Source organism: Bubalus kerabau, chromosome 3 (assembly GCF_029407905.1).
Source record: "Bubalus kerabau isolate K-KA32 ecotype Philippines breed swamp buffalo chromosome 3, PCC_UOA_SB_1v2, whole genome shotgun sequence".
Classification (NCBI taxonomy): domain Eukaryota; kingdom Metazoa; phylum Chordata; class Mammalia; order Artiodactyla; family Bovidae; genus Bubalus; species Bubalus kerabau.
The window spans coordinates 24,943,057-25,206,528 of record NC_073626.1 but is presented as its reverse complement, the minus strand read 5'-3'; the positions used below and the strand labels follow the sequence as shown (position 1 = coordinate 25,206,528).

The 263,472-nt window shown below is 51.5% G+C and overlaps 27 protein-coding genes, 2 long non-coding RNA genes, 3 other non-coding genes and 1 pseudogene across 70 annotated transcripts; 15 read left to right on the top strand and 18 right to left on the bottom strand.

The window, feature by feature from the left end:
- Positions 1-538: 538 nt before the first annotated feature.
- LOC129645765 (complement C4) lies at positions 539-15,892 on the bottom strand. Its single transcript, XM_055571156.1, has 41 exons — positions 15,335-15,892; positions 15,010-15,208; positions 14,618-14,819; positions 14,195-14,265; positions 14,023-14,111; positions 13,736-13,818; positions 13,459-13,555; positions 13,214-13,319; positions 12,972-13,104; positions 12,174-12,289; positions 11,887-12,063; positions 11,578-11,760; positions 11,270-11,455; positions 10,946-11,104; positions 10,559-10,685; positions 10,311-10,385; positions 9,637-9,834; positions 9,434-9,545; positions 9,272-9,342; positions 8,863-9,002; positions 8,542-8,751; positions 8,251-8,302; positions 8,062-8,151; positions 7,706-7,915; positions 7,453-7,528; positions 7,136-7,292; positions 6,922-7,035; positions 6,666-6,837; positions 6,220-6,452; positions 5,978-6,145; positions 5,552-5,611; positions 4,328-4,421; positions 4,064-4,250; positions 3,838-3,928; positions 3,622-3,696; positions 2,159-2,261; positions 1,934-2,023; positions 1,753-1,851; positions 1,476-1,559; positions 1,059-1,191; positions 539-918 (listed from the first exon to the last, which is right to left on the bottom strand). The coding sequence occupies exons 1-41, from the start codon at positions 15,397-15,399 to the stop codon at positions 777-779; spliced, it is 5,229 nt and encodes a 1,742-aa protein (XP_055427131.1). The 5' UTR covers positions 15,400-15,892; the 3' UTR covers positions 539-776.
- Positions 15,893-16,240: 348 nt separating this feature from the next.
- Positions 16,241-25,790, bottom strand: STK19 (serine/threonine kinase 19). Of its 8 annotated transcripts, none has more exons than XM_055571150.1 (7): positions 25,559-25,790; positions 25,208-25,437; positions 18,869-18,964; positions 18,424-18,563; positions 17,136-17,233; positions 16,828-17,024; positions 16,241-16,681 (listed from the first exon to the last, which is right to left on the bottom strand). In XM_055571150.1, the coding sequence occupies exons 1-6, from the start codon at positions 25,656-25,658 to the stop codon at positions 16,873-16,875; spliced, it is 816 nt and encodes a 271-aa protein (XP_055427125.1). In that variant the 5' UTR covers positions 25,659-25,790; the 3' UTR covers positions 16,241-16,681; positions 16,828-16,872. The 8 variants fall into 8 exon arrangements, 7 of the variants coding, with proteins under 7 accessions (XP_055427125.1, XP_055427123.1, XP_055427126.1 ...); XM_055571148.1 differs by having other exon boundaries at positions 16,877-17,024; XM_055571151.1 differs by having other exon boundaries at positions 16,877-17,024; positions 25,268-25,437; positions 25,559-25,781.
- A 180-nt stretch (positions 25,791-25,970) lies between these two features.
- DXO (decapping exoribonuclease) lies at positions 25,971-28,265 on the top strand. 2 transcript variants are annotated; one of them, XM_055571144.1, is made up of 7 exons: positions 25,971-26,175; positions 26,406-26,767; positions 26,926-27,161; positions 27,248-27,467; positions 27,589-27,724; positions 27,857-27,951; positions 28,037-28,265. In XM_055571144.1, the coding sequence occupies exons 2-7, from the start codon at positions 26,412-26,414 to the stop codon at positions 28,185-28,187; spliced, it is 1,194 nt and encodes a 397-aa protein (XP_055427119.1). In that variant the 5' UTR covers positions 25,971-26,175; positions 26,406-26,411; the 3' UTR covers positions 28,188-28,265. The 2 variants fall into 2 exon arrangements, with proteins under 2 accessions (XP_055427119.1, XP_055427118.1); XM_055571143.1 differs by having other exon boundaries at positions 26,366-26,767.
- Positions 27,960-38,371, bottom strand: SKIC2 (SKI2 subunit of superkiller complex). 2 transcript variants are annotated; one of them, XM_055571138.1, is made up of 28 exons: positions 38,287-38,371; positions 38,106-38,209; positions 37,262-37,371; positions 37,045-37,162; positions 36,838-36,952; positions 36,660-36,734; positions 36,318-36,371; positions 36,026-36,216; positions 35,731-35,883; positions 35,392-35,537; positions 34,864-35,010; positions 34,647-34,731; positions 34,348-34,454; positions 33,865-34,011; positions 33,693-33,789; positions 33,295-33,507; positions 33,106-33,216; positions 31,574-31,804; positions 31,073-31,210; positions 30,780-30,917; positions 30,540-30,644; positions 30,070-30,217; positions 29,862-29,988; positions 29,521-29,731; positions 29,258-29,368; positions 28,964-29,182; positions 28,644-28,784; positions 27,960-28,548 (listed from the first exon to the last, which is right to left on the bottom strand). In XM_055571138.1, the coding sequence occupies exons 1-28, from the start codon at positions 38,306-38,308 to the stop codon at positions 28,348-28,350; spliced, it is 3,765 nt and encodes a 1,254-aa protein (XP_055427113.1). In that variant the 5' UTR covers positions 38,309-38,371; the 3' UTR covers positions 27,960-28,347. The 2 variants fall into 2 exon arrangements, with proteins under 2 accessions (XP_055427113.1, XP_055427114.1); XM_055571139.1 differs by having other exon boundaries at positions 35,731-35,859.
- A 61-nt stretch (positions 38,372-38,432) lies between these two features.
- Positions 38,433-44,392, top strand: NELFE (negative elongation factor complex member E). 5 transcript variants are annotated; one of them, XR_008711484.1, is made up of 12 exons: positions 38,435-38,589; positions 39,027-39,109; positions 40,429-40,498; positions 40,591-40,736; positions 41,213-41,287; positions 41,409-41,446; positions 41,632-41,951; positions 42,076-42,220; positions 42,371-42,425; positions 42,674-42,776; positions 43,646-43,739; positions 44,080-44,263. XR_008711484.1 is itself a non-coding variant. In XM_055571146.1 (11 exons), exons 2-11 carry the CDS (start codon positions 39,035-39,037, stop codon positions 44,175-44,177), a joined length of 1,125 nt encoding a protein of 374 aa, XP_055427121.1. In that variant the 5' UTR covers positions 38,436-38,589; positions 39,027-39,034; the 3' UTR covers positions 44,178-44,392. The 5 variants fall into 5 exon arrangements, 3 of the variants coding, with proteins under 3 accessions (XP_055427122.1, XP_055427120.1, XP_055427121.1); XR_008711485.1 differs by lacking the exon at positions 42,371-42,425 and having other exon boundaries at positions 38,433-38,589; XM_055571146.1 differs by lacking the exon at positions 43,646-43,739 and having other exon boundaries at positions 38,436-38,589; positions 44,080-44,392.
- Positions 44,393-44,404: 12 nt separating this feature from the next.
- Positions 44,405-50,413, bottom strand: CFB (complement factor B). Of its 2 annotated transcripts, XM_055571142.1 has the most exons (18): positions 50,244-50,413; positions 49,914-50,147; positions 49,298-49,483; positions 48,980-49,153; positions 48,659-48,760; positions 48,417-48,553; positions 47,979-48,117; positions 47,524-47,655; positions 47,149-47,250; positions 46,919-47,056; positions 46,359-46,456; positions 46,103-46,220; positions 45,737-45,890; positions 45,559-45,635; positions 45,263-45,363; positions 45,031-45,163; positions 44,906-44,955; positions 44,405-44,595 (listed from the first exon to the last, which is right to left on the bottom strand). In XM_055571142.1, exons 1-18 carry the CDS (start codon positions 50,305-50,307, stop codon positions 44,449-44,451), a joined length of 2,286 nt encoding a protein of 761 aa, XP_055427117.1. In that variant the 5' UTR covers positions 50,308-50,413; the 3' UTR covers positions 44,405-44,448. The 2 variants fall into 2 exon arrangements, with proteins under 2 accessions (XP_055427117.1, XP_055427116.1); XM_055571141.1 differs by having other exon boundaries at positions 46,359-47,056.
- Positions 50,414-50,835: 422 nt separating this feature from the next.
- Positions 50,836-62,598, bottom strand: C2 (complement C2). 3 transcript variants are annotated; one of them, XM_055571135.1, is made up of 18 exons: positions 62,461-62,598; positions 62,091-62,300; positions 61,327-61,512; positions 59,411-59,584; positions 59,229-59,330; positions 58,900-59,033; positions 57,685-57,823; positions 56,940-57,080; positions 56,060-56,149; positions 53,066-53,206; positions 52,847-52,941; positions 52,644-52,755; positions 52,361-52,526; positions 52,173-52,249; positions 51,949-52,040; positions 51,647-51,773; positions 51,440-51,489; positions 50,836-51,302 (listed from the first exon to the last, which is right to left on the bottom strand). In XM_055571135.1, exons 1-18 carry the CDS (start codon positions 62,504-62,506, stop codon positions 51,132-51,134), a joined length of 2,253 nt encoding a protein of 750 aa, XP_055427110.1. In that variant the 5' UTR covers positions 62,507-62,598; the 3' UTR covers positions 50,836-51,131. The 3 variants fall into 3 exon arrangements, with proteins under 3 accessions (XP_055427110.1, XP_055427111.1, XP_055427109.1); XM_055571136.1 differs by having other exon boundaries at positions 62,154-62,300; XM_055571134.1 differs by having other exon boundaries at positions 52,173-52,526.
- Positions 62,599-92,247: 29,649 nt separating this feature from the next.
- Positions 92,248-95,576, top strand: ZBTB12 (zinc finger and BTB domain containing 12). The gene is made up of 2 exons (XM_055571137.1): positions 92,248-93,239; positions 93,745-95,576. Exon 2 carries the CDS (start codon positions 93,766-93,768, stop codon positions 95,143-95,145), a length of 1,380 nt encoding a protein of 459 aa, XP_055427112.1. The 5' UTR covers positions 92,248-93,239; positions 93,745-93,765; the 3' UTR covers positions 95,146-95,576.
- Positions 95,577-97,288: 1,712 nt separating this feature from the next.
- EHMT2 (euchromatic histone lysine methyltransferase 2) lies at positions 97,289-110,516 on the top strand. 4 transcript variants are annotated; one of them, XM_055571132.1, is made up of 28 exons: positions 97,289-97,365; positions 98,012-98,078; positions 98,177-98,395; positions 98,496-98,749; positions 99,517-99,601; positions 99,700-99,740; positions 99,888-100,043; positions 101,622-101,759; positions 101,887-102,001; positions 102,148-102,249; positions 102,476-102,624; positions 102,714-102,857; positions 102,944-103,179; positions 103,257-103,439; positions 103,549-103,631; positions 104,142-104,248; positions 104,333-104,455; positions 104,540-104,641; positions 105,346-105,450; positions 105,557-105,711; positions 105,802-105,969; positions 106,599-106,743; positions 107,112-107,189; positions 107,516-107,631; positions 107,736-107,822; positions 109,274-109,352; positions 109,495-109,670; positions 109,996-110,516. In XM_055571132.1, exons 1-28 carry the CDS (start codon positions 97,324-97,326, stop codon positions 110,174-110,176), a joined length of 3,636 nt encoding a protein of 1,211 aa, XP_055427107.1. In that variant the 5' UTR covers positions 97,289-97,323; the 3' UTR covers positions 110,177-110,516. The 4 variants fall into 4 exon arrangements, with proteins under 4 accessions (XP_055427107.1, XP_055427108.1, XP_055427105.1 ...); XM_055571133.1 differs by lacking the exon at positions 102,148-102,249; XM_055571130.1 differs by lacking the exon at positions 97,289-97,365 and having other exon boundaries at positions 97,799-98,078.
- A 263-nt stretch (positions 110,517-110,779) lies between these two features.
- Positions 110,780-124,069, top strand: SLC44A4 (solute carrier family 44 member 4). The gene is made up of 21 exons (XM_055574629.1): positions 110,780-111,022; positions 112,899-112,947; positions 113,418-113,491; positions 113,629-113,707; positions 114,928-115,027; positions 115,111-115,236; positions 115,388-115,448; positions 116,850-116,934; positions 117,018-117,101; positions 117,386-117,621; positions 117,710-117,809; positions 118,267-118,359; positions 118,614-118,716; positions 121,715-121,965; positions 122,051-122,145; positions 122,257-122,360; positions 122,472-122,545; positions 122,767-122,837; positions 122,942-123,036; positions 123,162-123,246; positions 123,832-124,069. Exons 1-21 carry the CDS (start codon positions 110,986-110,988, stop codon positions 123,951-123,953), a joined length of 2,124 nt encoding a protein of 707 aa, XP_055430604.1. The 5' UTR covers positions 110,780-110,985; the 3' UTR covers positions 123,954-124,069.
- Positions 124,070-124,228: 159 nt separating this feature from the next.
- On the top strand, positions 124,229-128,334 carry NEU1 (neuraminidase 1). Its single transcript, XM_055574628.1, has 6 exons — positions 124,229-124,634; positions 125,057-125,249; positions 125,951-126,213; positions 126,903-127,085; positions 127,265-127,487; positions 127,601-128,334. The coding sequence occupies exons 1-6, from the start codon at positions 124,476-124,478 to the stop codon at positions 127,825-127,827; spliced, it is 1,248 nt and encodes a 415-aa protein (XP_055430603.1). The 5' UTR covers positions 124,229-124,475; the 3' UTR covers positions 127,828-128,334.
- A 14,960-nt stretch (positions 128,335-143,294) lies between these two features.
- LOC129645754 (uncharacterized) lies at positions 143,295-146,205 on the bottom strand. Its single transcript, XR_008711483.1, has 6 exons — positions 146,068-146,205; positions 145,000-145,257; positions 144,779-144,817; positions 144,519-144,558; positions 143,855-144,057; positions 143,295-143,499 (listed from the first exon to the last, which is right to left on the bottom strand). It is a non-coding gene; the product is annotated as an uncharacterized LOC129645754 (long non-coding RNA).
- Positions 143,743-143,824, bottom strand: LOC129648143 (small nucleolar RNA ZL8). The gene has a single exon (XR_008712726.1). It is a non-coding gene; the product is annotated as a small nucleolar RNA ZL8 (small nucleolar RNA).
- On the bottom strand, positions 144,160-144,226 carry LOC129648099 (small nucleolar RNA SNORD52). Its single transcript, XR_008712684.1, has one exon. It is a non-coding gene; the product is annotated as a small nucleolar RNA SNORD52 (small nucleolar RNA).
- On the bottom strand, positions 144,663-144,725 carry LOC129648101 (small nucleolar RNA SNORD48). The gene has a single exon (XR_008712686.1). It is a non-coding gene; the product is annotated as a small nucleolar RNA SNORD48 (small nucleolar RNA).
- A 416-nt stretch (positions 146,206-146,621) lies between the features above and the next one.
- Positions 146,622-147,745, bottom strand: LOC129647201 (mitochondrial import inner membrane translocase subunit Tim17-B-like; annotated as a pseudogene).
- Positions 147,746-150,489: 2,744 nt separating this feature from the next.
- On the bottom strand, positions 150,490-152,959 carry HSPA1B (heat shock protein family A (Hsp70) member 1B). The gene has a single exon (XM_055571129.1). It carries the CDS (start codon positions 152,745-152,747, stop codon positions 150,822-150,824), a length of 1,926 nt encoding a protein of 641 aa, XP_055427104.1. The 5' UTR covers positions 152,748-152,959; the 3' UTR covers positions 150,490-150,821.
- A 4,864-nt stretch (positions 152,960-157,823) lies between these two features.
- LOC129645752 (uncharacterized) lies at positions 157,824-158,535 on the bottom strand. The gene is made up of 2 exons (XR_008711482.1): positions 158,109-158,535; positions 157,824-158,011 (listed from the first exon to the last, which is right to left on the bottom strand). It is a non-coding gene; the product is annotated as an uncharacterized LOC129645752 (long non-coding RNA).
- A 3,082-nt stretch (positions 158,536-161,617) lies between these two features.
- LOC129645751 (heat shock 70 kDa protein 1A) lies at positions 161,618-164,049 on the bottom strand. The gene has a single exon (XM_055571127.1). It carries the CDS (start codon positions 163,835-163,837, stop codon positions 161,912-161,914), a length of 1,926 nt encoding a protein of 641 aa, XP_055427102.1. The 5' UTR covers positions 163,838-164,049; the 3' UTR covers positions 161,618-161,911.
- A 124-nt stretch (positions 164,050-164,173) lies between these two features.
- Positions 164,174-174,271, top strand: HSPA1L (heat shock protein family A (Hsp70) member 1 like). Of its 4 annotated transcripts, none has more exons than XM_055571121.1 (5): positions 164,174-164,288; positions 166,236-168,274; positions 173,911-173,941; positions 174,054-174,113; positions 174,223-174,271. In XM_055571121.1, exon 2 carries the CDS (start codon positions 166,249-166,251, stop codon positions 168,172-168,174), a length of 1,926 nt encoding a protein of 641 aa, XP_055427096.1. In that variant the 5' UTR covers positions 164,174-164,288; positions 166,236-166,248; the 3' UTR covers positions 168,175-168,274; positions 173,911-173,941; positions 174,054-174,113; positions 174,223-174,271. The 4 variants fall into 4 exon arrangements, with proteins under 4 accessions (XP_055427096.1, XP_055427099.1, XP_055427098.1 ...); XM_055571123.1 differs by having other exon boundaries at positions 164,180-164,270; XM_055571122.1 differs by lacking the exon at positions 164,174-164,288 and adding an exon at positions 164,368-164,555.
- On the top strand, positions 169,497-174,693 carry LSM2 (LSM2 homolog, U6 small nuclear RNA and mRNA degradation associated). Its single transcript, XM_055571125.1, has 5 exons — positions 169,497-169,946; positions 170,545-170,612; positions 173,911-173,941; positions 174,054-174,113; positions 174,223-174,693. The coding sequence occupies exons 1-5, from the start codon at positions 169,497-169,499 to the stop codon at positions 174,346-174,348; spliced, it is 735 nt and encodes a 244-aa protein (XP_055427100.1). The 3' UTR covers positions 174,349-174,693.
- Positions 174,694-175,404: 711 nt separating this feature from the next.
- On the top strand, positions 175,405-187,228 carry VARS1 (valyl-tRNA synthetase 1). 2 transcript variants are annotated; one of them, XM_055571109.1, is made up of 30 exons: positions 175,405-175,731; positions 175,934-176,355; positions 177,576-177,710; positions 177,806-177,944; positions 178,180-178,304; positions 178,390-178,477; positions 178,669-178,769; positions 178,911-179,038; positions 180,479-180,643; positions 180,852-180,933; positions 181,408-181,527; positions 181,621-181,729; positions 181,822-181,916; positions 182,146-182,236; positions 182,434-182,558; positions 182,642-182,745; positions 182,825-182,983; positions 183,097-183,187; positions 183,315-183,420; positions 183,506-183,576; positions 183,666-183,791; positions 184,081-184,185; positions 184,268-184,336; positions 184,474-184,552; positions 184,677-184,804; positions 185,133-185,288; positions 185,366-185,572; positions 185,656-185,767; positions 185,874-186,199; positions 187,084-187,228. In XM_055571109.1, exons 2-30 carry the CDS (start codon positions 175,969-175,971, stop codon positions 187,150-187,152), a joined length of 3,798 nt encoding a protein of 1,265 aa, XP_055427084.1. In that variant the 5' UTR covers positions 175,405-175,731; positions 175,934-175,968; the 3' UTR covers positions 187,153-187,228. The 2 variants fall into 2 exon arrangements, with proteins under 2 accessions (XP_055427084.1, XP_055427085.1); XM_055571110.1 differs by having other exon boundaries at positions 175,409-175,731; positions 178,393-178,477.
- A 209-nt stretch (positions 187,229-187,437) lies between these two features.
- On the top strand, positions 187,438-196,862 carry VWA7 (von Willebrand factor A domain containing 7). 4 transcript variants are annotated; one of them, XM_055571112.1, is made up of 17 exons: positions 187,438-187,669; positions 187,961-188,209; positions 188,532-188,813; positions 189,292-189,388; positions 189,997-190,107; positions 190,570-190,765; positions 190,880-191,049; positions 192,799-192,911; positions 193,186-193,302; positions 193,634-193,819; positions 194,288-194,420; positions 194,539-194,691; positions 194,794-194,886; positions 195,207-195,508; positions 195,585-195,724; positions 195,913-196,087; positions 196,190-196,862. In XM_055571112.1, the coding sequence occupies exons 2-17, from the start codon at positions 187,976-187,978 to the stop codon at positions 196,361-196,363; spliced, it is 2,676 nt and encodes an 891-aa protein (XP_055427087.1). In that variant the 5' UTR covers positions 187,438-187,669; positions 187,961-187,975; the 3' UTR covers positions 196,364-196,862. The 4 variants fall into 4 exon arrangements, 3 of the variants coding, with proteins under 3 accessions (XP_055427087.1, XP_055427088.1, XP_055427086.1); XM_055571113.1 differs by having other exon boundaries at positions 187,944-188,209; XM_055571111.1 differs by lacking the exon at positions 187,438-187,669 and having other exon boundaries at positions 187,756-188,209.
- A 145-nt stretch (positions 196,863-197,007) lies between these two features.
- Positions 197,008-199,088, bottom strand: SAPCD1 (suppressor APC domain containing 1). The gene is made up of 5 exons (XM_055571126.1): positions 198,649-199,088; positions 198,281-198,421; positions 197,692-197,787; positions 197,504-197,593; positions 197,008-197,403 (listed from the first exon to the last, which is right to left on the bottom strand). Exons 1-5 carry the CDS (start codon positions 198,760-198,762, stop codon positions 197,308-197,310), a joined length of 537 nt encoding a protein of 178 aa, XP_055427101.1. The 5' UTR covers positions 198,763-199,088; the 3' UTR covers positions 197,008-197,307.
- Positions 199,089-199,139: 51 nt separating this feature from the next.
- Positions 199,140-214,463, bottom strand: MSH5 (mutS homolog 5). Of its 6 annotated transcripts, none has more exons than XM_055571115.1 (25): positions 212,648-214,463; positions 212,270-212,420; positions 211,876-211,999; positions 211,342-211,422; positions 211,095-211,157; positions 210,295-210,416; positions 210,003-210,112; positions 209,712-209,747; positions 209,304-209,386; positions 208,499-208,544; positions 205,440-205,578; positions 205,261-205,323; positions 203,385-203,513; positions 203,013-203,085; positions 202,743-202,852; positions 202,430-202,510; positions 202,118-202,205; positions 201,713-201,902; positions 201,485-201,611; positions 200,928-201,077; positions 200,502-200,576; positions 200,164-200,307; positions 199,844-199,981; positions 199,617-199,690; positions 199,140-199,394 (listed from the first exon to the last, which is right to left on the bottom strand). In XM_055571115.1, exons 2-25 carry the CDS (start codon positions 212,405-212,407, stop codon positions 199,283-199,285), a joined length of 2,496 nt encoding a protein of 831 aa, XP_055427090.1. In that variant the 5' UTR covers positions 212,408-212,420; positions 212,648-214,463; the 3' UTR covers positions 199,140-199,282. The 6 variants fall into 6 exon arrangements, with proteins under 6 accessions (XP_055427090.1, XP_055427089.1, XP_055427093.1 ...); XM_055571114.1 differs by having other exon boundaries at positions 212,788-214,463; XM_055571118.1 differs by lacking the exon at positions 200,928-201,077 and having other exon boundaries at positions 200,502-200,579; positions 212,270-214,463.
- A 2,034-nt stretch (positions 214,464-216,497) lies between these two features.
- CLIC1 (chloride intracellular channel 1) lies at positions 216,498-222,134 on the top strand. Its single transcript, XM_055571089.1, has 6 exons — positions 216,498-216,763; positions 219,181-219,290; positions 219,479-219,604; positions 219,758-219,864; positions 220,300-220,481; positions 221,743-222,134. Exons 1-6 carry the CDS (start codon positions 216,725-216,727, stop codon positions 221,902-221,904), a joined length of 726 nt encoding a protein of 241 aa, XP_055427064.1. The 5' UTR covers positions 216,498-216,724; the 3' UTR covers positions 221,905-222,134.
- Positions 222,135-222,289: 155 nt separating this feature from the next.
- Positions 222,290-226,165, top strand: DDAH2 (DDAH family member 2, ADMA-independent). Its single transcript, XM_055571086.1, has 7 exons — positions 222,290-222,670; positions 223,511-223,873; positions 223,985-224,084; positions 224,210-224,283; positions 224,448-224,567; positions 225,358-225,507; positions 225,699-226,165. The coding sequence occupies exons 2-7, from the start codon at positions 223,577-223,579 to the stop codon at positions 225,813-225,815; spliced, it is 858 nt and encodes a 285-aa protein (XP_055427061.1). The 5' UTR covers positions 222,290-222,670; positions 223,511-223,576; the 3' UTR covers positions 225,816-226,165.
- Positions 226,166-226,803: 638 nt separating this feature from the next.
- MPIG6B (megakaryocyte and platelet inhibitory receptor G6b) lies at positions 226,804-229,537 on the bottom strand. The gene is made up of 6 exons (XM_055574394.1): positions 229,493-229,537; positions 228,950-229,319; positions 228,680-228,770; positions 228,272-228,312; positions 228,062-228,141; positions 226,804-227,936 (listed from the first exon to the last, which is right to left on the bottom strand). The coding sequence occupies exons 1-6, from the start codon at positions 229,535-229,537 to the stop codon at positions 227,832-227,834; spliced, it is 732 nt and encodes a 243-aa protein (XP_055430369.1). The 3' UTR covers positions 226,804-227,831.
- A 1,102-nt stretch (positions 229,538-230,639) lies between these two features.
- Positions 230,640-233,452, top strand: LY6G6C (lymphocyte antigen 6 family member G6C). Its single transcript, XM_055571108.1, has 3 exons — positions 230,640-230,910; positions 232,224-232,334; positions 232,788-233,452. Exons 1-3 carry the CDS (start codon positions 230,847-230,849, stop codon positions 233,000-233,002), a joined length of 390 nt encoding a protein of 129 aa, XP_055427083.1. The 5' UTR covers positions 230,640-230,846; the 3' UTR covers positions 233,003-233,452.
- A 5-nt stretch (positions 233,453-233,457) lies between these two features.
- Positions 233,458-237,050, bottom strand: LY6G6D (lymphocyte antigen 6 family member G6D). 3 transcript variants are annotated; one of them, XM_055571105.1, is made up of 3 exons: positions 236,997-237,050; positions 235,761-235,907; positions 233,458-234,494 (listed from the first exon to the last, which is right to left on the bottom strand). In XM_055571105.1, the coding sequence occupies exons 2-3, from the start codon at positions 235,897-235,899 to the stop codon at positions 234,271-234,273; spliced, it is 363 nt and encodes a 120-aa protein (XP_055427080.1). In that variant the 5' UTR covers positions 235,900-235,907; positions 236,997-237,050; the 3' UTR covers positions 233,458-234,270. The 3 variants fall into 3 exon arrangements, with proteins under 3 accessions (XP_055427080.1, XP_055427081.1, XP_055427079.1); XM_055571106.1 differs by having other exon boundaries at positions 236,903-237,030; XM_055571104.1 differs by lacking the exon at positions 236,997-237,050 and adding an exon at positions 236,002-236,069.
- On the top strand, positions 236,802-239,532 carry LOC129645738 (lymphocyte antigen 6G6e-like). 6 transcript variants are annotated; one of them, XM_055571100.1, is made up of 4 exons: positions 236,802-236,820; positions 237,769-237,891; positions 238,594-238,719; positions 238,857-239,532. In XM_055571100.1, the coding sequence occupies exons 2-4, from the start codon at positions 237,840-237,842 to the stop codon at positions 239,153-239,155; spliced, it is 477 nt and encodes a 158-aa protein (XP_055427075.1). In that variant the 5' UTR covers positions 236,802-236,820; positions 237,769-237,839; the 3' UTR covers positions 239,156-239,532. The 6 variants fall into 6 exon arrangements, with proteins under 6 accessions (XP_055427075.1, XP_055427071.1, XP_055427070.1 ...); XM_055571096.1 differs by having other exon boundaries at positions 236,806-236,820; positions 237,769-237,897; XM_055571095.1 differs by lacking the exon at positions 236,802-236,820 and adding an exon at positions 237,539-237,627 and having other exon boundaries at positions 237,769-237,897.
- Positions 239,533-240,960: 1,428 nt separating this feature from the next.
- Positions 240,961-244,404, bottom strand: LY6G6F (lymphocyte antigen 6 family member G6F). Its single transcript, XM_055571087.1, has 6 exons — positions 243,704-244,404; positions 242,879-243,208; positions 242,531-242,794; positions 241,464-241,619; positions 241,254-241,320; positions 240,961-241,118 (listed from the first exon to the last, which is right to left on the bottom strand). The coding sequence occupies exons 1-6, from the start codon at positions 243,759-243,761 to the stop codon at positions 241,094-241,096; spliced, it is 900 nt and encodes a 299-aa protein (XP_055427062.1). The 5' UTR covers positions 243,762-244,404; the 3' UTR covers positions 240,961-241,093.
- A 2,166-nt stretch (positions 244,405-246,570) lies between these two features.
- Positions 246,571-258,855, top strand: ABHD16A (abhydrolase domain containing 16A, phospholipase). Its single transcript, XM_055571081.1, has 20 exons — positions 246,571-246,779; positions 247,751-247,807; positions 248,522-248,588; positions 248,836-248,922; positions 251,291-251,376; positions 252,984-253,057; positions 253,243-253,365; positions 254,684-254,798; positions 254,907-255,008; positions 255,316-255,379; positions 255,805-255,854; positions 256,292-256,415; positions 256,823-256,927; positions 257,162-257,225; positions 257,563-257,619; positions 257,769-257,831; positions 257,958-258,034; positions 258,119-258,217; positions 258,307-258,353; positions 258,528-258,855. Exons 1-20 carry the CDS (start codon positions 246,648-246,650, stop codon positions 258,609-258,611), a joined length of 1,677 nt encoding a protein of 558 aa, XP_055427056.1. The 5' UTR covers positions 246,571-246,647; the 3' UTR covers positions 258,612-258,855.
- Positions 258,856-263,472: the final 4,617 nt, after the last annotated feature.

Genomic DNA, 263,472 nt, shown 5'->3' with positions numbered 1-263,472 from the left:
AGAGGTGCTGCCATAATGGGGGAGAGCTAGGCAGGCAGGTGGGGAGGGTTGACCCCGGGGAACAGTGGTTCCCTCAGAGTATTAAGAAACACCAAAGTCGGCCTTTTGGTCTGTTTGAAATCAGTATCTGGATGAAGGTATCATGAGACCTGGGGATTGCACATTTCTGGGAAAGTTACGTAATACTGATAAAGGGATCCAGTGTCAAACGGGCTTTCTACAGAGCAGGTCTCGGTTAGAAGCAAGACCCTAGAAGTGCCGCGTGCATGACCACAGTGGGGGACACGCGGCTGGGGAGCTGCTCACGAAGCAGAAGGCTGAGGTGCCTGGTGTACAGCCCCCAGCCTGAGGCCCCGGTGACAGGCTGCCAGGCACAAGGAGTTCCCTGCGGGCAGAGTAAAAGGGAGGTTTTAGTGCGGACACGGGATCCTCAGAGTGCAGGGTCAGCTGCCCACCATGGTCACTATGTGGCACCAAGCTCCCAAGGGGTTGCCTGGGGGAGGAGGGGATTCAGGCAGAGCTGGACACTGCAAGGGTCACCCAGGCTCTGAGAGCCTTAGATGATGCCAACCCTGGCCTGGGCCCCCGAGAACCTGGAGCAGGTGGTGGGGACGTTGGTCTCAGTCCTGGAGATACACACAGACACTTTGCTGCCAAAGGCTTTTATTGAGTCCCTGGTTTTGCCTAGGGCTCTGGTCAGGGTACCGGGCATGGCAGGAGTCCAGGCACCATCTTTTGCAGCTCCAGCTTCTCCTGCGGAAGGTGGGAGAGCTCCCTCACACCTGGCAGCCCTGTGTGCCATACTCCTGGAGGAAACTGTTGAGCTGGGCACAGGGTGTCCGATGGCGGGTGCTCTGGCACATGCGCTCAGAGGGCATCTCCTCGATCCAGCTGTTCGAGTCCAGCAAATACTGGGGGCTGTGGGTGAAGGGGCAGTCAGAAGGGTCACCAGAGGCTCAGGGGAAGACCCTGAGGCACCTGGCTTCTGAGGGCACAGGGGACCATTTCCCTCGAGTGGCGTGGGCAGAGCAGAAGACTGAGGGGTCCCAAGAACTCACTCTCCCTTGAGGTCGTAAGTGGCCCCGTCCAGACCCATGATCAGATATTCTTTCCCAGGTTCCAACTGAAGGCGGCAAGAGGCTCGGACCAGGAAGTTTCTGGTCTGATCAGTGGTGGCCCTGGCATCCTTGGCTGAGGGGTGAAGGTCCACAGAGTCATCAGAGGGGAAGAGGAGGGGCAGGACAGAAGGGGGCCGGGGGGCTTTGCGCCAAGCCTCCATTTGACCCTCACCACTTCCAGCGGGCAGGTGGGACTGCCTTCCTCTCTGTGGACAAGCCCAGGGCTTCTAAGAGGCTGAGGGGCTTTGAGCTCAGAGTGGCTACAGTTTCACTCTTCCAGGCACCAAGGCCCCAAAGCCAGACCTCAGCTCCCCAGTATGCCCCCCAGCCCTGCCCACTTATTGTCCCCCCTCTTACTGAAATGCAGGACTTGGGAGATACGGGTCTCAAAGAGGCGGAAAGCGGCCCTGCTGTCTTCTCGGAGAACCTTAACCTGGAAGCCTGTGGGGAGTTTAGGCGAAGGGAGGGAAGGTTAGTTATCCCGAGGCTAAGAGGACAGGAGGTCAGTGCAGAGTGACAAGGCTGCCCATGGGCCTGAGAGGAGCAGGCCAAATCTAAGAGACCTTGGGGGGGGGGTGGTCAGAGTCAGGGTCAGGGTCAGGGTCAGGGCCAGGGCCAGGGCGGGAAGACTGACCGTAGTCCACTCGGGGAGAGTAGCAGGCGAATTTCATCCGGTAACCCTCCACGTCCTGCTGCCCACGCTCCAGGGCCCGGCGCTGTCGAGGGCACTTCCCTGAAGTCAGGGGCCCAGGTGAGATTGTGTAGGCCCCAGCCACGCCGCCTTCCCACCCCTGATCCCCGGCCCAGTGTCTCACCCTCAGCACACTGGCAGACATCCGCAGAGCACAACGTGGACAAGAATTTGCTCTTACGTGGTGCCCCATAAAACACAGAACACTTGTGCTCTGGAGAAAAGCAGAGAGAGGTGTTCGTTAGGGCACTCGCCTCTCCCTGCCTCCCCAGTCCCATGGACCCACAGGACTCCCTTGCCACCCTCACTGCCCCTAACCCCCACCTCCCGAGAGTCCCCGACGTCTCACCAGGGTTGTAGTAGTCATACAGGACAGCACTGGCTGGCTGTACCAGCCCCACGGGCACCTCCTGCACAGCTCCAAAGCCCACACACTCCCGGGAGGTGGGGACCTGCCATGGGGGCCGATGGGTGGAGGGACGTCAGGAACCCACCTCTGGGCCCTGCAGACCGCTATGATGGATTTGCTTGCCTGTTTGGTTCCGGTCGATCTTATCTTCAGTGTCCTTCACCATTTGTTACCTTCCAGCCTCGAGATTTCTAAAAACTGCTCCCCAAGGTCTCTGCTGACTTCACTGCCCACATGGTGACCTCACTCATCTCCAGGCCCTGAGCGGCTTCACAGAGGCTCACTTCATGGACACATCTTCACAAACCTCTCCCTACCCTCAGGGCTAGCTTCCAGACCACCCCTAATTCTGACCTGGTCATTTCTGACCTTCCTGCTTGTCCCTCACAGAGGCACAGGCCCCAGCGCAGGCCCTTCCCCTTCTCTGTGCTCTCTTGGGGCAGTCTCACCGCTCCCCAAACTCTGCAGGCGCGTGGCTCCTGAACCAAATGTTCAGCCTGATTCTTGTATTGGGATTTTTACGGGATGTATTAAACTCTCCCAATTCCCACTGCCTGCCCTCCAAACCCACTCACCCTCTCCATAGCCTCACTGATACAACTAAGGCCTCACTTGTCTCCTAGGTACCACCAAGTGCTAGCCCTCTGCCGCCCTCTCTGACCCGCCACTCATGTAGGCCCTGATCCCTCTCCTCATGGCCACACTGCTCCAGTCCAGCCTGGTATCGCACACAAGTTTCCTTCCTAAGCTGCACGGTGAGCTCCCTGACTTGACATCTTCCTCATTGTCTTCAACCAGACTCCTCTGCCTGGCTTCTCTAGCCAACAGGGTCTGTCCCCTCTGCACACAGGGCAGGGAGGGCCTCCCCGACCCACAGATACATGGCGAATGGATCACAGTATTAACACGCCTTTTTCACATTTCTCTCCAAAGGTTACAATAAATATTCAAAAAAATTTTGGAGGGCCATCAGAGAGTTGATAACTGTGTGTTAGTCAAATTCGGCCATGAGAAAGAAAAACAACAACTCTTCTGGGTCCACCATCATTATAAAAACAAAAACAAAACACACTTGAATATCAAAACGGGAAGTTCAACAACAAAAAAGCCGTCCCTCACGATGAATAAATTCAAATTTAAGAAAGGCGCTCTCTCAAGCCCTCCCCGGCTGACTGGCACTGGACCCAAAGCCACCGAAGGGGCTCAGCCCCGCCTCCCTGCAGGCAGCGGGGAACCTCCCTGGCCAAGGCTCTGACAATCTCCTGTCCTGTCTCCCTGCTCACTCCACAAGTTCTCTCCCAGAGCAGTAGCTGCTGATACACCTGCCTCCTGGGAATCCTCCTAACACCAGCTCAGGAAACCCAGTGCCAGCTGTGCGCCCCTCTGTCACCCTCCTTGCTCACCGAGTCGAAGTACAGCAGGACGTGGGGACCCTCGGTCTCAAAGTGGCTCACGTAACGGTCGGAGAGGGAGGTCAGCTGTGGGGAACGGGAGCCGGGAGTCACAAGGAGAAAGCCCCTGGCCGCTGGCATGTGACAGGGCTCAGCAGCTGGGGCTGCTGCAGGGATGGGGCAGGGCTCCTGGGGGCACAGGCGGCCCCTCTGGGTGGCTGGTCACACCTTCTCCAGGTCAGCCCGCAGAGCATGGAATCCACTCAGGAGGGTGATGTCCGCAATGGCCATGCCTGACAGCCCCACCTTGCCAGCCCGCCTGTGGAGACATGTGCCTGTTGTCTGGGTCACCCCCCGCCTGGTTCCAGGCTGCAGACACCCAGCCCCGACCTTGGCCCCGCCTCCCTCTCCAGCCTGGCAGCACCCAGACGCCCAGGGCCACCCCAGGGCTCACCAGATGCACACAGTGTACTGCACCCTGGATTCCCGTTCCTCAGCTGCCTTGGGGGCCTCCCTCCTCCGGCGGTTCCTCCGACCGTCAAATAGCTGCAGGGGTGTCACGGGCCGGGAGTGGGCCTCGGGGTCATCCCCGGCTGGAGAGTCCTCATACTCGTAGTCCTCGTAGTCCTCCTCCGCCTCCACTGCGAGGGGACAGCACTGTGGCTCAGCCCTGGCACCACCCCCTCAGAGACCCACAGCCTGTGACCCCAACACTCACTCGTGTACTCGACGTGGCCCATGACCGTCACTTCAATCTGAAGATCCTGGCAGGTCGTGTTCGTCATGTCCATGACGTTGTAGCTGCGAAGGACCTGGTTCATCAGGGGGTGGGAAGGGGACATGAGGACACTTAGGGCCACAGGCCTCTCTGCAGAGCCACATGGAAGGGCCCTGGATCCCTTAGCTCCTGGGCTAAGAGCTTTGAGGCCTTCTGCCCTTTCCCATCCTGCCCCTGGACCTGTCAGAAAAACAAATGGACTCAGGTGTTGGGTGACTGGGGGGTGCAGGGTCCTGGCATAGGGGCAAGCATTGTACAGAAGCACCGGAGAGGCTTTAATGGAAAGTTCAGGAAAGGCTCCTGGCCTAGGCTTGAAAGAGGAAAATGAGTTTGTCATGTGGGACAAGAAGATCCTGAAGGTCATTCAAAGCTAGATGTGTGTACATGGGAGGATCTTTCCAACTGGGGAGGTGGGCGGGGCTCAGGCGAAAACAGAGGCGGGGTTACTGGGGAGGTGGGCGGGGCTGGGGAGTAAGCAGAAGAGGAGTTACTGGGGAGGCGGGTGCGACTGGAGAGAAAGCAGAGGAGGAGTTATACTGGATTTGGGCGCGGCTGGAGAGAAAGCAGAGAAGGAGTTACTGGGGAGGTCGGTGGGAGTCGGGGTGGGGGGTGGTGGGAAGCACATGAGGAGTTACTTGGGAGGTGGGCTGGGCTGGAGTGAAAGCAGAGGCGGAGTGACTGGGGACGTGGGCGGGGCTGGGGAGAAAGCAGAGGAGGAGTTACTGGGGACGTGGGCGGGGCTGGGATGAGACAGAGAAGTCTCCCGGGTCACAAGGCAAGGCTTAGCATGGTGGGGGCCGCTAAGATGGCCCCCGGAGTGGCAGCTGTGCTCCTGCAGGGATGGACTCTGTCAGCCAGACAAGAGACACAGAGGAAGAGAAGGTTTGGGGCTCAACTACGTCAGAGATGCTCAGAGCTCAGGGGAGACGCTTGGCTTGAGGGGCCAAGTGTTTGAGCATCAGCACTGAGGGCTGAAGGGGACCACAGGTGCCCAGAAAGAGTGGAGAGCAGAGTGAGGGGCACCTGCCCAGGACAGAGCACAGGCAACCGCAACCCAGGGGCCTCTTCCTCCTTCCCAGACCATGAGCTCTGCCCGCAGGTCTCCCACTCAACACCCCAGCTTCACCCTGATGGGCCTGCCTGCCCAGTGCCACCAGCTCTCACCTTCAAGGTTCCTTTGCTGTTTCCTCTCACCTCCACGTTAATCTTGCTTCCCAGGGAAAACTTTCACAAGCACAAAAGGGAAAGAGATGTCAGAAGGGCACACTGTTGCTTCAACTTATCTCCTCCACCAAAATAACTCCACCTCCTCTCCCCACCTCTCTTTTCAACACTTTCTACCTTCACCCACATTCTCTCTCCACCATCTCCTAAACCCACTGTAGATTCTGCATGGATCATTTTCAGATCAGATAAATGAAGCTCAGAGGTTGGGTGACTTGCTACAGCTCACAGAGCCAGTAAGTCTTCCCACAGTTATCAGAAAGAGGGGCTGTGGGGATTCAGCAGGGGTGGGGAAGAGGGGATGGCTTCTGGCCTGGCCGAGGGAGGCCCAGGTGTCCCGGTCACCCAGGTGAGGGCACGGTTCACCTGCAGCTCCTCCTCCAGCCTGTGGACTTGGTGGTTGGTCAGCTGCAACACATGGGACTTGAGCCCACTGCGGCCCAAGGAGCTCAGGGTCACGTTGAGCCCCTTCTCCTCGGCGGTGTGGGACGCAATCCAGTATGCAGACAGGGCGTCCAGAGCCATAACAGTGTCCTGGGGCAAATGGGCCAGGACTCAGGTACTCGGTCTCAGGACCAGCCACCCTAGAACCCCAGGACAGCCCCTACCTGGGTGCTGCGGAATCCCCCTTGGAAGCTGCCCTGGCGGGTCAGCCAGGATGCAGCCTGGTCGGCCAACTCAGCCTTGCCCTCCCATAGCAGCAGGTGTAGCAGGCCGTAGGCTGTGGTTTCAATCGACATGGCCGGGGCCTGGGGAATGGGGTCTGCTGGGCTGTGTGGAGCCGGAGTGGGTGACAGGACGTTGCTTGGAGAAGTGGTGACTGAGCCCCAGTACAGCTTATCTGGAGTGAAAGGAGACCCACAGGTGAACAGGGGAGGATCTTAGTCGTCTGACCCTTTGACGCTCCCCCTTTAGTCTCTCCTCATTTCCCAGTCACCCCTACTTATGCTCTGATTCCCTCCGAGGGCCTCCATTCATTCCGTATCTCCCTTTGGACATGCTCAGGGGTCTCAAGCTCTCCCAAGCCTCAGGACCACTGCCAGGACCCACTCACCACCGATGTCGTTGGCCATGGCCATCAGGTTGTTGTGGGCAACTCTCCGCAGGTCCTCGGAGGCCTCGGTCAGTGACAGGGCGTAGGCCGTGATGGCAGAGGCATGGGAACCCAGGAGACCAGAGGTTGCTTTCGCACCCAAGAAGGTGTTTGCTCTTGAGATGGAATTTTCCTGGAAGAAATTGGAGGGAAGGTCTGTGCACTGGGCTCCTGAGGGAAAGCAGATTAGCAAAGAGCAGACACATAGCTGCCTTACCACTCTCCTCAAGTGCTCAGAATGCTTGTCTGGGAGGACCGCCAGCCCGTGGTGAAGAGCGATGACCACGAAGGCCGTGAGCGCCACAGTCTCATCACTTCCCACTAAGCCTCCCTGGTTGAAGTGGGCAGAAAAGGAGGCACCAACCATGAGTGAGGAGAGGTAGGGCTACTCTTCCTTCCTATGCCCTTGGCCCAGCGTCCCAGCCCCATACCTGCATTTCCCTGTGGATAACAGGACAGGGCTCGTGGAATGAGCCATCATCCCGTTGCTGCGACAGCAGCCACGTGGCCGTCTCCTGCAGCTTTTCAGCAGAGCCGCCCACCTGATCCTGGGCCAAACTCAGTATCTTCAGCACAAAGGCCGTGAGCCTAGAGGAGATGAAGGCATTGCTGGGGATAGCCACTGGTCCCGATAAGGGGGAGGCCCCACTCCTGGTGGCTCCTGGCTATTTACCCTCCCATAGTAGCTGGCTCTGCCCCCACCAGCCCTGGCCCCTTCCATACACCCAGGACACTCCCCCAAACTCACCAGGTGCTACTGTCCCGATGTAACCAAGCCCCGTAGGAACCATCTCTTTTTCGAAACTCCTGGATCCGTGTGTAGCCTTGGAGAGGAAAGGTGGCTGAGGTCACACCCACTCCCCTACTGCTGTGGCCAGGCCATGCTCCCCATTTCCACGGGGGACCGCATCTCTCTTCCCTGCTCTGACCACCAGGGCTGCCCAGCTTCCATTAATTGCCCTCCCCTGGCCCCGACTCCTGCTTGCCGCTGCACTCAGAACCTTTCTGGATGAGATCCACAGCGCGATCCTTGGTCTCAGGGGGCAGCATGCTCCACTGCTCAGTCTTATCCAGGTAGCGGGAAGCAGCCAGTGTTGGAGCCAACAGGGTCATGGTTTGCTCCGCGCAGCCTTGGGGAAGCCTCAGGAGGGAGGCCAGGCCTCCTGGTGACAAGGCCCCCTCAGAGCCCAATGCTTCCAGTGGATCTGAGGCTATGGGGAGGGACAGGATGAAGGGTCAGAGAGCAGGTCAGGGGGCCAGGGTCGGAGGGTCATGGAGTCTTGGGATCAATAGAAATGCCCAGGTTTCCCATGAATCCAAGAGAGACCCCCGGGAAGGGACTGGAGGACACACCCACCTGTGACTCTGACGAAACTCTTGAAATCTCCTTCAGGGATAATATTGGGATCAGAGTTGCCAGGAATTTCCAAGGTCCGGCCTCGGGGGTCTGGGAAGATGAGGGGAGTCAGCGGTCTGTCCTGCTGCCCACGCCCTCTGCCCCCTCCCATCTCCAGGACACTGCTGTCTGTGAGTGGAGGTCACTCACCCAGGGGGTTGAGTTCATAGACCATCTCCTCCCTGTGAAGGGCCCCTTCTCTCTGTGGAGGGGAAACGGAGCTGTGAGAGATCACACAGGCTACAGCCTGTCCCTCCCAGTGCACACTCCTCAGGACTTGCAGTTGGAACTTCAGGGACACAGTGGGGCCAGGATTGTGGAAAGTGCAATGGACCAAAGCATTGGGTTTTGGGGGTGGCCTCAGCCCAATTGCAGGGAGAGGGCCAGAGCAGGGGATGAATCTGGGAGCTAGGGACCTAGATTCAAGGGTGTTCCATTCACCTCGACTTGTAGAATCTTAGATATTGCATCCCCCACAGGGAAATCTAAGGATCCTCGAGCCACCACCTTCAGGGACACGGCAGCAGCTGCGATGGGCACCACAGAGAAGCCAACAGGCCGGGCAGAGCCCGCGGGCACCTGCACCTGCTGGGCGAGCCCTCCACCCCCGGCCAGGCACAGCCCCTCCACTGGGGACACGTGGACGCTCACCTGAGGGCAGGAAGACGGGGAGGGCCAGAGTCCCAACCCAGTTAGGCTCCCCACCCTCTCCTGCCCCAGTCCCCCAACACCACCGTGCGCTCAGCCCCCAAGGGGCCTCACGGTCAGATCGCTATCCAGGTAGTTGTAGAGGACAGGCCGCAGCTCGAGCTGCTCAAAGCGGCGGACAGAGACCGGCAGGCGCAGATGCATGTGGAATTCACGGAACACTCGGAGGCGGGCCGGGGTGGCCACACACAAGCCTGATGGATCAAGGGCACATACGAGAGGCCTGGGGGCATCACACCCAGGGGAGCCCAGCAGTGAGGGGCAGGACCCGCCCCTGGTCCCCCCACTTCCCACCCATCCCCTGCCTGCCGCTGCTCTCTGGCTTCAGGCCCCATGTTCGGCATGCAGACATCTCCAGGTCTCTGCCCCTCCTTCCTGTACCAAGAGCTAAGGACCAAGCAGGGAGCCTCAGACCAGGGAGCATGGAAAAGGGAGGCCAGGGGCCCAGGCAGGGTGACCGCACCTGTGCTTTTGGACAGGCTCACGCCATGGATCTCCCACGTGGTCAGAGAGTCCGGGAGCAGCAGTCGCAATCTGCAGTGGGAAAGGTGAGAAACTGGGTCACACGCTGGGCAGGCCCCAGACTCAGCCCAGAGACAAGGCCAGGCCCCGCACGCGCCCTCACTGGGAGAAGCGGTCCACTTCTTCCACTTTCCAAAGCCAGTTCTCGGGGAAGAAGCTGCGCACGGGGATGTCATCCTCTTCGATCAGGTCCTCCTCCTGCAGGAGCTCCATGGCTGTGGGGGCACACCGTGGAGGGTGGTGAGGAGGGGGCCGTCCTGACCCTCCAGGGGCCCCGGCCAGTGCCCCGGACACCCAGCCCCTCACCTCGGGCCAGGCCCACCTGGCCCCTGGTCCGGGCCTTCTTACGCAGGCTCTCAGCAAACTGGCAGCAGGACAGGAAGGGCTCGCGGCAGGCCGGCTGCTGCACCCGGGCTGCCCGCTTCTCACAGGTGCGCTGCATGGGCAGCCGCGTCAGCCCGTCCTGGCAGCAGCGCTTAGCGACGGGGGAAGTGTACTGGCCCACTGCAGGACCAGGTGAGGGTGAGCGTGAGGCACGCCTCATCCTCGGCCCGACCTCTAGATGTACCAGGACTCACCCCGAGAGACCAGGAACTTGAGGGTGGTCCAAGCAGAGCACCTCCCCCCACTCACTTTCACCCCAGAACTGTGGTGTCTGGATTACTAGCCCGGACACCATGCACGGACTCAATCGAGAGCAGAGGAGCCAACGGGCAGACCTGCATCCCGAGCCTTGGGCCCTGCATATGCCTTAGTCACTCAGGTGTGTCCAACTCTGAGACCCATAGACTGTAGCCCACCAGGCTCCTCAGCCCATGGAATTCTCCAGGCAAGAATACTGGAGCCGGTAGCCATTCCCTTCTTCAGGGGATCTTTCCAACCCGGGGATCAAACCTGGGTCTCGTGCATTGCAGGCAGATTCTTTACCATCTGAGCCACCAGGGAAGCCCTAGAGAATTACATGGGCACCCTCAACTCACACTTCTCATGAATCGCCTTTTGGAAGTTCACATTTCTCTTTTTCCTAGACTTTGACTCCTTGGGACAGCTCAGACCTGGTAGAGAGCAGGACTGCAGTCAGCAGGAGGGTGCAGGGCCTCCCCCTCCCCTCTGAGTCTCCCCTCCCAGCCCAGCCCTTCTCACCCCTCCTCTTCCTGTCTTTCCACTTCAGGCCCCTCCTTCCTACTTACCCTCCCACGACCCACTCCCCTTCCTCCTCTGTCCTCACTCTTTCTGATTTCAGTCCGATGGTCTCCATCAGAAAAGGCCAGACCAGCTGCCTTGAACACTTGAGGAACAGTGTCTCCACCGCCGGGACCACAGCCAAGGTCATAGCTGTTCATAGCTTCAAAGACCTTGCGAGAAAAGGCACAGATGCTGCCGAGACGAGAGTGGCTGTGGCCACAATCACATACTCAGCTGTTGGGTGAGAGGGCAGGGTCCAGACAAGTACGAGAGAGACACAGAGAGCGGAAACAGAGGCCACCGGGGCCAAGGCTCGAGGGAGGAGTGGCAGCAGTCCAGCTGAGTGAGTTCTAGTGGCTGGCCTGGGGTTTGGGCAGCAGGAGGATGAGCCTCAGAGGGAAGGGAGGATCAGAGAGAGGACCTGACCAACCTTGACCATGTCGAGGGGTTTGTGGGACTTGCCACCCACAGCATACAGGGCCGTGTCCACAGCTCCCAGGGCCACCAGGGCTCGAGACTCTGTTTTCAGGTTGAGTTTCACAGTGTCCCCAGGACGATACGCCTTGGAACTGTCCACGTTCAGCTCCAGCTGGCAGAGGTGGCAGGTGGGGGGCAGTCGGGGTGGGGAGAACTCGCTCAGTCTTGTGCATCCTCAGTGCACCCTGAACTAAATCACCCCGTTTGCAGTCATGCAGTCTTCTCTCTTAATCCTCCCAGCACACGCACACACCCCATCTCTTCCGATGCCAGTTACCTTCCCCTCACAGCCTCCAGCCTGGACATCCACTCGCAGGGAGTTGGCCACCGGGACGCCCCCGTGATAGTAGAAGGCCACGAGGTGGAAGGAGGGCACCAGGTGATGGTCCACAAACACGGAGATGGAGGTCAGGTGGCTCCTGGGCTCTCGATGTACAGACACGATCTGGCCCCGGGACACGATCTGGAGGACAGCAGGCTGCTCCTCACTGCCCATCCCATGCCCTGAGGCCGCCACCCACCCTGAGGGCTCCTTCCTCTTGAGACCCTCCCACCCCATCTCCCGCTGTGGCCCCTCATGCGCACCATGTAGTAGAAGTAGGAGAAGCTCCCACTGTTGCCCACGGCTTGCAGGTTTAGGTTAAGGGTCTCTCCGACTTTAAGAGGTCGAGGATTCTGCCACTCAATGGACAGAAACCCAGAGCTTCTGGACAGGGGCGCTTTCACAGTGAGACTGCCTACCGCAGGGTGGGGTGAGCCTGCAGACACCTGGAGAGAGGGCAGGGGTCACAGGGTCAATGGAAAGGGCACAGGCACCCAGCTTCCCCCCCTCTACCCACCAGCCTGGGAACCTTCTCTCCTAGCCCACCCTCTCCCATGAGGGTGGGGTCCTACCGAGAGCTGCACTTCTGAGATGGTCCGAGGAACACCAATGGAGACAATGACTTGGCCACTCCCATCTGTGTTCCGTTCAAAGTTCTGGTTTTTAGAAGTCGATCCAGAAAACAACTTGGCAGACACTTTGACGGGAATGCCAGAGGCTGGGGAGCCTGACATGTCACGGACCAGGGCCTAGGTAGATGAGGGAGGGGCAGAGGGAAGGGTGCAGTCAGTGAGACGCGGCCCCCTCCTGCCCACCACCCCCAGTGCCCACTGCTCATCCTCCCCCTTCCAGAAGAAACCTGCAGCAGGAAGGGGACCCCAGGTATAAGCTGCTGCTTGGTTTTGCTTAGATCCAGGGAGAAGGGAGATGACACGAAACGCCAGGACGTGAGCTCTGCCTCCTCCATCTCTCCTCCTGCAAGATACAGGGTGGAGAGAGGTGGACACAGAGACCAGGGAAGAGAGAAAAAGGAGGGCTGGGAGCAGGGAAGGGGTGCTCTAGTGTTTCCCTCCAACAAGGCTGAACTCTTCAGGACACAAACTGCCTTCTGTTCATCTCTATTTTTCCTGAGGCCACCACAGGACATAGCACACAGATGGTGTATAACACAGCTCTGCTGATAGATGTATGGATGATGGATAGATGGATGGATGGGTGGATGGATTGATTGATGGATGGAAGCAGGAGATGGGTGGCTGGAAGGCTGGATGGATGGATGCATGGATGCATGGAGGGATGGAGGGATGTGTGATGGATGGAGGGAGAGATGGATGGATGGGTGGATGGATAGGTGGATGGGTGATTAGATGGATGGTTGGGTGGATGGATGCAGTGATGGGTGGATTGATTGAGGGATGCATGGATGGATGGAGGGATGTCTGGGTGGACGGGTAAAAAATAATACACTGAGATGGTGGAAGGACCCCTTCCCCAGAAGAAGCCCAGAAATGGAGCTGTAGAGATACAGCTTCTGGGTCTTTCCTGGCTTTTTGTCCCAGCTGAGATGAAGCAAGGTGGTGTTGGTGCTAGAGAACAGAGGGTCAGCTCAGAGGTCAGCGGTGAGGGTCCAGGGTTATAATCAGGGGAAGCCACTCACCTGGAGACTCAATAACGGCTGCTGCAACATACAGGCGCAGCCCTGGGAGGTCATCGATGCTAATATTAAGCTTCTCCACCACGCCCTGAAACTCAGCCTTTTGCAGGGAAATTTGGCACTGGCCATCCACCAGCTGGGGCAAAGAAGATAGGACAGAGAATGAGACTCGAGTCTCCCTCCTCATCTCCTCACGCCGCCTCACTCTCCTCACCCACCTCACGCACCTCAACCCTCCTTCCTACCTTGGTCTGACTCTCCAGGCCCCGCAGGAAAGTCTTTTCACCGTCCTCACCCAGGAGCCCAAAGCGCACATATGCCACCCCCTGCACCGGCTTTCCATAGATGTACCTGCCACCGAAGAGAGATTTGGATGAGAGGCTGAGGGCTGGGGCGAGGGAGGGAAGTGGGGTTCCACAGCACATTCACGCTGCATGGGGCATCCTGGGATCAGGCCCAGTGTGAGGGACCATGTGTGAGGGGGAGTTACCTGGCCTGGATGATCATTTGGATGTCACTAAGAAAGCCAGGCGTTGTCAGGATGTAGGGGTTTTCAGGAATGATCTTCACCTCAAAGTTGGGAAGAACTGACCCAAGGCAAAGGGAGGGCAGATCAGACTCTCGTGAAAGGACCCTTAAAATATTATCCTCCCCTTGGGGTTGTGGCAGCCGCATCTCCCTTCCCTGGCCCTGCACCCCCCACCTCTGCTCCACCCCTTCCTCCTTGCAGAAAAGGGGCACTTGTCCTTGCCATCTCCAGCTCTCACCGTATTTCTTCACCTCAAACTGGGTGCTGCTATTGGAATCCAGGCTGTCTGAGAATCGGGCTGAGATTTTCCATGTTCCTGGCCTGAGGACGGACAAGGGAGAGACTCAGCCCACTCGTGCAAAAGGCCCACTGACAGCCAGTGACCCAGCTCCCTAGGAAGAGACTATGGGGTGATCCAGGGGCTGAGGGAGCTCAGGACTGGACCATGTGCTGTAGTTGGCCAGCTGGGGGAAGTGGGAGTTAGAGAAGTGTCGGTGGGAACAGTCCCTGGGAGGAAATGCTCACTCTGAGATGTCTGGAATCAAAAAGCTGTCCTGGAAGATGGAGGAGGGAGCAACCACTTCCCTTTTCTGCACGCGGAAGCCTTGAGAGTTCTGCAATGGGAGTGAAGCGGTCACAGCCACAGGCCAGTTCAGCAGCCCTGGCCCCTTAGGAAGGTCAGAGGTCGGGGGCTCACCTCCACCATGACCGTGAGGATGTCAGTGGCCGGGCGCATCTTCTGATCCAGAGCAAAGACTCGGTAGCGAACTGGAAATGGAGTAAGGAGGTGGAGATTGTGTTTGAGTTTAATGGTTTAGGGGATTGGGTAATTTACGACACGGGAGATTCTGGGTTTTTTAGTGAGGAGGCCATGGGGATTGCAGCTTTATATAGCTATGGGACTTGGTTGGTTATTGTGACTGAGTGGTCTTTATTAATTGGTGTTGTGGAGGTGAGCAGGAGCCATGGGAGCGTAGGCCCTGGACCCCGGACCCCCTCCCAGAAAGCGAAGGGAAGGAGAACAAATGTCTGTAAAGCAGCCTTCCTGTGAGGTGCTTCAGGTTATCTCACTCAAGTGGCTGGGAAGGCATGAAAGGTGGAGGCCCTGGCGCCAACTCACCCCGCTGGCCAGGGTTATAAACAGGCTGGTCCGTCTGCAGAAAGAGGTGCCCCCGGCGAGAGGAGAACAACAGGTTGACACCCTGCATGTCTGTCTGTTTGGACAGAGAGTCCCTTAGCCATGAGGACTGCACCATCAGCTGCACCTCGGGGGCTCTGCGGAGGAGATGGAGGAAACAGACCCTGGCCTGTTCCTGGGGGATCTGGAAGAGAGGGAGAGGGAGTGGGTGAGAGACAGAGCAGAAGGGGAAAGACAGACTGAAACACAGAGGAACACAGGGCTGGGAGGGGAGGAAGGGAGCAGGGCGATGAGAAGACAAAGATGTTTCCAAGAAGACAGAGGAGAACAGAAGGAGGGGCGCTGGGCGGCACCGGGAGGGAGTAGGCCTTTACCGGGATGTTGAGGAGTATGAAGTCTCGGTCTGAGCTGAGGCTGAAATCCACCTTCGGGGAGCAGAGCTCATTAACATGGGATGGGTTCCTCAGGAACACGGATCCTCTCACCACCTGTCCTGAAGGAGCATCCTGGAGTTTCACGGCCACAGACAGGGGGACCCCTATGCGAACCACAGAAGGAGAAAACAGGAGCAACCTGGGAAGAACAGGTGCGAGTCAACAGCCAGCCTCCAGCCCTCCCCCCGAATCAGGACCCTCTGAGCCCACTCTCCCCTCGCCAGCCCTGGCCCTGTTCAAGCTCTCCTCATCCTGCCTCCAGGACCTGGGCTTCTGCAGAGACAAGGCGAAGAAGCAAGATGCCCAGATCAACCCCCAGAGGAGCCTCATGGCTGGAGGACCCGAGGGGTTCAGACCCGCCTGCTCCTTTCTGGTTAACCCAGGGCTTGGAGCAGAGTTTTGACTCAGAGCCTTGCTCCTCCCCTGGTCCAGATAAGCCGGGAAACCACGTGACAAGCAAGAACTGCAACTGGCCCCAGGCCCAGAACTGGGAGGGGGCACCCCGGACACCTGGGTCTCTTGAGGGAATCATGGACTCAACTGAGTCCTTCCCTGTTAACCCTCTCATCCCAATGCCCCGGGCCCCAGCACTACTGCCTGGGTCTGGGTGCCTGTGCATATAGTGTGCACACACATACATGTGCCCAGCAGGGCCCCACGTGGCTCAGCAAATGGTTCAGACACATGGCTCCTTTCTTGGTCCCACAAAACAAGATACTAAGAAACTTGTTTCTTACTATGTGTTCATGCATGCTTGGTTGCTTCAGTTGTGTCCAACTCTTTCATGCCAGGGACTATAGCCCACCAGGCTCCTCTGTCCATGGGATTTCCCCAGCAAGAGTACTGGAGTGGGTTGCCATTTCCTCCTGCAGGGGATCTTCCTGACCCAGTCTCCGGAACCAGCAGGCGGATTCTTTACCACTAAGCCACCTGGGAAACCTCTTATACTAACTCCCACAAAAACTGAACTACACTAGCTTTTTGCAGGCTCTAGCAAAAATTCTGTCATTTAGGAAATCAGACACATTCTCACCATCCCACAGGGGAAACTGACCTCAGTGTCTCTTGTTCCTCTCTGATCAACAAGGTAAAGCCCTGGCCCCACTTTGGCTTTACCTCTTCCCCTAAACGAGATGCCCGAACTCACATGTCTCATGAAACAAAAGACATCCACAAAACATCAGAAGTACTTTATTTGGCAGTTTCAGCCCAACATACAGGAAGAAAAACTGTCCAACTTTGACAGCTTACCCAGTGACCCCTCCTTCCTACCCCAGACAGAATAGTGGCAGCACCTTGCTGCATGAAAAACAGCAGCCATGGCCTTGGCAAGGTTTCTGGCTCCACTTTCGTGAAAGGGCAGAGAAGCACAGCCCAAACCCCTCCACTGGGACGCAGCCCAGGTCAACAGCGGCAGTCACATCTGACCCTCGGCACAGCAGCAAGCCCAGCACTCATCCTGGCTCCCGAGCCTTCCCAAGGTGACCCTGCCTCAGCCAGGGCAGGCAGCCCTCCGGGGCCCCTCAATCCCCACCCTGGGAAGGTGTGCAATGATGAACAGAGTCCTCAGGTCTCTGGCAGGCGGAGGAGGGTTCCAGAAGTGGTGGAGACACTGTGCAAGAGAAAAACAAGGCTGGAGCTGGGTTCCTGAGTTCCAGAGAACTCAGCACTTGGCTGGATATGTTCCTGGGTTCCAGAAGACAGGAGAGGGGCTGCTCTTTGCTAATGAGGGAAGCACAAGGAGGGAGGAAATCCAACCTGAGGTCATTGCTCTGTCATCTTCCAGAGGCTGGAGCGCAAGACTCACCAGTCCACCAGCTGGGCCCCAATGAGGTCATGTACGTGGTAGGCGAGGCCGAGTCGCACCGAGGCAGGTGCCCGCCGGCCCAGGAGCTCTGAAAGGAGTAGCTCCCGGTACTTGGCCTTCCGGACCATGCTAAGGACAGCCTGGCGTCCTGGGGGAGAGGTGGCATGGGAGAGGGGAAAGGTGAATAAGGCCTAGAGGCCTGAGGAGGCACCAAAGAGTGTTCTTGAGGGGCTGCGGGCCTGAGCTGCAGAGCGTGTACCTTTAACAAAATATTTGATGAACCTCCCAGCTCCAGGCACTGCGAGCCACCAACTTCCAGCATCTCGAACAGTGAGCACCCCGGCTTTGACCAGCTGCCTAAGAGAGTGGAGATGAAGTGTTGACTCAGAGCTCTCTCTCCTCCCCGCCCACTAACATTGGATACTAAGTCTCCAGAGGCCTGGGCACCTAGGCCAAGGGACTGGATGACAGGAGTCCAGCCTGGGGCAGGTCTCTGCTCAGACCGTGCTGCTCAGTGCCCCATGACCTTGCTTGCCATTCTCCCACCTGACCGCCCTCCGTCCACTCTCTCTTTTCCTGTTACCTGGTGGCTCAGACGGTAAAGAATCTACCTGCAATGCAGAAGACTCAGGTTCAGTCCTTGGGTCGGGAAGATCCCCTGGAGAAGGGAATGGCTTATTCTTGCCTGGAAAATTCCATGGATAGAGGAGCCTGGCAAGCTACAGTCCACAGGGTCGCAAAGAGCCAGAAATGACTGTTATTATTGCATGTTCACTAAAACTGCTCCTCCTCTCTGAAGCCCCCTTGACCACTCTCAGTCCCACCACCAGGGGAGGCACAGAGGCCTTTCTCCGGAGCTCCTGCCGTTACCTACACATACCTCACCACTGTTTGTTGTTTAGTTGCTAGGCTATGTCCAACTCCATGGCGACCTCACAGACTGCAGCTGGCCAGGCTCCTCTGTCCATGGGATTCTCCAGGCAACAATACTAGAGTGGGTTGCCATTTCCTTCTCCAGCGGATCTTCCCAACCCAGGGACTGAACCTGCATCTCCTGCATTTGCAGGCAATTCTTTACCACTGAGCCACCAGGGAAGCCCCATACCTCACCATAGCTCTTCCCAAATCTTACTGAAGTTTATCTAATGCGTTCAGGTATATCATGGGTTACAAAGTAGGGATCCTGGGTTAGACCCACCCTCCTGAAACGATACTTTGCTTTAGCCTTTGCCTAGCTGTTGTTCTTTTGAATGTGAATGCTGATTCCCACCGGGCATTTATGGCTCCTGCCAGGCCTCTACATTTGATTAGCCACCCATATCTCCTGAATTTTAGTCCAGGGCTGTTTCCAAGGCCTCAGATAAGACAGGCCTCTCCTCCTGGGGAAGAAGCACAAACTTAGGTCATTTTATTTAAAAAAAAAAAAAAAAAAAAAGAGTCTGCCTTTTTAACAGATTCCCCAAAAGAAAGAGAACAAGGCCGGATGGGACTGGAGGGAGGAGGGGAGGGGACGGATGCCTGATTCTGTTGGTTCCCCCAGGTCTCACGTGATCTCTGGGTCCCTGAAGCCAAAAGTCTGTGTCATTTGGTCTTGCTGGAAGCTAAGATCACCACAGGCTGGAAGCACGGAAGCCAGAAACTTCTGTACTGCGGCAGCATATGGGCGGCCATCACAAGCCTTGAGAACCTGGAACCAGAGATGAGAGACGTGGTCTGGCCCACCTAACCCTCCACCGACCTCTGTCTCCAGGATCACATTTCTCTTCCTATGTTTTGCCCGCTGCTCAGGGCCTTCTACCTCTCATACTGCTCCTCCTCTTCTTCCTCTCCCTCATAGTAATATTTTTTCAGAGCCCTGTGCCCTGTCTGTGAGATGTGAGGTGGCGGGGGAGGGGTGGGGGTGGGGGTTGTCTCTTTTCTTTTTATTCCCACTCCCTAGTCTTCCTGCACCCCCTGCCCTGGCCCCCATGACCCACACACAGTCACACTCACTCTGGTCCTGTAGTCCTCGGTGAACATGATTCCTTGGGCGTCCAAGTCGAAGCCTAGCTGGACGATCCTGATCTCCCCCTGCTCTTGCAGTGCCTTCTGCCTCCATAGACATGAGAGTGAAAAGGATATCAGGGGAAGATGCTCTGCTATACCCTGGACACACTGAGCAGGGACATTCTGTGTCCAAGTATTGGGGAGTTCTTCTTTAAGTAAAGGAAAAACTATGGGGAGAGAATTAGGTGGATCGCCAGTCTTTTTCAATTAGTCTTTCACCCAGCCACCTCAGGAGTTATCTGTTAAACAGTCAACACAGGGGCTTCCCTAGTGGTCCAGTGGCTAAGAGTCCATGCTCCCAGTGCAAGGGACCCATCCCTGATTGGGGACCTAGATCCCACATGCCACAACTAAGAGTTTGCATACAGCAAGTTAAGGACCCCGCATGCTGCAACTAAGACTCAACATAGCCAAATAAATGCTAAATATTTTTAAATGTCTGCTGAAAAAAAAAAAATTAAAAAAATCATGACATATTTTCTAAGACCAATCATAGGCAGACACTTAGATAAAGCAGTGATTAATGGGCTCTCCCCTCAAGGAATTAACAGTTGAGATTTTGGATGGGGAAGGTGGAGAGGAATATGGGATAAAATGTTTCAAACAAATAAAAATAAACCAGAACTTCTGTTTCCAGGAATACAGCAAGACCAACTAACTCACTGAAAATTAGGTAAAATGCTGCATAAAATGTTATTTTAAAAGCTGTTTAAGCATTAAAGCGCTCATAAGATAATAAGGAATTACCAGACTAATATAGGAAAACAAAATTCAAAAGAAACAGACAATAGAAACAAACCTAAAAATATATGTTACAGCAAACTTATCAAAAATAGACTATTTTTTTAAGTATGCTTGTAATGCTGAAATAAATAAAAGCTAGAATGGAAAATTTCGGCAGGAAATTATAAAAACTGACATAATGGATTTGAAAGACATTCATGTACTAATAGAAATTCCAGAACTCAAAAATAAAGCAGGTTCAGTTAAGAAATCAACACAATGGAGTATTACTCAGCCATTAAAAAGAATACATTTGAATCAGTTCTAATGAGGTGGATGAAACTGGAGCCTATTATACAGAGTGAAGTAAGCCAGAAAGAAAAACACTAATACAGTATACTAACGCATATATATGGAATTTAGAAAGATGGTAACAATAACCCTGTGTACGAGACAGCAAAAGAGACACTGATGTATAGAACAGTCTTATGGACTCTGTGAGAGAGGGAGAGGGTGGGAAGATTTGGGAGAATGGCATTGAAACATGTAAAATATCATGTATGAAACGAGTTGCCTGTCCAGGTTCGATGCACGATACTGGATGCTTGGGGCTGGTGCACTGGGACGACCCAGAGGGATGGAATGGGGAGGGAGGAGGGAGGAGGGTTCAGGATGGGGAACACATGTATACCTGTGGCGGATTCATTTTGATATTTGGCAAAACTAATACAATTATGTAAAGTTTAAAAATAAAATAAAATTAAAAAAAAAAAAAAAAGAAATCAACGGATGGATTCAGTCGATTCAGTTCAGTTCAGTTGCTCAGTCGTGTCCAACTCTTTGAGACCCCACTGACTGCAGCATGCCAGGCCTCCATGTCCATCACCAATGAAGCACAAGCTGGAATCAAGATTGCTGGGAGAAATATCAATAACCTCAGATATGCAGATGATACCACCCTTATGGCAGAAAGTGAAGATTGCTAGGAGAAATATCAATAACCTCAGATATGCAGATGATTCTGCCCTTATGGCAGAAAGTGAAGAACTCTTGAAGAAAGTGAAAGAGGAGAGTGAAAAAGTTGGCTTAAAGCTCAACATTCAGAAAACGAAGATCATGGCATCTGGTCCCATCACTTCATGGCAAATAGATGGGGAAACAGTGGCAGACTTTATTTTGGGGGACTCCAAAATCACTGCAGATGGTGACTGCAGCCATGAAATTGAAAGACGCTTACTCCTTGGAAGGAAAGTTATGACCAACCTAGACAGCATATTAAAAAGCAGAGACATTACTTTGCCAACAAAGGTCCATCTAGTCAAAGCTAAGGTTTTTCCAGTAGTCATATATGGATGTGAGTTGGACTATAAAGAAAGCTGAGTGCCAATGAATTGATACTTTTGAACTGTGGTGTTGGAGAAGATTCTTGAGAGTCCCTTAGACTGCAAGGAGATCCAACCAATAAATCCTAAAGGAAATCAGTCCTGGGTGTTCATTGGAAGGATTGATGTTGAAGCTGAAACTCCAATACTTTGGCCACCTGATGCAAAGAGCTGACTCATTTGAAAAGACCCTGATGCTGGGAAAGACTGAGGGCAGGAGGAGAAGGGGATGACAGGGGATGAGATGGTTGGATGGCATCATCGACTCAATGGACATGAGTTTGAGTAAACTCTGGGAGTCAGTAGATTATGGCACAGCTAAATAAAAAGCTGCTGCTGCTGCTAAGTCACTTCAGTCATGTCCGACTCTGTGCAACCCCATAGATGGCAGCCCACCAGGCTCCCCCATCCCTGGGATTCTCCAGGCAAGAATACTGGAGTGGGTTGCCATTTCCTTCTCCAAAATAAAAATCTACTAATCTACAAGACAGATTTAAAAAATAATAATAATAACAACAACGTAATAAAGACAATCAAAAAGATTAAAAATGAGGACAAGAGACTAAGAGACAAAGGATTCAAACAGAAGGCCCAATATGTGTTTAATTGGAGTCCCAGAAGAAAAGAAAAGAGATAATAAGGTGTGGGAAGTATCTGAAGAGTCAATAACAGCCACAATCACAAAAGTACATTAATCCAACTCACATAAACTCATAGAACAGACAAAATAGCAATCAGTGAGGAAATAAAAGATTTCAATAATAACTTTAGTTACTAAGAAATTAGTAACTGAATAATACATATTTTTTTCAAATATACATACATAGAATATTTCATAAAACTGACTATATAGCACAAAGCATGTCTCAATAAGCTTCCAAATGACTGAAATCATATTGTGTATGATCTCTGGCCATAATAATATCATTTATGCCAGAAATCATTATCAAGGTAACTAGAAAATGTTTAGGAAGTAGACATACATTTCTAATCAACCCAGTAAGTCAAAGAAAAAAAATCACAAAGGAAATTAGAAGATATTTTGAAATAAACGATAATGGAAATATATACCCAAACTTGACAGATGATTGACCAAGGGCTTCCCTGGTGGCTCAGATGGTAAAGCGTCTGCCTGCAGTGCAGGAGACCCGGGTTCGATCCCTGGGTTAGGAAGATCCCCTGGAGAAGGCAATGGTACCCCACTCCAATACACTTGCCTGGGAAATCCCATGGACGGAGGAGCCTGGTGGGCTGCAGTCCATGGGGTCACTAAGAGTCGGACACGACTGAGCAACTTCAGTTTCACTTTGACAGATGATATATATAGGGGGAGACTACAGCCTGACATTCATCTATTAGAAAAGAATAGAGGATGAAAATCAATGAAGGAAAAAAAGTAAAATAAGCATAGCAGTAGAGAGGAAACATGAATGAAATGGAAAACATGCATGCAAGAAAGAGCAACAAAGCTAAAAGTTAATTCTTTGAAAGACTACTAAAATTGATAAACCTTAGTGAGACTGACCACGACAGAAAGGCGGAAACAGGAACCTAGAAAAAGCACAGATAACCAATATAAAGAACAACAACAAAAAAAGGATCATCACTATAGATTCTACAGAAAATAAAGTGAGATTACAAACTTTGTCAATAAATGTGAAATTTTAGATGAAATTGACAAATTGTAAAAACAATACAATTTCTTCCACTAGAATGGACAAAGTGGGATATATTCACAAAATAGAAATCTATGAAAATGAATTTTAAAACACGTGTGTGCCTATGTGTGTGCACACACACACGCGCGCATTCTGTCAGTCATGTCCAACTCTTTGGAACCCTGTGGACTGTAGCCCACCAGGCTCCAATGTCCATGGAATTTTCCAGGCAAGAATACTGGAGTAGGTTGCCATTTCCTACTCCAGGAGATCTTCCCAATCCAGGGATCCAACCTGCGTCTCTTGGGTCTCCTGCATTGGCAGGAGATTCCTTACCACTGGGCCACCTGGGAAGCCCCCATGAATCTCAAAAATAATCATCTAATGAAACAAGATGTAAGTAAATACATATGGTATGATTTTATTTACATCAAGTTGAAAAGTAGGTAACTAAGCTATGTTGTTTACGATAAACACACAGATGGTATAAAGAAAACTAAGGGAACAATTATCAAACCAGTCAGGTATGTTGCTTCCCAGGGACATAAGGCATTTTGGCTGTATGTGGGCTGTTGGCTATGTTCTGCAGTCTGACTTGGGTGATGGTTAAGTGGGTATTTGCTTTATAAACATTCTTTAAATTATATGTGTTTATATTTTCTTTGTGGCTTCCCTGGTGGCTCAGAGGATAAAGCGTCTGCCTGCAATGCAGGAGACCTGGGTTTGATCCCTCGGTTGGGAAGATCCCCTGGAGAAGGAAATGGCAACCCACTCCAGTATTCTTGCCCGGAGAATCCCATGGACAGAGGAGCCTGGTGGGCTACAGTCCACGGGGTCACAAAGAGTCAGACACGACTGAGTTAAATTCATATTTTCTTTTGTGCAATTTTTAAAGTTTTTCTAAAATTTAGGCTAACACCAGGAGGTTAAAAACAACAAATACTTTATAAGGAGTGGTTCTGACTTGCTTCCTTAAGAGACTGGAGCTAGTCTCCATCTTCCTTTTCTTCCCTTTTTTCTTCCTAACAGGTTGCCAATTGCAAAATCCAATTGGCTATTATTTTACTTGACCACATCACAGACCACTGTCTTGAATCATAGGTTTTAACACTGCCAACTACTCCACCCTCTTGAAAATTGCTACTTTCTCAATATACCTCTTCCTGGGTTCCTCTCAACTCTGTCAATTCTTCTAACAGGTTTTTCACAGACGCCTCCTTCTCCTCCCCCACCCCCATCATATCAATGGATCTCAATTTTTTATTTTGGCCATACCTCGAGTTATGCAGGATCTTAGTTGCCCGACCAGGGATTTAACCTGTGCTCCCCACCACAGCAGTGGAAATATCTTAACCACTGGACTCCCAGTAAGTTCTTGAACTTCAAATTTTAGCACACATTACAAATCACTTGAGGAAGTAGCTTTAAAATATAGATTTCCAGTTCCTACTCAAGAAAGCTTAATTCATCCTCACTGAAAGATTCCCAGAACCTGTAGTTTTGAATAAGCAGTCCAGGTAATCTAGTGGAACTCAGGACATACTTTGAGAAACACAGCCTTAAATGTTGGTATCTCCTAGCACTGGGGATGTGGCTCTATTATCTGTCACTGCAAACCTGGGGTCCTTAATCTTTGGCCTCAGAGAATCTGTGAAACAACCCCCTTCCTCCTCAAATTGTACATACACTATATATGCATATATACACATATAGTGGCATATATGCATTTTTTTCTGGAGAGCCATGGCTTTCATTATCTTCTAAAGTTTATAAAAAGGTTAAAACCCACTCCTCTCCTCCCTCTTACTACCAATTTCACCCACATCCACAGACTGAACCACTACTCACATCTCGATGGCTTCCAGTGCTGTATCAGTGGCCCAGAATTTTCTCCAAACCCTCATCCAACTGTCTGCTGCACATTTGCCTCTGGAGGCTCCACAAACACCTCCAACTCAACTTGTACAAAATAAACACATCATCTGCCCCCAACTATTCAATGTTCTCCTACTCTATTCACTCCACCAACCACTCAGTCATCCAGAAAATCCGAGAGCTATCCTGAAGTCCTTCCTCTTTCTCGCTTCACATCCCTCATCCATCCTCTCCCTCCTTATTATACTGCCCTAATTTAGGCCTTCACCAGTTCTCAGCTGCAGTATCTTCCTAATTGATCTCCCCACCTCATGACACTGCCTCCAATCCGTGCAACACACCACTCCCTCTCTTGTTTTAACATTCTCTACCAGCTCATTGCCTTCTTTGTAAAATGAAAACGACGCTGGTGTACAAGGCCTGCCCTAATCTGACGTCTGCCTACATTCCCATCACGAACCACGCCCGGTGACTCAGTTTCCCCAAAAGCTTCGCTCTTCCACCTTCATCATTTGGCATGCAATTCCCTGAGGGTCTGTAGCATTCTCCTCGGCACCGCAGTGCCTGGCACAATGCCCGGCCCAGAAAGACCCAGCGCTTGCTGAATGGCTGAACAGCTGGTGGACTGAGTGAGTTATGGGGAGAACCTCGGAAGTGCCCGCGAGGCACGAAAGCGCCTTCCCGTTGGTCGCTCTGACGCTCCTCACCAGCTGCCGGTCAGCCACGGTTCGGTCCGCTACGAGGCTGTACACCTGGCTCCTCAGCGCGATGGGGGGTAGCGCATCCTCAAACAGGACTCGCGGGAACAGCCGCACCATCTCTGCGACTGCCTCTCGCGCAGATCCTGGGCGGAGAGACCGAGTCACTGCGACGTGAACTGAGGCGGGGGAAGCGGGGGTACCACACTGGGGCGCTGTTGTCTCAACATACAGGGTTACCAGAGGCGAGGCTGCTGCCAGCTGGGGTCTTTAGCCTCGCCCCGGGGTTGCCATGGTTACCTGACTCGCCGCGCAAAGGATCTGCCTCTACATCCCCTAGTTCCCGCCGCCTCTTCAACCCAAAGGTCTCCGGGACCAGGCGATGCCTCTTCCGGCTCATATCCCGGGATCTTTCCGCGGCGGGGAAGAAGTAGAAAGCTGTTGAGGGAAGATACCACGAAAATAGTCTTCCGGCACAGGGCAGTGACGTACGGGCTCCCTGGGCGTCCCTCCTCGGAAACCAATCAGCCCGATCTTCGTAGGCTGAAGTGCTGACGACAGAAGAGCCGACTAGTCATCCCTCCGCCCCTTGCTGGGAGGGGCGGTGCCAATGCCAACACCAGCGCCATCCTCATTGGCCGAGGCCCCACGTCCGCTGCTGATTGGCTTCCTCTGAGCGCGTTCACGTCCGGGGACGCTTGGGCGCTGCGGAGGGGCGCGGGTGGCCACGCTGGGATCTCCCTCGGTGTAAAGCGCACAGCCCCCTCCCGCCACCTAGGGGTTAGGCCGCCTCTGTCGCTGAATGATTGCGTCATCGAGAGCGGGGAAAACTGCCCTCGCATCCCTTTGACATGTGATGTACCTGCCATGACGTCATAGCCCTGAGAAGGTGGAAGTCGAGGTTGGCAGGATTTGAGGTAACCAGATCCTTGACCTGAGCCCAAGCATCCTTCCTAACCACTCTGGGTTTGGAGCTACTGGGGTAGGGGGTATATAGGTCAAGGGGAAAGGTAGCATGCGCACCTGGTACGGTTGTTTGAGGACATGGGGCTTGCATGTTTCAAGGCCAGACTCGCTTAGTCCTGACTCGAAGTCCCTCTTCTCCAGCCCTTCTTTTTAAAAGGGGAACTTCCTTGTCCCCTCTCAGGACCTCATGGAGTCCAGAGGGACCAAGAGAGAAGCTGGAAAGATAGAGGTCGCTGAGCCTCGGAACAAGCTCCCCCACCCAGCACCCTCCCTGCCCACAGACCCTGCCCTCTACTCTGGGCCCTTTCCTTTCTACCGGCGCCCTTCCGAATTGGGCTGCTTCTCCCTGGATGCACAGCGCCAGTACCATGGAGATGCTCGCGCTTTGCGGTACTACAGCCCACCTCCCACCAATGGCCAAAGCCCCAGCTTTGACCTCAGAGACGGATACCCTGATCGATACCAGCCCCGGGACGAAGAGGTCCAAGAGAGGTTGGACCACCTGCTACGCTGGCTCCTGGAGCACCGAGGCCAGCTAGAGGGGTGAGCAAAGCATACCACACAGTAGCCCTAGAGACCTGCACTCACTCTCTAAAACTGGAGAGCCAAAGCTGGAGTGAGTCCTTACCTTACCCTATTCTTTGGAGAAGCCATCTGCGCTAATGGTGTCAGACCTTCAGCCCCTAACTCCTCCTCCTCAGGGGTCCAGGCTGGCTGGCAGGGGCCATAGTGACGTGGCGGGGGCACCTGACAAAACTGCTGACGACACCATATGAGCGGCAGGAAGGCTGGCAGCTGGCAGCCTCCCGGTTCCAGGGGACGCTCTACTTGAGTGAGGTAGAGACGCCAGCTGCTCGGGTTCAGAGGCTTACCCGGCCACCGCTTCTCCGGGAGCTTATGTACATGGGGTACAAATTTGAGCAATACATGTGTGCAGGTGAGAGCTGCCCTGATTCTGCCCCCTCCCCTATCCCCAGAGATCGAGAGCCCCCAGCCCTTGCTGCTGTTTCTCTCCTTGTGCAGACAAACCCGGAGTCTCCCCAGATCCCTCTGGGGAAGTTAACACCAACGTGGCCTTCTGCTCTGTGCTACGCAGCCGCCTGGGAAACCACCCTCTTCTTTTTTCCGGGGAGGTGGACTGCACAGACCCCCAGGCCCCATCCACACAGCCCCCCACCTGCTATGTGGAGCTCAAGACCTCCAAGGAGATGCACAGCCCTGGCCAATGGAAGAGCTTCTACAGGTTCAGGATGGGGGTGGACAGGATGAGAACCTTGGATGAAAAGCTTGGAAAGAGACTTGGGGAAAGAGGAGGCTGGAGGGTGGAGGAGGGGTCCCACTGACCCCCTTGCCTTTCCTGACAGACACAAGCTCCTGAAATGGTGGGCCCAGTCGTTCCTGCCAGGCGTCCCAAATGTTGTTGCTGGCTTCCGTAACCCGGAGGGTTTTGTCTGTTCCCTGAAGACCTTTCCTACCATGGAGATGTTTGAATACGTCAGGGTAAGGCAATGAGTTCCCACCTGCATCCCCCTGCGCCAACACCACAGGCCCATTGTCCAGGGACCTGCAGCCCACCTTCCCCTTCTTCCACCCTCACCACCGGCCTTCCGCCTCCTCCTGGGCTCTCTGCAGAACGATCGTGATGGCTGGAACCCATCCGTGTGCATGAACTTCTGCGCTGCCTTCCTTAGCTTCGCCCAGAACACAGTAGTTCAGGATGACCCCAGGTGAGGCATTCAGCTCTGCCCCTCCCCTCTGGGGCCCAGAAACTCAGCCTCCAGCCCTCAATTCAGGACTCTATCTGCCCCCCAGGCTTGTCTACCTCTTCTCCTGGGAGCCCGGTGGCCCTGTCACAGTGTCTGAACACCGAGATGCACCCCACGCCTTCCTGCCTCCATGGTACGTGGAAGCTGTGACCCAGGACCTCCCATCACCGCCCAAGACACCCTCCCCCAAGGACTGATGCTTCACAGGGGCTGGTCCTATTTCTGTGTGCACAGATAAAGGCGTATTTCCAGGTGGCTCTCCCTGCTGTGTCTTTTGAGCTGAGTCAACCCTGCCCAACACCTCAGGTTCACACAGGGGGTTTGCAGTTTTATTGTTACATTGTAGCCAGGGGCCAGTCACTGGGTGTAGAGGCTGGCAGCAAAGACGATGTCCCTCCGTAACAGGGTGGCTGCCGTCTCCATCTTGGCACCTAGCACAGGTTCGCCCACCAGGCGGGCTGCCCCCCGAAGTGAGCGACACATCTCGGCCAGGCGTTGGATGCAGCGGACCACCAGGCCCTCAGGGGTCCCTGAGAGCCCTGCCAACTCAGAGAAGGGCTATGGGGGAAGTGGGGTGGGGAATGAATACGATGGGCCCCGACAGCCTCTCCCTAGCTGGCTGTCCACAAAGGCCCCAAACCCCAGCTACTCACCATGCCCCGGGCCCACTCGTACACAACCTCAACCAGCCCGAAATTCAGCTCCCCGACAAATTCCTCCACGGTCTGGTTCAAACCACAGGCCACCTGGACCTCACCAATCCGCTTGGCCACAGTCCGGACCCGTTCTACCCCCTGCAGACAGACAGCAAAGACTCTAAGCCCTGCCTTCCTGCTCCAGCAAGGAGGCCGGGATGAAAGGAGAAACCATTCCAGCTCTTAGGGACACTCAGAGGGCACCTGGGGAACATGTGGGCACGGACTGGGAATGCCATGGCCGAGGAAGGGAGGGGTCCTGGCCGTCATCCCCATACCTGTTTGAGGGTGCTGGGGAGCTGATCGCCAGGGTCCCCGGGGCTCTGGCAGACCAGGCCGGAGAGCAGGGCAGCAATCTCCTCAGGCCGCAGGGTGCTCAGTGCATTGTCGAACATGAGCTCAGTGAGGAGCAGCTCGTGGCTGCTCATGGCACAAGCTACCCGCCCGGCCAGCTTCACTGTGCCTGCCTCGTCCACATACCCCAGGGTTCGGAGCACCTGCAAGGATGGTGGGTGTTGGGAGCCAGCAGACAGCTTCCCTGCCAGCCCCCCAGCCCAGCCCCACCCCCCCACCTCTACTCGCTGGTGGTACTCCGGGAGCAGCAGCAGCGACTGGTCCGACAGCAGGAAGCGCAGCCGCTCCATCTCCTTCTGGATCTGCATCCGCTCCCGCAGCTTCAGGTACTGCGAGGAGCCAAGGGCAAGGGCTCATGAGGCTCCTCCCTGACCTCAGCAGGGGAGCTGAGGACCAGGGCTGGGACAGGGGCGGCCAGTCTGCAGGGGATGAGAGGGAAAGCCATCCCTTCCAGCTGGGAAGCTCACATCCAGGGACCAACCTGGGCAGGGAAGCGGGGACTGTGCACACACTGAGCCCCCCGGATCAGCTCCTCCAGCTTCCGGGCCCGGAGCCCCCCCTCAACCACAGACACATCCTTGAGTTGCAGGTCATTGACAGGGTCGAGGGTGGGGGGTCCTGTGGGGTGTGCCTGAGCCAGTCGTAGCAGTTCCTGGACAGCAGTGGTCACGGCCGCAGAGGGCGGATCCTTCCTGAGAATGGAGCTGGTCTTAGACCTGAGGCAGAGGCTTCTCTTCCTGTGGAACCCCCCTAGGACTGGGGGAGCCTCCCTGACCACACCCCCCCGCCACCCCAACATGGTCCCTCCCCAGCATCTCTGACTTGAATTTTGGTTGCTGCCGCTTGCTGAAGTCCTCCAAGATCTTGTCCCCATTCAGCCGGAGCACCTTGGTGGTGATGGCGGCCATGTCTCCTGGCTGGAGCTTGGCCACAGTGTGGTCACAGGGCCCTGAGAAGAGTGGAGAGCGGGGTCAGACCAGGCACCTCAGCCATGCTGTTGGCAAGAGCCTGGGCATCCGTCCACTCTCACCCTCAGGCAGGAACAGCTTGAATCCCACGAGGTCGTCTGGGTAGGGCACGTCTGGGGAGGCTGGCCCCCTCTCCCGCGGGTCCTCAGACACGGGCTTGTCACACAAGACCAGGGCTGTGAATACTCTGCTGGTGGAGTTCGAAGAGACCTAGAGGATGTGGGGAGGCCAGGACAGGGCAGTGTGAGGAGTGGACACCCAACAAGAGACAGATCCGCCAGTTCAGGCAGGGAGCATGGGGCAGCCATATAGACTGGTAACCAAGTCAAGCAATCGGAGCAGACTTCAGGGGCAGGGCTTGGGGAGAGGACAAGGAGACGAGCCTGAGGTGGTAGGGATGGGAAGGAAAAGAGGGCTAGAGGGAAAAATGAGAGCACTGCTGAGTACAAATGGCTCCTCGCCAAGTGGGGAAGATGGAGATGGGGCTGGCTGCTCCCTCCGGCCTTGGAGTCCAGATTCCCACCACCCTCACCTGAAGGATCACACCCAGTGCGTTGTGATGCTCCTGATTCTTCACAACTACCACCCTTCCTGCTGAGAGAGATTTCAGCCCATTCACAGACTCTATGATGCGGTGCTAAAGAGCAGGGACGAGAAGAAAGAGGATAAGAAATGTCACAGAGATGCTGGGACGAGGTTCAGGTGTACCCAGAGCGTCCCAGTCTCTTCCTCCCCATCCATCACCCCGCCCCCAACACTCACAGGCGCTCACCTGGATCTGGCTCCGGGTCTCAGTCAGTTCCTCCCCCCAGCTGTAATACTCAGGCAGGTCGACGAGCTGGCCAGTCACCTCAGGCTCTTCCAAAGCTCCCAACTTCTTGGTCAGTTCAGCCAGAGTCTGTTCATGGGCCTGGGAGAAGCCAGGGTGGGTATGAAGCCAGAGTCTCCGGGCCAGCTCTCTCCACTTTCACCCATTGGCTTCCAGAGGCCCACCTTGTCCTAGCCTGGCTTCCCTTGTCCCATATCCTATCCTGCACGGCAACCTGGGCACACCCACCTCCTCACCTTGCTGTCCTTGCGAGATGGAAACTCTGAGAAGCTCCTCTTCATCATGTCCTCCACCCTGAGAGCATCCACCCGCAGCAGGTTGAGGATCATGGTGTACGTCAGGCGGAACTGGGACTGCAGCTGGGATGGCTTCCCCTGGGCCAGGCCAGAGACGCCAGTGAGGCTCAGGGTTTGCGGGGAGACCTGCTGCTCGGCTGCTCTACTCTAAGCAGCTGTAGTCCCAGTCCCGCAACCTCGGGGCCCTAGACAAACTGCCTGCTCACCTCTGCACAACAAGGGAGCAAGACTAAATAAACAGACTCTCCAAGGTCCCACCTAGCTCCATATTCACAGTGAAAAGACTAGAGAAGACAAGATCCAGCCTCATCCTCAGATTGGCTCGCTCCTCCCCTGGCTTCTCCCAGACCAAAGGAAAGGAAAGAGAGAGGAGAGAGGAGGAGGGTGGGCACAGAGGATGCAGCAGGTGCCCAGAGCTGGCCTCGAGGTGCCCCGGCTCACCATCATCATGCGGTGCAGGTCCGCCATCTCGGGCACGCGGCCCTTGCAGAGCAGGATGACCGTGCCCGTGGGGTCCAGGCCCCTCCGGCCCGCCCGGCCAGCCATCTGCACATACTCCCCAGGGAGTAGGTCCCGGAAGGTGGAGCCATCGTGCTTGCGCATGGAGTCAAATACCACCGTCCGGGCCGGCATATTTACACCCATGGCGAAGGTCTCCGTGGCAAACAAGACCTGGGATGGGGAGGGGAAGAGAGGATCAGCTAAGGGGCTAAACACAGCTGTGGCCCAGCCCTGGCCGAGCCCACCTCACTTTGTAGCCAAGGCTAAGACCACTACACATAGTCCCAGACGGTTAACTCATGAGACCTCACCTGACTCTCAAGATAAATCTACAGAGTAGGTACTATTGTTTTATTTATTTAGCTACCTATTTCTTTCCTTTCACCCCCACAGCCTACTCCCGTCTCCCCTCTGTCCATCTTTAATCTGTACCTTTTCATGTGAATGTGTTTTATAAAATGTGTTTTTTGAGTGTGTAATACAGTTTGAAGGAAAGGCGACACGTATCTCCTTCTGTTTCCTTCTCTTCCATGTAGTATTTTCAATATCCATCCGTGTTCCTGTGATTATATCTAATCCGTTGCTTCCAACCTGCCACAGAACACCTTGTGGGGTGTGTGGCATATAGCTGCCTACCTGCTCTCCCAGGGAAAGGGCCCCTGGTGCCACCAACACCCTGCCACCAGACAGCAGCCCACAGAGGAAGAGCAGACGTGTTTCCTCACCGACCAGGGTGAGAACTTCACTGCGATTTGCACTCAGGAGCGGAATTTAGGGACAAAGAGTAGGCACAGACTTGTCTTTGCCTCAAGAGCACCAGGTACACTTCAGACTGGCCACACCTGTACAAGGGTTCCTGTAATCCTGTCATCTCCTACGTCTTGGGCAACACTTGGCATTGCCTACTTTCCTAAATTTTACCAGTTTTAATTACTGTAAAGTCCTATCTTGTATTTCAGTTTGCATTTTTCTGATGACTAATGACCTCCATAAGTTTGCTGGCTTTTTAGTTTTCTCTTTTGAATACTGCCTGTTCACACCTTGTGTGCGTGTGTGCTAAGTCACTTCAGTCATGTCCGACTATAGCCCGCCAGGCTCCTCAGTCCATGGGATTCTCCGGGTAAGAATACTGGAGTGGGTTGCCATGCCCTCCTCCAAGGTATCTTCCCAACCCAGGGATCAAACCTGTGTCTCTTGTGGCGCCTGCACTGCACACAGATTCTTTATGGCTGAGCCACTGGAAAGCCCCTATTCATACTTTATGTACCCCCATTTCAATATGTGAAACTTACAGTTCAGGGAGGTTAAGTAATTTGCCCAGGGTCACACAGCAAGTTAACAGTGGACCTGGATTTCCACCCAGGCAGCCTGGATCCAGAGCCCAAGTTCTCAGCCGCTGCACTGTGCTGCCCACTCCCCTCCAAGCAGGTGATAAATGCTTTGGGGAGTCCCTCTCCCACCAGCACGAGCACCTTGACCAGGCCGCGGCTGAAGAGCATCTCCACAATCTCCTTGAGGATGGGCAGGATGCCACTGTGGTGCACACCCAGGCCGCGGTGCAGGAGCTCCGACATGTGCAGAACCTGTGGGGGCCGAGGCCCAGGGTCAGGGATGGGGTGGTGAACACCCGATCCCCACCATCTCCAAGTCCCCCGCCCCACCTGGGGCAGCTGGCGGTCAGAGCCGCGGAGACGGGCAAGGCAGCGCTGCAGGAAGAGGTGAATCTCACTCTTCTCTGAACTCGTAGTCAGGTCGAGGGAGGTGAGGCCTGAGGCTTGCTCGTCACAGCGGCCCCGGGAGAAGGTGAACACCACCACGGGCAGCTGTGCACGGGTGCGGAGGGAGGCCAGGAGGGACAGGTACACACCGCGGTCCTGAGGAGGCGGGGAGAAGGGAGTGGAGATGGAGTCCTTGAACCAATGGGGGCCAAAGTGGGGGGATGTGAAGCAGAGTCAAATCGGGCAGTGCTCAAAGCTCCACTCCAAACCCTGGGAGGACGAGGGAAGAAAGGACTCAGGAGAAAGAAGGGGTGACAGGTACAAAGCCGGCCAGTTCTCACCTGGGCAGGCCCCCCCTGATGCGTGGGCTGCTTGGCCCCAAAGGTCTGGGCATGCTTGCTCATCCGCTCCTTCTTGGCCTCCACAGCCGCATAGTACCTGGGGCAGGGCAGGGCGGCAGTCAGTCACCCCCCGTTGGGCCCAGCCCTGACTCTCCCCATATCCCAGGTTTACCCCTTTGTGTGGAAGGCGCCACGGGAGTCCAGCAACAGGAAGAGCTCCCCCTGGGTCTTGGGGCTGTTCCCCGTGAAGAGATAGTGCTCCAGGGGCACTGGGCGAGCGACGGTGCTGATCACATAGATCTGGCGACGCTTCAGCCGCCTGAGCAGGGGGTGGGAGGGATGACAGAATATCAGGGCTGGGAGCTGGGGAAGGAACCCACGTGCCCGCCATCTTCCCCGCCCTGGCCTCGCCCTGGTTTTCTGGGAGCCAGACTGGAAGGCTGTCCCTGTCACCCCGTCTCTCAACATGCAAAGTGATCTCAGCCCAGGTGGGATCCCACAACCTCCCAGGCTGGACGTGTTCCCCAGCCGCACCCCTTTCTCCTCCCCACCCTCAAGGCCTGACCACTCCCTCACTGGGACAGTCTACACCCCCACCCCAACTGAGGAATGCTACGGCCCCCTTCACTCAAGCACCCCTGGACACGTGTCTTACCCGATCCAGTCAGCAAACTCAAGGGCGTTGGGGACAGTAGCACTCAGAAGGATGATGGACACGTGGTCAGGCAGCATGATGAGTACCTCCTCCCACACGACCCCGCGCTGCACACAGGAAGGGAGGACAAGTCACCAGCAGCTTGGAAGGGGCTGCCCTTCTGCCCAGGGAAGTGGCACGAGGTTCCATGAGAAGGGACAAAGAAGGCAGTGAAGTTCCCGGATCATATGGAACAGCGAAGCTGCTCAACCTTCCCCACAGGAGAGGACTGCCAGGACCTGGGGACCCTGTCCCCTTACCTCAGCATCATTGATATAGTGAACCTCATCAAAGATGACCCACTCCAGGTCCCGGATGACGTCCGAGCCACTGTACAGCATGGAGCTGGAGGAGAAAGGCCCCAGGCTGACTCCCCAGCAGCTCCTATCTCCACCCTCACCTCAGCCAGAGTGCTCTCCAAAGCAGCCTCACCTTCCTGACCAAAAACCCGCCCCATGCTGAATGCTCGCCTCTCACCGAAGGATCTCCGTTGTCATAATGAGGCACGAGGCTTCTGGGTGCAGCTGCACGTCCCCAGTGAGCAGCCCCACGTCCCCAAACGTGTTTCGGAAGTCCCGGAACTTCTGGTTGCTCAGAGCCTTGATGGGCGAAGTATAGATGGTGCTAGGAGGAGGGCACGAAGTCAGCCAGGCCCTCCAAACAGGCTCCTTGTCAGCACCTCCACTCCCACCCTGACCCTTGCCAGCAGCACGCCACAGAGCTCAGGCACCTCCCCCCTCCATCCCCGCTTCTTCACCCAAACTCCCCTCACGTTCCCCTTCATGGAATTACTCTGGAAAAATCTCGTCCTCCAATCCCTTCCCCAACAAATGCCGCTTATTTTTCTCTCCCCACATCTTCTTGTTTCCCTCTGAAACCCTGCCTCAGTTTTTCCCCGAACCTCTCATCTAAAGGATGAGGCAGGGAGGTGGAGAAGAGAAGAGACACAGAAATGACACAGGAGAGAATAGGGCTGGTGAGGGGAGGCTGGGGAGGGGCCTGTACCGCGTCATGTGTTTCTGGGCAAGCGCGATGGCATATTCAGCCACAACCGTCTTCCCGGCGGATGTGTGAGCTGCGACAAAGACTGAGTTGTGCCGCTCCAAGTGCAGGATGGCCTGTTTCTGGAACACATCTGGCTCAAACGCCCACTGTGGGAGAGAGAAACAGATGGAGGCGCAGAAGGGACAGGGGTCTTCCTGCCTCCACCTCATGGGGCCTCCAGGGCAGGGGAAGAAGGGCAAGACCTCCGTCCACTGAAGGCACCTGGCCTCCAGTGGGGAGAGGAGACAAGGGAGTGGGCTGGAGGAGGTGGGGGAGCACCTGAGGCCTGGGCCACGCTACCTGGAAGGCTGGCTGGGGAATGAGGCGGTAGAAATCACCAACAGGGGAGGTGACATCCACAGGAATGGCCCACTGCTCCTGAGGTGGGGGCTTGGGAGGTTCTGGGGGGGCTACAGTTGTGGCCGCTTCCTGGAGAAGGAGAGGGGTGTAGGCCTGATAAACATACAGCCAGAAAGCTCTCTGTTACCACCCCTCCAGAAGATGCTCCAGTCTTCCCCGGGGAACCAACCAGGCCAGCCCACCCTGTCTGGGACAAGGCCTTTCTTTCCTGCCTCAACCACCCAGAACTACCAACCTTCAACACTAGGTCCTCCAAGCTGCTTGCTCGGGCCAGAGGAACACTGCCAGGAGAGGCTGAAACAGTGTCCTGTCTGGGACCGCCAGGCTGTCCCACTGCCTCACTCTCATCCTCATCGCCCCCACCCAAATCCAAGGGCTCCAGCAGACGGCTGAGGCTGAGCAACCCGGCAGCTGGAGCTGAGTGATCTAGGAGCAAGGCAAAAATGGAGACCTGGTTGTATCCACCTCCGTTCTGAAGAAGAAGGGCACTGTTTCCCCTACAGCCCCATCTCAAAACTAAAACTCACCCTTTGGTGCGAAGTCCACGCCTTTCTTGAAGCCAGGTGGAAGAGTAAGGAGGTCTGGAGGACGGAGACAGAGAGAATCAGGACTCTTGCACACTTCTGTACAAGTCATACATTACATTAACCTGCAGGATGTTGTTCACAGCATACACGCTGTAGTTGCAGTTTTTTGTGACAATCCTCCAACAGATGACAGTAAAAGTTGTTATGAAAGAGATACCTTTTCCTAATTTGCTCAAGGGAATGGAAGAGGTAGCAAGGACCCAGTGACAGGACTTGGCCCCTCTTTCTCAGGCCCCAGGCACAGAGCCCTACCTCCCACGGTCCCTCCTGGCACCACCTCACCTTTCTCAAAGTCTATCTCCTCCTCAGCCTCCTCACGAGTGCTCAGATCTGTTATAGTGGGCTCATCCATTCCACCTGGGGAGAGGTTGGATAAACAGGATTCATGGGGTGGGAGTGACATGAGAGGGGTGGAGACTAAGGGCTCCCTCCCCTCCCATCCCATTTCCACAAGCATCACCTGGCCAGAAAGGGTACTGTGTTGGATTCCCCCACAGGGACTGGGAGATGGGCGCTGGTGGCCGGCGAAGAGACAAGGAGGTTGTGGACGACAGGTTTGTATTCTCTAGCAGGACCTGAGGCAAGAGAACAGAGCGCCAGTGAGGCTGAGCTTGCCTCTGACCCCACCTTCTCCTAATTCTGCTTCTGGTGGCCCACAACCACTTACCTCCTTGTAGCCTAGTATCTGGCCTGTGGTTGGGTGTCTTTGGGCCTGTAGGTCGGAGGGGACTGGGGCCCCCAGTGTGGCCAGGAGAGACCAAGGATCCATCTTCCTCTGCCATTTCCTGGACAGAAGCAAAGCAATATTCAGGTCTTCTTTCTCCTCTGTCCCAGCTTCCTTCAGGGACCCACCTGCCAAGCCCAGGCCCTTCTAGACCCCTCACCGGGTTGAGTGCTCCACACCATGCAGAGGCAGCCAGGTTGGAGATGACAGAAACAACCGCTCTGCTTCCTGCTGCAGATCTGGGGCACAGGGAGGAAGGCCGTGGGGAAGCTGGAACAAAGGCACGAGGTAAGGTAAGAGAGTAAGACACAAAAGAGAAGGTGACACGACTTGTATTTAGATCAGATATGACAGACATCCCAGACTAGGACAATCAGGCTGAAGCACTATTTTCCAAAGGCTGTTCTGTTTTACAGAACAAATGGTCTGCAACTGAATTACCTAGGGTTCTGATTAGTAATACAGATTTTGGATTTCTGAATCTATGGACCTAAGAACTAGTATTTTTCAAAAGCTCCCCCACCAATTGTGTGTGTGTGTGTGTGCACACTCAGTTGTGTTCGAACCCATGGATTGTGGCCCGCCAGGCTCCTCTCTGTCCATGGGACTTTCCACTAATCATGAGGCACACTGATATTTGAGAATCTCTAGTTTTAGGAAAAGGGGGTCCCAGGCCTAAGGATGAAGAGCCAGGTGTTCAAAGGGTAGCATCTCAGTCACCAAGAGCCCTGGTGCTTGGAGACAGAACAGGACTCCAGGGAGAAAACAGCCGTTTGAAAGAGCAGTTCTCAGAACTAAGGTTTCCCCGGGGCTCCCTGCTCTGTCTTCTTATGGGCTCTGACCCACTGCAGGTCCATTGGGTTGGAGTCTGTCCAGCACCAGTCTAGGCTCGGATGACAAGTATCCAGAGACAGGACAGCCGAGTCAGCTTAGATCCTACTGGGAGGAGGGTGAAGGAGGTTTTAAGCTCAACAGAGTCAAGGTTAGGGTGAAACGGCACTCACGGTGCTCTCTGGAGCCCCAGGCACATTCAGCAACTCCCAGCGCCCAGTGCATCCCAGCTCTACGGCCCGAAGGGGCAGGTCCAGGGGATCTGGGGGAGGTAGCACTACGGAGGAAAGGTCACAGGTCAGGGGTTAAGGGTCATTCGCTGTCTCCTCCGTCTTTCCACCCCCTCCCCCTCACCGAGTCGCTCCGTCTCCATCATCCTGGAGCCACAGCAGCTGCCAGGCAGCTGGGAAACGTAGGGAGGAGCCGGAACCGGCGGAAGTAGAAGCGACTTCCGGCACAATAGGGCCTGGGGGCGGGGACAAGAGCTACTTAGGGGCTGACCCAAACTGGTGGGAGGCCGGGCGGAAGTGTGTGCGGCGCGGGCCGCCTTGGTTACCGCGTTCTCCGCCCCTCGCTACGTCATCGCTCTGAGCCCGGGATCCGCTGCCCGCGCGGGCGCCGCCCGAGACCGTGGGGCCCCGGTTGCCGCCCCCTCAGGTAAGGCCTTCTCCTCAGCCTTCGCCCCCCCTTTTTCCGAGCTCCTTCTGTCTTCTTGCCCCTTTCGTTGCTCTGAGAGCGCTGCGCGCGTTCCACTGCTTCCTCTGCTTTTCGGACCCCGCAATTCCATACTAACTCCAGCGAGATAGGGGGGTCTGGTGCCATCGTCTTGGCGACGGAGCGGGTATTTATCCCTTCCTGGGCCACATGGTGCCCCAAGGCGCTGGTATCCGTGATTCCTGAAGACAGAAGGGAATGCTGGTTGATCCCGACGACCTGGGGTTTGGACGGCAGCCTGGTTTAAGCAAGGGGTAGGGAGAGGCAAAAGATAGGAGTAGGCAGGCCTGAAGGGGTGGGATCGGGATCAGTGTGGACGGCGTGTGAACTGTGGGCGGTGACAGTGGAGAAAGATGTCTTGGGCCCTGCCCCCGAACCAGGAGCCACCATGTTGGTGATACCCCCCGGACTGAGCGAGGAGGAGGAGGCTCTGCAGAAGAAATTCAACAAACTCAAGAAAAAGGTGAGGGAGTGTGTGTGGGCATGGCCCAAACTTTCAAAGACTCTACATTGAGAACACCTGGGGTGAGTGTGAGGGGATGGGGGGTGGGGATTCCTCTAGCTAATACCTGGAGGCCTATCATCTCTCAGTGTCACTTCAGAGATGGACTCCCCCAAGTGTGTACTTGCTTTTCTCTCTTTCCTGTGTGGTCTGCCATGGAGTTGTCTTCCTTTCCCATGGCTTTTAGTACCATCTAAGAACTGGTGATCCCAAGCTTGGTTTTTCCAATGTCGTCTAGTGTCTTACTGACAACAACTGAAGCTGTCGTCTGTACTAAACTTGGTCTTCCAAATAGGACTGTCTGCATTCACTTCTTCAATTTGTTTGAGATGAATATCTCATCTCTGTCTCCTGCACCATTTGTGTAGCCAAACGTTTGCCAAGTCTTCATTTTTCTTTTAAAGTAATTTTTGTTTTCTTTTTCCTATGTATTCCCTAGATCAGGTCTTCGCTGATGCTCACTTTGACTGTTATAATGGACTCTCAACAAGTTTCTTTTCTTGGACAGACTTTTTCACTCCTGTTAAAACGGTGCATTGAAAACACTAAACACTGCCCTTCTTTTTTCAAAACACAGTGGTTTCACATTGCCTATAAAAAGCTTTAATCGGACCTTTCTTTCTATAGAACTATTCCTTGGTCCCAAAGCATGCATTCTCAAAACCTTCTTATCTCTGCATCTCTGCCACCCGGTTTTCTTTGTCTAAAATGCCTTTTCCTCTCAGCCTGCGTTATGTAGATCCTACTCAGGGCCTGGTTTATAACCATCTGCATCAGAAAAATCTTACTTGCTTTCAGCTCCAGTCTGCACAGTCTTGACAGTTCAGTCTGGTCATCTTCTTTCTCAGCCTGTGAGCTCAAGAGGAGGATCTGTGTCTCTTTCTTTTGCAAATCTCTGTTTCAAAGCATTGGTGTGTTCTTATTAAACATGTAGGGGTGGATGGATGAAGCTCCTAAGAAGGCATGGAGGCTTATACTAAACTGCAGTGTATATCCGGGGACCATGGTCTGTGGTTGAGTTCCTTGTTTTCAACTTGAAAAATATGAGACTCTGCAAAGCCTCTGGATACTATGGTTTAGAGAGAGTAGGTATGGCTGGTGTATGTGATCTGAGGGACTATATGTGAGAAGCAAGACAGCTGCAGTGTACCACCCCAGGGGCACCATTTGCATTATTTTCTCTCAGAAAGGTATCCCCGGAGTGATGCGCCCAAGGGCCTTGGGAGACCTGGCCGGGGATTGGCCCTCATCAATCCCTCTCTTCTCACTCTTGTTCCCAGAAAAAGGCATTGCTGGCTCTGAAGAAGCAAAGTAGCAGCAGCACAGCCAGCCAAGGCGGTGTCAAACGCTGTGAGTGACGGGGGAGGCAGGGATAGGCTGGAAGTAAGCACACCGGCTGACCTCTGGCCAACATAATACACCTCTTCCCCTTGCCACTTCAGCGCTGTCAGAGCAGCCTGTGGTGGACACAGCCACAGCCACAGAGCAGGCCAAGCAGCTGGTGAAGTCAGGAGCCATCAGTGCCATCAAGGCCGAGACCAAGAACTCAGGCTTCAAGCGTTCTCGGACCCTAGAGGGGAAGTTAAAGGTGAGCACAGGCAGAAAGATTGTTCACGGGATCCTTCACGTCAGAGGGCATCCTTCCAAGTTGGAATGAAGGTAGGTGTAGGGGGAAAGTAATGCCAGTTCAGTCATGGACGAGTTGCTGTGCCATTCTGAGCTTCAGGCTTCTTATCTATAAAATGAAGAAACTAGATGCCTCCCAGATCCTCCTCCGTTTTATGTATTCTGTGACTCTCATCCGTCAAGTAATGGATCTGTTGGATTGTGTTCTCGAAGGAGTTGAAAAGGCTGAGAAGGTCATCAGGTTTAGGATGTTTTTAGTAAACTAAATGCTTCAAGTGTGTATTAAGTCTTTTATGTAAAATAACACGTAGTCAAGTGAGAAACAAAAAAAAAAGATAGGCCGGGGAGCCAAGAGGAGGGCGAGTGAAGAGAAGCCCCCCGCCCCTGATAGGCGGCCTCCTGCTCCCCCACTGAGGTAGGTCTCTCCCACCTTCCCAGGACCCTGAGAAGGGGCCGGTCCCCACTTTCCAACCGTTCCAGAGGAGCGTATCTGCTGACGACGACCTACAGGAGGTAATGGTTTCCAGTTTTCTGTCTCTGAGGAGCAGGCAATTGAGAAAAATGAGAAACCCACATATTGGAGGCCATATGCCAGCCACTCAGACTCGTCTTAACTGTTCTTGGTCTCTTTCAGTCGTCCAGACGTCCACAGAGGAAATCTTTGTATGAGAGGTTAGAGAAAGGTCGGGGTCCCAGTTGGTGGGGTTTGGGGGGCACAAGAGGCTTGCCCGGGTCCTTAGGAGGTTTGGAACTGAAGTGGGAAGAGCTGGGGCTGCAGAGGGGGTGTTGAGTCTGCGAGGGATCCAGGAAGACGAGGTAAAAGCCCCCTTTGATCCTCATTGTCTGCTGCTCGCCAGCTTTGTATCTTCCAGTGATCGGCTTCGGGAACTGGGGCCAGATGGGGAAGAGGCAGAGGGCCCAGGAGCTGGCGATGGTCCCCCTCGAAGCTTCGACTGGGGCTACGAAGAACGTGGTGGTGCCCGTTCCTCAGCCTCCCCTCCCCGAAGCCGCAGCCGGGACCGCAGTCGTGAGCGGAACCGAGACAGAGACCGAGATCGGGATCGAGAGCGAGACCGGGAGCGGGACCGAGACCGTGATCGAGACCGGGACAGGGACCGAGATAGGGACCGAGATCGAGACCGGGACAGGGAGCGCGACCGAGAGGGCCCTTTCCGCAGTGAGTGATCTTGGCTAGTGGGAAGTGACTTCAGATACTGTGTGGGTGCGTCCTACTAAAGGGTACTCTAAAGTGGAGGATGAGCTAGGCCTATGTCTCATGACTGGATTCCTGTGTTCCATAGGGTCAGACTCGTTCCCTGAACGCCGGGCCCCTCGGAAGGGAAACACTCTGTATGTGTATGGTGAAGACATGACGCCCACCCTCCTCCGTGGGGCCTTCTCTCCCTTTGGAAACATCATTGACCTCTCCATGGACCCACCCAGAAAGTAAGGACCACGGTGGGTTGTCCTAGGAGGACCTGGGGTGTGAGACCTGAGGGAGGAAGCTAGCCTGTCTCCACAGCCTGTAACACTGGGTTTGCCTGGGTCCTGAGGAGCCCGTAGGCCCTCTACTGACCCTGTGTTTTCTCATCCCAGCTGTGCCTTCGTCACCTATGAAAAGATGGAGTCAGCAGATCAGGCCGTTGCTGAGGTTGGGACTTCCCAGATCTGTTCTTCCCATCCCTCCTGACATCCTCATATTTTCTCTGTAAAATACTGGGAGCCAGGAGGAAATCATTTCCTCTTGACAAAGAAAGTATTTCCCTATTCATGCAGGAAACCTTATGTTCTCAAGTCCCTACTTAGTCTATTCTTAGGATGACAGCTCCTAGAAACCCTCCTTTGGTTTGTCTATAATGTTTGCCCCCATCCTCTGCCCGCTCCCCTCTTCTGCCCCAGCTCAACGGGACCCAAGTGGAGTCTGTACAGCTCAAAGTCAGCATTGCCCGAAAACAGCCCATGCTGGATGCCGCCACGGGCAAGTCTGTCTGGGGCTCCCTGGGTAAGAAGGGGATTCTTCCTTTCTCATGTCTGTTGCCCACAGCTCACCCTGTTTTGTTCTCCTGCCTGTCCCTGGGTCCCCAGAGGGGCTAGAGACCTGGTTTTGTGTGGCAACTATAGGGATTAGAAGGAGAATCCTCAGGCCTTCTATCAGTTAGAAGCAGGAGGAGAGAAAAGTATTGGAAACCATTTCCAAGGCGTTGATTGGAACAAGGAAGAAAGTGGCAGTGAGTCAGGTTGGCGAAGAAGGTGAGCACCTCATGTGGCCTTATTCATTTTGAGATGGAATATAGTTGGTTTTATAAAATAGACCTTTGAAGTTAGGAATCAGGAACCAGGCGTTCAGTAACAACTGAAAATGTAGACTGGAGTCACCTGTATCATAGGGCTGCTGCAAAACGACACAATCGTGTTGCAGGGGAGACTGAATGCAGAGGAGAAATGAGCCAGTACTGGACTTAAGGAATAAATAGTCAGGAACCATGGGAGGAAGCTGGGCTGTGTTCCTTATGCCCGATACGGCCCCAGCCCTCCTGACATGTTAGGCTGAAGTTGAGTGTGCAACATAGACAAAGGAGGGGTCAGAGAGCTGGGAGCAGGACCTGAGGGGCCTGGATCGTTGCAGCTGAAGGATAGAGGCTTTGAGAAGGCGGAAGTGATCCACGGCATCGAGATGAAAGCTCCAAGACAGTGGGGGCTTGCATGGGGGTTCCCTCTAGCCCCAGAGTGGCAGGAATGGAATCGTTGGGAATGGGGCGTAGGGAGGAAAGAGGAAGGGGAAGGGACAGCTCCAGGGAGAATGGTTAGGGCCAGAGTTACACTGGAATGAATTCTCCTGATGGAATGAATAACCCGTTTCACCCGAAGTAGGTTTTCATGTAAAGGAGTAGGCACAGGGAGTTCGGAGCCAGAGTAACCCGTTATACTGAAGAAGGAACCAGGAAGGACCAGCATGTTAGCAAAGGTCTATAGAGATTTTCTAATTTTTGGTGTACTGACTGGAAGTAGGCGGTTAACATTATTCACATGTGTCAAGAATAACATTTGGGTTATTTCTGAGGACAAAACACTCATTACAGTGTTTGCGTGTGCCATGATAACTGCCCACTCTTTACTGGGGCCATGGATTGGTGGCCACAGGCCTAAGGGGGCTCAAGGTAGAGAAGCTATCCTGGCCACCAGAGGGCAGCATGGAAACTGGGCATCCAAAGGCCGGAGGCTAGAGTTGAGGTGGCCAAACTCTGGGCCTCAGGTCTGGTGGTGCTCTCCCTCAGACTTTAATGGAACTTCTCCTCCCTCCGCAGCTGTCCAGAATAGCCCTAAGGGCTGCCACCGGGACAAGAGGACTCAGATTGTCTACAGCGACGATGTCTACAAGGAAAACCTTGTGGACGGCTTCTAGGGAATGGAGCTGGATTCCGTGTGCCTCATCTGCCCCAGCGCTGGTCTCAGTAAAACACTGAGGTGGAAGCTCACCCATCTCCCTCAGCCTCTGGTTTTTCAGCACTTGGGATTGGGGTTGAGCCTTTAAAAACGGCTGTTAGATGTGATCTCAGTTGTAACCACATGGCTAGTGCACGCTCCCCACTCCTTTACCCCAAAAGGATCTTGAACACAGGTGTTGTCGCAGCTGTTTTAATTTGGTCTCATGCCCCTTTCCAGCAGGAAACCCCTTATAGAAAACCCAGATCCTCATTTTGGAGTTTTTCCTTGAGCCAGGGCAGCACCTGGTAGAGGTTGATGTGAAAGTCTCGAGCATAACCAGGTACTTGCTGTGGCCGCTTGCAAACGTCCACGACGCCCCAGCTGATCACGCCAACCTGGAGAGAGCGAGGGGTTGCCAGGAATCATTTGGTAGAACTCCTTAATCCCAGGAAGCACAACTACTGCCAGTTCCCTCTGAAGTGACCTGACCTGGGAGGACTAGACTAGGGACCCAGTTCAGTTCTGTCCCCTGGCACACAGACCAGACACATGGCCCTGAATTGGCCAGTTCAAGGAAGAGTGTGAAGGTGAGGCAGGCTCTGCCCCACCCCCCACCTCTTTCAGCCACATGCAGTGAGCTTTCCTGTTTTGGGGCCCACGCTGACCACTCAGCATCTCTCCAGAGAAAGGAAAGAGAAGACTCACTTGAATGAAGCGACTCCTCTTGTGAATAATCAGGGGGCCACCAGAATCACCTGCAGGGGAGGAGATGCTGTAGGGAAAGACTTAGGCCTCAGAACTCACATCACAACCAAAGAGCCTTCTCTCACCTTTGCAAGTGTTGGGGTCAGCATAGGGATCCACACCTCCAGTGCAGAGGAACCTGGGGGTGACTACCTCAGAGACGTCCTTGACTTTTTCATAACCTGGGGCGCGTAGAGCATCTCTCTCACAGCTGGCTTTCTGTAGGTGAGATGGGGAAGTGTGGAGAGAGGCGTGAGGAACAAAGCTTGCTTAGGAAGGACTGGGGCCTAAAGGAACTCAGGATCCCACATTCCTCACCTTGTCCCCATTCTTGATGTAGACTGCCTTCCGAGTCAGGGTCTTCTTAGACTCAGACACAAACAGAGCTTCGATGTCCTTTGCAGGGAGTAGCTCTTGCACTTTACAGATGGATAGACTGGGTCATTGCAGCACTCTCCCTCCCCTCCCCGCCTCGTGCTTGTCATCGAGTGGCCCTCCACTCCTTCCTGTGAGCCGGAGGCTGGGCTGGGCATCACCTGCTCTCCCTCCCCCTCATCCCTTCCTTGTCTCAGAACTTCACCCTTAACAAGCTGCTCTCCCTGAACGTCTCTTACTCTGTTGCTGGCATGTGGTTGACCTTGGAAGCCTCAAGGCTTGAATCGATCCCTCAGTGCAGGGGAGACAAATGGGCCTGTTGAGAGATGGGGAAATTCAAGGATCGTGAACCCTGGGCCTGCTCCCGTCTCAGTTCTGCCTCTCCCAGCCTTTTCTCTCAGAATCCAGATGGCTCACCTGATGGTGGTCTCATACTTGAGCTTCTCCTTGAGCCTGATGAGGGCCACGTCATAGTCATAAAACTCAGGAATGCCTTTTGCTTTTTTTGCATTGAGGTCGTACTTCGGATGAAATAGGATTTCTTTTACCTCCCACTCCTTCTTCTTTTCTCCTGAAGTACAAGAAGGGGTCCCTCTAGACCACTGAAATCTGTGTAGGCAGCCTCCTGCCTGCATGTCATCCCTAACCCAAATCTTCCCCATCCCTAACTGGTCCAGCATGCAAGGGAAGGGTTGCGATGAGGACAGGTGGAAAGTGGGCCCTGGAGGCAGTGTGGCCCAGAGGGCACCGCAGAAGCTCAGAAGTGATGGGTTGCATCCTTACCCAGGCTGACCTTGATTGAGTGTTTCTCATCATCCACAGTGAAACAGTGTGCAGCCGTCAGCACAAAGTACTCAGACACAATAGCACCCATACAGCTCTCATGCCCCTTCAAAGGGCGCTGGGGACAGCAGCAGAGGGAAAGCTCAGCTTTCACAAATCTCACAGTCTGATCAAGAGTGCCTTGCCCTTCCTCCAACCTTCATTTCCCCCTGACCTCCCCTCCCCTAAGTTCCCACCAGCAGGACACTGCACTTACAGTCACTGAGATCTTGGCCTGCCACGGTTGCTTGTGGTAGGCATTACCATCCCTGTGCTCCCAAACCATGCCACAGAGACCCAGTGTCCGGCTTTCATCTGACAAGAAAGGAGATTGTGCTAAAAGCTGGGACAGTTCATTTCCAAATGGCAGCTGTCTTGCGGAGGGAGGCCAGTGTGTCTGTGGGGAACAGATGCCCAAAAGAGGGAAGGGAAGGCAAGGAACCACTGGAATCATGGGACTAAGCTCAGAGACCTGGGCATTTTCAGGCCCAACTCCTGCTAACTTGCCATTTCTTGACCTCTGTTGGCCCCAGCTTCCATATCTGTAAAAGGAGGGACTTGAGAAAGGTCTCAGCATCATTTCAGAACTCGTGATTCTGAGATCAGGGAGTGAAAAGTACCAGGAAGCAAGAATAGTGACCTGGAGGTAGAGGAGGAGAGAACGGGCTTCCAGACTTTCCAGGGCTTTAGGAGGAGTGGAAGAATGAGTGACCTTGAGGGGTCTGGGGAGAGCTGAGTTTCCTGACCATGTCCTTATAGCCTTCCATAGCTTCCTACCAAGCATTTGGACGAAAACATCCTCCAGGTTTTCCATGCCTTGGAGTTTGAACACGTGTTTCTCTTTATCCTTCTTGGAAGCCAAAGCATTGATATTCTCTTGGTTCACTAGAGGTCCAACCCCGAACACATAGATGTCTGAGAGAGAAAAAACAGAGTGAGAGTCTTGGCCCTGGTGCAGGCAAGAAGCTAGTAAAGTGGGGTGCTGGGTCCTAGGCAGTAAAACTCACCCAGATAATCCTCCCTGGGGTTTTTGCGATTTCTACCAATGTCTAGCAAGTACCGAATATCGTGAATGACAGTGACTGGATCCCCACCCATGTTGTGCAAACCTGCAGGAGAAACAGACCATGAGGGTGGGGAGACATGAAGGAAGAGGGTCCAGGAAGACAAAGAGGCTGGAAGGAATGACATACAGGGCTGAGTGAGCAGGTTGGAGAGGAGATCATGAGTGAGAGATCACGGAGTGGAGGGTCCCTCCTTGTAAAGGCACAAGGAAGAGCAGCACGCCATCCCCCACCACAAGTCCGTTGTTACACGTGGACTCAGGGCCACGGGCTGGCTTGAGAGGGTGGGGAGTCAGGCAGGGGAAAAGCCCGTCTTACCGTCAGTCATGATGATGATGACGTGGCGCGTGCGGTTCCAGGTGTCTTTGAATTGGTTTACTTCCCTGCTCATCATGTTGTACACTTCCAGGAGAGCCCTCTTGGTGTTGGTCCCTGCCTTCAACTTGTGATCTGTAAACAGTGAAGGTGTCATCACCTCGCCTGGTCTCCCAACCCGTCCTTGACCCCAGAGGTCCAGCGGCAACTGGGCTCCCATATCTGTCAACTTGAGTTGTCACCCCACTGTCCTTTCTTTGACAACAAAGTGCCCCTCTCAGTTCCAAAGGGTTCCCACCAAACCCCGTTTTCCAATGACCCTGCTGTCCAACCGTGGATTAAAAAGTAGTCCTCCCTGCCCCACCAAATGGTCTCACTACACCCTCCCCACAACACTCCTGAAACTTCAGACCTCTCTGACCCCAAAGTGAACCTCCCACCCTTCCCTGACTTCTGACCTGCGTAGTTGATTTGGTTGAGCTGGTCTGTGACCCAGTCTGCTTCGCTGCTCTTTGGGTCGGACACTCTGATCAAAACTTTGGGTTCTGTGGCATATGTCACTAGACCATATTTTGGCTTCACCCCATAGCTTGCCACCTGTGGGCGAGGGGAACAATAGGTCACAGCATCAAAAGTAGAATATACGGTTGGGAGAATTCAGCAGCTGGGCTGAGACAGATAGGAAAGTCCTTAGTAAGAGACTCAAGGACTGACTCATCACCCTGGGGTCATGGAGGAGTCCAGGTTAAAGGTCAAGTAAAAGGAAAGGACACAATAGGACCTGGAGATTTTCTGGGACCCTGTGGCTCCGAGGGGCTGGGAGTATCTGGGAACTAGTCCTGGCAGGGCAGTGAGGTCCTTTCAGGGTTCCCACCTTCAAGGGGAGGGGGCCCCACCTTCTCGATGAAATCTCTGAGACAATTCTTGGCCCCTGTGAAGTTGTGGGCCCCCACGCTGTCTGATCCATCCAATACCAGGTAGATGTTCATGGAGCCTGAGGGGTCCAGGACAATCTTTCTCTTCTGTTGTTCCCCTGGATGCCACCAGAGAGGCTCAGGCTCCAGAACAAAGAGGTCTCCTGCCCCTTCTCCACCCCATGCCCAACTCCCCGCCCCGCCTCCCCTCTCTGCCTTCAAACCTGGGCTATGTCCATCCTCGGCATCAACTCCTTCTATGGTCTCTGTCAGGGAAGACAGGAAAGCTTCGGCCACCTCTGCAGGAGTGTCGTACATAAAGGAGTCTGGGAGAGGTCAGAGAACAGGTCAAATGTCTGGGAGGGTCAGGGACACTGACAGGAGATGGTGGGCTTCCGGGGCGGGAAGGGCTCAGAAGTTCTTCAGGGAGATTTAGAGAAGGGAGGAAGGAGCTGGATGGTGGCAGCAAGAGAAGGCAGTGCGCTCCTGAGGGGATGTGCGGATGGGAGAGCAGGGTCTGACTTGAGGGTACAGATAAGGGTCACCTTGGCAGGAAGGCTCCGTTCCACTCCAAGAGCCACCTTCCAGGCATGTTCGCTGCTCGGAACCACGTAGAGTGAGCCCCCGGTTGCAGTAGTAGGTGACACGGTCTTCAAGGCGGTACTGGCTGCCCACCTTCCTCGTGCCAAGGGGGATGCCTGGGTTGGGGCAGTATGCCGCTGCAGAAGTGTAAGACACACTGGTGAGGGCCAAAGCCTGGGGCCCAAAGGGCAAGGCAGAGCACCGAGAGCTGTGGCACTGGTTCCTCAGGCTGCGGATGGTCAGGGAGAAGGAGCTGTTGTGGACAGGGGGGCGATTCTCACCTCCATCATCACAGATGGCCGTTTCCCCATCCCACCGACCATTCCCCTGGCAGGTGCGATTGGCAGAGCCCCGAAGACTGTAGCCATCATAGCAGCGGAAAGAGATCTCATCGCTCAAATTGTAGTAGGCAGCCCGGGGCCAGTACTCCCCATTCTCAAAATCCTGTGGTCTGGGACAGCGAATTGCTTTGGGGGCAAAGGGGTGGAGACCAAGTAGAAGTTACTGGAAAGGAAGGGCTGCCCGTTAGGATAACCCTCTGGTCTCAGGGACCCTGTCACTGAGAAATATCACTTCTGGGCCTCACAGGATAGCTACTACCTTCAACCCCTGGAGGAACCTCCACCCATAAGGAGTACTGCTGCTTCCCCCTCCCCATTTCTAAGTGTTCTTTGAACTGCTGGGACTGCCTGACACAGGGTAAATGCTTAGTAAAGTCTAGCTCCCCTTCCTTCTCTCTCCATCCCACCTCCAACCCTCGCTCAGCTCTGACCAGCTCAGCCCAACTTGTCAGCCTGCCTGGTCTCCACTCAAGCCTAGACTTATCCAAGTCTGGACCTTGGCTGCCACCTGCTCTGTCCCACAGCCAGCCCATGCCCATCCTCACTGCCCTCAAACCTTTGCATTCAGCCCTCTTGACAATCTTTCTGTCTTGAGTCTGCAGGGTGCTCCAGGACCCTGTGGATCTGCAGGTGCGAATCTGCGTGGGGTATGGGTAGAAGCCAGAAGGACATAAGTACTCCAGCACCTGGCCCGCCTTGAGAAGCCGGAAGGAGCCACCTTTGATCTCTACTCCCTCCAGAGAGCAGGGGCTTTGGGGCCCGGCCTCAGGCAGTGGCGTCATGCCCACACCTAAAGAGAAAAGTTGGTGAGGCCCAGCCTCACAAGGCTGAGGACGGATCGTGGGGGAAGCAGGAGTGGAGGGAGGGGGGCTGTGATCTCACTTACCTCCACACAAGAGGCCCAGGATCAAGGGTACCAGGCAGAGTCGGGGGTTGTGACCAATCCCCATGGTGACCTGGGGCTGGGGGCAGGAGGGCCTCTCCTGGCTTCTGCTGCAAGTCTGCTTGGCTTGATGGCCAAGCTGAAACTTTAGACCTGAGCCTAGTCACACTCCCTTCCCCTGCCCCCCACAACCTCCAGCCTTTTATGCAATCCTGTTCTGGCACCTGCTGTTCACCCCACCCTCCCTACCCACATCACTTTCCGGAATGTCCAAGCGGGGAGGGCCCCACTGAGCTGCCAGTCAAGGAAACAGAAACTGCAAAAACTCCACCTTTGGCTCCCCAAGGTCCAGGACTCAGCCAGTCAACACCTCCTCTCCGCCCCTGGTCCTGTCCAACAAGCCCAGACCTCCCCTTGGGGACTAGATATAAGGTCCACACTGCGCGCCGCACCCCCCTCCCTTCGCCCCACGCTGCTGACTCTGTTACGGAGCAGAGTTCAGCCACTGTTTGTCCAGCAAGGTCTCTGACCTGTCTTCTTGGCGGTTCCTGGAATCATTCTGGCCTTTCTCTCCCCTCCCAGGCCAGCCCCTAGGCAGAGGCACAGACAGATGTGGGGATCACTGGCTTTTTATTAATTTCATAACTGGGTAATTTCCTATGTAAGGAGAAGGAGAGTGAGCCAAGTACAGCAGAGGGTGGGGTCAGCACTGGCAGGAGCACTGGGGATTCCCTAGTGTGAATGTGCCTCTGCCCCGGGATCCTGGAGGCGGGGATGTGTTCAGAGCAAGGAGTGCGGATGGGTCCTGGAGGCTGAGGGTGGGCATTCAGAGGTAGGAGACTGGAGAGACAGCAGGTCCTGGCAGGTCAGCAGAGGGCTCGGTGGCCAAGATTAGAGGGGCACAAAGTTCAGGATGCCCTCCAGATGCTGCCTGAGCCAGGGCTGCAGGCGGAAGAGGTTGATGTGGAAATCTCGCGGGACCTTGCCATGGGGCGCAGGTTTGCGGGAGTTCTTACTGGAGCTGCCACAGGGGTTGTAGAGACCCCAGCTCACCAGGCCCACCTAGAAGAGGGAAAGGTTGGAGTGGGGGGCTTCCCCTGTCCCAGCCCCAACCTCCTTAAGTCCTTCAAAGGTCTGCCTCATCCCCCAACAAGGCCAAGATCCCGTGACTCCAGTCCTGCAAACTTCTCCCTTCTCACCTGAAAAAACCTGAGTCTCCGCTCAAGGAAAACTGCTCCTCCAGATTCTCCTACCAGAAAGGAGGGACAGAGACTGTCATCCTGCCAACCATCACCGCTGCATCATGGCATGCATGCTGGCCACAAGGCACATCGGTGGCCTTCCCCGGGGAATCTGGACTCCAGGGTGGGGGTTGGGGATGGAAAGTGGGCGGAGGAGGGGCTCACCCTTGCAGGGACTGTCATCCCCCTGGGTCCCACTGCATAGGAACTGGTCTGTCACCACCTCTCTGACATCTGTCAGGTTGGGGAACGTGGTTTTGTCTTCGAGGACGACCTTGACACAGTTTGTCCACTGCAGGAGGGGCAGAAGAGGACACAAGGATGGAGTGAGCAAGCCCAGGGCAGGGCTTGCTAGGCCCAGGAGGAGGGATGACTTGGGGTCAGAGGTAGAAAGCAGCCAGAGCTAGGGGTTACAGAAAGAAATCCCATCCCCACCCTCAACAGCATCCAGAACCTGAGACCCTCACCTCTGACCCTGTCTTGAGATTAATATTCAGCTTATCCCCGTTCAAAGCCACAAAATGAGCGGGAATGCTCACTTGGTTCAGAAGCTCCTTCTCTGCAGTCAAGGACAAGGATGTCAGTGCTGGTCCCTTTACCCAGCATCCTGACCTGGGGACTGCAGCACAGCCCATGATATCACCCCCCAAGCCTTGGTGCCAGTCCCTCCAGCACCGAGTCCAGCGCTCACCATGATCTCGGCAGGTACTGCCTGGGAGTTTCCGCAGAGCCAGGTTGGCCCCCACCGTGCAGGGGAGGCAGATGGGCCTGAGGAGAAGGGCCAGGGTCACAGAGGCCCATCCTTGGTGTCCCCTCCTCCAGGGCTCCCCAGGACACCCTCCCCTATAGAGGGTGCCCTCCCATCCCAGACCCCTGCACCTAGCATGGGTGGACATCTTCACTTTCTGGGTCAGCTTTAGCAAAGCAATGTCATCGCCATAGAACTCTGGGATTCCCTGACTCTTCTTGGAAAAGACATTGAAGCCTGGGGAGATCACTGCCTCCTCAATTTGGAATTCTTTGCTCCCCTGAAAGTTGGGATCCCCTGGAAACAAAGTAGCAGATTAGGCTGGACCAGGGCTCCTGAAGGGGCCAGAGGCTGGGAACAAGGGGTGGGAGCTCTGCCCAGGGGATCGGGAATCTGGTGGGGGCCCTTCCTTACCCACACTGACCCTCAACAGCGTGTGGTCCTCGGCATTGCGGAAGCAGTGAGCAGCTGTCAGGACCCACTGGTCGGAGATGAGGGCCCCCCGGCAGGTCTCCTGGCTCTTGGGCTGCAGGGGGACAGGTAATCTCAGGGACTGCTATGTCTCTGGCTCACGGCCGCACCTCTGGGATCCAAGCCCCATCCCTCTTTCTGGGTACCTTAATAGTGACGTGCCAGGGTGTCCTCTCCTGGGCAGAGGCATTGGCAGACATGTTCCCTACCCCACAGATGGGGTCTGTGAGCTGGGAGACATCTGTGGGTGTGAGGAGCAGATGGTGAAGGAGGCCGGTGAGGGGCAATGTGAGCAGGTGCCATCCCGGGAACCTCAGCCGGCTCCACACTGGCCACCCCCTCCAGAGAGGGGGAAGTGCACTCACCCAGCATGTGCTCGAAGACCTGGCTCAGTGCCTGTACATCCTTCAGAATGAAGGCGTGCCTCTCGCCGTCCTTCTTGGACCCCAGGTTATTCAGTTCTTTCCAGTCCACCTGAAGGCTGCCCACACCGATGGCATAGATGTCTGAGGGGGAGGGAATTAGCAGAATCTCACAGTGAGTGGCTATCCCGCAGCACAGGAAGCTGTAGTTGGGAACTCGCTGTGTCCCACGAAGCCCTACGTGAGCGGGATGCCCTCCCCTCCCCTCCACTACCTATCTGACCTCATTTCCTACCACTCCTCCCCTTCAGTCTCTTCCAGTCACACAACCTCTTGAAGTTCCTGAAATACACTCCCACCTCAGGGCCTTTGCACGAGCTTTGTCCCTGCCTGGTTCACTCCTACCCCAGGCTTCCCACATGCCTCACTCTCTTACATTTCTAAGCTTTGATTCAAATGTCACCATCGCAGGAGGCGTGCTGTGGCCTCCTTGTGTAAAACTGCAATGACCCAGACATCTCGATTTCTTTTCTGCTTAACTTTATACCTCTGTGCATGTCACCCTCTACTGTGCCATATAGCTTCCTTATTTATTTTCTGTAATGCCTGAAGTGGGTAGAATTATGTCTTCTCGAAAGGTATGTTCAGGTCCTAACCCCCAGGACCTGTGAATATGCTCATATATATTTGGAAATAGTGTCCTTGCGGATACAATCAGTTAAAGTGAAGTCTCGCTGGATGGGGAAAGGGAGGGAAAGATGAATCTGACACCTTTATAAGAATGTGGAAACCCAAACGCCAACACGGAGAACCATGTGACGTCACAGAGATACCTTCAGGGAAGACAGTGATGTGAAGAGAGGCAGAGATTGGGTAATCCTGTCTTCCCTGGTGGCTTAGAGGTTAAAGCATCTGCCTGCAATGCGGGAGACCTGGGTTCGATCCCTGGGTCGGGAAAATCCCCTGGAGAAGGAAATGGCAACCCACTCCAGTATTCTTGCCTGGAGAATCCCATGGACAGAGGAGTCTGATGGGCTACAGTCCACAGGGTTGCAAAGAGTCAGACACAACTGAGTGAGTGACTTAACCCCAAGCTAAGGACTGCCTGGGGCCACCTGAAGTTGGACAAGGTAAGGAAGGATTCTCGGAGGTTCTGGCTGGAGCATGGCCCTGCTGATGCCTTGATTTTGGACTTCCTACTTCCTGAGCATGAGAGAATACGTCTCTGTTGTTTCAAGCCACCCAAATTTGTACCCTTTGTTGCCACAGCCCTAAGAAACTAATATATCGCCCCCTTCCAGAATGACAGCCCCACGAAACAGGCATTTTCCTCTGTTTGTTTACAGCTGTATTCTTAGAGTGGTGCTTGGCCCAAAACAGGCTCTCGGTGAGGACTTTTAAATGAATAAATGAATGAAAAAGAACTCATGATGCAGCATGGAGGCCCAGCTTCAGATCTGGTCATCCTCTACAAAATGCTGGCTCTGGGAGAAGGGCTTGAAGCCACCTCTTCCCATTGGAGGACCTGGATCCACACGACCATCCACACCAACCTCTGAGCCAGTGTGGGTGCCAGTCAGAACTGCCCCAGAGTGGCCACCAAGTCTAGCCTTCTCCCACCCTTTATACCCCTCATAGTCCTTTTATGCAGTTACAGTGGGAGCTGGACGATTATCACATCCCATGTGTTTTCGCTGAAGAATTGATGCTTTTGAACTGTGGTGTTGGAGAAGACTCTTGAGAGTCCCTTGGACTGCAAGGAGATCCAACCAGTCAATCCTAAAGGAAATCAGTCCTAAATATTCATTGGAAGGACTGAACCTGAAGCTCCAATACTTTGGCAGCTTGATTCAAAGAGCTGACTCTTTGGTAAAGACCCCGATGCTGGGAAAGATTGAGGGTTAGGAGGAGAAGGGGACAACAGAGGATGAAATAGTTGGATAGCATCACCAACTCAATGGACATGAGTTTGAGCAAACTCCAGGAGGTGGTGAAGGACAGAGAAGCCTGGCATGCTGCAGTCCACAGTGTCACAAAGAGTCGGACAGAACTGAGTGACTGAACAATAGCAATGTGTTTTCTCTATTTCCCCAAGGTTCCTGCCTCTTTTTAAGGTGTTTTCAAGCATTTAACTCTGGCCCAGTGATGCTAAGGAGTTAGGGAGTAAAGTTTGGATTTTGCCTTCCTTAGGCAAGGGTTTTCCCAAAGAAATCTGCTTACCCTCAAGGGGCAGGTGGAATGGGTGGCATGAGCAGAAAAGAGAGAACCCAAGGGGGAAGTAAAACTTGGGACCTCAAAACAAGCTGCTACCCCTTATCTGAAGCATTTCTCTTTGAAGTTCTTTTCTGGTCAAAGGTGAGAGCAATTTTTGTTTATCTGAATTAGAGGAACTGTTGTTTTAGAGACTGCAACTGCCAAAGCCTTAGTTAACTGCACTCATGGAGAAAAGGCCAGAGACAGTCCCCACAAGGATTCCAGACCTTTTCTTCCTGGAGAGGTTTGTGGAACAAAAGCTGGTGAATGAAAACAACATTGACGTGAGTTTCTCTGTACCAGATAATGTTTGAGCATTTGCCCTTACTGGCCTGAGGTAGGTCCTTGTCCTGTATCCTCCTTACAAGTAAAGAAATGACCCACAGCCAGTCAAAGATGAACCCAAGGTTGAAACCACAAACTCAAGGTTTGTAGTTTGACTACAAACTCTTCAGTGTGATCCTTGGCTGACTGCATACAGAACAACACAGCCTGGGGTCTCGATAGAAATACAGCCGAGGACTTCCCTGGCGGTCAAATGGTTAAGACTCTGCGCTTCTACTGCAGGGGGTGTGGGTTTGATCCCTGGTCAAGATACTAAGATCCCTCATGCTGTGTACAGTGCAACCCCAAAAAAAAAATGAAATGCAGAGAAATATAGCCAAGATGCTGAAACTCCTGGCTATGGGCCTTGGGTCCTCTGCAGAGAGCACAGATTGTGGCAGGGCGGGGGCAAAGGCTCACCCAGATAGTCTTTCCTCTTCTGGTTGATGTTCAAGACTTCTTTGATATTGTCAACAGCCACCTTGGGAGAGCCGCCCATGTTGGACTTTCCTGGATGAAGGAGGGAAAAGAATTGTTCATTAAGATGGAAGCAGCACGATCCCCTCAGCCCTGGAGAAGTAGGGAGGCATTCACCCTGGGAGCCTCAACACTTACACTCCCTGCTGGAGTTTCGAGATACATTCTTCACAGAAATTCTTTAGCACTGGGTCAGGGGCATCTTAATACTTTATCTCATTTGATTCTCGTGCAGCCCCTGTAAGTGTGGGTCTCCTCATGTTATAGATACAAAATTTGATTTCTAGAGGAGCTGTGTGATTTGGGCAAAATTAAAATAAATGGCAGAGCCCTGATCCACTACCCAATCTGCCTTTCATCCATGGACCTCAACATCACTGCTGCACACCTCCCACCCAACTCCCTCTAGGTGACCTCCCAGGTGGCAACAACAAACACATGATCATAAAGCACTTTTACACAAAGTACTTATTGCTCTTCGTAAAAATTGTGTAAGGGGACTTCCCTGGAGGACCAACGGTTAAGACTCTGCACTTCCACTGCCAGGGGTTCAGGTTTGATCCCTGGTCGGAGAACTAAGATCCACATGCCATGCGATGCAGCCAAAAAATAAACAAATAAACTATATACAGAAAAGAGGGCAGCTTCCATTATCAATAATTGTCGTGGTGTCATTACCGTCATCATCAACGTTGTTTCTACTTTAGAAATAAGAAACCAAGGCCTGACATGGCAGAGGGAGAACCAGAAGGCAGGTCTTCTGATCCCACATTGCTGCTCCTTCCACGGTGCCAGGCTCACTCACAGAGACAACAATACCTACCATCTGTCAGAAGGATGATGGCATGTCGGATTTCCTGCCAGGCCCCTGGGTTCATATGGGGCCGATTCATTTGGTTATTCATCATTATATAGACAGCATGGAGGGCCTCGTAGATGTTGGTCCCAGTTCCATTTTCATGGTCTGGAATATGTGAAGATGAAAAGCTCTCTTAGAAACTTTCCACTTACCACTTGGGAGAAGGGAATCACTTTATTTTCCCCAAACACTGGAAATGCAATTATCAATTGATTTGATAAAGACAGACCTTTGATATTCAGTTAGAGATTTGGCATCATTGCCCGTTCAAATATTTCAAACCTTTCCCTTTAGAATGCTCATTGCATAACAGCACTAAAGGTCATTCTAAAAGCCCAGGATTTGAAGATGGGGTTTCCAAAGAAAGTGGATTGTTTCAACCAGCTGCTACCTACCACCCAGGTAGTTTCATAATGACATGAGGAAACTATGAAAACCAGACCATGTGGTTCAGGGAGGAGCTGAAGACCTGCACGATGCTTTTAGACACATAGCATGTGTGAACAAGCCAGGTGTTGGTAGGAGCTGCAACTCCCCAACCATGAGCCTGACTTGGAAGCCACCCCAATCTAAGGAACCTTAGGCCCAGAACCCTGGGACCTGAATGCCACCAAGAGGCCTCTCTCTGGAACTTATCCAGAATCTCTGAAGGCACAAAGAGCCCATCCTCTACTGCCACTCCCATGACCTTCATTTGATGGCATCATACCTTTATAGTTGATATTTCTCAGACTGTTCTCCACTTCAGTCACATCCCGGGATCTGTCTTCCAAGACAGACATGATGATTTTGGGCTTTGATGCAAAAGTGATGATGGCGACACTAACCTTGATCTCAAAGCTGAAGATCTGTGAAGGGCAAGTGAGAGGGTGAAGGGCCCCCAGACCGAAAAAAAGATGATAAGAGAGCCAGCAATGGACCCTGGAGGAGACAGAGAGCCTAGACAGAGATCGACAGAGTCAAGGCCCATGGAGAATCCCTTCCTGGGAGGTGGCTGCTTAAGGAAGCCAGGAAACTGACAGTTGTTGGTCCTCTCCTCTGTTTGACAGGTTCACTCTGCATTTAATCCTCATATCAATGATGTGAGGGGTCGTGATGGTCCCTATTATATAGACGAGGATGCTGAGACTTGTTACCTTGCCCCCGATCACACCACTGGTGAAAGATGGAGGAGGAATTCAAACCTATCGGCACTTGCCTGTAGCATTTTATAGCCTCATGGCTTAGTGGCTTACTTAACTTTACATCTGAAGAGAGAAACTAAGGAGCACAAAAGCTGCCTTCTTTCCAATGGAGCAGGGAGGGAAAACACATAACTACAAAAACTATTGTGAAAAGCATAATTCCCAAGCAAAGTCCTGGCAAGAAATGTAAACCAGGGATTTCCAAACTCTTCTGTTTATGCATTCTGTCAGCAGAAACATTCTGAGCACATACCTCAATATAGGTATATGTATTTATAAAGTATACTCATAAAATGTATCATTGTTCAGATATATTGTACACATTTTAAAATGTATGGAAAAGAGTAAAATTTTAAAAGGAAACTATTAAGTTCTTCATTTCAGTTAAATTACAGTTATTCCACATGATTACTAGTATTTTTCTGCCACACACACCCCCACAGACTGTTTTGGGTACCCCTTCGTGAAGACCACTGTTCTAGAATTCCCGAAAAGTGGGATCTCAGCCTCGTTCAGCTTTGTGGTCTCCCAGGAGCCAGAATAGTGGTTGACATATAGTAGGTACCCCAACAGTGTTTGTGGAATGAAAAATAGTATCCTCTAAATTCATGATCCATGGCATGTGTATAATCTGGGAAGACTTCTTGGAGGAAGTGGGTTGCAAATGGGATTCTGAGAAGGGAAGGAGACAGAGACAGTGCAGGAAGGCAGCCGATATCCGCAGGCTCCTATTTCCTGACCCTGTCCACCATGCGAGAGGCGCTGTCCTTGAAGATTTCAAAGTCATCTTTGGACACACTCTGAGAGGCGTCCAGGAGCAGGTAGAGGTTCAGGTGACCGGAACGCTGGATTTGTATTTTGCGGCCCAAGTTTTCTGGGAGAAATGCGAAAGGGGGGAGATTCAGACCTCCACCGCTCACCTGCTCTCTAGCCAAGGCGATCAAACCCCTCTGCCTCGCCTCTAGTCAGCTCAGCCCCAGTGAGCCCACAGGAGGCTCCTGCTCCGCCCCCAAGCTTGCCCCGCCCCTGCTCCCGCCCCGCCCCTGCCACGCCCACCTCAAGCACTCACCTTTCTTCTTCTGCTGGATGGGATTGGTGGTTGCAAGTAAGTGGGAGAAGGAGGTGCCCAGGGCGGGGGCCACATCCTCAGGAAAGTCGTAGGAGTAGGGCTCTGTGGGGAGAGCCGATGGGGTCAGCTGGGCCCGGGGGTCGGGGCCCAGCAGTGTCCGCAGGGTCAGAGCTGCTACTCACGGCGGCAGATGGCCTCCGTCCCACTCCAGACCCCGTTGTCCTGGCACTCGCGCTCCGCAGACCCTGTCAGCACCAGATTTGAGGAGCAGCGGTATCTGACCTTGTCCCCAAGGCCGAAGCGAGACCCGGTCCGCACTGCACCCACGGAAATGCCCGGGTTGGGGCAGTGACTGGCTGCGAAGAACAAAGGAAGATGGAGGTGAACAGGGACTCGCTTCCTCAGCCTCCGGACTCCGGACCTGGCTGGCCCACCCTCTCCTAGGCTCTTCTTCCTCTGGAAACCCTCAGGGCCTCTGCGGGTCCCTTGGCCTCTCCCTTGGGAGACATCATACCTGTGCTTCCCCGGGGTGCAGATGGAAAAACCTGAAGTAGGGGAAAGGTTTAGAACTCTGTGGCCTCAATGGCCACCTAAAACATCCCAATCCCAACCCAGGGTCTCTGCTAGTACCATACCAGAACCTCAGGGAAGATGGCAGCTGAAGAGCCTACCCCTCCACAGAGAACATTTGCAAACAATGAGACATCACTACACACCCACCAGAACTGTTAAAACTAAAAAGATGGGCAATTCCAGGTGTCAGAGGACAACCAGAGCTGCTGGTCTATTGAGAAACTGTTTGCAGCCTCTACTAAAAGAAAACAGATGCCAACCTGTAACCCAGTAACTCCACTCCCAGATAATATACTCAAGAGAGATAAGTGTCTAGTGCACCAAAAGTCACATATAAGCGTGTTCATAGAGCTTTACTCACAATAATCAAAAACTAGAAATAGCCAAATGCTCGCCAACAAGAGACTGCATAGATAAACTGTAGTATGTAATAGAACTACACAGCATAAAAAAATAACAAACTGCTGATACACAGGGAAACATCGATAAATCTCCCAGGCAGAATGTCGAATAAAGGAAACCAGATGCGAAAGAGCACAGTCTGTCTGATTCCACTTGTATGAGGTGTAAGAATAAGCTAAACGAATCTATGGAGATACAAGTCAGGAGAGGGTTACCTTGTGGAAGGGGACAGGAGGGAGCCTCCTGAGATGATGGATACTTGGTTTTGGTGAATACTTAAAATCTACACTTTAGATAGATTCAACCTCAATTTTCAAGTGAATTATATTTATGTTTGAATAAATGGCTGTTGTCAAAGAATCAAGGCTGTGACTGGAAAGCCAGCAGCTGGGCTCCAGGTGAGGATACAGTCCTACCGCCTCGTGACCTCTGAGTCCTCTGTATTATGTATTTAGAACTGTGATCTAGGAAGCTCCTAAAACCTACAGGCAAACGTAGCTCCAGGGAATCCCAGGAACCCCACTTCTGTCAAGCAGCGCCCCCCCGCCCTAAATCTTTCACAAGGGCAGTAATGACCATGACAAAAGGATATGTGGTGTCAGCAGATTCCAGGAGCTGTTCCACAGGCAACTCATTTGATCCACACGGCAACCCCTTGCAGTCAGTACTCTCACCGTCTCCATTTTACAGGTGTGAAAACTGAGGCACAGAGAGGTTAAATAACCTCCCCAAAGGCTGTCAAAATCAAAGCTGGGCTTGGAACTCAGACTGGCTCCAGAGGCAAGGCAGCTGAGCACAGCACTTGATTGCCTTCATCACATCCTCCCTGCAACAGCCCAGGGGGAGCAGGTACCAGCCTGGCTTGGAGGCATTGGGAAAAGGTGGACAGAGCATTTGCAGCCTTGATGCTGGACCCAAACCTTAGCACCGACTTCCTTGAGCCAGGAGCCTAACAGGCTGGAGGTGTGCGACTATAGACCTCAATTGACCAAAATCTAGGATTATGATTTTGGTACCAGAAACACCTGGTCCCTGACCCCACACATGCTCCCTGGGCACATAGCTGGCTCCAGGGCTCCTGGGAGACCCCTGCCCCCATGCAGCCACGGGTCAGGACACTCACCACCATTGTCACACACGGCTGTCTCGCCATCCCACATGCCGTTGGGCCGACACTGCCGAACAGCTGAGCCCCGCAGGGTGAAGCCATCCTCACACTCAAAGCTCAGGTTGCCGCCCACCGGGTGGGACCCCAGCCGTGGGATGTACACACCGTTCTCAAAGGAAACAGGGGCTGGACAGCGAACAGCTGGAGGGAGAGAAGGGGATGATAATACAGGGATGGAGGGATGACACCTGGACTGGACACCAAAGGGGGTGATATTCAGCTTGGAGGCATGGCAAGAGCCAGCTGCTTGTCAAAATATTAGGTGGATACCTGTGAAATTGCTACTTTTGACAATTGGTTGAATATTAGCAATTTCACATAGTTCAATCTAATAGATTTAAAAACAGTTACTTCTCTCAGCCCCGTGAGGACTATGACCACCCCAGTCCCTCCCTTGGTGTTCTCCAATGTCCCAGGAGTGGGTAATAGAGGAGTGACACGCAGCAAAACAGAGGACGCCAGGACCATTCAGCATCCATTCTGAACAGTCAGTACCGTGTGGCAAATTGTCAAACCTCTAAACATCATCCTTGGCTTTAGTACCCCACAATCCCCATCATAGCCTGCCTCCAACGCCTTGCTGTGGGCAGTAGACATTTCCTTGCTATTTTGAAAAGCCCTGTGGAAAAGGAGCTTTGCCACCCTTAGAGTCACATTAAGCCCCATGCTGAGTAAACTAAATAGGAGTCCCCAGGGTGGCCGCTGGCAGGGAGCCTCACGTTTGCAGATTGCCTTTGTCGACCGAGTGGATCTCGGGATTTGCCACTGTCCATTGCTCTTACACAGCCTTGTCGCCACCGGGTATGGGTAATGGCCCAGGGGGCAGGAGTAGGTGAGGATACTCCCAGGGTTCCAGCCGTTGCTGAGGGTGAAACTGCCACCAGAGATATTCACGTTCTTGGGGCAGGAAAGCGCGGCTGTAGCCAAACCTGCAGGCATGGGAACACGACTCAGAAATGCAGCAGAGAAGGAAGGCACGGATTAGAAAAGGAAAGCAGAAGGGGCTGTCCGTTTCACACGTGAAAACTCGGTCTGGTGGCACCAGCCCGGCCCCACAGGACCCCAGCATCCCCTCTCCTCTGCTCCTACCTGGGTACAGGGGCAGCAGGCAAAGGACGGCCATCAGTGGGTCCATGGTGTCTACCTCAGGGGCAGGGACAGGCAGAGAACCAGGAGAGGGAAAAGGTCATCTGACTTCCCGAAAACCAGAGCTGGCTCAGCAGCTGCTTCATCTGCTGCCAGAGAAAGAAAACTAGGGAGTGGCAAGGGGGAATGTTCCCTTGTTGTGGGTGGGGAGTGGGGGGAACATAATCAGGGATTGGGGGCTGAGCTGAGGGGGTGAAAGTTGGCCCTGTCTCCCTAGTCTCCACACATCCCTAGAGTCAGTCGATCTGCACCACAGGCTATGCCCACTGCTCCCCCACCGCCGCTGCCTTTCAGACACACGTGCCCACACACTCTTACATGAATAGTCTAAAGCACACAAACCAACTGAGATTGCATTAAGTAAAGTTTCGGTTTTCTTTTGGGTTTTCCCAAGTGGATATTACGAATACTTCCTCAGAGCCTAGGTTAGTATTGTCTTCTTCAACATAAGTCCCCAAGGGATTAAACTAATTGTCTTAAAAATTCTTGATGCCTAGGAGGATTCACCATCTTTTTCTTCCCTTAGGGATAAAAATGAAATCAACACTTAGAGACAAGAAAAAGGTTGAGAACATTTTTAAGGAAAGTCCAGTAGATAAAAATTCCCTAACTTATAAAAAATAAATCTGGGTTGATTATTCAAAGAAGTGAAAATATTTTTAGATTTGGAATGTGCCTTTAAATTGCAATGTGCAAGGGACTTCCCTGGTAGTCCAGTGGTTGAGAATCTGCCTTCCAGTGCAGGGGACTTGGGTTCGATCCCTTGTGGAGGAACTAAGATCACACATGCCACAGGGCAACTAAGCTTGCCATCACAACTACTGAGCCCACATGCCTCAGTGGAGACTTAACACAGCCAAATTAAAAGCAAAAGAAAAAGATATTAAATTACCAGCCATTAATAAAAATAAAACTTTTAATTACAATGTGCATTTTGTATGACATGCAGGAAGCAAAGAAACTCTGAGCTACTGCGTTAGCCTCCCCATCCCACAGAAGTCTTTAATATTCATCAAACAATGGGTACATGCTAAGTAGCTTCAGTCCTGTGCAACTCTTTGGAACCCCAGGGATCAAACTTGCATCTCTTAAGTCTCCTGCATTGGCAGGCAGGTTCTTTACCACTGGCACCACCTGTTTAATGACATAATGAATGTCTTCAGAACTGAGAACACTACATTCAATATCACTTGGCTTACAAGGAGTAATTCCCTTATAAACAAGAGGTGTGTATCATTGCAAATTTCAAGTCACTGATATGCCTCCTTTCCTCTGAAACATCTTCAAACTCATCCCACTTTTTGAGCTCCTTTAAGTAGAGGAGCACAACAGCATTGGAACTGGTGGAGCTGACGGAGAAACAAGAGTTGAATGAACTGGAAGAATGTGGGGTGTAAGTATAATAATAATATTAGTCAAAGATGAAGATGAAACATCTCTGAAGTGATCATTTAAGTTTATAAAAACTCTTTTGATTTACAAATAACTTCTCAGAAATGCACGTACACAAGTGAACGTTGTGAATACACAAAATCAGTTCCTTGGACAAAATTGACTGAATGCAGGAACACCCCTGGTGTTGCAGTCCCAAAACTGCTGCTGTGACTGAGCTGCAGGTGCTCCCTCTGTACCCAGTACCTGCTCTCCCTCCTCCTACAGTAAGAGATGTTTAGCAGGACACACAGTCACCCAGCTAAAGACTACATTTTCCAACTTCCCTTGCAGCTAGTGTCCAGGTGACAAGATTCTGGCAATAGTATGTGAGTACAACTGATGTGTGTAACTTCCAAGTAAAAGGCGAGAATTCTCCCCCTGCCGACTCCCATTCCCATGGGTGGGAATATGAACCTGATGGTGATTCAAGAGCAATATCCTGGGGATAATAGAGTCAACAGATAGAGGAACCTGGGTCTCTGACACTGTGTTGATGTTATACCAGTTCTGCTGACCTGCTCAGATTTTTACAAGAGAGAAAAAAATTACTTTCAGAGTCATAAGTATTAGAGATGTTCTGGCTTTGTCTCCTTTCTATCAGGTAGTAGGTTTGAACTTCCCCATCCACTTGCTTTGACCAGTGAAACATGACTATAAATGACATATACCACTTCTAGATTCCCTGGTGGCCCAGACGGTAAAGAATCTCCCTGAAATGCAGGAAACCTAGGTTCGATCCCTGGGTCAGGAAGATCCCCTGGAGAAGGGAATGGCTACCCACTCCACTATTCTTGCCTGGAGAATTCCATGGACAGAGGAGCCTGGCGGGCTACAGTCCACAGGGTTGCAAAGAGTCAGACATGACTGAGCAACTAACACTTCACTTCTAGATGGAAGCTTTGTAAGCCTGTGCAGTCTTCCTCGTGCTCTTTCCCTCTTCGTGGCAGTGTTTGAGAAGATTGCTCTATCAGCCTAGACCCCTGGGTAACACCCAGAGCAGAACCCATGCTGACCCTTGGCAGATAGGCAATGTGAGCAAAAAAATAAACCCTTGTTGTGTTAACCCACTGCATTACCACTGCAGTAGGGAAAAAGATGCCCCCCCTAATTTAGGGGCTTAAAGAAATGATTTCTTGTTTCTCGTGATTTTGCGCATTGGCCACATGGTTCTGGCCTGGGCTCACCCTCACAACTGCAGTCAGCTGAGGGCTGAGTTTAGTGGGTAACAGCAGGACCCGTGGTCTATCATCCATAGCCCCTCATAGCATGGCAGTCTCAGAACAGCATTACAAGAGATCCAGAGCACACATTGCGAGGTCTCTTGAGACCTATCCTCAGAAGTCACGCGACATCACTTCCACCACATCCCATTGGTCACAGCAGATCACGAGGTTATCCCAGGTTTACAAGTGGGGGAAACTTCACCTCTTGATGTGAGGAGTGGCAAAATCATCTTGCAAAGAAGCATGCACACTGGAATAAGAGAGATTTGGGGCCATATTTTGCAAACCACTGTGGCAATGAAGATTAGGGGGTTGTTTATTATCAGGACATCATGAATCCTCACTCTGAATACTTAAACCACTGAGTTATGGGTGCCTCTTAAAGCTGCTGCTATGGACTGAATTAGAGCCCCTCCCCCCAAAATGTGTATGTTTAACACCTTACCCCCAATGTAACTATATTTGGAGATGACATGGCCTGTAAAGAGGTCATGTGTGTTAAATGAGGTCATAAGGATGAGACCCTGATCCAATAGGCTTAAGTCCTTAAAGAGACACCAGAGAATTTTTCTCCCTCCCTCCTTCTGCTCTCCCTTCCTCCTTTTCTTCTCTCTCTCTCTCCACACACGTATATCCCTCCTGCCCTCGTGAAAAGGACTGCCTGCAAACCAGGAAGAGAGCTATTACCAGAAACTGACCATCGTGGCACCTTGATCTCCGGAACTATGAGAAGATAAATTTTTGTTTAAGCCACCCAGTCTGTGGGGTTTTTTTTTATTTGTTTATTTTATGGCAGCCCAAGCAGAAAAATATTGATACATCCGCCTAGCTTTTATGTAATAGCTGTCTTGAAAAGAAAGGCCCTTTCTTTCATGAGTTTCTCTCAGTATTTGTTGAGTTAAATAAACTCTGCAGAGTGTATCAGAATCCACTCTCCCTTCTTTCTTAAGTCATAAAGCTCACAAGTTTTTCACTGGACCCACAGAGTATGCTTTTGAGAAAGGAGTGTGCTCCTCAATTTTTATCTTCCACTTCCCACCCACTAGAATACAGGCAGGCTAGAGGAAATCTGAACAACCACCCTAGACCACAAGGTGGAAGTCATGTTGATAATGAGGGAGGAACAAAGCTCCAGAAATCTTGCTCCCCGGTCCTCTAGGGCTCTCATAACTGCCCCAGAACTCATGCTCAGACCATTTAAGCCAGTGTTATTCTAGCTTTTGTTTCTGCAACAAAACCTTTACCTAACCAATATTCTTAGCCAGAAATCAGGATGGGAGCCAAAGGCAACACCCAGGGACATGTGTTTATCAGGGCATAATATAAACTGTTGTAATAAAGACAATCCAAAATATAGTGACTTAAATAAGATAGAAGTTTACTTCTCTCTCAAATAAGAACCTCAGTGTAAGCAGACAAGGTGATATGGAAAGGGTGGCCCTGGCTGGCAGGACAGGATTGCTCATCAGGATCATTCAGGACCCCATGCTCCTTCCATCTCATGGCTCCGCCATAACCACTGATAACTGTTCTTGTCTGTGTGCTTGAAACAGATTTCCATCAAGTCTGCATTCCAGCTCTAAAGAAGTGCATGAAAGAAGTAGGGGGCAAGCAACAACATGGAAATTCACCCAGCTCTTCCACTCATAGTCCATTGGCCAAAACTCGGTTAAATGGGAGGCTGGGAAATGTGGCCTCTGGTTTGTCTATCATGAGCTCAGCTAGAACTCTGATACTATATAAGCTGAGAATGGATTTGGGAAGACAACAAGCAATATGCAAGAGGAGGTCAACTTTGATGGGAAACTGCGGGAGCATCACACTGCATGGTGACAAATAAAGTGAACAAAGAGTGGGCCACCAGAGTTGATTTGTTAGTCCAGTTCTCTTTGGGCCCAAGCCCAGTGTGGAAGGGCCATGATCTGAGATTCTCCGGGGCTGAAGACACCAGATCTTTATTCCCCTCTCTAGGCTTCTAAGTAGCCTTTCAGTAGACCCTCTTAGATGAAAGTGGCTTATCTATTAATTGCACCATTAAAAACCTGGCAAGAAACTTCTGTGGAAGTCCAGTGGTTAAGACTCCACTCTTCCACTGCAGGGAGCATGGGTTTGATCTCTGGTTTGGGGAACAAAGATCCCATATGCTGCACACTATGGTCAAAAGATAATAAAAATTATTTTTTAAAAAATGTACCAGCAGATCTTGTGTCTGGTGAAGTGCTTTAAAAAAAAAATTTTTTTTTTTTAAAATGCTTTGCCAATGCAACTTGTGTGTTCACTCCAGATGATAGAAAAGAGGTGCATGCGTGCTAAGTTGCTTCAGTCATGTCTGACTCTGTACGACCCTAAGGACCACAGCCTGCCAGGCTCCTCTGTCCATGGGATTCTCCAGGAAAGAATATTGGAGTGGGTTGTCATGTCCTTCTCCAGGGGATCTTCCCATCTCTTATATCTCCTACATTTGCAGGTGAGTCCTTTACCACTAGCACCTGGGAAGCCCAGAAAAGAGGTAAATAATGCCTAAAATGACAGACCTTCCATTCCTGTCAGCTTCTTCTGTCTTGTCCACATTTCTTCTCATCAGTCCAAGGCTTCTAATATCTATTTCCAGGAGACCAGGTCCAAAGACAAGAAAGCAAGGTCCATATTCTGCAACTCATTTGCAATTCACAGGTTAGAAAAAGGAAATGATGGCCTCTTGGGATGCCTTACTAGTCCCATGGGGAGCTCAGAACCTCACAACTGAAACTTTCCTAGAAAAAGTGGCTGGTTGTTAAGACAGACAGAGCTACTGTAATATCCTCTCCGCCTGGCCACCGTCTACTCCTCGTCCAGTCCTGACACTTAGACATGGACTTGATATTCCAGGATCTGCCACCCTCAGACTTCCATGACAACAGCAGAGCTGAGTCCCACTTCCAGATCAACCCCTTGTTTAGGAAAAGAGTCTGACCTATCCTGGTTTGAAGCCTGCTGTGTGATTTCAGCTGAGGATTCAGTATTACTCAACTTCCCTGGTGGTCTTGTAATTAAGACTCCTTACTTCCACTGCAGAGGGCATGTGTTTCAGTCCTTGATCAGGGAACTAAGATCCCACATGCTGATCCCACGTGCTTTGGGGAGCAGACAAAACAAAACAAGCAAACCCATGAGTCACTTTGTGTTTGTAACAGCTCCATCATTGCCCCTCTCACATCCCTTGGGTCACACTAGTAGGTCATGCCAATGACAGCAAGATCTCTCTCTCTTTGTCTGAGGGTTTCTTGGGTGTCCTGTCCCATCTGTGCACAGAAAACTGGAATTGCCAAAGAATTAAGGCCCCCTGAAAGCAGCCCCCAGGCTGTGACTGCATGAGATGCGGATGTACATATCCCAGTCTGCTCATGCCCCCCATGGGATAACTGATATTCAGCAACTCCAGGGTTCCTAACCACTACTTGCCAACAATTTGAAATCACTAGATAGATAACACATTCTGCCTTGGCTTCTTTCCTTCCCTTTCCTGCCTCCCTACTCCCCAACCCATGTCTCCTGGAACCATCTCCCTAATGTACTCTCTACACTTGAATCCTTGTCTGGGGGTGCTTCTAAGAGAAGAAGATAAATTAACAGGAAACTGCTATGTGCCACATACTGTTCTAAATCCTTTGTAAGTAGGACCTCACTTAATCTTCACAATAAGCCTAAGTCACAGGTTTTACCATTATCCTCTTTGCTGCTACTGCTAACTCACTTCAGTTGTGTCCGACTCTGTGCGACCCCATAGGTGGCAGCCCACCAGGCTCCCCCGTTCCTGGGATTCTCCAGGCAAGAACACTGGAGTGGGTTGCCATTTCCTTCTCCAATGCATGAAAGTGAAAAGTGAAAGTGACATCGCTCAGTCGCGACCCCATGGACTGCAGCCCACCAGGCTCCTCCATCCATGGGATTTTCCAACCAAGAGTACTGGAGTGGGGTGCCATTGCCTTCTTTACCACTTTACAAAGGAGACTGAGGCACACAAATGTTAAATGAGGGACTTCCCTCTCAGTCTAGTTGTTAAGACACCAAGTTTCCACTTCAGGGAGCACAGGTTCAATCCCTGGTCGGGGAACTAAGATCCCACATGCCACGGGGTGCAGCCAAAAAAATAGGGAAAAAAAAAAGGTTAAGTGATCTGCCCCAGATTTGCTGGGGTACTAAGTGGTAGCTTCCCTGGTGGCTCAGACAGTAAAGAATCTGCCTGCAATGTGGGAGACCCAGGTTCGATCCCTGGTTTGGGAAGATCCCCTGGAGAAGGGAATGGCTAACTACTCCAGCATTCTTGCCTGGAGAATCCCATGGATAGAGGAGTCTGGCGGGCTACAGTCCATGGGGTCGCAAGAGTCAGATACAACTGAGCAACTAACACTTTCACTAAGTGGTAGAGCTGGATTCAAAACAAGACGGTACCCTGAGTCTACTCTCATAGACCCTGTGCTTTAGTGCTTCTTCCTAACATCTTCTGAGCTGCCCAAACCTCCCTCAAGTCCCAGTTCCATCCCCACCCCGTTGCCCTATATCTTCCCCAGCCCTCTCTCCCCTAAGCGCTTGCCTCTTGCTACCCTCTCTCTTGAAACGCCTCTATCCTTCTCAAACCCCATATCTTCCAGGGAGCTCTCTCAGTCTTCCAAAGTCCTAAGAGACCCGTCCACAGGCTATACGGCTTTCTAGTTATGTGCATGATTGTCTCATGCTTCCCAGGGGAAGGGTCCTAGGAGCTGTTGAAACAATGAGCACCACAAGTGAGGTCAAGACTGACGGTTACACCCCAGACTCCAGATTACACCCAGCAGAACCTTCTCCCTAGCCATAGCCTCACTTCAAATTTTTTTTTAAATATTTATTTATTTGGCCACAACAGGTTGGCTCTCAGGATAAGGGAGCCAGTTCCCTGACCAGGGATTGAACCCAGGTCCCCTGCATTGGGAACATGAGTCTTAGCCACTGGACCACCAAGGAAGTCCCTCCAGGTTCCTTTAGATCGGCAACAAAATTGTTTTGGGTTTCTACTCCTTCCATTTCTTTGTTTTCATATATACATTTATTTATTATTTTTCTGCAGTGGATCTTAATTTCTGCCTTCTTTCTCTAGTTGCAACGAGTGGGGCTATTCTTTGTTGGGCTCCCAGGCTCAGTAGTTCTGGTGCACGGGCTTAGTTACCCCAGGGCATGTGCAATCTTCCCGGACCAGGGATCAAACCCGTGTTCCCTGCATTGGCCAACAGATTCTCAATTACTGAACCACCAGGAAAGTCCTTTTCCATTTCTTGTTTAATAAAAATATTTACTTTGGGTCAGACCCCACCCCCTTCCTCTAGCACACACTAGTGTTAGAGCACTAGATACACAACCACCCCTGACCTAGCGTGCCACCAACCTACTTACTTTGAACCAATTGCCCAACTGTGACCTTGAGAACCCTTTTACATAAATTATCCTTAGAGCCTCAGAGAAGGGTAATGCCTGGTCCTTGACCCCTCCCCCATCCCCAGGATCCTCCAGACTCCTGCACCCAGAGGCTACCCTACCAGTTCAGACTCTAGGTCAGGACACTGAACCTCCTCTCCTCTCCCATCCATTGCGCAAGCAATTCCTGAGAATTAAGCAAGGGTGGAACACAGACCTCCCAAGAAACAAACAGCCTGTCCGTGAGCTCTCTAAGGGGCCACATCAGCCTCTGGGAACGGCCTGGCCTGGGCTCTGCCAGTGTGCCTGTCTCCCACATTACAGCCCCTACCTCACCCCTGTCCTCCCACCCCTCTAGGGCCTCCCAGTCTTGGGCAGGGGTAGGGGGGGAGAGTGCGGTGTACATGTCACTCTCCCTGCTTTTACTTCTTGCCACCTTTGGGGAGGCTGCCCTGCATAGCCAAGGTGAGAAGGTGATGATCAAGGCCCGTGTACTCAGGGATCATCTAGAAAAATGCAAGGCAGGAGTGGGATGGCCTCTGGCTGCAATCTCCCTGGCTCCTCTCTCATCGCCTCCACCCTGGTCCCCTGTCTGCACTGAGCTTTGGTGGGAGGCGAGAACTAACTGTAGTTCCTAGTGTGACTCTTTGCGACCCCATGAGCTGTAGCCTGCCAGACTTTTCTGTCCGTGGGATCTCCAGGCCAAAGTACTGGAGTGGATAACCATTCCCTCCACCAGAGGATCTTCCCAACCCAGGGATCAAACTCGGGTCTTTCTGCATTGTAGGTAGATTCTTTACCATCTGAGCCATCGGGGAAGCCCAGTTCCTCTGCCCTTTCCTTCAAAATGCCTCTCTAATGTTTTCCTCTATTTCCCAGGGGTGCAGGGAGGGTGATCCATCTATGCCCTGGATACCAGGTCCCTCCCACAAAAAGGGCAGCCTGGGGGTTCAAAAATGGTCAGCCTCCTGCCCCCACCCCCTAGTGCTGCCAAGGGACAGGGAGAGAACTTTCCAGTGTAAAAGGACAGGCATTCATGCCTTGCTTTCCTGCCAGACACAGATGAAAGGTCATACTCCAGCAGAGCTCCTCATACTCCCACCGTTGGCCCCTGTCCCAGGATGGGGGAAGGAAGTCAGTCTTTGCCTGAAGACAGCCTGGAATCTCAGGTTCAGCTTGAAAAAATTATTAGCTGTTTCATAACCTTATTTCACCATATTTTATCACCTATCGCACCCTGCTCCTAAGGATACCTCTGAAAATTAAATTAGGACTGACAAAATGAGAGGATCCTTTCCTCTACAGGTGTGGAAGGGTAAGGTACAAAGACATCCACTGCAGCATTCACTGTGACCAAGAGGAAAAGTTTGAGATCGACCCATGTCCCTAGACTGACACGCAGTATGCAGTGGTTTGGAAAATGGAAACTCTGCTGCCTCTGAAAGCTTGGGGTCTGTCTGTACCTGCAAAGTAGAATGTCTCAAGATATTATATGTAATATAACGCATACGTTTTAACTCAGTAGACATTCAAAACTGTGTGTCTGGGATGCCACTACTTATGCAAAAAGGAGGAAAAAGAGAATGCAACCGTATTTGCATTTTATGTGTGTGAAATTTCTCTGGAAAGGTTGACAGGAAAGTGGATAGGAAAGCTGCCTCTGGGGAGAACTGGTGGGGGCTGGAAAATGGGGTGTGGGGAAAGGAAAGAGTTTTTTTTTTTTCTTTTTGCCGCACCTGGCAGCTGGTAGGACCTTAGTTTCCCAACCAGGAATTGAACCCCAGGCCCCAGCAGTGAAAGTGCCAAGTCCTAACCACTGGACCGTCAGGGAATTTCCAGAGATTTACTCTTCATTAAATCCCCTTTATTATTCTCTGAGCTTTTTATTGACTATGAATGGTTCCTATTCAAATTGATGGAGGGAAACACAAAAAGCCCAGGAGAAAGCTCAGGAACTAGGCAGGAGGTCTCTGAGGGAGTTGGCACCTTCTTTGTGTCTCCAATCTGTCTCCAGCAGAAGCCCTACAAAAGCTTTTTACAGGAAAAAGCAACTTGAATGTCTGCCTACATGGAACCGTGCAGCAAAAGAAGCACCTGCTGGGCTACTAACAGGTGATCCGGATGCAATCTCTTTCTTTAGACATTCCAAGCTTTATTTTGTAAAAGTTCAAACATATGCAAAAGTGGAGAAAATAGTAAAATGAACCTCCGTGTGCCTATCACCCAGCTTCAACAATCATCAATCATAAAAGAATCCTGGTTCATCTCTGTATACCCTCCCACTCCTTCCAGGATTTTTAAAATATAATTTATTTAGTTATTTATTTTTTGGCTGCACCGGGGTCTTCATTGCTTTGCATGGGCTTTCTCTAGTTGTGGCGAGCAGGAACTACTCTTCGTTGCAGTGTGTTGTCTTCTCACTGTGCTGGCCTCTCTTGTTGCAGAGCACGTGCTCCGTGCACCTGGGCTTCTGTGCACCTGGGCTTCAGTAGTTGTGGTGCACAGGCGTAGTTGCTCTGCAGCATGCGGAATCTTCCCAGACCAGAGATCGAACCCAGGTCCCCTGCATTGGCAGGCAGATTTTTATCCACTGAGCCACCAGGGAAGTCCCGGGATTATTTTTAAACAAATCCAAGCCATCATATTACAGTAGATACAGGCCAACTGTATGCATCAGTATGTACCTACATAAGATAAGGACTCTTTTTATTGTAACACAATTATGTATTGTATCATAATTGAATCATAATATAATTATATTATGTATATTACATAATACAATTATATACATATTGTATTAGATATAATACATAATACAATACTCTTTGAATCATAATACAATTCTCACATTTTTAATATCAGCAATATCAAATCTATTTTTTAACTTTTTATTATGGTAAAATACACATAACATAAAATTTACCATCTTAACTAATTTTAAGTGTACAGCTCAGTTGTATTAAATATATTCATAAAGTTGTGGCATACACAATCAAAAGAAGTGGGGGCAGAGTTGGAAAGGAGTGGAGGTTTTTACATATTATTGAAGGTAAGCTGGTATAAATTCAAATTAGTGTATTATAACTTTAGGATATTAAAAGTAACCCCCATGGTAACCACAAAGAAAATAAGGTATATCAATAGAATATATACAAAAGGAAATGAGAATTTAAACATGTCACTGTGAAAAATCAACTAAATGAAAGGAAGATAGTAATGCAGGAAATAAGGGACACAAAGTCAGAAGGCCTATTGAAAAGAAATTTTAAAATGGGGACTTCCCTGGCGGTCCAGGGGCTATGACTCTCTATTCCCCATGCAAGGGGCCAGGTTCAATCCCTGGCTTGGAAACTAGATCCCAGGTGCAGCATCTAAAAAAAGAGCCTGCATGTCGCAACTAAAATCTGATGTAGCCTAAATAAACAAATATTTTTTAAATGGCCTTTACAAAGAAAACAAAAAAGCAGAAATAAATGTTAAAAAAAAAAAGAGCAAAATGGTAGGAGTACCCCTCACGACATGCAATACTATGTTAGCTTCAGGTGTACCACATACAAATAATGATTAAAATTTGCATACATTATGAAATGATCACCACAATAAGTCTAGTAACCATCTGTCCCCAGGCAAAGTTATTAAATGCTATTAACCATATTCCTTATGCTGTATATTATATCCGTATGGTGATATTGTTTTAAAATCCTTTTAATGTTATGTGTGCAAACAGCAGTATTTACAGATGAATTGATATGATACCTGGCATTTGCTTTAAAAATTGCTAGGGGGACAGGGAAGCCAGATAAAGCAAGGCTGGCAAGCTGTTGCAAACTGTTGAAGCCAAATGATCTGTACATGGGAGTTCTATATATTATTCTCCTGACTTTAGGTATGTTTGAAAATTTCCATAACAAAAAGTTAAAAATAAACTATTTTTAAACCCCCTTTGACTGATAAGTGACTATAATTAAACTAAGAAATTAGAAGACCAGACAAGACACCAAGACCCTGGCACTGAATAGGCATTGCCAAAAATATTTACTGAAAGGCTGATAAACATAACTCAGGGAACATACACACTGAATCATCTTGTGAATTACATCTACCACTGAAACTAATAAATGAGCCATGCACACTTAGTTTTTGGTGAGTTCTACTAGCATGAGTCAGTTCCCTGGGGAGCATTCTGTAGGCATTTTAAAATCTCGTTTCTGAGTTCATAACGCCCTTTAGCAAATGACCATAGAAAAGTAAAACCAAAAAAAAAAAAGTAAACCCACCCTGTCAGAGCCGCCTCTTGTCCTTCCCCAGATGACATGCTCCTGTCTTTCTAAAAATTACCACAAACCCTACCTCATAAGGCTGCTGTACTACACAAAGGTAAAACGTGTTAAATTAGGGCCTAGCACAGCAACTGGCAGGAAGCACTCATTCAAGCAACATCAGGCTGCTGTAACAGCCACTTCCGGAGCCTAGCCTCTGCTCACCCACCTGTTGTCCGCAGTGGCTGAGGTGTGCAGTTCTTTGCAGCTCAGTTTCATCTTGTGCCCAGTCATCCCAACCTGGGCCTTCTCTGTAGCATCGATGGCCAAAGGACAGTCACAAGTAGGAAAGGCAGGGAAGCTAAGCCCCAGAGTCAACCTGCAATCAGTTGAAGAATGGAAATTGGAGGACGGAAGTTCCAGCCTCCATGTCCTTCAGGTGGACAATTTCTGGAGACATTCTCTTTCTCTCCTCAGAATGTTCCAGTGGAATCGAATCCTGTCACTCTCCTAAGTTGATTTTTCCTCCTTCACAATCTCCCCCTCCCTCACATCTACTTTTTGGAATCACCTAAATGACTGCCTCTACCTCTGTCTCAGGCTCTGAATTCAGGAAACTCAAACCAGGACAGTCCCTTTCCCATCCTCCTCTCCTACTTCCCTCTGTTCTTCCTTCATAGGCTCCCCACCAACACCCCTGTCACCCCTGGACTGTAACATTAGCGCAAAGAATCCATCGATTTACTGGTCTCTCCGCATTGCGGCAGCACAAACTGCTCAAGGGCAGGGGACCCTGGGACACGCTCGGGATCCCTCTGTGTCCCTGGGGAGAGAGACATGTGCGCCAGTCAGCACTGCGCTCAGCCATGGTAGTCACTGAGGCTGTGCACCAATCTTGCCATTTTCTGCCTTCCAGGCACACAGGATGAAGCTCTCAGTGCTCTTGAAATTAGGCATAACCACGGAGCTTGCTTTCAACAGCGAGGTGTGAACACAAGCTCAGCGTGTTGTTCCCTCATGGCAGAAGCGATCATTGCCAATTCAACCTGACACCCTGCAGCGCCCTCTTCTGACAGAGCTCTTTTAATCTGGACGCGGAGCAGCTATGACCATCAGAGCCACCCACTACTCCACTGATTCAATTAGGTAGCGTTAGTGAGAAATTCTTGCCTGGAGAATTCCAGGGACGGGAGAGCCTGGTGGGCTGCCGTCTATGGGGTCGCACATTGTCGGACACGACTGAAAAGACTTAGCGGCAGCAGTAGCAGTGAGAAATACAACTATGTTAAGCTACTAGGATTGCCAGATGGTTTGTTTCTCCGGTGTTACTTGGCCATTCTGACTGACACAAACTGAGTCAGGAATGCATATAAAGTTCACAGAGACACTGAGGAAGGTATCAGATGTCTCCAGAGGTTCAGAAAAGCTTCCTAGGGGAACTGGAGATAGGCCTCAAAACCAAGGTGCTCTGACTCTGTATCATTTCAATGCCTTTAGACCATGACATTTTTGCAACTTGTTTTATGTCCCTGGACATGTTCCAGTGTCTCTTAGTTTATAGTCTATGAGAACTTGAATAGAATTTGTATCCTACTGTTGTATGAAAATTGGATAAATCTTATGTTCAATTGGTTCATGGTGCTTTTCAGGTCTACTGTATCTTCTACTTTTCTGTATATTCATTCTATTAATTTTTGAGTGTTTAATGTTGAAACTGAAACTAAAAGTCTTAATTTATCTACTTAAAAATAATTGTAACATATATTGGTACTATTTCGGAAAGATTCTCTGGAAAAACGTTATGGCTACCCACTCCAGTATTCTTGCCTGGAGAACCCATGAACAGAGGAGCCCAGGGGGCTACAGTCCATGGGGTCACAGACAGTTGGATACTACTGAGTGGCTAACACTAACTAACCTATGTGTAACTGTTCTGTATTTTCCAAGTCTCCTGTAAATGTGTTATTATACTTTGATAATTTAAAACATAAAAAAGAAAGAGGGAAAAAAAAAAAAGATGAGTGTTCTTAAAAGAGAGAGACCACTCCAGGCAAAGCAATCCATGGAAGCAGATGCTTGGATTCTGGAGACCTAGAGTCCATGAAGGGAACTACATTACCCACAATTCCAAAAGTTTTAGGGTGGGAGGGGGAAGGGGAGGCCACAGTAGGAAGAGATCAGGGAGGAGGGTACATCCTACTGGGGAGCCAGGGTTGGGAGCTTGCACAGCAATTAGGCATTTTAGATAAGGAAGTGATAGAATTTCATTTGTGCTTCAAAAATATTATTGTGGAATCAGTGTGGAAAGAGAATTGAGAGAAATGGAAGATTGGTTAGGAGACATTTATAGTTCCGGCAAGAGACCAGGGGCCGAGACCAAATAGAGAAGTGGGGAAGGGGAGGCAGGAGGAGTGTTGAGGAGTGAATCCAAGGCCCCTCTGATGACTCCCTGGGCTCTCCAAACACCCCGGTTGCTTCGATCTCAACACTTATCTCAGTGTGTTGTGATTTCCTGTTTTTTTGTCTACAGTTTTCTTGAGGGTAGGAAATGGTCTTTTTTTTTTTTTTTTTTTTAATAACATTTTATTATTTGATTTAAGGGCTTCCCAGGTGGTGGCTCAGACAGTAAAGAATCTGTCTGCAAAGCAGGAGACCCAAGTTTGATCCCTGGGTCAGGAAGATCCCCTGGAGAAGGGAATGGCAACCCACTCCAGTATTCCTGCCTGGAGTATTCCATGGACAAAGGAGCCTGGTGGGCTACAGTCCATGGGGTTGCAAAGAGTCACTGAGTACTTTATTTTACTTCTTCCCTGGTGGCTCAGACAACAAAGAATTTGCCTGCAATGTGGGAGACCTGGGTTTGATCCCTAGGTTGGGAAGATCCCCTGGAAGAGGGCATGGCAACCCACTCCAGTATTCTTCCCTGGAGAATCCCATGGACAGAGGAGCATGGTGGGCTACAATCCATAGGGTCACAAAGAGTCGGACACGACTGAGTGACTAAGCATAGAACTTTACTTTACTTTTACTTTACTTTACTTACTTTACTTTTTACTTTACCTTCAGTTCAGTTCAGTTCAGTCGCTCAGTTGTGTCTGACTCTTTGTGACCCCATGAATCGCAGCACGCCAGACCTCCCTGTCCATCACCAACTCCCGGAGTTCACTCAGACTCACGTCCATCGAGTCAGTGATGCCATCCAGCCATCTCATCCTCTCTCGTCCCCTTCTCCTCCTGCCCCCAATCCCTCCCAGCATCAGAGTCTTTTCCAATGAGTCAACTCTTCGCATGAGGTGGCCAAAGTACTGGAGTTTCAGCTTTAGCATCATTCCTTCCAAAGAAATCCCAGGGCTGATCTTCAGAATGGACTGATTGGATCTCCTTGCAGTCCAAGGGACTCTCAAGAGTCTTCTCCAACACCACAGTTCAAAAGCATCAATTCTTCGGCGCTCAGTCTTCTTCACAGTCCAACTCTCACATCCATACATGACCACAAGAAAAACCATAGCCTTGACTAGACGGGCCTTTGTTGGCAAAGTAATGTCGCTGCTTTTTAATATGCTATCTAGGTTAGACATAACTTTCCTTCCAAGGAGTAAGCGTCTTTTAATTTCATGGCTGCAGTCACCATCTGAAGTGATTTTGGAGCCCCCAAAAATAAAGTCTGACACTGTTTCCACTGTTTCCTCATCTATTTCCCATGAAGTGATGGGACTGGATGCCATGATCTTCGTTTTCTGAATGTTGAGCTTTAAGCCAACTTTTTCACTCTCCACTTTCACTTTCATCAAGAGGCTTTTTAGTTCCTCTTCACTTTCTGCCATAAGGGTGGTGTCATCTGCATATCTGAGGTTATTGATATTTCTCCCGGCAATCTTGATTCCTTACTTTACCTTACCTTAATTTATTTTACTTTACTTTATAGGTGGTGCTAGTGGTAAAGAATCCACCTGCACGTGCAGGAGACACAAGAGATGAAGGTTCAATCCCTGGATCAGGAAGATCCCCTGGAGTAGGAAATGCAACCCACTCCAGTATTCCTGCCTGGGAAATCTCATGGACAGAGGAGTCTGGTGGGCTACAGTCCATGAGATCACAAAAAGTTAGATACGACTGAGCACACACACACACAAACACACATTTGATTCATAAGGCAGTGAAATATGAGAGAGGTTTTAGCTATCTGGGAAACAAGCATGAAAAAGAGAAGCAAAATATGCCCAACAAATAGATAGGTTTTTTGACTTCTAAAGAGACAGATTTCTTTGTCAAGAATTGTATTTGACAGGACAGGTTTTTTTGTATTAAAATGATGGCTCACTATTAAATGAATTTATTTCTCATTTTTTTTAAAGAATGTTTTATTGTGGTAAAATACTTGTAACATTAAACTTACCGTATCAATCATTGTAAGTGTACAGCTCAGAGGCATTACATGCCTTCATAATATCATGCAACCATCCCCACCAACCATCTATAAGTCTTTTCATGTTGTAAGACTGAAACTCTTCACCCATTAAGCAATAACTCCTCTCTCCCTCCTTCCTCCAGCCCTGGAAACCACCATTCTATTTTCTGTCTCTATGATTTTGACTACTCTAAGTATCTCATGTAAATAGAATCATACAGCATTTGTCTTTTCTGTATGGTTTATTTCCCATAGGTGGTGTCCTCAAGGTCCATCCATACTGAAGCATATGTCAGAATTTCCTTTTGAAGGCTGAATGATATCCTACTGTATGGTGTATCTACCTTTTGCTTCTCCATTTACCTGTTGATGGACACATTTGAGCTAAAGTGAATAATGCTCCTATAAACATAGGTGTACAAATATCTCTTTGAGGCCCTATTCTCAATTCTTTTGGATATATACCCCAAAGTGGCGATTCTGGGTCAGCTGATAATTTCTTTTTTTTTTATTGAGGAACCCCCGAACTGTTTTCCATAACAGCTGTGGAATACTAGTTTGTATTCTCACCACCAAAACAACAATGCACAAAGGTTTCAGTATCTCCATACCCTCAGGAAATGTGTCTTACTCTCTTCTTTATGCCCAGCACTAGCCTGGTTTTGGCACATTGGAATAATTCACATATTTATTTAATATTTATTTGGCTGCCCTGGGTGTTAGTTGTAGCTCATAGGATCATCGATCCTCGTTGCAGCATGCAGGATCTCTAGTTGTGGCGTGTGAATTCTAAGTTGCAGCATGTAGGATCTAGTTCCCTGATCAAGGATGGAGCCCCAGTCCCCCACATTGGTAGTGCAGAGTCTTAGCCACTGAACCACCAGGGAAGTCCCAAATTCATATATTTATTAAGTGGATGGATAAAAGACCTGGTGGCTCAGCATATATGAGGGGTAAAAGGGAAAACAGAAGTCCATACTGAATTCCAAGTTTTCAGCTTGGGTTGGGGATGGCTGGTGGCAGCACAGTCTATGCAGGAGGAGAAACAGGTTTAAGGAGAAAGAGAACAGATTCTGTCCAGGACATATTATGTCTTAAGCACCTTTAGAACACTCAGGAGGAGGTGGATATTCTAGATTGGAAATAGGAGAAAGGTCTAGTGAGAAAAAGAAAGATGGGTGTCTGTATCAGCCAGAGTTCTCCAGAGAAGCAAAACCAAAAGGATATATACAAAGAGACTTATTTTAAGGAACTGGCTCACGCAATTGTGAGGACTGCTGCTGCTGCTAAGTCGCTTCAGTCGTGTCCGACTCTGTGCGACCCCATAGATGGCGGCTCACCAGGCTCCGTCCCTGGGAGTCTCCAGGCAAGAACACTGGAGTGGGTTGCCATTTCCTTCTCCAATGCATGAAAGTGAAAAGTGAAAGTGAAGTCGCTCAGTCGTGTCCAACTCTTAGCAACCCCATGGACTGCAGCCTACCAGGCTCCTCAGTCCATGGGATTTTCCAGGCAAAAGTACTGGAGTGGGGTGCCATTGCCTTCTCCGAATTGTGGGGACTAGTGATTCCAAAACATGCATAGCAAAGGCCAGTAGGTTGGAAACTCAGGTAGGAGTTGATGATGTAGCCTTGAGTTTGAATTTGTAGAGCAGCCTAACAGGCTGGAAATGGAGGCGGGATTTCTGTTTGAGTCTTGAGGCAAAATTCATTCTATGGAAACCTTAGGTTTTGCTCTTAGGGCATTCAATTGATTAACGGTCATCCACCCACATTATCTAGGGCAGTCTCTTTTAATTAAAGTCAACTGAGTACAGATATTAGTCACATCTACAAAATACCTTCACAGAAACATCCAGACTAGTGTTTGACTAAAGAATTGGTCACCATAGCCCATCCAAGTTGACACATAAAATTAACCATCACAGAGTCATCAAGGTGGTAACCCACCTCTTAAGAGCACACCAGGGAGAACAAGATAAAGGCTAAGAAGGTATATAACCCAGATAACCATGATGGTGTGATCACTCACCTAGAGCCAGAAATCCTGGAATGCAAAGTCAAGTGGGCCTTAGGAAGCATCACTATGAACAAAGCTAGTGGAGGTGACGGAATTCCAGTTGAGCTATTTCAAATCCTAAAAGATGATGCTGTGAAAGTGCTGCACTCAACATGCCAGCAAATTTGGAGAACTCAGCAGTGGCCACAGGACTGGAAAAGGTCAGTTTTCATTCCAATCCCAAAGAAAGGTAATGCCAAAGAATGTTCAAACTACCACACAATTGCACTCATCTCACATGCTAGCAAAGTAACGCTCTAAATTCTCCAAGCCAGGCTTCAACAGTACTTGAACTGTGAACTTTCAGATGTTCAAGCTGGATTTAGAAAAGGCAGAGGAACCAGATATCAAATTGCCCACATCCGTTGGATCATCAAAAAAGCAAGAGAATTCCAGAAAAATATTTATTTCTGCTTTATTGACTACACCGAAGCCTTTGACTGTGTGGATCACAATAAATTGTGGAAAATTCTTAAAGAAATGGGATTACCAGACCACCTGACCTGCCTCCTGAGAAATCTGTATGCAGGTAAAGAAGCAACAGTTAGAACCGGACATGAAACAACAGACTGGTTCCAAATAGGGAAAGGAGTACATCAAGACTGTATATGGTCACCCTGCTTATTTAACTTATATGCAGAGTACATCATGAGAAATGCTGGGCTGGATGAAGCACAAGGTGGAATCAAGATTCCCAGGAAAAATATCAATAACCTCAGATACACATATTATACCACCTTTATGGCAGAAAGTGAAGAAGAACAAAAGAGCCTCTTGAAGAAAGTGAAAGAGGAGAGTGAAAAAGTTGGCTTAAAACTCAACATTCAGAAAACTAAGATCATGGCATCCAGTTCCATCACTTCATGGCAAATAGATGGGAAAACAATGGAAACAGTGAGAGACTTTATTTTTGGGTGCTCCAAAATCACTGCAGATAGTGACTGCAGCCACAAAATTAAAAGACACTTACTCCTTGGAAGAAAAGTTATGACCAACCTAGACAGCATATTAAAAAGCAGGGACATTACTTTGCCAACAAAGGTCCACCTAGTCAAAACTAAGTTTTTTCTGATAGTCATATATGGATGTGAGTTGGACTATAAAGAAAGCTGAGTGCCAAAGAATTGATACTTTTGAACTGTGGTGTTGGAGAAGACTCTTGAGAGTCCCTTGGTCTGCAAGGAGATCCAACTAATACATCCTAAAGGAAATCAGTCCTGAATATTCATTGGAAGGACTGATGTTGAAGCTCAAACTCCAATACTTTGGCCACCTGATTGGAAGAACTGACTCATTTGAAAAGACCCTGATGCTGGGAAAGACTGAAGGCAGGAGGAGAAGGGGACAACAGAGGATGAGATGGTTGGATGGCATCACCAACTCAATGGACCTGAGTTTGAGTAAGCTCCAGGAGTTGGTAATGGACAGGGAAGCCTGGTGTACTTCAGTCCATGGGATTGCAAATAGTCAGACACGACTGAGTGACTGAACTGAACTGAACTGAAAGAAGGTATATGGTCAGGCCACTCAAGATGACTGTTCTCAGACTTTCCCTGGTGGTACAGTGGATAGGAATCCGCCTGCTAATGCAGGGGACACAGGTTTGATCACTGATGGGGGAAGAGTCCACATGCCATTGAGTAAATAAAGTCCATACACCCCAACTACTGAAGACTCTGCACATAAAGCTCATGCTCCACAACAAGAGAAGCCACTGCTATGAGAAGCCTGTGCACTGCTGTGAAGAGTAGCCCCCACCCACTGCAACTAGAGAAAGCCCACATGCAGCAATAAAGACCCAGTACAACCATAAACAAATAAATAATTGGTGGGGCGGAAATGGCTGTTCTGTTGCTCTGTGTACATCCCCTGCCTGACCAGTGCCTGCTTCGCTTATACCCTATGCACATGATAGATCTTCCTACATACTTGCCTTGGCCCTAGCTAGTGGTCTTACCTTGGTCTTAAAGAGCGGCGGCCCCTCTGCTAGTTTCTCTGGTAACTAATAAGCCAAACTGCTGTCACTTCCTCCTATAACAGGTACTCTCCTTCCCCCTCCACCCCCAGGAGCAAAGCCTGCCACCAAGTCCTGCCAGCCCACCAGCTGTACACGGTGGGGTGTCACTCCAGGATCTTGCTTGAGACACACAAGCTCCTCCATTCCATTGATGTGTCTATTGCTGACACTGGGCTCTTTCTTCAGTCTTAAAGCTAGGCAAGTACAGGCCTGATAGACCTGGGGGTTCAGCCCAACAGAAGGTCAAGTACAACCAATAGTTAAATGATGGACCTGGAAGAGAGTGAAGGGTCACGGAAGAGACTGTGGTTGTAGAACGAAGGAAACCCAAAGAAAATGGTGTCACAGAAACCAGGGGGAAGCAGTGTATCAAACAAGCATGACCAAATGTGTCACAGAAAGTGTAAGTGAGATGAGGACTGAAAATCAGGACGCCTTTAGTGAACTTTTTTCAAGAAACAGCAGCATTCCCACGGCTAGTTCGAGTGTAGATTTGCAACGTTTGGTGTCGTTTCAGAAGCTCCAAAGAGCTCTGGTACCATGATCCTTTATGCCTCAGCACAAAAAAGAATTCAGGGAGAGACAAGGTGATAGATAAGAAGTAGTTTATTAGAATAGGGCGTCTGTGAGGCTTACAAGCGGTGGGCGAGATGTGCTGTGACTTCCTGGGCTACAATTTTATAATCAAAGGAAAAATGGGCAGGTGGAAAGATCTTCTTTGTCTTTCTTGAGTAGATATCATATTTTCATCATTAGTTCCTCCTCCAGGCAGAGCGGGGGAGTTTTCTTGTTGCTGTGTGGTCAATCTAGGTCTACAAATTAGTGTTTTTCATGTGTGCAGAGAGCACGTCCTAGCGATCATCAACTTAGTAAGCTCACTGGGCAGGATGTGGGTTTTATGCCACCATTGCTTCGTTTGGGGGCATGTCTTATGCTACTGTTGCATGGTTTTGTTACTAAGCAAGCCTGCTTGGTTTTGTGGTTAAGCAAACCTGCTTTATTCAGTAATCATAAACTTACAGGGGTCTCCCATATTTTTTTCTACTTATAATCCCTCAGTGGGATTAACTATTTAATCACCCACTGTGTCCCTTTACGCTATTGCTATTAGATTTATACAAATATTTCAGAAAATACTTTAACATCAGTTGGGAGTTGAGCATGTGCCATACCCATCACCCAGCAATTCCACTCTTGGGAATACACTGAGGCTTGCTCCTCAAAGTGTGGTCCACAGACCAGCAGCATTGGCATCACCAGAAGCTTGTAGAAATGTAAAATTCCAGGCCATCCAGAACTACGGACTCAGAATCTACATATGAAATGATTCATATGCATAATGAAGTTTGAGAAACACTCAAAACTTTGGCTCATGTTAAAAAGTTTTGCGAGTGTGTACCTCTTGTACATTTTCCTGCTGTTATCTAAAATTTTCCTCAAGTTTTTAAATAGTTGTGAAAGAGTGAAATTTCCAGCATGTTGTAAACACTGACCTTTAAAAAAAAAAAGTGTTCTTTCACTTTTGATGATACTATGATTCATTTAAAAGTACATGAACACACCCTTCTTTAACAATCAGAAATTTCACATCTGAGACTTCCCTGGAATTCCAGAGGTTAGGACTCTGAGCTTTCACTGCTGAGGGCCCAAGTTCAATGCCTGGTTGGGAACTAAGATCCTGCAAGCCTCATGGCCAAAAAAAAAATTTCATATCATTCCATTTCTTCTGAATTCATATTTCTGTTTCCACCTCCCCAAATAAGATCCTAATATGTTTTATGCTCGAAAATCTTCTATTATCTGCAATAAAAATAAGCATATAACTTAAAACTGAATTAAAAAAAAATTAAGGCTCTGAGTGTTAAACTTTCTTCTGGATTAAATACTTATGATCATCATTAACAATCAATTTGTCAAAAGAATATGAATATATTATAAATTTCAGTACATAATGATGAAGCATAAAAACACTATTGGAAGCCCAATTCTAAATAAGACAATCGGGCCACTTCTCAATCAGTTCATGTACTTATGTATAAATATTATTTATTGCTAGAATTAGCAATAAAAATTCTTTAAAAATTAGGCTGTGTGAATTTCACCTCAATAGCATAAAGGATAGGAAAAAAATAAGCAATCAGCTGGCACTTGATAAATCTTCCTTCAATTTTGTTGAAAGCAAAGAAAAAGTACCTCACTTCCAAAATGATGTCACTAGGTCACTCACCTCAGTGAGATTTTGAAACTGTCGCTTTGGTGCCTGGAGGTTTTTACCCTTCTGGATTCCCTCTTGGGCCTTCTTTCTGTGGTAAGGAAGAGCTGGGCAAGGGGTGGGGAAAGGGGCCCTCACAGACCCACCAGTGTCCCAACTCATATGGGAGTGTCGGATCTGAGGACAGTCCCTGTACATCTCTCCAGGTCCACCTAAGCCCTGGATAGTCCTTTCACATCACAGAGCTACCTAGGCCCTCTTTTGAAGACTGTAGCCCTGGAGAAACTTACCAGAGAAGAGTAGGAGAACTCACAGCAGCGTTGTGGTGATAAGCACCAGTTTAAACAGAGCAAATGTCCACTGACAGGACAAGGGATTTATAAACAGTGGTGTTATCATGCAACAGAAAGTAAGCTAATGAATGACAGCTACACGGTCAATGAAATCATAATGCTCAGTAAAAAGCCAGCCTCATAAAAACAGAATATGATTCCTATGAGTCTATCCCTTTGGAGATCAAACAGGCAAAACCACAGAGTATGCATGTGTAGGAATGCCTACAAAATGCATAGAGAGTGGAACTATGATGATAAACAAAGAAAGTGAACCTAAAGAATTCAGGGTGAGGTCCATTCTCTCAAGAGGGAGAGGGATGCAGTCATTGTGAAGCATGTGGACATCTGAAATCCCAGGAATTTATTTCTTGTGTGTGTGTGTTAGGATTTTTTTTTAAATTTTGCATTGTAGTATAGTTAATTTACAGGCTTTCCTGGTGGGTCAGATGGTAAAGAATCTGCCTGGAATGCAAGAAACCTAGGTTCCTTCCCTAGGTCAGGAAGATCCGCTGAAGAAGGAAATGGCTACCTACTCCAGTATCCTTGCCTGGGAAATCCCATGAACAGAGGAGACTGGCAGGCTATATAGCCCATGGAGTCGAAAAGAGTCAGACACGACTGAACAACTGACACACACACACACATAGTTGATTTACAATGTGTTAGTTTCAGATGTACAGTACTGTGATTCAGTTCTATAGGAATTCATTTCTTAACCTTTGATCATGTACCCAGGGGTTCTGTTGCATTCATCTTTAACTATACATATCCAACATATACATACTATCACTGAGTTGGTTGGTAGGGAATTCCAGAAGTTTGCTAGTCCCTTTGTGTGTGTATGTGTGCACACTCAGTTGTGTCTCAGTCCTTGCAACCCCATGGACTGCAGCCTATCAGGCTCCTCTGTCCACAGGATTTCCCAGGCAAGAAGACTGGAGTGGATTGCCATTTCCTTCCCCACGGGATCTTCCCGACCCAGAGATGGAACTCCAGTCTCTTGTGTCTCCTGCACGGGCAGGCAGATTTTTTTTAACCAGCGGAGCCATGAGGGGAGGCCCATACATACTTCTATGTGTATAATATATTCACGATAAATATTTTTAGGAGAGAGGATGAATGTGAAGAGAGAGTGAAGAGGCTGAGTGAGGAACTCAGAATGCTGGCTATGCTGGAAAGAGGAGAAGCTGGAGAGGGTCCAGGTTGAAGAATCTCAGTTAAGAGACAGGGCCGCTTGCTGAGAAGGGGATCTGGAGTTAGGGTGGGGGACTCAGGAGAGTGGACAGGATTGGAAAGGAGCTGGGGGCTGGGGAGAGGTGGAAGAGGCTCTTCCAGTACCTAAAGTGGCACCCAGTGCCCAGCTAAAGGGAGCCTGCAGAGAAGAGCTGAGGGATGGACTGTGAGTGCTACTTTGGCTGGACAGGGAAGAAAGGGAGGGAGAAGGGCCTGACAGAAAAGGAAAGACCAGGTGGCTGGAGGTCCCCTTAGGGAAGCAGGGCAGGTATACTTGCTGCCCTCCAGAAGGGAGCAATCTGAGGGCTACTCAGAGAATGGTATGCTGGCATTTTAAATTGCAGAGAGGATGTAGCTCCAAGTGCTGATAATCACCAGAGAATGATTCTTGGGAAGAACATGGATGAGATAAGAGTCAAGATAAAAGTTGTTGGAAGGAGGTCAAGAAGCTTTAAAAAACTTGTAATATAGGCTGTGGAAGGGAAGGGGTCAGGGTGGAGGTGGAAGGGAGAACTTTGACAATGTACCCTGTCACACTTTTTTGAATTTTGAGCCCTACAAAGAACTCTATGAAAACATAAACCAAAATAAATTTTAATTGGAGTGTGAATTGGGTCATTTGCATGAACACTGGCAGGCCTGGAAGTCAGTTTCTCATGGCAACAAGCAGCACTCTTGAGGCTGGGAGGAAAGGGTGTTTGGCATGAAGTGGACCAGTTCTGCTCCTGGGGTTGACAAGGAGCTAGGAGAATCCACAACCATCTCCCCAGACCTCGTGCTGAGCAAGGCAGGGGAGGTGACTTGGAGGAGGGGAAAGGTCCTGGGCTGCAGGAAGGACTAAATTCCCTGTAAAGCAGGAAGGGGAGGGAAGAGTTTATCAGGAGGTTGTTATGAGAGGGTTCCAAAGAGCTGGAAGGAACAGTTATTGGAGAAGAGGACAGCAAAAGTCGAGGACAGGAGTACATTTTAGGAGATGGATGGGAGTTAGGAAAGGTGGCTTTACAAATAGAGGGGACTGGTGTGAGCCTTTTGTTTTTATAGAGTTTCTTTTCTCAAGCTGTGAGCCCCTGTTATCATCGCCTGAACAGGCTGCCCTTTTCACCAGGATTCCTACAGTGAGGGCAGCGCTGAGTGTGGGGCAAAGGAGAGAGGGGGGAGAAGCTGGAGAGTTTGTTATAAGACAGGAAAGTCTTATCAGCTGATGGATTAAAAACTCAGGCGGACTTCTTTCCTCCTTTCTCTTGGTTGCTCAAGAAATCATTATTTCCATCTGCGCGAAGCACAATTGCAAAAGTAAACCCACTGCCAAAAATACTTTGAATGCCACAGGGAAATGTCTCAGCTTTCCTACTGCTTACACATTTCCTACCAGGCCCATGCTCATATCTATCAGTAACCAAAAGTGCTGCCCTAAGCCCTGAGCTCGCTAGTCCTTGACCACTTCTCCCAATGAAGAAGGAATTCATAGGGCCTGGACTCCATCTTAGGCCTGTTCATGCTGATCATGCTTGGCCACCTTTCCAATGGACTCTGAACTCTGTGTTTAGTGCCTACGAAAACAACAACAGAAGGATACAACAACAAGGTTCCTCCAGACAGGGGAACCTTGAAGATCGTATCTAGGTTACTCATTGCCTAAGAGAAAACATACACTAATCACCCCTTCCTCCAGACAGGCCATAAATTTTTCTGTATCTATCAGAGTGTAACCTCAGGTTTATTGATTATTGGCTAATTGTTTGACTGTTTGAGCACATGAGCACAGCACGTGAATGATGGGGTTATCGGGATTGTATTTTCCTTGGTTTATGTAGGTCTCAGGCAGAGCTTCCCTGGTGGCTCAGAGGAGCCATCTCCCTGCAAAGTGGGAGATCTGGGTTCGATCCCTGGGTCGGGAAGATCCCCTGGAGAAGGAAATGGCAACCCACTCCAGTATTCTTGCCTGGAGAATCCCATGGACAGAGGAGCCTGGTAGGCTACAGTCCATGGGGTCACAAAGAGTTGGGCATGACTGAGTGACTTCACTTCACTTCACTATGTAAGTCTCAAGGAATTTGGAGTGGTGGGTTCAGACACATACACATGGGGTATAAAAGATTTTCACAAATGCTGGTTGGGGTCCTTGGCTAAGAGGAGACTCTGCCTTGGGCCCGCAGTAATAAATTGCACTCCACTATCTGCATTGTCCTTCTTCGTGAGTTTGTTTCCCGGAACGCCTGGTTACAACACCAAACATACACACAAACACACATACACACGAAGACACATACTCCTTTTCAGACTGAACTTTTGGGGACTGATGGGGCTGGAAGTGACCTCCGAAGACAATCTCTCCATTTCACTGAAGAGAATACTAAAACTTCTGGAGCCTTGAAGACTTCAAAACTGGACCAGAACCTAGACTTTCTGTCTCCCAGTTTTTTTCTGAATCCTTATTCAGATTTTACTTCTCAGTGCCAATAAAAATCCTCATTTTGGGGCTTCCCTGATGGTTCAGGGGTAGAGAATCTGCCTGCCAACGCAGGAGTCACAGGTTGGATCCCTAGTCGAGGAAGATACCACATGCCACAGAGCAACTAAGCCCTTGAGTCACAACTATCGAGCTTGTGCTCTAGAGCCCGGGAGCCGCAACTACTGAAGCCAAGCATCCTAGAACTCATGCTCACAACAAGGGAAGCCACTGCAACGAGAAGCCCTCATACCGCAACTAGAGAGTAGTCCCTGCTCATCGCAACTAGAGAAAAACCCAGGCAGAAAGAAGATCCAGCACAGCCAAAAATAAGTAGATATTTTTTAATTAAGAAAGAAAAAGAATCCTGAATTTATGTGTTTGTGTTCTTGACACTATGCCAAGGTGGTACTGCCACCCAAGGACAGGAGGGTCTCTTATTTTACAGTGGCAGAAGTTGGGGGCCAAGACATCCTTACATGGGGGTATGTGACAAAAACAGCCCTACAGCATCTCCCCACCAGAAAGTACAGGAGAAGACAAGCTTGTGCACTGCTTGTTTCCATATAAAACTATAACTGGGTGGGCTGGGTACTTAAGGATTCCCCAGCTCTTAACTCTACCTGCTACCTAGGACTATCTGTATTAAACTCCAAACTGAGATTAGGCCCTCTGTCCCATTCAGACTCCCAGGAAGGAGAAGTAGCAAGAAGGGGACAAGGTACAAAATTTTACAAACTTAAATTCTCACCTTGACAACTTTTTAAATTTCTGCTCTCACTGGAGTGTAAACAACTTATATTTATTTATTTATTTATTTTTAAATTTTTGACTCTGCTGTGTCTTTGTTGCTGCGTGGTCTTTCCTCTAGTTGCAGGGAGCAGGGGGCTACTCTCTAGTCGTGATGAGCAGGCTTCTCACTGTGGTGGTTTCTCTTGTTGCGGAGCACGGGTTCTAGGGCACTCGGGGTTCAATAGTTGTGGCCCCCCAGCTCCAGAGCACAGGCTCAATAGTTGTGGCACACAGGCTTAGTTGCTCCATGGCACGTGTCATCTTCCCAGACCAGGGAACAAACCCCTGTCGCCTGCATTGGCAGGCAAATTCTTTACCACTGAGCCACCAGAAGCCTGTAAACAACTCTTGAGAAATTTGGTAATGAGGAAAAGAAGAGATAAGATAGGGAAACAATTTTTAAAGTCCTTTCGAAAATTTCAGTCTGTCCTCCAATTAGGCAAAGGAGAAGGGAGGTCTCATTGATTCAGCATGTACTGTGTCAGGCTCACTTGAACTTCCCATCAGCCCTGTGAGGAATCAGGGCCTCCAATTTAAAGATAAAAATACTGTGATTCAGAGAAGGAACTTGCCTAAAGGCCCTCTTTTCATAAGTAGTGGGATATGGCTTTGAGCCTAGGTGTGTCTGAAAATCTGACACAAATGCCAACAGAATCCATGTGGCCTAGCAACACATATTTCTACAAAAAGGGCATTTTAGAATAGAGAGAACTGGCTGAAGGCGGCTCAGGGGTAAAGACTCTGCCTGAAATGCAGGAGACCTGGGTTCCATCCCTGGGTGGGGAAGATCCCCTGGAGGAGAATATGGCAACCCACTCCAGTATTTTTGCCTAGGTAATCCCATGGACAGAGAAGACTGGCAGGCAGAAGTCCATAGGGTCGCACAGAGTCAGACATGACTGAAGCAACTAAGCATCAGCAGGGTGAAGGCAAAAAAGTCAGAGAATTTAAAAGAGAAAGGCAAAGAGTAGAGGCACCATCTGAACACTTCCCAACCAAAAGGGCATCCCTTAAGTTCAGGATCCAGTTTAAGTCAGGAACAAACTTTTTATGGGTGGATGCCGGCTGAACTGAAGAGGAATGACTTCAACAGTCAGTCATTTATTGCATGACTTTTATTTGCAAAACATAACCCAGGACATGATTCATGCAATCAAGAAGTTGGCAATCTAATGGGGAAACCATTAGACTGAACACAGATATTGAACATTCCACCAAAACTGATGAGTAAGGATAATGCTCTAGTCTCCTGGAGGATGTAATAAATCCAGGCGGCAAGCAACAGAGGCTTCTTCACCTGGACTTGGTTGGGTGGAGAAATGAGTACAGGTATATGAGAGGTGCCGGAGAAGGCCATGGCACCCCACTCCAGTACTCTTGCTTGGAAAATCCCATGGACGGAGGAGCCTGGTAGGCTGCAGTCCATGGGGTCGCTAAGAGTCGGACACGACTGAGCGACTTCACTCTCACTTTTCACTTTCATGCACTGGAGAAGGAAATGGCAACTCACTCCAGTGTTCATGCCTAGAGAATCCCAGGGACGGGGAAGCCTGGTGGGCTGCCGTCCATGGGGTCGCACAGAGTCGGACACGACTGAAGTGACTTAGCATAGCATAGCATATGAGAGGTGCAAGGAAGAAGGCGGGAAGGCAGCCAGCCTTCAAGGCGCTCATAAACGCAGGTGTTGAAGCGCAGAGACGGCAGTTTAGGAGGAACAGAGAAAGAGAAGGCAAAGGGGCAGAATTAAGGGAGGACTTTGTTTAGGGTGAAGGAGTTCTGACCTTGTCAGTCTGGTGGAGCAGCAGGGGTAGGATGGGCACTTGTTCTACTAAACTACATCTTCACATAATTAGAAGAATTAGTACTAGGTCTACTATATTGTAGGGGGTGAAATGGGTAAGGTCGTCGACCTTACGAGGGCGTTTGCCTTGGCAAGAAGTTAGGATCGATTCTGAGACTGGAGGGAAGGGAAGGATGGTTGTGATTTCATAAGATTTTGAGACAGAGGAGAGGAAGTGGAGGATTGTCTGGTCTTGTATAAAGTTAAAAATATCTTTTAGGCCAGGAGTGCTGAGGTGTTTACCAGCTTCAGAAGAGTTGCAAAAATCTGAAAGCGTGGCTAGAGGAAGTATGAACAGAATCAACAGGGGATGCAGGCGTAGGCAACCAACAACCACCAACATCTCGGTAGCCACGGGGCGGTCTGGGACCCCAGGAGGGGCCGTGGCTGCAACTCTGGCTCCGCTTCACGCAGCTGGGTCAGAGAAGAAACGCCCGCGTGAGCAGGTGGCAGCGCCCCCGCGGGGAGCCAGGCAGGCGGGGAGAGCAGAGGGCGGGGAGTGCACGTTGCGGGGCGAGAAGCAAGCTGCGCGGCCGGCTGCTGGGAGTGGGGAGGGCGGGCCCCAGCGAGCGGGCCTCCGCGCGGCATTTGGCACGCACGCGCAGACGGGCCACGGGGCCCGGAGGCACAGAGGAGGGGGAGCCAGAAAGAGGGGGGTGCGGAACGTATTTCCGCTCTGGCGGACAAATAATACCGGCCAAAGGAGAGGCCAGGCTGTCCGGCCCTTTAACCGTGTGGGGGGAGCTGGTGAAGAAAGGGGGGTCGGGAAAGGGGGAATCCTGCTCCTTTAATTCCCTCCCCTCTTCCTCCTCCCCGAGTTCTCGACGACGCCGCCGCGCGCGGGGCCTGGAACACACTGCACGAGCCGCCCCCACCCCTCCCCCCTTACGCCCACGCGGAGCCGGCCCCGCGCGCGCGCCCCGTGCACCCCCGCGCCTGCGCGCTGCCCAGGCCCTGCCCGTGTGTGGGGGCGCAGTCGGCCCCGGGGGGGGTGGGGGAAATAGGGGGGGAAAAAAACAGCGCGCGGAACCCAGCCAGGTGAGCGGCGCGTGCACTCAGGGTCGTGGGGCGGGGGGGGGGGGGGGGCGTGCCACGGAGTTCTCAACGTGGGGGGGGCGTGCACGGTGCGTGCAGGCAGGGTGGGAGGACGTGAAAAGCGCGTGCAAACGTGCAAGGGGGCGGTGAAGGAATGGGGCAGCGGGTAAAAGGGGCGGGGTGAGAAGAGGCTGCAACCCGGGCCACCCAGAACCCCAGGCCTCTGCTCCCGCTTCTGCCGACCTTCCCCTGCGGGCGCGGGCTCGCCCCATCACCGCGGGCGGTAGGGCTGGGGGGTGTGGACGCCGCTGCCCCGCCCCCGGGAACCACGCCTCCCTTCTCCCGAAGGGACAGCGCCTCCCCGGGGGCTGGGGAAACTGAGGAAGAGGCTTGAAGACTGGGTGATCTGATGCTGGGGGGCCCTGCCAAGAATGGAAGTGCAAGGCCTGGAGCCTTGGCTTAGCAAAGCCAGAGACCTTTGTCTCTGACCGGTTTCCTTCCCAACCAGGGTTGCCCACCCCCAGCCACAATGGCCTCAGGGGTGGAAGTCCTGCGCTTCCAGCTGCCTGGCCACGAGGCCGCTACGCTGCGGAACATGAACCAGCTCCGCGCAGAGGAGCGGTTCTGCGACGTGACCATTGTGGCTGACAGCCTCAAGTTCCGTGGCCACAAGGTCATCTTGGCCGCCTGCTCGCCGTTCCTGCGGGACCAGTTCCTGCTGAATCCCAGCTCTGAGCTGCAGGTCTCACTGATGCACAGTGCACGCATAGTGGCTGACCTGCTCCTTTCTTGCTATACGGGCGCCCTGGAATTCGCCGTCAGGGATATCGTTAACTACCTGACGGCCGCGTCCTACCTGCAGATGGAGCACGTGGTGGAGAAATGCCGGAACGCCCTCAGCCAATTTATCGAGCCCAAAATAGGCCTCAAAGAGGATGGGGTCAGCGATGCCAGCCTTGTGAGCAGTGTCAGTGCCACCAAATCCCTGCTCCCTCCTGCCAGGACCCCAAAACCAGCCCCCAAACCCCCACCCCCGCCCCCTCTCCCCCCTCCACTCCTGCGGCCTGTGAAGCTGGAGTTCCCTCTGGATGAGGACCTGGAGCTGAAGGCTGAGGAAGAGGATGAGGACGAGGACGAGGATGTGTCTGACATCTGCATCGTCAAGGTGGAATCAGCCCTGGAGGTGGCACACCGGCTCAAACCTCCCGGGGGCCTGGGAGGAGGTCTGGGCATTGGAGGCTCTGTGGGCAGCCACCTTGGGGAGCTGGCCCAGAGCAGCGTGCCTCCCAGCACTGTGGCCCCACCGCAGGGCGTGGTGAAAGCCTGCTACAGTCTGTCTGAGGACGCGGAAGGGGAGGGTCTGCTCTTGATCCCTGGAGGCCGGGCCAGTGTGGGGGCCACCTCAGGCCTCGTGGAGGCAGCAGCGGTGGCCATGGCTGCCCGGGGGGCGGGGGGCAGCCTGGGGGCAGGGGGCGGCCGGGGACCCCTGCCCGGAGGCTTTTCCAGCGGAAATCCCCTAAAGAACATCAAGTGCACCAAGTGCCCGGAAGTGTTCCAGGGTGTGGAGAAGCTGGTCTTCCACATGCGGGCGCAGCACTTCATCTTCATGTGCCCACGCTGCGGCAAGCAGTTCAACCACAGCAGCAACCTCAACCGCCACATGAACGTGCACCGCGGCGTCAAGTCGCACTCGTGTGGCATCTGCGGCAAGTGCTTCACGCAGAAGTCCACGCTGCACGATCACCTCAACCTCCACTCGGGAGCGAGGCCCTATCGCTGCTCCTACTGCGACGTGCGCTTCGCTCACAAGCCGGCCATTAGGCGGCACCTCAAGGAGCAGCACGGCAAGACCACAGCCGAGAACGTGCTGGAGGCTAGTGTGGCTGAGATCAATGTCCTCATCCGCTAGCGAGGCGGGCGCCGGGGCCCTGGGCGAAGTGGGGAGGGTCTCCCTGGTCCAGGAGAATAGGGGGGTGGGGGGGTCGGGGGCAGGCAGGTACAGTGGGAGCCTGAGCAGACACACAGCAAGGGGCCGAAGATTCCTTGGAGAGAAGACCCTGCCTCTTCAGAAGGAAAGGATGGAGAGAGGGAGAGTTCTTTGAGAAGGCCAAGGGAATAGGGGGTCCCAGAGAAAGTTTCTTCTCTTAGAGGTGCATGGATATGTGGAGGGAGGGAAAAGGGCTTATGGAATGAGGTGGGGGAAAAAGATTGCAAAATGTTTTATTCCTAGCTAAGGCTGCCCAAGAAGAGGTTCTGACATTTCTTGATGGGGGAGGGGGGGTGGGAAGTGGGAGGGAATCTGGCAGGAGGCAGCTTACCTGCTCCTGCTTGGAATAGATCCTTGGGAGAGGGAGTGGTAGGGGGAAAGGATGACTGAATTCTGGAGAAGGGAAGGGGAGACAGTTCTTGCATGCTGGGGAAATGGGATGGGTACAAGGCTCACCAAAATTCTAGGGAGAACAAAATAAGATGGCAGGTAAGAGAATATGGGGGTGAGCAGCCTGGGTAGATACTGGGAAGTGGGGTACAACAGCAAGAACTACAAATGGTGGGGGTGGGGGGGTAGGGCACTTAGATGAGAGTACACAAGACGGGCTTGGGGGGAGGGAGAGTAGTAGAGACTTATACAGTATTTTTTAAGAAAACAAAACGTATTTTTTAGGATTTTTTCTGGAGTTTGGGGTTTTAGTTTTTCGGCTTTTGTTTTCCACAAAATAAAAAAAAAAACAAACTTTTTTTTCTTTATACTCTGTCTGGCAACTGTGTCTAAATGACTATCCGACCTTAGACCATCTCACCCTCTGATGTCATTTGCTAAGTACTCAGAGGTCACAACTCATGCAGGTCTCATGCCTAAAGGAGCCTTGACAGGGGAAGGGAAATGGGACAGGTGGGCTCCTCTAGCCAGAGACCCTCCCAGTTCTGCATCCTCAACATCTATCAGCTCACAGCACAAGTGTTCAGTGATTTTTTTGGCAGAGGTATTAACAGATAACCTGCTCCAGTTGAGGAGTTGGGTATGACTGCTAGGGATGAGCTATAGTTGTGATCATTGTGCCCATAAATTGTAAGCAGAAGCCTGTGTTTGGGCGTTTGGTCTGGGGAAAGGGCTTATGTCCTGGAGAAAGCTAAAAACCACTCTTTGGATTCTGGTATGGAGAAGACTACAATTCCCAGAAAGCTCTGAAACGGTTCTTCACCAAAAAGAACTACAGTTCCCAGAAGGCCTTGAATTGGCCTCAGGTGCCCTATATCCTAACCATTTGCCTGTATCGAATATTGCAAGTACAGATATTTTCCAAACTTTGACCAGATGTAATACCTAAAGAGATGGTACCCTAAATACTTCTATCAAAGTTCTGTGCCTCGAAGTAATACCATTCGTACTTCCACTACTGGCTGGGCTATGACCCACGTAGTGCCTGGTATGCTTGTGAAGTGTTTGGCAAAAAAATGTTACTTTAGTGTCTGCAGATAGTAAAGACTCGGGCCTCTGGGGGCTTACCTGGATCCCTAGTGCACGTGGTGGCTTAACATGTCTGGCTTAAACGGGAGAGACATTCAGCCCCAGGTTTTCAAAAGGGGTCGCTGCTCCAGGGTACACTGAAGCCGCATGCTAGGACCAGCTAAGGCTAAAGGTGTCCTCCGCGCGTCCCCATCGCCCCCTTCCTGCTCGTTAGAGAAGCGAGGCTAAGAGGCCCAGGCTTCAGTCCAATGACCCAGAAAACTAGAAAGCAACCAGAAGCGGGAGAAGCACACGCGGGTAGGATTGAATATACAGACTGCCGACAGCCGGAAGGCTCAGACGCCCCGCTAATTACCTAAAGCCAGGTGGGAGATGGAGAAGCCACACCTGGACCCAGGCGTGCCTCGCCTTCGGTTCCCAGCTGAGTGAGGCCAGGAAGGGCAGCAATTCTCCCCTGCCGCTTCCAGTTTAGGACAGGAACTGCCATCTCCGAGGCCGCTCTCGGGGGAAAAATGGCCAGAAAGCGCGTAGTGGCTCCTTTAAGGCTCCTCTCAGCCCGCCCTCCCAACCCACGTGACCCGGGGCGGCCGCGCGCCGGCTCGGCCCCCCGCGCAAGCGGCGATGGCGGCGGCGGCGGGAGCTGCAGCGGCGGCGGCCGCCGAGGTGCGGAAGGGGAGGGGGAGAGGCGGGTGCATGCCCGCGCGCGCGCCCGGGGGAAGCGCGCGCCCGTGCAATGCTCCGGGGGTGCAACGGGGCCGGGGGGCCCGAGCGAGACTTGCAGCAATCCGGAGGGCCAGCACCGGGGGCGGATGAGGGGACCAGGGGGTGGGAGGTGGGGGGAGTGGGCACGGAGGCGCGCGTGCAGCCGCCGGCTGCCCCCGAGTGGGCGGCGGGCGCCGGGGCCCCAGGAGCACGCGCGAGGGGCACGAGGGGCCGTCCACCGGGCTGGGGGGCAGCGGGCGCTGGAGGGGTTGGTGCCCGGGGTCCCCGCGGCCTGGGGGACAAAGGGGGAGCGGCGCGTGCAGCCGGGAGGAGGGGGCGGGGCCGGGGCGCAGAGGCCCCGCCCCCTCCCCCTCCTCTCTTCTCGGTCCCTGAGATGCGGGGTCTGCCGAGAGGGAGGGGGCTGATGCGGGCCCGGGGGAGGGGTCGTGCGGCCCCTCCGGGCAGCCGAGGCCGCGGAAGGGGGGGAGCCCATAGAGGAAGAGGTAGGCCCCGGAGCCTGCTCTCTCTACCCAGGGCCCAGGCGTCCTGGGCCCCCCAACTTCCTACTGGACTGACCAGCCCTCCTATCCCTTGTGTCCCCTCCCAGGGGGAGGCCCCCGCTGAGATGGGGGCGCTGGTGCTGGAGAAGGAGCCCAGAGGAGCCACCGAGAGAGGTGAGTGGAGCAGAAACGGGCCCTGTTGGACCTTCACCTCCCCCACAACACATGATCTCGTGAGCCCTTAGCCCTGGACTTTTTCTCTTCCGTTACAGTTCATGGCTCTTTGGGGGACACCCCTCGTAGTGAGGAGACCCTGCCCAAGACCAACCCCGATTCCCTGGAGACTGCTGGCCCCTCATCCCCAGCCTCTGTCACGGTCACTGTCGGCGATGAGGGGGCTGACACCCCTGTAGGGGCCACACCACTCATTGGGGATGAACCCGAAAATCTCGAGGGAGATGGGGACCTCCATGGGGGTCGCATCCTGCTGGGTGAGAGGCCGGGGGAGTCTGGGGAGGGGTGAGGTGGGGTAACTTCTGACTCTGCCTTCTCTCTTATCTTGTCTCTTGCCTGCCTGCCTGTGTTTTCCAGGCCATGCCACAAAGTCGTTCCCGTCTTCCCCCAGCAAGGGGGGTGCCTGTCCCAGCCGAGCCAAGATGTCAATGACAGGGGCCGGAAAATCACCCCCATCAGTTCAGAGTTTGGCTATGAGGCTGCTGAGTATGCCGGGCGCCCAGGGGGCGCCAGCAGCAGGGCCTGAACCCCCTCCGGCCACAGCCAGCCCAGAGGGGCAGCCCAAGGTTCATCGAGCCAGGAAAACCATGTCCAAACCAGGAAATGGACAGGTGAGGCTTAGGGGGATGGCTGTGGGAGTGGGAGAAACAGGATAATTAACCATAAACCCCCGTGGGCTGCTGTTTTACAGTTTAGCTTCAGGCCTTTTCTTATCCAGTATGTGACTGCTTCACATATTTACCAAGGGGCTACTGTATGTCACATTCTTTACTGGGGCTTAATCTATGAGCATACCAGATACCTGTCTTCCTGGGGATTGTGCTCTTAGAGAGAGGAAAGTAGAAGATACAAATGTTGAAAAGTTAGTTATGTCGTCAATGTCTTAATTACTCTTGTGACAACTACTATGGAGACTTCAAACCGCCTTTCCTGTTCTACATGGAAGCAAGCCCCAAGGGAACGTCTCCCTACCTTCTTTGAAACTGTCCCTGCTGTTTTAAAGGTTTTACTGTGAATCTCTACTGAGAAGGAGACAAGGGAAGTGACAAGAGCCCCAGAATCTCAGAAGCTTTATGACAGTGTTTTTAGGGATCTGGATATCATGTTGTTCCGGGTTTGCTTTGCGTAGCCTTGATCAAGGCCTGAATTTGTGTTTTTCCAAGTGGAAAGGAGGGGGCAAGGGGCCTGCTTCTGTGTGTATGAAGGGTTGAGTGTTAGAAGGGGAATATGGCCTGACGTGGTTCTTATTGCCAGAGAACTTTGGATGGCGTTTCTGAGGGTGTGGCTCACCACCCCACCCCAACCTGGGGCTCTCAGCTCATCCAGACAGAACCTTAGATGCTCCCTGACCCTAAGTGTGCTCCCTCTCGGCCCCCAGCCCCCAGTCCCTGAGAAGCGGCCCCCTGAAGTGCAGCATTTCCGCATGAGTGATGACGTGCACTCGCTGGGGAAGGTGACCTCAGGTCAGTCCCATCCCCCACCTACCTGTGGCTTGCTATGGCCTGTGCTAAGGGCTTAGAGTGCCGGTCTCACTCGTTTCTCTCTCTGTCTCTTCTTCCAGATGTGGCCAAAAGGAGGAAGCTGAACTCAGGAGGTGGCTTGGTGAGCCAGGAGGGGCTGGGAACAGGGCCTCTCCCCCTGAGGGCTGCTCTGAGGCAGCCCCAGAGCTGGGGTTCCATCTTACCCTCACGGGAAGTGGGTTGGTGAGTGAGTGCCAGCAGCGTCAATGTTTCTTCAATCTTTTTCTAGTCAGAAGAGTTGGCTTCTACGCGGAGTTCGGGAGAAGTGACCCTGGAGAAGGGGGACCCCGGGTCCCTGGAGGAGTGGGAAACGGTGGTAGGGGATGACTTCAGCCTCTACTATGATTCCTACTCTGTGGATGAGCGGGTGGACTCTGACAGCAAGGTGAGAGGGAGCCGGCCACCCTCCCAGCCACGCTCCCCCCGCATCCAGGGCTCATTCTCCAGTCTTTCCTGCCCCACTTTTTCCTCTCTTGCCTTCTCTGAACACCCACTAGTTCACTGCCCCGTACTATCTATAACTTATTTCCGTTGTGTGCTCTACCCCATACCATCCCCTTGTCCCTCTCCAGTGATAATCACCACCCTGGACTTGGGGTGTAACATCCCATTTTATGGTTTATTTGTTGTTTATTCCTTTGTTTCTTGTTTGGTTTGTTTCACATGTGTGTTTGCCCATGCAACATAATGCTTAGTCTTGCCCCTTTTACTTTTTGTTTGTTTTCTCATGGAATCTTTCAGATACACACAAAAAATAGAATAGTGAGCCCCCAGGTGGCCATCACCCAGCTCGAAGGATTAGCAATACACAGTGGATCTTGCTTGACTCATCTCTTCCTCCCCTAATACCCATACCTACTGGATTGGTTCAAAGCAAATAGCCAGGCACCATTTCATCTAAAAACATTTCCATAAGTCTCTCTAAACATTAGACCTCTTTCTGTTTTCAAAAGATTTACAGATGTTTTTGGGTTTTTTTGGCAGAATCATGTGGCTTACAGGGATCTTAGTTCCCCAGCCAGAGATAGAACCCATGCTTCCTGCAGGGGAAGCATGGAGAGCTAACCACTGGACCTCCAGGGAAGTCCCAAAAAATGATTATTTAATCCCATCGCCTTGCTACCAATTAGCCTTCGCATTTTCTAAGTTGTTTCATGAATGGGTTTTTGTTTGTCAAGTTTCAAATGAGTTCCACACATTGATCTGATTATTTGTCTTAGGTCTCTCTTGGTATATAGGTTCCCTGCCTTCTAAAAAAATAACTTTTTTTTTTTTTTTTTGCCATTCATTTGTTAAAGGAACCAAGTCGGTTGTCCTGCAGAATTCTTCACACTTAGGAGTCGGCTGATCGGGTGGGGACATGTAATTCTCTGTCCATTGTTTCTTCTTGTAAACTCATAGATCCAGAAGTGTGCTCAGCCTCAGAGGCCTGTTATTTTTCTTTTTAGTTTGGTAAGACTTGATAGCAGGTGCGTCCTGTTGTATCATCAGGTGTTGGACATTTGGTCTTTTATTAGTGAAGTTAAAATCAGTGGATTCAGACGATATCACTGATTTCATTATAGCATTTCTGATTAGCTTTTCATGTAGTGTTTTCAGTCTCGCCTGTTTATGAACTTCATAGAGTATCATACTATACATTTGTTACCTGGAACTGCTTTTTTTTTTTTCCCCTCCTTACTGTTATGTTGCCAAGATCATCACAGTTTTGCATGTCACCATAGCACTGTATTTTTCATTGCTGTATAACACGCCATACCCCCTCTTTGTACCCAGCCTTTCCTTCCTCTCCTGTCCACAGTCATCTTCACCAGGGAACCATCCTTGGGGATTTATGGTTTTCTTGATCACACCTCCTTCTCTGAGTCCCAGGGGTTGTATGTGTCCTACCCTGCCTCTCTCCCAAGTTCTCCCCAAGAGCGAGCTGTGGCCTGGGGAGGGCACAGCTTTACCTCTCTTCCAGTCTGAGGTTGAAGCTCTGGCTGAACAACTGAGTGAGGAAGAGGAAGAAGAGGAGGAGGAAGAGGAGGAAGAAGAAGAGGAGGAGGAGGAGGAGGAAGAAGAAGAGGAAGATGAAGAGTCTGGCAATCAGTCTGACAGGGTAGGGTTGGAAGCCAGCAGCCCCGGAGTAGTGGAGACTGCAGGACCAGAAGTCTGAGTCCTCCAAGGAGGGGGGTTACGGGCTGGGGGCCACCTGCCACCCTAATGCTCCTCCTCCTCCTCCCCAGAGTGGTTCCAGCGGCCGCCGCAAAGCCAAGAAGAAATGGCGGAAGGACAGCCCGTGGGTGAAGCCATCACGGAAACGGCGGAAACGAGAGCCTCCGAGGGCCAAGGAGCCACGAGGTGAGAAGGCTCCTCTGCTTTGGGGTCCCCTCCTTCAGCCCCCTCCCGGCCCCCAGAGAGCGTGCATGCACACCCATGCTCCGCATGCACCCCCGCGTCCAGGCACCTGTGAGCTCGCACTCTCACTCTCTCTGTCTCTGTGTCAGGAGTGAATGGTGTGGGCTCCTCAGGCCCCAGTGAGTACATGGAGGTCCCTCTGGGGTCTCTGGAGCTGCCCAGCGAGGGGACCCTCTCTCCCAACCACGCTGGTAATTGCCAATTGCCGATTGCCGGGATAGGGAGCCACTAGGGGTGCCCTCAGGGCCAGTGGGAATGGGGAGGAGGGGGACCCCACTGGAGCTGGGGTGTCCATGACCAGACTTTGGGGGTTCGGGAGCATGGAGGAAAAGTCAGGGTGGGGGTGAGAGGCCCCATGAGGGGTCCTGGTGGGTGAGGGGCTGGGCCTCCCTCAGCTCCCTGCTCCCTCTATCCAAGGGGTGTCCAATGACACATCTTCGCTGGAGACAGAGCGCGGGTTTGAGGAGCTGCCCCTCTGCAGCTGCCGCATGGAGGCCCCCAAGATAGACCGCATCAGCGAGAGAGCAGGGCACAAGTGCATGGCCACAGAGAGCGTGGACGGAGAGGTGGGCCCGGGGACTGGCCGGCGAGATGCCAGGGCAGCTGGCCCCGGAGCCCAGCCTCACCTCTTGTCACCCGGCCTCACCGCCCACAGCTGTCCGGCTGCAATGCTGCCATCCTCAAGCGGGAGACCATGAGACCGTCCAGCCGTGTGGCCCTGATGGTGCTCTGTGAGACCCACCGTGCGCGCATGGTCAAACATCACTGCTGCCCCGGCTGTGGCTACTTCTGTACGGCGGTGAGTGACCAGCAGGGCAGCCAGGCGGCGTGCCCCACAGGGGCAGGGGCTCCCGGAGCCTGACCGTGTTATTTCCCTGCCCTTAGGGCACCTTCCTGGAGTGTCACCCCGACTTCCGTGTGGCCCACCGCTTCCACAAGGCCTGTGTGTCCCAGCTGAACGGGATGGTCTTCTGTCCCCACTGTGGGGAGGACGCATCTGAGGCCCAGGAGGTGACCATCCCCCGGGGGGATGGGGTGACCCCACCGGCTGGCACTGCAGCACCCGCTCCCCCACCCCTGGCCCAGGATGCCCCCGGGAGAGCGGACACTTCCCAGCCCAGGTACTGGCTTCGCCCTTGCCTTCTGTCTTCCCTGCGCAGTCCCCATCTGCCCTAGACATTCACACCTTCTCCCACAGTGCCCGGATGCGGGGGCAGGGGGAGCCTCGGCGTCCACCCTGCGACCCTCTGGCCGACACCATCGACAGCTCAGGGCCCTCCCTAACCCTGCCCAATGGGGGCTGCCTCTCAGCTGTAGGGCTGCCACCAGGGCCAGGCCGGGAGGCCCTGGAGAAGGCCCTGGTCATCCAGGAGTCAGAGAGGTAAGTAGGGGTTGCACGCGCGGGCGCAGCCGCTAGGACTGGGGCTGGGAGTGTGGATCTGTGGTTCTTGGGGCTGTTACTTGAATCTGAGGGGCCCTAACCCCGGCAGGCGGAAAAAGCTCCGGTTCCACCCCCGGCAGTTGTACCTGTCCGTAAAGCAAGGGGAGCTGCAGAAGGTGATCCTGATGCTGTGTGAGTGTCCCCCTTGTTCATTCAGCAGACCCTACCTGAGCTCTGCTTATGTGCCCATCCCTGGGCTCGGAGCCAGGAGGGCAGCCATGAGGGTCACGGTCTTTGCCCTGAAGGACTTAGGCTGGTAGGGGATGCAGACACACAGGTCACCCGTGATAATGGGGACTGTGGTGGCAATAAGTGCAGAGGCCCTGGGCCCTGTTCTGAGAGCTTACACACTTTCACTCACTTGTATCTTCCCAGTGGAGACTCAGAGCGGTGAACTGGCTTGCCCAGTGCACAGGGTACTAAGGGGCTGGGGCCGTTTGAACTTGAGCGGAGCTGGTGCTCTTTAACATCTTAACTCTCATGAGACTGTGCCACGGTGGATGTGAGCACAGGGGAGGCCCAGGAGGCGCCCCTGACCCGGCTTGGGGTCCTGAGAAGCCTTCCTGGAGGAGATGCCACCCACCCCCTCGCTTGCTCACTGCGTGTCCCTCCCTCTCCCGGTGTGGTGGGCTCTCCCCACAGTGGACAACCTGGACCCCAACTTCCAGAGTGACCAGCAGAGCAAGCGCACACCCCTGCATGCGGCTGCCCAGAAGGGCTCTGTGGAGATCTGCCATGTGCTGCTGCAGGTCAGCATGGGCCCCGCCTGGGACCACAGCGCCCACCCCACCCCGACCCAGCCCCTCCCTGGTGCCAACAGCCCCTCTGTGCAGGCTGGAGCCAACATCAATGCCGTGGACAAGCAGCAGCGGACGCCGCTGATGGAGGCCGTGGTGAACAACCATCTGGAGGTGGCTCGCTACATGGTGCAGCGTGGGGGCTGTGTCTACAGCAAGGTGCGTGGCCGGACGGGCCCGGGCCGGGCTCAGGGGCCGGGCCTGAGGTGAGCCTGAGGGCTCATCTGCCCGCGTCACCCCCAGGAGGAAGACGGCTCCACCTGCCTCCACCACGCCGCCAAAATTGGGAACCTGGAGATGGTTAGCCTGCTGCTGAGCACGGGACAGGTGGACGTCAATGCCCAGGTCAGCAGCCTGGTCCCCTTTCTCCCTCGTCTGACCTCTGACCCTTTCCCTGCATGTCACACTGTTCCAGCCTGTTCCTATCTCTATTCCCTGCTTCACTTGTATTTCTCTTAACTCTTTTCTGTTTCTTTCTGTTTTTCTTTACCAGTTTTCAAAATGAGTTGTTGCCTTAATCTCTGTAACTGGCCAGTATTAACTCAGTTTTTTACCTGTTGGAGGTGTTTTAGTCTGTGTTCCCCTTGATCTTTGAGCCATTCCATCCTTTGTCCAGAAGAAGCCCCTTGCCACAGACTTCTGTGGCTTTGAACTGATCCAGTAGCCTTTGAGAGCATCCTTGTCAGCAGCTGTCCTGCGCCAGACTCAGACTTTACCACTTTCTAAGAAACTCTGGTCCGTTTAAGTGGGAAATATTTTTTTTGGAGACTACAACAATTTGTGTACCTGGAGGTAGTTATTGCTATTGGGGTCCCTGCTTCTCTTGTAAGTGGGTAGATCTAGGAAATATTTTTTAGAAAGAGAAAAATTACTTTGCAGTCATGAGCAGTAGACACTATTAGTCCCAGTTTATAAATGAAGAAACTGAGACCCAGAGACCTTAAATTATCTGCCCCGGGGCCCCACTGCCTGTGAACGGTGGAGCCGCGACTCGGTGTGAGCAGGCCGGAGCTGTGTCTCCACCCTCCCCCTTCCCTCCCCGCCCCCAGGACAGCGGCGGGTGGACCCCCATCATCTGGGCTGCAGAGCACAAGCATATAGAAGTGATCCGCATGCTTCTGACACGGGGCGCGGATGTCACTCTCACCGACAACGTGAGTGCGGGGTTGGTGGGGATGCCGGAGGTGGGCTCAGTCCTGCCCTGCGCCTGAGCTAGGTGCACCGGCTGGGTTCAAGCCTCACCCCCTTCCACCTCCACAGGAGGAGAACATCTGCCTGCACTGGGCCTCCTTCACCGGCAGCGCTGCCATCGCCGAGGTCCTCCTGAACGCCCGCTGCGACCTCCACGCTGTCAATTACCACGGGGACACGCCCCTGCACATCGCGGCCCGGGAGAGCTACCACGACTGCGTGCTGTGAGCCCCCACCCCCGCACACAGCCCCACATGCACCCCTCTGCCACCTCTCACGGCCAGGTGTCCCACGGTCTCCCTGTCCCCTCCCAGGTTGTTCCTGTCACGCGGGGCGAACCCTGAGCTGCGGAACAAGGAGGGGGACACGGCGTGGGACCTGACCCCCGAGCGCTCCGATGTGTGGTTTGCCCTTCAGCTCAACCGCAAGCTCCGGCTCGGGGTGGGGAATCGGGCCATCCGCACGGAGAAGATCATCTGCCGGTGAGCTTGGGCTCTCTCCGCATCCAGAGCCCCTTCCCCAGGCCCCTTGGAGCCTCGGAGTCCCCAGAACCACCTCCGTTCCCCCTGCAACACATACAGATAGAGTTGGCAGATACAGCAAATAAAAATAGACATCTGGCTAAATTAGAATTTCAAGTGAACAATGCATACTTTTTTAATGTTTAAGAGTGTTCTGAGAGTATATTTGGGACATGAAAGTGAAAGTATTAATCACTCAGTCTTGTCCGACTCTGTGACCTCATGGACTGTAGCCTGCCAGGCTCCTCTGTCCATGGGATTCTCCAGGCAAGAATACTGGACTGGGTTGCCATGCCCTCCTCCAGGGGATCTTGCTAATCCAGGGTTCGAACCCAGGTCTCCCACATTGTAGGTGAATTCTTTACTGTCTGAGTCACCAGGGAAGCCCTGTACTAAAAAAATTATTTCCTGATTATCTGATCTGAAATTCAGATTTTTAACTAAGTGTCCTGCCTTTGATCTGCGAACCTTACTCCCCACCCCTGATGAACCCCCAGAACACCCTCTCCCCTCCCCCAGCCCTCTCCTTGCTTCTGGGGAAGCCCTCACCCCATACTCTAGCCACCCAGCTCCATCTCCCCTCCTGCCAGGGACGTGGCTCGGGGCTATGAGAACGTCCCCATCCCCTGTGTCAATGGTGTGGACGGGGAACCCTGCCCCGAGGATTACAAGTACATCTCAGAGAACTGTGAGACGTCCACCATGAACATTGACCGCAACATCACCCACCTGCAGGTTAGTGTGGGGCCCTGGGACCTCCTCCCAAAGGGGCACCCAGAGCCACCAAGTGGAGCTGGGCACGTTGTGCCAACAAGGACGTCTGGCCAAGGTGGTGGGGCTGAAAGGGACCTCTGGTGTGGGCTTGCATCCACCTGGGGAGGGGGACCTTTTCCTAGGACACATGAAGGTATCACATAGGCTCATGGTGGCCCTAGAGATACCCGCATCAGCAGCATCTTGATTCCCCTCATCCTGGGACCATCACCACCACTACCGTACAGTGTGGACCCTAGAGAAAGGACAGCAGTTGGGGGGCTTGTGGGGGGAAGCTGAGGGGCCTGGGCCGATTCTGAGGGGTGAGCTGACTCTGCCTCCCGCCCCAGCACTGCACGTGTGTGGATGACTGCTCGAGCTCCAACTGCCTGTGTGGCCAGCTCAGCATCCGCTGTTGGTATGACAAGGTGCGTGCCCTGGCCACCTGCCCATCCACTCCTCCGGAGCTGGCCTCTGACACCAACCCTCTGGGGCCTTGTCCCTTGCCTTCTGTCCTGTGGCGGAAGTAGCGGAGAGGGCAGGGCGAGACCCGAGACTCCTAGGACGTTGCCAAGACAGAGCCTTGGTGTATGCAAATCAAGGGCGATGATTGTGGGTTTCCTGTAGAGTATACGTGGCCTCCCTGAGCCTGTGGTAGGGTCAGTGATGGATTTTTCAGTGAAATCTTGGGAGTCCTGGGCAGCTGAGGGGAGCACCAAACAAAAACCACTGTCTTCCCCTCCCTCAACCCCAGGATGGGCGGCTGCTCCAGGAATTTAACAAGATCGAGCCCCCGCTGATTTTTGAGTGTAACCAGGCATGTTCCTGCTGGAGAAACTGCAAGAACAGAGTAGTGCAGAGCGGCATCAAGTGAGTCCCTGCCCCTCGGCCCTCCTCACCCCCCTTTCTCCCTTCTCTCCTTTGGGAAGCTTCCATGTCACCCCCCTCAATACCGTCCTCTCTCCCACCTGCAGGGTGCGACTGCAGCTCTACCGAACAGCCAAGATGGGCTGGGGGGTCCGTGCCCTGCAGACCATTCCCCAGGGAACCTTCATTTGCGAGTGAGTGGTTGAGGGGGAGGGGTACTCTGGCTCTTCGGGGCAAAAGGCTGGGTGCAGGGCCACGGCTGACTCCCAGGCATCCCTCTCTGCCCTCCTCCCTAATGGGTCCATCTGGCCAGCCTCCTCTGACCACCATCCCCGAGCCTCCACTCTGCCCAGGCCACAGGGCCTGTGTCTTTCCCTCCCCATTGGTGTCTTCCTGAGCCTCACACTCCCTCTCCCCTGCCCTTCTCAACTGGGGAAAGGCCCAGTTTTAACAGACCAGAGTTTGAGCCCCATTCTGCCACTGGGTGTCCTCGGCCAAGTTCACAACCACTTTGAGCCTCCTCCTCTTGTCTGCAAAATGGAGGCGATAACAGCTACCCTTCCATCCACCTCCTCAGGGGCCTCAGGCCTGCCCATCAGTTCTTTCTCTTCCCAGCATCTATAACTTCTTCGTGTCTCCTAGCTTTTACCCCACGGTCTTCAAACTTAATCCTCTTTGGCTTCCAAAAAAAAAGTCATTCAGTCCTATTTGGCTATTTAAGAAACCATTCATTTTTCCTCCATCATGTCATCTCTCAGTTTGACTCAGACAAGCGGCGTCTTCCTTCTGGGTCTCAGTTTCCCCCCATCCACTCCCTACTCATCCCTGCCCAGATCTGCCTTTACCCTCTCCCTCTGCTTCCTCTCGTCGATCCCCACACCCCGACCCCTGTGTCTCAGTCTGCATTCTCCTGGCATCCGCCACGCCCTTAGCTCTGGCTCCCATGACACCATCCTTAGCCGCAACTCATCCTTTCTTCCTCTGCACCAGCTGCTCTCCCTCTGCTTTCCAAACGTGGGTGCTTCCTCCCCAGTTCTTCACAGCTCCTGGGGCTCCATCCCTTCCTGCAGTTCTCACCTCTCTCCTGTCCTCAGCCTGACCTTGCCCCACCTGCTGGGTGATTCCTCATCCTCCCCACGTCTACACCTGAACAGATTCCCCACCCAGGCCCGCTGCCAAGATACTCATCCCTTCACCCCAGAGGCTTGGCACTTCCGTGCTCACCCGATTCATCCTCTGGTGCAGCTTGCACCTTCCCTTGAGCTTCCCCACCGCTGCTACTCCAGTGGCCCCACACTTCTCACCCCTGCCCCACACTGTCGGGTCCTGCCTGTTGATCTCGCTGTCCCGGGGGGACCCCAACTGGCCAGTGTGTCCTGTGTACTCTCACATGCCTGTGTCCCCAGGCTCCTCTTCCTGATCTCCCTTCTGGATGGGGACCTCTCACCCGCTCCCTCCCAGATCATGTCTGCTATCCTTGGGTCACCCACCCCAGCCATGTGGATCTGTGAGATTCACAGAGAGTGACTGGGGCAGCTGACAAATGGTGGAAGAGGAATCCCAGGCTGTGGGGAGAGACAGGCCCTGGAGCCTACTTGCAGTAACTCCCTGCTCACCTCCAGAACTACCACTTCCTGCCCAACAGGTATGTTGGAGAACTGATCTCTGATGCCGAGGCTGATGTGAGAGAGGACGATTCTTATCTCTTCGACTTGGACAACAAGGTGGGCAGGAGACCCCCTTGTCCTCCTCCTCTCAAGCAGCAGATGGAAACCTGGGGAGGAGGGACCAGGTGATCAGTGGGGCAAGGAGGTTGGCCAGCCGGCAGGGTGGTGGTAGATGTGATGAGTGATGCTCCCCCCTCAGGATGGAGAGGTGTACTGCATCGATGCCCGTTACTATGGCAACATCAGCCGCTTCATCAACCACTTGTGTGACCCCAACATCATCCCCGTCCGAGTCTTCATGCTGCACCAAGACCTGAGATTTCCACGCATCGCCTTCTTCAGTTCCCGAGACATCCGGGCCGGGGAGGAGCTAGGGTGAGGCCTCCTGAGGCTCAGCTGGGGTGTGGGAGATGTAGCAAGCCCCAGACCAAAAGCAAAAGGCTGGCAAGTGCCTGGTTTCCAGGCATAGATTAGAGCAGAGCTTCTCTGAAGTCACTGTAGCCAGAGTCCTGAACCTCATGAATTTTGAGTTAGTAGGTTTGGGGTGGGTCGTGAGAGCCTTCACTTCTAACAAGCTCCTGGGCAATGCTGGTGCTGCCAGGGCATTTGAACCTAGGAGGGCTTAGAGCCCCTCTGAAGATGGGAGTGGGTGCTCTGGAGTGGGTGTGGGCTCCACAGATCTCTTGTGCTGCTCTGACAGGTTTGACTATGGTGACCGCTTCTGGGACATCAAAAGCAAGTACTTCACCTGCCAGTGTGGCTCTGAGAAGTGCAAGCACTCGGCTGAGGCCATTGCCCTGGAGCAGAGCCGCCTGGCCCGCCTGGACCCACACCCTGAGCTGCTGCCTGAGCTCAGCTCCCTGCCCCCCGTCAACCCCTGAGATGGGACCACAGCCACTGTCCCACCCCTGGACAGCCACCAGCTCAGCAGCCACTTCTGCCGCTTGCCCACAGCCCATGCCTGGGGGCTTTTACCGTTTCCTCTCTCCCTTACCCCTTCACACATTCCTCAGCCAGCTCCCAGCCAGGCCCTGGAGGTCTGACAGCCCCTGTCTCCCAGAGCTGGTTCTTTCCTGGGAGGGTGACTTCAGGGCTGGCCACCCCTCCCCCCACGAACCTCCTCACACCCGTGTTCCCCACCCTCAACTGATGTTTGATGAAATTGAGTCTCTGTGCTAATTGGTTTCCTTTGTTCTCAATAAATGTTGGGTTTATAATAAACTGGGTGATTGTTGGCGGAAAAGCACACACAGCCCGAGGGAATGTGGGTCCAAGGGGCAGAAAGGGGATGGAAAGGGGGCTGGGCAGGTGTGGCCGGTGTGGATAGCCCTCCAGGGGAAGGTTGTGGGGATTACTGTGGGGCAGAGTCTAGGGTAGGTCTCATCTCCACATTTCCGGTAGGAGGGTGCGGGTGTGGCTATATTACAGTTGGAAGTAGTTTACAGAATTCTAAAGGATTTTCTTAAGAGTGTGTGAGTTCCTCAGGCCATGGTCCATGAGCCCTGACCTGACCCACATCCCAGGCTTTCCTTCCTGCACTCCAGCTTCAGCGCTCAGCTGAGTCCAGGAGGAACTGGAGTGTGTCGGGGACCACAGGCAGGGGAGGGGCTGTGACGTGTGCAGAGGGCGGGGCTGGTGGCAGGTGAGCCGCCAGGTCTCCCGGGCTCCAATCACTCCGGGAGACTGAGCCATGGGGGGAAAACAGGACCAGGACAAGGAGGCCTACGGTGAGGCGGAGGGCTGGGGGCGGTGAGGCTGGGGTAGGGGCCCGGAGCCGGTCAGGGAGGGGAGGCCTGCTCTGGAAATGGTGGCTGGGTTGACCCCAAGGAGAGGAGCTGAGGGCAGTCGTGGTCCCCAAGGGGAGGACCCAGGAAACAGATGATGGAAGAAAGAAGATAGCGTCAGGGTTCTTGGAGGAGTATGGGGTTCAGGGACTGGACCATTGCTGGGAGCCTTTGAGGAGTGAAGCTGTGATCTCCATGAGGAGGGAGGCTGGAGTCCCTGGGAGCAGAGGGTAATGTCACGCCTGGATTCCGGGGCCTCCTCGGAGTAGGGCCCTCGGAAATGAAGCCTGAAGGAGTCAGGGTCAGGGTCCTGAGCAGGGGAAGGAGCTCAGGGGCTGGAGGAGTGAGCCAGGCTCTGTGCTGCTGTGGGGAGGAACAGCTGGGGTCCCCGAGAAGAGGGGATGTTTCAGCCGGGACTCTTGAGTCTCCGAGAGGGGAAAGGTGTTGGGGTCTGCCTGCCAGGGTCTGTGAGGAATGGCAGGGGGAGTGGGTTCTGCTGAGGGCCCCTGTAAGGAGTTGGAGCTGCAGATGTTGGTGGAGAGGGGGCTGGGGGCCTGCCTCCAGGATCCCTGTTAGGAGGGAGCCCAGAGGAAAGAGGCAGCGGCCTGCTGGGGTTCCTGTGAAGGGTAAGGCCTGGGGAGGAAGGAGGCCGCTTGTCTCCAGAGTGTCTGTGAGGAACAAAGGCTGGGAGCCTGCCCCAGGGGTCCCAGGGATTAGTGTGGGGGCAGGGTGGGGGAATCTGCAGGGAGAGGAAACGGGGACCAGCTTCTGGGATCCCTGTGTGCAGTGAGGGCTGAGGGCCTGCCTGCAGAGAGTCCTTGGGGTTCAGGGGCCTGCCCTGGTCCGGCAAGGAGGGAACCCCAAGGGAGGGACCTCCCCGAGGCAAGGCTTGGTCAGAAGGGAGGTAGGGGAGGGAGCAGTGGGGACGCCCCATAGACTTCCTGGAGAGGTTTTGGGTCAATCATTGACATCATGTCCCAGAACCACGGAGGGACAGAGTCCAGGTCACCTGGGAGAAGGAGCCACACCCCTTCCCAGATTCTTACCCACCCCTGTGTCCCACATGGGACCCTGGCAGCCTGGCCCCACCTCCTCCCCGTGTGTACTCAGGGAGGACCAGGAACAGGACTTGTGGCCACAGCAATCTCAACTGCCGGCTCAGGTGTCAGCCTGACCGCTCCCCCGGAGAGGAGACTGGCGGCAGCTGGGGACTAAGGTCCCTTCAGGGCAGGAGGTCTACAGCGCTGGGGGTGGGTCTCCTCCCTCTCCAGGTCCTACAGGAATTGATGCCTTTGGCTCCAGCTTCTTTCCCCACAGCCTGGGGCCAGAGAGTGGAAGGAAGGGCTGGGGCAGACATGGAAGGGACTGTGCCCACCCTGAGTGGGGGTACAGAGAGGGGAAGGGACAAGGACTGGGATGTGAGAGCGACTGAGATGATTGAACACAGAATCCCACGTCCCAGCCAGAGAAGAGACTCGGGAGAAAGGAACCAGGGTGGAGGAAGGAGGTGAAGAGCCTTGAGGTGTGAGCATAAATGACCCATAAAAGGCCGCCCTTCCCCCCTACCTCCAAGGCCTCCTGGTTGGAGTTCACCGGGAGCAGCAAAGTTGCTGAGCAAGCCTGGATCCCACCCTCCCTGTTCTCTGCTCTCCCCTCCTGCCAGCCCTGCCCTTCTCTTTCTCCCTCCAAATTCCTGAGTGCCCTAGGACAGGGCTTAGGGTAGATCCTGCTGTGGGGAGGGGTTTGGAGAGACTAGAAATTGGGGGAAAGAGATGCCTCTCAATGTCTTACTCCCCACACTCCTCCCCCTGCCCTTCAGGGAAACCAGCCAAATATGACCCCTCCTTTCGAGGCCCCATCAGGAACAGGTAAGTTCTGGGCACTGTGCTGGTGGGGACAGGGGGGTGGACAGGGTCTTGGTTTTGCTTTCTATATACTGGAATATTGTTAAGAATCTTGTGGGAGGAAAAACTCCTGCCCCAGGAGAGTGGTGGCCCTGGGGAAACTGTCATGGGTGGAGGGGCCCAAGGGGCCTTCTGGGCTGCTGGTGATATTCTGTGTCTTCAGCTGGGAGCTAGCTACACGGGCAAGTGTCCTTTGGGAAGATTCACCCAGCTGAGCACTTCTGAATTGTGCCCTTTCCTGTGTTAAAACTCAGAAGAAAGTTTACCCATCCAGGAAAAGATTTTTCTTAAAAAAAAAAAAAAAGTTGTAAAATGAAACCTACCCATGCCTACTTTCTAGCATCCCCCCAACTCTCCAAAGCATGACTCCTCCAGACCATGCTCCCCCTACCCCAGCACCCCCTCTCCAGGTGTCTCCCTCATTTCTCCCCCAGGAGCTGCACAGATATCATCTGCTGTGTGCTCTTCTTCCTTTTCATTCTGGGTTACATCGCCGTGGGGATCTTGGGTGAGTTTCTGGCTGGGCAGAGCTGGGGCAGTGGCTGGGGGACATTACTGTCCCAGGGAGGGACCGTTCCATGGCTGTTCCCTCTTAAGTCCGTGTGCCCCGCTGCTGGTGATTTATCTGCATGTCTCTATCTGCAGCCTGGGTGTACGGAGACCCCAAACAAGTCCTCTACCCCAGGAACTCCACGGGGGCCTATTGCGGGATCGGGGAAAACAAGTGAGTATGAAGACAGGAGGGAGGTGCAACAGGAGATGGACAGAGGACCACTCCACCTCAGCTTCCCTGAATCTCACCATGTAGAACAGCCCCCACTGCTGGCCAGTGGCTTCCCAGACACCCAGAATTGGGAGGCAGCAGAGTCATGGTTTGGAGAAGGCAATGGCACCCCACTCCAGTACTCATGCCTGGAAAATCCCATGGACGGAGGAGCCTGGTAGGCTGCAGTCCATGGGATTGCGAAGAGTTGGACACGACTGAGCGACTTCACTTTGACTTTTCACTTTCATGCATTGGAGAAGGAAATGGCGACCCACTCCCGTGTTCTTGCCTGGAGAATCCCAGGGGCGGGGGAGCCTGGTGGGCTGCCGTCTATGGGGTCGCACAGAGTCGGACACGACTGAAGTGACTTAGCAGCAGCAGTAGCAGAGTCATGGTTGAGTGCGTGGGTTTTAGAGTTCAGAGACGGGCATTTTCATCTCCATCTGCACTAAGTTCTGGTCTGTGATCTCTGGCAAGAGACTCAACCTCTCTGAACTTGGAGTTCCTCTTCTGAAACACAAGGATGATTCCAGAAGCAACACTATCAGTCCCAGCATACAGTAGACGCTTGATACATAGTGAAGCTGCTGGGACTTCCTTGGTGATCCAGTGGCTAAGACTCCATGCTCTCAATGCAGGGGGCCGAGTTTTGATCCCTGGTCAGGAAACCAGATCCCACATGCCATAGCTAAGAATTCACATGCCACAATCACAGATCCTGTATAACTGCAATGAAGATCCAGCACAGCCAAATAAATAAATATATAAATATTAAAAAAAAAAAAAAACAAACACTAACATTCATATGGCATTGACTATGTTCCAGGCAGGCAGTGTACTTTACACACACAAACTCATTTCAACCTTGTGAGGCAGGTACTATCATTTCACATCTGATGGAAATGAGGTGGTGAGTGGTTAGGGTCATAAAGTTGGGTGATGATCTGGCTCCAGAGTTCAAGCTCTTAACCATCTGTTAGCAGTGGCAATGCTGAGTTCCTTTGGGAAACTCTCAGGTGTCTCCCACACCTCCCCAGCTGGGCTGAGCTTCCTGGGGTCAGGAGCTGGGTGGTGCGTGTCTGGGTCACACTGGCCACATCTGGAGGTACAGCCCTGGCAGTCCTTCTCTCTCCCTGAGCTTGACCAAGCGCTGATGCATGTTTCCTTCTCTCCTACAGAGAGAAACCATATCTCCTATACTTCAACATCTTCAGCTGCGTCCTAAACGCTAACATCATCGCGATCGCCCAGAATGGCCTGAAGTGCCCCACGCCCCAGGTCAGAGTCTGGGGCCTGCATCTGTCCCCCGACCTCCCCCCAGGGTCTGGGTACCAGCCCCTCAGCATGCTTTCTGCCCCCAGGTGTGTGTATCCTCCTGCCCAGAGGCCTCATGGACCGTGGAACCGGGACAGTTCTCACAGACGGTCGAACAGGTCTTCTATGCAGCAAATAGGAATTTCTGTCTGCCAGGGGTGCCTGGGAACATGGTGAGGGCTGCCCCCAACATCACCAGGGAGCGTCCATAATAAGGGAAGATGGGAGGGGGAGGGGGAGATGATCATGGTGGGAGAAAGGAGATGACTCCTTCCTTCATCCTGCTCTGTGTCTGTGTGTCTGTCTGTCTTCCCCTGCCTCCAGCAAGTACTCCAAAGCCTGCAACAGGAGCTCTGCCCCAGTTTCCTCCTGCCTTCCACTCCAGGTGAGAAGCCACATTCCTCTCTCAGACAACATCCAGTCCTAGGTTTTTGAGGAAACCAGGCTCAGAGTCAAGTCACACAGCTGCTCTGTAACAAAATAGGAACAGGCATCAGGTCTTTGTTTTTTTTCCTCTGCTGATCATCCTGGAGTCAGATCACCAGTGCTTATTATGCACCTGCTGCATGCCAGTCTCCAGGGACAGATGAAGTGAAGATGAAAACTGCTTCCTAGGTGCTGAGATCAGAGGTGTTCACAAAGCAATTGCATGAGATTCCCATGAGAACATACATGGGTGAATGTACACATGTGCATTTACGTGCAGGCACAGGAAATGACTGGAAGGACGTTCACCCAAATGTTAAAGGGACTGTGTCTGGTGATGGGATCATGGTTGATTTTTTTTCCCCCCCCAATAGTGAATGTTATTTTTAACAGGAAAAAAAAAAAAGAAAGAAAATTGAGGGGAATTCCCTGGTGGCCCAATGGTTAGGGCTCTGTGTTTCCACTGGAGGGGCCACGGGTTGGATCCCAGGCCAGGGAGCTAAGATCCTGCAAACCTCATGGAAAGTATAGGAAAAAAAATTTTTTTTAACTATAGCATGAGAAAAGATATCCAACTCTCAGTGTGTGCAATAGGAAGTATCTCCAAATGAGTGCTCCAGAATCAGATAGATCTGGGTTTGATTTCTAGCACTTTCCAGGTGTGTGGTCTTAGGTAAATGACTCAGCCTCTCTGAGCCTTGTTTTCTTATCTTTAGAATGTAAATGCCAAAGAAAGCATGACAAAGCTGTTGTGAGGGTGGTGATAAATGGCTTTGTAGGCACGTAATAGGTGCCAGAGGAAAGGGGTGGGCGCGGGGTGAGAAGGCTTCCTGGAGGAGGGGAGATGAAGATGGAGCTGAAGGTGGCATAATGGATGGAATTTCTAGAGGAGGGAGAGCGAAGGAACAGAGGGGAGAGGAAAGGGGCTGGGCTTAGACGATGGGGACTCACAGCCTGAACGTCAAAAGTGGACACTCTCCAGGGTAGGGCGTCTAGCAGAGTGAGAGCCTGGAATGCCAGGTCCCGGCTGTGCCGTGTCTCTCAGGCACTCTAGCAGAGGTTTAATTGAAGGATGGCAGGGGTGGGAGTGGAGGTGCTGCAAGAGGCAGGAGGGTCTAACCCAGGCAGTGGCAGGGAATGGGGGAAGGGGCATGAAGAGACAGTGAAGGCAGCCGGACTGGGCTCCTTGGGGCAGGAGCTCCCTTTCTGCTGTGGAGTCAAGAACTGCCCTCTGCAGGGTGCAGAGCCCTTCTCTACCCTGTCCTAGCAGCAGTTTGGGGGTGGAGGGCTGGGGGGGGCCAGAGACTTTGAAGTCAGCTCTGTGGGACCCCCCTCCCCGACCCCGGTTCTCTCCCTCCAGCTCTGGGGCGCTGTTTCCCATGGACCAATAGTACGGTGCCTGAGCTCCCAGGGATCTCCAACACATCCATCTCCCAGAGCATCAGGTGGGCAATCCCTTGCCCTTCCATCTCTGTCCCACCCCGCCTTTCCACTCACAGCCCCATCTGACTCTGTCTCTCTCCAATAGTGGTCTTCTCGACAGCCTCAATGCCCGTGACATCAGTGTCAAGATCTTTGAAGACTTTGCCCAGTCCTGGTATTGGATTCTTATGTGAGTCACCAGGTTCCTCTGCCCTCTTGTCCTTCTTTTCTCCCCACTGTGCCTCTCTGTCCCCTAGACCACTATCTGAAACAGGATCTTTGGGCAGGGGAGGAGGAGCCAGGGGTCCAAATGGATCCCAAGTCCAATAGGATTTATAAGAAAAAGGGGGTGGAGGGTAAAGTGCTTCTGATTTGGAGACATTAGGGGTTTGAGGAAAGACATCTGTGGGCCTTTACACAGGGAAAGATACGAGCAATGTGGGGTGACCCTCACTTATGTTTCCCTCCCCACAGTGCGCTAGGCGTGGCTTTGGTTCTAAGCCTGCTGTTTATCCTGCTTCTACGGCTGGTGGCCGGGCCCCTGGTGTTTGTGCTGATCATAGGGGTGCTGGGCGTGCTGGCGTATGGCATCTACCACTGCTGGGAAGAATACCGCGTGCTGCGGGACAAGGGCGCCTCCATCTCCCAGCTGGGCTTCACCACCGACCTCAGTGCCTACAGAAACGTTCAGGAGACCTGGCTAGCCGCCTGTGAGTGCCCCACCTACCGTGAACCACTGGCTGCCCAAAAGTTGCCCTGGCCCTGACCCAGGCCCCTCTGCCCCCTGTCTGCCCTCAGTGATCATACTGGCTGTGCTCGAAGGCGTCCTGCTGCTGATGCTCATCTTCCTGCGGCAGCGGATTTGCATCGCCATCGCCCTCCTGAAGGAGGCCAGCAGGTCAGGCCTGCCTGGGAAGGAGAAAGGGCAGAGGGCAAAGGGGCGGACCCGAAAAAGGAGCGCTGGAAAGGTGGCAGGGCAGTGGAGGAAAGGGGGTAGCATAGCATGGTAGTTAACAAGTGAAAAGTGAAAGTGAAGTCGCTCAGTCATGTCTGACTTAGAGACCCCATGGACTGCAGCCCACCAGGCTCCTCCGTCCGTGGGGTTTTCCAGGCAAGAGTACTGGAGTGAGGTACCATTGCCTTCTCCATCTGTGACTCTAGTTTCCTCTAAAGTTCTCTTGAGCCTGATTTATTCAATTCAGTCCTTCCAGTGAACACCTACCATGTGCCCAGTCTTAGGGGTATGGGGCAGGCTCCGGAGAGGGCAGAGGTGTGGCCTGTGCCGGGGTCAACCCCAAGAGAGGATGGGGTGGATAGGGGGGTAGACTGATGGACTGCTCTCATCTCCCTTGCAGGGCTGTAGGATACATAATGTCCACCATGTTCTACCCACTGGTCACCTTCGCCCTCCTACTTGTCTGCATTGCCTACTGGGCTATAATCGCTCTGTATCCTTTGCCCACATGGCTCACCCCTCCTGAAGCCCTTGGGGGTTGGGGGCAGGGCAATACTAGTGCCATCGGAAGAAGGCACCCCTTCTGCCCAGCAGAAACAGCCCTGCTGTGAAAGAGCAAGCACAGGCTGAATTTCAGCCCCTCTGTGCAGTGAGCAAGCTGCTCAAGCGCCTGGGAAGGGGTGGCTGAGGAGGGGAGGGGATCTGTGGAGGCCCCCCGTCACCGTGCTTTCTTTGACTCCCCTCTGGATTCCTGGCCACATCGGGGCAACCCCAGTACATGTTCTGGGCGCCCAACAGCAGTTTGCCCGGCTGTGAGAAAGTGCCCATGAATACATCATGCGACCCCATGGTGAGGATCTGGGGGGGTCGTGGAGGGCGTCAAGAGGGCTGAGGGGACCTTAGAGGTCAAGTGGTCCAAACCCCTCATTGTACAGAGGAGACAGGACCAGAGAGGGCAAGGGGCTCACCCAGGGTCACACAGCAGGCCCCTAGCAGACTCCAGATCTCCCACGGAGCACCTCCCCCCGTCCCTTGTGCTGGAAGAGGAGGCGTGCTGTGCCGCCAGGCCCTGGGGCAGGCAGATCCCAGAGCACCGCCCTCCCTCCTCAGGATGCTTCTCTGCCCAGAGGAACATTAACCATTTCATCCTTTCTGTCTCACTTCACTTACCTGTAAAATGGAGATAATCTTAATATCTGTGCTTCAGGGTAGCCGAGAAAGGACACTGGGTACATGAAAGTGCCTAGCATAATGGCTGGCACCTGGTAAGAGCTGGTATCTGTAGGTGGGTTTTGTTTAGGTTATTTTAGTCTTCCTCAGAACACACTGTTCTAGGCAACAGGCAGGTGGGTTCCCTGGGTGCCCGGGAGAGAAACTGCTTCCCCAAACTCTCCTCTGTGAGCTTCCCAGGGAGCTGGGGCTGGACTGCTGGGCATTTACTGTCAAAGCTTTCATGTGGCCACTGCATCAGAACTGGGACCATGGGCTGTGCCCACAGGCATTGTTTAGTTGCTCAGTTGTGTCCCACTCTTTTCGACCCCATGGACTGTAGCCCACCAGGCTGTTCTATCCATGGAATTTCCCAGGTAAGAATACTGGAGTGGGTTGCCATTTCCTTCTCCAGGGGATCTTCCCGACCCAGGGATGGAACTTGTGTCTACTGCATTGGCAAGCAGATTCTTTACCCCTGAGCCACCAGGGAAGCCCGCCCACAATTTGCCGCACTCTGAAAAAGGAGAGGGAGATCACTTAGGAGAATCCAGGCACTGCTTATACAAAGCCCCAGATGAAGCAGTTGTTGCTTTCAACCTGCTTAGGACCTAGCGGGGGCAACGGACACAAACCCACAATTACATAAAAACTGGAAAGTAGTTTCCCTCTTGTTATAACATTTCAAACATACAATCAGCTTCAACAGTTATCAAGATTTTTGTCACATTTTATGGAAAAACATTTGGGTTTGTTTTTTGTTTTTTTTTTTTTGCTGCATCACGTGGCATGTGGGATCTTAGTTCCCTGACAAGGGATAGAACTCAAGCCCCGTGCAGTGAAAGGATGGAGCCTTAACCACTGGACTGCCAGGGAAGTCCCGTGGAAAGAGAAGTTTGTTTGTTTGATTTTTTTAAGTATCATTGATGTACAATATTATATAAGTTACAAGTGTATAGCATAGTGACTCACAGTTTTTAAAAGGCACACCCATTTTACAGTTATTATGAAACACTGGCTATATTCCCCATGCTGTAAATATATCCTTGCAGCTTATTTTATACCAAGTAGTTATATTGCCCCATCCAGCTCCCCTCTCCCCACTGGTAACCACTAGTTTGTCCTCTATGAGTCTGCATCTTTTTGTTATATTCACTAGTTGGTTGTATTTTTTAGATTCCACATGTAAGTGATATCATACAGTATTTGTCCTTCTCTGTCTGACTTATTTCACTTAGCATAACATCCTCCAAGTCCATCCATGTTGCTGCAAATGTTCCTGTTTATGGCAGAGTAGTAGTTCATTGTATATATTGATATACACCATATCTTTGTCCATTCATCTGTTGATGGACATTTAGGTTGCTTCCACACCTTGGCAAATGAAAATAATGCTGTTATGAACATTGGGAGAGCATGGATCTTTTCCAATTAGTGGGTTGTTTTCTTTTTTTTTTTTTTTGAGAGGTAGTATATATCCAGAAGCGAAATTCCTGGGTCATAATGGTAGTTCTATTTTTAGCTTTTTGAGAAACTTCCCACACTGTTTTCCACAGTGACTGAACCAATTTACATTCCCATCAACAGTGTACAAGGGTTTCCTTTTCTCCATATCCTTGCCAACATCTCTTGTATTCTTTTTGATGACAGCCATTGCGACAGGTATGACGTGATATCTCATTGTGGTTTTGATTTGTAGTGCCCTGATGATTAGCAATTTTCTCCCATTCAGTAGGTTGTTTTTTTCATTTTTCAACAGTTTCCTTTAATGTGCAGTTTAGTAGGTCCCACTTTAGGACCTTTGCTTTAGGAGACAAGTCTGTGTTTTTTACTTTTTATTAGAGACATTTGCAGACACACAAACATGGAGAATCCCCATACTCAGATTCCATAACCTTCAGCTTTCTGTTCTTTTTCTGTCTCCCCACCCATTCCCCAACCCCCTGCAATTTTTTTTTTTTTCCTGGAGCTTTAAGAGGCAAATTCTGAACACTGTGCCATTTCATCAATAAATATATCAGGATGGATCTCAACAGATAAGGACTTTTAAAAAGCATAACCATTACACCATTATCACACCAAGCAAAATGAACAATTCCTTAGTATCATCTGGTACCCAGTCTGTTCAACTTTGCTAGACAGTGTTTTGGTTGAAGTTGCAGAGGCTGCTTTGGAAGAGGACAGCTGATGGAGTCCAAGGGAGAGCTAGGCACTGGTCACACTGCTTCCATACCATTAAGGCTTGGTTACAACAACAGGGCTTCTCAGGTGGCGCAGTGGTAAAGAAGCTGCCTGCCAACACACAAGATACAAGGGACAAGCATTCAATCTCTGTGTCAGGAAGATTCCCAGGAGTAGGAAAAGGCAATCCACTCCAGTATTTGTGCCTGGGAAATCCCAGGGACAGAGGAGCCTGGTGGGCTACAGTCCACGAGGTCACAGAGCCAGACACAACTGAGCCGCAACAGCAGCACAGCCTGGGAGCTCTTGTGCTATTGCAGAGACTGGAGACTGAAGGAAGCAAATTATGCTCATACAATAGGCAAGCTGAACCCTCTCTGAACCCAGAGATAAATCTGGAAGGAACGGGCTTCCCCAGCTCTGGGACGGCTGTTTCCATCCTCTGCCCTCCTCCACAGGAGCAAGTGAACTCCTCTTGTCCCGGGCTGATGTGCGTCTTCCAGGGCTACCAGTCCACAGGCCTGGCACAGCGTTCTCTCTTCAACTTGCAAATCTATGCAGTTCTGGGGCTATTCTGGACCATCAACTGGGTACTGGCCCTGGGCCAGTGTGTCCTGGCTGGGGCCTTTGCTTCCTTTTACTGGGCCTTCCACAAGCCCCGGGACATCCCTACCTTTCCCCTGGGCTCTGCTTTCCTGCGCACGCTCCGGTAAGTGCAGGGCAGAGGAATGGGAATTGTGAACCTAGGAGGCCCAGGGGTCCTGGGGCTGCCTCTGACCACCAATTCCCTGCAGTTACCACACGGGATCACTAGCCTTTGGAGCCCTCATCCTGACCCTGGTGCAGATAGCCCGGGTCATCCTGGAATACATTGACCACAAATTGAGAGGTGAGCAGAGGCTGGGGGCTGGCCGAGGCTGGGCTAATCAGCTGTATCCCTGATGGGGCAGGAGCGCCTATCAGGGGCCAGTGACCAAACATGAGCCTTTCTTACCCCCAGGAGCCCAGAACCCATTGACTCGCTGTATCCTGTGCTGCTTCAAGTGCTGCCTCTGGTGTTTGGAAAAGTTCATCAAGTTCCTGAACCGCAATGCATACATCATGGTGAGTGTACTACATGAGCAACCCCTTGCTCTGGGCACTCCTGACCCTGACCTCCCGCCCTGGCCCAGGTGAGCTCACCACAGCTAACTCTGAAATTGCCACCTCACCCAGATTGCCATCTACGGGAAGAATTTCTGTGTCTCAGCCAAAAACGCCTTCATGCTGCTCATGCGGAACATTGTCAGGTCAGGCTGACACCACCCCACCCCCCACCCCACCCCTGTCATCTCCCATCCACAAGTGTGCTGTGCTCAGAAGGGCCTTGAGCTTGGTTTAATCTCTGCTACCTCCATTTTGAAATGTGAACAGCTTTCATTTTGCATCTATCACAGCAAATTATGCAGCCAGTTCTATTCTCAGCCCAGGCAGGCCTCTTATCCCCAACCTATTCCAACACCTTATACAGGGTGGTCGTCCTGGACAAAGTCACAGACCTGCTACTGTTCTTTGGGAAGCTGCTGGTGGTTGGAGGTGTAGGTAAGGACCAGGGAAGGGAGTTACAGGGACAGAGGACAGGGGTGCTGGACAGTTTAAGAGGTGACCTCAGAGGAGTGATAGTGACGTCCAGATTTCTCCCATAGGGGTCCTGTCCTTCTTTTTCTTCACGGGTCGCATCCCTAGTCTGGGTAAAAACTTTGAGAATCCTCAACTCAACTATTACTGGCTGCCCATCATGGTGAGTGACACGTTCCCACCCCCACCCCCACTCCATACCTTCTCATCCTCTCACCCCTCCACCCCGCCCCCACCTCATTCTCCAACTCTCCAAAGGAACACTATCAGGAGCCTTGTGTCTTCCAGGTCTCCATCCTAGGGGCCTACCTCATCGCCAGCGGCTTCTTCAGTGTTTTTGGAATGTGTGTGGACACTCTCTTCCTCTGTTTCTGTGAGTGACAAGACAGCCCCCCCACCTCCTCTCCTCAGCTTAAAAGATCGTTCAGGCTCTTTAGGAGATGTGGTGCTTCTAGAAACAGTGACTTTGTGAGTTATAGGAGCCAGAGCCTCTTCTAACATCCGCGGGGCAGGTGTTTGGGAAGAACGGAGGGAATTCGCTCCCAGGTTCCTGGGCTCTCCCGAGAAGGGGCATTCTAGGGCAGAGGCCTCTGGTATCTTCCCGAGAAAAACTAGAGAAGAAATTAGCCCCAGGAGACTTCCCAGCAGGTGGCTGTAGTGAGTGGGGAGTTCCTTACCATACTGTGGGCCTTTATTCAGAGTTTCCTGTGTACCAGGCTCTCTGTCAAGCAACTGACATGTATTTTTTCCGTTAACCCTTATCACGCTATGAAATATAGTATCGTTCACCCTACTTTACAGATGAGGACACGATTACATAGGTTACAAAAACTGCGCCCCAAACCAGCCGGTGGTGGTGCAGTCTGGAAACCAGGCAGCTGTCTCTTAGTCCCTCATTTTCCCGGGTAGTGGGGTTGGTTCCCAAAGGTTCGCTCTTACGGTCTCTGTCGCGCCTTAGTGGAAGACTTGGAGCGGAATGATGGCTCAGCAGACCGGCCCTACTACATGTCCAAGAGCCTTCTGAAGATTCTGGGCAAGAAGAACAAGGGGACCCCGGGAGACAAGAAGAGGAAGAAGTGAGAGATGCAGCCCTGATCCTGGACTGTCTCCCGCCTGTACAGCCTTCCCGCCTTCCAGATCACGCTTTTGTAGTAAAAAGATTTTATTAAAAAATTGCTATTTTGTTTTCTCAAAAATTCTCGGACTTTATTTCATCCATGATTACATGCAGCCTTTTTAACCTCGCCGGCTCTTTAAAGTAGGTCCCGCCCCCATGACGTAACCCAGATCCCTTGACCAATCAAAAGGCTTCTGCTGAGTAATGCCAGCCCCCTTCTTCACCCCATCCAATACGGTTTCCGCCCGGGTCACGCGCCCCAGGGCTTCAAAGATGGCCAATTGGAAGAAGTGGCTCTGAAGCGCTGAAGGTCACGTGCAGAGTCCTGTGAGGACCAGTTAGAGTCGCGGAAGCGCGGCTAGGCGGCTGGGTGTGGGCCGGGTTTGGGGTAGACATCTGAGCGTTTAAAGGGCCGGGGTTAGTCGATCGATTCCAACCCGCGTCCAAGTCCTGGGGGCCAGGGTTGTGACCGCCGCGAGGGAGAGATGACTGAAGAGGGACCCAGTATAGTGTCCTTGGGCAAACTCAGGAGACCGCGAATGCTGCGATTATGGGGAATCTGTAGGGTTCAGATATTTTCCGCGATCTTCATGCTGATGTCTCCTGCCGGAGTCGGGGCCGGAGCAAAGGATGACTTCAGTCTGGTGGGTCCCCATTCGCATAGCTCCGTCCCCGACCCACGCGGGCTATCTGTGCCCGGTTGTCCCCGCCGGGACAGGGGCTACTGATCGCTTTCTCCTCCAAGGAACCCTCCGACCCCGTTTCCTCCTTTCCTAGTACCTTTCCCTCTCGGGGTCCTTGTCCTCTTTCCCTCTGAGTCTCCTCTTTCAGGCTTCTTCCCCATTTGAGGTCTCCCTGTCCCTGAGGGCTCATTCTGCCGTCGTAGCCCCTTCCTCGCTCTGAGCCACCAGTTTCACTCTAACTCTCCTCGGGTTCCCCTTAGTTCTGGGACCCCAGCTCGCACACCGGATCCCCATCACTCAGCCTCTCCCAGAGAAATCTGACTCCAAGCCTCTCTTCATTCACCCAAAGTCACCTTTGTTCTGTTGACCCTTCCTCTTCCTAGGTTCATCCACTTGTGACCATGGAGCAACTTCTGTGGGTGAGTGGGAAGCAAATCGGCTCCGTGGACACTTTCCGAATCCCGCTCATCACCACCACTCCTCAGGGCACTCTCCTTGCCTTTGCTGAGGCCAGAAAAATGTCGACATCGGATAAAGGAGCTAAATTCATAGCTCTTCGGAGATCTATGGACCAGGGTATAAAGATGACTGGGTCACAAGAGGTTGGATGGGTGGGGAGCTTGACCTGCCTTTAGGGGCCTAGGGCTGCTCGATCCCTGAGAAGTAGAGAGAACCTAAAGGAGGGAAGGTGTCAGGACAGTGATCTGGAAACTAATATCACCAAGGACTTGAGCATACATTCAAACATTTATTGAACACTTACTATATACTTGGCATTGTTCTAGGTTCTGTGAATACAGTTATGAACAAAACAGAGCAAAAATCATTGCCTTCATGGGATAGGGAATGGGGAGACAGACAATATATATAATAAATAACTAAACGTATTTTTTGTGTTGAGAAGTAATAAATACAGTGGAAAAAATACAAAATAGGGCAAGAGATAAGGAGAGGGCTAGAGTCTGACTGCAATGTTAAGTACATGATCTTTTATCAGACTCAGAGGAGGTGAGTGAGCCTTGAGAAAGAGCATGCTAAGCAGTGTAACAGCTTAGATGCCCCAAGGAGGGAGGGAAATATTCAATGAATGAGGAGTTTGTGTGGCTGGATGGAGTGAACAAAGGTAGAAGGTCAGAGAGGTAAGGAAGGGCAGGTCTTGTAGGCCTCAGGGCCATCATAAAGCCTTGGGTCCCTAGCCAGGAGGTGAAAATGGCAGGGAGTGGTGGAAAGAGCACCTTCAAAGTGCTTACCCTGGGTCTCTTCCTTTTTTTCTTTAGGCAGCACATGGTCTCCGACAGCTTTCATTGTGGATGATGGGGAGACCCCAGATGGGCTGAACTTGGGGGCAGTGGTGAGCGACACGACGACAGGCGTGGTCTTCCTTTTCTACTCCCTCTGTGCTCATAAGGCTGGCTGCCAGGTGGCCTCTACCATGCTGGTGTGGAGTAAGGATGATGGTGTTTCCTGGAGCTCACCGCGGAACCTCTCCCTGGATATAGGCACCGAGATGTTTGCCCCAGGACCGGGCTCTGGCATTCAGGTCTCTGTCCTGAGATGGGTGGAAGGAGCTGCTTTGTAGAGAGTCTGCCCCATAACGGACCCCCTCGCAAAGACAAGATCCTGTGAAGTCAGATTTTTCTGTCTTAGATGGGATTCCGTGGAAGAAAGGGACGTCCTGGGAAGAACGTTCTACCCAAGGAAGGTGGAATTTTGCCAGTGGCATTCCATCTGGGGGTTGTCCACAGGGCTGCCCCAAACCATGTAACAATCCATGAACCCTGGCATGCTGCAGTCCACGGACTCACAGAGAGTCGGACACGACTAAACAACTGAACTGAATCCATGTACAGATTAGAAAAAAATTAGAAAATCCCATGCAGATTAGGGAAAAAAACTCCTTCATTTGGGCAGACACAAGCCTGTGCCATGGGCCACAGCTTGGTCCATGAACACAGGTTGGGTTTAAGCTCCCATCTGATGCCTGTGGCTGGGCCTCCTTGTCCTTTGCACAGCCTGTCCAGAGTATACCCTGTATGCCCCCAAGGAGTTTATTCTGCCAAAAGCTAAATTCAGTCAGTGGGTGTTTGCAAGGCTTGCGGGACCCACAGCTAGGACAGAACAGAAGGGTACTGGGTGTATCCTCAAACTTAGGAGGTGAGGGGTCCCCCGTCCCTGCCTCTGAGCCTCCTCAGTGTCTCTGTCTGCAGCATCCCGATCCTCTCCCCACAGAAACAGCGGGAGCCTCGGAAGGGCCGACTTATCGTGTGTGGCCACGGAACGCTGGAGCGGGACGGGGTTTTCTGCCTGCTCAGCGATGATCACGGTGTCTCCTGGCGCTACGGAGGTGGGGTCAGTGGCATCCCCTACGGCCAGCCCAAGCGGGAAAACGACTTCAACCCTGATGAGTGCCAGGTGAGGATTTCACCTGTTCCCCACCTGCCCGACCTGCTCTGCCCTCCAGAAGCCCATTTTACTCAGACCCCGGGTCTGGCTGCCCAGCTCTGTGCCAGCCAGCCTTGCTCCCTCAGGGATGGGGCCCTGGGCCCTGCCCCTGCCCTGGGTCTTCCTGAATCCCTCTTCTCTCCACTCAGCCCTACGAGCTCCCCGACGGCTCAGTCGTCATCAACGCGCGGAACCAAAACAACTACCACTGCCATTGCCGCATCATCCTCCGCAGCTACGACGCCTGTGACACCCTGAGGCCTCGGGATGTGACCTTTGACACGGAGCTCGTGGACCCTGTGGTAGCTGCAGGGGCTGTAGCCACCAGCTCCGGCATTGTCTTCTTCTCCAACCCAGCCCATCCAGAGTTCCGTGAGTATATGCCAGGTGGGGTGGGGTGGGCAGGGGAGCCCCTGTGACCGAAAGAAGGCCGCCTTGTCCAGGAGGGAAGCCCTTCGTCTCCCTGACTCTGCTGCTGTTCCCAGGAGTGAACCTGACCCTGCGCTGGAGCTTCAGCAATGGTACCTCCTGGAGGAAGGAAACGGTCCAGCTGTGGCCGGGGCCCAGTGGCTACTCATCGCTGACCACCCTGGAGGGCAACGTGGGTGGGAAGGACGAGGCCCCACAGCTCTACGTCCTGTATGAGAAAGGCCGGAACCAGTACATGGAGAGCATCTCTCTGGTCAAAGTCAGCGTCTACGGAACACTGTGAACTGTGCACCTGCCATGGGGGCAGAGGGCCCTGAACTGAGACTCAGGACCGTAGGTCTGTAGAGGGTCTGCTGGAAGAGCCTAGAGGACAGTTCTACCTTCCTTTCAACTCTAGCCTTTTGCAAAATCAACTTATCTTTGACAGGGAGATCATTCCTTTAAGACTGAAAACCTGGCTTCTCCCACCCAGGAGGAGCTGCCCACACCTGGGAGCGCTTCCCTTCCACATTGTGCACCCCCCTGCCCTTTCTGCCCTCCTGGGACAATGACTGGTCCTTTTCTTGGGCAGGGCTAGGTGGGCCTGTAGCATTAAATAAATGTGAACTCAGGGAACTGGGGAAGACTTACCTCTTTGGGGTAAAATACTGGTTTTGGAGAGGGTTGATAAAAGTGCTAGGAGGGCAGGACATTTGGCTTCAAGAAAGGATGAGGGGCACCATGCACTTTGACTATTTATGAATCAAAATGTTTGTAACTTAACATTTTTAATGAAGGAGAATGAATATTTGCAGTGTCTCTCTGTTTCTGTCATTGCGCGTCTTCGTGTCTGTTTTCCCCGTGCACACGTGTGGGATGGGGAGTGAACTTGGGGAAGGAAGCTAGTGTGCTTATTGACTGTGAAAATCTGTGACTCTGGCAAGTCAAATCCTCCTTTTTGACTTCACACTCTTTCCTATCACAGAAGAAGTTCGCTCTTCACAGGTGTAATGAGGAGTAGGAGGAGGAACCTCGTAAGAGAATTAAAAACCAGCTGCATTGTAATTCTAAGGTGGGATGAGAAGCTATCCTCCATGAAGCAGGGAGAAGGTGTGTAAAATGCAGGTGAGAAGCTTCTCCCAGGCCAGCCTGGCAGAGAAATAAGCACTGTGGCAATTACATGTGAAAATAGCATTTCGTCCTAGAGGAGATGCTGTGAAAAGAGCCTGTAGCTGAGTGGGACAGCCACAGCTTTCCTCTGTATGGAAAGAAAATGCAATGCCTGGATAAGATGGTAGAAATGTTCAGGACTTTTTTTTTTTTTTGGCTGTGCTGGGTCGTCGTGGCTGTGTGGGCTTTTCTTTAGTTGCGGTGAGTGGAACTTACTCTTCCTAGTGGTGCTCAGGCTTCTCGTTGTAGTGGCTTCTCTTGTGGAGGACAGGCTCTAGGCACTCGGGCTTCAGTAGTTGCGGCTCTCTGGCTCTAGAGTTCAGTCTCCGTAGTTATGACGCACCGCTTGGTTGCTCCTCAGCATGTGGAATCTTCCTGGACCAGGAATCAGACCAGTGTACCCTGCATTGGCAGGTGGGATCTTATCCACTGCACCATCAGGAAAGTCCTCAAGACATTCTTTATGTCTTTATCATAAAGAGACGAGGGCCGCATTCATTTGCAGTTAGAGATATCTTTTACTTTCAACTGCATTTATAAGAAAATGTTAGAATAATTTATTCTATCTGATGGAAGAAGTAGAATATATCCTACTGGGTGTAAAGACAAGGTGTAATTTTGTTATGTTCTATCCAGAGTTTGTGGTCAACAATGTAATACTGGATTTTTCATTTTATAGACATTTTCAAAAATACAAAATTAGAGAAAATAGCTTAGTGAACCTCAAGTACCACAACATCCAGTTTCAGCAGTTAATCAAGATGTTACCACGTTGCATCGTCTGAACCTTTTGTCTATTTCCTTTGTTGAAGTATTTTAAAACAAATCCCAGACCTCATGACATTTCACCCCTACATTCTTAAGTATGCATCTCATTCTTTTTTTTATTACATTTTATTACATAACCATAATGCTATTGCAGTGGCCACAGGATTGGAAAAGGTCAGTTTTCATTCCAATCCCAAAGAAAGGCAATGCCAAAGAATGTTCAAACTACCACACAATTGCACTCATTTCACACGCTAGCAAAGTAATGCTCAAAATTCTCCAAGCCAGTCTTCAACAGTACGTGAACTGTGAACTTCCAGATGTTCAAGCTGAATTTAGAAAAGGCAGAGAGGAACCAGAGATCAAATTGCCAACACCCGTTAGATCATCGAAAGAGCAAGAGAGTTCCAGAAAAATATCTGCTTCATTGACTAAACCAAAGCCTTTGACTATGTGGATCACAACAAACTGTGGAAAATTCTTAAAGAGATGGGAATACCAGACCACCTGACCTGCCTCCTGAGAAATCTGTATGCAGGTCAAGAAGCAACAGTTAGAACTGGACATGGAACAACAGACTGGTTCCAAATAGGGAAAGGAGTACGTCAAGGTTGTATATTGCCACCCTGCTTATTTAACTTATATGCAGAGTACATCATTCGAAATGCCAGGCTGGATGAAGCACAAGGTGGAATCAAGATTGCCGGGAGAAATATCAATAACCTCAGATACAAAAATGACCCCACCCTTATGGCAGAAAGCGAAGAAGAACTAAAGAGTTTCTTGATGAAAGTGAAAGAGGAGAGTGAAAAAGTTGGCTTAAAACTCAACATTCAGAAAACTAACACCATGGCATCCGGTCCCATCACTTCATGGCAAATAGATGGGGAAACAATGCAAACAGTGGCTGACTTTATTTTTCTGGGCTCCAAAATCACTGCAGATGGTGACTGCAGTCATGAAATTAAAAGTCGCTTGCTCCTTGGAAGAAAAGCTATAACCAACCTAGATAGCATATTAAAAAGCAGAGACATTGCTTTGCCAACAAAGGTCCATCTAGTCAAAGCTAGGGTTTTTCCAGTAGTCATGTATGGATGTGAGAGTTGGATTATAAAGAAAGCTGAGTACTGAAGAGTTGATGCTTTTGAACTGTGGTGTTGGAGAAGACTCTTGAGAGTCTCTTGGACTGCAAGGAGATCAAGCCAGTCGATCCTAAAAGAAATCTGTCCTGAATATTCATTGGAAGGACTGATGCTGAAGCTGAAACTCCAATACTTTGGCCACCTGATGTGAAGAACTGACTCATTGGAAAAGACCCTGATGCTGGAAAAGACTGAAGGCAGGGGGACAACAGAGCATGAGATGGTTGGACGGCATCACCGACTCGATGGACATGAGTTTGAGCAAGCTGCGGAGTTGGTGATGGACAGGGAAGCCTGGTGTGCTGCAGTCCATGGGGTCGCAAGGGGTCGGACATGACTGAGTGACTGAACTGAATGCTTTTGCACACCCAAAACATTCACAATAACTGTGATATACTCTAAAACCCAAGTTGGTTATTCAAATTTCCTCAGATGTCTTACTTTAGTTGATTTGTTCAAACCAGGATCTCAAAAAAAAAAAAAAACAACAAACCAGGATCTCAAGAAAATCTACTCATTGCATTTGGTATTTCTTAAATCTCTTTAATCTACAGTAGTTCACCTCTCCTCTCTTTTCTCTCTCTCTCTTTTATTTTATTTTTTTGGATACCATCTACACAGAAGTAGGTTCATTTTGTCCTGTAGAATGTCCTGTAGAATGGAGTGTCATTTAACTTTTTCCTCCATCCCCTGTGTTTCCACTTACCAAACCTGAAGGTTTAATTAGATTTGGATTCCTCCGGGTGAGGAGGAGCGTAGGACAAGATTCCTTCTCAGGTGCTGTGTGTTTCCTGTTGTGCTCCCTCAGGAAGCAAGTCCTGCTTGCTTGTCCCTCTCTTGAGTAAAGCTGAGGGTAAGTGGTGTGTTCAGATGGCCATTAACTCTGCTGTGTAAGGTTTCCCCATCAACCTTCCAACTGACAGTTACATACACAGATGAGTTTTGCCTGAATCAGTTATTTCATGAGGGGTTATGAAATACTGGCTTTTGAATTATATTATTTTCTCTTCACTTATTAACTGGAATGCTTTAATGAAAAAGAAGTGTCCCTCATCAAGGTTGTTGGGTTACCCTGAAGCATGGTTCATATGGGAAAGGCAGGATAAATGCCTCCTTTCTCCCCTTTCGTTGCCAGTTCTCAAAGTAAACTGATGTGTTCATAGTACTTTACCTTGGCCGGTAAACCACGTTGTTACCACACAGGACATACATACAGAGGCGGAGTCTGCCGGCCTACAGGGAGGACATGGGGATGTCTGAGAGAAGAAATATGAAGAGGGAAACACAGGCGGCCTGACTGGGGGCAGGGGATCCGCCCTGCTTTTCTGACACAGATGGAGAAATAGATACTTATCAGAAATAACTGGACTTCCCTGATGGTCCAGTGGCTAAGACTCCACTCTCCCAAAGCAGGAGGGCCGGGTTCAATCCCGGGTCAGAGAACTAGATCCCACATGACACCGAGTTCACATGCAGCAACTAAAGATCTCAAATGCTTCACCCAAGTAAATAAATATTTTTAAACTAAATGGTGGCGTAAGAACCCCTCTCTAAGTGCAGGAGACAAGACACATGGGTTTCATCCCTAGGTTGGGAAGATTCCCTGGAGGAGGGCGTGGCAACCCACTCCAGAATTTCTGCCTGGAGAATCCCCATGGACAGAGGAGCCTGACAGACTGTAGTCCACCAGGTCACAAAGAGTCAGACACAACTGAAGCAACTTAGCACGCACACAAAAACTACATAGAAGGAAATGAAAAAATAAATAAATAGAAGGAAAAAGATAAATAAATGACCTCTGGGTAATTCGGTAAAAATACAACCACAAAGGTTGGGTGAATGACCCAACCCAATGTGTATTGAGAGAGGGGAGGTTGGAGGGAAGAGTGAAGATGTGCAATCACCTTTGTGCTTCAGTATCTTAAGCCCAGCTAACTTGGTGATGTTCCTATCAACCAATTTAAGGAATGTTGTTCAAACTTCACCAAGCTTGCTTTTGTTATTTTGGAATTCCTCAAGCCATTCAAGTGCCCTCGCCGTTGGAGGTAGAAGCCTGGTAGACAATAACTAACACGGGTTCACTGAGAATGTCGTGCCAACCCCAGTGGCAGGTCCTTGCTCATTGCTCTAAAAGGAGAGATCAAGGGGAGGCCAGTGTCTCAGGATGTCTGAGTCTCAATGAGGCATTTGATACGGTCATAAGGAACCAAAGGAAAATTTCTTGGACCCATGTATACAAAAAAGAGGGGAAATTCATTTACCACCACTGGAGGACCCTTTTACACTTTAATACCAACCTCTTACATGATACTATAAATAGAGGAAAAGAATGAATCATTTCCCTTACCTTTGCAGGAACAAGTAATTCAGGTTAAAGTACCAGTTGATGAGAGATTACTTATTTTATAGGAGAATATAAAAATAAGTATAGAAAAAGTAACCAAATTGGAAAATCATCATTTTGCAAACATGAGTGGCAGTTCCCGTTTGAAAGGCGCCCTCCCTGAACCTAGACAGCATATTAAAAAGCAGAGACATTACTTGGCCAACAAAGGTCCGTCTAGTCAAAGCTAGGGTTTTTCCAGTAGTCACGTGTGGATGTGAGAGTTGGGCTATAAAGAAAGCTGAGTGCCAAAGAATTGATGCTTTTGAACTGTGGTGTTGGAGAAGACTCCTGAGAGTCCCTTGGACTGCAAGGAGATCAAACCAGTCAATCCTAAAGGAAATCAGTCCTGAATATTCATTGGAAGGATTGATACTGAAGCTAAAGCTCCAATACTTTGGCCACATGATGCAAAGAACTGACTCATTGGAAAAGACCCTGATGCTGGGAAAGATTGAAGGCAGGAAGAGAAGGGGATGATAGAGGATGAGATGGTTGAATGGCATCACCAACCCAATGCACATGAGTTTGAGCAAGCTGCGGGAGTTGGTGATGGACAAGGAAGCCTGGCAAGCTGCAGTCCATGGGGTCACAGAGTCAGACACAACTGAGTGACTGAACTGAACTGAACTCCCTGAACCAGGAGAACAAAAAGCTGAGACCAAGAGAATTCTGTAGAAACAAAACTTGTTGGGAATTTCCGAGAGGCCCAGTGGTGAAGACTCAGTGCTTTCACTGCCATGACCTGGGTTAAGTTCCCGGTTAGGGAAGGAAGATCCTGCAACAAAAACAGAACTTGTTAAAATAATCCTTATCTTCCTTTAGCCTCCTCACGTAGTTTAGACACTTTCCCACAATTGCCTCTTTCATTCAACCTAACATATAAGCAAGTATGTTTTGCCATGTCTTTGGGCTTTCATTTTTTTTATGAAGGCTTGTGTTATGTAAAACTTAAATATGTATACTTTTCTCCTGTTAATCTGTCTTTGTCAGGTTGATTTTTCAGAATGAGCCCGGGACCCTAAGAAGGTCAAGGAAAACTTTCCCCTCCCCTACACAGGCAAAGATCATCAGTGGATGCCAAAATCATTAGGTTAATTGTGATGGAGGTTGGATATTCATTCACATGGTGCTGAAACCAAGGGTAGTCAGCAGTTAGCTATTAATAAGTAATAATAGTAACCTGCCTTCACTGATCAAGCTCACTTTGTTTTTACAGAAACTTGCCTGTCCTCCAAACACCACATAGCCCAATGTTTGCCCAAGTTGTTTTTTGAGACTTGGAGCTGGCTGTGTCTGGTTTGAGCTAGAGCCAGTTAAGACGCTCCATCTGGACACGCACGAGTGTCTGCTGGATGACACTTTGACATCAGAGGGACAAAAGCTTCATTCTCAGAGCTTGCAGTCATTTTCTAACACAGGTCCCAATAAGAGGCCTGTAGCTTAGTTGTTCCCGTGCAGAATGTTGATCACAGTACCTCTTATCTCCAATTACCTTTCACCACACCTCAGCTTTATCCCATGAATATCCCAAGCCCCTTGTCTTTTGGGAATTAAATTTGAGGCTTGTCCTCTCATCCCTTGGTTGGCTGCTTTATGAATAAGCCCTCTGCTGCAAACCTAGCATTTGGCTTGCTGTGCATCAGGCAGACAAACATGGTTTGGTAACACTGCCAAAGAAATAACCTATCTTGCCACTCAAAAGGGCAAAAAGTACTTCTACAAGGAAGAGATCCTGGGGGTTGCTACTTTAACCGGGTGATCAAACTAAGGTCAAGAATAATGGAACAAGTAGACATTATGATCCCCCTGACACAAAGCCCTGTGAAGTACATAGCATTTGGTAGACTGAAAAAAATGATCGCCTAAAAGATATCCCTGAAGGACAGGGAAGCCTGGCGTGCTGCAGCCCATGGGGTCGCAAAGAGTCTGACATGACTGAATTGACTGAACAACAACAAAAGATATTCATGCCTTAATCCCTGGAACGTGTGAAGGTTATCTTACATTGGGATAAAGAGGGTCTTTGCAGATGTGATTAAATCAAGGGTCTTGCAATGGGGAGATCCTCCTGGGTTGTCTGGGAGACCTCTAAATGCAATCACACTTATCACTCTAAGAGGGAGGCCGAAGAAGACTCAATACACACAAGTATAGAGGAGGAAGCAGTGTGACACAGAGGCAGAGACTGGAGTGATGTGGCTGTCACAGCAGTCCAAGTGCGGGTTGGAAAAGAATTTCCAGACACAGAGCATTTCAGAAGGGAGTGGGTTTATTAAGAACAAAGAGCAGAGATAATGAGAGTGCTGAGAGCACAGCAGGCCGATCTCCTAACAGACCAGGCAGAGTCAATGGGATGCTGTTAGAACAGTGGGCCAGCTCAAGGGAGAGCTGACCCATTTCATGAGTTAGTAGCCAATTTTTATAGTCTCCAGACAAAATTCCTGCTGGAAGAGTGGCATTAGGTAATGGGTTAGGGCACTGTAGAGTGACTACCAGGGTGGGCATTTTTGTTTACCTGGGGTCAGGAAGCTTGATGATGATGATCAGCAAGCTTTTGACAACAGTTACAAAGGGGCTCAGTCAGTTTCAGAAGTGACCTTGGTTCTGGGCTCTACTTCCATGGCCTTGGTGCAAGATCTCACACTTGTGACCTTGGGATGAGACTCCACAGTGGCCACAAGTCAAGTTATGCCAGCAGCCACCGGAAGCTGGAGGAACAGATTTTTCCCTCATGTCTCTGGAGTGGGCCAGGCCTTGTGGACACCTTGAGTTTTTTGTTTTGAACTTCTGGCTCCCAGAATTGTGAAGGACGACATATCTTTTTTTTTAAAACCATCAAGTTTGTAGTAATTTGTTATAGCACCCATAGGAAACTAATACCTGGTGTCATTCATGAAGTATTCTTGCCCAAACCATGTAATCAGAATCTAATTAGGCCTTTAAGGGAATTCCCTGGTGGTCCAGTGGTTCAATCCCTGGTTGGGGTACTATTAATAAGATCCCACAAACCGCTCAATGCAGCCAAAAAAAAAAAAAAAAGGAATCTAATTAGGCCTTTAAGAGTAATTGCTAGGTTAAAGAAAAAGCAGAACCTTGAGGAACAAGTTAAAAACACCATGAGAGTACAGTTTGATGAAACCAATATGTGGAATATCCTACAAAACAACTGCCCAAGTCTCTTCAAAGGATCATTGTCACAGAAAGAAGGGGACTGTTCTAGAATAAAGAGACTAACAAGATCTAACAGTAAAATAAAGTGCTTGATCCTTGATTCAAGAATACTGGCCCTTGAAAGAACAATTACCATAAAAGATATTTGGGGAACAGTTGAAAAAATTTGAATATTGATTAAGTATTAAGTAATATTGTTGTTGTTGTTTAGTTGCTAAGTCATGTCTGACCCTTTTGAGACCCCATGTACTGTAGCCCGACAGGCTTCTCTGTCCATAAGATTTCCCAGGCAAGGATACTAGAGTGGGTTGCCATTTCCTTCTCCAGAGGATCTTCCCAACCCAGGGATCAAACCTGGGTCTCATGCATTGACAGGTGGATTCTTTACCACTGAGCCATCTAAGAAGCCCATTAAGTAATATTAGGAATTATTAATTTTCTCAGACATAATCATATTGCAGGCAAATGTCCTTAGATTTTGGGTATGCATGCTGAAATATTTAAGCATAAAATGCCTTGATCTCTATAATTCACATTGAGATGCACCTGCTAAATATATATATTTTATGTGTGTGTATATGTATACACACATATATAATTTAATATATATATATATTTTTTTCCATTTGCCATATTTTCAAATGTGGGAAAATGTTGCAGTACTGGATTAGGTGGTGGGTATACGGGTATTTCTATTCTTCCTACTGTTTTAAAAGTTCCCTAATAAAAGAAATGTAAGAAGAAATCAGACTCTTTTAAAAGGAGATTGTAACAGTTGCTCAGCTTCCTTTAGAAGAAATCAAGACTTCCCTGGTGGTCCAGTAGTTAAGAGTCCGCCTTGCAGTGCAGAGGTTGTAGGTTTGATCCCTGGTCTGGTCAGGGAACTAAGATCTCACATGCTACAGGGCACCTAAGCCCGAGTGCCACAGTGAAGATCCCACATGTCTCAACTAAGACATGATGCAGCCAAACATTAAAAAAAAAGAAAAAGCAACTATAGAAGCAATCAACCCAGTGTGGAGCTCAGCCTCTCCCTGCGTGCTGCTGGGAAATGGGAGGCTCCAGGTCCCGGGTGGTACCCGACATTGTTGCATGGCCTTGTAAAGACAGCTCCCTCTGTGGTTATTTATCAGCACATAACTGTTTGATAACTGGCTGACATCTCTATCGTCACTATATTTAGAAGTTAATGGTTTAATGACAGGCAATAAACAGCCTTGAAATGTGACCTATTCTCACCTGAGAGTCATCTGACAGGGGCCAATAAAATTTAACACTTTTAAGAGTCAGCAGGTACTTTAACCCTTAGGATAATCTCTTTGTCCCTATTCTTCGGGAAATAACACAATCAGAAGACTATTTTGGGAAACTATGACGTTAATGGTCAAAGTACAATAAACAAAGTAACAGGGACTTCCCTGGTGATCTAGTGGCTAAGACTAGTTCCCTAGTCAGGGAACTAGATCCCACATGCCATGACTAAGACCCGGTGCAGCCAAATAAATTAACTAAATAAATTAAAAAAGAAAGAAAGAAACAGATGGCCCTGAGCTGCTGAAAGCTACATGCCCACAGATGCCACTGGACAGAACTAGCCACTGTGTCTGCAATTGTTCTCACTGGAGCATTAAAACAAACCAGCAAGATGAGAGCAGCTCTAAGCAAGCAATGCCAAATGCTGGAGTGGCTCATTTCATCTTTCCTATCAATTCCTTTTCATGTTACTCATTTCTGTTTTCTCTACTCCACATTATGGATGATTCTTCCAGTTTACTAATTCTCTACCAGTGGATTGAATTAGCCTCTTTATCTCTTTGAACAACTTTAGTCTCAGATTCCAGAAGATCTCCAGTTAAGGTAAGAGGTCCTCGCTCCTATGCCTGGAGGGACCTTTACAATCTCTCGTTTCTTGTTTTCTCGAACCTCCCTCGAACAGGCGGGTGGCAGTGGGCACAACTGAGGGACACTGGAGAGACTACTCCTCAGCATGCCCCAAAGGCGCTATCTGCTGAGCCCCAGTAGCTGTTACACAAGCCGGTGGGGGTTCTTCTGTCCTTTCTCTTCTCTGTGCCAAGGATCAGACCAATGAAACTGTGAGCACCGGTCAGATATTTAGCAAATTTTCCGGCGGGCTATGAAGGGGATTCCTTGGCACATTTTCCCCACTGCTTTTTCCTCCTGTCCTTCGGCTCTCTCCTGCGACTCAAGCCCGGCCAAAACTAATGAAACTCAGGCTCTGATGTCTCATTGCAAAAATTCATTGAGAGACAAAGCGATAAGAGGTGGATTTGTTAGGATCCAGAGAGAAGCCACGCTTCAGGGTGTGAACCATTGCCGAGGGCAAGGGCTGGGGCCATGGAATTAGGCCTGGCTAGGTTTTGGAGAAGGCAATGGCACCCCACTCCAGTACTCTTGCCTGGAAAATCCCATCGGCGGAGGAGCCTAGTAGGCTGCAGTCCATGGGGTCGTAAAGAGTAGGACAGGAGTGAGTGACTTCACTTTCACTTTCATGCATTGGAGAAGGAAATGGCAACCCACTCCAGAGTTCTTGCCTGGAGAATCCCAGGGACGGAGCCTGGTGGGCCGCCATCTATGGGGTCACACAGAGTCAGACACAACTGAAGCGACTTAGCAGCAGCAGCAGTCTCCAAGCATGCTCCCCATCTGAGTTTCTTGGTTGTAAAGTCACCTACTGATTTGTTCTCCTGAGGATGTTTTTTATTTTGGCTCATCTTGCTAACAGTTGTCTTCCAAGGGAGCTCCCTGTCTGGAGGCATCCCTGGGGCTGACTTAAGCTTTTGCCTGTGTTCAGCCCTCTGAGATTCACAGGTTCCAAACCACATTTAAGTTATTAAGTAGTTCTGACATACAAAAATATGAATTGCACAACGAGCTCCCATAGACCCTCTGTATACTTCCTTGAATACATCTCTCCATACCCACCCCACCTTGAATTTAGCATTTAACAATCCTATGCATTTTTTTACTGTGATGCCATGCTATGCTATGCTAAGCCACTTCAGTCGTTTCCGACTCTGTGCGACCCCATAGACGGCAGCCCACCAGGCTCCCCCGTCCCAGGGATTCTCCAGGCAAGAACACTGGACTGGGTTGCCATTTCCTTCTCCAGTGCATGAAAGTGAAAAGTGAAAGGAAAGTCGTTCAGTCGTGTCCAACTCCTAGTGACCCCATGGACTGCAGCCTACCAGGCTCCTCCGTCCATGGGATTTTCCAGGCAAGAGTACTGGAGTGGGGTGCCATTGCCTTCTCCGTTTTACTGTGATACTTAACTCCGAACAATGCATATATTTTAAATTTATTTACAATGTTAATTTCTGCTATACAGTGAAATAATTCAGTTATACATACATATGTAGTGTGTATATATATATATACACACACACACACACACATTCCTTTTCATATTCTTTCTCATTAGACTTATCACAGAATATTGAATATAGTTCCTGTGGTACACAGTAGGACCTTTAGACAATGTGTTATTTAGTGATGTTTTCACACTACATACTATTTTTCTGTGATTTACTTTTTTCCTTCATATTGTGAGATTAATCCACACTGGTATGTTAGGCATATTACCTCTGCATGTAACACATGGTATATTGTAAATATACCATTTTCCTACTGGAGAACACTTGAGCCTCTTTTTTCTCCCCCATTACAATCAGTAACATCAAGGATTCATGTACATTAATCTGTGTGACTGTGTTTAGGGTGTGTTACCAGAAGTGGAAACACTGGGTTGAAAAGAACACACCTCATTTTTAGTAGGTACACAGCACACGTGAGAGAGCACACAGAGAAAAACAGTTTATTTAAGATTGAAGTGAGGCAGAAAGCAGGGTTTCCCTGGAGACTCAGACTGGAAAGAATTTGCCCATAATGGGAGAGATTCAATCCCTGGGTTGGGAAGATCCCCTGGAGAAGGGAATGGTTACTCACTCCAGTATTCTTACCTAGAGAATTCGAGGGAGAGAGGAACCTGGCGGGCTAGTCTATGGAGTTGAAAAGTCAGACACAACTCAGGAACATTTTCACTTTCAAGGCAGAAAGACAGATGGGTATCCTGTCTGAGGAGTGCAGTAAAAATTAAATACACATATAGGACAGATCTGGGTCTTTGTTTACACTTGTCCAATTATCTTTTTTCACACCTGACCAGTCCCTAAGACCCTCCCCAAGATGTGTGCAACTTTTTGCCAAGGTGGAGTCCACCGCAGACGCCTGTGGAGGGATATCTGAGCTTATCATGGGGCAGCATCCCCTCCTTTTTTGACCCCCAAGGAAACTTCCTGCGAACGTGCAGACAGGAAAGTTTTCCTTGACCTTAGGAGTGGTCATCTTAAGTCTTTATTTTAGCAGAACTCAGCTCAGCTTCTGCCACTAGCTTTGTCCTCAGAGTGTCTGGGTGAGAACAAAGATTCAATTTTACTCCACTTGACAAACACCAGCTGTCCAGCCCAGGTGCCCATCTATCTCCTACCACAATACCTGTCTGTGACCTTAAGCAAATAGACCACCTGACCTGCCTTTTGAGAAACCTGTATGCAGGTCAGGAAGCAACAGTGAGAACTGAACATGGAACAACAGACTGGTTCCAAATAGGAAAAGGAATACATCAAGGCTGTATATTGTCACCCTGCTTATTTAACTTATATGCAGAGTACATCATGAGAAACGCTGGGCTGGAGGAAGCACAAGCTGGAATCAAGATTGCCAGGAGAAATATCAATAACCTCAGATATGCCGATGACACCACCCTTATGGCAGAAAGTGAAGAGGAACTAAAAAGCCTCTTGATAAAAGTGAAAGAGGAGAGTGAAAAAGTTGGCTTAAAACTCAACATTCAGAAAACTAAGATCATGGCATCGGGTCACATCACTTCATGGCAAATAGATGGGGAAACAGTGGCTGACTTCATGAAATTGAAAGACACTTACTCCTTGGAAGGAAAGTTATGACCAACCTAGACAGCATATTAAAAAGCAGAGACATTATTTTGCCAACAAAGGTCCGTCTAGTCAAGGCTATGGTTTTTTCCAGTAGTCATGTATGGATGTGAGAGTTGGACTATAAAGCTGAGTGCCGAAGAGTTTATGCTTTTGAATTGTGGTGTTGGAGAAGACTCTTGAGAGTCCCTTGGACTGCAAGGAGATCCAACCAGTCCATCCTAAAGATCAGTCCTGGGTGTTCATTGGATGGACTGATGTTGAAGCTGAAACTCCAACACTTTGGTCACCTGATGGGAAGAACTGACTCATTTGAAAAGACCCTGATGCTGGGAAAGGTTGAGGGCAGAAGGGGATGACAGAGGATGAGATAGTTGGATGGCATCACCAACTCAATGGACATGGGCTTGGGTAGACTGGACTGAAGATTAAAGAAACCAAGGTCAGAGAATAACAATGGGAGCAGGTGACCTTGCCCTGTAGGAGTACCTAACAAGGCAATTTCAAGGAGGAAAAAAAAAACTGGCAAAATTGACTTAAATAGAAGTTGGAAAAAAATCTTTGCTGAGTGGTGACCAAGCTGTAAATGTTACACAGAAAAATAAATGCAAAAGATGTGCAATTTTTAAAACATGACTTATTAGATACAGAAATTGATACACTCCAGCTAGAACAGTGATGGTAGATATAGACAAACAGGCAGTCTGAAGGAGACTGTCATTTGGAGTATAAACTGGGACAAGGCTCCCCTAGTGGTCCAGTGGCTGAGACTCCACACTCTTAATGCTGGGGACACAGGTTCAATCCCTGTGGTCAGGGAACTAGATCCCACATGCCACAATTAAAGACCCTAGATGCTTCAACTAAGACCTGGCACAGCCAACTAAGTAAACTAACATTAAAAAATAAAGTGGGACAACTTCACGGAACATACACTATTACTTTTAAAAGCCCAGATCCTTTAACTCTGAAATTCTACTTTTGGAGAAGTATTTTGGAACACAACTTCAAATGGGTACAGGGAATCAGACTGGTTTATAGCTTGAAAGTGAAAGAAAGTGAAGTTGCTCAGTCGTGTCTGACTCTTTGCGACCCCATGGACGGTAGCCTACCAGGCTCCGCGATCCATGGGATTTTCCAGGCAAGAATACTGGAGTGGGCTGCCATTTCCTTCTCCAGGAGATCTTCCCAACCCAGGGATCGAACCCGGGTCTCCTGCATTGCCGACAGATGCTTTACCATCTGATCCACCAGTGAAGCCCAAGGTTTATAGCTTGTAAGAAACTCAAATGCCCCCTACCAAACAAATGTACAATACAGCTTTAGCACAGCATACTCTATACATGCTAGTGGGGAATCACCTTTATGACAGTGACAGAAAGGAGCAAAGGGTACTTTTTCTCCAATTTTTTAAACTGTGGTGAAATACACATAAAATTAGCATTATAATTAATAAATCATTAATAAAACACACATAAAATGTTTACCATTAAAAAAATTTTATTGGGGTATAGTTGACTTACAATGTGTTAGTTTCAAGTATACAGTAAACTGAATCAGTTATACATACACTTTGGGATCCTCTTCTCTTATAGACTACTACAGAGCACTGAATTTCCTGTGCTATACTGGTCTTTATTAGTTATCTATTTTATACTTAGTGGTGTGTATGTATCAATTCCGATCTTCCAATTTATCCCTCCCCAAATCTTTCCCACTTCTAGGCATACAGTTCAGTGGTAATAACTATGTTCATAACATTGACCAATTATCACCACCATCCATCCCCATCAACTCTTTCACCTTGTAAAAGTGAAACAATACCCATTAAATACTTCTTCACTTCCTCATTCCCAGCTCCTGACAATCAGCAGGATTATTCTTCTTCTAAGAATATATCCAGACAACCTATGTTTTCACCAATTCATCAAAAAGAAAACTGGATGATTGTGTTAATAGTATAATTAAAACCTCAAATATTAAAAATATTATGGTACTCCATCTAGAAATCCTCAACACTGGTGTCAATATATGACAAACCTAATTTTAGTTTTTTGTAATGTAGCTGGAAAGAGGTACATACAGCTAGATGTCAACTGATGCTCATTCACTTTCACATCCCTAAACCTTTCTGTACCCTCTTGTTTTTACTCAGACCCACCTATTTTTATTTGCTTTAAAACATTTTATTGCAATCTTTCTAATAAAGATCACCTAATTGATTTTGGTCCCCAAACTTCTAATCAGCCCATCCCCTCTGCACTGGAGTTTGACAGCTGCTCACACAGGTTCATGCAGGAAACATGTGAAGTTCCAAGGATCTGACCAACACCAGGTAGGACATCCTCTGCATCAGCAAAATCCTAAAACTTCATAAAAGAAATACATATTAAAAACATGCAAGTAGCTGGCCTTAGAGCATCAATCTGTTATAGATACAGGGACAGACTGGTAACTAACAGAGAACGGTGATTAGCCAAAAAGGACTTGCGGCAGTAATCGCTTTCTAGTATATACAGATATCCAATTATTACAGCGTGTATCTGAAACTAATGTAACTATATACCAACTTTACTTTTTAAAGACAATTGCCACACAAGAAGGAAAGAAGCACGAGTGGATCAGGTGGTTTCAAAGATCCTCAGAGAAGCGCTCAGAGACCCTAGTCCAACCAGTTCATCACCACCACTCTGGAGCTGGGAGAAAAACAAGGAAGGGACTTACCACAGTACCAGGCAGAAGGCATGCTGCTCTCCACTTCTTGTCACAGCCTGTTGCTGAAGTGGCAGGAACCACCACCTGGACATCCCAGCCACCCCTAAAGTGCTTCTCCAGGAGAATTCTAAACCTTAGGCCTTCAGTCACCAGGTTAGCCTGGAATCTCTGTGAAGGGGTACTGCCCTGGCTGGGCTTCCAAAGCTCTCAGGCTAGAAAAAAGATGAAAGGAGGACAACCAATGAGAAAAACAAGCAGACTTACAGCCTTCCCACCAGCCCTTCTCAAATATCCAAGTATCCAGTTCCCTAAATGAGTCAGAAATCAATTTTGACATCAAGACCAGTATCAGAGACTCTAGTCTGAGAAATCATCATTCCCAATTTAGGGAGATCTGGATCAAGAAAAGCATTAGCATCTAGAACATTCAGAGATGATAGCCCCAACATAAGGATTTATCAAATTATGAGTTTAGCGATGAGTTTAGTTCAGGAGAGAAAAGGAGAAAACAAATTTAGAACTGCAGAAAATACCTCCATCAAGAAAGCACCGTATGTAGGGTAACATACTAGGAAAAGGGGTGGAGAAAGCAGGTTTAGTAAGGCTGAGAAAAAAAGTTCGAAGAGTTAAAAAAGATAACCTGTGAAGAGACAGCAGCATAGCTAACACTTACCCTTCTTTTAAAAATAACACACCGGTGGACGTTTTAACTCCTAATGGAGAAATGAGACACACAAATACGAGATCAACAACAGTTCTTGAACTTCTCCCCGCGCCGAAATACCAAAGATCCCAGCCCGGGTCGGGGGGTGGAGGTGGTCAGCGCGCTGCGGTGATGGCGTCAGCGAGACACTCAGAATCACCTGGAGTCATCATCACCCCCATCCTCCCGCAGTGAAACCGCCACCCACTCCAGCTGCACAATCCACTCACCCTCGTGGTGCCTCGGACCCTCCTTCGAGAATCAGGAGCCTGGAAAGAAAGCAATTACTCAGCAGAGACCTGGGCGACTCCAGACGAGTTCCCCGTGCCCTGGGCTGGGTCAGTTCCAAGCAGTGGCGTCACAGAGACTTCAGAAACTCTAGTCTGTATTAATAATTCATCCCGCTCAGCCCGAGACTGCGGCTCCCCCACTCAACGGGTTCCCCAGGTACCTGCACGCGGTAGCTGTGCAAAGACGGCGCAGGCGGCAGCCTCCCCCTGGTTTGGCGAAGGTTCCGCAGCAGACTACTGGGGAACCGCCGGAGAACCATTTCTACTCTCCGCGTGTTTGCCGAACAAAGAGAACCGCAGGGGCGGGGCCAGGGCTATTTATTTACGGCGGCGCGGCTTCGGGGCCTGATGGGCATGGCTGTCTTCTGAGATGCCTGTCTCGACCCGCAGAATGTCCCTCAACACTCGTCCACACAAGACTAAAGCAATGTGAAAGAGAGGCACGAGAGAATGTTTCACATTCTTCTGGGCAAATATTCGGAAACGTTTTGTGAATTTTTAAATACAAAGAACAGGTGACCTGACTGGCCAGGCCGGAGAAAGTCCCAAGCGCTGCCCGGTGGGCGCACACTTCCTGGATGGCCTCCCAGGAGGACTAGTCCCAGCTTGTGTAACCCGAAGTCTTGTCTTTAGTTCTCACGTGTCCCACCAAGGCATTGGGGTCATTCCAAGGGACTGTCATCCCGCTGTGTCTAGCCAGCGAAATCTGAATTCGCAACCCACCCCCCACTCCAGCCCACAGACCTGTCACGCACATTATTTCTTGTCCTTTTTTTCTTCTTTTTTTTTTTTAATATTTATTTATTTCTTCATTTGACTGCACCAGGTCTTAGTTGCAGCATGTGGGATCTAGTTCCCTGACCAGGGATTGAACTTGGGGCCCCTGAATTGGGAGCCTGGAGTCTTAGCCACTGGACCACCAGGGAAGTCCCTCTTGTCCTTTTTTAATAAACAGTTTTATTAAGGTATAATTTTGTCTACTGCGGGGGGGGGGGGTGCTGGGTGGGTGGGGCAGCACAACCTGAAAGTTCAGAATTCTGTTTTATTCTTCAGGCAAAACTGAGGACCTTGAAATACGTATGCTGTCCTGTGTGAAATAGACAGCTAGTGGGAAGTTGCCCTGTAACTCAGGGAGCTCAACCTGGTGCTCCTTGAGGACCTGGAGGGGTGGGATGAGAGTATGGGGGTGGGAGAGAGGTTCAAGAAGAGGGGAATATATGTATACTTACGGCTCACGTTGTACAGCAGAAACCAATACAACATTGTAAAACAATTATCTTCCAATTAAATGTCAAACACACACACAAAACTGAAGACTTGAGCCCAGGTTGCAGTCTCTCAGCTCCGAAGAGGAAATGGAGAAGCCAGGCTATATAGGGTTTTTGCAACAAAGACCGTGTAGTCAGCTTTAAAAAATTAACTGTTAATTAAAGAAAATCAGACATCTCAAGTCAATGAATTTACTCTTTTTCTGTGTATGGGAAGATGCAAAAGTCTGGGCTTGTAAAAGTAATTCCTCAGCTATCTGGGGCTGGTATCCTGTGTTTCCCCAACCTTATTCTACATGGGGTGCACCGTTGTAGGGTAGGGGGTGGCTGCGTCCACAATTTTTCCCTCTTGCACAACTGAAACTCTGTACTTGTGAACAGTTACTCCCCATTTCCCTCTTCTTCATGTCTTTTTTTTTTTTTTTCATCCCACAAACCATTATTAGAGACCTCTCTGTGCGACTCCAAATCCTTCAGCTCATATGTCCCCGGAGAGGGCTCTGCCCCTTGTCCTAGGAAGTGGCTCCACCTATGGGTGGCTCAAGGAGTACACACACAGGCATTTCAAAACGGGCTTCAAATACTCATCAGAGCGCCTTGCAAAGGGACTGGGTGAGACTGTGTTCCATACGAGCTAGGGCTAGGGTGCCCTGAGAGAGAAGGGACCAATCCATCAGGGCAGCTGGGGTCCCCCACCCCCAACCTGGGATAAGGGAACCAGTTAAGAGCCCTCTCTGGCGGGTCCCATGGGCCAACTGGGAGCCAGCTCTTGCTTCCAGGTAGATCATTCCAGAGGGAACAGAGGAGGACTGCCCACGGAGGCACTTCCTTAGTGATATTGCTGATAGTTGGGGTAGCCTCGGGCCTTGGTACCCTCCTTTGGGGGCAGCTGGTTGGGGTTCTCCAATAAGGGGAGTGCACTGAGGAACTGCTGGATAGTGTAGTGAGTGTGGAGGATGCCAACACGCTGGATGAGGGCCAACAGAATCCCCCCCACCTCAATCATTGCTGAGCCCACCATCACCAATGAGCCACTGAGGGCAGCTAGCACAGACCTGTCAGTGCTTCACGGGTAACAGAGTTCCAGAAATCTTCCTTGCCCCGCAGCTACACCAGACCCGTGGATGGTGGAAAACAACCGCCCCACTCCCACCCACACACCGCGAAGCTACCTCCAGTCTGAGGGGCTTTGCTCTTTAACAGCATTGACACTGCCTCTCAATCGGTGCGGAATTCCTACGGGGTCATTGCGGAAACACTTCATGGCCTGGAAGACTTTATCGCAGGTAACACCCATAATGAAGGTTCCACCGCAATCATCCACAGTTCTCCATGGGCAAGGCTCCTGAGCAAGCGAACTCCTCCATGGCTCATGTCTTTTTTTTCTAAGTTCTGTGTTAATTACTTTGGCTAAGCCTCACGGCTTGTGGGATTTTACTTCCACCAGGGATCGAACCCAGGCCCTGGCAATGAAAGCACTGAGTCCTAACCGCTGGAGGGCCAGGAAATGATGCCCTGATGTTGCTTTCTAATGAGCCATTTCCCTAGTGAGGACTCATGAAATTAATTGACCCAGCTTCAGGAATTCTCTTTTTTGGCCTATTAAGCCGTTGGTGGCAATTTCCCTAAAGTTTAGCATTACTACTGCTGCCAGTGAATCAACACTTTAAGGCCTTTCCAGCTTTGATTCACAGCAGAAAATCCCTTGCCACCAGCTGCTGCTCCTGGAAGCACTAACACCTTCCTCTCCTCCGTCTCTCTTGTCCCCATACCTCTAAAAAATAATCAGGACTAGCCTCTGGTACAGTGGTTTTTCTCAACTTTGGCTGAAACATCGTGGTGGCTTTAATTCTACAATGCCTTGGCCTACTTCCCAAGACTCTGACTCTTGTGGGGACAGCCGGGGCAGGGGGAGGGGGCGGCACGGTGTGAGTATTTCTTTAGCCTCCCAAATAGTCTCAATACATCACTACATTTGTTGCTTGTTGTTGCTAAGTCACTTCAGTCGTGTCCAACTCTGTGTAACCACATAGACCGCAGCCCACCAGGCTCCCCCGTCCCTGGGATTCTCCAGGCAAGAACACTGGAGTGGGTTGCCATTTCCTTCTCCAATTCATGAAAGTGAAAAGTGAAAGGGAAGTTGCTCAGTCACTCTGACTCTTCGCAACCCCATGGACTGCAGCCCACCAGGCTCCTCCGTCCCTGGGATTTTCCAGGCAAGAGTACTGGAGTGGGGTGCCATGGAACATAACAGCTATGGAAAGTCACTAATTAAAAACTAGGTAAAGAGCTGCAGCACTACATTGGCAAACCCTAACTCCAATGATTTGAAGTTAAAAGATTTGAGGGACTATCCTGGCAGTTCAGTGGTTAAGACTCCCATGCTTCCACTGCATGGGGTGAGGGTTTAATCCCTGGTCAGGGAACTAAGATCCTGCATGCCCCTCTGAGCAGCCAAAAATAAGATGGTTTACTTTTAAAGATTTATTCTATTATCTGACAGGTTCAGTTTTTAAAAACTTAAGCAAGCCCCCAATTTCTGCTGCTGCAGCAGTTAAACTGCACATATTATGAAGTTATGGTCAGAACATACAGCATCATATTATAGTTCATATATCTTGTTAGTAAGACCAGCCTTTGAGAATTGGCCCAGGAACCAGGACTATACTTTTTTTTTTTTTACCTTTACAAACTTTTCCTTAACAAGGCTTCCCATACTTTGTCATTCCTAAAATGTTTTGGTTTCCCAGAGGGGAATGATTTATTGGAAAAATACACAACATGAAACTTTAAGTTGTGTGATTCTGGAGTTGGTATTCGCAGGCTCAGTTTTTGGAAGGAAAGAGGCTGAGATTCTAATCAGGCTAAAGAAAGTGTTGCTTCGCAGATGGCTCAGTGGTAAAGAACCTACCCACCAATGCAGGAGATGCAGGTTGGATCTCCGGATTGGAAAAGATCCCCTGGAGAAGGAAATGGCAACCCACTCCAGTATTCTTGCCTGGAAAATCCAATGGACAGAGAAGCCTGTTGAGCTACAGTCAGGGCTGCAAGAGAGTCTGGATATGATTAATGCAACAAAGTGTTAAGGACTTTTAAACTGCTCCAGTGAGAAGAAGCCCCTAGGGAAGGGCTTGTGTGGGAGGAACACCCATTTCCCAAGCTCTACCCTGCACAGCTTTTATTCCCTTTTTTTCATAATTAAATGTGCCATTCAGTTTCTATCGTTTACAGATTGTCCGTGAAAAGCACAAAAAGGCTACTGTCAGTGAAAAAGTGTTAGTCACTCAGTCCTGTCTGACTCTTTGTGACTCCATGGACTGTAGCTCGCCAGGCTTCTCATTCCAGTGATTTCTCCTGGCAAGAATACTAAAGTGGGTTGTCATTCCCTTCTCCAGGGGGTCTTCCAAACCCAGGGATCGAACCCAGGTCTCCTGCATTGAAGGCAGACTCTTTTACCTAAAACTGGAGTAAAATCACCACTTGAAGCCAGACAGGAACCGTACAACACCAACCCCAGTGTTCAGGCAGAGTGGAAAAACACCCTGGCCCCGAAATCACTTGTTTCTCCCTAGTTTTGCCCTAGATAGCTTAAGTGACCACCTCCACATGCTAACCTCTGAAAAAAGCTTCAGAATACCTAGGGTAGAGAATGGTGTGATGAGAATTATTGAGGCTACTGGGTGACTCAAAGATCCAGGTACAGTGCCTGGTATCCCTCTTTATTGCCTTGCCCCCAAACTCAGTTTCTCACTTCCCTACAACCCTCACTTGGAAAACTCCAGCTTCAAAGACCACAGCTGAAGCCAATGCTTGCCTACAACACATTTCTGCTCCTGATGATCTAGAACTTTGGAAGTGAGGCAATTCAGACAAATGCTTTATTTTAAAAGGAGACAACCAAAACTAAGAGGCTAAGTAATTTACACTAGATCACCCAGGTGGGATTTATAAAAGGGAGTTTTAAACTGCACCTCATTTTTACTCTTTTGTCCACCCCTAAATTTACTTATACTTAAATAAGACTGGAAGACTCACAGGTTAAATATGAACAGCTCTGCAGAGAATGAGTACAAGAGAAGAAGGAACCATAAACCTCTCAACACTGCCTTTAAACCCACACTAATTTCTCCTCCCCAAAACCCTTTGCAAATCCCATCCCTACCTTTCCTTAAAACAAACCCCACCAAAATCAAAAGGGGCACCTGGCATTTGTTTTCTGTTATGGACATAATTTACCACCTACAATAAAGTCACAACCAAGTATAGCTATAGCCATGGCTCCTAACATATATGACTCCACAAGTACTGCCCTTCCATGGTCTGTAGAATTCAGACACTCGAAGAAGCCATTATCCCTCCCCAAATAAAAATAAACAATCCGCATTTATCATTTTCTTTTTATTCCTTAAGTATACAAATTTTTAATTCTATGACTTTTGGTGTGTTTACAAAGCAAAACACAGGACACAGGGTGGCAGTGTTGACTCACTTGAAACAAACAAAAACAAAAACCACGGAAAGCCATCCTTATTACCAACTTGCATGAAATGCAAACATTCTGGTGAACACACTCATTATAACATATAGAAATAACAAAAACAAGCTAGTTAAAGGTTACAACCTTATCATAGAACAAACTGACATATCACAGGAGTAAAATATAGGGCAAGACCCAAGTCCATAGGTCTACTACAAACAGACAAAAAGTAAGGCCCCTAATCCACCTCCTCAATGGTGGGGCCAGACCCAGAGCCCCCTTTAGGGGCCTGAGCCCCGAAGCCGCCAGCCCCGGGGCCGCCCGCCCCCTGGTACAGTCTGCTGATGATGGGGTTACACACCTGCTCCAGCTCCTTCCTCTTGTGCTCAAACTCGTCCTTCTCCGCCAAGGTGTTGGCATCCAGCCAGGAAATCACCTCCTGGCACTTGTCCAGCACCTTCTTCTTGTCCGCTTCGCTGATCTTGCCCTTCAGCCCCTCATCCTCCACGGCGCTCTTCATGTTGAAGGCGTAAGACTCCAGCGCGTTCTTGGCAGACACCCTCTCGCGCTGGACCTCGTCCTCTGCCTTGTACTTTTCCGCCTCCTGCACCATGCGCTCGATCTCCTCCTTGCTCAGCCGGCCCTTGTCGTTGGTGATGGTGATCTTGTTGGCCTTGCCCGTGCTCTTGTCCGTGGCCGTGACGTTCAGGATGCCATTGGCGTCGATGTCGAAGGTCACCTCGATCTGGGGCACCCCCCGCGGGGCCGGCGGGATGCCGCTCAGCTCGAAGCGCCCCAGCAGGTTGTTGTCCCGCGTCATGGCCCTCTCGCCCTCGTACACCTGGATCAGCACGCCCGGCTGGTTGTCCGAGTAGGTGGTGAAGATCTGCGTCTGCTTCGTGGGGATGGTGGAGTTGCGCTTGATCAGGGCGGTCATCACGCCTCCGGCCGTCTCCAGTCCCAGCGACAGGGGAGCCACGTCCAGCAGCAGCAGGTCCTGCACGTTCTCCGACTTGTCCCCCATCAGGATGGCCGCCTGCACCGCCGCCCCGTACGCCACCGCCTCGTCGGGGTTGATGCTCTTGTTGAGGTCGCGCCCGTTGAAGAAGTCCTGCAGCAGCTTCTGCACCTTGGGGATGCGGGTGGAGCCCCCCACCAGGACCAGGTCGTGGATCTGCGCCTTGTCCAGCTTGGCGTCGCGTAGAGCCTTCTCCACGGGCTCCAGGGTGCTCCGGAACAGGTCGGAGCACAGCTCCTCGAACCGCGCCCTGGTGATGGACGTGTAGAAGTCGATGCCCTCGAACAGGGAGTCGATCTCCAGGCTGGCCTGGGTGCTGGACGACAAGGTCCTCTTGGCCCGCTCGCACGCAGTGCGCAGCCGCCTCACGGCCCGCTTGTTCTGGCTGATGTCCTTCTTGTGCTTCCTCTTGAACTCCTCCACGAAGTGGTTCACCAGCCTGTTGTCGAAGTCCTCCCCGCCCAGGTGCGTGTCCCCGGCCGTGGCCTTCACCTCGAAGATGCCGTCGTCGATCGTCAGGATGGACACGTCGAACGTGCCCCCGCCCAGATCAAAGATGAGCACGTTGCGCTCCCCCTTGCCCGTCCTGTCCAGGCCGTAGGCGATGGCGGCGGCCGTGGGCTCGTTGATGATCCTCAGCACGTTCAGCCCCGCGATCACCCCCGCGTCCTTGGTGGCCTGCCGCTGCGAGTCGTTGAAGTAGGCCGGCACGGTGATCACCGCGTTGGTCACCGGGTGGCCCAGGTACGCCTCCGCGATCTCCTTCATCTTGGTCAGCACCATCGACGAGATCTCCTCCGGGTAGAACGCCTTGGTCTCCCCCTTGTAGCTCACCTGCACCTTAGGCTTGTCTCCGTCGTTGATCACGCGGAAAGGCCAGTGCTTCATGTCCGACTGCACCACCGGGTCGCCGAACTTGCGGCCGATCAGCCGCTTCGCGTCGAACACCGTGTTCTGCGGGTTCAGCGCCACCTGGTTCTTGGCCGCATCGCCGATGAGCCGCTCGGTATCGGTGAAGGCCACGTAGCTGGGGGTGGTGCGGTTGCCCTGGTCGTTGGCGATGATCTCCACCTTGCCGTGCTGGAACACCCCTACGCAGGAGTAGGTGGTGCCCAGGTCGATGCCGATAGCCGTGTTTTTCGCCATGCCGGTGCCCTGCCTTATTCGGCTCCGAGATGAGCTTCAAACCTGAAATCGGTCGAGAGGATCCGCGACGAGAAGCTCGGGCTTTTCGGAACCCGAAAACTGAACGCGCTGGTGCCGCTCGGGGTGGTCCTTGGAGATAGCGGGTCTGCGGAAGCTGTTCTCACGGCCTAAACGGCAAGTTTTATCAGCTCTCTCCAGGCTGCTGTTTCTCCTCAGGCGGCTCTGTGTTTATAATTCTTCATCAAGCCCCGCCTTTTCCCTCGTCAGCCAATGACCGATCTCAGTGGGGCTGCCAGGTCGGGAATATTCCAGGGGTTTCGCCTCAAGTCCTGCCCCCTGGCTTTCTGGAACCAATCGGCGCCCTGGATGCCTCTCCTCCCAGAACTCTCCAGACTCTTCTAGGATTCGCTGGAGGAAACAGGAGTCCTAAGGAGAGGGGGAGAGGGGCTGGGAAGGTCCACCCACTCAGTCTCTGGTTTCCTGGCGACCAGCCAGCCAAGTAGTTTGGAGTCGACTGGAAGGATCAGCCCTGGGCTTATAATTAATTGTAGGGCGGTGAAAGGCTCTCGGGGCTCAAATTAGTTTGGTGGTTTAAAGTAGAATTAAGGGCTACACGACTGCCGGGACAGCCAAAATACAGAAAGTTCCCGAGCTTCTCGAAGAGGGTTGGCTATCTGTGGACCAAGGAGAGTGATCGGAGGCTAACGCTGATGGAAGCAGCCACGTTTGGGCTGGCTCGCCGAGCGGCCGGGCTGTCCGAGAAATGCCTTGGTCATCCGCGGCGCTTTTCCCATCTTATTTTTAAAATGGGAAGGAAAAGGAGAGAGTTGAAGCTGTTTAAGTTTTGGCTCCTCTTTAGCCGTATTCAGATGGGCGGGGAAATTTTAATTTTCAGAAGAAAATCAATTAGGTATATGGTTTTTAGATTGTAGAAGGTTCCCAACGCCTTAGAAGGGACCTGCTCGGTCGGGGGAGCGTGGGAAGGGCAGGGCGGGAGCCACAGCGCCCCTGTCCCCGCCCAGAGCCGCTCCCTTTCGCCTCGGGCTGGACTGGGCTTGAGAAAGAAAATATTTTCCATAGATATTTAGCTGTCTTTTGGGCTTCTCCGGATTCCTTATCTTTCCCAGCCCCAGGTGCGGACGCCCCCCTCCCCTCCTCTGTGCCTTTTAAATTCCTGGTTCAGCCTCGGATGATCAGTGGTGCCTGGATTAACCTGAGTCCCGAATTCGGTCTTCTGCCTTGTCATTTGCGGCTCCTAGGCTGTCCACTACTTTTAAGTAAATGTGGTGTGGTGGTGAGCCTGCGAGGGTGGGGGTGGGGGAGCGTTCAGTCGTGTTTGAAGAGCATGCTATATAGTTGGTTGGCGGGTGGCCCATTGTAAACAGTCTGGAATGATGCTGGAAGGTGAGAAAGGTTGGCAGGACCTAGGTTCTATTTCCTCTAATAAAAGTTCAGGTTGTTTGCTGTGTACTTAATTCGTCCATTTAACTTTTTATCCTAGATTTCAGCTTTCTGTTGTTAGCCTCCTTCCTGTTTTAAATACAGTCACATTTGGTAATTTATTTTGGTTTTTGTTTTTTCTTCCTTTATGGGCAATGCAAGATCCCTTATTAGGCACCTAAAGTGAAAATGTGAGGGACATTAAAGCCGTAGTAGAGGGGATTCACAACCTATGAAATAGACTCATTACTGTATCCACATGTCTTGAGCATAGAAAACATAACAGCACAAGTGGGAGGAGGCAGTTGTGGGGTTTTGTTGTTGTTTTAAAATTAATAGCTAAGCCTTAGTTGCAGCATGGTCAATCTTAGTTGTAGCATGTGGGATCTATTTTCTTGACCAGAGATCGAACCCAGGCCGCCTGCATTCTCCTCCACAGAGTCTTAGCCCTTCTGGACCACCAGAGAAGTACCTGAGGAGGCAATTTCTGATAAAGGGAGGAAATCTCGCTTTGAACACTTTTGCTTAACTGACGTTTACACACATACACACACATACACACGCGTGCGCGCACAGCCATTCATCAAACACCTCTTCCTGAAATCTGAGGGTATTCAGTTTATTTTATAATTTGTTCAGCTTAATCAGATATACAGATTTCTTAAAGCAATATTTTTATCTTTCACTGTGCAGGTAGGTGATAACTTTTTTTACATTCAGGTGTGGCTCTCCAATGAATCACCTCCTTAATCTAGTCAAACTGGTTAAACTTCAGGAATTTTCCATCTCCTTATGCAGTATCTGAAAGGGGATTCCCCAAACTTCCATCTTAGCCACCCAGTTTGTGAACACTTCCAGAGAAGTGTTCACCTCCAGAGAAGTCCTTAACCTCATCCCCCCTCCCCTCTCTTCCTCACCATTAGCTGCTGCTGCTACTGCTAAGTAGCTTCAGTCGTGTCCGACTGTGCGACCCCAGAGACAGCAGCCTATCAGGCTCCCCCGTCCCTGGGATTCTCCAGGCAAGAACACTGGAGTGGGTTGCCATTGCCTTCTTCCCCATCAGCTGCTACCAACAGGAATTCTGGATTCGCTCTCCTCTCCAAAATTTGCAGTTCTCTTCCTCTATTGGCTTGAAGCAAAGGGCATCATTGTCTCCACTGCTGGACAGGGAGACAGGTGATAGGGCCTCAAATCTTGCTGTTGCTGGGGTGGAGGAGTGGGGGAGCCACTTGAAAATGCTGTTTTTCATGAATCAAGCAGTCAGCTACACACTGTATTAACCTACGCTTTGCGTTGTCTCTCTCTGTGGATGACCCGGAAACCTAAATATCCGTATTTCTTTTCCATTTCCTATGAGGAGAGTCTCTTGAATTTTGTTTTCCTTTCACACTGGACACTTCCCAAGGCAGGAACTCAGGTACAGGTTTAATTGGTGCCTAAGGAGATTTGGTGTATGAGCATTTAGCAGCGAGTGTGTGTGTGTGTGTGTGTGTGTGTGTGTGTGCGCGCGCGCGCGCGCACGCATGCCTTCAATGGGGTTGGAGGATGTAATTGACCATATCTAAGCCTTGACAACTTTCATAAGCTTTAAATGATAATAATCGGGCTATTAGCCTATTGAATTCTGAGATCTCTATGATGAGAAAGGCAGTGCTACACAACTGCAAAGACCCTTGACACAGCATCTCAGGGAGATATCTGTGCTATAATTCAAACTGAATGCTGTATTTTTGTACCTGATAAATCCTTTAATGTAACACATTTGAACCACATGAAAAATCAGATTTCTGCTCTAAGTGACTCATTCCCTAGTCTTGACAATCTTTAAAAGAAAACTGGTGTGGGAGGCTCATGGCTAAAATATTTACTTTTAATTCCACTAATGTTATTAACTATACCATCTGTATTTTGCTTATTTCACAAGATTATTATTTCTTGCATTACCAAGTATATGAGCCTTCAACAGAAATGATGACTAGACTGGAAGCAGTTGATCAAATGTATGGTTCGATATATGATCAATGAGTGTAATAGTGTAACTCTAGAAGGCAATGGCAACCCACTCCAGTGTTCTTGCCTGGAAAATCCCATGGACGGAGGAGCCTGGTAGGCTGCAATTCCATGGGGTCGCTAAGAGTCAGACTCGACTGAGCGTCTTTCACTTTCACTTTTCACTTTCATGCATTGGAGAAGGAAATGGCAACCCACTCCAGTGTTCTTGCCTGGAGACTCCCAGGGATCGGGTAGCCTCATGGGCTTCGGTCTATGGGGTTGCACAGAATTGGACACGACTGAAGCGACTTAGCAGCAGCAGCAAGGAGATTTTAAGAATCCCATGAGATTTTTCACAACTTTATTTGATGCATTTTGGAATTAGTTTTTTTAACCGGGTTTAGTGTTTGGAAGAATCAAGATTAAGGTTGCCCAAGCCTGACGGGGTGACAGGGTAAAATTTAAGGGTTGGGGATGGGAGAGAGATTGCCAAGAATGCTAAGTGCCAAGGGCAGGAAGTGGGTGGGGCGGGGGGAGCCGTCCTCACCCTGAAGTTGCAGGATCTTTTTTTGTTCTCGCTCCTTTTTCCTACAGTTTTTCATCCAGTATGGTTTTTCTCAAGTCTATTTGTTTTTAAAAGACAGTATAATTCTAGGTTTTTCAGACAAGCAAAAGAGAACAATGTGACACCTAGAGCCAGGCATTTTTTTCATTTTATTTTTGGCTGTGCTAGATCTCTGCTGCTACAGAGGATTTTCTCTAGTTGTGGTGAGCAGAGGCTACTCTCTAGTTGAGTTGGGGGTGAACAGGCTTCTCATTGTGGTGGCTTCTCGTTTCAGAGAATGGGCTGTACGTGCTCAATAGTTGTGGCACACAGGCTTAGCTGCTCCTTGGCACGAGGACATGTGGGAATCTTCCTGGATCAGGAATAGAACCTGTGTCTCCTGCATTGGCAGGCGGATTCTTTACCGATGAGCCACCAGGCGAGCCCTGAGCCAGGCATTTGTAACCTTCAAAGGGCAAAGGCCTGACAGTGTTAGTCACCCAGTCATGTCCGACTCCTTTGTGACCCCGTGGACTGTAGACGGCCAGGCTCCTCTGCCCATGGGATTTTCCACACAAGAACACTGGAGTGGGTCGCCATTCCCTTCTCCAGGGGATCTTCTCTACTCAGGGATAGAACCCAGGTCTCTTGCACTGTGGGCAGATTCTTCACCGTCTGATCCACCAAGGAAGTCTGGCAAAGGCCTGGGAACTCTGCTAATTTCCAGCAGCATGGTGGAAAAAACTGGGAAAGGGAAGACCTGGGTTTGTATCTGGACTCTATCTCCTTGTTGAAGCTGTTTTTCTTTCTTAACAATGAAGTACTTGTAAATGAACTAAATTACACAAATTGTATAAATTAGAATATTTATTTCATAGTATGATACCATCAAGGATTACAAAGACAATATTTAAAAGACTAGTTCAGTGCCTGTGACAGAGTAGTACTCAAAAGTTTGTGCCCTTCATTCTTTTATTGGAGTAACACTCTCTCGAGTCTCATCTCTTAATCATTTCTTACTGAGGTGCTTACAAGGTTGGGGATTACTACCAGGACTATGATAGTAATACTTTCGGTTTACCATAAAAACTATCTTAAGATTTTTAGGCAGAGTCCTTCAGCCAAACCTTTCTGTTTTCAAAGATGAGCACAAAGGTTCAGAGGTTTCGTGGCTTGGCCAGATCACCCAGACAGGTAATTACGGAACCGGCGATGAACTAACATGTCGGCATACTTTCTACTTTGGACTCCTCTCAATGCTGGCACATAAACCCTATCGTTCCACGCTCTATAAAAGAAGAATAGAAATAACCATGGACGACAGCAAAGAGTGAATGCCAGGGCTCTACGTGCACCATGGGGGTGTGTGACCTGCGGAGACTCACCTCCAGGCTGTTGCTTCTGACTCACGCCTATCTATGCACCCCAGCTCCGCCGCTTCCCCCCGCAACACCCACACTTCCACCTTTCCAGCCCTTCCAGCTTCTCCCAGGACCGTCTCCCCTTCCCGTTATCACAGACTGGTCGGTTGTTAACAGAGGAAGGGAGGGGGAGCCCCGTTACTAGGGCTAGGCTGGCAAGAATCTTCTGGAAGCTAAATGTAGAGCCGTGACTAAGCTTGAAGTCCTAGGGTGGCGGCGGGGCAGGGGGCGACGGGCGGGGAAGGGAGACTTGGGTGGGGCAGTTTGTTTGTTGAAGAGTGTTCCTACGAGCCAGGCCCCGCCTCTGAGCCCAGAGAGCTCCAGAAAGTTCCTGACACAGCCCGAAACGGGGGCAAGAAGCCAGAGCGAGTAAGACCCCGATAGAGCGGGGCGGGGCCTGACGGCGGGGCTGGCCGCGGAGTTGCCTGGCCGGTGCCGGCGTTCCTCGGTTGTCTTTTTCAAAATGGGATTAAAGGAGTCGGTAAAGGAGAGACCTTTAGAGTTTCCCTCAAACTCGCTAATATGTTGGGTGAAAACACTGGACAGGTTTGTAACTGACACAAGTAAATCGGATGGATTGGGGTTGCCAGAAGCGAGAAGGTCCCCACCGCCCGAGGCGGGTGCGCCGCAGCCCTGGGCAGGGATTGGCTACAGCTGGGAGCTTGCTGTCTTCTCTCTGTCGCCGCCCCATCTCCCGAATCTAGTCCTTGGTTCTCCTGGGGAAGTCTGTACGGGTAAAAAGGTGGAAGATCCTCTGGGGTGATTTTGATCTTCCGGACTCCCCCGCCCCCTTACCCTGTATTTCCTGTGTGCCCTCCCTCCTTCCCCGCCGTGCCCTTTCCTCCGATTTCCTGCTGGGCGGTACTGGCGCCCGTGGGGTGGGGCAGGTTGGCTCGGCATCCCAAATTCGCTGCGATACCTGACCCCTTAACGTCTCTACGTGAGCTGGAGTTAGGAGAGGACTGATAGGGTTGCTATATCCTACTGAACTGCACTGGATACTTTGCGGGTGACCCTCGGGGATGGATTTAAGGTGATCAGTTGGAATAAAGAAGGATGACAGTGCCCTTTCTTATTCCTACTTTGAGGCTCACCCCCTCAGAAATCGCCAGTGTTGCCTTTTCACCTGAAAACCATTTATTTTAACTGAAAGCCCATGCTTCTGTGCACTTCTCTCACAATTATGTTATTGCTTTGGTATCCTTTTCATTTTTAATGACAGAATCCAGTTAAACACAAGGAGTAACTATGTGTTAATAACGTAATATCTTGGATTTAAAATCAGTCACATTACCATAACCATCTAATTTTTGAGGAGTGGCATAGGGAAGTAGGTGAGATTGGAATTAGGGAAGGTGTTAGATTTTTAAAATGCTTTTTGATCGACCATTATTTTTCCTTGATGCACCCCCCCCCCCCCCCCGCCCCAGAGTTCCTGTTGCTACCGCAATCACTTTCTCCAGGAATGACTTTGCATTCTCTTTGTCCCTCAGCTTCATGTTGAAGGTGATTATTTTCAAAGTAGTCTGTGCAAGGGACTGTGCAGTAACATCATATATTGACTTCCTAATAAAACACCCTGATAATCTTAACTGGTTTAGCCATAGGAACTCATTTTCTCCAAATTAATTTCTGGAGATTTCCCTAATCTCTCTTATCAAAGGTGTTTGTTAGGTCTTTCCCAATCTCCACCCACCCTCCCCATCCCTTGCCACCTCCCCCTAAAGTAGTGTGGCTGCTTGAAGAGTTATTGTATTATCTGCAGATGACAGTCACAGATGGTACTGCAGTTCTGTGGGGGTAGAGGTCTTGTTCCAACCGCATATCCCCATGAAGGGTGACTCACACTGTGGCTCCAGTCCACCGTGCTACAGTTCACCTACCCTGAGGATTAAAGCTGTGTTTGTATGCTGGCCTGCAAGTCTAAGCATCTCTTAGATTTCCATTTCCAAACTTACAGGGACAGGTCTACCTCTACATGTTATTACCATTAATATTAGAGTTTCTTCTAATGCAAGTATTTAGTGAAAGATTTGGTGGGCCTTGAGATACACACACTCACAAAGTGTTTTTCCAGAATGGTGACACAATTTTTAAAAAACTACTTTTGGTGAATTCACATAAACCATTTTAAAGTGTACAATTTAGTGGTACCTAGCCCAGTTTGTGCAATCACCACTTCCACCTGGTTCCAAAATCTCTGTAATCCCCAGATACAATTGACTTTTAAAGGGGCTCACTCCCCAAGTCGTGAGGCTTGTGCCAGGCCTTTTCCCACAAACAGGCTGTGGAGGGGACTCTTCCCAGAATGCTAGCAACAGTTAGAACAAGAAGTATCTCCAGGGGAAGGAAGCCTGTGGTTAAGGCTTCCTGGTACAGTGCTGCAGGTTTTTTCAATCACTCTTCTAAATTAACCAGTATTAAACCTCTAGCATTAACCGTATTATCTGACATAGTTGTTTAGGATTATACAGAGTCAAAGCAGAAATATTACTGATTGTGAAACCTAGGGTAGACCCATAACCCAGAACCAGACATGCACAAAGCCCTGTGGGCAGCAGAGCAAAAAATAAAACCTCAGTTGGAATCCAGGTTCAACATCTTCCCTGAACCCGTTTTTTTAACCTTGAAATAAATTTAAGCCAGTGACTTTTAAGTCTCCACATACGTCCACCTGTGGAAGCCAAACACTGCCTATACTCAGTATGGTGGAATGGGAATTAATAAACATTTAAAAGGCCCCTGGTACAGTACCTGGTAGGTAAGCGCACTGAAATACTCGGGGTCCGTCCTCCTGCTGAGGCATGAAACAGTGACACCTCTCTAAGGTACTCACTGGGATACTTAAAATGTAGGTAACCAGTACTGGAAACGCAGCATTTTTAGCTCAGCATTCTTTTAAGAAATTAAACTTTAGCATCAGGCCAAACCCTTCCATTTTAAACTGTGAGACTTGAGGATCACAGTGGCTAACGCAATCATGCATAATTAGGCAAGCCAGTACTAGAATTCACATTTCCTCAGTGCCAATTTAGGACTCACCTTCTCTTTCATGCTGAATCCAGATTAAGTAACAAGGCTCTAAGGTATCACCTGTACTTACAAGCAGCAGCACCCATGACTTTCCAATCTAACTGCCTCTTATTTGCCTGCTTCTCCAGGAATACTCGCACTCACAGGCTCCTTTTGAGTTCACTCGTAAAGTATGGACCTCTGGCCCAACCTTGAGGCTACCATGCCAGTAGCCCTTAACATTTTCTGGATTCACAAACACAACCATTCAAATGAGCAGCTTTATGTTTCCCAAGGATACTATTTGCCTAAAAAAAATGTGTCATAATGCTATATTCTTCTTTTCTTGATCCCTGACCTTATCTAAGAGGCCAATTGCAGTTCATTTTTGTACACTGTAAAACAGACAACCTCTACAGATCCTTCTAACTTCAAAATAAAAACACAGAACCAAACATCACTCGAATTATTTGAGTTTATTTACTTGGAAGTAAACAGTGAGAAACGGGTGGAAAAAAATAGCTTGAGTTTGGCATGAATACTACAAAAAGAAATTGACAAAAGATGGCACTATACATTCAGCTCTATACTTAAGACTCTGGAAAAAAGAGTTCCTAATTTCACAAAAGGGACAGTTCAACATCTCTAACAGCTTGCATAGCTGATGGCTGATGAAAGGCAGATATATAAGGCAATGCAAAGCCTTGGATCCCAACAGTCTCCATAACAAACATGAGCAATCCAGGGAAGGATTCCTAATCCACCTCCTCAATGGTGGGGCCAGACCCAGAGCCCCCTTTAGGGGCCTGAGCCCCGAAGCCGCCAGCCCCGGGGCCGCCCGCCCCCTGGTACAGTCTGCTGATGATGGGGTTACACACCTGCTCCAGCTCCTTCCTCTTGTGCTCAAACTCGTCCTTCTCCGCCAAGGTGTTGGCATCCAGCCAGGAAATCACCTCCTGGCACTTGTCCAGCACCTTCTTCTTGTCCGCCTCGCTGATCTTGCCCTTCAGCCCCTCATCTTCCACTGCGCTCTTCATGTTGAAGGCGTAAGACTCCAGCGCGTTCTTGGCAGACACCCTCTCGCGCTGGACCTCGTCCTCTGCCTTGTACTTTTCCGCCTCCTGCACCATGCGCTCGATCTCCTCCTTGCTCAGCCGGCCCTTGTCGTTGGTGATGGTGATCTTGTTGGCCTTGCCCGTGCTCTTGTCCGTGGCCGTGACGTTCAGGATGCCATTGGCGTCGATGTCGAAGGTCACCTCGATCTGGGGCACCCCCCGCGGGGCCGGCGGGATGCCGCTCAGCTCGAAGCGCCCCAGCAGGTTGTTGTCCCGCGTCATGGCCCTCTCGCCCTCGTACACCTGGATCAGCACGCCCGGCTGGTTGTCCGAGTAGGTGGTGAAGATCTGCGTCTGCTTCGTGGGGATGGTGGAGTTGCGCTTGATCAGGGCGGTCATCACGCCTCCGGCCGTCTCCAGTCCCAGCGACAGGGGAGCCACGTCCAGCAGCAGCAGGTCCTGCACGTTCTCCGACTTGTCCCCCATCAGGATGGCCGCCTGCACCGCCGCCCCGTACGCCACCGCCTCGTCGGGGTTGATGCTCTTGTTGAGGTCGCGCCCGTTGAAGAAGTCCTGCAGCAGCTTCTGCACCTTGGGGATGCGGGTGGAGCCCCCCACCAGGACCAGGTCGTGGATCTGCGCCTTGTCCAGCTTGGCGTCGCGTAGAGCCTTCTCCACGGGCTCCAGGGTGCTCCGGAACAGGTCGGAGCACAGCTCCTCGAACCGCGCCCTGGTGATGGACGTGTAGAAGTCGATGCCCTCGAACAGGGAGTCGATCTCCAGGCTGGCCTGGGTGCTGGACGACAAGGTCCTCTTGGCCCGCTCGCACGCAGTGCGCAGCCGCCTCACGGCCCGCTTGTTCTGGCTGATGTCCTTCTTGTGCTTCCTCTTGAACTCCTCCACGAAGTGGTTCACCAGCCTGTTGTCGAAGTCCTCCCCGCCCAGGTGCGTGTCCCCGGCCGTGGCCTTCACCTCGAAGATGCCGTCGTCGATCGTCAGGATGGACACGTCGAACGTGCCCCCGCCCAGATCAAAGATGAGCACGTTGCGCTCCCCCTTGCCCGTCCTGTCCAGGCCGTAGGCGATGGCGGCGGCCGTGGGCTCGTTGATGATCCTCAGCACGTTCAGCCCCGCGATCACCCCCGCGTCCTTGGTGGCCTGCCGCTGCGAGTCGTTGAAGTAGGCCGGCACGGTGATCACCGCGTTGGTCACCGGGTGGCCCAGGTACGCCTCCGCGATCTCCTTCATCTTGGTCAGCACCATCGACGAGATCTCCTCCGGGTAGAACGCCTTGGTCTCCCCCTTGTAGCTCACCTGCACCTTAGGCTTGTCTCCGTCGTTGATCACGCGGAAAGGCCAGTGCTTCATGTCCGACTGCACCACCGGGTCGCCGAACTTGCGGCCGATCAGCCGCTTCGCGTCGAACACCGTGTTCTGCGGGTTCAGCGCCACCTGGTTCTTGGCCGCATCGCCGATGAGCCGCTCGGTATCGGTGAAGGCCACGTAGCTGGGGGTGGTGCGGTTGCCCTGGTCGTTGGCGATGATCTCCACCTTGCCGTGCTGGAACACCCCTACGCAGGAGTAGGTGGTGCCCAGGTCGATGCCGATAGCCATGTTTTTCGCCATGCCGGTGCCCTGCCTTATTCGGCTCCGAGATGAGCTTCAAACCTGAAAACGGCCGAGAGGATCAACGACGTGAAGCTCGGGCTTTTCGGAACCCGAAAACTGAACGCTCTGGTGCCGCTCGGGGTGGTCCTTGGAGATAGCGGGTCTGCGGAAGCTGTTCTCACGGACTAAGCCGCAAGTTTTATCAGCTCTCTCCAGGCTGCTGTTTCTCCTCAGGCGGCTCTGTGTTTATAATTCTTCATCAAGCCCCGCCTTTTCCCTCGTCAGCCAATGACCGAGCTCCGTGGGGCTGCCAGGTCGGGAATATTCCAGGGGTTTCGCCTCAAGTCCTGCCCCCTGGCTTTCTGGGACCAATCGGCGCCCTGGATGCCACTCCTCCCAGAACTCTCCAGACTCTTCTGGGACTTGCTGGCTGGCACTGTCTCTGAAAGGGGTAATGGGAGGGGAAGAGGTAGGAGGGGCTGGTGGGTCGGGACTTGGGGCGGTGGTGTTGACGCCGCCCTGCTCTAGTCGCGTTACAATGGAGGTGCTGACTCTGACCTCACGGGCTAGTAGAGAATTAGGATGCTAGGTCTGGACCCAGCTCAGAGTCGTAGGGCGGGGCGGGTGGGGGGTGGGGGGACACCGCCTGCGCAGTTTGGCCATTGAAGGAGCCCCAAGTTATAGGGGCTCCCCATCCGAACCGTATCAAACTGGATCGAAGGCGGCGGGACACTAGGTGAGTCACAAGTGCTGTGACTGGAATGGGCTGGGAATAGGCAAGACTAGTAGATCCTGGTTTGAGGAGGTATTGGAAACTTCTCTAGTTTGTTTAAATATAGGTATGGGTGCATCGGCTAGTCAGGGAAGGGGCATCCTTTAAGGGCCGCAAACGTGGCTGGAATTGCTTAGAGCTACCAAAAAAAGTGAAGGAGCTGGTAGGTTATTGTCTCCAGATAACAGGAGTTCTGTTTTTGAGAAGATTGGAGAAAGTCTTAGAGAGCACCACCTTACCTGAGAAAACTCATGAGGGCTTGATTGGGTTCTTAGCGGCATTCTTCAGACTGGCCGAAATCTCAACAATCTCTAATAGAGGGTAAAAGACGACCGACAGGGTTGCTAAACACACCTGTGGAGAGTGATGTCTCTTGAGGAGACTAGAACTTAAAATAATTAGTTCAGCAGATTTGTACCATATTCAGTTCAGTTCAGTCACTCAGTCGTGTCCTACTCTTAGCGACCCCATGAATGGCAGCATGCCAGGCCTCCCTCCCTGTCCATCACTAACTCCCAGAGTTCACTCAGACCCATGTCCATCGAGTCAGTGATGCCATCCAGCCATCTCATCCTCTCTCGTCCCCTTCTCCTCCTGCCCCCAATTCCCTCCCAGCATCAGAGTCTTTTCCAGTGAGTCAACTCTTTGCATGAGGTGGCCAAAGTACTGGAGTTTCAGCTTTAGCATCATTCCTTCCAAAGAAATCCCAGGGCTGATCTCCTTCAGAATGGACTGGTTGGATCTCCTTGCAGTCCAAGGGACTCTCAAGAGTCTTCTCCAACACCACAGTTCAAAAGCATCAATTCTTCTGCGCTCAGCTGCCTTCACAGTCCAACTCTCAAATCCATACATGACCACAGGAAAAACCATGGCCTTGACTAGACGGACCTTTGTTGGCAAAGTAATGTCTCTGCTTTTGAATATGCTATCTAGGTTGGTCATAACTTTCCTTCAAGGAGTAAGCTATCACAGACACAGGACAGTGGAGTCAGGCCCTGTGAGGAATTGAAATCAATATGCCACTGCCCTCCCTCTTCATTCCTGTTAGCTAGGAGTTTTTCTATCTTGTCCAAAAAACTTGTTTGGAAGAGATATTTGTACAGGGATTATATGGCAGGATTATTCATAATAGCCATAAAATGGAAACCACTTAAGTGCCACAGAAAGAATGAATAAACAAATGTGGTATATACATACAGAAAAAGTTATTCAGGCATAAAGATGCAAGAAATTATGACATATGCTGTAAAGTAGATGAATTTTTAAGATATTATGGTAGGTAAGCCAGTCACAAAAAGAAAAATAGTGTATAATTTCACTCATGTGACGTACTTAGAAGAGTCAAATTCTGAGAGACAAAAAGTAGGCCAAAAAAAAAAAAAAAGTAGACTAGTGGTGGTCCAAGGGTTGGGAGAAGAGGGGAAATGAGTTGTTTAATGGGTATAAAATTTGTTTTGCAAGATAAAAATTCTGGACATTCGTTGACCAACAATGTGAGTGGACTTACTTCTGAATTGTATGCCAAAAATTGGTTAAAAGGGTAAATTTTATGTTGTGTGTGTTTTACCACAGTTAAAAATAAAAATTTAAAGAAAATAAAAAAATTTTCTCACTAAAAACTTTTATCTCATTGTTTTCCCACAGGCCTAGGAAAACCATGGCTGCGGCTAAGGGAACAGCCATCGGCATCGACCTGGGCACCACCTACTCCTGCGTAGGGGTGTTCCAGCACGGTAAGGTGGAGATCATCGCCAACGACCAGGGCAACCGCACCACCCCCAGCTATGTGGCCTTCACCGATACTGAGCGGCTCATCGGCGATGCAGCCAAGAACCAGGTAGCCATGAATCCCCAGAACACTGTCTTTGATGCCAAACGTCTGATAGGCAGAAAATTTAATGATCCTGTCGTGCAATCAGATATGAAACTTTGGCCTTTCCAAGTGATCAATGAAGGAGGCAAGCCCAAGGTAATGGTGTCCTACAAAGGGGAAAAGAAAGCTTTTTATCCTGAGGAAATCTCTTCTATGGTACTAACTAAGATGAAGGAGACTGCTGAGGCTTTTTTGGGCTACACTGTCACCAATGCTGTGATCACTGTGCCAGCCTACTTCAATGACTCTCAACGCCAGGCCACCAAGGATGCAGGTGTTATCGCAGGTCTCAATGTGCTAAGAATTATCAATGAACCCACTGCTGCTGCCATTGCCTATGGCTTAGATAAAGCAGGTCAGGGAGAGCGACATGTCTTGATCTTTGATCTGGGTGGAGGCACATTTGATGTGTCTGTCCTGACCATAGATGATGGGATTTTTGAGGTTAAGGCCACAGCTGGGGACACCCACTTGGGTGGAGAGGATTTTGACAACAGGCTTGTGAGCCACTTTGTGGAAGAGTTCAAGAGGAAACATAAGAAGGACATCAGCCAGAACAAGCGGGCTGTGAGGCGGTTGCGCACTGCCTGCGAAAGGGCCAAGAGGACCCTGTCATCTAGCACCCAGGCCAACTTGGAAATTGACTCACTTTATGAAGGCATTGACTTCTACACATCCATCACCAGAGCCCGGTTTGAAGAGTTGTGTGCAGACCTGTTTAGGGGCACCCTGGAGCCTGTGGAGAAGGCTCTTCGGGATGCCAAGATGGATAAAGCTAAAATCCATGACATTGTCTTAGTAGGGGGCTCTACTCGAATCCCTAAGGTTCAGAGGCTGTTGCAGGACTACTTTAATGGTCGTGATCTCAACAAGAGCATCAACCCCGATGAGGCAGTTGCCTATGGGGCTGCAGTTCAGGCAGCCATTTTGATAGGGGATAAGTCTGAAAAGGTACAGGACCTGCTTTTGTTGGACGTGTCTCCCCTGTCTTTAGGGTTGGAGACTGCAGGGGGAGTCATGACTGTACTAATCAAGCGCAACTCCACCATCCCCACGAAGCAGACACAGATTTTCACCACCTACTCAGACAATCAGCCGGGCGTGCTGATCCAGGTGTATGAGGGCGAGAGGGCCATGACTCGGGACAACAACCTGCTGGGGCGCTTTGATCTGACTGGAATCCCTCCTGCACCCAGGGGAGTGCCCCAGATTGAGGTGACCTTTGACATCGATGCCAATGGTATTCTCAATGTAACAGCTATGGACAAGAGCACGGGCAAGGCCAACAAGATCACCATTACCAATGACAAGGGCCGGCTGAGCAAGGAAGAGATCGAGCGCATGGTTCTGGATGCTGAAAAATACAAAGCTGAGGATGAGGTCCAGAGAGAGAAAATTGCTGCAAAAAATGCCTTAGAATCCTATGCTTTTAATATGAAGAGTGCTGTGAGTGATGAAGGCCTACAGGGCAAGATTAGTGAGTCTGATAAAAAGAAAATACTGAGTAAATGCAATGAGGTCCTTTCGTGGCTGGAGGCCAATCAACTGGCTGAGAAAGATGAGTTTGATCATAAGAGAAAGGAATTGGAGCAAGTGTGTAACCCAATCATCACAAAACTCTATCAGGGAGGATGCACTGGGCCTTCCTGTGGAACAGGGTATACACCTGGAAGGGCTGCAACAGGCCCCACAATTGAAGAAGTAGATTAATCTTACGTGGAGCTGGACGGTTCTAGGGTGCCTCTAAGATGAATTTTGTTGCCCTCATCTTCAAACATGGTTATGATTCCTGAATTGACTGGACCTGAATGTAAGTGATCATCCCTTTTGGATTTTGATGGAGGAGTCTCATATATCATCTTTTCACACTCCAGTAATTTTCTGACACATTCCAACAAATTTCTGACTCTGGAATGAGACTCTTAGGAAAACTAGGCACCTCTCAGAACCATTTGAAGAATTTGAATGTCTGTTATTTATTTCCAGCCTTCCCAACTTCCTTTTTCCTGTGTGGATGGTTATTTGTCCCTCAGTAAATTTGTTCCTAAAGCAAATTACTTGTGGTATTTTTAGACTATGAGTGTATCTTGTAAAGTAGGGAAAGGGAGAGTGTGTGGAGTGACCACGTGTGGTCTGTTTGTGAGCTAATTGTGAATGATTAAGCTGGTAAGGGCGAAGTATTTGAATTTTCATGAGCTGATTGAAGAAGGAAAAAAATTTTTGATTATCAGGCACCTTTAACCTTTAGCCCCAGTTAGAGTGCTGCTGCTGCTGCTACTGCTAAGTCGCTTCAGTCGGGCCGGACTCTGTGCGACCCCATGGACGGCAGCCTACCAGGCTCCTCCATCCATGGGATTTTCCAGGCAAGAGTATTGGAGTGGGTTGTCATTGTCTTCTCCCCAGTTAGAGTAGCTGCTAATTTAGAGACCGCTTTTAAATGATTGACTGATTTAGGTGTTTAAGGTTAAGCTGGGGAGTTGGGGCAAGGACCGGAACTTCTGCTTCATGTCCTGATGTCACTCATAGGTGGGGCCTAGGAGATCCAGCCCCAGCCCCTGGGCACTCAATATTACAGTCCTTTACTTGCTGAATATATTTCTTAAAAAACTTCCTAACAAATGTGTACTTTTATGCAAGAAGAGAAATGAAGAACCTATGATGAGCTTATTCCTTAAAAAATACCTTCCCCTATTGTGTCATAATTTCGCATACTTATCAAGCCTGGGGGAACATGATATAAGTATGTGTAACTGCATTTACTGCATTTGTGTCCCTTTGTGTTTGAGAGGGAAATATTTGGAAGTGAAATATTAGAATGGGTATTTTTATCCCCGATCCAGTGTGTTCTGTTTTACTCAGTGCTTTACAGGACAGCCGTAGGCAAAGTATAAAAGACATGTGGACTGAGAGTAATGTGTTTATTGGGAACCTTTGATAAAATCAAGATTTGCTGGCGTACAGGCTCTTGATCTTTTTTTGTTGTTGCTGTTGTTACCCAAGGGTAGCTTGCAGAGAAAAGTGTACAAATCATCATGGATTTTCACAAGCTCCCCGGCAGTCAGTCTGCAATAGGAAGTGTCTTTAGGGTAAGAGCAAATCGGGCTGGAAGTGAATTTATTGTCATAGAAAGGAATAAAAACCTAAGAGGCGGTGAGCCAAGCCTTTTCGACCCTCTGGGCGCAGTTGGGGCCTGCGCCTGCGCGGTGGGCGCTCGCCACTCCGGGAGGAAGTCGGAAGGCGGGAAGCCCCGCCCCTCTCCCGGCTTTGGCTTTTTCGTCAGTTGTACCCGGCCGGCTCCCCCTGAGCCGCAGGCCAGCCGTTCGCTCTCCTCCATCACTCGGAGCTCTCCGCTGTGCCACCCCGCTGCGCCTGCGCGACCCCACCCCGCCCCACGCGCGGGCTCGCGATCCAATTCCCGCCAGGCCTCCGGCCCACGGCACCCGGCCCGCGCCTTCCCGGTCCGGCGGAGAGCAAGCACCATGGTAGGTACCGTGACGTCACAAGGGGGCTGCCCTTGGGGAGCGCGGGCGGTTGGGACGGTTGGGGGCGGGGTGGGCGTCCCTTTGTAGGCTTTGTTCCTCTGGGCTGGCGTTGGGCCCTAGATTTTTCCCTCCATTATTGGTTTCTGCACCTCAACTTCTTTGAGAAGAGACTTGGAAGCAAATGGAATTTTTTTACCCCCTATGAGAGAGTCAGCAGGGACTGTAGACCTCAAGGAGCATTTCCCTGACGGAAACCAGGCTGCGAGAAGGAGCGGGTGGAATACTTTCTACAGTTCTCTAGGAGGAGTGGGCAGGACCCCAGGAGAGAGAGTCCATTGAGACAGACCAGACGTGTGCAGGGCAGATGACTCGGGCTTTATGTCAGGGGCTCGTAGTGTGCATCATCGTCAGGGCTGCAGCTGTTCATTCGAGTATTCCTTCCTGTGTATTACTGTGAAGTATTCCTTCTTGTGAAGTTTAGAGAACTGCCAGAGATGTGGCGGGATCCCAATACCAGTGTTTGGTAATACTGGCAGGGATTCACACCTCTTTACTATGTCCCTTCCCATATGATGGTTTTCCCCCTCTCGCCCAATAGCTCTTCTATTCCTTTTTCAAGTCCCTTGTCGGCAAGGATGTGGTCGTGGAACTCAAGAATGACCTGAGGTAGGTACTTGTTCCCACAAGTTTGTAGGGGGTGGATGTGCCAAGCTCCCTGGAACCTGTTTAACTTGAGTATTTGAGCACTAGGCAAGGTGGGAGAGATACAAAAGGAAGAAATGACTTGTGCCTTAAATTTACAGATTAGCTGGGGAGTTGTATCATGTATTGGAAAACAATATAAAGAAATATATAAGTAGTAAGTACCAGAGAGAAGACAGGGCAGACCCAACTTCTAGAAATCGAAGTATCAGTTCCACAAGTAACGATGTATGTAGAAAGATGTTGGTAGATTTGTGTGTGTGTGTGTAATAGTCACAAGTTGGGGGGAAATAGCCATAAATAGGGAATGAGTTCGATTGTGGTATTTCCATATAATATAGCTGTTACATAGAAATGAGATACCAATAGGAAAAGCGATTGCAGTACTGTATATGTGGCATAATCTCGCTTTTGTTGAAAATATAAAAGATACACAGGAGACCAGTGCAGCTCCTTCTGTCTGTACTGTTTTACATCCTCTGTCCCCTTGTATCATTAGCTTCTAATCATCTCTCAGGACTTGGATTAAACGCTATATCCCTGGACTTTCCTGGTTCTAGCCAAGTACACCCTTCTGTTACAAAGTCTTTTTCCTTGCTGGTGGGTGCTTCTCAAATTGTGATTTCATAGAAATGTATTAACTGTTTAGGAACCGTCTTTCCTACAGGGCCAAGACCATGTTTAAGCTTACCACTGTGTACCTAATGTCTAACACAGGCCTGAATAAATTGTTTAACTCATTTTATTTTCAGAACATCTCTACATGGCATACACTATTGTTGCTCTTTTACACATGAGGAAACTGAAGGTTGGATAGGTTAAGAAACTTGGTTAATTAATTGTTAGGTCTACACAACTAGTAAAAGACAAAACCAGAACTTACTTAAATTCCATTATCTGCCCCCCCCCCCACCTCCCCCCTCATATGTTTTTAATGGGCTTCCCTGATAGCTCAGTTGGTAAAGAATCCACCTGGAATGCAGGAGACCCTGGTTCAATTCCTGGGTCAGGAAGATCCACTGGAGCAGGGATAGGCTACCCACTCTAGTATTCTTGGGCTTCCCTTGTGGCTCAGCTGGTAAAGAATCCGCCTGCAATGCAGGAAACCCGGGTTTGATCCCTGGGTTGGGAAGATCCCCTGGAGAAGGGAAAGGCTACCCACTCCGGTATTCTGGCCTGGAGAATTCCACAGACCTTATAGTCCATGGGGTCGCAAAGAGTCAGACATAACTGAGAAACTTTCACTTCACCCCTTTGTAAATTAAAAACAGGGTCGTAGTCTCTATGCAGTTGTGAAACTTGCTTTTCACTTAACAGTATGTTGTGGGTATTTTCCATGTCAATAAAGTTGATGTTTAACGTTGTTAATGTCTGAATGGCATTTTTCTAAGCTGGCTAGAACTGATTTAAACAAAACCTTGCTGCTGGACACTTAGGCTGTTCCCAGTTCTTCGTTTTTACAAGTGATTTTGCCCTGAACATCCTCAAGCATAAATCTTTGTATACATCTCATTTCATTCGAAGAAAAAAAGAATCCTTTGAATGAAATGTACATTTTAAATATCAAAACATACTACCTGACTGTCCTTTAGAAAGTTTGAGTCAATGTATTCTCTCCCCAGCAGTTTCTTCTACATTTCTATGTGAGGTAACTTCTTAGTGGGGGAAACATTGACATGGTGGAATGGTGAAGCAAGGGATTTATTTGCCTTTTAGGTCAGAGATTTCTGATCTATGGTACCCGCAATGCATATGATATTGATGGCATATAAATTGGGTCCATGTAGAGAGACAAGTGTGGAAACCACAACTACTTTCATCACTTCTGTAAGATGACTTTTTATTTTCCTCTTTTTTTCTTCCTGGGTTTTGCAAATGGCAAGAATAACTGTTGTTATAGCCTTAGACCCTAAAGCAAGAACTTAAAAGATTCGAAGGTAATCCATTGGGTTGGGAGAAGTGCTCTTTCTCTCATGCTGGGTGTCAGACCACTTTTCTGCCAAGTATCTCATTCTAAAGGGACTGAAGAAAAGTTACCACTTTATGCCATTCCTGAAAGTTATTCCACAGCTGCAGTAGGTGATAGGGCACCATCAAAGGGTTGGTTTTTTTTTTTAGCATCCAAGAATATGGTGAAATCACCACTGAGGCAGTTGGTCTGACACTGGATTTCAAATACTTAGAATTTTACAAAAACTAGGGTCCAACAGAGAACCGACAACTTGAATTTTGGCAAGATAAGGATGTTTTAAAAACTATTTATTAACAATTTTTAAATGCAAAAGCAATTAAAGAGCAGTTATTCTTACAGAAAAAACTATTGACAACCTTTACCACACTATACACATACTACACTAGCTTATGTTTCCCCTTTTGTCATAGATTCTTGGAATCTTTGTGCGCACATTAGTGTTTGAGAAACAGGTTCTAAGGAACTTAGAATCTGGCAGTGACATGCAGGATGGTTAGGATGAAGGCAGCCAGGCTGGAGGCTAGCGTGGATTGAACTGTGAAGTCATTAGACCTTGGTTTGTCAAAGAGAATTATAGAAATTGCAGAAATGTTAGACATCAGCAAACAATGGGGATTTGTAGGACATGAAGGGTCCTCGATTTACAGGGTTTGAGGTTGTGAGAGTGTTGAAACCATTGGCAGAAATTAAAGGATTGGGAGAGAGTCTGGCTTGAAGCACTGGTATTTAGATAGCATTCCTCTTTAACATTGCAGGGGGCTCATGGATTGAGGGAGAGGACATCCCTTGTGCCTACATCATCAAGAACACTGCTAGTTTGTTAATTTATATACATTACATATGGGGCTCTGGTTCCAAAGCAGTAGTATTTGAAAAGAACTGATGATTTGGGGGGTCAGACAGGCCTGGATCAAAGTCCTTGTTCTAAACTTGGCCAAGTTACAAAATGTTTCTGGGCCCCTGGATGTTTCATAATAGCTACCTAATGAAATGGCTGTAAAGATTACAAATACTATGGAGAATACAGGTCTGGCACATAACAGTTGTTTGATGGCAGCTACAAGAGTGAGTTGGTTTAGGGAGAAGAGATGTGAGGTCTAAAATAACACACTGCTCTGAAAGCACTTTCTTTCCTACTCCAGAGCTTAGTCATGCCCCTTTCTGGTTGTACCTTTTCTGGTTTCTTCAAGTCCTTTACTTCCCCCAACCATGTTCTTATCCCCTGAAGTCACCTCTGTGTTGACTTTGGTATAAATTAATTTGATTTTACCCTCTCTCTGCCCATAACAGCATCTGTGGAACCCTCCATTCTGTGGATCAGGTGAGATTATAAGGGCCCTGAATGGGGTCTTGGGGAAGGATACGGGAGAGCTTGAGAGCTGGGTACTTTCATCTTGTCTCTAGTTTTAATGATGGTGTTTATCTTTTCTTAGTATCTCAACATCAAACTAACTGACATCAGTGTCACAGACCCTGAGAAATACCCTCACATGGTGAGTTGTGGATAGAGAAGAGGAACGCCTCTCAAAGAAAGCACGGGGTCCCTGGCTGGATAGAGGGCATTTTTTAAGGATGTTTTCACATTTGCCTATCTTTGTCTAGTTATCAGTGAAGAACTGCTTCATCCGTGGCTCAGTGGTTCGCTATGTGCAGTTGCCAGCAGATGAAGTCGACACACAGTTGCTACAAGATGCAGCAAGGAAGGAGGCCTTGCAGCAGAAGCAATGATAGTTCCTCCTCCCTTCCCCTCCTTCCATTGGTGACCCTCAACATCATTTCCCAGCCCCGGAGGCTTCCCTCCCATACTTCTTGAGGTGTTGTTTGTTTTTTTGATAGCAAAAGCTTTTTTTTTTTTTTTAAAGAATGTGGATGAGGGCTAATAATGGAGAACGGCTGTCCTCTGTTGAGTAGGCTGAGGAACTGAGAAGCCTTCCCTGTCTCCAGCACCTGCCTTTCTCACTTCTTCCCTGGAGGTGGTGGGAGAATCTGTCAAATCTCTCCAGGGTGGCACGTGATTTATTGTGGGGAGGGAAGGAATCTATCCCGCATCGGGAATAAAATTTATGAAGCAAATTCGAGTTATGGTTCTGTGTGCACTTTGGGAAGGGGGCTGGAGAGTGGGCGGGAAAGGCGCGTTTAATTCGTCCAAGCCCTGTTACTCTCAATTACCCCAGCATTATCCGCTACTACTCTCCTGGTATAAACCATAGCATTACCCCAACTGGACTATGCCGTGTTTTCTGAACATTCGCCTACCCAACATAGTCTTATAGTGTATCTACAGTGCTTGCTGTCCTTCCATTAATATGAAAGTTAATGAGACAGCAAAAGTGCGTTTGATTTTTTCCTCAAGCCCCCCAAATCAGTACACATTCCCCCGATATCTATTGTAGATAAATATAAACAAATGACAATTTTTGCTGTGGAGAGTTGCTGGCATTGAACACAACGCAGTTAGCAAATAAGAGTTCCCGCTACAGATAAGAGTTCTCAGCATGAGGGGACCTTAGAGGCTTTCCAGCGTGACTCCCTCTTCCCACAGCGGAGGAAGTGAGGCACGGGAGGTTAGGAGGCGGGGAACCTGCACGCCGGGGCCTTAGGTCGAATGGACCCCGGTCCCGGGCGCCGTCTGCATCGGGTAGGGCTCTCCCAGCCGCTTCCCCGGCTGTCCGCTCGGCGCCGCCCTCCCTCCCGGCCGAGGACCCGCGCGGGGTGTCCGCGGCGGCGCCTGACGGGGTCGCGGTTCCCGGGGGCGGCGTCCTCCCGCCACCCCCGTGTCCGCGCCCCGCGCCATTCCTCAGGAGCGCGATCTGCAGCGGGCGGCGTGACCACCCCCAGGCCAGGGGGCAGCAGGACCGCGCCCGCACACGCAGGCGGGGCACGGTCGCCCGCGCCAGGACCCGCGGGCCCGGAAACGCTCGCAGTCACAAAGGGGGGGACACGTGGGCGCCGACGGCCCGGGCGGCTGTCGCAGAGAGCTAGGGTCGCCCAGAGAGCCGCCCGCCGTCCCTGCTCGCCGGATTCCTCGGCCGCAGCCGCCAGGCCAGTCCAGCTTCGGCCGGCGCCCGGCTATGAGGTGGATGCCCGGCTCAGTGTGACCACCTCCCTCCAGTACGTACATGCATCCCGAACCCCTGTCCCACGGCAGCCAAGGGGCTCCTCCGAGCTTCCCACACTCCCCGAGGGCCCGCGGTCACGGGAATTTAGTTCCCCACTGTCACTGCCACTCCGAGAGCTGGGTCCTCGGCTCTTGAGGCCCAGTCATACTTAGTCCTAGATGCCTCGGTCTTACCCTGTCTCTGTTTCTCCTTAGGGTTTTTCCACCGCGTTCGGACATCCCGCGTAACTATGTCCATTCTGTACGTCTCTCCTCACCCCGATGCCTTCCCCAGCCTCCGAGCCCTCATAGCTGCTCGCTACGGGGAAGCTGGGGAGGGTCCTGGATGGGGAGGAGCCCACCCCCGCGTCTGTCTCCAGCCGCCCCCCGCCAGCAGGACTCCTTTTCCTCCACCCCGTCTGCCAGCCCTGGAACAGGGTCCCGGTGGGCTCTGGGTGTGGGGGGCCACGGCTGTGTCCCAGCTGCTGTGGCCAGCAGGCCTGGGGGGTCCCGGGGGTAGTCGGCCAGCCGTCCTGGTCCAACAGTGGGTCAGTTACGCTGACACCGAGCTAATACCAGCTGCCTGTGGGGCTACGCTGCCGGCCTTGGGACTCCGAAGCTCGGCCCAAGACCCTCAGGTGAGAAGCAGCGCAAAGTGGGAAGGGGAAATTTAGAAGAAAGCAAAACTCGGAATGGATGGTGAGCCAGAAAGATAGCGTATCAGACGTTGAAAAAGACTGATCATATCCCGGGTTGCCACCTGGTATGGTAACTTTGGGCAGGTTAAACTCTCAGAGCCTTGGTCTTTTGTCTATGAAAATGAAAGTTGAGAACATGTTGAGAAGGTTAAAAGATGTGTGCAGAGCACATAATCTAGTGCCAGGTGCTTTAAAAGTCTCTGAGTTTGGTGAATCTGAAACTGAGGAGGTTAGTTAGAGGTTACTATGCGTTGTAGGAAAAGACTGGGTGAAGAAGAGGTGAGGAGAGGCAGTCAGAGAAGACAGTTGCTGGAAGAAGACAAAGGAGAAAAGAAATGAAGAAGGAAAGCAGGGGAAAGGAGAGATAATCACACCAGATTATCAATGTAAATTCTTCCTGAATGGAGCTGTGCCTTACAGGCCTAATAACACCACCTCCTTGCAGAGTATTGAGCATATGTTGGATACTTAATAGTTTTTGAACAAATGAATGAATGAAATGAATATATGACTTAGATCCTGACTTACCCTCTCATATCCTGTCTACTATCGAAATAGAGGGCTCCCCCTCTGGGATTCTCTCTCCTCTTCAGCCTCATTTATTTTTTTTTTCCAGGGCTTTTAAGGAGAACAATAGGGTAATGCATTATATATTTGCACATTTATTGTCAGCCCCTCCCCCCTCAACTAGACTGTAAGCTCCAACAGGTCATGGACTCCATCTGTTCAAACCGCCTCCCTGTTCATAAGATAAGTGCCTGGCATGCAGGAGGTACTTAATACATATTTGCTGAAGTAATTACCATGTTGCCTCATGTAATCTTTAGCCTCTTGTGCTTAGTATATTGCAGCTGACATATAATAAGTGTTCAGTAGGGGGACTTCCCTGGCAGTCCAGTGATTAACATACTCTGTGCTTCCCCTGCAGGGGGCATGGTTGGATCCCTGGTCAAGGAATCCCACATGCCCTGTGACCCAGCCCCCCAAAAAAGTTTTCAGTAGGCATTTATTGAATGAGTGGGAAGAATTTTTATTATGATCTTTTCAGTGAAGAAGAAACTGGTGATCTGTGGGAATGGAAGGAGGCCCAAATGGATTACATGGGGGTGGGGACTGAGATGGGCCAAGCGTTATCTCATACCTCTTCGCCTTCCCACTAGGCTGCACTGGCGGCCCTGGGCAGAGCCCTGAGCCCCTTGGAAGAATGGCTTCGACTGCACACCTACCTGGCCGGGGAGGCCCCGACTCTGGCTGACCTGGCAGCTGTCACAGCTTTGCTGCTGCCTTTCCGTTATGTGAGTCACTGGGACCTGGGAAAGAATGAGGACAGGTTCCCTCAGACCTCACTACAGGGTGACTAAGGATAATTCATTTCTTTCCCCCACCCCAGGTCCTGGACCCCTCTGCCCGCCGGATCTGGGGTAATGTGACTCGCTGGTTTATCACATGTGTTCAGCAGCCAGAATTCCGGGCCGTACTGGGAGAGGTGGTTCTGTGTTCAGGGGCCAGGTCTCTCTCCCAACAGCCAGGTGAGGAAGGATGGAGAGTAGGTGGGGAGGGGGTTCCTCTGGGCCCTTACTCATTTTCTTTTCTCTCTTAGAAATAGCAGAATCAATGGGACAGGAGCTGGGGGATGCTAGGTGGGGGGTCAACATGGGGGAGTCTTTGGAGAGTTAAATAGGCCATCTGAGACATGGTAGCCCTGTGAACAGCGCTGTTCACAGACCTGCAGGGACAGGTTTACATTTTTGTGCCTCTTTCCAGGCTCTGAGGTCCCTGCACCCCCAAAAACGGCTGCTCAACTCAAGAAAGAGGCAAAGAAAAGGGAGAAACTAGAGAAATTCCAGCAGAAGCAGAAGGTCCAACAGCAGCAGCCACCCCCTGGGGAGGTGAGAGGCTGAGGGTGGAGCAGGGTGGAGGGTTGGTGCCATGGTGAGTGGCTGGTATCTAGGCCTGTATCCTTTCCCTCCCAAGCAGAAGAAACCAAAACCAGAGAAGAGGGAGAAACGGGATCCTGGGGTCATTACCTACGATCTCCCGACCCCACCTGGGGAAAAGAAAGGTACTAAAAGAAAGGAGGGGGAAGAGAGACCCCCCCCCACTCTTCACCCCACCCTCCTTTTTTCTTTGTATCCTATTTCCTCTGTCCTTGCTCCCACTACTTTGCTTAGGGAGGCCCATGTCCTCTGCCGGCCCCTCGTCCCTTTCCCGGCTGCTCCCAGCCTCGGCTCTGACCCTGCCCTTCTCCCTCAGATGTCAGTGGTACCATGCCTGACTCCTACAGCCCTCAGTACGTGGAGGCTGCCTGGTACCCTTGGTGGGAGCAGCAGGGCTTCTTCAGGCCTGAGTATGGGGTGAGTGGACACTGCCGCCCAGGCCTGGAGGGGATGGGGGCAGGGAGGGACAGGGCTGAAGGATCCATGGCCCAGGAAGGGGCCAGGCCGTGGAAGAGGTGACATGAGGCCTTAGCAAGCACCCATCTTCCTCCCTGTCAGCGTTCCAGCGTGTCAGCACCAAACCCCCGGGGCATCTTCATGATGTGCATCCCACCCCCCAACGTGACAGGCTCCCTGCACCTGGGCCATGCGCTCACCAACGCCATCCAGGACTCGCTGACCCGCTGGTGAGCTGTCCTCTCCTCCAGGCTTCCCTCTGCCTTCTGGCTCCTGCTCCTTGGCTCCCTTCTCTTTGCTGACTGGGGCTCTCACCTCTGCCCCCTGGTGGTGCTACATTTGCTTCTAGGTCGTTCCCATCTGATGACTTAGCATCCTCTTCTGGCCAAGTAACTAGCACTTCCACTTGCAAACTCTCTTCTCATGCCACTAAAAATAACATTTTGAATTTAGAAAAAAATAATGTGAATATTTTCTTGTAAGAAATTTAAAGCTGCAAGTTTCCTTGACCACCTTCCTCCAGATTCACTCCCTCCTAAGAATTAGCCGCTATTATCATTGTGATGTGTGTCTTTCAAGACCTTTCCTATTTACTTACATATTCATGTACCCAGGGGATTCCCAGGTGGCTCAGTGATAACGAATCCACCTGGCAATGCAAGAGACACAGGTTCGATCCCTGGGTCAGGAAGATCCCCAGAGAAGGAAATGGCAAACCACTCCAATATTTTTGCCTGGGAAATCCCCATGGCCACCTGGTGGGCTTTAGTCCATGGGGTCACAAAGGATTAGACATGACTTAGCGACTAAACAACAATATATTGAAAATGTCAGAAAGTGTCCATATTCATTACAGCATATAAGAAATAATCTATGGTCTGTATAAGGAAGGAGTTGCTGCAGTCCTGTCCCCAAGGAACTCTAAACCTAGTGGGGGTAAACAGATCAATACAGAAATGAATATAATGTAGTTAGGTGTGTCATTGAAAATCATGTACAAATACAGTGAACCTAGTTAAGTTTACCAATATTCTTTGATTTACTCTTTACTATCTTGTTAAAGAAAGCCTCCGCTGCCTCAAAGTTATAAACATGATCACCTGTTATTTTCTTCTTTTTTTATTTTTGGAAATACCGTTTTCTAATGCTCTTTCTCATAGTTTTGTTTTCTTAAGTTGAAGGGTTTTTTTAAAATAACAATTAAATTTAGACTTTAAAATAAAATAATTTTTGTGACTATGGGGAAGTAGGGCAATTTTCCAATCAAATTAGCTACAGTCTCCAACAAATTTATTGAACAGTTTGTTCTTTCTCCACTGACATGAAATGCCACCCTTAACAAATACTAAATATGCTTAGATCTGTTTCCAGTCACTGTTTTGTTTCCTTAATCGGTAACTTTGTTCCTGGTTCCTGTGGAAACTTGTTTTAATGATCATAGCTCTCTGATATGTTTTGCTATCTAGTTGTGCAGGAGCCTCCTCTTAGTTGTTTTTGCCAAATTGCCTGGGCTGTCCTCACGCATCTCTCCCTGACGATTTTAGCAAGGGGAGAGTTCTGATCCACCACCCCTTCCTTTCCTGAGTCCATCGACCTCCTGTCTGGAGTCCCTGCTTCCCTCGGGGCAGCTATACCACTCGCTCACCTCTGCTTCTCTATGCTCCCTGCAGGCACCGCATGCGCGGAGAGACCACCCTGTGGAATCCTGGCTGTGACCACGCGGGCATTGCCACCCAGGTGGTGGTGGAGAAGAAACTCTGGCGCGAGCAGGGGCTGAGTCGGCACCAGCTGGGGCGAGAGGCTTTCCTGCAGGAGGTCTGGAAGTGGAAGGAGGAGTGAGTGCCAAGTCCCTGCTGGCATCGCAGCCCCACGACCCTGGCTGCAGGGTCAGACCCGCTCACAGAGGCTGAGGGTCATGGGGGCCCAGGGCCCAGGTCCATCTCAGGGCAATGAGTGACCCCCACCTTCTGCCCCCTTAGCTACCTGATGTCACCCGCCAGCCCAGACCCCATTGCTGATCCCGGTCTGTCTGTCCACTCCTAGGAAAGGTGACCGGATTTACCACCAGCTGAAGAAGCTTGGCAGCTCCTTGGACTGGAATCGAGCCTGTTTCACCATGGATCCTGTGAGTAGGAGTAGGAGGGGTCTCGGGGCTGGGGTGGGAGGGGGAAGCTCCCCACAGAAGAGAGCACATGCGGGGGGCCCTCCCCCAGGAGGTGGTCCACTCGTAGGAAACCTCTAGGGCTCAGCTGCAAATGCCACTTTTTGCCCCATGTCACAGCCCTTTGTGTTCCCTATCGCTCCCTATAGGAGCTCAAACTCCTTCAAGTGGCACCTGAGGGGCCTCCCCCTCCCCCGAGCTTGCACCCCTAGGACTCTGCACTAACCCCTGTTCCTAACTGAGTGACTTCTCTGCCATATCAACAGTTTTCTATCTATGTGTTCCCATAGTCCCCTCTCCCTGCTCAAGAAAAGCACTTCTCCCTTCCAGCCCTTAAAGGGGCCTGTGTGCTGGCAGGGGGCTCTGTGCTGCCGGGTCCCACTGGCCTCTGCTGCCTCAGCACTCAGGCCCATCTCTGGCTTCCCCTGTTCCCACTAGAAACTGTCAGCAGCCGTGACAGAGGCCTTTGTACGGCTCCACGAGGAGGGAATCATTTACCGCAGCACCCGCCTTGTCAACTGGTCCTGCACCCTCAACTCTGCCATCTCCGACATCGAGGTGTGCCCCTTCCCTCCCCCCAGCTCTCCGCATCTCCACCACACACCCCCAGCCCCAGCCCTTGGGCCTCTTTTCTTACACTCTGTCTCATAGGTGGATAAGAAGGAGCTGACAGGTCGTACACTGCTCTCCGTGCCTGGCTACAAAGAGAAGGTGGAGTTTGGGGTCCTTGTCTCCTTTGCTTACAAGGTCCAAGGCTCAGGTAGGAGCCAGGGGCGCCAGGATCCTGGGCGGGGTTGGGCAAGGGGCGGGAAGGGCTCACTGCTGAGACCACAAGGCCTCCTGTCACCCCAGACAGCAACGACGAGGTGGTAGTGGCAACCACTCGGATCGAGACGATGCTGGGAGATGTGGCCGTAGCTGTGCACCCCAAAGACCCCAGATACCAGGTGTGGTGGGGGTGCTGCCTGCAGCTGGGGGAAGAATGCTGGGCGAAGAGGGCTTTCACACTATGTGTAGGGATGGGATGGGCACTGAGAAAATTGGATTCAAAACACATGGCTCTGGCTACTTTCTGGCCCTGTGGATGGAGTTTGGGTGTCAAGAAATCAGGACCCTGCGTAGGAGGGAGTCGGGCCCAGCCCATTGTGCATTTCTGGAATCTCCTTCTGTCCCCAGCACCTGAAGGGCAAGAGCGTGATCCACCCATTTGTGTCTCGGAGCCTCCCCATCGTCTTTGATGACTTTGTGGACATGGAGTTCGGCACAGGTAAGCGCCAGGCTGTCCTGTGGGGATAGGAAGGAGCTGTGAGGTGCACCTGAACTTGCAGGACTTGGGCCGGTTCTCAGGGGACTGTGTTGGGGATGGGGTGGTCTGAGAGCACATCCATTGGCAAAAGGCGGGGTGCACGTGAGCAGAGACTGCACTGAGTCCTGCGTGACCCCGCACTCCCACGTACACCCCAGGTGCGGTGAAGATCACCCCCGCCCACGACCAGAATGACTATGAGGTTGGGCAGCGGCACGGGCTGGAGGCCGTCAGCATTATGGACGCCCGCGGGGCCCTCGTCAACGTGCCCCCACCTTTCCTGGTGAGACGGCCTGGGCGAGGTGGCCATGTCAGGAGACAGCGGGGCTCCTGGCACAGCCATGACAGAGCCTGTCTCCTCTCCAGGGCCTGCCCAGGTTTGAGGCCAGAAAGGCGGTGCTGGCAGCGCTCAAGGAGCAGGGGCTGTTCCGTGGCATTGAGGACAACCCCATGGTGGTGCCACTTTGCAAGTGAGGGCGGAGGCCAGGGCAGGGGGTGGGCACCTCGGGGTGCTCCCCACTCAGCCTCCTCACCCACGTGTACCTGCAGCCGCTCCAAGGACGTGGTGGAGCCTCTGCTGCGGCCGCAGTGGTACGTGCGCTGTGGGGAGATGGCTCAGGCCGCCAGCGCTGCTGTGACACGGGGTGACCTCCGCATCCTTCCGGAGGCCCATCAGCGGACGTGGCATACCTGGATGGACAACATCCGGTGCGTCGGGCCCCTCGATGTGGGGAGGGCGACCGGGTGAGGGGCCGAGCCGGGCACAGCCTGGCGCCCCGCCCGCCCCTCCTTGATGCCCTCTCCTCCCCTGCCACTTTCAGGGACTGGTGTATCTCCCGGCAGCTGTGGTGGGGCCATCGCATCCCAGCCTACTTCATCACTGTCAATGACCCCGCCGTGCCCCCAGGGGAGGTGAGAACCAGGCCAGGGCTGGAGACTGGCACATCTGGGGTGGGGGAGGGCTTTCAGTGCATGGGGTCTTGGTGGGCGGACAGGCAGAGGCGCCCTCTTGGGTACTCACTCCACCTGGGCATGGCAGGACCCTGACGGGCGGTACTGGGTGAGCGGGCGCACTGAGGCCGAGGCCCGCGAGAAGGCAGCCAAGGAGTTCGGCGTGTCTCCTGACAAGATCAGTCTCCAGCAAGGCAAGGCGGGGCCTTGCGGTGGGGGGCAGTGGGGGGCCGATCCTCACCTCCACCCCTCTGACCTCTGACCTCTGGCCCCCCTCAGATGAAGATGTACTGGACACCTGGTTCTCCTCTGGCCTCTTCCCCTTCTCCATCCTAGGCTGGCCCAACCAGGTACATTCCTGGGGCCAGCCCAGGGCTGGGTGGGAATCTTGGGTGTGGGTGCGTGGCTCCCCATCACTCACGCCCTGCTCTGACCCCAGTCAGAAGATCTGAGTGTGTTCTACCCGGGGACGCTGCTGGAGACAGGCCATGACATCCTCTTCTTCTGGGTGGCCAGGATGGTCATGCTCGGCCTCAAGCTCACTGGCAAGCTGCCCTTCAAAGAGGTGTGGAGACTGCCGCGACCCCCACAGTCCCCTCCCTCACCTGGACAGCTGTGGGTGGGCCCGGCCAAGGGGGCTGGTGGGGCTGCAAACCAGCCTGCGCTCTGCTAAGCAATCCTGTACCTCGCTTCCTAGAAGAGGGAGCACTTCTGATTCACGAGAAGGGGCTGGCGGGGCCGCTGAGGGGCCCGAGGTTCAGACAGGAACAGACCAGATGGAGGGGTGAGGGGAGAGGCACTGGGGTCTAGGTGGGGAGACGTCCTCACGGGCCTTGCCTGCCCTGGCCTCGCAGGTCTACCTCCATGCCATCGTGCGGGATGCCCACGGCCGGAAGATGAGCAAGTCTCTAGGCAACGTCATTGACCCCCTGGACGTTATCCAGGGGGTCACCCTGCAGGTGGGGCTGGGTGCTGGGTCAGGCCGGGAAGGGCTGTGGGGCGGTGGTCACGGGCCCCTGACTGCTCCCACCTCACCTTCAGGGTCTCCACGACCAGTTACTGAACAGCAACCTGGATCCCAGCGAGGTGGAGAAGGCAAAAGAGGGGCAGGTACGGGGGCAGATAGAGGGGTGGGCTGGTGGCTGGCATGTGGGCAGAAGGCGGGTGAGCCTGGCTTAGGACACTCCCCTCCCTGACTCCTCCTCTGTTGATTCCTCCCGCTCCGTTGACTCTTCCTTCCCCCACAGAAGGCAGATTTCCCGACAGGGATCCCCGAGTGTGGCACCGATGCACTCCGGTTTGGACTATGCGCCTACACGTCCCAGGGTATGGCTCCCATGGCAGTCTCAGCTGCATCCTTCTTCCTCCCCGGAGGCACCCCGCTTTCCGCTGCCCAGGGCCTAGGGCCGGGAGGGAGAGCAGTGTGGACTCACGCTTCACCTCCACCTAGGCCGTGACATCAACCTGGATGTGAACCGGATATTGGGGTACCGCCATTTCTGCAACAAGCTCTGGAACGCCACCAAGTTTGCCCTCCGTGGCCTTGGGAAGGGTTTCGTGCCCTCACCCACGTCTGAGGTGAGAGCCTTGTGGGCGGTGAGGTGGGCAGCACCCACGCAGGTCACACCCTTGCCATCCCAAACTCAAGCCCGGCCCCTGCCCCTAAGGAGCCTGCGTGTAGCTGGGGGGACAGGACACGGGGAGCCTCAGGCACTGCAGTCCTCCCGCACGGTGGCGGGGCGGGCCCTTTCTGGCCTTGGCCACTACCCTGGGCACATGGTGGTTGCTTTGGACCCATCTCCTCCTGGAATGCAGATTCCCTGTGGTTCCCGTTCCCATGGGGTTGTGGCCCCTCCTCCTGGGCACATGGTGCCCCCTGGCTGACAGGCTCCTTCCCCCCGGTAAGCCTGGAGGCCGCGAGAGCCTGGTGGACCGCTGGATCCGCAGCCGGGTGACCGAAGCTGTGAGGCTCAGCAACCAAGGTTTCCAGGCCTACGACTTCCCGGCTGTCACCACCGCCCAGTACAGCTTCTGGCTCTATGAGCTCTGCGATGTCTACCTGGTAAGGAGGAGCTGCCTGCCCCACTTCCCGGTCCTTGGCCTTCTCCAGCTCTGAACCCTGTGCCCTTCTGCCCCCAGGAGTGCCTTAAGCCTGTGCTGAATGGGGTGGACCAGGTGGCAGCCGAGTGCGCCCGCCAGACCCTCTACACCTGCCTGGACGTGGGCCTGCGACTACTCTCACCCTTCATGCCCTTCGTGACCGAGGAGCTGTTCCAGCGGCTGCCCCGGCGGACACCACAAGCTCCCCCTAGCCTCTGCGTCACTGCCTACCCAGAGCCCTCGGAGGTATGGGGTACGGCCTGGATAGGGGGCTCCGGGGAGCTCCTCAGAGCTGCCCCAGCTTCCTCACCCCCTTCTCCTCCCCTTAGTGCTCCTGGAAGGACCCTGAGGCAGAAGCTGCCTTTGAGCTGGCCCTGAGCATCACTCGAGCTGTGCGCTCCCTGCGTGCCGACTACAACCTTACCCGCATCCGGCCCGACTGTGAGCCTTGGGCCCGCACGTTCCGCTGTCCCCTCCCACCCCGGGACCAGTGTCTAGCATGGCTGCCTCGTCTCTGTCTCCTCACCTGTCTCCCTTCCCCCGGCAGGTTTCCTGGAAGTGGCTGACGAGGCCACAGGTGCCCTGGCATCAGCGGTGTCAGGCTACGTGCAGACACTGGCCAGCGCGGGGATTGTGGCCGTCCTGGCGCTGGGGGCTTCTGCACCCCAGGGCTGCGCTGTGGCCCTGGCCTCTGACCGCTGCTCCGTCCACCTGCAGCTGCAGGGGCTAGTAGACCCAGCCCGGGAGCTGGGCAAACTGCAGGCCAAGCGTGATGAGGCGCAGCGGCAGGCCCAGCGTCTGCAGGAGCGCCGTGCCACCTCAGGCTACAATGTCAAGGTGCCCCTCAAAGTCCAGGAGGCAGATGAAGCCAAGGTGTGTGGCATGTGGGGCAGTTCCTTCCCCATTTCCCACCTCTTGCTCCCTCCACCATCAAACCCCCTCCTGCAGCTGCTCTGCCTGGCCCAGCAGGAGAGCAGGTGGGACCATGGAATCCCTCCTTTTACACATGAAGGACAGCCAGGGCAGGGGCACAGCCCTGGGTCACACAGCAATTTGAAGATGGAGGCAGACCATCCAGCCAGCCAGACCCCTCAGGCACCACCCACTGCCCAGAATGTGGCGTCCACACGCTGGTACCTGGGCTCAGGACGGAGCCAGTGTAGTCAGGGAGCTCAGCAGATCACCTGGGGCCCCTCCAGGGAGGAACCATGGGGTAAACCAGGGGCACAAAGGAACAAGAATGGAAGCTAAGAACCCGGATGGCTGAGCAGGGTTCTCTCACTCCTGTCTACCCGGAAGCCCTCTCACAGCAGGGCAGTATTACCATCACCATTTTCCAAGCGAAGGCTAAGGGCCTGCCTCGGAGCCTGCGTTCCTAACCACTGTGCTCTACCTCCGGGGTCAGGGCCTGGGGCTGGGCCACTGGGTGGCGCATATGAGCGCTGAGGCCCCTTTGTCCTTGGGAACTGAACACTCTAGGAAAAGGCAGGACCCAGGAGACCAGAGATGGTGCAAGAGAACAGGGTGCTGATAGAAGTGAATGAGGATTCTAGTCTGGGCGGAGGAGGCTGCTGGTGGGAGGCTGGTGAGAATTAGGGGGAAGACAGGCCAGCCAAACACACAGGGCCCCCAGCTACTCCCTGCCCATGGTCCTCACCCATCTTTGCAACTCTAATCCGTCTGCTCTTGTGGGTGTTTGGGGTTCTCCTCTCCTGGGCCTGGGCCTCTTCACCCACCACCCCGTCTTCTGTCCTCAGCTCCAGCAGACAGAAGCAGAGCTCAGGAAGGTTGATGAGGCCATTGCCCTATTTCAGAAGATGCTGTGAAACACCCAATTCCAACCCTCATAACCCCCAGTGGTCCACCATGGGGATGGCAGCAATAAAATATTTTGCCACAAAACCTCGACTGTGTGTGTGGTGGGGCTGGGGAGGGAGGTGCTGAGGGTCTGGGTTCCTGGATCCTCAGGGGTGCCCGTGTGAACAACAGGAGGGCAGCAGGCTGGGCATGAGGCACTGGGTCCTGGCGGGTAGAGGTGCGTCTGTCTGGGCCTGGGCCTGGCCCTGAGCCAGGCCTGAGTCACGGTGCTCACTCGCTCCCTCCTCCTCCCGCCTCTTCATTCACCTCCGCAGTGCGGCCAAGGGAGGCCCGCCCTGGTGCTGGCTGCTGCTTGTGGCCCTGGGCAGGCATGAGAAGAGGGGCTAGGGGTTGCCTGTCCTGCCCCCAACCCTGCCGGGGCCTCCCTCCCACTCCATTGAGTCAGGCCTTAGGTTAATTATAACTCTGACCTAAGTGCCCTGTGACGCCCGGCCCCGCGGTCCTGCCCGGAGACCCAGCAACCAGGTAGGGAAGAGGCCTAGAGAGGGGACTTCCAATGCCTCGGGTGGGGGGGCGTCCGCTTCGGGGAGGGGAGGGGCGTCCTGGGGGAGGAGCCTCAGACCCCGCCCCAGCAGGTGTAAGTTTCTATTGGTCTGATAGGCCCTCAGGTTTGCTGAATGATTGAAGGGGGAGGGCGGGGAAGCCAGTCCGAGGAGATAAAGGGCCAAAGCAGGTGCCCATGGAGACAGACAAAGCCAGTCCTGACCCAAGTTTCTGCTGCTTCCTTTCCTCTCTCGAGTGCCTTCTGTCCCCCAGGTCCATGTCTTAGCTATGCTCCCCGCGGACGTGCCTCTATGCCACCTGGGCCCCTCAGTGCTGCTGCTGCTGCAGCTGCTGCTGCCTTCTGCATCTGCCTTCTTCCCCAACATCTGGAGCCTCCTGGCTGCCCCCGGCTCCATCACCCACCAGGACCTGACAGAGGAGGCGGCGCTCAACGTCACCCTGCACCTCTTCCTAGAGCAGCCGCCCCCAGGCCGGCCCCCACTTCGCCTTGAGGACTTCCTGGTGAGCGTCCCTGGGTCCGGTCACATCCTGGCCAGATTCCCCCATTCCGAGGACCTCTGCTACTTGAGGGTCCTGCTTGCCAAGAGAAGGGACCCCCACACACATTCCCTCCTGTCCTCCAGGCAGCAACAGTGCCCAGGAGCCCTAGTCTTACAATCAGGAGTCCCCCTCCATACAGACGTCCGGGACTGCCCTTCCCTGGTAGGGCCCAGCACCCTCAGCTCCTTTCACATCCAGCCTTGAGCGCTAGAGCCGAGCCAGCGTGGGCAATGGTCCCAACCTAGGGGCTTTCCTGGAACCCCTGCCCCTCCCACTTTCCCAGGGCCGCACCCTCCTTGCCGACGACCTCTTTGCCGCCTACTTTGGACCTGGGTCTCCTTCCCGACGGTTCCGAGCAGCCTTAGGAGAGGTGTCTCGTGCCAATGCCGCCCAAGACTTCCTGCCAACTTCCAAGAATGACCCTGACCTGCACTTTGATGCCGAGCGGCTGGGCCAGGGCCGCATACGCCTGGTGGAGGCTCTACGGGAGACTGTGGCGGCGGCCAAAGCCCTTGACTATACCCTGGCTCGCCAGCGCCTGGGGGCTGCGCTTCACGCCCTGCAGGTGAGAACAGAGTTGGGGATCGTCATCAGAGGGTTCTTTGCTTCCAGTCTTCTGGACTCCCGGATGGCTTTCTTAGTCGTGCCTCCCCCCAACTCTAGAAAGGGCTGGGGCCCAGCTTGCCAAGGCCCTGAGGCTATTCCCTAGTCCCCACCAGTCCAAATTGGCAGCTTCCTGTGGGAACAGCCAGGGCACCTTTGTGGCTGGAGTGAAGCACGAGAGGAGGGTGCTGAGGTCCAGAGGTGGGCTGTGCAGGCCACTGAAGGGCCTTAGGTAGGGAAGAAACAGTGGGGGGCTCCCACTTCACCAGAGCTCTATTCCGGGCAAGGGAGAGAGCACTGGAGGGCACGTGGGGTGCCTGGAGGAGCAGCCAGGCGGGAGGAGGTGTTCAGGCTGGGGAACTGGAAGGAGGGGCAGTTAGGGCTGGAGACCGCGAGAGCAGTCAGCTAGTGCTTCTTTCCCGTCTTTCTCCTGGGACCAGGATTTCTACAGTCACAGCAACTGGGTGGAACTGGGGAGGCAGCAGCCACACCCTCACCTCCTCTGGCCGAGGCAGGAGCTCCGGAGCCTGGCACAAGGTACAGCCGTGCCTCTGCTGGTAAGGGGGAAGCCCACAGAGCCACCTCCTCTCAGCCCATCCAGCCACTGGGTCACATCCTGAGGTCAACTAGGAGGAGACATGGCTTCAAATCTGAGACAACCTGTGAGGTCCCTCAGTTCAACCAAAGGCCAGTCAATTAGCTGGCTTCCCCAAGATCACGCAGGGGAGGACAGAGCCAGGACCACTCTGCAGACTGCAGGGAGTTCTCGTTCATGAGGTTTCCTCCCTGCACTGGATCGCAGGGGACTCTCTCTCTCAGTCCCCCCTTCCAACTGAACTGTGACCCAGAAGCTGCCTTCTGTTTATTACAAGTACACGTCCTGTCCACAGCTCATGGAGGGTACACTCCCTGTAGGATTTGTCCCCATGATTTTCTAGATATTCTCAGTCTCAAATATCAAGTCTCATTGCCAGCCATGAACTCCAGGGTTTAGTTCAGAAAGCCTTGAAAGGTACCCATAAAGGGTAACTGTGGGCTTTCACCTTGTTATATGTGGGAGGAAAAGCTGAAGAAGTTTGGGTGGACTGGGATAAACATCAGGGGCAGCAGAATCATGGGTGCTGGACCCCGTGCTCTCTTCCCAGCGGGCGATCCTACCTGCTCTGACTGTGAGGAGTTGAGCTGCCCTGGGAACTTGCTGGGCTTCACACTCCTCACCTCTGGCTACTTTGGAACTCATCCCTCCAAACCTCCAGGTACCAGATGGGAAGACCCAAAGAGTAAGGGGAGAAGTCCCTTCCTCTCCCCTGACCCTCTCCCTAAGGACCTCAGTCCTGTAGGCCCTTGTCCTAAAATCCTGTGGTATCATTTCTTGGAAGGAAAGGATGCTGGGAAGGGGGTGGGTGGCTGGCTGAAGGCCCACTGAGGCGGCCATGATTGTTGGAGTGCAGGGGGGACAGCTTCTTACAGAGATGATAAGACATCAATGCCCGAAGGAGCTTCTGGGGACCGACTTGAGGGATCAGGGGATCTACTATGTGCTGTGGTGACCAACCATTCCAGATTTACTCCAGATTTGCCCTCTGCAAAATGTCCTAATTTTCGGCTGATCCTTTCCTGAAGAGTGAGAGGGTTAGGCCAAGTCAGAAAGGGCTTCATTTTATTAGAAGGCAGTGGGTTTTTTACCTTCACCCTACAGATCTGTTTCCCCAACCCAGGGAAATGTAGCCACGGGGGCCACTTTGACCAGAGCAGCTCCCAGCCGCCACGGGGAGGCATCAACAAGGATAGCACGTCCCCAGGCTTCTCCCCCCACCACATGCTGCACCTCCAGGCTGCAAAACTGGCCCTACTGGCCTCCATCCAGGCCTTCAACCTCTTACGAAGCCGCCTGGGAGACAGGGGTTTCTCCAGGTGAGTGGCCTCCTGCAGCTGGGCTCCTTAATAGGTAGGTGCTCTGGAACTGAGAAACCAGGGGCTGGGGACGAGTGTGCAGACCATGCACTGTATCTCTGGCCTGCTTCTCAGGCTGCTGGACATCACCCCAGCCTCCAGCCTGAGCTTCGTCCTGGATACCACAGGCAGTATGGGCGAGGAGATCAATGCTGCCAAGATCCAGGCCCGTCACATTGTGGAGCAGCGACGGGGCACCCCCATGGAGCCCACTCAGTATGTCCTGGTGCCGTTCCATGATCCAGGTAACTATGGTCTGGCCAGGAGAGTGGAGGCAAGTCCAGGGCAAGAGGTAATGTCACTGGTAGGGAAGTGGGCCTCATGGCTTCACTTCCATAATAGAATGGAGGCACTTCCTAGGATCCTTGTCCTTTATTGGCACCTCTATGCATATAGCGGAGAAGGCAATGGCACCCCACTCCAGTACTGTTGCCTGGAAAATCCCATGGATGGAGGAGCCAGTAGGCCGCAGTCCATGGGGTCGTGAAGAGTTGGACACGAAGAGCGACTTCACTTTCACTTTTTACTTTTATGCATTGGAGAAGGAAATGGCAACCCACTCCAGTGTTCTTGCCTGGAGAATGCCAGGGACGGGGAAGCCTGGTGGGCTGCCATCTATGGGGTCGCACAGAGTCGGACACGACTGAAGCAGCTTAGCAGAAGCAGCAGCTGTGCATATAGGGAACTGTCAGCCACTTCTTCCACTGTTTCCAATATGACAGCACTTGCCATAGGAGTTTAATCATGACAGGTGCTTAGGCAGGCAGCCTCTGAGTTGTTAGGCGTCCATCGTAATAAGTCATTTTCAATTCTCTCCATTTCCTGTGACAGAGATTGGGATGAAGATGGGGAATTGGTGTGTCCAGGCCTCTGTGAAATATCTGAGACAGCTACTTAAATCATATTCCTTCCTCCACTGACTTAGAAGTCAGATTATCTGACCTGGGTTGACCAATCTTGTGTGTCCTTAGCCTGTTTGTTCAACCTCTCCTTCCTCAACTTCATCATCCATAAAATGGGTCAGTACTTATCCCGACTATCTCCCAAGGTTGAAATGATCATCAAATAAAATTTGGATTGAAACTTCCCTAAGGAGCGGGTTTGAGTCTGATCCATCTATATAAATCTCATGGTGACTGACATTCAACAGGAGCTTATCACATATTTGATAAGGGTATGAGTAAATGAATAATTAAGAATTTAGCACTTATTATGTGTCAAAACACTGTTCTGAAATTTACAAAATCAACTCAGTCATCTCAATAGGCTTCTCTGAGGTAAGCACTATTATTTCTCTGGCTTTTCTGTGAGGAATCGGAGGACCCAGGTTTTTTGTGTTTTTTGTAATTGATAAGTATAGTTGATTTACAGTGTTTCAGATATACAGCAAAGTGATTCAGTTATATATGTCATTTTTAGGTTCCTTCCCATTATAAGTTATTACAAGATATTGAATCTAATTCCCTGTACTATACAGTAGGTCCTTGTTGGGTATCTATTTTATATATAGTTGTGTGTATCTGTTAATCCCAAACTCCTAATTTATCCCTCCCTTTCCCTTTGGTAATCATAAATATGTTTTTTATGTCCTTGAATCTATTTCTGTTTTGTAAATAAGTTCATTTGTATCATTTTTTTAGGTTCCACGTACAAGTGGAATATCATAATGATATTTGACTTACTTCACTTAGTATGATAATCTCTAGTTCCATCCGTGTTGCTTCACCAGTTGTTTTTATATTTAAACATATACCCCAAAAGGGCCCACTCAAGACCACAGGAAGTACCACCATTTTGTGAGGAAATGAGGTCCACTTTCCCACCAGAGGAACCTACGCCCTGCCTTGTCCTATCCTGTCAGTATAAATATAAAGAATATTGTTATCTCAATATGAGTTCACCCGAGGAACACTGCAGGGCCTCTTGACTGGGGAGATGGCCCTGGGCAGGCAAGAGAGGAGCCTTCTCCTCAGTCTCTCAATCTCATTCCCCAGGGTTTGGCCCTGTCTTTACAACAAGTGACCCTGACAGCTTCTGGCAACAGCTCAATGAGATGCATGCCTTGGGAGGTGGTGATGAGCCAGAGATGTGCCTGTCAGCCCTGGAGGTCTGCTCTCCCCCACTCCCCTGCCCTTTCCCTCCTCCTCCCCGCTCTCCAGGCCTTACCATCAAGGGAGCTAGAGCTTCCCTGGGACCCACCCTCCATCCCATCTTCAGAAGCTGGTGTCACTCGTTTCATTCCAGATTTCAGGGCCATACTGCCTTCTACTCTGCCTTCCCTTGCTCTGCCCATTCCCCTACTGCCACCATTTTAAAAACATTTATTTATTTTTCATTGAAGGCTGCCAGTTTTTACCACCAGTTTTTTCTCTCCCTGCCAGCTGGCTCTGCTGCACACACCTCCACTCTCAGACATTTTTGTCTTCACTGATGCCTCCCCTAAGGACGCCTTTCTCACCAACCGGGTGGAATCTCTGACGCAGGAACGGCGTTGCAGAGTGAGCATAACTGGTGGGAGACTCATCCCTAGGTACCCAGGGATGTGGAAACCCCAGGACAACTCTCATTACAAGGGTGACACTCACACCAGGGTGGTTAAACCAGCCTTGGCTTGGAGGGGAGAGAAGTGCCTCATGAGTGTAACATCTCCAAACTCCTTTAACAATACTAGAATGGGAGGCCCTACCCTTAATGCTGTAGCAGCCAGAGAGTAGACAGAATTTATCACCAATGGTCAGCTCTGTAGAGAGCCTGAGCACAGGAGATCCTGGGTTACAATGGTACATAGCAAGTAGAAACCTCAAGTACTGGCCTCTCTTCCGGACACAGGTTACGTTCCTGGTAACTGAGGACCCATCTAGGGCTCAGGGCCGGGCCCGGCGTGAGGTCTTGTCCCCTCTGCGTTTTGAGCCATATGAGGCGGTGGCCCTGGCCTCAGGAGGAGAAGTGATTTTCACCCAAGACCAGTACATTAGGGATGTGGCGGCCATTGTTGGGGACAGTATAGCTGACCTGGTGAGTACATGTGGAGGCTCAGCTGAGAACTGAGGGGACGGGCGACACTGCATTTCTCTTTCTCGTAAAGAATGGTTCTCTTTGCTGAGTTGCCAATCCAGGCAGAAGGGTGGGAAGGAAGTTTCTCTCCCTCTGAGATCCACGGCTACCCCCTTCTAATCCTGCTCCTTCCATATTAGTACTACCTCCCCACCCAGTCTTGACCTCCAGTATTCTGTCCTCACGGCTCCTCTAGGAAGTCCTGCCATCTATTATGGGGGGGCAGAAGGTGGTTGCCTCATCCTTAATCCCTTGCCTCCAACTTTGTCATTGACCATAGCTCCACCCCTGCTCCTCCTCTCTCACTGGGATCCCTTCTCCACGTGTTCCTCCGTTTCTTTCTGTCTCTACCTTTCTCTCTCCTGCCTTTGTTCCCACCTCATCCCATGTCTTATCTTCTCCCCCATTTTTCTGTCCTGCCCCCTCAAGGTGACCCTTCCCCTGGAGCCCCGGGTTGTGGTGGCTGAGAGGCCACTTGTGTTCAGAGTGGATGGACTGCTCCAGAAGGTCACAGTCCGGATTCACGGGGAGGTCAGCAGTTTCTGGATCAGAAACCCTGCAGGTACTTCCCTGTGTGTGTCTCAAGGCAGTGGGAAGAATAGAGGCTGAAGAAGGAGGGGTAATGTATGAAGCGAAAGGAATTCTCCTGTGCCAATCTCTCATCACCCACACCCACCTAGGGGTCTCCCAGGGCCAGGAGGAAGGTGAGGGGCCTCTAGGTCACACTCGCCGCTTTGGACAGTTCTGGATGGTGAGAGTGAATGACCCTCCACAGTCAGGAACCTGGGAGATCCAAGTCACAGCCAAGGGTACCCCCCGGGTGAGAGTGCAAGGTAAGAAGGATGATATTCCTAGGAAAGGGATGGGGAGACCAGAGAGCAATATCAGTCACATTCATCGTGGGAGGGTCTCTGACTGCCTTCAACCTCCTTCAGCCCAGACCTCCCTGGACTTCCTCTTCCACTTTGGGATCCCCATGGAGGATGGACCCCACCCTGGCCTCTACCCCCTGACTCAACCAGTTGCAGGTACATCTAGCCCCACCCCTAACTTGTGTGTATATATATAATTTTTTATTGAGTTACAACATTTAACAAGGTGCACTAAACTTAAGTGTACAGGCTGGGTGGATTTTATATATTAATAACCATCACTCAGTTCAAGCTATGGAACATTTCCAGCATCCCAGAACTTGCTGCTGGCCCTGCCCATCAGTACCCACTAGAGGTAACCCCATTGCCCCATCCACAAGGCCCAGAGCTAACCACTATTCAAAGCCATTCATGTTTTTCTCCCTGTCTCCAAGTCTCACGCCCATCTCTGTTCTCCCCTCCTCTCCCCTGTCCAGGTCTCCAGACCCAGCTGCTGGTAGAAGTGACAGGGCTGGGCTCCAGAGGAGGCCCTGGAGGCCCTCTGCCGCACTTCTCCCACGTGGTCCTCCGAGGGGTCCCGCAGGGTGCTGAACTGGGCCAGGTGCCTCTGGAGCCCAGGGGACCCCCAGAGCGAGGTCTCCTCGCTGCCTCGCTGCCGCCCACCCTTCTGTCCACCTTGGGACCCTTCTCCCTGGAGCTGGTTGGCCAGGATGGAGTGGGACAGGGCCTGCACCGGGTGGCCCCCCAGCCCTGTGCTGTAGCTCCAGTCCTGCTGGAGGTGAGAGGCCGCGGAAGGTGCGGCTGGGGCTGGAGGAACGCGGCCTGCTCCTCCCCTGACCAGCCCTCTTCCGCAGCTCAGCGGTCCCCCGGGTTTCCTGGCACCAGGCACCACGGCCCCGCTTAGCCTCCGCATTGCCAGCTTTTCAGGCCCTCAGGATCTCCATCTTAGAACGTCTGCCAAACCCAGTTTCGCCCTCACCTCCAACCTCTCCAGGTGAAGTCCCTGAAACCTCCTGCTCCCTTCTGGTCCCATCTTTCTGTGCTCGGGCATGGGATCTGGTAGGTGCTCCTCTGGCCCTTTGGGATGGGAGCTCAGATTCCTCGCTCCCCTCTCCACCTCCCCTTGGCTCCTGGCTATTCAGAGCCTGTGGCTGAAGCCAGATGGTGGCATCCACTCCCCAGGGTTCACCTGGAACAGAACGAGTCCACCTGGGGGCGCCTGTGGCTGGAGGTACCAGACACAGCCGCCTCCGACTCCGTGGTGATGGTGACGGTGACTGCAAAGAATGGAGAAGCCAGCATGATGCCCCCGACCCATGCCTTCCTCCGGCTCCTGGTGCAGGCTCCCGCCCCGCAGGTGAGTGCCCCCACTTTCCATTGCAGGATAGGCAGGGTAAGGGGAGAGTGGTGCGGGATTAATCTGGGGGCAACCACCCTGACAGTCTCTAATTTTCCCCAGGACCAGCTCCCTGCTCCCGCCTACTCGACTGACCCGGTCCTCAACACCTCACGCCCTGCCTTTCATTTTTTCACCTCGGTCACTCAGGGAGGGGCTGGGGGCGGGCTGGTGGGCAACCCCTGGTGGACCACATTTGGGGTGATGCTGCTTCTGCTCAGCCTGGGCCCCTGGTGATGCAGCAGCCCCTGGAGGGAAGGGCCTCCAGCGCTGTGCGCCATCTTGCCCACTGATGAGAAGATAGGAGGGGCCTCTACCTCTCCAGGTGGGACAGAAGTTTTCCTTCTCATCCACTTGCCTTTTTTTCCAAGACTGGGATAGAGGGCAATGAATTTCCCACAATGCACTTACCCTAACCCTTGTGGGGGTAGGGGAGAAAAAAACAGATTCATTTTTGGAGAAAGTTGCTTTCTCTTTCTCTGCAGCATCTTTACTCCACTACTTATTCATGCTCTCTCCCAAGCTCAGATGGAAGGGAAGATATCTGGGGCAGTGACTAAGACTGGAAGTGGGGAGGTGGGTTCCCCACCTCCTACCCAAAGTGTTATTTATAGAATTGCCTTTATTGACATTCTGGAGATGCTCCTATTTTATTTTTGAAATTCTGGAGAGGCTTCTATTTTATTTTTGTATTTAAAATTGAAGGACAATGCCAATAAACATGTCTTCTCCCCAGAGAGATTTCAGAGAAAGATCACTTATGTACATTGTATCAGAAAGAGCAGGGGGGTTCCCAGGTGGGTGCTAGTGGTAAAGAACCAATGAAGGAGACGTAAGAAGCGTGGGTTCTATCCTAGGTCAGGAAGATTCCCTGGAAAAGGGCATGGCAACCCACGCAGGTATTCTTGCCTGGAGAATCCTATTAACAGAGGAGCCTGGTGGGCTTGCAAAAGGTCAGACATGACTGAAGCAACTGAGCATGCATGCATAGGGAAGAGTGAGAGCATGAAATAGCAAAAAAGATAAAATGGAAGTTTTCAGGAGCAGAGAAGAGACTTTACACCAGTATATTTGGATTTCAGTTGACCTGCCACCCAGAGCCATTTAGTTGTTGAGTCAGAATAAGGCGGCTAGGGGTTCTCTCAGTCTTGTCAGCATGACTGAGGGGACCACAGGGGCCTTTAGACACGGGTAGGGCCCCTCCGTCCATGGGGGCAGCCTGGCTGAGCCGTCTCCCCTGTTGGCTGAATGCCTCCTTTCTGCTGCCTTGACATCTCCTGGAGAAGAGGAGAGAGACAGTCTGGACATCTGTGTTCCTCACCCCCACAGCCGGCTGGCCAGGGCTCCTGCCCCACCCCCACCCCCACCCCCACCCACCTGTTGCCGCCACATGTCCTGTTTCCTTGGCCTTCCCTTCCAGTCCTGGGTGGTGCAGGAACTAGCTTTGTTTGGGGAATGTGGGAAGAACTGGGGGGAAATGCGATGTTTTGTTAGACCAGTGCTGACCCCAAGTCCCTTCTTCATCCCCATTTCCCAAAAGTCGAAACTAAAAACAATAAACTCACCTTCCCCTGAAGCAGATTCTGCAAGCAGATGTTCACTCTCTGAATCTGGGCTAACTGGGGGCCACGGGGCTCTGAGTATAAATCCGTTAGAAAATTCTAGAGGAGGAATTGGAGGCAAACATGGTGAAACTTGAGCTCCATCTGCCACTCTTCTCCTGCCGCCGCAGGCCATTCCTCTCCTCCATCCAGGCCCCTCAGCCCAGTTCCCTGCCAGGCAGGTGGGCAATTCCAGTATTCTCTGCTTCATCTCTGTAACAGTCCAGTTCTTCAGCCCCTCAAACGCCATAGTCCCCACTTCTCTATTCTTTATGGATCCTCCCTGCCCATCCCAGCTCATTGGAACAATCCAGGCCACTCCCCCAGCTCCACAGAGTGATCCAAATTGTGTCCCTCTGAATAGAATGCCGACCAGCCTTCTCTAGGCCCAACTATGAACACCGACCTAACACTTGGGGGCATCCTGTCGTTACAATGCTGCTTCCCATTCTTGATCCCTGTCCATTAACTCTTGCCTTTCCGGGATGGTGTCAGGCTGTGTCCACCCATCCCTGTAACCCTTGCCCCCCCACCCCTTGGGTCAGCCCCATACCTCACCAAGGGCCCCCACGTGCAGCTGCTGTTGCTGAGCCTCCCTCAGACGGCCCTGATACCAGGCCTGGCTATGCTCCAGCAGCTCCAGCCCCTGCCAAAGGGCGTCCTGCTCCCGCTCCAGTGCCTGCATCCTCTGCAGCTGAAAAGGCAAGGAGCAAAGGCTGACTCACTCTATAACAGGGTGATGGACCATGCTTGGCTTCACTGTCTGGTCACTGCCTGTGAGTCCAGACTGGCTACTGGGGACCTGCAGGGCGAGTGAAAGCAGGGGGCTGGAGCTGTGCGTCCTCAAAATTGACGGGGACTGTAGGAGACTGATCTAGGGAGATGGGCTTCCCCAGGATTTCCTGTGGGACTGATACTCACCCAGAGGAAGAAGCTCCGGGCCCCTGGGTCTTGGCGGCTTGTCTCCAGTGGCAGCAACAGAACCGTGTAGGGGGCTTGCACCAGGGGCCACCCACCGGGACCCCGGCTCCCCATGGCTCTGAGGTGGGAAGGGTGGAGCCACGCCCACTGGTGCAGGGCTGGGCCCTCCCTTTCCCCCAGCCTTGTACTGGTCCTGCCTAGTCTTTCAGCCTCTTAGAGCCCTTCCAGCTGGGTCTGTCTGAGGCCAGGGTGTTCCTACTTTGAAGGAAAAGAACATCTTGGGCTTCTGTCTTCTTCCTCATCTGTTTTCGTAGGGCCTGATGCAGTGGCTGGTTCTCATGAAGTCCCCCTGGTAGAGCCCGAGGCCTCCCTCCAGCAGTGATACTGTATTTACAATGTAGCAAGGCAGGTTCCTCTGTAGACTGCTGCTTCCTGTTTCATCTCTTTCCTACTGCTTCGCTTTGTTTTGGCTGGTCTGAGGAAACAACAACTTTCTCCAAAATAAGCTTTATTACTAACATTAAACAGAATTTCAAGGGAAACAGAGAACTCTGGGTCTGAGGGAGGTAAGGAAACAAGAAGGCCTGGCAGCCTTCAGGGGTTTGGAACCTGGAGGAGGGCCCAGGAAGGACTCTCAGAGGATGGTGGTGGCAGCAGGCAGCACCTCCTGACTCATGAAAATGTCCAGGTCCAGGCTGGGATCTTCCAAATCCAGTTTCAGAAACTTATCTACTAATGTCTGGCAACTGAAGAGAGAGAAGAGTGAGGTTTGGGGGAGGATAGATAACAGAGTCCCTGAGCAGAGGGGAGAGGATGCAGCACAGGAAATCCAGGACCTTGAGAATTTAGGAGTTTCAGAAAGAAACTGTGAATCATTAAAGGGCAAAGAGGCTGGCTGAGTCCCTGGAAGGGGCAAAGGAGCTGTAGAACATGGTCCCTGAGAACAAGCACCCTGGGCCTGCACTCACTTTTCCATTTGCTTCTCCTTTAGCAGCTCCTTGACAGGTTTGATGGGCTTTCCACTGCGGATCAAGTCTGAAACCTGGGACCAAGGAGGAAGGGGTAGGGGTGGGGGTGGGTAAGAGAAAAGAAAGTATGGGTCAGAAATTCCATGGGCCCAGAAATCCAGACCCCTGAGAGAAGCAGGGACAGTGGATGGGAGCCCTGATGGAGGTGGTTCCTCTTCGGGCCTCACCTGCTTGCCGCGAGCAATGAGTTTCTCAGGAAGCCCAGCCTGAGCAGCCGTGTGGGAGGCGTGGCTGGCACGGGCAACACCTTCGCAAACTTGATAGAAGAAGACAAGGTCGTCCCCATCCTCACAGATCTCCATGGTCTTCAAAGAGAATAAAAGGGGACAGTGTTCGTTCTGTTTCCTGCCCCAATACCCTTGGTCAGTCGCCGTTGAGAGTAAGAAACAGAAAGGGACACGGTCCCTGTTCTGATGTAGGAGCCAGTTCCCAGCTCTGGGAAATGCTCAGCTTCGGGGCCCCTGGGGAGCTGGGTAGGTCTCCTCACCAAGTACTGCACAAGCGGCCCCTGCGGCAGCAGCTGCAGCTGAACAAGGCTCAGAAAGTTGGTGGCTACAAAGACGTGGGGACACATGGGTCCGAGTGCCAGCCAGTGTCGGATCACAGCAGCCAGCAGCGCGAGCCCATCCACCTGTGAGGGGCGCAGGGGAGCACAGGGTGAAGGTGTGGAGCCACAGGTGCCCCGTGCACCCCCTCCTCCTGCCGGGCCTTCCCCCTTCATGCCCATACACCCCTATTCTTTTCCAGAGGCCCAGCGCCCCCCTCCTCCTCCTTTGCCCTCCTTCATCTTCCTTTCCTCAGTTCCTCGTTAGCTTTTGCCCTTACCGTGTTGGTTCCCTTTCCGAATTCATCCACAAGGACCAGCGAGCGCTCGGTGGCATTGTTCACTGCTTTCGCCACCTGCTGGGCACCCGGTGGATAAGGGAGAGTTTCATAAACATTCGAGGCCTGGCAGTGACCAGTGTGCCTGCGAGTAAAGATGCCTGAATACGTGTCCACCCTACTGAACTGCAAGTTCTTTAACGGCGAGACCCAAGTTTTGTTCATCCTTTCATTGACAACAGTGCCTCTCACAAAGCCAGGGACTGGCAAAGGTTCATGGTATTGATTCTCCTGGTTTCTGAACTGGGTGCTCCCTGCCCCTCGCGTAAAGAACAGGCAGCAGAAGGAAATTTTTTCCTGTTCTGACCATTTTTCAGGGCTAGGGTTTCTTCCCCATCATCCCCTCCCCCAACTCTGCCTCCTCTTGACCTGGTTGAGGTCGATCATGAAGGTGGAAAGGCCAAGGGAGATGGATTCGCAGCTGTGAATTCGGGTGAAGATGGCATCTACTGCCCCGATTTCAGCTTCCTCTGCTGGCACAAAGCTGCCCACCAGGGCCATGAATGTGATCAAGCCTACCTGAATAAGGGAGGAGACAGGTACAGTGCCCGGTGGTGTGGGCTGAGGTGAAGGCGAGGCTAGTCTCAGGAGAGAATGATAGATCAAGATAGAAGAACACAGTTTAACAGCCCCTTCGGCTCACTTTAGAGTCAGTGAAAAGTGGCAGGGAGTTGGCAGAGGCATGCTGAGGAACAGCGTGGACCTCCTCGGAGACGGGAGAGGAGGATTCAGGTCAGAGGATGGTCACTGGCACACGGCCCTCCCTCAGGTACAGAATGAGAATGCAGGAGGGACAGGGACAGCGGGGGTGAGTCTGTTCATGGCATGTGGGGTCACAGCACAGTGGGGAAGAGCAGTGGGGGCCTGGGGTGCCTGGGAGGCGGGGGATGGGGATGATGGAGGTGGCAGTGCGGGGGCTCATCTACCTGTTTGAGGTAGATGCTCTTCCCTGAAGAGTTGGGTCCGGTGATGACTTTGACCCTCCCTGCGTCCCCCCCGCACTCTGCAGAGTTGGGAACGAAGGTACGGGCACAGAGTTCCATCAGCGGATGCCTGCAGCCGATGCAAAGTTACCTTGCATGTGGCCTGTGGATCCAGAACATGGGGCCTTTGGGCCCCCCGTTGTCTATTCCTCCACCCATTTCTGTCCTCACCTGCCATTCTGGATTCGTACCCCAAGGAGCTGTGGGGAGTAACGCGGCCTTGAGTAGCCGTAGTCCCGAGCGGCACTGGCAAGAGCCAACAGGACGTCCAGGCGGGAGGCAAGGTCCAACACCCGGGTCAAGACGGCTGCCCGCGCCAGCACCTGGCATTGCAGCTGGTGCATCAGCAGGGTCTCCTGGTCTGGGGGCAGGGGAGGGAAGGAGCTGGTGTCAGCTCCAGGGGAGAGCAAAGGAGAGACAAAGAAGCCAGCAGATGAACCTAGAAACCATCTGAAATCCCAGAGACACTCAGAAAAGGCAGAGTCAGAGAGAGAAAAGGAATAGCAGGAAGGAAAGGAGCCTATCGGAATCACCTCCACGCTGCCCAGCCTGCTCCAGCCACTTGCTTCTCCTCACCCCGGATGTCACAGTGCAGGTCCCCCAGAAGTGCGTCCAGCTCCTTGGTTCGAGCACTTCGATAGTGCAGCTTCTCCTCTGAGAGGAACTGGGTACAAGGGTTCAAAGCTACGGGCTTTGCATCTCTCCATCCTCATCTTCTCTCACCCCACCCCAGCCCTGGCCTTGATTTCTTTCTCCTTTGTCTCAGAGCTGGTAAAGATACAACAATGAAAGAGGGATCCCACACTGGGCAGAGCTGATGGGGAAAGGCCCTCACTCAGCTGCTGATTGCCTTTCCTTATCTCCCCCTACAGAGGTCAAGGGTCTCACCATGAAGTCCAGACCTTCAATCTCAAAGTCACTGGTCTCCACCATGGAAGGCAGGCGGGGAATAGAAAGAAGGAAGCCGATCTGGGGAGAGTAAAGAAGAGATAAAGCAAGGAGTGATGCTCTGGGCACTTTCTTTAGAAGTAGCCAGAGTCCCCTGTGTCCCCCAAATGCTTCCCTCAGGGGCCTAAGCACCAAAGAGTGTTCACATTCTTCTGATTTCTCCAGGAGTTTTCTTATCTACCTGTGTCCTTCCTAAGCCTCATGTCTCCCTAATGCCCCCGGGGAGTGCACCACCCCTGCCTCCTGCCCTCACCAGAGGGATGTAGATGACACTGCATGAAGGAATCCGGGAGTCCAGATTCTCCAGCTCCTTCCGAGCCACCTCAGTGAGGAAACTGGGAAGTCCCATCAGTCTTCGTTTTTCTAAGAGCATGGAAGACACGTGGATATCAAAAGTAAGGCTCCCACCCTGGTTGCGATGATCATCCCCACTTGCAGGGGTCACCTGCTGAGGACACTACCCCATCACAGGGCAGGTTCATGTTTCTGAGCTCAGGGGCCCATCCGTACACCTAACACTCACTCTCATCAATTTCAGGATCTATGTTGGGGAGGACTGTGAAGCGATTTTCAGCAAGGCTGCCCTCGAAGTCCACCTGAGGAGACAAGAAATCCAGGTTCTTTCCATCCAGCACAATCTCGTCCTATTCCTCACCTCTACCTGGGCCCCAACTCGCCCTTCAGTCCTGGCTTTAACCCTGACCCTCCAGGCCTCAAGGCACACCCCTAATGTCTGCCATCCTATCTTCTGGCCATCCAGCTGACCTCAGTGTCTCCCATGCATCCTCGTTTTCCACACCATATTCCCCAGAGCTCCCACCCATTGTTCTCCATTATTTAGATCCATCTCTCTCCCCTAGTTTCCCAGGAGATCTTCCTCTTTCGTTCCACTCACCACTTTCCCAATGAGGCTGGCAATGTGGTGCAGGTCATCTGAGAACTCTTGGGCAATGTCCCGGAAGAGCTGAATGGACTGGGGAAGGGAGCGGCAGGCGTCCCTCAGGCCCAGGGCACTGTACACTGTCTGTGGGAGAGATGGACAGAGGAGGGTGGCCCGTACCCAGGCCGGGCTGAGGCGGGGGGACAGGGCTGGATGGAGAAGAACAAAGACCAATAGGGAAAAACATAATAACAGAGATGGAGGAGCTCTCAAAGGCAAAAAAGAAACCAAGAGAAAATAGCATCTGCAAAACTCTTCACCATGCATCACACTAAGCACTGAGACTCTGAAGACAACAAAGACAGGAGGGTCCCTTGTCCCACAAGGGCTCTCAGTCTAGTGAGGAAGACAGAAATCTACCCAGAAGATTTAAAAATAAAGTGGTAGGTGCTTTGATAGAGATTTGTACAATGTCCCAAGAAAGAAGTTTGTACAGAGGAAGGAGAAAGAGAAATAGGGATGTGAAAGGCAGAGAAGAAGTAAATAGGCAGTAGGGGCAATGCCAGCATTTGGGTGAGACACGAAGACAGGACGGGTGAGAGTCACTGACAGTCACTTAATTCCCAGCGTGAAGGTCAGTGACCTGGGGTGGCTGCTCTAACCAGGGATTAGATTGAGTGCACAGACCCAATCCAAAGGACATTTACTGAACCTTACTCTGTGTCAAAGGACATATAGAGAATATAAATCAAAGGGCTTATAATCTACCCATGATGGAAACAAACAAGTAGCAAAACAATGGCTACTCACAAAAAAGCCTGAGAAAATTGTGGAACTAACTAAAATTACTAAGGAAGTTCACAGAATAAGACTTACATGGGGCTTCCCTGGTGGCTTCGTGGTAAAGAATGCTCCTGCCAATGCAGTAGACACAGGATTGACTCCTCGTCTAGGAAGATCTCACATGCCTTGGAGCAACTAAGCCCAAGTAACTGAGCCTGTGCCAGTGCACAACTATTGAGTCTGTGCTCTAAAACCTGGGAGAGGCTTCCCAGGTGGCAGAGTGGTAAAGAATCCACCTGAAGTGCCGGAGATGTGGGAGATGTGGATTTGATCCCTGAGTCGGGAAGATGCCCTGGAGGAAGAAATGGCAACCCATTCCAGTATTCTTGCCTGGAGAATCCCATAGGCAGAGGAGCCTGGTGGGCTACAGTCCATGAGGGTGCGAAGAGCTGCACACGACTGAGCATGCGTGCACGCACTAGAGCCTGGGAACCGCAACTACTGAAGCCTGCGCATCCTAGGCCCGTGCTCCCCAGCAAGAGAAGCCTCTGCAACGCGAAGCCTGCACAACAACTAGAGAGGAGCCCCCACACACCGCAGCTCAAGAAAAGCCTGTACAGCAAAGAAGACCCAGCACAGCCACAAATAAATAAATAATTTTAAAAGCCATTACATTTAAGAGATGAATATAAATCTAAATGAGATAATTGACAATAATAAAATATTCATTTTTAGGTAAGACAGTGCAATTGTTCTCTTTAAAAAAATAATTTTCTTTTAGAAATCATATTGAAATATTTATGGGTGAAGTGATGTGATGGCTGGGAACTGCTTCAAAATAATCCAAGAAAAGGAAAGTAAGAGAAGAGATATGTGAAACAAGATTTGCATAAGTCAAAGTGTTAAACCTACATGGTCAGTTCATGAGGGTTCATTATATTATTCTCTTGAAAATTTTTTTGACAATTCCCACACTACAAAGTTTTTTTTTTTTTTTTTTTTTTTTTAAGGTGTTGGGATAAAGTTGGACATGGGGACAAGAGTAAAGAGGGTTTGGGACACATGCTGGGGGCTTAACCTGGATTTCTAGGTTCAAGGGAGGTCTTACCTTGTAAAGAACCTGCCAGTCACTGACCTTGGTGTGGGACAACATCATACGTTTAAGAATCAGCTACAGTCGGACAAGGAGACAGTTGCTAGTTTCCTTCTCCCACTCTAATGGCCCTCAAGATGCCCACCACTCCTCAGCCTCCTTCCCCACCTCCCTGCCCCCCAACCCGGGCTCACAGGCACGTTCTTGATGTGACCCAGCAATCGGTGTAGCATCTGAGCCATGTCCAGATTCTGGGGTAACAGGAAAAACTGAATGACATCCAGACGGGAATTCAGTTCCCCCAGGTCCTGGGTTGGACGTGTGAACCACAGCCTGGAAGTGAGGGTTGGAGTGGGGAGACCAGGAATTACATCTGTTCTCATCAGTGTCTTGATCTCAACTTGGGAAAATGTGCCCTTGGAGGGCCCTGGGGGATGGTGGCAATGTGTATTGGTACACATTGTAAGTACAGTGTCATATCTATGCAGGTGTGTTTACTCACACCTACTGAAAATCTCTGGATGTGAGCACAACCTGACTGTGTATCTCGGTTGTGATGATATGACCATGTGTCATTCCCTGTGGATACGTGATGGAGCTTTTCAATATTTTTAGAGGGAGAGCAGAGTGTTGAGGCATTTGAATTCCAACACTCTAGCTCTATCTGCAGCTGAGTAGGAGTGAGTCAGAAAGAGTTTGCACATCCATATTTAGCTGTGAAATAGCAGACATTCGTCTTTTCATGTCCTTCCTATGAAAGTATGTAACTGTTCCATGTAGAATGATAAGTCCCCAATTCATAAGTCCTCAAGGTCATGACTGCAGGGAAGAAAGCATTGGGTAGAGGTACTTAAAGAGCTTCACAACACTGTCTTGTTTTTAAACTGACTAGTGGAAACACAGAGGTTTATATTATTATTACTACCTTTTATGTGGCTGAGGTCTTTCCTGACAAATTGAATTATTATACAGAAATAAATGTCTCATCTGTGTTTCTTTAATTCAGGGAGGGTATCCCTATCTCTGTATCGCCATGAAGTGTAGTGAGACGCTATAATGACCTGGGAGGCCACGGATTCCTTCCTGCATTAGGCATACCATTTTGTGTAAGAGCCAACCTGTGGAGACACAGGGGCCTAAGGATGTATATCTCACACTGAGTCTATGGCCACTTATTCTTGGTTAGAAAACCCTAGATTAGAATGAAATGGAGGACTCATTTGGATTCGAGAGTGGGTTTCAGGCAACTCTGGTTCCTGGGCACAGGGGAGCAGAGGTGCCTGAGGCAGTGTAGGCCAGTCTGTGAATACCCTCCCCACATGGGCTCACCAGACAGGCTTCCTTATAAAACACCTGAGTGGCTCTGACTTATGTACTTCAAGCACCTGGAGGTCTTGGTCAAGTCAGGCTCAAGTCAGTTGAGATGAGGCCCTTAGAAGATACGCAAATTGTCCAGGCATGCCCCTAGTAAGAAGGACAGCTGGATTTCAAAATTAGATCTCCAGACTGCTTGGACATCACTCTTCAGAGCATACTGTGACAGTCACCTTCCAGGTTCCTTGTCTGGCTTTAGATCAGCTGGGCCCTTAGCTGATCATCAGGTTGTGAGTCTATGCCCTGTGGGGGTCCTATCTAGGGAATCTGCACTCTCCCTCACTTTTGATTCAGTTCTCTTCTCCTCTGAGAATTCCTTTCCTTTCATCCCTCATTGAGATTAGAGATCTGGACCAGAAGAACTAGACAATATAGGGGTAATTAAATTACCTCACCAATTATCTGGAGATGACTTCATAGATAATCCTAAATTAACCTCTAAGATATAGAGTGCAGGGCAGGTGGCATGGGAAAAGGATTGTGTACCTGCAGGCTAGCAAAGGTTTCCTAACTTTTCAGAGATGATGTAACCAGTGTGCTTGCGTTCTACTTCATAGAGGGTTATGTGCTGAGGTAACAAGAATGTGCCATGGCATAGCATTCACTCACTTGCATAGAGGGCAAGTAGATTCACTAAGTGCTAATTCCAACCTGATGTGATAGTGCAATTAAAAAACATAAATAACCACTATGTGACCACACAGCAAGATGCATGCCAACACACTCAGAAGTGCCTGTGAAAGCTTCACCAAAAAGGTGATAGTTGGGTTGCACCTTGAAGAGGATGTAAGATTCTAATCAGTGGAGAACAGAGGAAAGACTTTCTAAAGGGAACAGCATAAATGTAGACTGGAGGGGGAATTCTCTGGTGATCTAGTGGTTAAGACTCCACATTTTCACTGTGAGGGCCCAGGTTCATCCTTGGTCTGGGAACTAAGATTCAAGTCTTGTGGCCAAACAGCAACAACAACAAAAAATAACCATACACTTGAAGAGATAAGCCTTGAAATTAAAATTGAGGAACCCTGAGCATTGTACTGCTAAAGATGAAAATCTTCATCCTGTAGGTAATGAGGGAGCCTCCTAAGATTTGTCTTTTGTTTTTACTTAAAAGGTTTAAAAAATACGGGAGTGACATGTTCAGATCTCTGTTTTGGAATGACAGTTATTTTAGAATGAAGAATAGATTGGGGAAAAGAAGAGTTTAGAGGCAGAGACACCAATTTGAAGGTGAATGCAATGCTCCAGGTTAAAGATGAAGATAGCCAGAATTAGAACAGAGGAAAGAGGGAGAAGGGGATGGCTGGGAGAGACATTTCAGGATAGAATCAATAGGTCTTAGTGAATAATTGAATATGGGGGCTGAGGGAGAAGCATCAATCCAAGGTTCAGAGCTTGGAAAGCTATATTACCAGCAACTCCACTAAGCAGAAAAGGGAATGCAGAAAGTAGGAACAGGGCCAGTGGGTATAGGTTTGGACACTCTGGGTTTGAGCTTCCTGTGGAAATCGCAGGTGGTAATGATAGGCAAAAGAGTATTCCACGTGTGGAGCTCAGAACTAGAGATACTCATTTGAAAGTCATCAGAGAACAGCTCACACCTGAAGTATGTTTCTAGCCATTAAAGATATTACCATGTGTACACTGCTGTCTTGTGATTGTGTTTCTGCTGCGAGTACGTGTGAAAGTCCGAGTGTCATCAATGGGTGTGTATGTATCTGTGCTGACAATGTAAAATGAGAGTAACACACCACATGGGGTCGTTGTAAGGACTAAAGGCATTTAGCCAGCATTTGGGAAAGGGCAGCTGTTTTCATTACTGTTAAGGGTGGTGTGTTTGAGGCTATAGGCGGCATGCACATGGGTGACTCTCGCTCACCTGAGCAGCTTCTCTCCCCACTTACAGCGGCATCTATTGAGGATTCCTGTTGGGGTAGGGAGTGAGTCTGTTACAAGCAGGGGCAGAGAAAGGAATGTATGGATGTGTCTAAGCTGAGGCATCAGGGTCAGAGGTTTGGGTGCTGGGCTGGCTGGCTTGGGGGTTAGTCCCCAGATACAGGACACAAAGGCAGCCAAAGCCAGCGTCTGGCCACACGTCTGAGCCGGGATTACCTTACATGGGCCTGGGGGAGGGAATGAGCACTCATAGGAACACTCAGCCAGAAAAATATTCAGAGTAGGCACAGTTAGACTCACAAAAAGCCCAACACATATACGTAAACATTAGACCCAACCCACTGAGATGCACAGTGAAACCACGTGGATACTTGGGTGATGTCCCCAACACAGCCTAAAGCCTGAAACAACTATAAGAGATAAGACTTTATGCAAAACAAATACAAGAGTTATGCAACTACATAACTCTCCTCTATACATAGGGTTTCCCAAAGTCCCTAGACAGGTACATCACTAGTACAAACATTCATACAAACCCAAGGAATAAAGACGGAGTTGGTAAAGTAGGGAATAATATGCAAATGACATGGGACAACTATACTGGACAAGGCTTCGGGGAGATGCCCAAGCTCAAGAAGGGTATAAAGAAGATAATAAAGCTGGACTAGAGCAGAAGTGACAGCTGGCAGTGGGGTAAAGTGGGAAGAGAGGGGCTGGGATCCATCTCTGGAGGCAGCTGCTTTTCTGGCAGGCCTGTGCAGTGGGGGATGAGGGACAGGCACACCTACCAAAGAGGCTGAGCCCCTCCTTGAGTCCGCTGGTCACTTTGTACACCGAGGGGTGAGACTCACTCTTAAATATCTGCAGAACACTATCAGGGAGAAATTAGGGTCATGTGGGTTTTTAAAGGTGATTGAGAAAATGGAATGGGGATTGGCACCTCTCCTGAGATCAAATCTTGATGTAAGGTTTGTCCCTCACTGCTCTCCACCTTAGTTTCTCCATTTAGAAAAGGAGGGTAACACCTTTGTGTTTTTCTTCTTCTCTCCTCTCACCACCCCACTTCTCTTTCCTTCAGGGAGACAAATCTTAATAGCCCCAGGATTAAAGAAACTGAAGCCCCATTAGGATTATTACAGCATTAAGCTTAATCCTTCTCCCTCCCCAAAGATGACAGCCTGCCTCCATCTCCTTACCTGTAAGTGTCTTGATCTATGCTCACCAGATTGGTTCTGAGAACAGAAAACAAGCAGAAAGGAAGGTGGCTGGGGTATGAGAGGTCTGAGTTCATTCCTAAGTCCCACCCACTTAGCCCTCCTTCCAGAAGACTGTCTCAGTTTTCTCCCCAGAGCTCCACACCCTCTCAGGAACCCTGTGTCCTGGAGCACTTTACCAAATGGGTCACTGCCACCACTCCCCAACCTTCCTTACTTTCCAGGCTTCCCAATCCCACCTTACTTTGGTTGAGGTTAGTGTAAGTCACCTACAACACAAATTTCTTAAAGCCTAGGATGGGGACGCTGACGTTATAGTCTTCTAGTTCAACCCCGATTCTTCTTCGACCCAGGAACTTGAGCAGTCCTCCAAGTGCTCGAACCTAGGATATCAGTAGTGGTGCTGGGCTAAATCCCAGTGTCTTGGTGGCTGGACAACACCAGGAAGAACTATTATTTTCCAGGACTGGGCTAGTACCTCCAGGACTCAACCCTGGTGTCCAGGTGCTTGTGCCTTTTTCTAATCTGCTACATCCCAGCCCTTATCTCGCAAGACCCATCTCACCATGAGGAGGCAGTCAAAGGGGATGATGGAGGAGAGGAAGAGGATTTTCTCGGTGGTGGTCATGGAATCTGGGATGAAGGAGTAGTTTCCAGAAAGGAGGCGCTGTTTGCTTATCTCCAGGCCTATTTTGAGGGGGGAATGGGAGGGAAAGATCTTGTGGCCCCAATCTTCATCTTATTTTAAGAATGAGAAAACAGAGAGATGACGTGGCTTGCCAAATTCACACAGGCAATTAGTGGAAAGCTGAGACAAGAACCAAATTTTAGACCCTGTCTTTAGTCTACGTATAATATAAAGACGTTTGGCTGGGAACATAAGCTGAGAAAGATAAATAGCTCAGGCGAGTAAGATATCTATCTGGAATTCAGGATTTTGGGTCAAAAAATCATATTAATTCAGGAATTTAGGATAGAACATTCCCTGTCCTTTTTACAAACCTGGGAAGATAATGGAAGTGCTTTCTAAATCAATGAGGTAACTGAGGTAGTGCCTTTTTTTTTTTAACTAAGGGGTAAATGGCTTTGGCTTAAAGGGGAAAATGCCAACAATCAAAATTGACCAAAAAATGCTACCACACCCTCTTTCAGGGAGGGCCCTCATCCCTAAACAAGCCTAAACTGCAGGTTATTAAAGGTAGGGATTAGGAGAGATTGTGGGGAGACTGGTCATGGGGCCTGAAGAACATAAAGGTTTAAAATGAGACAGGGCTGAGAGGAGACCTCTGATGATGAAACTGGAATTAGGAGAAAGGGTCACATAACTGGGATGGGGGTGTGGGTAAAGCAAAAGGGAGGAGATACCAAAATCCACACTTGGCAAAAATATGATTTCGGGTCTCTTAGGCTCCCTGTGTTCTTGGGAGGCTATAAAGGAAACAAAGAAAGGGCCATCAGTCTGTACATCATAGTCGTTTTGCCTCTTTCCCATCTTCCCTCTCACCCAATTCTGATCTCCTGGCTGTAGCTCCGCACAAGACCCTTTAATCTCTGGAACATTCCGCAATTTTGTCCTTCCCCATTTTTCCTCTTTCCCTTTTTCAGTCCTTACCAAGCTTCCCCAGAAACCGAGTCATATTCTCATCCTGTTTGGCACTTGTAACAACAGACCGGGGATCGATTTCATCCAGAACTTGGAAGGAGGATGGAGAGCAAATGAGTTCGAGGATCTTTCTCTCCTGACTAAAAGGGAACCTGTTAACCCTCCCTTTGTTGCCTCCCTTCACCCCTCAAAAACGTATTTCCTCCAAGAGCAGGGAGGGCCCCCCCCACATTGGGAGAAGTAGGAGTCACATATGAAATTAGAAAAAGAAAGAGCAGTAAGACTGATGGGGGTAATGGGAGGAAAGAGGGGTGCCCATGAGATTATCACTGGACGATAAACCCCTAAAGGACAGACATGACTGAGTTGCTCAGGACTATATCTCCAGCACCTGATATATTTGTGAATAATGAGATGAATTCCTGAAAACAATAAAGGGAGCCTCTAGGAGTCAACTAATAAAATAGATTGAGTCAGGTAAGGCCATATGAATGCAATACACTTCCAGTGCCAGCACAGGGGAATTCCTAGTTCTGTCCTTACCTCTTTGGAGCAGCTTGAGGCTCTCGTGGTCTGGGGCATCTGGCATAAAGTGGATGGTGGAGTCACTAGTATCATAGTAGGCAATGCCCAGGTATCCTGAATTCCACAGGACACACAGATGAATCTGTCGGGCAAGGAGGAAAGGAAACTAATAGTTGAACCACTGATAAGTACAGGGTTGGGCCATGTCTTATTTAATTTTAATTATTTTATCGACTCTCAGATACAGGTATCATCACCCCCATTCAGTAAATGTGAAATCGACACTCAGCGGAGGGGAGTGACTAGCCCAGGTCTTCCCAGCCCCTTTATATTCTAACAATCAGGCGTTCCAATCAATTTCCGGCTCTGTAGAGCTCCTGCTCCTCCAACAGCGCCTCTCCCCCTACTAGACCTCAGCAGGCTCCTCCTCTCCCTCCTCCTCGGGCTCCCGGGGGCCCGGCTCTGAAGCCACGGTGGGGAAGCTGGCCGAGGCCTCCCCGGGTCCTGGTCCGTTCGGCGTCCTGGCTGGGGTCGCTGCTGCCGAGGCCATGGCTTTGGAGGCTCTATGAATGCAGAAAATGAAGACAGTTCTGGAGCGAGAGCTCACTTGCTAGGAGGCTGGGGTAGCGGGGCGCGCAGAAGCAAATCCACTGAGAACTACTGAGAGAGGGCTGAGGGCAAAGCTGCGTGGACCTTAGAGAACTGTGGTTACAGGTGTAGGACATTTGGAGGGGCGAGTTTAACGGTATTTCACTGAAGTACAGACTGTGGAAAACACCACTCGGCCCACCCTCATTCCTGTCACGCGGAGGTTGTGTTTTGGAGACGGTCTTGCGGGTGCTTTGGGGAGCGAGTTTTACCCGCCTCCTCTCTCTCCTCCTGCCAACCAAACCCCCAAGATCACAGTCTCACGATCTTGGCTTCCCCGACCTGGTTGCGGGAAACTCGCGGTGTTTTCCCGCCTTTTCAGTCACCTGGGTCGCGACGTGCGCGACACCTCGTTTCTAACAGCCGCGGGCCAGCGGGACTGGTACGCCAACACGAAGGTGGGGTGCGCGCGCACACGCCCCGCCTCCTTAGCCTCTATTGGTCGAAGAAACCCGGATCCTACCTAGAGATCCAACAGAGTGAAAGGGGAAAAAGGACCACAGAGAAGACTGGATGATGATTGGCCTATTCGCATACGGGGCGTTGCCAGAAGGTTCAAACTTCCCGCCCTCCGCCGTTGCCTAGCACCCGGGCCTCTGCCCTCAGGCTTTCTGGGCTTTGATTGAGAGCCTGTGAGAAATGTTCTTAGCAGAGCAGGAGCCCGAGCCCCATCCCCCACCCCATCCCCCGCAACGGGTCTAGGGACTTCGGGGAATCTGCAGACGGGACCGACCTTAAAGGAACAGAAGTGCACTTTTTTAATTTTTTCCTGGAGAATGGAGATAAGCAACATTAATTCAACCTATGCCAACAAGTCTAAGTTAATATTTATAAAGAGCTTAGACCAGTGCCTGGCAAACACAGTAAGAGCTTCGTGAGTGTTTTAAATAAAATAAGCTGAAATAAGAAGCGAGGCTCCTATCTCAGTCCACCTCTGCCTGTTTCTTGGGTGCAGAGTATGATCGCTGCCGTAGGGGCACCACAAGGCCTAATTAATAATTTCGGCGCCCCACGATAAGTTGGAAGTATTCGAATTTCACCAAATTCTGGCAGAAAGAAAAAGAAAAGAAAGAAAGTGAAGTTGCTCAGTCGTGTCTTTCCGACTCTCCGACCCCATGGACGGTAGCCTACCAGGCTCCTCGGTCCATGGGATATTCCAGGCAAGAATACTGGCAGAGAGAAGTAGACCTAATAAAAACACCTACACTCCTACAAGCACATGCCCCTACCCACACACACACACTCCTAAGAACAGAAGAGTGTTATTCATTCATTCTGGGCCAGGTGGTGGAATCAAAGCAGGGGACATAAGTTCCTACTCTATAAGCCTAATTTTTGTGTTTGTATATGAGGGGAGGAGAAACAAGAAGATAGAGAGACCAAAATAAGCAATCATATAATTTTAAGGGACTTCCTGGTGACTTCCTGGTGGCCCAGCGGCTAAGATTCAATGCTGCCAATGCAGGGGGTCCAGGTTGGATCCCTGGTCAGGGAACTGGATCCCACATGCCACAGCTAAGAGTTCACAGGCTGCAACTAAGGATCCTGTGTGCTACAACTAAGACAGTTCAGTTCAGTTCAGTCCAGTCGCTCAGTCGTGTACAACTCTTTGTGACCCCATGAACCACAGCACGCCAGGCCTCCCTGTCCATACCAACTTCTGGAGTCCACCCAAACCCATGTCCATTGAGATGCAGCCAAATACATATATATATTTTTAAAGTCTCTTGAAATATGTCTTCACCCCTAGGTTGTTCTGGGTACTTTGAGGTGCAGAGATTCCCATCCAAGCACTTAGGAAAGATGGTGGGGTAAACTGGCTCTGCTAACTAATAAATGGAAAATCTCCTCTAGTAAGAAAGGTGGGGGAGTGAGTTAAAGACTAGGTTAATGGTTACCCCTGACAAATTGTTGAGCAACGGAGCTATGGAAACCTGGAGGAGGCCAGGTGACAGCTCTAAGGGACACACCTTCCAATCTGGGGTGGGAAGAGATTAGGGACTGGTTTACCAAGCTGAGGAAGGGGAAGAAGTGGAAAGAGAAGCCTGGAGAAGTAAAGGGGAGAGACTGAAATAGGAGAAAATCAGGGGCAAGGAGATTGAGATGGGAGGGAAACTTCTCTGAGGCAGGATTTGGGGGGTTGTAGCCCCTGACTTCAAATCCATGAAACACTGATGGATGGTACCAGGAGAGGGCAACATTACCCGTCACCTGAAAAGTTAAGGAAAAATACTTTGTGGGCAGCCATGCCAGCTAGCCAAAGTCAATATTGATGATCAAGGCAGTTCTAGCTATAAAAACTGTAGGAGAGAAAAGAGAGGCAGGGGAGAAGCTGCCAAACCTGTTTGAGCTCAGGACTGGCCCAGTTTGCCTGAGGCTTCTCCCAGAGGGGAGATTTTTGTGAGGCAGATTCTCTGGTGGACATGGACCAGCTGGAGCAGAAAAGGCCCCTGGGAAGTAGTGCTGCTTTGACCTTCTTCAGATGGAAGGGGTCATGTGTGCAGGTTTCAAGGGTCACCTTGGAGGAGATGCCCCTCAACGAACAGATATTTGTTGAATCATTCTACATTCTTCTGTTCAAGGAAAGTGAAAGTCACTCAGTTGTGTCCAACTCTTTGTGACCCCATGGACTGTACCTGAATTCTCTAGGTCAGAATACTGGAGTGGGTAGCCTTTCCCTTCACCAGGGGATCTTCCCAACCCAGGAACTGAACTCAGGTCTCCCACATCGCAGGCAGATTCTTTACCAGCTGAGCCACAAGGGAAGCCCAAAAGAGAACAAACACCAAATATATCCCCTCTGTGAGGAGGACAGAGAAAGGCCTTCCTCCAGGGAAGAGAAAACCCACAGAAGAGGAAGCATGAGAGGAAACCACTAACTGCTGGTTCCAGCACCTCTCTGCACTCCACCCGCTCCTCCCCCAACTCTCTCCTGTTCTTTAAGTTTCAAGCCCTGCTTTGCTCCTATATCCTTGCATCCCACCATGATCTTCTGAAACTCTAGGTGTCTTGTTAGATAGAGGGTAGTGAGGAAGAAAGAGATGGCTGAATAGGACAGAGATTCAAATGTGGAGGCTGGCATATGTCCTGTTTGGAGAACATATTCGGGGGCTATTTTTCAGCAGATCATAGAGTTTGATAGAACCTCCAAAATCAAGGTTATTGGGGAGGGAGGGAGAGAACTATTCTTCCTCTGTCCTCTCTACTTCTTTATTTGTGTCCCTAAGGACTCTGCTCACACTATCTTGTCTGATTTTCACCTTTTCCCCCCACAATAGGACCAGCTACCACCAGCCCAGTAGGATCAATGCTGCTCTACTCTAGGGCTACAATAACCCCATGCTTTCCTCCTCATCTCCAAGGCAACCTGTCAGGGAGAAAAGGGCAAAAGGCACAGGAAGGGGCTCCAGATGGGGGGCAGAAATGGAAGCATTAAAGCTGAACAGGCTACTGAATGGGAGAGGACCTCTCCCAGTGATGAGGCCCCTGGCTGGGCTCAGCTTCCTGTTTCCCCAGCACAGGGCCTGTGATCTCCCCTACCCAATTCTGCCCTACTTTTCACCACTCTCTTCCTCCAAACCCAGCTTCTCCTTCCAAGTCCCTCTTGTGGACCACAGTCCTAGCAACCCAGAATTGGGAATTGGAGTCCGGAAGAAACTTGGAGAAAGGAATAAAGGACCACTTTTCCCTTCTATAATTCCCTTTCTGGGCCCTCGGGGACGTGCTCAAGCAGTCAGTGTCAGCTTTCTTGGGTGAGGGTGGAGTGGGAGTGTCCTCTGATTAAGCAAGCAGGGAAACTGAGGCAGAAAAAAGTCCCGTGATCAAGGAGACTGGCAGGGACACAAGGGATTTTCCCGAGATACGCCTCAAACCCCCTCCCCCATCATCAGGGAGACCCGAGGCTCACCCTCCGGGCCCAATCCCTAAGTCGTCGAGTCCCGCCCCCCGCCCGTCCCCTCCCCAGGTTCGGGGCGGGGCGGTCCGTGAGTCAGCTCCCAGATCAAGTCCGGGAGCGGGTAGAGCTAGAGCCGCTGGGTGTGGAGTACGCCGGACTGGTGGAGAGGCCGCGTCTGGAGTGAGTGGGTCTGATCAGGCTCGTGTGGCGCTGAAGGGCCAGCCCTAGGTCTAGGGGGAAGAATCTCTTCTGTGAGACCGCCTTCCCTGCCCGGCCCCTCCCAGTTCCCCCAGCGACGGCCGCTTCCTGGTCCCCGTCGCAACCATGGCTGAAGAACAACCGCAGGTCGAATTGTTCGTGAAGGTAAGAACACCTTCTCCCTCCTCGGCCCCCCTCCAAGTTCCTGGAAGGCAACTCACACTTTTCCCCAGCTCCAGCCTCCACTCCCCACTCCCTTTCCTCTTTGAGTCCCATCCCCAGCCCCACGTGCAATCTTTAGTGTGTGTTGGCGGGGGCGGAGGGGGGGCGGCGGGGAGGGAGGTGGCGGGAGGGTTGGGAAGCGAAGATAATGTGCCCGCCTAGAGAAATCTAGGCTCAACCCTGAAAAGTTTGTAAAAGTGCAAGTTTCCAGCAGCCTAAAGGACAAGAAGATAGAGAAAAGGGAGGGTTCCCAGGAGTTTAGAAGATTGACCGAGTGGGGGGTGAGGGAACAGCCGATAGGGGACAGAGAGAGAAGGGGCCAGCCCGAAACCTAATAAGGTTTGGGTGGGACCGAGGGAAACAAGCCGGAAACCTAACAAGGTTTGGGTGGGACCGAGGGAAACTTCAGGATAAGGGCCCTACAAAAAGATCAGAGGGTGAGGTGCATGGTGGGGGAGACTTGGAGGGGTGTGTGTGGGGGTGTGTGTACGTGTGTGTGGCGGGGGAGGTTTCAAGGAAGAGGGTGTGGTAGGAAGGTCTGGGAGTGGCACCAAGTGAACTGGGAAGAATTGGTGGGGTGGAAGGAGACAGGAGAATGGGAATGGAGTTCCAGAAGCTGGCTCAGAGTGGTGATGGGGTCGAGAACCAGTGTCCCTGGGGTGTTGGAGAAGCGAGAGAAAGGGTGGTGGCGTGGAGATGAGAGTTGAGCAGTGGCCACCACGAGGGTAGATGGGAAGAGAGAGCAGGAGGAGAGCTGGGCTAGGGCGTTTAGAGTTTGGGGGTTATAGAAACGAAAGAAAAAGAGCCGTCCCAATTCTGTCCACTCTGTGGGTGTTGATGAGGAGAGGTGGTCCCAAGGTATTTGCATATCGAAACCTCAGGCTGCCGCTTCAGCCGCGCTCCCTTCCGCACTAGGCTTGCATTCTCTCGCCTCTCCAGACCCCTTCTCTGTGCTCCTCCCTCCCTTTAGCGACCTCCCCCTCCGTCTTTATCTCCCGGCTCGCAGTCTCCCCACCCTTCACTTTGCTACCTCCTTTCCCTCCACTTCCCCTCTTTTGTTCCCCCAGCCTTTGTGTGTCCCAGCCCGTTTCTCCCTCTCCTTTATGCCGGGGCTTCTCAGGCGGCCTCTTAGGTGTGGTCTCCACCTCACTCTCACTCTTGCCTCAGGGGCTATTTTTACTCCTGGGTGGGGCTGGGCTGCAGAGATTCCAGCCCTGGGTCCTGCGTGGGGAAGGTTATCTGGAGCCAGGGGACTTGCTTTGAGAGACCCCCCACACACACACACTCCCCCTGCTCCCCTGGCAGTGCCCAGGGAAGAGGGAGGTGGCATTGTCTGCCCAGGCCTCAGCCTCACAGGTCCCTGCCCCCACTGCTTGCCAGGAAGGAAGCTGCTGAGACCCAAGACACAGTGAGATGAATCACCCTCAGCCTAGGGTGAGGTGTCTGTTGGGGGATGAGGTCAGGGATTAGAGAGCAGCCCCCCTCTTACAAGGCCCTCCACACCTTGAGGGTGAGGCTCTGAGCCCCTTGACTCCCCACCCAGCTGCTTGGGTAGTGTATGCTGCTACTGCTAAGTCGCTTCAGTCGCGTCCGACTCTGTGCGACCCCATAGACGGCAGCCCACCAGGCTCCCCCGTCCCTGGAATTCTCCAGGCAAGAACACTGGAGTGGGTTGCCATTTCCTTCTCCAATGCATGAAAGTGAAAAGTGAAAGTGAAGTTGCTCAGTCGTGCTCGACTCTTAGCGACCCCATGGACTGCAGCCTACCAGGCTCCTCTGTCCATGGATTTTCCAGGCAAGAGTACTGGAGTGGGGTGCCATGGGTAGTGTATAGAGAATCAGAACTCTTGCTTCCAAACCCCCACCCCACCGCTCCTGTGTTCAGGCTCTACTTCCTTCAGGAATCCAGGCCTCTAGCCCACACCGCTGGCTTCAACAAAGCCCCTTTCTAGGCTCTATTTCATGGGTCAATGTGAGAATTAAATGAGTTATGGCATGTAGAATGCTTAGAATAGCACGGAGAAAAGTAACTACGCCCACCCCCATTTGTCTTCCCTCTCTAGGGTCTAGATCCTCCAAATTCTCCAAAATCCATTCCCTGGGCCTTCCTCCCATTGTCCTCAATTCTCTGGGAAACCAGAAGCTTACCTTTGCAGAAGATATTCGTAATGATCTGTCTTAGGTTTGACCCAGACCAGAGAGTGCAGAGCCAGTTATGTTGGGAGCTTTTACCAGTGAGACTGAGTATGTGTCATGACTAGGCAGAAAGCAGCCAAGTCTGGGAGTAGGAGATGCAGAGAATGGCCTCAGGATGAGTGGGGTACACCAGGCCTAACCTTGGGCTGGGGCTTCCTTTCCAGGCTGGCAGTGATGGGGCCAAGATTGGAAACTGCCCCTTCTCCCAGAGACTCTTCATGGTGCTCTGGCTCAAAGGAGTCACCTTCAATGTCACCACTGTTGACACCAAAAGGTAGGCCCACTTCTGTTCCTCTAAACACCTCTTATGTGCACAGGTGTACACTCATTCACCTGAGTCCTTCCCTCCTGAACCATCCCCCCCGGCCCCCATCTGGAGCCCCTCTACCACCTCCCTCCATCTCCCCTTTCTCGGTCTCCCTAACGCCCTTTACCAGTCCTTATGCCTGGTCTCTCCTCCAGGCGGACTGAGACAGTACAGAAGCTGTGCCCAGGAGGGCAGCTCCCTTTCCTGCTGTATGGCACCGAAGTACACACAGATACCAACAAGATTGAGGAATTTCTGGAGGCAGTGCTGTGCCCTCCCAGGTAGAGGGGAACTTGGAATGAGAAGTGGGGGAGCTGGGAGACTCTGGGAAAGGGGTTGAAGAAATGAAAAACAGATGGTGGTGGGGCTAGGGCAGGGGAGCTGAGGCTCCTCCTCGGAAGATATCTTATCCAGTTTCTCCCATTGGCTTTTAGGTACCCCAAGCTGGCAGCTCTGAACCCTGAATCCAACACAGCTGGGCTGGACATATTTGCCAAATTCTCTGCCTACATTAAGAATTCAAACCCAGCACTCAATGACAGTGAGTCTTGTGGGTCAGAGGCCTGGGTTCTAGGAGGAATGGAAAAGATCTAGGGATTAGGGACACCTGGACATTCAGATATCAGGGAGATGGAGCTGATATTGCAAACCTTACTTAAATTAAAAAATAATAGCAACTCTATAGATCCAGATGACCTGAGTACAAATTCTAGTACCTGTGAACCTTTGAGGAATTCATTTCACTTCTCTGGTAATCTATTTTCAGATCTATAAAATGAGGATAACAATACCTATTTCCCCGGTTGATGTGAGAATTAAATGAGTTTTTGTATGTAAATTGCATAGAAGAGCACAGAGAAAATGAAACACATTAGTGTTAGCTGTTATTGTTTTGGACTTTCCTCATCCCCGCCATGGGCTTTCTTGGACTATGTCGATCTTCTGATATTCTTACCAACTCCCTTCTCTTGCACAGACCTGGAGAAGGGGCTCCTGAAAGCCCTGAAAGTATTAGACAATTACCTGACATCCCCCCTCCCAGATGAAGTAGATGAGACCAGTGCTGAGGATGAGGGGATCTCTCAGAGGAAATTTCTGGATGGCAATGAGCTCACTCTGGCTGACTGCAACCTGTTGCCCAAGCTCCACATAGTACAGGTGAGTAGTGATTGTGGGAGGAGTAGGTGGGAGGTGGGATGACTCTTTAAGGGGCTCCCATGCAGGCTTCCCATGACAACCACTCCAAAGGTGGTTTCTTTCTGAGTAGTTTCCAATGGCAGACACCATCCTATTCCTTCTCTGCTATCTTTGCTGGCAAGACCACTGGTTGGGAGAATTAATTACATTCCACCGTGCAAGGTGTGGGTGCAAACAGACTGAGAGTAACACATCCCAGTAGTGCTTTCAAGAATGCTCTTCCTGTCTCTTTCATTGCCAAATCCCCAGATCAGACAGACTAGGCTTTTCCTAAAATCAAAGTTTTAAGTCTGTTGTTTCAGTCTCCACTTCCTCTTGTGGAAGATGAAAAGTGCTGGTTCCCTTGTTTTTGTCACAGCTCAAAGCTATGGTTTAGTTTGTGAAACGTGGGCCCGGTGTCAGTCTGCTGCAGAACTGTGTATTGAAAATCTCTGTATTTATTTATTTGGCTGCACAGAGCCTTAGCTGTAGCATGAGGGACCTTTGATCTTGGCATGCTGCAGGTAAGTCCCTGCCTGCAAAGGATTTGAAATCTAGCTGAGAAAATAACTTTCACATGAAAGTTAATAATACATGATTAAAAGCCAAATGACAAGTAGACAGAAATTGCTGTGGAAATTTAAGAGAACTTTATGGTTTGTGAATTATATCTCAAAATTAGGACGAGAAAACAAGCACCATGGACTGGGGTGGTCTGAAAGGGGCTGGTTATAAATGGCCAGGATTTCAGTAAGTGGAGAGAAAGGGTGAAGGCCTTACCAGACAAGAGTTAAGATGACTGCAGGTGATTATGTGGGAGATGAGTCATAAGGACTGATGTTGAAGCTGAAACTCCAATACTTAGGCCACCTGATACAAAGAGCTGACTTATTTGAAAAGATCCTGATGCTGGGAAAGATTGAAGGCAGGAGGAGAAGGGGACCAACACAGGATAAGGTGGTTGGATGGCATCACCAACTCAATAGCTATGAGTTTGGGTAAACTCAGGGAGTTGGTGATGGACAGGGAGGCCTGGCGTGCTACAGTCCATGGAGTCACTAAGAGTCGGGACTGAGTGACTGAACTGAACTGATGAGTCATAAGAAAAGAAACCAGGTAGCGGACTTGCTTAAATGCCTGGATTTTATCATGTAGGCTTTGGGATAAGGGAAGGACCAAGGGCATGGCAGCTGGTGTGACTTTCCTGAGGCTAACCTATTGGTCCTCCTTCCCGAACCCCTAGGTGGTATGTAAGAAGTACCGGGGATTCTCCATTCCGGATGTGTTTCGTGGAGTACATCGATACCTGCGCAATGCCTATGCTAGGGAAGAGTTTGCTTCCACCTGTCCAGATGATGAGGAAATCGAGCTGGCCTATGAGCAAGTGGCCAAGGCCCTCAAATAAGGCCCTTCCTAGGGCCACCTGACCCCCCCTCCATTTTCTTCACAAAGGCCCTGGGTGGTTTCCACATGCTACCCAACGGATACACTCAAAATGACCAGTGGGCGTAGAAACCTGAAGCACCTGTGCAGGGCTTGCTGGGGACGATGAGAAGCAAGGATGGGGGAGCTGCGAGAGATTTTTATTGTGGGGTGGGTTGGACAATATTTCAGTAATAAAATACAGAATGACAATCTAGTGTTTTTATACAAAGCTGGGGCTTGGAGTGTGAATAACAAGAAGGGTAGGTCAATGACCTTGAACTCCTGGCAGAAACCAGGAATTTAGAAAAGGAGTGCTTGTGATGGGCTGCCATTTTTATGTGTAGGTCCACGATAGTGCTATCTTGGGCTCCATGCCGCATTTGCAGCCCAGCCGCCGGGGCTGGCCTGATCTGGGTGGGTCTGGGCAGCGATCTTGGGGCGGGGCGGAATTCCAAGAAGGGGGGCGCGCAGTCGGGGTGGAGTGGGCGCGGCATAGCAGGGCGGAATGGGCGTGGCCTCGAGGAGCCCCGCCCCGTCCCGCTTAGACAATGCCCTGGAGCCGCCAGACCGTCGTGCCCCCGACGCACTGTAGTACTTGAGCTCGCCTACCCGGGGACCCCTCAAAGCCAAAGCTCCGGTCCCCGACGCTTGAAGGCTACGACTCTCTTCTTCACCAACTCTGTCCTCAGGGGGGTGGGGCTCCAGCCGAGATCACTGAGTGGCAAGAGCAGCGGTGGCCGCTGGAGGTGAGTCTGGGGTGGGAGGTGTCCCTTGGACCGTGTGCAGACCGGAGTTCCGGAATGCTGGACCCGTGCTTGCGCCGGGACAGTGCGGAGGGTCGACATTTGGGTGCGGAGCTGAGTCGGGGTGGACTTTGGGGAAGATGGGTCAGGAGACTGGGGGACCATGTCCTGGCGCCCCGAGTGGCGCCTGCTCCCCAGAACCACGCCCCCAATTTCCCCGCCCCTCGGATTTTGTTTTAGACCTCTCCCAGTCCTCCGGGACTGAGTCTGGTTTACACTGGGTCGCGCTAGGGACGGAGAGACTGGGGTGGAGAGAGGATGTTTAACTCCTTAGGCTCTATTCCCTTCTCCTTGACCCTCTCTCCCTTTCTTGTTCGGACATCCAAGACTTTCATCCCCCAGGCTCTAACTCTCTCCCCAAGCTGTGTCCTCCTGTCCCATCACCCCTGTGGATTCCTCGCCGCACTTCGGGTCCCTAAGGCAGCGAGCAGCTGAGGGTTAAGGGGGCGGAGCCGCTGCATTTTTGGGGAGTGAGCGCATCCTAGCGGCTGCCAAGAGGGGCGCCTGGCGGGGACCTCTCAAAAACCCCCAAGCAGGGGCAACAGGTGTTTTGGAAATTAGGGGTCCCGATCTTGTTCCTCGGACTCCCCACTAAAGCAGCAGATCCGCGAGGGTGCGGGGTGGAATGAGGTCCGCAGGAGAGGAAGGTCTGGAGGGGGTGGGGCGGAGTGGGAGGGGCGCCCGGAGAAGGCAGACGAAGACCCAGGCGCTCTTAACCATCCCCCTACGCCCTTCTCTGCATGTCTCTCTCTCTGCCTCCCCCCTTTCCGTTTCTTCTCCCAGACAGGTGAAGTAGAGAGAGAAAACTAAGAAATCAGCGCAGCCGGAGGGGGCATCTGTGTGGATGGGATGGGGACGCCAGGGGAGGGGCTGGGCCGCTGCTCCCATGCCCTGATCCGGGGGGTCCCGGAGAGCCTGGCGTCGGGGGAGGGTGCAGCAGCTGGCCTCCCAGCTCTGGACCTAGCCAAAGCTCAGAGGGAACATGGGGTGCTGGGGGGTAAGCTGAGGCAGCGATTGGGGCTGCAACTAGTAGAACTGCCTCCTGAAGAGTCGCTGCCGCTGGGACCGCTGCTCGGTGACACCGCCGTGATCCAAGGGGATACGGCTCTAATCACGCGGCCCTGGAGCCCCGCCCGCAGGCCGGAGGTGAGCACCTGGGCACGGGTTCGAATACGGGGAAAGAAGGATCTGGACATCCCGGGCTTTGGGGAAGAATGGGGGTGGAAATATCTGTTTCGCTCCCTCTTCTGCCCTAAGGTCGATGGAGTGCGCAAAGCCCTCCAGGACCTGGGGCTCCGAATTGTGGAGATGGGGGACGAGAACGCAACGCTGGATGGCACTGATGTTCTCTTCACCGGTGAGGTTGGGGTGCCTGCGCCCTGGGGCTTGGTACAGGGAGGCTGACTTTGGGAGAATGGGCCACTTCGAGCCTTGTTTCCAACTCACTCGTGCCTCATACCTTGACGACCTCCCTGGGCTCAGGCCGGGAGTTTTTCGTAGGCCTCTCCAAGTGGACCAATCACCGAGGAGCTGAGATCGTGGCGGACACGTTCCGGGTTAGGAGCGGGGGTGGGAGTAGGGGGAGTCGGGGGTGGATGGGGTCGCAGGGACCTGGGCGGAGAGGAGAGGGGAGGGACTAGGGGGCTGAGGAGGAAGTGGCTGAGAGTAGCCTGTGTTTAGGCTATCCCCGTCACTGAATACTTCCCCTTGTTCCCTCTAGGACTTTGCCGTCTCCACGGTGCCCGTCACAAGCACCTCCCACCTGCGTGGCCTCTGCGGTATGGGGGGACCCCGCACCGTGGTGGCGGGTTCCAGCGAGGCTGCCCAAAAAGCTGTCAGGGTGAGAAGGGGCGGGGCTGGGGTGGGGCAAGTTGGGGGCCAGCCAACGACAGTGGGCGTGGCTCTAGGCCCAGGACGCGGGGAGCAGGGCAGCTCTGAGAATTAGCTCCAACTCCTACCCTCACTGTGCTGTCCATCTGTGTGAGAAAACAAGTTACTATAAGCCGGACAGGCAGCTGGAACACCGAGAAACAGGGACAATTAACATCGTCTTCCGGGGTTTCACGAAATTCTGTGCTGCTGCTGCTGCTAAGTCGCTTCAGTCGTGTCCGACTCTGTGCGACCCCAGAGACGGCAGCTCACCAGGCTCCCCCGTCCCTGGGATTCTCCAGGCAAGAACACTGGAGTGGGTTGCCATTTCCTTCTCCGATGCATGAAAGTGAAAAGTGAAAGTGAAGTTGCTCAGTCATGTCTGACTCTTAGCGACCCCATGGACTGCAGCCTACCAGGCTTCTCCGTCCATGGGATTTTCCAGGCAAGAGTACTGGAGTGGGGTGCCATTGAAGGGCACCTAATCTGTGTCTTGAAGGATGGATAGGATCGACAGGTGGGGTCTGGAGTAGCAGAGAAGTGGATAGCAGGTGGAAAGAACTGCCTGTGAGTCCGAGGTGGAAATTAGCAAAGATAATTAAAGCACTCAGTGTCTGACACATAGTAACTGACATGTGATTGCTGTTATTATTATTCCACAATAATTTGACTCTGTCCCCCGCCCTTAGCGGTGGTAGGGCAGCAAGACTCAGTTGTGGAGAGGCTGAGTCTTGCGAGTTTCCTGTCTCTTCTCCCCCAAGGCAATGGCAGTGTTGACTGATCACCCCTATGCCTCCCTGACCCTCCCGGATGACGCAGCAGCTGACTGTCTCTTTCTGCGTCCTGGGCAGCCCGGCCTGCCCCCTTTCCTCCTGCACCGGGGAGGCGGGGACCTGCCCAACAGCCAAGAGGTGAGAGAAGGCAGGAGCTCCACCACCACCCCCCAACCAGAGAAATGGGGCTCAGGCCTTCCTTGTGGGAGGAAGAAGGGGTGCCTTTTCTAGAAGCCCAAGTGGGGCCACTGTGAGCTAGCTGAAAGGGGGCCCCGCCTGTGGGTCCTGGGGACTCACTCCCTTCTCCCCACACGCTGTCCTCCCTGCAGGCACTGCAGAAGCTCTCTGACGTCACCCTCGTACCTGTGTCCTGTTCAGAACTGGAGAAGGCCGGCGCTGGGCTCAGTTCCCTCTGCCTGGTGCTCAGCACACGCCCCCACAACTGAGAGCCCAGCCTGCGGGTTCTGGCTGACCAGGGGTAGAATGGCATAGGAGTAGAAGGGGAAGGAAAGTTAGAGGATGGTGATTAGGCAGTAGTGGGGAGAGGGCCCCATATAGAGGAGGGCAGAGTGAGAAAAAGGACAGAGGCCACTGGGTGAGTCGTCTCCTCAAGAACTAATAAAATAGAACTGACCTTTTAGACTGGACTGCGACTGGTGTCTTACTGGAGCAGAAGGACAAGGGCAGGGCTGAAACCCCAGGTTGGGATTAGTGCTGGGGAGGAGACCTCCTTCATTCATCAAACCTTCACTCTGCACACACTGACTCATTGTCCAGCCCTATTGTGGGGGCTTGGGTACAAGATGGACAGGAAAGAATTTCTCTTGTGGGGAGCATGTACAGGGCAGAGAAGAGAAAATATGAGTGAGTCACTCACTGAATTTATCTAAATGTCAGATGATTCAGAGACTTGGAGATCAACAGCCCATCCCCGAGCTAATAGGAGGAAATGACATTTCCAGGGACATTCATTTTCACTCATTTACCGAGGCTTAGCAGTGAGAGAAAAAGGCTCAGTCTCCTGATATCAGGGAACTCACAGTACATGAAAATTTCTTATAAATTGAAATACAGGTTGTAATGGAACAATTCACAGGAGGCTGTTGCTGTGAGAGAAATAAGGGGCTCCAGAGAGCATCAAAGTATATGCAGGAGTGGGCCAAGAGGGTCAGAAATAGCTTCCCAGAAAAGACTACATTTGAACTGAGTCCTGAGGATAAATAAGAATTAGCCAGGCGCATGGTGAGAAGGAGACAAAGGGTAACCCAGGAAGAAGGAACTGCACTGGGCATGGGCATATTTGTGGGCTGGGGAGAAATTCTCAAAGGCTGTCATGTTCCAGGCATCGAGTGACAGAGATAAGCCTGGAGAATAAGTAAAGTACTGTAGCACCTTGAAACCAAGGCTAAGGGCCAGAACTGAAATACAGCTGAAACGTAGGCGGTCGGGAGGTTAGCATTCGGGGAGACTCTGGTTTCAGTGAGGAGAGCAAGGGCAGGAGAATGAGATGAGGCTATGGGAAATCCAGGGAGGAACTGAAGAGAGTATACTCAGGTGGCAGTGCCGGACATGAAAAGGGTATGGATTTGACAGCGACATTAAAATAGAAAGACAGGACTTGGTTTATCATATGGGAGTGAGAGGAAGGAGGTTACATGACTCCCAGTTTCTGGCTTGGGCAACAGGGTTGATCAAGAGAAGATGCATGGGAGGGAGGATTAAATAAGTGGCTTGGGAGATGACAGTGCATTGGCTTTTGGACCCGCTGTGTGCAAAATGCCTAGGGTCAGCCAGGCAGGGATGTCTGAGGGATAGTTTGGAAATCTATCAGAGATGGGAAATGGAAGGAATTCTGGGTGTTGTTTGCAGAGTTAAAGTAAAGGCTAAGGACTGGCTGTGGACGACAGCATCCTAAAAGAGGGAGAAAAGCAGATATTAAAGAGACAAACCTGAAATGGTGGGGAATACTGTGGGAATAGGGAGGAAGGAAACGGAGTCCAGGAGAAAGACACCAACATTAAAGAAAAACAGAGCTTAAATGGAGCAATCAAAGGTCAAGCCAGATGAATGCTAACAAAACATCTAGTGGGTGTGGCTATTAATACATCACTGGCAATCTCATGGAGACCAGGTGAGTAGCAGGAGTGAAGGAAAAAATGGAAGAGACAGGTGTAGGCTCTTGGTTCAAAGAGCTTGACTGTGAAGAGAAGTGAAGAGATAGGAAAACAATCTAGGAGTTGCTGGTGTCTTAAGGTGGGGAAACGGGTGTGAGAGACAGGGGTAAGGAAGGACCAAGATCAGCAGCAGAGATAGCCTGGAACCTAGGTCTCTCAACTCCCAGTCTAGTGCTCATTTCTATCCCATGGTGCTTTCCTTTGCCAGGTGAAGGGCCAAGAAGGGGGAGGGGTGTAATGGAGATCTGGGAGCCCCCAGCTTGTGAGGTTTGCTGTAAAGGCTTCCCTTCAAACTACAACAGCATAGATGGTGGAGGCATCAGCAGGGACCACTGGGGACAGTCGGCTGGAACTTCTGAGGGCCATATGATCCAGGTCTGCGTAGAGCAGGCTCTGAAAGGTGGGGAGGAAGGCAGGAGAGTCTCAGAAGTCTGACTCCCCTGGGTATCCAGGCCTCTCTCCCCGTCCACTAGACTCAAGGATTCTGGCCAGCCCCCATCCCGTTCCCAAGCCCTTACCGGCTCCTGATCCAGGTCCCCTGGCATCTTGGGCTCTTCCTCCTCTTCTGGCCTCTGGGGCTCTGCTTTCACGAGTGGAACTATGTGGGGGGGACAGAGCTGAAGGATTGAGAGAAGGTGACCAACTTGTCTGCTCCCAGCAAGGGCTCAGACTCAAGTACTGGGTGGGGAATGTGCAGAGAAGGAAAACTGCTGGGGAGTTAGTCTCACCAAATCTGGGGGTTGGTCCAGGCGGATGAGGGGGCGAGCGCCTATAAAGGATGGGTAAGAGTCTTTGAGAAGCACTAACCTTGTCTTGCTTCGTTCTGGGCACCGCCCCACACCCCTCCCCCACGCGCCAACAACGACCCAGCCAGTTTCAGGCTCTGACTGGGGGAAAACAACGTAAGTTCAACCCCCACAGATATATCAACCCACGCTTGGAGCCTGCTCCGCCTCCAGCTTCGCCTCCTTAGCTAGGGCTCCACCCACCAGCCCTTGGCCTCGCCCCCCACTTCTAACCTCCCCCACTCATCTCCAAACCACACCTGATCTAGCTTTGGTCTGCTAAAGTTCTGGGCCTGCCCCTCGCTCCTCGGGTCAAGACCCTTTCAATCAGGCTCCGCCCCTTGTGCTCACCTGCGCCGCCAGCAGGCCCAGCCCAATACTCCGAGGCCCAGCACCAGCCCAGCGCCCAGCAGCGGGATCAGAATCTGGGAATACGACGACCCTGGGGGATGGTTGGAAGCGGGGTGGGAGTGGTTGATGCCGAGGTCAGGGTGCGGGGACAGAGCGCTAGCCGCACCGCACCTCCCCAGCCCCACCCCAGGAACCCCCAGCCGAGGCCTCTCTCCCTGCTGGGGGCGTGTGTCAGAGTTAGGTCCCCTGCGCATGAAGGCATAGACCTACCCAGAGCTTTGCAGTAGGCCCGGTCTCCCAGCACATGAAGCTCCGTACGGCTCTCCTCCTCTTGGCGACCCTTGCAGATAAAGGTGCCAGAATCCCCCGCACTCAAGAGCAGCTCCAGTCGCCGGATACCAAGGTCCAGGGCATTTATGCGGCCAGCAAAGGGCTGGGCGGGAGACACGGTGGGGGTCCCGCTCGGTGAGGCCCACAGGATCGGGCGGCGTCCTTTGGACAGGCCTTTGCAGGCCGGGAATCTAGGTGCCCAGACCCAACGGGTGGGTTGCGAGACCCCTATGCAGGAGAGATTCACGCGGTCCCCGGGGTGGCCATTCAGTGAAGCTATGGGAGGCCAGAGGCGATGGTTAAGGCAAGACTATAGGGCAACACGACCCTCCCACTTAGTCTGATGGCTCTCCCGTGCTGTCTTGCCATCCTGGATCTTCCCATATACATCTCACCCTCCTGTTGCCCCTTCCTCCCGCCTCAGTCTTTCCTCCCGCCATTGCAACTTTACTGGGATGGCTTACCCCCTGGATCCCCCAGGGCCCTCGACAGCAGCAGCAGCGGCAGCAGCTGCAGAACCAGGGTCATGGCTGGGATGTGGTGGGAAGAGGAGGGCAGTGAATCAGCGGAGGAGACCGGAGGGAAATCAAAGGGGGGTGGAGGGGGAGACCGCGGGTCTGGAGGCACTGATAAGGGGTGGGGGAGGGGCCACCAGCTGCCCAGATCCCTCTGGGAATCCTCAGAGGCAAGTTCACAGCCCTTAACCAGTGCTCGCTTAAAATTCATGCTAGGGTCCTTTACACAAGCACTTGCGCAGTCGTCAACTCTTGCAGCGTAGCAGTTGCGAGGAGCACCAGGATTTCTGGATTCTGGCTGTCTGAATTCAAATCTTGATTTCACTATCTACTAGCTGCGAGATGTGCACAAGTCACTTCTGTAAGCCTGTTTGCTCATCTGTAAAATGGGTGTAAAGGCACCTACCTCATAGAGTATTTGGAGAATAAATCAAATAATACATAGAAAACACCCAGAACAATGGCTGAGTCATAGGAGCACTATGTGCTTGCCATTGTGACTATTCCTATTCCTATTTTAGCTGCTACCTCACCTCTCTATGCCCATTCTGTCCCTCCTGGTCCAAGGAGCCGCACCCAGCTGAGCAGGTTTTGGCTGGAGCACGTGCACAGCCCCACACCCTCGGCCTTCACTGCACCAGAGGAACCAAGGCCAGGCCAAACCCAAGTGGAGCCAGGGCAAGGTCCTGAGAACCTTCAGGGGTCCTGAGGCAACCCCTCCTTAACAGGCAGCTCCAGCCCTTGCCTCTGCTGCTATGACATCACACAAACTCATGGTGACATCACAAACCCTACTTCTTCATCCTGTGGCTGAGCAGGGCTTGGGAAAATAAAGTGGGGGCTGAAGTGAGATGAATTTGATGCTTAATTCCTGTCTACATGCCCCTTCCAATGCTCCCCAGGAACTAAAATTTGGTAGTCAGCTGGGGCTGCACCCCATTGTCCATTTCCCAGGAACCAGGAGATGCTCCTACCACCCCAGCCACTATAACATCACAGGGGTCTTTAGTGATACTTCTCCAGAGGATTAGGCAGACAGAGATGTTACTCCTGGGGGCCAGGAGGGTGTGTCTTAGATGGAAACCAAGAAGCAAAATGGAGTTAGTCACTGCTGCACCTGCCCTCCCCATACCTGTCTCTTTCCATCCCCATCCCACTCCTCCACTGGGTCCTGCTTAGCCCCTCCCTAAATGGGGAAGGAGGGGCCACCAGAGGCCAGGGAGGGAGGGACTGTTGTGATTATAAACTCCAAAAAGGCCGCTCAAGTCCCAGACGGAGAGCCAGATCCCTGAAGTCCTGCTCTGTCGGCTGCTGCCGTTCTCATGACCCTCACCATGAGAGCCCTTCTCCTGCTCTCCTTGTCTGCTCTGCTCTGCTGGGTCTCAGGTGAGCCCCTGGGGCCCCTCAGGATGTGGTTCACCTGGTCAGGATTTTTAAACCCTGCCCCAGCCACTGTCCTACAGTACCCACGGATCCCAAGCTCCCTCAGACCCAACTGGCTCAGCTCTCCTGTGCCCCTGTGACAGGGTCCTTGCTCTGTTCTCCCCCATCTCCATCCTTAAGCCTCTTCCCCACCTCCAAAACCCACTCTTCCAGGGTTACAGGTTCCTGGTTCCCCAATTCTCATAAACTCTCATATCCAGTTCCCCTTCTAACCCCACTCCAGGATCCAGTTTACCTGCTTTCTCCTCTCTCCACCTGCACTCAGCCAGGGTGTCCTCCCAGAAACCTAGGCATCCGGCTGGGGCTTCTTTTGCCACCCATCCTCCCATCTACTCCATCAGGGACTTTGTGCTCTGTCCCTCAAGCAGTGGTCTTTCCTAGATCCCCTCCCTGCCCTGCTCCCCCCTGGGGTGCATACTTCCAGGGACACAAGCTCTGTGGAGGATTCCAGGGAGCCAGGGAGATTGCCCTGCCTTCTAGGGAGAGAATGTCAAGGTTGCTCACCCCCAGAATGAGGTGGGTTTCACTGAGAGGTGATCACCAGGCTCCTCCACCCATGGCCTGAACTCTTCCTTCTCTTAAACCTTGAATCAGATGTGGCAGGAACCTTGGGGGTGCCGTCTTCTGTGCTCATCCTCTCCATTTTGGTAAAGTGCTCAGATCTATTCTGATGATCTGCCTCTCAGATACTACTCCTTTCTGTCGGAGACCTACCAGGGTGGGAGGATTTATTTCGGGTCTGCTTTCTCTTCCCACACCCTTGGCAGCCCCAAGAGGTAAAGAATGCTTTGCTTAACTGGCCCCACCAGGTGGCTTTCTTGCCCGCCTTAAGCTCCAAGCCATTCCTGCAAGTGTTGTAACCTCCACGATTGGTTTTTTACTTTGAATATTTCTTCCTATTTCATCTCTTCATCTGTAACCTTCTGAATTCCTTCATCTCCTCCCTAGACACCTACACATTCCTTCCCAGTGGTAGTCTCACATTCCATCCGCCCCCCAGCCCCATTGTTGGTAACTGCCCCTCTTGACTCATCTCCAGATGGGTTGGAGTGAAGAAAGATGTTTAGGGTGTGGGCCATTCACAGACCAACTCCACCCTTACCCACTTCTACGTTTCTTTTGCATCCCTTACCTGTTCTGTCCCTAGCAGACCAAACAGGTCAGAACCCTAACTCAACTGACTCCTCTCCAACCCCACCCACCAGCTTGGCTCATCCCTTGGTGAGTCATGTATTTGGTCACTTGTGTCTTCCCAGCTGATATTCGATGTCACTCCTGCTACAAGCTCCCAGTGCTGGGCTGTGTGGACCGGAAGTCCTGCCGCCTGGAACCAGGACAGCAATGCCTGACAACCCACGCATACATCGGTACCATCCCCTTCTTCAGTGGGGAGCAGGGGCCAGTGGGGGACTCTACGGCTGGGGCTGAGATGGAACAGAGAACTACAGCAATGATAATATTTGGCCAAGGATTACTGTTTCCCAAGCCCCATCCTGTATCTTCACATGGGTTGTTTGAGTTTATGTTCATGACATCCTATGATGTGGATGCTATTATTATATTGAGGAAACAGCCTCTGAAAGAGACAGGAGCAGGTCCAAAGCTTCATGGACAGCAAGCGAGAGGCCCGGGATTGGGGTGAGGGGGCAGGGTAAGGAAGTGCACGAGAAAGGTTAGACTGAGAAGAGATACAGAAGGGCAGGGCCAGGGGCAGAGCTGGGAAGGATGGAAGCCCGAATGGGGTGCATGGGGTGGGGAGATGGACCCAGGCATGCCGGGTGCCTGTCTTTACTAACCTCTTTGCTCCCTCCTAACCCCAGGGAAGATGTGGGTTTTCTCCCGACTTGACTGTGGCACACCAGGAGAGCCCTGTAAGCCGGCGGTCAACCAAACCAACCAGAAGGGGGGCCTAACCTATAACACCACCTGCTGCAGCCAGGACAACTGCAATAGCCCAGCCCCGCGGCCCATGCCGGCCCTGACCCTTGTCTTCCTCACCTCCTTGGCTGGCCTTGGCCTCTGGCTATTGCACTGAGACTGGCTCCATGGCTGCCCCTCCTTCCATCTGCCTTCGCCTGAGCCTCTCTTCTTGTGTCTCCATACCCCCTGCTTCCCTTTGCTCAGAAAAGCATCTCTCCAGATGCTTCATATTGCTTTAACTAGACAGCGGTCTCTCCATCTATCTTTCCACTCACGCCCTCCACTCTGCTTTCCCAGAGAGACCCTTCCCATTTTCCTCGACACCATTCCAGATCCTCCATTGCTTCCAGGGAGAGCTCCCCACTTTGCTTCCTGTGCTTTCCTATGCCCTGTGTGAAGAGCAATTGGAATCTGGAATGGAGTTCTGTCCTGTCCCCAGTGAAGGCTGCCAGGACAAACCCAATAACCTCATCGTATGAGCTGACACTTCAAATCCTGGCTCCCATACATACCTCATCCCCATGCCCACCCCTTTCCATTTCGAGTAATAAACATGTAGAGCCGATCTATTGTGTGTTTATTGTCAGAAGATCTATCGTCAGCAGCCCCCTCCCAGGAAATAACACTCTTAGCCCCACCCCCAACAAAGGGCCCTTCAGGCAGTTTCTCTGGGAGGCCAGGGTTGGGGCAAAGGGAGAAACAGGTTTTTCAGACCTGTCCTTTCTTCCAGTGTCTGGGGGTGGCCCAGTATTTTGAGAAACAATCTTTATCTTATATTTAGGCCACACCTGTGTTGTACTGCCAAGAAGGAGGTGCAAGCCTGACTTGCGGGCTCCTCAGAAGGGGTAGGAGAGTTGCACAGGGATGGGACCTGGGACCCTCCTTCCAGGCCTCAGTCCCTCAGGTTAGAGTCAGAGGCCTCACCTGGCCTGGCAGGTGGGGCACCAGGGCTCTGTCCTGTCACAGTGTTTACACTTCCTTTCTCAATTCCAGATAGTCATATTGGGAGTCAAGTTGCCAATGGGGGGAAGGGGAACAAGCCCAGACAACCAGACTCATTATTCCTGGTGGCCAGCCCAGAGCCCGCTCCCCTCAGTGATCCTTGTTGCTAAGAAAGGCTCTCCCTGGCAACAGGTAGGAGTCACTTAGGGCAGATTCTCCATTGTCCTTTGGGGTTTAGTTGGTTAAGAAGTGTGCCATTGTAGCTAAGTCCACTGATCCTTGATAACCCCTAAACTAGAGCCTGGATGCCCCTGTATTACCCCTTCAGCCCTCTTATCAACAAAAGATGGAATTTTCCAGTCAGCTCTGGAGTGGTTGAGAGATTTTAATGGCTCACAGATCTCCTTCATTTCCTTGCTGCCTTCTCCTCCCCTGCTCCCATTACCCTCTCCAGAGTCCTGGCAAGAGCCAGGCCAGCATGGTGACTGCGGCAGCCACAATGCTCATGGGGGCCGCAGTGCTCACCACAGCACCGTTGCACAGGTCGCCAACGCAGCAGTCCCTGTGGGTCGTATAAGTTATGTCTCCCACCACTTCTGTCTCCACTCGATTGCAATGATGGGCTGCCACGCAGGCTGGATGGTGATGAATCAAGGTCACTGAAGCTGAGAGAGAAAATGAGACTGGGGTGTTGAACTCCTGGCTTGAGGACTTGCCTTCTGGGGCAGAGCAGATATGATTTCAAGGAGCCTAAAGGGCTCCTCCGCCCCCCTCAAAAAACACCTCCCTGAAACCAAGTGATCACAGTTAACATGCTGACATCGTGAAGCCCTAACAGCATCCACTGAAAGGGACCAACATCACTTCTTTCCCCAAACTCAGGACCTCAGTCTAATCACAAGAAAACATCAGGTTAATCCAAGTTGCAGGACATTCTTTAAAATAACGCATCAGTATCAAATATCAGAGATCAAGTAAAAGTATCAAGATCAAGAAATACAAAGAAAAGGAAAAAAGTGTCAATATCATAGAATCAAAGGAAGACTCAGCACAGCCACAGAGAGGTGACAACTAAGATAGGAGAGCAAAAACCAGTGGATCCTGGATCAGAAAAAGGACATGAAAGGGACAACAGGCTACATCGAGTAAGGTCTGTAGATTAGTCTTACTGACCAGTGTTATATTCTGATTTTGCTAATTGTACTGTGGTTATATGGGCTTCCCAATTGGCTCAGTGGTAGAGAATCTGTCTGCCAATGCAGGAGATGCAAAAGACGAAGATTTGATCCTTGGGTCGGGAAGATCTCCTAGAGATGGAAATGGCAACCCACTCCAGTATTCTAGCCTGGAAAATCCCATGGACAGAGGAGCCTGGTGGGCTGCAGTCCATAGGGTCACAGAGAGTCAGACACAACTGAGCGACTAAGACACTGACTACACGCACACTATGGTGATGGAAGACATTAACATTACAGGAAGTTGGGTAAGGATATACAGTGCCAACCTGTACTATTTTTGAATAAAATTAACTTTTCTGTCAATCTAAAATTATTTTGAAATTTAAAAAATTAGACTATACATACACACATACTTCCCTGGACCTTAGTTGATGCCTCAGAGTAGAAGTTTGGTTGAATATTTCGGTCCCTACCCTCAAGGTAGAGAGCTTTTTCAACCATTTGTGAGTACATGGGCCTATGAGTCTCTTTCTGGAGGGTAAAGAGGAGGCAGGTGAGGCCACGCAGACAGCAGGCTTCCGGGGGCTCAGTGCCAGGAGCCAGAAGGGGCTCCAGGCCGCTTCATTCTGACAGCGGCACCATCTGCCCAGAGCTCGACTGAGCCTGGAAGGTTCTGGAAGCCAGAAGGACCGAAGTAGTAGGGGCTGGAGGCAGGGAGGGGCTGGGAGGAAGAGGGACACACTGAGGACTCACGGTTTCCAGGCAGTTTGGTCTGTGCCAGGTCTGGTTGGGGTTTGCGCTCCAGGAAGCCGCAGCGCTCGTCCTCTCCGCAAGTGGTCACCGTCTCTTTGCAGGAGCCGCTGGGGCCTCCACCGCAGTCATAGCACCGCATGCGGTTTCCTGGGGGGAGAGAAGAGGTGCTGGATCAGGCGCTCGGGGGTGGCTGGCACAGGGCGACAGGCCTCTGTGACAGGCGCCCCGGGTGCCTCCTTACCCAAGGCAGCCCCCAGCAAGGTGCTGAGCAGGATCCCAGCAAAGAGGGGGTTCATTGCGTCTGCCTGTGTCTGTAGCGCCTCTCCCTCCCGCCCACCCCCCTCCCTGGTGTTCACTCTGCCGGCCTTTTATCCCTGTTGCCTTGGGCTTTATAGGGCAATAAAAAGGAAGGAAAGAGTCTGTCTCCCCTAGAAGGCACTGGGGCCCCAGTGGGGACAGGGAGGCCCCCCTGGGGGAGGACTCCCCAGGAGAGAAAGAGCACTCAGCATCCTCTGATGTCCCCGAATTCCTCCATCTCAGAAACACGTCTAAAACGGTGGCCCCAGAACTCCTGGGGTTCTTAAGACCCTTTCAGAGAGTCCTGGACAGTCTTCCTTTTCCAGCTACATATCTGTCAGATTTTCTTCATATATTCAATCAAAATCCCAACAGGCTGAATGCAGAAGCAGATGTGAAAACCCAGCCATCTTCTGTTTCTTCTGTTAAGCCCCATATTAAATAGATTCCCCAAAGGGTAAAGAAATGCCACTCTTCTCACTATACTGTTGGGGAAGACATTATTTTTCACAAAAATGTGTTTTGTTAACATGTAACAGTTTCTGACCACCTCGTTGGTCTTTCCTGGTGGCTCAGTGGTAAAGAATCCCCTCCCAAAACAGGAGATGCACATTCCATCCCTGGGTGGGGAAGATCCCCTGGAGGAGGAAATGGCAACCCACTCTAGTATTCTTGCCTGGAAAATTCCATGGACAGAGGAGCCTGGAGGTTCCTGGGGTCGCAAAGGGTCAGACACGACTTAGGGACTAAATAACAACAACAGGTTTATCGCTTTATATTTTTTAATGAATCTGTTAAAATGTTCTGCTTTAATTTCTCATATAGCAAATATTGATATAACTTACATAATACAAACTCTTTGGGGTCTTCAGTAATTTTTGAGTGTAAAGAGGTCTTGAGATTAAAAAATGTTTTTGAAAACTGCTACTCAGTAGATACCTGTGTCTCCTCTGTCTCACTCCCCACCCCGTCTGCTTCTAACTCCTGGTACAGTCTGTCCTGATTCCCCAGGTGCTGACTCTTAAGAGACCCCAGTCTCTTAAGCCCCAGTCTTCCAGACTCTACCCCCGACCCAAATCTTATCCCTGCCTTCCTTCCTAGTCTTTCTGAACCCTACCCCTGCACCAGTGGAAATACATCAGTCCCTCTGGCCTCACCCATGATTAATTATTTCCTCTAATGTAGTAAAGCTGGGAGAGATAATTATGGGGTACAGATGTTGAAGCTTGGGGGATCAAAGGGATGGGCAGCTAGGTGGGGTCTGTAGCTGCGTTTGTGGGTTGGTGGGTGGGTGGGGGCTTGCTGAGTCCACACTCAAACACCACTTGCAAAACAGATCTGGGCCAGGGCTGTTTAGGAGAGTGACCTTGAGAGACTTAAATGCACAGAAGGGGAAGACAGACAAACAAAAACAAGGAGATGAAAGAGCAAAGAGCAGCTTGAGACAAGGAAAGGGAGGGAGAGGAGGAGGAGGGAAAGTGACAGACGCTGACAGACACCATTCAAGAGCGACAGACAAGCAAAGAGTAAGCTGCAAGAATAGAGAAGACCCTCAGGGCACGAGCCTCTGGTAGGAGGCAGGGAGGGTGTGAGAGCTTCAGGGCCAGGAACTCCCCTGTTTCAGGCTGTTGAGTCTGGTCCCTGTTCCGCCTCACCCTCAGATTCACTCCCTAGGTGTGTTTGTTTACTGGTCCCTCCCTGTCTCACTCAGATGCTCCAGCTCTAGGATCTCAGGGTGCAGATCACATTCTCCCAGACTCCTGAGCCCCGCCGGGTCCAGACATGGGTACCTCCAGCATCTTCCTCTGCATCCTGTTCCTTGGTGGGCCACTGGGTAAGGGTGAGCTGGAGAATCCTGGGGGACAGGGAGCAGGGTAGGGCGGTGGTGGTGGCAGGGGTTTGTGAAGGAGCCTGAGAGCTAGGGGTAGGGGGTTGAGGGAGAGGGTGCTGACCTATGCCGAGGAGAGAGCTGTAGCGGGTTTGGAAAGAAGAGCTACTGGGAATGGTCTCGGGCCAGCCTGATGAGGTGGAATAAGAAAGATTTCCTTTCAAAGGCATTTGAGAATAACTGTCTCTTCCTTGTGGCATCTTTGACAAACCTCTGTCTCCCCTGACCCTTACCTCACCTCTTGCTTCTTTGCTGGGCACCTTGGTCAATGTTAATTCCTATTTTCTCATCCAACTCAGCACCATCTGTTTAATTTCTTCACTGGCACCCCCTCCTGGCTCCAGCCCGGCTTTTTGCGTCATTCTCTGTGTTCACCTCTGATTCCCTTGGCTTCTCTTCATGTCTGTGTATTTCTCGCATGCTCCCTGTATCCCTCGTGCCTCTCTGCCTTTTCCTTTTCGTGTGTGGTCTCCTCTCCCTTCTCTGTCTCTTTTTCTACTTGGGTCTGCTTCTCCCTCCATTTCGCCACCCCACTTTCCCCACTTTGTGTATCACCTCTGTCTGTGCAGCCCATTCCCGAATCTGGGCTGGGCCTCTCACCCGTCCTGTCTGCCTCTCCTCCCTGATGGATCTCCATGGACTCCACAGGTCTTGCCGCCTCCCTGGCCCAGAGACAGCTCCGCTGTTACACCTGCAACTTTGCCAAACCCTGCTACCCTGTTCCCACCAAGTGTCAGGAGGATGAAGTTTGTGGCATCAGTATTGGTACCTCAGGTAGGAGGACTCTGGTCTGATGGACGTTCCCTAGGTTTTTCCCACTGCTATCCAATCCTGCCTTTCGTGGGACCCCACGGCCCTTGCCTCCTTCCTGCCCTCAGTTCCCCCCTCCCCCAACCATCTCTGTCCCATAGAACAGAGTGAGGTCATCGAGCGGAAGGGCTGCCTCCCAAGGGCCGAGTGCTCCCTGCAGGGCCACACCACCTACTGGTCCCGCTCCTACACTCTTCGACACCACTGCTGTGAGCAGGACCTGTGCAACTCGGCTACCACGCCGCGCCAGCTCCCCAGCTTCCTCCTCATCACCCTGCTTGTCCTCCTGGCCAGCTTCACCTGGGGAGGCCACCAGCCTCCAGTTCAAGACTCCTCCACTGTCACTGCAGCCCTGGCAACACCTACACAGAGATCTTTGGAGATCTGCCCAAGAACCTGACTGTGTACAGAGATCTCAGATCCGTGGGCTCAGCACCTTCACAGGCCCCTCCCCAAACCTGATTCCTCCAGACATTGCTCCAGCCCCTAGCTGCCCAGAGGAACGTTCCCAGAGCCCAGCCTCATAAAGAAGATGTGCCCTAAATCCTTGGTCTTTTCTAGATGCTTGTTTCTGATGCATTCTGTAATCCCCAGCTCTCTGGCAAGGCAGGTGTTTGAAGGAGCTGTGGGTCCCAGGCAAGGGAATGGAAGGAGCATCAAGTGTGATGAGGAAGAGAGTTCTGCTAGGAAAGATTAATTTGGTAGATCAGGAAGGAAGGCTTGGGGAACTATGAAGAGTAAATGTAATAAAAGTGCTATCTGGAAGTTCAGTAACACTGCTCTGTGTGTGTGTGTGTGTGTACCTGTGCAGGCACGCATGCTATCTCTAACAGCAAGATAGAGCTGCTTAGCAGGTTCGGAAGGGGTGCTGGCACCTGAACCACGACTTTCACTTCATCCGCCATCTGTCGTTGGCATCCTCCTTCTTGCCAATAGCTTACTTAAGCCACTGCAGCGTAAAGGTTTTTAGGTGACACCTCCAAGAACGCTTTTCTCCAGTGAAGCCCAAGCTTGAGCAGATTTCAAAGGGGCCCTCGTGGAGTGGTGAGGGTGTGGCTGGGAGGCCAGCTCCATGCTGCCTGAGACTAGGAGCACCAGCACCCTCTCCCATTCCACAAGCCCAGACTTGTCATTCACTCATCATACAACACGCAGGGCCCAGTTACACACCCCACCAGGGAATTCACCCACCCACCGCTGTGGACACTCCCTCTGCCCAGGGAGATAGCTTGTGTGTGACTCGTGGGGCCCCCAGGACGTCAGGGCGATAAGCTGTGCCCTGCTCCGGATGCCACAGGATAAGGAGGGGGAGCGCCTACGATAAGGAGGGAACCATGGGGTGGCGGCTAGGCAAGGGCACCCCCCACCCGTCCTGACTCCATACCCCCCCCTTCCATCTGAGGAAGTCTGGCGTCTGATTAGAGGTGCTGATTCTCTCTCAATTTCTTCTTTGTGAGGATGAGATGGCAGTGAGGATCTGGCTTAATTTAGAGGTGAGTCTTCTTTCCATTCTTCTGTCCTTCAATCCTCCTTCTTTATACTTCCAATTTTCCTCTCTCTCTCTCTCTCTCCATCTCTTCCCTTTTCCTGTGACTTGTGCCTCTTTCCTTCCCTCTTCTTCAGTTTCTACTGTTTGTCCTTCGGTACCCTCATAACTGATTCTCTACTGCTAAGTCACTTCAGTCATGTCTGACTCTGTGTGACCCCATAGACGGCAGCCCACCAGGCTCCCCCATCCCTGGGATTCTCCAGGCAAGAACACTGGAGTGGGGTGCCATTTCCTTCTCCGATGCATGAAAGTGAAAAGTGAAAGTGAAGTTGCTCAGTCGTGTTCGACTGTTAGCGACCCCATGGACTGCAGCCTACCAGGCTCCTCCACCCATGGGATTTTCCAGGCAAGAGTACTGGAGTGGGGTGCCATTGCCTTCTCCAAACTGATTCTCTACCACTGCTCAAGTCTCTGGATTCCTGTCTCCTTTCTTCCCATCCTCACCTCTCCCCAGCCCCTGCCAGTTACCCCAGGCTCCCCTGAACTCTATGGTACTGCAGGCTCAGGGCCACCCCTCCACTGGCTACAGCAAGACAGGAAACCACACCCTTTCATAAGTGACATCATGGAATAATGCTTCTTCTTTCCTTCAGCCCCCAGCCCCTTAACACACACACATACACTCATATACACACACTCTCACAGACACACACAGCTTGGCTGGAGACCAACCGGACTGTGAAATAGCACTCCAAGCCCCTCCCCCCTTGCCAAGGTTTTCGTGAATCCTTCAGGTGCCACATGGCCAGGGAGTCAGCAGGTCACACTTCCTAGCAGATGTCCTCGAGATCACCTGGCTTTAGGGGCAGGTGGGCTGTGGGTTTTGCAAAGCAGAAAGACAGATTAAGGATACTTCCATCCTCCACCTCCTTGGGAACCAGCATCCCATCCCTACCCCAACTTCAGTCTCCTCCGAGATTTAAGCCTCTGCCCTCTAGTAGCTCCTCACCTGAGATGGGCCAAATGGATGTTCTCATAGACCTGGATCTCGGGTTTGAACTGAGGAAATGAGGCATCTGGAGAGGAAAAAGCCTTATGAAGTGCAGCAGAGAAGTCACCAGGTGACTCAGAGCTATCTTCCTTACCCCACCTTCTCCTCTAGAGAAGAAGGAGAGAGAGGTGAGATATGAGTCCCCCCCTCTGGGAAGGAGGGACTCACTTCTGTGTTGAGCCCCCTGGGCCCTCTGCCTCCAGAGCATGACGCCAAGGACCACAATGGTGAACCCCTGGCCCACTGTGAGCAACAGTGTCAGGATCCAGGCCACATCCCAGTCTGCGGAAGGGGCACAGAGGGCAGGGGAGGCATCCGTGGAGGCTGCAGTTAAGGGCAGGACAAGAGGGATTAGGAGGGAGGCTGGGAGGGGAGTCTGTCCCTTGTGTCCCAAACAGAGGCTTTCCCCCCATAGTTTGGTGGTTTTTTCCAAAACAAGACTTCTTTGCCCCCACTATCCACTACCCCACTTAGCCTCTCACCCTGATCTCATGAACCAACATTGATATTGAATGGTGATGCCCTCACAGGCTACACACAGATGGCTAACTTTGGGTTGAACCATCAACCGTAACTCTGATTTTTTTCCTCATGCCCTACACAGTAATTCACCCTTTTAAGAAAATAAGAACGTGCCTTCTGTTTATTCATTCTTCCATTCATCTACTCCACAGGCATTCGCTGAGTGCCCCCCACATGCCAGACCCCAGATTAGGTGCTGAGGACGTAGAGGGAAATAAAATCCCATCACTGCCCTTTGCTTACCAAAATAATGGCCATTTGCTCCTCCCTCCTGCCTTGTGAATGGGTTATTCTACATCCAATAGCATTCTTTCTCTGTATAATGGACTTCTTATTGTAAAACAATTATATATTTTTTCTCCTTCTGCCTCCACCATCAATGGGCCATTATAACATCGGTGCATATATCCTTTCCTCAACAAAGAACTGCCCCAGCAGTAATTCTTACTTTCTTCCTTTCTGCTAAGGGCTATTACACAAAAATCATAGATTATCCACCAGAATTCTTCTTCTCCCTGTTGGCTTATGGTCTGTCCGATGAGAAATCTGGCTTAACCAACCCCCTTTTCTGTTATGGATTCAATCGAGAAAAGAAAAATAGCCCTCCTCCTACAGGCAGTGGAGGAAAATAACAGCCAATAACAGACTCCCTAACTAGCAGTAGGGGATGTGTTGGAGGCAAAAATCCCTTCCCTTATTGTCTCTTAGTTCACCTGCCAGGCTAAAGCTGATCCCTTTGTTTTGAGGCACAAGGCAGCGGATGATTCCTGGTTTACGTGCTCTGGGCTCAGGAAGCCCCTCCCCAGGACACACCAAGAGCAGGGTAGCCCCATCACCCCAGAAGGACTGCACATCCCCCTTCACAGGACCCTTCCCCTCCTGCCAGGTCACAGAGTCCAGGCTCCTGGCAGGGATCACAGAACATAGGAGGACAGAGCAGGAAGATCCATCTGCAGCCCTCGCAGAGAACTGGGATCCTGGAGGGAGAGAGGGACTGCTCAGTTCTTTGTCTGGACTTCCCTGGCTCCCAGCAGCCCCTGGTGTGCAGGGCCTCCACTCACCTCTGAGCACGGAGACGTCATACACCCTCCAATTCTGGTACCTGTAGCGCTGACCCAGCACAGCACACCAGTACCGCCCAGCATCTCCTGCCTTGGACCCTTCCAGCCACAAAGAGTAGTTTCCCAGCAGTTTGAGCCTGGATTCCCTTCTGGGCTTCCCAGGGTCTCGGGAGGGCCTGGCCACTTGGACATGGGCCACGAAAGCAGTGGAGGAGCCTGATGCCGGGCTGTGGAACCAGGACAGGAATTCGTCCCCATGCAGGGCAGGTGGTGAAGGACATGGCAGCTCCAGTGCCTCCCCCAAGACCACATAGATGGCCTGGATGCTGTCTGTGGGGAGGGGGCAGTGTGAGACCAGAGACCTCCATCAGGTCAGCGATCCCACCCCTCCACCTCCCACCCCTGGCTTCCTCTCTTCTGGGGTCCCCCAGCACTGGGCCTGACTGTGAGCTCCTTTCTCAAGTGACAGCTACAAAAAAGTGAGACGGAGAGAAGAGGGTAAGGCTTTCCCCACCTCTCCTCCAGCGAATGCAGGGATCTGAGGGCAGGAGGGCGAAGGCTGGAATAGCCGACAAATGCCCGTATCCCTTCCTTTCGCTTTTCCTTTTCTGAATGAGCATTTACGTGTCCGCTCTTATTTTCTAAAGGTGCCTGATCTGGACCCTCACCGACTCTGAATCTTTCCTAATATTAGAGGCAGGGGGAGGTCAACGGGTAGATCTATCTTCTCGAGCCAAACACCTTCCCAGACCCCTAAGGAGAAACAGCAGCAGTCCCTTGCAACCCTGTGGAAAAGTGAAGAATCCCCCTACCCCTTCTCCTTACCTGCTTCAGCCTGGGGAAGCCCACATAGGAACAGAAGGAGGAGAAATAAGACAGTCATGGGGAGAGCTTACCAAGTTCTCTTGTCTGGGACCTGCTATTCCCAGGGAGGAAACAAAGCCCAGATAAAAGCCTATATTCCCTAGTCTGGAGTGACATGGGCCTCTGAGGGGGATGGGAATGCCGGGGAGATAAAGCCCAGCTGAATGTCCACTGGGAAAAAAGTAGCAACCACCTTTCCATGCCAAGAAAGGACCAGTTCAGGCCACTCCAAGGATAATCTCCTCATGCTTCAGACTCCACATCGGCTGAAGAACTCAGATCAAAGACTGTCCGTGCTAAGAAGCCTGCCTGTGCAGAGACTTGCCTGGTGGTCCAGTGGCTGAGACTCCACACTCCCAATTCAGGGGGCCCAGGGTTCTATCCCTGGTCAGGGAACTAGATCCCACCTGCCACAACGAAAGATCCTGCATGCCACAACTATTCATAAAAAAAATATCCTGCAACTAAGACCCAGTGCAGCCAAATAAATTAATTAATTAAAATAAATTTAAAAAGGACTTCCCTGGTGGTCTAGTGGTTAAGAATCTGCCTGCCAATTCAGGGGACATGGGTTTGACCCCTGGTTTGGTGGCTTAGTTGGTAGCCTGCCTGCAATGTCGGAGACCCAGGTTCAATCCCTGGGTCAGGAAGATCCCCTGGAGAAGGAAATGGCAACCCAGTCCAGTATCCTTGTCAGGAAAATCCTGTGGACAAGGCTACAGTCCATGAGGTCACAAAGAGCTGGACAGGACTGAGTGAGTCACACTTTTACTTTCTGGGAAGGTCCCACACGCAGTGGGCTAACGGCCCATGGACACAACTACTGAGCCTGTGTTCTGGAGCCCACGCCCCGAAACAAGAGAAGCCTGTGTGCTGCGATTAGAGAGTAGCCCCCTCTCACCGCAATTACAGAAAGCCCTCATGCAGCAACAAAGACCCAGCACGACCAAAAATAAATAAATAAAAAAATTTTTAAATTATAAAAACAAAGAAATACTAAAAAATTTTTTTAAAAAGAGAGAGAAGAAGCCTGTGCAGAAGGGGTCATGGCTGTCCACCTCCCATCAGTCTGAAAGTACATTCAGTGTTCTCGCCTCCAATTCAAGAGACTAGCCATGAGGGAAGAAGCTGAGTCTTCATGTTGGTTTCCAGGGAATCCAGCGCAAGTCAGCATACTCAGTCAGAACTCCCTAAATGACTGAGAATGACTTCCTTTGTGGCTGCCTGGCACATTCCAGACTGCTTCTGAGCCCCTGATGAGTATATTAAGTCGTTACTCAAGGAGAAGAATAGCAGGGGCCTAGAGAAATCACTGATTTACCCCTTTGCCCCAGAGAGGATTCTCTTAAGGTAGCTCTTCATATTTCTCTCATAGTGTCTTAATGTGTTATTTATTTTTAAAAGCTATTTTTGAGATTGTTTTTGATGAACTATTTCATACACACCAAATACTACATCTAACATACAACTGTACAATGGCTAAATAAACTGTGGTATATTCACATTAACGATAGCAACAAGAATGAACAAGTCACAATGACATGCAACAAGGTTGAATCTCACAAACATGGGAGTAAAGTCTGAAACAAAGGGCATGTGCTGTATGATCCCACGTATATAAAGTTTGTTGTTGTTGCTTAGTCACTAAGTGATATTGGACTCTTTTGCGACCCCATGGACTGTAGCCCACCAGGCTCCTCTGTCCATGGGATTTCCCAGGCAAGATTACCAGAGTGGGTTGCCATTTCCTTCTCCAGGGGCTCTTCCTGACCCAGGGCTTCCCTGGTGACTCAGGTGGTAAAGAGTCTGCCCGCAATGCGGGAGACCCGGGTTCAATCCCTGGGTGGGAAAGATCCTATGGACTGTCATCTACTAGGCTCCTCTGTCCATAGGATTCTCCAGGCAAAATGGAGTGGGTTGCCACACCCTCCTTGAGGGTATCTTCCCCATCCATGTTGCTTAAGTCTCCTGCATTGGCAGGCGGGTTCTTTACCACTAGCGCCACCTGGGAAGCCCAAATGAAGTAAGTCAGAAAGACAAGTACCATATGACATCACTTACATGACACAAATGAATTTATCTATGAATCAGACTCACAGATATATTTAATTAGTGCACCTTTCTGTATATATGTTTACTACAATGAAAAGCTAAAGGGTTTATATATTATGTAGGTGTAAGGTACAAAGAAAAAAAAAACAGTATACCTTTTGAGAAACAGAATATTACCCTTTCAGCCAACGATCGTCTATGCTGTGTTAACAGTGTTATACATTTGCTCTTTATCTTTCACATAATTGATCACTGAATTTTATGTGTTTTTAAATTTTATACTGTGGTGTCATGTTGTATGTAATTATGGTTCTGAGAATTGTTCACGCTTAAGTGCGATAATTCATCCTTTTGTTTTTAACCAGTGTTTCACACATCTTAACGATACTGAATCTTCCTATTCATAACCATGGCGTAGCTATTTATTCAAGCCTTCGTTTACCCCTTTCAGTAAGTTCTGTAATTTGTTCCTAAAATCTTGCATTTCTTTTCTTAGATGTATACCTAGATATCTTTTTTGTTGCTCTTTTCAAATGCTAATCTTACCCCTTGTTCTCACTGTCGCTCGAGAGTCTGCCGATATTAAGGGGCAGAAAAAAGTGACTTAACCATGTCTCATGATAGTTCTAACTCTGCACGATCAAAACGCCTCCAACTAATTTCTGACCACGGCTGCACCCGTAGCTCCAAATGCAGGAAACCCTGCTCAAGAAGCGCTGAAACTGTCTCAACTCGGCGCGAGGCGGAGCCGGTACGTGCTGACGTCAAGGGTACGCAACACCTTAGCGGCCCTGGGAGGGCGGGGCTGCCAGGGGGACCTGCTGCTGGAAGAGCAGCGGCCCGGGCCGGGGCCATGGCGAAGCTGCTGAGCTGCGTCCTAGGCCCCCGGCTCTACAAAATCTACCGGGAAAGGGACTCTGAAAGGGCCCCGTCCAGCGTCCCTGGGACTCCAACTTCAGTCACTAACCCCCACTCCAGCTCCTGGGTGAGTCGATTCTCCCCTGGTTAAAAACATAGTACGGCCCAAACCCCTTTGCGGCCTTTGCTCCCCAGAAGCACCCATTATTGGAAATAGGGGGAGACTGCTTGTCCAGCCAGTTTTCCGCAAAGTCTGTGCTCTTTGTGCTTCCTGGGTTAAAGTCACGCCTGTGGACTGACCGCCTGCTGTTTGCCAGTGCTTTCTCATTCCGACTGCCACTCCTAGCTTTTTCCTTTCTCGACCCCTCACCCTGCCCTTCGTGGTTCATGCCATTCCCAATTGACTCCTAAATCCTGGAAGAGACCCCGCTCGGATTCCGGAGCTGGATGATTTTGCCATCAAACTCTCAATTTCCTCGTACCCCGTGCCTCACCCGGTTCCGTTTATCTCCCCTGGCCTTGAATTTCAAAATGACTTGTGCAACATTTAATATATCCGGTCTCCCCCACCCCACCCCTAGTCTACCTTAGAGACCTCAGGATCATTGTGTTCAAGAAAGCCGGTGAGGTGGTAGGCAGTGCCCCTAAATGCGCTCTTCCTTTTTATCGGTAGTCTCCAATTATGTTTATTGTACTCTACAAACTGCCCACCCCCGGCCACATTCTCTTCCTTAATGAATCTGCTCTTCCGATGCTTTTCTTTCCCTCTTAAAGTTGTCATGGTGTCGTTTCTTCCCTAACCCCGATCCCCATCCTCCCACAATCCATTTGAAACTCGGTTGTGGAAAAGGAGCAAAAGTCGGCCAAAGCTGCTTTCACTTTTGCTTCCAAGTCCAGCCCCCTGTGTTTGTTCTCAGGATCTGGAGTGAGAGATCAGGTTATGAGTCAGGGTGGGGAAGAGGGGAAGCAGAGACGTCCCAGGAGAGATGACTTTGGGGGCTAAGACTAGAGTGTTGAACACACATCAGGCCTTCCAAAAGGGATGGTGGAGGCCTTGTCAAGTAGCAGGGTCCTTAATTCAGCCATCTGTTTTGGCAGGATACGTACTATCAGCCCCGTGCCCTCGAGAAACATGCTGACAGCATCCTGGCACTGGTATGTCTGCCCTGGCATCTGGGACTACCGCATCTTTTCAGACCCAGTTGCCCTCTTGAACCTTCTCTTTCCCATCCTGGGAGAAGGCAGTGCCCCTGGGGGTGGGGGATGCTCTGGGCTCTGCAGCGGGCATTTCCAACACACATACACACAGACAGCTCTCCAGCGTGCATACTTGGTAATCCCCTTTGGCCTATGCACGGCTTTCTCTAGGGCAGCCTGAACCGTGGGGAAACTGTGTTTACGTTCAGGACCATCCGCAGGTGCTGAGTCCTGCAGTCCCCAGTGACCTGTCCTCCCTGGCAACTAACCTCTTTGGCTGCAGAGACAGCTGTTCTCTCTGGCAAGGTCCTTTGGTGACATTTGTGCATCTCTTAGGGATCGGGCCAGGGACTGGCCTGAGCAGGGCTGATTGAAAAGGCTTGATTACCTTGAGTGGAAAGAGACTGGTCTTTACGTGTGATGAAATTATGTCCAGAGGTGATGAGAGGAAGAGAATAGAAGCTGTGCCTAGTTTTCCCAGCCTCTGTTAACGCTCTGACACACTACCTTTCAGCAAATAATTGAGCACCTACTGTGTGCGTGGTGTCATGCACAGAATAGGTACTTGATGTGATATCCCTCAGGTTATTCACTTTGCTCAGAGCCTGGACCTGGTAACGGCAGACCTGTGTGTGTGTGTATTGATTGCTTGTTCCTGTCTCTCTGCTGCAGGCTTCAGTCTTCTGGTCCATCTCTTACTACTCCTCTCCCTTCGCCTTCTTCTACTTGTACAGGAAAGGTCAGTGTGACTTCAAAGGTGGTGGGACAGGAAATGGGCAGATCGTTGGCAGCTGAGCCGATTCCCCAATGAGGAAAGGGGACCTGTGATGAGGATGGCTTGGCTTCCCTCTTCCATCAGGCATCTTCTTCCTCTGAGGGCCTGCTGTCCCCCAAAAAGGGTGTAGTGGGGAGGTTGGGACTGAACTTGGAAGAGGGGCTGGGGGACAGTGGGGAAAGCTTTTCACATAATCCTTCTCCCCTCCCAGGTTACTTGAGTTTGTCCAAAGTGGTGCCATTTTCTCACTATGCTGGGACACTGCTTCTACTGTTGGCAGGAGTGGCCTGCCTCCGAGGTAGGTGGAGAGGGAGCCTGGTTTGGATCTGTCCATCATTGGGTAAATATTCATTAAATACCTTCTGCAAATACCTTTTGGTGCTAGGCCCTGAGGGGAAGTAATCAGTGGTCAAGACATGATCTTTTCCTGAAAGGGCTTGGGTCATAAGTATGAACAAATACTTAGCAAAAAGGTTTGCTATTATCTAGAAAAGCTGCATATACCCTCCAACAGCTCCATACATATCCATGTATGTTTGTAATAATCCTAAACTGGACTCCATGACCCCACATAGCAGGATGGATAAATACATTAGAAGGTCGAGTCCTACCACAGAACACTAGAGAGCAAGGCACTGAATGAACTGGTTACACTCAGCTACACAGATGAATCTCACAGATGCAGCCGGGACCACCAAATAATTTATGCGCTTTGTTTCCATTTACATAAAGTTCCAAGGGATGCATAAATAAGCGGCACAACACTAAAGAGAAACACAGGCCTGACTGTCTTAACAGTCAGAAGTCCGGAGAGTGATTACCTGGGAAGGGGGAGAGAACAGGCTGGGGAGGACCCCTGATGGGAGGCAGCTTTGTTCTCTTTCTTGATCCCAGTGATCAGCCCAGGAATGTTTGTACTTTAAACATGTTTGTACTGAATGTATGCTTTATGTAAATACGTTATTATCTCACAGTTTAAAAAATGAAAAGAGATAAGCCAAACCATTGCCCTCTGGGCAGCTACACCTGATGAAAAGTGGGTAAGGGGGATGCCTAAGAAGGGAGTGGTGGGGTCAGGAGCTGGGCGGCTGCCTTTGGGTCCAGTCTGGGGTGAGGACCTTCTACCTGTTCTGCCTCCTGATTTCCACAGGGCTGAGCTTCCTCCCCAGAGAGGCCCGCCCTGCCTATCTAAAAGTTGCTCCCATTCCTCAGTTTTGTCTTAATTTTTCCATTAAAGGGATAAATTAACTACAGAGAAGTCCAAAAAACAAAATATCAGAACTAAAATGCTTGTTTTTTGCGCTTATTGCTTCAAATACCTTTTGTCCATAAAATACAGGATTGGCCAAAAAGTTCATTCAGGTTTTTCTGTAAGAGTGGAAAAGCCTGAACGAATTTTTTGGCCAACCCAGTGCTAAAGCATTACAGAGTTGGCGTTCCTATTGGAATCTTCCCCAGCCCCAGAAGTAACCATTGTCATCTGGTGTGTGTTTTTCTTTTTCCTGGTTTATATTTGTATACTTTTACAAAATACTGACCTCATTCCATCACATCTAAACTGCTATGAACTGTAAATGCATATCAATTGCAGAGTTTTCAAATGTGAAAAAAATAATCTGCATCTCAGAATCTGTGCAAAATGACAAGTATAAACACTAGATAGCATTTGGAGGGGTGCAGTTAACATTTTTAGCACAAATGACATCATTCCCTCCAAATCATTCTTCAGCTCTTTTCAGTCTCAGTATTGTATGGGGGGCACTCCCCTTGATGATACATAGCATTCTATTTCCTTCTGCTTTTATTTTCTTTATAGCCTTTATCCCTCTCTTCATTTTTCTTATTTACTCATTTATTGTCTCTCTCCAGCCCCACCCTGCTCCCAACCAAAATGCCACCTCTCTGAGCACCAGGACCTGCGTGTCTGGTTTCCCGCTGCCTCTCTCCTGTCTGTCCCATGTCTGACACCTGTCGGGTCAGGAGAGGCAGAGAAGTCAGTTGAGACTCCCCAGCAGCGAAGGGAGAGCAGATAGGATCAACGAGGGGCTTAGCAAAGAGAAAAAAGAGCTCAGTGTCGAGAATGGCCTTTGATTCAGGGAGGGAAGGGGAAGGGAGGCAGGGGAGGAATTGAAAGGAGGCAAAGATGGACCCAGGAAACAGGAGAAAGGAATTTGGACAGACAGGAAGAGTGCTGAGAGGCACAGTTAAAAGAGAATAAAGACAGAGGAAGGGAACTTGGATGTAGTGAGGAAGTAATTATGGGATAAGAACTGTGAAGCCAGATGCACGGAGTTAGAATTTGCAGGAAAGAGACAGAAAGGTAGCACTGGAGAAGGGTAGAGGGACAAGGAGAAAAGCCCAGTGGCAGCAAGGGTAAAGCCTGAGGGCAAGTGAGAAGTGTTTTAAGACTGGGAAGAATGAACTTCCTGAAGGGTGGAAGGTCCATAGTCTAGGAAGAAACTAACTGGAGAAGTTAGGGAGGGGAAGAATGCCAATGGCTGGAATATGGAGGAAGGGAGTCGTCTCAGGTCACCTGTTTCCCCAGATCCAGGGCCCTCTGTTCTTCTCCTCTCGTTTCTCTTTGCCCATCTCTGATTCTCTTCCTGAAACCCTCCCATCTTGCTTCCCAGTTTTCCTGATATGGTTTCCTATCCTCTCTCCACAAGGCATTGGCCGCTGGACCAACCCCCAGTACCGGCAGTTCATCACCATTTTAGAGGCAACACATAGGAACCACTCCGCAGAAAACAAGGTGAGAGGCTCCGCCATCTCCCCAGTCATCGGCCAGCTTCGCCCAAGCAGGCAGATGTGTCTCCCCAGCCGCCATGCTGGGTGTTTGCTTGCACGTGGCTGGATCCCTTCTCCCCTCCACAAGTAAACTGTCCGCCGGAGGAAATTTCCCTCCCCACTTCTGATGGAATATTCCACTAGCGCAATCCTCTACCCTCCATCTGCAGAATTGTCTAGACGTGGAAACATTCCACAGCATTTCCTAGAAGGGGCTTTCCTCTCTATCACAACAGCTTGTTCTCCCAAATGTTTGTTTCTTTTTTGTGTGCGCTGAGCACTGTACTAGTTTTTGTTCAGGGATAGGACAAGATGGACAGGTATGTCCATCCTTGAGCTCAAGAGCACACCATGGTGCTGGGAGCGAGAAAGGCTAGGGCAGAGTGTCCTTGGAGTTGTGCCAGCCCAGCCAATGCTGGCATGTGATTATCTTTGAGAAGGGGCTTCAGGGCCCTATAAAGCTCTTTCCTGTTACAAAGAGGTCTCTGGGTCAAACAGCTCTGACCACCATTGTCAGATTACTGGTTGCTCCACACCACCACTTACGGAGCTTTGTAAGGATGCTCCACCACGCATTATACATACACCCTTTCTAATCCTCACAACCACGGCGTGAGGTGGCATTATTACCCTTCTTTATATGTCTGAGAGGCAAAGAGAGGTTACAAGACCCAGGCAGAGTCACCGAGCAAGGAAGTGACTCAGGCTGTGTTTGGGTCCAGGCCTGAACAGAGCTCGCCTGAAATTTGCTTCCCTGCATTTTGTTTTGTTTCACCATTTACATTTTTGTAGAATGTTGCTATTGCTCTCTCTCAGTCCAGTTATTTTTGAAAATGTCAAAAAAAAAACCAGTCTGTGACAGAAAATAAAAAAACTATTCTCAAAATAGAGTGCTGGGAGCTCTGGGGGCGGGGGAGGGAATACAGCAGAGTGGAAGGAATACAGCGCAGCTCCCACTGCCCTCAAAAAGCATGTGGACTGATTGGTGGAGGGAATGGAGGCACAGAGGGTCTGGGTGACCCGTGGCTGCAGGAACTGAGGGAAGGGAGGTGGCCAGGAAGATGAAACAGTCAGAGAGAGCTTGGTTCAGATGGTGGCTCGGGTGCAGAGGGGCTCCTGTGTGTACGACTTCCCTCCTTCCCCCTCACCCAGTCTTGGGACAGATGTTTCAATCCTTCAAGTCAGCATTGTGTGAAGGATCCAGGTGGGGAAGGGAGCAATGACCAGTGAACAGGCCCCCTGCCTTCTCCCTCAGAAGCATCAGCCCCTCCAGCCACCCCTGCTGGGGGTGAGTCAGCCTTAGATTTTAGAAAAGTGAAGAGTCTTTGGCTCCTCTTCTGGAGGAGGGCAGACAGGCCAGTCTTGATACCTTAATAGGGCATCCTCTCTTTCCTGATTTTGCTGGTCCTGGCAGAACTTTCCATCTACCAACCAGAGGGTGCTGACCTCTGCGTGTCCCCCCATGATGTTTGGGGGCCAGTCCTCTGGGTGGTGGGAGTGTCCAGGGCGGGTAGGTGGGCCTCCCCCCTCCAACTCCCCTTATCATCTCGCATATCTCTCTGCCCACCACAGAGGCAGCTCGCCAACTACAACTTTGACTTCAGGAGCTGGCCAGTCGACTTCCACTGGGAAGAACCCAGCAGCCGGTGAGGCCCCAGTTCTTTCGCTGCCTCCCTGCTCTGACCTGTCCCCTACCTCCAGCCCCTCCTGGGGTCCAGTGCTTGCCTTCCAGCGCCATCTCCTCACTCCTAGACCCCAGCATCCTACGGACCTCAGACGTCCAGCTTGCTGCTCCTCACCCCATGCTCCCCTGCATCTTTCCGTTCCTCAGGAAGGAGTCCCGGGGGGGCCCTTCCCGCCGGGGTGTGGCCCTGCTCCGCCCAGAGCCCCTGCACCGGGGGACGGCTGACACCTTCCTTAACCGAGTCAAGAAGCTGCCTTGTCAGATCACCAGGTAGGAAGGCAGGGAGGAGAGGCGAGCTGAGGTGGAGGGAACATGGGGTGCAGCTCCAGAACAGGGTGCTCCACTGGAGGATGACTGTCATTTATTAGGCCTGGTGCCATGGCTATCACATTGTGTGTGTGTGAAAAACAAGAGGTTCAGAGAGCTCCACAGCCTCCCAGGTGGTGCCTGAAGAGCTAGGATATTAACACAGTTGTGTCTGACACAACAGCTCTTCAGCGAGACTGAGTGGGAAGGATGAGGTTGTGGGTGGGGAGGGGACGCACGGCCTTGGCTGCTGCAGGGTCTTTTGGCGGCTGCGGCCCTAGCCTGGTCCCGCTGCTCCTTGGTTTTTCCACTGTGAGGCAGTTCCAGCCTCTGCATCTTTGAACAGCCTGCCTCATAGAGTTGGTGAGATTTAACATACTCTGAAGGGCTTCCTCCTTGCCTGGATGCCCAAGAGCAGGAGGTAAAGCCCAAGTAACCACAGTGACCACCTGGATCAACAGTTTTCTGTTGCTGGGGGCTAGGAGGCAGGTTGGAAGATACCAAGGAAGGGGGTGGACTCGGTGGTGGGTTTTGGACTGCGTGCTGATTGATCAGAGGGAAGAGCCAAGTTTGAGATGTTGAGGGGGTATGCTGGACAAGTTTGTAGAGTTTTCTGGGGACAGACCCTCCTTTGGGATTGACTGGACATGGTTAACTATCTTTTTAAGGAGTGGCACCTGCCACATCTGATGTGTCTAAATTAGTGCATTTGTTCAAGAAATATTTATTAAGCCCAGAGTACCCTGTGCTAGGCTCTCGGCACCTACTACATGGTAGATAACCAGGCATATCGTAATAAACAGTATTATTTATTTGGGGACTTTTAATAAATACATTAGCAGAATCATGATTGTTAATTACTTTGCTTTTACTTGTTGTATATACAAAGTGTTATCTCATAAAACTTTCAAGATTAATATATGCATATGTGTGTCCTAGACCACGATATAAAGTATCTTTAAAAGGTTACAGTAAAAATAGTTAGAGAAGGGAGTTCTCTGCCAGTCCAGTGGTTAGGACTCCACACTTTCTCTGCTGAGGACATGGGTTCAGTCTCTGGTTGGGGAAGGAAGATCCCGCAAAACACATGGCACAGCCAAAAACCAAAAACCAAACAAAAGATGTTTGAAAAATTGGTACGTATATTGGTTCATTAAGTCCTAGAAAAGGAAAAACGAAACTGTGAGGGTCAGAGGTGAAGCAGACCACAGTCTGAGTGCTAGGGCTGGGATGGTCCCTGGACTCCTCTGTTTGAGGTTCATTAACCCCGTGTTCCCCACAGCTACCTGGTAGCACACACCCTGGGGCGCCGGATGCTGTATCCGGGCTCTGTGTACCTGCTCCAGAAGGCCCTCATGCCTGTGCTGCTGCAGGGCCAGGCCCGACTGGTGGAAGAGGTAAGGCCCCCTTACCCATCAACCACCCACCCCCACAGCCTTTCTCCCCCCACCCATGAATGTGGTCTCCTGCCCTTCCAACTTGGCCAATGCATCCTCTCTGCTCAGTGTCATGGGCGCCGGGCAAAGCTGCTGGCCTGCGATGGCAATGAAATTGACACCATGTTTGTGGACCGACGAGGGACAGCTGAGCCCCAGGGACAGAAGCTGGTGAGTGGGCACAGGGAGCCCAAAGGTAGAGTGTGGGGAGGGCAGTGGAAGTGCTGGGGTCTGCTGCAGCCCTGAGGAAGCCCAGTGGGGATCATCCCAGCTCCCACCTCCTCCCTACCAACCTCTTGGTGTAGGAAATCCCTGTAAGAGGGAAATGGATGAAGGAGTTGACATGCAGGGACCAAAAAGACATCATCATAATAGTTGCCTCTGGGTGCTTACCACATGCAGGGCCCCCAGAGGCTGCCCTCCCTGCCAGTAGGGGGATTTTCAGTCCCAACTGGGCTTCTTCCTGCTCCCTTTCTAGGTGATCTGCTGTGAGGGGAACGCAGGCTTCTATGAGGTGGGCTGCGTCTCCACACCTCTGGAAGGTAGGCCCATGGCTCAGCCCTCTTATCTCCGCCCCTTGGGATGGAATGTCCCCACCTCCCCACATGGATAGGACCTCCCAGGGCCTAACCACCTTCTCTGAGTGAGGTTTTAGACCCTTGCCTTCGGGAAAAGCCTATTACCCATTTGCTTTGCTAACCTTACATCCCTCCCCTTGGGCTGTGTCCCTTACCCTATTATGCTCTTGGTTCTGTTCCCACGCCTCAATAGTCACATCTCTGTCCCTTCTGCTGCATCAGAACCTTTTTGGCATCTTCCCATTCTGGGAAGGCTTGGAGTTATTTGCTTCTGAGTTGGGTGTTAAGAGTTCCAGTGTCCTTCTGCTCCTTCCCCCAGAGCTAGGAGCAGAGAGTGGCCAGAGGTCATAGGCCATGAGGTCCCAGCCCTTTCTCCCTCTGTGTTACAGCTGGATATTCAGTCCTGGGCTGGAATCATCCAGGCTTTGCTGGAAGCACGGTGAGGCCTTCTCTGAATTCTTTTTCCTGAATTATAGCCTGTCTCCCTGTGGTCAGTCACTGGAGTCACGGAAAGGGGTCTATATTTCTGTAGGACCTCCCACTCACCTGTGACCTGGGTGCCAAGGGTGGGGAGCTGCAAGCCTCCTCCTCTTACACTGGGGGTTTGGCAGGAGGGGAGATAGTGGATCTTGTTATAAATGACTGGTTTCTAGAGAGAACAGCCCCTCTCTTGGCCCTATTATTTATTTATTTTTAATGCCACTGACAGGAGTCTATTCCATTAAGTAAGATGATAGCTCTCTGAATTGTCTGTTCAGAGCTGCAGTTCCATCTTCGCTGTCTGTTGCAGTGTAGCTGCAGGAAGGGTCCATGCTGGGAGGGTGGGGTGGTGGGCAGGTGGTCTTTTGTGCTCACCCTTTGCCCTTCTTCCTGCAGGGGGTGCCGTTCCCACAGAATGAGGCCAACGCCATGGATGTGGTGGTCCAGTTTGCCATCCACCGCCTGGGCTTTCAGCCCCAGGATATCATCCTCTATGCCTGGTCCATCGGCGGCTTCACTGGTAACCCACCTCCTTCCTACCCCGCTACTGTAGGCACACTCAAGCCATCTCTGTGTCTCCCCGGGAGTCGGGTGGAGGAGAGAATAGGTGGGCTGTCTGAGTGGGTCTGGAAGAAGCTATCATATTTGAGTACACTTTACATTTCCTTCCACCCTTGTGCCCGATGATTAAAAGTAGAACCTGGGGAGATCAAGGAGTAAATGTTGCCTCTGGTATTGTCTTCAGTGCGCTTCGTTGTTCTCTTTGGACAGTGCCCTGGCCGAGTGAAGCGAGGGGTTAAGGCAAGACCTGGGGCTAACTTAGTAGGCAGGATGGGGTGAGCCTGTAGGGTCAGGGCGATGAGGGTAGGGGTGGGGGTGGGCAGGAGCCCCTTGGTCCTCACCCTTTCTTTCCTTTCCTGGTACCAGCTACGTGGGCCGCCATGTCCTACCCGGACATTAGTGCCGTGATCCTGGATGCCTCCTTTGATGACCTGGTGCCCTTGGCATTGAAAGTCATGCCAGACAGCTGGAGTGAGTGCAGCTCCCAGGTCTGCCCTTAAGGGAAGAGGTGGGCTGGACCCGGGAGACGTTCTCACTGGAGATGGTTCCCCTCTGTGTGGGTGGGGAGTAGACCACCACATTGTTGAGAAGCAGGGGGACTCCCCTGTCTGGGAACCTCCGTTTTCTCTTCTCCACGGACAGTGGGGACCTTTGTGTTGGGCAGGGGCTTGTGTCTGCTGTCCTTTCACATTTATCTCATGTTAGGGGGCCTGGTGACCAGGACTGTGAGGCAGCATCTCAATCTAAACAATGCAGAGCAGCTGTGCAGGTGAGGGCTGGCCAGTGTCTAGCATCTGACACCCTTCCCCCACCTCATCCCCTGTAGAGATGCTGCTGGGTGTTCAAATGCTGAAATTAGTACCAAAGTACAAGCATAAGCCACTGCCCCATGTCCCCTGAGGGACCCTCCCACCACCCCGAACCCCTCCCAGCTTCCCTGGAACCCTGGACCTTCTCATGATCTGGCAGCTAGTCAGTTCATGCCTGGCACAGCAGGGATCTCCCAGCAAAGCCTGAAAAAAAGTACAGCCAGTGCTGGGGTGAGGCAGTCAGTTTCACCTGTCCCTGCTCTGAGGTCTCCCTCCCCACTGTGCTGTCCTCTGAAGGTACCAGGGCCCTGTGCTGCTGATCCGCAGAACCAGAGATGAGATCATCACCACCACGTGAGTGCCTGGGAACTTCTGCCCTCCCGGATCCCAGAGACAGCCAGGAAGTTGCCCCCCACCCCAAAGAATGCCCGCCAGAAACCCAGGTATCCAGACCCTTTCTCCCCAACCTCCAGTCCCTCCAGTGCCCATTCTTCTCCCCCCAGGGTTCCTGAGGACGTCATGTCTAACCGAGGCAATGACCTCCTGCTGAAACTCCTGCAGCATCGGTGAGAACCAGGGTGTGTGCGCGCGCACATACATGTTTGTACTGACAGTGCAGGGAGGGGGGCGGTTCGGGGATGAGGAATGAAGAGGACTGGGTCCTGACCTTTTGTCCCGGTGCTCCTCCATAGGTATCCCCGGGTGATGGCGGAGGAGGGTCTTCGAGTGGTGAGGCAGTGGCTGGAGGCCTCCTCACAGCTGGAGGAAGGTGAAAGGGGATCTGCTGAGGGCTTGGGTTGGGGGCCTGGCAAGACCAGGATGCTGATGGGCACTCGTCTCTCTCCATGACCAGCCTCGATTTACAGCCGGTGGGAGGTGGAGGAGGACTGGTGCCTGTCCGTCCTCCGCTCTTACCAGGCAGAACACGGGCCTGAATTCCCCTGGAGCGTGGGTAAGGAGTGCTGAAGGGGTTGGGAAGAGCCCAGGAAGGGGGTGAACACCCAGACGGGTGACCCGTGTTTGAGCACCTTCTCTCTGCAGGGGAGGACATGAGTGCAGACGGAAGACGGCAGCTGGCTTTGTTTCTGGTGAGCTAAGGCGTGGGAAGCAGGAAGAGGGTGCCTGGATAGCCAGGGGCACAGGGGGGGCTTGGGGACGGGGGTACCCTGTAAGCATTGGAAGGAGCAGCTTCTTTAAAGTGGGTAGTTGGTTCAGAAGGTGTCCGTGCTCTGCACTCCACCTGTCCCACCTTCTCCCCTCAGGCTCAGAAGCATCTGAATAACTTCGAAGCCACACACTGCACCCCACTCCCAGCCCAGAACTTCCAGATGCCCTGGCACCTCTAGGGACCACACTGGGACTCATTCTGGAAGAACGGATGGACGGAGACATGAGGAAGGACCCTGTTTGTGATTCTCTGTGTTTATTTTGCTGTTTTTAGTTTCTGGCAAGCAGGGGGACCACGCCCCCTTCTCACCGTTCCTCTTGCACGTTTCCCCTCATCCATCCGGCAGTACATAACCTTCCCAACACACACCCTGCATTAAATGAATGAATTATTCCTAATAATTAATAAAAGTATTTTTTCTACCGGCTGGCTAATTTTGTGACTTCCCAGCTATCCAGGAAGCCAGGGTTGGGAGTGGGGAAGAGTTGAAGCTCCAAATGACTGGGCTTTGAGAAACCCCACTTCAGGCAGCCAATTTAACCCTCACCATCTCTGCTGTTGCCCCAGGCAATCAGCCCCCAACCTGAGTTGTCCTTGTCCAGTGGGTCCCCCACTCTTGCCTTTCCCTGGCATGCCTAGTACCATCAACACTGTGCAGCCTCCCTGGTACCTGCCTAGGTCTTCCTACATACAACCACCCCAGGAGACCACGGTTGCCTCCAGTGCTCACAGTTCATGAGCTCTGTTGTTTACAAAGTACTTCCTAGCACCTGACTTAGACCTACGCAGCAATTCTACCGATTTCTAGGTCCAGCCTGCATGGTTCCAGCATCAGTACCTCCAGTTTTTCTTGCTTAGTTCTTGCTTTTTCCATGGGGAGTGAGGAATGGCTTGTTCCCCATGTTGAATGCAGCAAATGCTGCATAGCCTCCTCACCATGTCAAGTCTCTCTCCTCACACCCTCTTTGCAATTCAACAAACACAGGCCCTGCCAGGGACTGAGGACAAGGTGCCAAGGACTCAGGTCTTCCCAGAGCCATACTTCGCTTTATTGGACAGCTGTTAGAATATTCCTGGTTTGAACCAGGAAACACTATCGGTTCCCTGTAGTGTTAGTCGCTCAATCATGTCTGACTCTTTGCCACCCCGTGGACTGTAGCTCACCAGGCTCCTCTGTCCATGGGGTTCTCCAGGCAAGAATACTGGAGGAGGTTGCCATTTCTTCATTCTATGTCCATTCCTTGGGCGTTGTGGAACAGAATGAGTCCCTCTCCCACCCATCATTTTGTTGCCTGGCCACCTTCTTCCCTTGGAAACCTCTTTTCCAGATGAAATACCCCTAGGTTTACCACCCTGGGCCCACCATTTTGAACAAGATACTTAAGGTGAGCAACTATATTGTGAGGTTCAGGATACAGTCTAACTTCAGTGTCTCCTCCAACCTCAATGCACAAAGCTCCCCTGCAATCCCAGGGGCAGAGGCTGTCTGCCCCAACCAGCTCAGTGGCTCCTTCAAGGCAAACACACTGAGCCTCCACTGGAAGGAGTGATCTGAGACTTGTCAGGTGACACAATGTCTGCTATTTGGGGTTAGAAGAGACTGACTGCAGCTCCACAATGCTCCACCTTTAGTCAATACTGGAGAGCTGATACTGGCACCCCTCCCCTCTGTCCTGTCCCAGGGAGCAAACAGGGTGGAATGTGAAGGTGTGGGACCAGCTACATGATTCTGAACCTGGCCTTCCAGATCCATTAGGTCACATTAGCCCCCTGGAAACCAAGTCTTTGTTCAGCCAAGGGAACCTCCTTAAATGCAAATAGGGGGGCCCCACCTTTCACACCCTAGAGACAAAGTACTCTTTCCTCCTGGTCATGGCCATTAGGGATTCTGTTGACTGGCCTCTACTACCAATGCCCCTCCCCCTTCTTCCTGCACTTTCTATAGATAACAGCGGGTATGCCATGAGGGGCCCTTGGATACCTGAAGTGAATGGAGAGAGGTGAGGTTCAATATTTGAATTCCTGACCACGCCACCCAAAAAGTCTCAGTCTACCCAGATGACTTCCTATCTGACAAGGCTTACAGCAGCTGTGTTTTCAGAGCCACCCCCACCCCCCACCCCCAACCCCAGGGCGGGATCAGCTCCCTGTCCACTCTTCACCCTATTTATCAGGGTTCTAGCAGTCTTTCAGGAGAAGACCAGCTGAGATGCAGACACCACTCCTGCTGGGGCTCTGGCTCTTGCTGTAGCCGGCACTAATCGAGGCCTGGACACCCAGGCATCCCAGAGTTGCTGAGCAAACTTGGAGAGGGGATGGTGGCTGGGAAAAAGGAGAGCTGGCAAACAGACAGGAAACACGGGAAGAAGGGACGGCCCCTGGGCTGAATCCTTTATTTTACCTTCATTGGCCCAGACTCCACCCTAGCTGCTCCCAGTGTGAGGGGCTGGACTCCCGCTCAGTTGCGTATTTGGGTTGATGGTTTGCTCCGTGTCCCCGGGAGGGGCATGTGTTTCCTGCACCGTCACGAATGAGGGCCCCGAGGGTGTAAGGCTCCAGAGAGTGGGGAGCCCAGGTGTCGGGGATAGCCAGGTCTCCATCCAGCCATCCAATAAGCAAGCCCTTCCAGCTCCCTCAGGAACCCAGTCATTCATTTTTTCCTTTCATTTGTATTCGGATTAAAGATGCCCTTACTAGTTTTTTTCTAGACCGCGGTGTCGCGGCCACTCCCCTAACAGAACCTGGCTTTCGCCTGGACCAATCATCTACAGCTCCGCCCTTTGTTCACCCCGATTTATTGTTCCCTAATTGCAGCATTCTGTCCTAAGGCCCGATCTGCTTTGCTTGGTAATTCTGTTGCTTACCCTCAGATATAACTTGTCCCGGGGGAGGGGCCCTCAGCGTGGATTTCTTCAGCTGCTGTGGTCACCAAGGCGACTATCGCAACGCCCCTTCTCTTCACCCGGGGAAAGCCTCCAAAGGGCCCGTCACCGTGACAACGAACTCTGGAGGCTCTGCGCGCGCAGAAGCCGCGCCCAGTCTCGTGGACGGGGAGGAGCAAAACGAAACAAGGGCAGGATCAATGCGCCTAAGGCCACGCCCCCTGGAGAAGGCCTCTTCCAGACCTTCTGCGTCCAGGGTAGCTTAACTTCACCGCAAGTCTTCCTGGACCTCTCAGGGCGACCCCTTCAGGGAGCCCAACCTCAGCCCCTCTAATGCCTTCTCGTTGCGCTTTTATTCAAGAGAGGGAGTCAAAGGGTGCTGTACAATCCCTTCTGCCTCCCCTTTGCCCTTTTTGCTTCGAAAACAGTCCCCGCTGTATGATTCTTTTTGTCACTTATTCAACATTTATATCGGTGCCAGGTGCTCCTCCTCAGTTCGCCACTACTCTGACTTTTCCCTAAAATAATTCTATTTTTATCGTGCCAAGTCTCTTCAGGTGAACGCAGTGGTGTGTGTTTTTCTCTCGTATTTTTTCTTTCGCGTCCGCCTTTCTTGGTGTGTCCCCATCCTTTCGTCCTAGCTTCCTCATCAGCACCCCCAAGACCGGATGATTCTTGAATAATCAGCAGGGAATCCTCGGGCTGGGCCCGGCCCCAAACCTTCAGACCGGAAGCTGGTGCAGGTGGAGCGTTCCTGGAAGCCGAGGACTTTCCGTAGCCCACCCGACCCTTAAAGCTAAAAACCTGAGTCTTTAACACAGACTGATCTGGCCAGATTTCGACGGAGCAGGCGAGGTGGGCCCAGGAGGCCCCCCGGCGGAGGAAGCGTATGGGGCGCCTGGCGCAGCATCCGGGTGTGGGAGGGATGTTGGCACCAAAGTGCCACCTTCCGGGGAAGCCGCATAGTACTTTAGGTGAGCCGCCAGGGCAGGCTTCCCTGGTGGCTCAGTCGGTAAGGAATTCACCTGCAGTGCGCGAGACCTGGGTTCAATCCCTGGGTTGGGAAGATCCCCTGGAGGAGGGCATGGCAACCCACTTCAATATTCTTGCTTGGAGAATCCCCATAGACAGAGGAGCCTGGAGGGCTACAGTCCATGGAGTCGCCAAGAGTCGGACACGACTGAGCGACTAAGTATACACACCCCCACACCCCCCCACACACACCCCCCCACACACACCCACCCCTGAGCGACTAAGTACACTCACACATACACACACACACACACACACCAGGGCAGGATGCCTGGGTCCCCACGAAGCGACACACACACACACACACCCCTGAGCGACTAAGTACACACACACACACACACACACACACACACACACACACACACACACCAGGGCAGGATGCCTGGGTCCCCACGAAGCACGCGACTCGACCTTCTCAGGTTTCTCTCCAGCCGCCTGGCCAAGAGCCGAGCTTGGGCTGGGGGCCGCCCTCGCGTCTTCCCAAAAGCCCTGAGGTGCAGCCAGGCACGGAGAGTGAGCTCACAGCGCCAGAGCCGGTGGGCACCGGAGATCAGACCCACTGACCTGCGGTTGAGCTGAGGCGGGACCGGAAAAGCAGCGGGGTGGAGGTGTATGGAAAGGCTCTGGTTTTCTGGAACCCCTACTGGACTGAGTAGGGTCACTCACGACTCAGGTGTCCTCGCTTTTGGATTTCTGACACGTCTTCCCCATCCTGAAAAATAGTATCACAGTCATCCCCTTTTGCAAGTCTCTTCCTTACCTCACAGTCTTAAGTCCAAATCTGTCTAGTCTTCCTTCTAAATGCTGCTCATTCACTTGTCGGCTTCCCTCTCTTCTGCTAGACCAGACCGCCATCTTGTGACTGAACTCAGGAATAGCTTCCTAACTGGTTTCCCCGCCTCAGAAATCTTGTACAAACAGAAATCTGATCTTGTACTCTTCTGCTGAAATCTCTTTGTCAGTGGTTTGCACTGCCCAAGTGCCCCCAGAAACACTCTTCCCTTTACCCCCTCATTGTTGACTGGTCTCTCACTCTAGATTGTGCTCTGTGAGGGTAGGGACTTTGTGCAGTATTGTATCCCCAATACCTGATGCAGTGATCTAACGAATGCCTGTTGAATTAAT

What these genes read in the sequence shown, in the direction of transcription:
- LOC129645765 (XM_055571156.1), bottom strand. Translation starts at nt 15,399, where the DNA reads ATGAGGCTCCTCTGGGGGTTGATCTGGGCATCTTGCTTCTTCGCCTTG. An exon ending in GAAGTGGACCGCTTCTCCCA is followed by an intron (nt 9,343 to 9,433) that starts GTGAGGGCGCGT and finishes TTCCCACTGCAG; the next exon opens with ATTGCGACTGCTGCTCCCGG. An exon ending in TCCTGCTGTACTTCGACTCG is followed by an intron (nt 2,262 to 3,621) that starts GTGAGCAAGGAG and finishes CCCCCATGGCAG; the next exon opens with GTCCCCACCTCCCGGGAGTG.
- STK19 (XM_055571148.1), bottom strand. Translation starts at nt 25,658, where the DNA reads ATGAGCCGGAAGAGGCATCGCCTGGTCCCGGAGACCTTTGGGTTGAAG. An exon ending in TTCAGGGACCCAGAGATCAC is followed by an intron (nt 17,234 to 18,423) that starts GTGAGACCTGGG and finishes CCACTCTCTTAG; the next exon opens with GCAGCTGGTCAAAGCCGGGG. An exon ending in CATCAAATATTTTGTTAAAG is followed by an intron (nt 17,025 to 17,135) that starts GTACACGCTCTG and finishes CCTCTCCCCCAG; the next exon opens with GACGCCAGGCTGTCCTTAGC.
- DXO (XM_055571144.1), top strand. Translation starts at nt 26,412, where the DNA reads ATGGAGTCCAGAGGGACCAAGAGAGAAGCTGGAAAGATAGAGGTCGCT. An exon ending in CAATGGAAGAGCTTCTACAG is followed by an intron (nt 27,468 to 27,588) that starts GTTCAGGATGGG and finishes CTTTCCTGACAG; the next exon opens with ACACAAGCTCCTGAAATGGT. An exon ending in GTAGTTCAGGATGACCCCAG is followed by an intron (nt 27,952 to 28,036) that starts GTGAGGCATTCA and finishes TCTGCCCCCCAG; the next exon opens with GCTTGTCTACCTCTTCTCCT.
- SKIC2 (XM_055571138.1), bottom strand. Translation starts at nt 38,308, where the DNA reads ATGATGGAGACGGAGCGACTCG. An exon ending in ACCTGCACCGCATGATGATG is followed by an intron (nt 31,211 to 31,573) that starts GTGAGCCGGGGC and finishes GGCCTGGCCCAG; the next exon opens with GGGAAGCCATCCCAGCTGCA. An exon ending in GTCCCCGCTTCCCTGCCCAG is followed by an intron (nt 29,369 to 29,520) that starts GTTGGTCCCTGG and finishes GGCTCCTCGCAG; the next exon opens with TACCTGAAGCTGCGGGAGCG.
- NELFE (XM_055571145.1), top strand. Translation starts at nt 39,035, where the DNA reads ATGTTGGTGATACCCCCCGGACTGAGCGAGGAGGAGGAGGCTCTGCAG. An exon ending in CCGAGAGGGCCCTTTCCGCA is followed by an intron (nt 41,952 to 42,075) that starts GTGAGTGATCTT and finishes TGTGTTCCATAG; the next exon opens with GGTCAGACTCGTTCCCTGAA. An exon ending in TCCATGGACCCACCCAGAAA is followed by an intron (nt 42,221 to 42,673) that starts GTAAGGACCACG and finishes CTTCTGCCCCAG; the next exon opens with CTCAACGGGACCCAAGTGGA.
- CFB (XM_055571141.1), bottom strand. Translation starts at nt 50,307, where the DNA reads ATGGGGATTGGTCACAACCCCCGACTCTGCCTGGTACCCTTGATCCTG. An exon ending in CCCCAGGGAGGATTATCTGG is followed by an intron (nt 47,057 to 47,148) that starts GTGAGTTTTACT and finishes TTTCTCTCTCAG; the next exon opens with ACATCTATGTGTTCGGGGTT. An exon ending in TGACCCCAACACTTGCAAAG is followed by an intron (nt 44,956 to 45,030) that starts GTGAGAGAAGGC and finishes CCTCCCCTGCAG; the next exon opens with GTGATTCTGGTGGCCCCCTG.
- C2 (XM_055571134.1), bottom strand. Translation starts at nt 62,506, where the DNA reads ATGGACCCACTGATGGCCGTCCTTTGCCTGCTGCCCCTGTACCCAG. An exon ending in AGCCGTGTGTGACAATGGTG is followed by an intron (nt 59,585 to 61,326) that starts GTGAGTGTCCTG and finishes TGTTCTTCGCAG; the next exon opens with CCAGTCACTGCCCCAACCCG. An exon ending in CCTCTCGCATGGTGGACAGG is followed by an intron (nt 57,824 to 58,899) that starts GTCAGGAAATAG and finishes TGCCCTTCACAG; the next exon opens with ATCTTCAGCTTTGAGATCAA.
- ZBTB12 (XM_055571137.1), top strand. Translation starts at nt 93,766, where the DNA reads ATGGCCTCAGGGGTGGAAGTCCTGCGCTTCCAGCTGCCTGGCCACGAG.
- EHMT2 (XM_055571130.1), top strand. Translation starts at nt 97,799, where the DNA reads ATGCGGGGTCTGCCGAGAGGGAGGGGGCTGATGCGGGCCCGGGGGAGG. An exon ending in GGGTGGACTCTGACAGCAAG is followed by an intron (nt 100,044 to 101,621) that starts GTGAGAGGGAGC and finishes CCTCTCTTCCAG; the next exon opens with TCTGAGGTTGAAGCTCTGGC. An exon ending in TCTTCGACTTGGACAACAAG is followed by an intron (nt 109,353 to 109,494) that starts GTGGGCAGGAGA and finishes CTCCCCCCTCAG; the next exon opens with GATGGAGAGGTGTACTGCAT.
- SLC44A4 (XM_055574629.1), top strand. Translation starts at nt 110,986, where the DNA reads ATGGGGGGAAAACAGGACCAGGACAAGGAGGCCTACG. An exon ending in ATACATCATGCGACCCCATG is followed by an intron (nt 118,717 to 121,714) that starts GTGAGGATCTGG and finishes CCTCCTCCACAG; the next exon opens with GAGCAAGTGAACTCCTCTTG. An exon ending in CATTGACCACAAATTGAGAG is followed by an intron (nt 122,146 to 122,256) that starts GTGAGCAGAGGC and finishes TCTTACCCCCAG; the next exon opens with GAGCCCAGAACCCATTGACT.
- NEU1 (XM_055574628.1), top strand. Translation starts at nt 124,476, where the DNA reads ATGACTGAAGAGGGACCCAGTATAGTGTCCTTGGGCAAACTCAGGAGA. An exon ending in TCGGAGATCTATGGACCAGG is followed by an intron (nt 125,250 to 125,950) that starts GTATAAAGATGA and finishes TTTTTTCTTTAG; the next exon opens with GCAGCACATGGTCTCCGACA. An exon ending in TCAACCCTGATGAGTGCCAG is followed by an intron (nt 127,086 to 127,264) that starts GTGAGGATTTCA and finishes CTCTCCACTCAG; the next exon opens with CCCTACGAGCTCCCCGACGG.
- HSPA1B (XM_055571129.1), bottom strand. Translation starts at nt 152,747, where the DNA reads ATGGCGAAAAACACGGCTATCGGCATCGACCTGGGCACCACCTACTCC.
- LOC129645751 (XM_055571127.1), bottom strand. Translation starts at nt 163,837, where the DNA reads ATGGCGAAAAACATGGCTATCGGCATCGACCTGGGCACCACCTACTCC.
- HSPA1L (XM_055571121.1), top strand. Translation starts at nt 166,249, where the DNA reads ATGGCTGCGGCTAAGGGAACAGCCATCGGCATCGACCTGGGCACCACC.
- LSM2 (XM_055571125.1), top strand. Translation starts at nt 169,497, where the DNA reads ATGGATTTTCACAAGCTCCCCGGCAGTCAGTCTGCAATAGGAAGTGTC. An exon ending in GAACTCAAGAATGACCTGAG is followed by an intron (nt 170,613 to 173,910) that starts GTAGGTACTTGT and finishes TGCCCATAACAG; the next exon opens with CATCTGTGGAACCCTCCATT. An exon ending in CCCTCCATTCTGTGGATCAG is followed by an intron (nt 173,942 to 174,053) that starts GTGAGATTATAA and finishes ATCTTTTCTTAG; the next exon opens with TATCTCAACATCAAACTAAC.
- VARS1 (XM_055571109.1), top strand. Translation starts at nt 175,969, where the DNA reads ATGTCCATTCTGTACGTCTCTCCTCACCCCGATGCCTTCCCCAGCCTC. An exon ending in ACGTGCCCCCACCTTTCCTG is followed by an intron (nt 182,559 to 182,641) that starts GTGAGACGGCCT and finishes TCTCCTCTCCAG; the next exon opens with GGCCTGCCCAGGTTTGAGGC. An exon ending in AGGAGGCAGATGAAGCCAAG is followed by an intron (nt 186,200 to 187,083) that starts GTGTGTGGCATG and finishes TTCTGTCCTCAG; the next exon opens with CTCCAGCAGACAGAAGCAGA.
- VWA7 (XM_055571112.1), top strand. Translation starts at nt 187,976, where the DNA reads ATGCTCCCCGCGGACGTGCCTCTATGCCACCTGGGCCCCTCAGTGCTG. An exon ending in CTGCGCTTCACGCCCTGCAG is followed by an intron (nt 188,814 to 189,291) that starts GTGAGAACAGAG and finishes TCCTGGGACCAG; the next exon opens with GATTTCTACAGTCACAGCAA. An exon ending in TGCAGGCTCCCGCCCCGCAG is followed by an intron (nt 196,088 to 196,189) that starts GTGAGTGCCCCC and finishes AATTTTCCCCAG; the next exon opens with GACCAGCTCCCTGCTCCCGC.
- SAPCD1 (XM_055571126.1), bottom strand. Translation starts at nt 198,762, where the DNA reads ATGGGGAGCCGGGGTCCCGGTGGGTGGCCCCTGGTGCAAGCCCCCTAC. An exon ending in ACGTGGGGGCCCTTGGTGAG is followed by an intron (nt 197,788 to 198,280) that starts GTATGGGGCTGA and finishes TTCCTCCTCTAG; the next exon opens with AATTTTCTAACGGATTTATA. An exon ending in AGAATCTGCTTCAGGGGAAG is followed by an intron (nt 197,594 to 197,691) that starts GTGAGTTTATTG and finishes ATTTCCCCCCAG; the next exon opens with TTCTTCCCACATTCCCCAAA.
- MSH5 (XM_055571115.1), bottom strand. Translation starts at nt 212,407, where the DNA reads ATGGCCTCGGCAGCAGCGACCCCAGCCAGGACGCCGAACGGACCAGGA. An exon ending in TTTGCCAAGTGTGGATTTTG is followed by an intron (nt 210,417 to 211,094) that starts GTATCTCCTCCC and finishes CCCTCAAAATAG; the next exon opens with GCCTGGAGATAAGCAAACAG. An exon ending in GGAGGGGCTCAGCCTCTTTG is followed by an intron (nt 208,545 to 209,303) that starts GTAGGTGTGCCT and finishes CTACCCCAACAG; the next exon opens with GAATCCTCAATAGATGCCGC.
- CLIC1 (XM_055571089.1), top strand. Translation starts at nt 216,725, where the DNA reads ATGGCTGAAGAACAACCGCAGGTCGAATTGTTCGTGAAG. An exon ending in ACCACTGTTGACACCAAAAG is followed by an intron (nt 219,291 to 219,478) that starts GTAGGCCCACTT and finishes TCTCTCCTCCAG; the next exon opens with GCGGACTGAGACAGTACAGA. An exon ending in GCAGTGCTGTGCCCTCCCAG is followed by an intron (nt 219,605 to 219,757) that starts GTAGAGGGGAAC and finishes ATTGGCTTTTAG; the next exon opens with GTACCCCAAGCTGGCAGCTC.
- DDAH2 (XM_055571086.1), top strand. Translation starts at nt 223,577, where the DNA reads ATGGGGACGCCAGGGGAGGGGCTGGGCCGCTGCTCCCATGCCCTGATC. An exon ending in GCCCCGCCCGCAGGCCGGAG is followed by an intron (nt 223,874 to 223,984) that starts GTGAGCACCTGG and finishes TTCTGCCCTAAG; the next exon opens with GTCGATGGAGTGCGCAAAGC. An exon ending in ACCTGCCCAACAGCCAAGAG is followed by an intron (nt 225,508 to 225,698) that starts GTGAGAGAAGGC and finishes TCCTCCCTGCAG; the next exon opens with GCACTGCAGAAGCTCTCTGA.
- MPIG6B (XM_055574394.1), bottom strand. Translation starts at nt 229,537, where the DNA reads ATGACCCTGGTTCTGCAGCTGCTGCCGCTGCTGCTGCTGTCGAGG. An exon ending in GGCCTACTGCAAAGCTCTGG is followed by an intron (nt 228,771 to 228,949) that starts GTAGGTCTATGC and finishes ACCATCCCCCAG; the next exon opens with GGTCGTCGTATTCCCAGATT. An exon ending in GGGACCTGGATCAGGAGCCG is followed by an intron (nt 227,937 to 228,061) that starts GTAAGGGCTTGG and finishes CCCACCTTTCAG; the next exon opens with AGCCTGCTCTACGCAGACCT.
- LY6G6C (XM_055571108.1), top strand. Translation starts at nt 230,847, where the DNA reads ATGACCCTCACCATGAGAGCCCTTCTCCTGCTCTCCTTGTCTGCTCTG. An exon ending in TCTGCTCTGCTGGGTCTCAG is followed by an intron (nt 230,911 to 232,223) that starts GTGAGCCCCTGG and finishes GTGTCTTCCCAG; the next exon opens with CTGATATTCGATGTCACTCC. An exon ending in GACAACCCACGCATACATCG is followed by an intron (nt 232,335 to 232,787) that starts GTACCATCCCCT and finishes TCCTAACCCCAG; the next exon opens with GGAAGATGTGGGTTTTCTCC.
- LY6G6D (XM_055571104.1), bottom strand. Translation starts at nt 236,056, where the DNA reads ATGAACCCCCTCTTTGCTGGGATCCTGCTCAGCACCTTGCTGGGGGCT. An exon ending in CTTGCTGGGGGCTGCCTTGG is followed by an intron (nt 235,908 to 236,001) that starts GTAAGGAGGCAC and finishes CTCTCCCCCCAG; the next exon opens with GAAACCGCATGCGGTGCTAT. An exon ending in GACCAAACTGCCTGGAAACC is followed by an intron (nt 234,495 to 235,760) that starts GTGAGTCCTCAG and finishes TTTCTCTCTCAG; the next exon opens with CTTCAGTGACCTTGATTCAT.
- LOC129645738 (XM_055571096.1), top strand. Translation starts at nt 237,840, where the DNA reads ATGGGTACCTCCAGCATCTTCCTCTGCATCCTGTTCCTTGGTGGGCCA. An exon ending in TGGTGGGCCACTGGGTAAGG is followed by an intron (nt 237,898 to 238,593) that starts GTGAGCTGGAGA and finishes TGGACTCCACAG; the next exon opens with GTCTTGCCGCCTCCCTGGCC. An exon ending in CATCAGTATTGGTACCTCAG is followed by an intron (nt 238,720 to 238,856) that starts GTAGGAGGACTC and finishes TCTGTCCCATAG; the next exon opens with AACAGAGTGAGGTCATCGAG.
- LY6G6F (XM_055571087.1), bottom strand. Translation starts at nt 243,761, where the DNA reads ATGACTGTCTTATTTCTCCTCCTTCTGTTCCTATGTGGGCTTCCCCAG. An exon ending in GCTTCCCCAGGCTGAAGCAG is followed by an intron (nt 243,209 to 243,703) that starts GTAAGGAGAAGG and finishes CCCTCCCCACAG; the next exon opens with ACAGCATCCAGGCCATCTAT. An exon ending in TGACGTCTCCGTGCTCAGAG is followed by an intron (nt 242,795 to 242,878) that starts GTGAGTGGAGGC and finishes CTCTCCCTCCAG; the next exon opens with GATCCCAGTTCTCTGCGAGG.
- ABHD16A (XM_055571081.1), top strand. Translation starts at nt 246,648, where the DNA reads ATGGCGAAGCTGCTGAGCTGCGTCCTAGGCCCCCGGCTCTACAAAATC. An exon ending in CTGCCTTGTCAGATCACCAG is followed by an intron (nt 253,366 to 254,683) that starts GTAGGAAGGCAG and finishes TGTTCCCCACAG; the next exon opens with CTACCTGGTAGCACACACCC. An exon ending in CAGGCTTTGCTGGAAGCACG is followed by an intron (nt 255,855 to 256,291) that starts GTGAGGCCTTCT and finishes TTCTTCCTGCAG; the next exon opens with GGGGTGCCGTTCCCACAGAA.